General features: G+C 45.1%; 3 protein-coding genes, 3 pseudogenes and 4 gene segments (V, D, J or C); all 10 read left to right on the top strand.

Annotated features, from left to right (window-relative positions):
• Positions 1-9,197: 9,197 nt before the first annotated feature.
• On the top strand, positions 9,198-9,739 carry LOC149290030 (immunoglobulin lambda variable 6-57-like). The segment is given in 2 exon segments: positions 9,198-9,243; positions 9,417-9,739. Coding segments are annotated over 2 exon segments (369 nt in total).
• A 9,354-nt stretch (positions 9,740-19,093) lies between these two features.
• LOC149290029 (uncharacterized) lies at positions 19,094-23,419 on the top strand. Its single transcript, XM_089490052.1, has 4 exons — positions 19,094-19,174; positions 19,328-19,626; positions 22,816-22,906; positions 23,037-23,419. The coding sequence occupies exons 1-4, from the start codon at positions 19,129-19,131 to the stop codon at positions 23,417-23,419; spliced, it is 819 nt and encodes a 272-aa protein (XP_089346178.1). The 5' UTR covers positions 19,094-19,128.
• Positions 23,420-37,575: 14,156 nt separating this feature from the next.
• On the top strand, positions 37,576-39,054 carry LOC149290028 (immunoglobulin lambda variable 5-52 pseudogene; annotated as a pseudogene).
• An 8,704-nt stretch (positions 39,055-47,758) lies between these two features.
• On the top strand, positions 47,759-49,672 carry LOC149290027 (immunoglobulin lambda variable 9-49 pseudogene; annotated as a pseudogene).
• A 92,599-nt stretch (positions 49,673-142,271) lies between these two features.
• On the top strand, positions 142,272-270,587 carry LOC149290021 (immunoglobulin lambda-1 light chain-like). The gene is made up of 4 exons (XM_089489750.1): positions 142,272-142,348; positions 142,503-142,805; positions 266,151-266,186; positions 270,027-270,587. The coding sequence occupies exons 1-4, from the start codon at positions 142,303-142,305 to the stop codon at positions 270,344-270,346; spliced, it is 705 nt and encodes a 234-aa protein (XP_089345876.1). The 5' UTR covers positions 142,272-142,302; the 3' UTR covers positions 270,347-270,587.
• LOC149290022 (immunoglobulin lambda-1 light chain-like) lies at positions 144,187-263,183 on the top strand. 2 transcript variants are annotated; one of them, XM_089489748.1, is made up of 4 exons: positions 144,187-144,258; positions 144,413-144,723; positions 259,033-259,066; positions 262,625-263,183. In XM_089489748.1, exons 1-4 carry the CDS (start codon positions 144,213-144,215, stop codon positions 262,942-262,944), a joined length of 711 nt encoding a protein of 236 aa, XP_089345874.1. In that variant the 5' UTR covers positions 144,187-144,212; the 3' UTR covers positions 262,945-263,183. The 2 variants fall into 2 exon arrangements, with proteins under 2 accessions (XP_089345874.1, XP_089345873.1); XM_089489747.1 differs by lacking the exons at positions 144,187-144,258; positions 144,413-144,723 and adding exons at positions 185,960-186,014; positions 186,578-186,898 and having other exon boundaries at positions 259,031-259,066.
• Positions 198,609-256,381, top strand: LOC149290023 (immunoglobulin lambda variable 5-39-like). The segment is given in 4 exon segments: positions 198,609-198,678; positions 199,209-199,530; positions 251,654-251,688; positions 255,833-256,381. Coding segments are annotated over 4 exon segments (723 nt in total).
• On the top strand, positions 208,252-208,774 carry LOC149290026 (immunoglobulin lambda variable 5-37 pseudogene; annotated as a pseudogene). Its single transcript, XR_016277296.1, has 2 exons — positions 208,252-208,341; positions 208,434-208,774. The product of XR_016277296.1 is annotated as an immunoglobulin lambda variable 5-37 pseudogene (transcript).
• On the top strand, positions 217,632-218,148 carry LOC149290025 (immunoglobulin lambda variable 5-37-like). The segment is given in 2 exon segments: positions 217,632-217,715; positions 217,808-218,148. Coding segments are annotated over 2 exon segments (390 nt in total).
• LOC149290024 (immunoglobulin lambda variable 5-37-like) lies at positions 227,008-247,801 on the top strand. The segment is given in 4 exon segments: positions 227,008-227,091; positions 227,184-227,504; positions 242,642-242,677; positions 247,258-247,801. Coding segments are annotated over 4 exon segments (726 nt in total).
• Positions 270,588-288,358: the final 17,771 nt, after the last annotated feature.

Genomic DNA, 288,358 nt, shown 5'->3' with positions numbered 1-288,358 from the left:
AGTTCCTCTCTACCTCCAAGGCCTGGACCAAGACAGATGGACTGGAGGGAGGGCTTGGCTTCATAATGGATGGTTAATCTTCATCCAGGGAGGCAAGTGACAATTATGCAAGGCCTGGGACCGCTTCTCTGAACAGGACGGTCTTCAACTCCGTTTTGAAGCTGGTTAAAGAAGTGATGGCTCTTCTTCGGGGGGGAAGAAGGTTCCAGGAATGAGGGGCAGCGAGTGAAAAGGGGCGAATCCGAGATGGGGCAGAGGAAATCCTGGGCTGGGACAGTAGACCTTGACTACCAGAACGGAGGGCCCTAGTGGGAAGGTGAGGGGAAAGAAGGTCTGATAAGTAAGGAGGGGCCATCCCATGGAGGGCTTTAAATGTTGACAGCAGGAGCTTATACTGAATGCGGAAAGGGAGGGGGAGCCAGTGAAGGGATGCCAACACAGGAGAGATATGGTCAGAGCGGTGGGTGGAAGTGATAATGCGTGCAGCTGAATGCTGGACAGAAATTAAAGGACGGAGGTGAGAAAGAGGAAGCCCTGCCAGAAGGATGTTAAAGTAATCAAGTCGTGAGACCACTAGGGCATGGACCAGGATCTTGGCAGTAGAGACAGAGAGAAATGGTCGGATTTTGGCAATATTGTACAAAAGGAATCTACAAGCCTTGGTTGTGGTCTGGATCTGAGGGATACACGACAGAGAAGAGTCAAAGATAAAACCAAGACTGCAGGCTTGCTGGACTGGTTGAATAGAAGTGTTGTTCACAGAGACAGAAAAGGAGTGTGGAAGGGTGGACTTAGGAGGAAAGACAAGAAGCTCCGTCTTGGACATGTTGAGCTTCAAACGTCGATGGTGCATCCACTGCAAGATAGCTGTGAGACAAGACGAAACTTGCTGTTCAAGCCTTGGAGAAAGGTCAGGGGTGGAAAGATACAACTGGGTGTCATCGGCATACAGGTGGTAGGAAAAACCAAAAGAGCTAATGAGTTTACCTAAGGACAGTGTGTAGAGAGAAAACAGAAGGGGACCCAGAACAGAGCCCTGGGGAACTCCAACAGATAAGGGAACAGAAGATGAAGTCTGACCACCTGTGACCACTGCAAAAGATCGTCCTGACAAATAAGATCTAAAACAGTCGAGAACAGAGTCTGAGAACCCAAGGTCAGAAAGTATATCAACTAGAAGACAGTGATCAATGGTGTCAAAGGCTGCAGACAGATCAAGAAGGATGAGAACAGAGTAAAGACCATTAGCCTTGGCCCGTAAAAGGTCATTCGAGATCTTAGTGAGAGCTGTCTCTGTGGAATGCATTGGGCAGAAACCCGACTGAAAGGGATCAAGAATGGAGTTGGCTTCAAGAAACTCGAGACAACGAGAATAAACAACCCGTTCCAAAACCTTAGAAAGAAAGGGAAGAAGAGAAATCGGACGATAGGTAGGCAAAGAGGAGGGGTCAAGGGAAGGTTTTTTCAGAATTGGGGAAATGAGAGCATGTTTGAAGTCTGACGGGAAGGAGCCTGTAGAGAAAGTCTACAGTCTGTGAAGTCTTCTAAGTTTCAAATCCTGAAGGATCAGTCATTGCCGAATATTCCTATTCAAGAATTTAAAAAAAAAGTCCTTAATGGGGTTTGGGTTGTGTGTTCATCCTTTTATTTTATTTTGTTTTATTATATTTTATTTTATTTTAATAGGGATGTTGTGTTGATGCACGGTTAACCTTTGGGGGTGATGTGTATGCAGTTTCTTCTGAGGTGAGGCAGATATCACCAGGCACTCCATGAACTAATAATAATAATAGTAATAATAATATTTTTAGCCCGTCTCGCCATACAGATCGAGGCGGGTTACAATAAAAAGATAAAAATACATAATGCATAATTATGATGTGACGTGCCAAACAGGAGAACTTACCCCTACCTCATTTTGGCTAACCGGCCGCAGTTGTTTGCCCTATGGTTCCCTCCTGCGCATGGAGGCAGTAGTTAAAGAGCACCGCATTTGCATGAAAGGCTAATTCATTGAGCTCTGGAGATTTAAAAGACAATGGGGAGGTGCCTCTCTGGGTCCTTTTGCTCTAGGAAGATCAACTCATTCATTCCCGCCCAAATGGCTTGGCTCCTGCTTTTCTTTTTGGTTATGGTCGCCATTGGTGAGCAAACTTCATGAGCCGGGAGGAATTTTGTAAAATTTGTAAAATCCAGATCTTGGCTAATATTTGGTGTTGCTCTTAGTGTTTCAGATCATTTAATCCCTTTCTCCATTGCCCTGCTATCTTCCAGAGCCCAGTGTCCAGCAGCTGGAGACCTTGAAGGACCCAGAATCTGTGCGTCAAGGTGGGACAGTCACCATGTCTTGCAGATACAATAGTGGTAACATCGGTGACAACAATTACCCTTTGTGGATACAGCAAAAACCTTCGCAGAAGCCTGGGATGGTGATGTATCGTACTAGTACCAGACCGTCGGATGTCCCAGCACGGTTCTCTGGGTCCAGGTCAGGGAACATGATGTCCCTGACCATCGCAGGGGCCCTGGTGGAAGATGAAGCCGTCTATTATTGTTTTGCATGGACAGGGAGTGGGTGGCACGTCCGTCGAGTTGGATGGGGAAGTCAGACAAAAACCTCTTCTTTATTTGTGAGCAGCATCTGAACTGCTTCCATTCACCTTTCTTCCTAGTGCAGCACACTCTCCCCCATTTTACCCATGAAAACTGGGACACAGGTGTCTGAGCCACATTGAGCCACATCAAGTCCAAAGAGTGTGCCAAGCAACAAGAGGGCCAATGTTACTAACAAGGAAGAACACACCGAAGTGGTATTTGAAGCAGAGAAACCCTGAAACGTATGTCCTGAGCTTAGGAAGGGCATATGCCTTTTCGTCTCCTCTCCTGCTGGGTTATTGAGAATGCTCTCAAGGCCCAACAGGTAATAAGTAAGGTTTTGTGTAGTGGCAGAATGTGCTTTTTTGTAATAGTTTGGACAGGTCTTTTCAAAACTTAAAGAATTAATAAGAGATGAGCAGCAGGGAAATCTGGAAACAGCAGCCACAAAATCCCTAAGTAATATTTTACATAAGGAGTTTATCACACGGGACGAATCCCGTGCAGAAACTAAACTGAAACTCCAAACAATTGCCTTTGCAGGTTGTTTTTCAGATGACGTTTGGGGTAAACCCGAACAGAAAGCTGAAAAAACCCGCATTTGGGGGATGTTTTTCAGACGGCGTTGGCATGAAAGAGAAATGACGCAAAAAACCCCAAACGTAAAATCGTCAAAGCCAGCTCCTTTTTATTTTTGCTAAATTCTGAAAGTACAAAGGCGCTTTCCGTTTGGATTATTTTTGTGTTATTTCTCTGACAGACAACATCCAGACTTTAAAATCCCATTTCTGTGTGGGATTTGACCAACGCACCCTGAGTGTGATAAAGTCCATAAGTGAGATTTCACTTCACATAAGTTAGATGGTTGGTGCGGTGACTTACATCAATGCCAAATAAGTACGTAGGGTTAAAATGGATGTAATTCCAGGTGCCGGTGCAATCTGCACCTTACATGTGCTGTGATCTGGTTTGAAATGACAAGTTTACCCAACCCTTTGATGGACTGCTGAACATCCTCCACCTTTAAGACAGGGACATGCTCAGAGGCAAGGTCAGCATTTCCCAAGCGCATTTTGGTTTAGATGGCTCAAAGTATTGGTTGATACTTAAAACCATTTATGGGAGTAATAGTAGTCCATAAATGCCTTGAAAACACCTAACTCTCTGAATGCTAGATATTAGGTACTTTTGGCTGTAATTCAGAGAAAGGAACTGGCAAAACCAGCTCGGAGGATTCCTTGCCTAAGAAAACCCTGTGAAATTCATAGAGCCCCCATAAATGAAGTGTGAATTAGATAATTTGTATTAAAACCAATAAAAAGTGTGTGTGTGTGTGTGTGTATATATATATATAAAGTGATAACTGAAGAAAGAGATAACTACATCTGTCATTCCTTCCAGAATTTCAGTACCAAGAGGGTTGCTTACAAGGCCTTGTCCTATATCTGGAACAGTCCTGAAAAAGCAACAGTGTTTATTGAGATGAATTGCCTGAGTATAGATTTCTCCTCTCAGAAGAGTGTCAAGGATGTAACCTTTTTGGTATATTATATAGTAATAAAGATTTTAAAATGGGGGTGGAACCATGAACAATTAAACATATATGATAAACTTGAGTGTGAAGACCTGCTAGGTTTCCATAGTTGGTACAGGTAGAAGCCCATAAAGAATGTCTGAATGGTAAAGATCCAGGCAATAGTGTTCGTGAAATGAGCAATAAGACACCTAACTTTGGCGGGGAAATAATCTAAGCAGTTGAAACAGTGTTTCCTTGACTTACTGGGGTGACAGCTTTGTGGGTTATGATGTGGTGCCATGTTGGAAGTGCCATGTTGGACGTGATCATGCCACTCCCCAATACAGTGGCATCCGTCCACATGGGATCCCACGTCTGTCATCCTGGTTGGACCCAACAGACATGTTTCACCATCGGGAGGAATTTGGGTCATCTACTGATACATAGCCTTCATCACCCGCTAGCAAACTTGTTGTTGTTGTGGTGTGCCTTCAAGTCATTTCCAACCTATGGCAAAGCTATCCATGTTTTCCGGGCCTGAGAGTGTGTAACTCACCCAAGGTTAACTAGTGGGTTTCCACTACTGGGAAGGGAATTGAACCCTGGTCTCTATCGTCGTAGTCCAATGCTCAAACCATTACACTATATTGATGATAAACTGCCCCTACAGTTTTATCTTATCTGAACTGATGACCATTCCTTGGCTTTTCCAACTTCTTCCTGATGCCTATTTCTCCTGTCATGCTTGGCATGGCCCTATGCAAAGGTGTACGCCTTGCTGCCCCAATGAGCATAGGAAACATTTGCATGGAGACCTCATTCTGCAGTCCCAAAGGGTTTAAGAAGACTTCAGGGAGAAGGCCCCCTTGAGTTCTCTCTCTGAAGTGAAGTCCCACTCCTTTTGAGAGCCCATCATGGCCCAGACTTTGGTTTTCCTGGCACTTCTCAGCTATTGCTCAGGTAAAAGTGTGGGGAATGAATTCACTTGGGTCAACATTTCTTTGCCGCACGTGTGCGCTATAACTATGTCCCGGTTTTGTAATATTTGGGAGCACGGCAGTCGTACGGTAATTGTGCCAAGTTAATGGCTTTTGCTTTTTCCTCTCTGTCTTCCAAAGGTGTCACTTCACAGGCCACAGTGACTCAGCCTGCCACCGAGTCTGTCTCCTTGGGAGAAACAGCAAAACTCTCCTGCAGTAGAAGTAGCAGTGGCCACTGGAATAGCTTAGCTTGGCTTCAACAGAAGCCTGGACAGGCCCCTCGCTATATTGACTCTCATGGCCACAGCAAGGGAAAAGGGATCCCAGACCGCTTCACAGCTTCCCAGACTGAGAGCACTGGCTATTTAACCATCACTAACTTCCAGGCTGAAGACGAGGGAGATTATTACTGTTATGCCTGGTACAACAATGATAGGTTGTGGGCACGGTGGTTGATTCTGGTGGGGAACTGAGACAAAAAGCCATCCTCCCTTCTTCTGCAGAGTGGGGAAACAGATATGCATCAGAGTCTAGCTTTTCAACAGTGAAATGGACTGCCTTGGAGGGTGGTGGACTCTCCATCTTTGGAGGTCTTTCAACAGAGGTTGGAGTGACATGTTTTACTATAGTTACATAGCAAGATAGAGGGTAGGACTATATGGCCCTTGATGCTATGATTCTTTGGTTCTAAGGCTTTGTAGATATTGACATCAGTGAATCATAGGACATGGCCTTTTGTTGGGTTTGAGTCAGTCCCGTATTCTTCCTCTGGTTGGCGGTGGCTCTCCAAATGTCTCAGGCAGAAAAAGGTCTTTCCTGATCTTTTGAACTTGAGATGTCAGGAGATAGACCTTCATGAAAAGCACCTGCATCACTCCATAACTCTGGTGCTTCTTCATCAGGGTTTATTTGGGGGTGAGCAATCTTACTATCACCAACTCTCATCCCGAACAAGCATGACAGGCACCTTTATTGGAGGACATAAGTCTAGGAGAGATTTGCATAAAGGGGACGTTCCTCAGCTTTGGGTCCTTTAAACCTGGAGGAGGAAGGCCCTCCAAACCACTTTCTCTGTATCTTTTAGAAAGCCAAACCATTTCTGAGAGCTCACCATGGCCTGGGCTCTGTTGTTCTTCACCCTTCTCCATTCCTGGGCAGGTAAGGAGAGGAAGAACTAACCTTAGGTAGTCCTCAGGGATGGCATCAAAATTGTGCACACTGGGTCATTCTTGTGGGAGCATGATTCTTTTGTGATATTTGAGCACAAAGTGTCCATCTTAATTTGAACATCTTTGATTTTTTTATTGTCAAGGTGTCAATTCACAAGCAACGTTGACCCAACCTGCCTCTGAATCTGTGGCCCCGGGTCAAACAGCCAAACTCTCCTGTACTAAAAGCAGTGGCAGCTGGTACAACGAAATTAGCTGGTATCAACAGAAACCTAGCCAGGCCCCTCGCTTTGTCCACTGCAATGGCTGCAGCAACAGGGGAGAAGGGATACAGAATCGGTTCACAGCTTCTGCCTCTGGGAACACTGGCTATTTAACCATCACCAACGTCCGGCCGGAAGACGAGGGAGAGTATTACTGTGCTTCTTGGTATAGGACTGGCAGTGTGTTTCACAGTGGTGCAATCTAATGGGGAACTGAGACCAAAACCTCCACTCTTCCTCCCATGAACGGAGGAACGAGAATCACCGAAGAGCTTAGAGGAGCCTGAAGATGCTGTGTTTTGTGGTATACACATAGGAACCCAACCCCATTGTGTGCATTGTTAGGACATGCCTCTTGTATAATTCCCCTAATTCGTTCCTTCCTAACATTGTCATTGCATGAATTGTGACGTCGCGCAATGCTCAGATTCAGAGGAGAGCCGAGACGTAGCCATGTCTCTAAGACCATTGTGCAAAGCGAATCGTGGCGCAATGGTACCAGTGCCCATTCTGTCATGATGCATAATGTGTTCCCATGCAGAATGGGAAACCTTGCGCATCAAGACATATCATGCATCGGGACGTCGCACATTGGCAGATACCACTATCACACTAGCTGCAGCCAAGGCAGGGGCTCAGGGATCCCGGAGAGATTCAGCGTCTCCTCCGATGGCTCCAAGAACCTCTGGAATTTAGTCACTGCTGGCGTTCAACCAGAAGACGAGGCAGATTATTATTGTGCTACATGGCACAGCAGCACGGCTCATGGTGCAAAGTCTGATGGGGAAGTGAGACAAAAACCTACCTTTTGCTCCCCACTCACCCACCGATAGAATGAAAAATGACTATAGAACTCAGGTTGTCATGAGACAGTTGGAACCATTCAGTTGGAAATGACAACAGGGTGCTTGAGACAAAAACACAACACACCTCCTTCATTGTGTGTGGAATGCAACTGCTCCAAAGCAGAGGTGGGTTTTCATGGCCTTATAAATGCTCTCATCTTACAACTCCTATCAGCTCTAGCCAACATGACTGATGGTGTGGGATTATGGGTGCTGCAGTCTGAAAACCTCTCAAGGATTACCGTGGCCCACCCCAGCCTTAAAGCTGAATTTGACCTGTGCTTGAGATCATTTGAATCACACAGCTGGAAATGACGTGTGCCTTCAAGTCATGTCTGACTTATGGGAATCCTAAATTGACCCTATCCTGGGGTTTTCTTGGCAGGTTTCTTGAGAGGGGGGTTGCCATTGCCATCCTCTGCGGAGGCTGAGAGAGTATGACTTGCCCAAAGTGGGTTTCCATGGCTGAGCTGGGATTCAAGCCCTGATCTCCAGAGTCATAGTCCTGGTTTTAATCTGCAGGGGGCAATGTTGGCCAAGTGTCCCTATGTCAAGCACAGTGGACAGAGGAAGAAAACCTGCAATTTTCTCTTTGCTTTAGGAACCTCCCCAGTTTCCCCAGAATGGTCTGGCTCCTTCTTGGTGTCACAGTTCTGCTCTCCATGGGTGTAGGGAGTTTAACTAGCATCAAGAAGTGGTCATTTGGGTTGAAACCTTCTGTATTCTGATGCAAGGTCTGAAGATGTTTGGTGTTGCTGCACTGTAGCTCAGAGGTCTTTAGACATGTGTTCTCCAGATGTTTTGGACCTCAGCTCCCAGAATCCTAATCTATTGCCCAAGTTGGCTGCAGTGACAGGTCAACAGCTTAGGAAAAAATTCCTCAACTTCTCCTTGTGTTCTTCTCTTTCAGATCTCGGTGTCTAGAAGCTGCAGAGCTCAAAGGAAGCAGAATCTGTCTCTTAGCTGGGGTTGGAATGCCTTTCTCTCTCCCACATCCTTCACCAAAGTGGAGATCTGACTACGTTTCGTTTGGTTTCATTTTATTCTGAGATTTCATGAAGGGCCCTGGGGCAGAAAAGTGATCCATAGGTTCACAGGGGTTGCCCCTCTCCTTGGTCTAGGACAGTGGTTCCCAAACTTTGGTCCTCCAGGTGTTTTGAACATCAACTCCCAGAAGCCACATCCAGCTTGGTCAACAGTCAGGAATCCTGGGAGCTGAAATCTAAAACATCCACATGGCCAAAGTTTAGGAATCTCTGGGCTAAGGCATTGTGAAGGTTGCAATGCATGTCCGGATTCCTGCTAGTAACATACGCAGCAAAAAGTGTCACTACACATGCGGAATGACTTTTTTAGATACTGTGGAGCAGATATCTCCAGTTGATGGTGGTGAGCAAGGTGTTCCACACCAGGAACCATTGTAGATATACAATAATACACCTAGATTAGAGGGGCAATGCACAGTACCAACTGCCTTTGTGCTGCATTGTGCAATGCACAATGGCAGTAGGTAGTGAATTCCACTATAGTGCAACACATCAGAAGTGGTATGTGTACATAGTGATATGTTGCACTATGGTGGAATTCAGTACAGTCGGATGCCCATACATGCATTTTGTCTGCAAATGTTTCAAACCATGAAGAGGGAGGCTGTTGGCTTTCTCCTAGGAAGAAGTAGGTAAAGGTAGGGACACCCCGGAAAATGGAGAGGAAGCATATTTGCATGCATTTGCATCCTTCTCAACCGGGGCTTAAGAAGACCCAGAGGGCCCAATCCAGAGAGGATTTAGCAGCAGGAAGCCCACACCTTCCCTTCCCACCTTGCCACCATGGTTTGGGTTCCTCTCTTTTTGAGCCTCCTGACCTACTGCACAGGTAACAGGGAACACTTCTTGACCCCTCTGACTTATCCCTCTTTTGGAACCCTGAGAATGGACCATTCCTCAACTCAGGCTACTGCTTGATGGCGTTCCTTCCCTTTCCTATCAGCATTCTGGAATGGGTCTCAAAGTCAACATGGCTTCTCTCTGTTCTTGAATTTCTTTCAGGGACCTTGGCCCAGTTCATAATGACTCAGCCGCCCTCCGTCTCAACATCTCTTGGATCAACTGTTAGGATCCCCTGTACCAGGAGCAGTGGAAGCATCAGCGACTATTATGTATCCTGGTATCAACAGAAGCCTGGCAGTGTCCCTAAACTCATGATATATGATGACAGCAGCAGACCCTCTGATATCCCTGACCGATTCTCTGGTTCTGTGGGCAGCTCTGAGGCCACCTTCACCATCTCCAATGCCCAAGCAGAAGATGAGGCAGTCTATTACTGTTTATCTTCTGATAGCAGCTCGCAGCGCACAGTGATACAACTTTAGGGGGAAGTGAGGCAATAACCTCCTTGCAGCTGGTAGCTTTTGGTTTGCAAGTGGTTTATAGTCTAACTGAAATTGTAGGTTTGTCCTCAGTCTTTGGCTTCCTATAATTTAATAATAATAATAATAATAATAATAATAATAATAATAATAATAATAATAATGTATTACCTGCCTTTCCCCATGGATTGAGGCAGGGGACCACAACAGTTAACAAACCACATTAATAGAAATACTCGGACAATAGACCTGTCAGATGTGTTTGGGGCAGGATTTGCTTGCAGACTGGAGGAAAGAATGCCTTGGTTCACATTCAGAGTACTTTCCTCCTCACCGGACTTCAAATCTCAGGGGAGAGGAGGCAGGTTTTCAGAGTCAGAGGGTTCTTCCAGACAGAGCAAATGGTTCAGGATGTGGCAGTATTTCTTGCTGTCATACTTGGCATCTTGTCCTTCTTGTCATTGCATGAATTGCGATGTAGCACAATGCTCAGATTCAGAGGAGGAGAGCCGAGATGTAGCCATGTCTCTAAGACCATTGCGCAAAGAGAATGGTGGCGCAACGGTCCCAGTGCCCATTCTGTCATGATGCATAATGTGTTCCCATAATGTGTGCACAATAGGACACCTTGCTCATCAGGACATGTCATGCATTGGGACATTGCACATTGGCAGATGTTGTGAAACGGAAGTCCCCATTGTGTGATGGAATTTTTTGCTTTGCCTTGAACCCCATTTTGGGAGAAAGGCAGTATATATGTACAACCCATCTGTCAAACAGTGCATCATTGCATCCTTGGGTGTCATGTCAGCAACATAGCTCTGTCATCATCAGGTTATACATTGCAGCCTCTGCAGCAGGATCTCAGCTCTCATCATTTTATTTTATTTTATTATGGCACACTAGTCATATCCAGCTGGTGGTGATGAAAGCAGAGATATGGCTATGGGACTGTTGCATGAACAATAATGCATTCAAGTATAGAGTAACATGTGAGAAATTGCCTCTACTCATTGCTTTTACCATTTGTGTTGTCACTTTTGTAGGTTTTTAACTGTACTGTGTTTTTAGACCGTAAGCCATTTAAGTCTTGATTTTGGGGAAAATCAGGCTACAAATATAACAACAACAACAACACATTGTTGTAATCCGAGTTGATCTGCAGGGAGAGGCGGGCTATAAATAAAATATATTATTATTATTATTATTATTATTATTATTATTATTATTATTATTGCATAGCCATGTGTGTGGAGCATTGGCCCACATACATGGTGCTATGCTGAGATTTACCACAGGCGGTTCAGAGCATATGATACACTGAAAGGATTGTATAATCTTGGCCATAATGGAGCAAGATTTCAAAATGGTTTTCCATTTCTCCCCAGGTTCCCTGGCCGCGTTTACTCTGACCCAGGCACCTTCCGTGTCCGAGTCGCTGGGAAGAACGGTTAAACTCCCTTGCTCTCTAGCTGGTGGGACACATGGAACGGTGTTCTGGTATCAGCAAAAACACGGGGCCCGTCCAAGATACCTACTGAAATACACCACAGATGTTGGGATCCCCGGTCGGTTGTCTGCCATCAAAGATTCCTCCAACCGAATTTGCTACTTAGTCATTGCTAACGTTCGGTTGGAGGATGAGACGGACTATTATTGTCAAGTGTGGACTGGTACGGTGTACACTGTGATGCCACCAAATGGAGAACTCAGTCAAAAAACCAGCCTCCTCCTTCTCTTACCTCACGCATGACTATGGGCATGAGGAAAGTCTTTGGAAGTCCCTGGTTTTGTTCCTCTCCTTTCCGATTTTAGATTGGAGATTGCCATGACTTTCCCCCTTCTTGAAGTATTCCCAGGGAACTCCTAGCATTTATGAGAACTTTTCATTCCCAGTCTCCAAAGCTGTTTCAATCAACCCAATACTGTATATCCCAAAATGAAATGTATCTCTACTTGGTTGTCTCTTTGTGTTAGGCCCAAAACTAGCTGAGATGGCCACTGTTTGTGAACACAGTGGCTGTTTCCAGGACCCAGACTGAAGAGAGATCAAGTGAGGGGTAGAGAAATGCTAGAAAGAGAAGAAAATGAACACGTATGTAGTTCAGTATTATTAAAGCCCTTCTATGCCTGGACTGTAAACTCTTGGATAATCTTTGAAAAGGACTCAGTGGAAATTGGCACGGGAACGTTGCTTGAGTCATGATGTGAGATTTGGGCTTCATTCCCACTATGTTTTAAACCGGTTTGTAAACCGGTTTGAAGCAGTTTAAACGACTCTGGTTCACGCTTGAACCGAATCGCTGAAGGGGTTCAAAGAGGGGGGGCATGCGCTAGAGCTAGACCCATTTAACTTGCATCTTTTCTGACAAACCAATTCCGCACAAGTGTGAATGATATGCAGATCGGAATCGATTTACATTTGCCCTTTGATCAGCTGAAGCGGATCCATTTTGAATCAATTCATTCATCAATGTGAACGACAAGCGGGCTATTTTACAGGGGAAAAATGCGATCGGGGCAAATGTAGTATGAACCACACTCCGCTGTCGAATCGATCCATCGATTCGGATTGCAAACTGATTTATTTGTAAGTGGGAATGAGGCCATGATCAGTGGGAGAGAGGAGGGAAGGAGGACCCAAGATATTTCAAGGAAGAGCTAGCAGACTCTGTAAGACATAAGCAGAGGTGGGCATAGAAGTGCATGGTGGAGGTGTTACTCTCCACCTGCTTGATACAGAATCTTTGCCTAGCCCTTTCCATAGATCTCAAAGTGCTTTGCCTTTTGATGAAGCCATTTGGGATTTTGCTGGGACAAGAGGTAACCAGTGGAAATCCATGGGAGGATCCCAGGAAATTTATGGCGAGTTTAGGGTCTGGCACATTTGGCAAAAATGTTACATGTCCTCTCCCAAGTCTACCAGGGTATGAATATAGTGTACTGTCCGTGAATAATAATAATAATAATAATAATAATAATAATAATAATAAACCTTTATTTATAATGCGCTGTAAATTTACACAGCGCTGTACATACAGTCTTTTTAATTAGAGGGTTCCCTGCCCTCAGGCTTACAATCTAAAAAGACACCACACAAAAGGAGAAGGGAGTAGTGGTGGGGAAGGGGATGAGGTCAAGCAGTTCCTGTCTACCTCCAAGGCCTGGACCAAGGCAGATGGACTGGAGGGAGGGCTTGGCTTCATAATTGATGGTTAATCTTCATCCAGGGAGGCAAGTGACAATTATGCAAGGCCTGGGAATGCTTTTCTGAACAGGACGGTCTTCAACTCCGTTTTGAAGCTGGTTAAAGAAGTGATGGCTCTTCTTTGGGGGTTCCAGGAATGAGGGGCAGCGAGTGAAAAGGGGCGAATCCGAGATGGGGCAGAGGAAATCCTGGGCTGGGACAGTAGACCTTGACTACCAGAACGGAGGGCCCTAGTGGGAAGGTGAGGGGAAAGAAGGTCTGATAAGTAAGGAGGGGCCAGCCCATGGAGGGCTTTCAACGTGGACAGCAGGAGCTTATACTGAATGCAGAAAGGGAGGGGGAGCCAGTGAAGGGATGCCAGCAAAGGAGAGATATGGTCAGAGCGGTGGGTGGATGTGATAATGCGTGCAGCTGAATGCTGGGCAGAAATTAAAGGACGGAGGTGAGAAAGAGGAAGCCCTGCCAGAAGGATGTTACAGTAATCAAGTCGTGAGAGCACTAGGGCATGGACCAGGATCTTGGCAGTAGAGACGGAGAGAAATGGTCGGATTTTGGCAATATTGTACAAAAGGAATCTACAAGCCTTGGCTGTGGACTGGATCTGAGGGATACACGACAGAGAAGAGTCAAAGATAAAACCAAGACTGCAGGCTTGCTGGACTGGTTGAATAGAAGTGTTGTTCACAGAGACAGAAAAGGAGTGTGGAAGGGTGGACTTAGGAGGAAAGACAAGAAGTTCCGTCTTGGACATGTTGAGATTCAAACGCCGATGGATGCACTGCGAGATAGCTGTGAGACAAGACGAAACTTGCTGTTCAAGCCTTGGAGAAAGGTTGGGGGTGGAAAGATACAACTGGGTGTCGTCGGCGTACAGATGGTAGGAAAAACCAAAAACGCTAATGAGTTTACCTAAGGACAGTGTGTAGAGAGAAAACAGAAGGGGACCCAGAACAGAGCCCTAGGGAACTCCAACAGATAAGGGAGCAGGAGAAGAAGTCTGGCCCCCTGCAACTACTGCAAAAGATCTGCCAGACAAGTAAGATCTAAACCAGTCGAGAACAGAGTCTGAGAACCCAAGGTCAGAAAGTATATCAACTAGAAGACAGTGATCAATGGTGTCAAAGGCTGCAGACAGATCAAGAAGGATGAGAACAGAGTAAAGGCCATTAGCCTTGGCCCGTAAAAGGTCATTCGAGATCTTAGTCAGAGCTGTTTCTGTGGAATGCCTTGGGCCGAAACCAGACTGAAAGGGATCAAGAATGGAGTTGGCTTCAAGAAACTCGAGACAGCGAGAATAAACAACCCGTTCCAAAACCTTAGAAAGAAAGGGAAGAAGAGAAATCGGACGATAGGTAGACAAAGAGGAGGGGTCAAGAGAAGGTTTTTTCAGAATTGGGGAAATGAGAGCATGTTTGAAGTCTGACGGGAAGGAGCCTGTAGAGAAAGTCTACAGTCTGTGAAGTCTTTGAAGTTTCAAATCCTGAAGGATCAGTCATTGCCGAATATTCCTATTCAAGAATTTTAAAAAAAGTCCTTAATGGCGTTTGGGTTGTGTGTTCATCCTTTCATTTTATTTTCTTTTATTATATTTTATTTTATTTTAATAGGGATGTTGTGTTGATGCACGGTTAACCTTTGGGGGTGATGTGTATGCAGTTTCTTCTGAGGTGAGGCAGATATCACCAGGCACTCCATGAACTAATAGTAATAATAGTAATAATGATATTTTTAGCCCGCCTCGCCATACAGATCAAGGCAGGTTACAATAAAAAGATAAAAATACATAATGCATAATTATGATGTGACGTGCCAAACAGGAGAACTTACCCCTACCTCATTTTGGCTAAGCGGCCGCAGTTGTTTGCCCTATGGTTCCCTCCGCCGCATGGAGGCAGTAGTTAAAGAGCACCGCATTTGCATGAAAGGCTAATTCATTGAGCTTTGGAGATTTAAAAGACAATAGGGAAGTGCCTCTCTGGGGTCCTTTTGCTCTAGGAAGATCAACTCTTTCATTCCCGCCCAAATGGCTTGGCTCCTGCTTTTCTTTTTGGTTATGGTCGCCATTGGTGAGCAAACTTCATGAGCCGGGAGGAATTTTGTAAAATTTGTAAAATCCAGATCTTGGCTAATATTTGGTGTTGCTCTTAGTGTTTCAGATCATTTAATCCCTTTCTCCCTTGCCCTGCTATCTTCCAGAGCCCAGTGTCCAGCAGCTGGAGACCTTGAAGGACCCAGAATCTGTGCCTCAAGGTGGGACAGTCACCATGTCTTGCAGATACAATAGTGGGAACATCGGTGACAGCAATTACCCTTTGTGGATACAGCAAAACCCTTCGCAGAAGCCTGGGACGGTGATGTATCATACTAGTACCAGACCGTCGGATGTCCCAGCACGGTTCTCTGGGTCCAGGTCAGGGAACATGATGTCCCTGACCATCTCAGGGGCCCTGGTGGAAGATGAAGCCGTCTATTATTGTTTTGCATGGACAGGGAGTGGGTGGCACGTCCGTTGAGTTGGATGGGGAAGTCAGACAAAAACCTCTTCTTTATTTGTGAGCAGCATCTGAACTGCTTCCATTCACCTTTCTTCCTAGTGCAGCACACTCTCCCCCATTTTACCCATGAAAACTGGGACACAGGTGTCTGAGCCACATTGAGCCACATCAAGTCCAAAGAGTGTGCCAAGCAACAAGAGGGTCAATGTTACTAACAAGGAAGAACACACCGAAGTGGTATTTGAAGCAGAGAAACCCTGAAATGTATGTCCTGATCTTAGGAAGGGCATATGCCTTTTCGTCTCCACTCCTGCTGGGTTATTGAGAATGCTCTCAAGGCCCAACAGGTAATAAGTAAGGTTTTGTGTAGTGGGAGAATGTGCTTTTTTGTAATAGTTTGGACAGGTCTTTTCAAAACTTAAAGAATTAATAAGAGATGAGCAGCAGGGAAATCTGGGAACAGCAGCAACAAAATCCCTAAGTAATATTTTACATAAGGAGTTTATCACACGGGACGAATCCCGTGCAGAAACTAAATTGAAACTCCAAACAACCCGCCTTTGCAGGTTGTTTTTCAGATGACGTTTGGGGTAAACCCGAACAGAAAGCTGAAAAAACCCGCATTTGGGGGATGTTTTTCAGATGGCGTTGGCATGAAAGAGAAATGACGCAAAATAACCCAAACGTAAAATTGTCAAAGCCAGCTCCTTTTTACTTTCGCTAAATTCTGAAAGTATAAAGGCGCTTTCCGTTTGGATTATTTTTGCGTTATTTCTCTGACAGACAACATCCAGATTTTAAAATCCAATTTCTGTGTGGGATTTGGCCAACGCGCCCTGAGTGTGATAAAGTCCATAAGTGAGATTTCACTTCACTTAAGTTAGATGGTTGGTGCGGTGACTTACATCAACGCCAAATAAGTACGTAGGGTTAAAATGGATGTAATTCCAGGTGCCGGTGCATTCTGCACCTTACATGTGCTGTGATCTGGTTTGAAATGACAAGTTTACCCAACCCTTTGATGGACTGCTGAACATCCTCCACCTTTAAGACAGGGACATGCTCAGAGGCAAGGTCAGCATTTCCCAAGCGCATTTTGGTTTAGATGGCTCAAAGTATTGGTTGATACTTAAAACACCATTTATGGGACTAATAGTAGTGCATAAATGCCTTGAAAACACCTAACTCTCTGAATGCTAGATATTAGGGACTGTTGGCTGTAATTCAGAGAAAGGAACTGGCAAAACCAGCTCGGAGGATTCCTTGCCTAAGAAAACCCTGTGAAATTCATAGAGCCCCCATAAATCAAGCGTGAATTAGATAATTTGTATTAAAACCAATAAAAAGTATATATATGTGTGTGTGTGTGTGTGTGTGTGTGTGTGTGTGTGTGTGTATATATATATATATATATATATATATATAAAGCGATAACTGAAGAAAGAGATAACTACATCTGTCATTCCTTCCAGAATTTCAGTACCAAGAGGGTTGCTTACAAGGCCTTGTCCTATATCTGGAACAATCCTGAAAAAGCAACAGTGTTTATTGAGATGAATTGCCTGAGTATAGATTTCTCCTCTCAGAAGTGTGTCAAGGATGTAACCTTTTTGCTATATTATATAGTAATAAAGATTTTAAAATGGGGGTGGAACCATGAACAACTAAACGTATATGATAAACTTCAGTGTGAAGACCTGCTAGGTTTCCATAGTTGGTATGGGTAGAAGCCCATAAAGAATGTCTGAATGGTAAAGATCCAGGCAATAGTGTTCGTGAAATGAGCAACAAGACACCTAACTTTGGGGGGGAAATAATCTAAGCCGTTGAAACAGTGTTTCCTTGACTTACTGGGGTGACAGCTTTGTGGGTTATGATGTGGTGCCATGTTGGAAGTGCCATGTTGGGCGTGATCATGCCACTCCCCAATACAGTGGCATCCGTCCACATGGGATCCCATGTCTGTCATCCTGGTGGGACCCAACAGACATGCTGGGGTTTTGTTTCACCATCGGGAGGCATTTGGGTCATCTACTGATACATAGCCTTCATCACCCGCTAGCAAACTTGTTGTTGTGGTGGTGTGCCTTCAAGTCATTTCCAACTTATGGCAAAGCTATCAGTGTTTTCTGAGCCTGAGAGTGTGTAACTCACCCAAGGTTAACTAGTGGGTTTCCACTACTGGGAAGGGAATTGAACCCTGGTCCCTATAGTCGTAGTCCAATGCTCAAACCATTACACTATATTGATGATAAACTGCCCCTACAGTTTTATCTTATCTGAACTGATGACCATTCCTTGGCTTTTCCAACTTCTTCCTGATGCCTATTTCTCCTGTCATGCTTGGCATGGCCCTATGCAAAGGTGTACGCCTTGCTGCCCCAATGAGCATAGGAAACATTTGCATGGAGACCTCATTCTGCAGTCCCAAAGGGTTTAAGAAGACTTCAGGGAGAAGGCCACCTTGAGTTCTCTCTCTGAAGTGAAGTCCCACTCCTTTTGAGAGCCCATCATGGCCCAGACTTTGGTTTTCCTGGCACTTCTCAGCTATTGCTCAGGTAAAAGTGTGGGGAATGAATTCACTTGGGTCAACATTTCTTTGCCGCACGTGTGCGCTATAACTATGTCCCGGTTTTGTAATATTTGGGAGCACGGCAGTCGTACGGTAATTGTGCCAAGTTAATGGCTTTTGCTTTTTCCACTCTGTCTTCCAAGGTGTCACTTCACAGGCCACAGTGACTCAGCCTGCCACCGAGTCTGTCTCCTTGGGAGAAACAGCAAAACTCTCCTGCAGTAGAAGTAGCAGTGGCCACTGGAATAGCTTAGCTTGGCTTCAACAGAAGCCTGGACAGGCCCCTCGCTATATTGACTCTCATGGCCACAGCAAGGGAGAAGGGATCCCAGACCGCTTCACAGCTTCCCAGACCGAGAGCACTGGCTATTTAACCATCACTAACTTCCAGGCTGAAGACGAGGGAGATTATTACTGTTATGCCTGGTACAACAATGATAGAGTGTTGGCACGGTGGTTGATTCTGGTGGGGAACTGAGACAAAAAGCCATCCTCCCTTCTTCTGCAGAGTGGGGAAACAGATATGCATCAGAGTCTAGCTTTTCAACAGTGAAATGGACTGCCTTGGAGGGTGGTGGACTCTCCATCTTTGGAGGTCTTTCAACAGAGGTTGGAGTGACATGTTTCACTATAGTTACATAGCAAGATAGAGGGTAGGACTATATGGCCCTTGATGCTATCATTCTTTGGTTCTACGGCTTTGTAGGTATTGACATCAGTGAATCATAGGACATGGCCTTTTGTTGGGTTTGAGTCAGTCCCGTATTCTTCCTCTGGTTGGCGGTGGCTCTCCAAATTTCCCAAGCAGAAAAAGGTCTTTCCTGATCTTTTCAACTTGAGATGTCAGGAGATGGACCTTCATGAAAAGCACTTGCATCATTCCATAACTTTGGTCCTTCTTCATCAGGGTTTATTTTGGGGTGAGCAATCCTACCATCACCAACCCTCATCTCGAACAAGCATGGCAGGCACTTTTATTGGAGGACATAAGTCTAGGAGAGATTTGCATAAAGGGGACGTTCCTCAGCTTTGAGTCCTTTAAACCTGGAGGAGGAAGGCCCTCCAAACCACTTTCTCTGTATCTTTTAGAAAGCCAAACCATTTCTGAGAGCTCACCATGGCCTGGGCTCTGTTGTTCTTCACCCTTCTCCATTCCTGGGCAGGTAAGGAGAGGAAGAACTAACCTTAGGTAGTCCTCAGGGATGGCATCAAAACTGTGTGCAGTGTGTGAGTCTCATGGGAGCATGATTCTTTTGTGATATCTGAACACAAAGTGTCCATCTTAATTTGAACTTCTTTGCTTTTTTATTGTCAAGGTGTCAATTCACAAGCAACGTTGACCCAACCTGCCTCTGAGTCTGTGGCCCCGAGTCAAATGGTCAAACTCTCCTGCAGTAAAAGCAGCAGCAGCAGCTGGAGCGGTACTGTCCTTTGGTATCAGCAGAAACCTGGCCAGGCCCCTCGCTTTGTCCACTGTAATGGCTGCAGCAACAGGGGAGAAGGGATCCAGGATCGGTTCACGGCTTCTGCCTCTGGGAGCACTGGCTATTTAACCATCACCAACGTCCAGACAGAAGATGAGGGAGAGTATTACTGTGGTTGTTGGCATAGCAATGTGTTTCACAGTGGCGAAATCTGATGGGGAACTGAGACAAAAACTACCCCTCTTTCATCCATGAATGGAGGAATCAGAGTCACTGAAGAGCCTGTGTGTTTGTGTGTGTTTTCAGGAGAAAGTCTGATTCCGACATCATTGTCTGGTTATTGTTCTCTGATTTTCTGGGTGGGAAAAGATGTTCTCAGATTTGGGAACAGTTTGGGAGGTTGCAGGACTTCAAAGCAGGAGCGGTGGGCTACTCTGATGGTGGTGAATTGGCTCCACATTGGACTCAGAACTTTAAAGGAGTTATCTAGGCCTTTGAAGACCAATCACAAAGTAAATGCTGCATGTTAGATAAGCTCCTTTAATACACGAAGGAAAACCCGGAGTAGAGTCACGACCCCCTTGACATCAGAGACTCCTACATCCCATCCTTCAAATGTGAGACGAATGGAACGTGCAGCCTAACCTGCCCCGTGAATTTGGCTGCACAGGCTTTTGGGGAAGCCATTCCCAAAGCTCCCCCCTCCCTAAGCACTGCAATTCCCATGCACTCTTCCATGGAAGAGCCACAGACAACAGTGGAATGCTGCCTGTCTATATGCACATTAATATTTTAGCTGATATTCCGTAGGTGTGATAGCATATTTGTAAGTGTGTTTTTACTGGCTAATACTAATACATCTTTGAGATGTATTGGTTGAGGACCGTAAATAAAATTGATTGATTGATTGATTGATTGATTGGGCATGGGCAACAGTCCCAGCCAGCTCTCTCTCTGGTCCAAAATAACAACACAAGCAGGCTGAGGGAATTCCAGCTGCAGATCAAAGTGGTGTTTTCCACTGAAAGGTATTAGGATATGAAATATCCCTGAGATGCAAGGTGGCATAGTGGTTTATGCATTGGACAATGACTTTGGAGAAGAGAGTTTGAATCTCTGCTCAGCCATGGAAACCCACTGGGTGACTTTGGGCAAGTCGCAGTCTCTCAGCCCCAGAGGAAGGCAAAAGCCCCTCTGAACAGATCTTGCCAAGAAAACCCAGTGATAGGGTTGCCTTACGGTTGCTCTCTGCTTTTCCATAATCGTGTTTTCAATATGCTTCATCATTTCTTGGTTGGTTCCTTATTCCCTGCAACCTGACCTTCTGAACTTGAGATTTCAGGAGGTGGACCTTTGTGCAAAGCATCTGCGTCACCCCAGCGCTTTAATCATCCCTCTTCCTCCTCAGGGTTTCTCAGCTCCCGAAAATCCCAAGATAGGGTTGCTTTAGGGTCACCATACCTTGGACACTACTTGAAGGCACACAGCAACAACAAATATATGTGTGCGTGTGTAAAAGCATATAACAAATATAATAAGTCACCAAAACAATGATTTAAATTAATCCTACACAATCCCCACTACAAATAGCATGTGGGGAAAATTCTCATAGAATCATAGATTCTATCAGATATGAATCATTTGTTGAAGGAAAAAAGTTGGTACAGGATATTCAAAAGCTCAATTCCACCACCCACTCAGTGATGAAAACATCTGGAGCACTTGCTTACCCATGTTCAGTTGGATCTGTTCAATGGGGGATGCCAGGACTGAGCCTTAGCATGCGAAAAGGGCTGCTGTCCTGGGTTTCACTTCTAGGGGGAGATGTTGGCTAACTTTGCCCAGAGTTGAGAAAATGACTCGCATGACCGATGCCCGAGACTCATTCTGCCACCTGCGCCTTGCGAGGGAAGTGAAGCGTCCAGGTATTGATGGCAGTTGGGGACCCGTATAAGGCCCTCCATCTCACTTCTCTTGTGTAACACTATGTATGATACTTATTGAAAGGGTGGTATTGGCCTCTTTACTAGCCTCCAAAAGGTAACTTCTGGGCCACTGCAAGAGCTGAATAATGGACTAGAGAGGGCTCTTGTTGTTTTCTTACTTTCCTGTGAATTCAGATGGGTTTTGGTGGAGACCATTTTAATGTCCATACTCCTTTGGGATTCCTAACTCTGGTAAGGAAGATTAAATGGAGATTGGCTTGTTTGACCTATTTCTTGTTCCAGAATGGGAGATCTTCAGTAACTGAGATGTGGCCTGTATTGTTAAAATGGCCCTCCAATTCACCTTAAACTCACCAGTGTGACCCTTTTAAGAGTAACAGAAAGGTTGGTTATGATGCCTTTCTGAAGCCCCCTGTTGTTTCTAGATTCATCTGAAGTTACCTTGATCACATTTGTCTCTCTAGTGAAGTTCTTACAGGGCTGAGCATTGGTAGATCTCTAGAGTCTCAAGCTGAGAATGCTCTTTCCCTGCCTCCGAGATCTGATCCTTTTAACTGGAGATGCCAAGGATCACTCCTGGCCCAAATTGTGGATTGGTTTGTTCTTCAAAATCCATGTCAGTTTGGAAAACTGGGCATGATCTCCAGTCTTGACACCCTGTTCTGCTGTCATCAGTGCTTCTATCCATTTCCAGGTTTGAGCAAACAGTATTTGTGCCACTGCTATCATATATCGAAGGAGTAGTCCATATTTACCATCCAGTTTCTTGTCTTGATCAGGAAACAGGCCTTCTTGATCGTATTTGTGCCTCTAGTGAAGTTCTGCAGGGCTGAGTGTCAATAGACATCCATAGTGTGAAGTTGAAGGCTTTCATGGCTGGCATCCATAGATTTCTGTGGGTTTTTCGGACTATGTGTCCATGTTCTAGAAGAATTTATTCCTGACGTTTAGCCAGCATCTATGAAGATGCCAGCCAAAGATGCTGGTGAAACGTCAGGAATAAACTCTTCTAGAACATGGCCACATAGTCCGAAAAACCCACAATAAATCTATAGATCTCCATAATCTCGAGCAGAGAACGTTCTTCACTCACCTCAGAGACCTTGATCCTTTTAACCCGAGATGCCAAGCATTATTCCTGGCCCTTTTGTCGGGCAAAATCCTATGTTCTCCCCATGAGCTATGGGCCATCTTTCTCAGCAGCCTTCTTCGTGGTGACTTAGCCTACCATTTCCCATTGTCATTCTGTGCAAAGGGCATCTCCGTTTTTAAAAAAATCAAAACAATTAACTTATATGTAAATAGGTTCTGTTGCATTTTTTTTACCACGACATCACAACAAGCATAGCCAATGATTGTGAGGCAAATACGCAAGAGGGGTGTATGCGCTCCCCCTGTGCAATTTAAAAAGGAAGGAAGGAATACTCCAGATAGGGATCTGCCTGTTTTGGAAAGCCCACTTCCTTTCGAGAGCTCACCATGGCCTGGACCCTGCTGTTCTTGATGCTCTTTCACTATTGCACTGGTAAGGCGGAGGAGGAGTCCTTTTCCATAGTCATAAGGCGCAACTGCAAAGTGAACAGCAAGTTGTAAACTTGAGCTCAAGAGTCAGAGTTGTAATTGTATATATATATATTTTCTTTTTCTCTCTCTAGGTGTCAGTTCGCAGCCAGCAGTGACTCAAGCTGCCTCTGTGTCGGTCTCCCCAGGACAAACCATTCAACTCTCTTGTTCTAGGAGTAGTGGCAGCTGGGACAGCTATTTTCGCTGGATTCAACAGAAACCTGGAGAGACCCCTCGCTTTGTGCACTGCAATGGCTGCAGCAGAGGAGAGGGGATCCCGGATCGGTTTACGGCTTCTGCTTCTGGGAACGCGGGTCAATTGACCATCACCAACGTCCAGGTTGAAGATGAGGCCGATTATTTCTGTCTGTGCTGGTACAGCTCTGGCAACTGGTATCACAGTGACCCAGGCGCATGGAGAAGTGAGACAAAAACCTTCTCGCTTCTTCGCCTTCCTGAGAATTCTTCACTGTGAATCCTTGAAGACATTAATTGCATCTTGTCTGTGCAAGAGTTAGATGCAGAAACAGAAAGCCCCTTCGCTTCCATCTCCTCCAAGAAATTTCTAGCACATAGCCACCCCAACTGCACTGATCAGCCTCCTCAATCCATCAGGATTGGGTTCACCATTGAGGGGAAGGCAGGTCCCCAGAGAAAGTCCTTTTCAGAGCAAAAAGAAACCAGGACTTTACTGCATGAGTCCCGTTCTCACAATAATCATGCTAATACAGTGGGTCCTTGGTATCCACTGGGGTTTGGCTCCACGGCCCTCTGTGGCTACCAATATCCGTGGAAGCTCAAGCTCCACTGAAGACAACGGCATAACAAAATGGTGTCCCCTATACCAAATGGCACAGTCAAAGTTTGCTTTTTGGACTTTATATTTTTTCAAGCCATGGATGGTTGCATCTGTTGATACAGAGGGCAAAATGTTAAAATAAAATGGAACATACCATGTTCGAGGCACCACTCTCAATTGCACAACCGGGGCTCCTGCCCCCATTGCACTCTCTTCATGGCTCTCTTTTGCTTCCCTTCCTTATGCCCTACTCAGCATGCCTTTAAGGGTTTGGGTCTTTTTTGTGCAGTTCAGGAGCAATCCCACAATGATGGAACTCTTATAAAGTTTTTTTAAGAATAAAAATAACTAAATAATAAATTAAGGTCACCAGGGTGTTTGGGAATAGCAAGGAGGAGAAGGGGATGCCGACACCATGTGACTGACAATCGCAACACTACCCCAGGAGTGAAGTTTGGCATCTGGGGACCTGTGCAATGCCAGGTCATTGATGGGTTCCCCCGTCAATGGAAAGGGATGAGTTGCGGACATGTCAGCTACAGGTTTGAGGCAGCATGCGTGATGAGTATTGCCAAAGCTGCTTCTTTCCCAGTGTAACCACATGAGCCTTCGATTGGCCAGAAATGAGGAGAGCACAGAGTCCATTGTTTCCCAAACTTTGGTCCTCCAGATATTTTGGACTACAGCACCCAGAATTCTTCAAGTTTGGCCACCTGGCTGGGGCTTTCTGGGAGCTGAGGTTGAGAACACTTGGAGTGCCAAAGTCTGGAAAGCACTGGAAGAGGCTCTGAAGTGTATCAACTTGGGTTGAGTGCAAAAGTTCAGATGAGCCAAGGAGCAGGAGGCCACATTACTGCTCGCCCAGGCTGGGGATTCCTAAATCTCAGGAAGATGTAGAACGGCTTCACTCCTGTTCCCCATCGGAGGCTTAAAGAGGGATAATTTAAATTAAATATAGAGGTTTTTTTCCCCTGGAGTGAGTCCTGCTGTCACTCTCCATTCTCCTCTTCAGCATGGGCACCATCCCAGGGTTCTTAAAAAAAATCACCCTCACTCTTATATGCAAGCCAGTACAATTGCGTGATATCAAAGCAAATCATCTCAGGAGGCATGCGGCATTCTAGGAGACACAATGCCACTCAGAGAGATTTGCATGATGGGCCCTTCTTCGGTTGGGTGCAATGTTTATAAAAGTGGGGAGGAACGTTGCAACCTGTTCTGTTCCCTTCAGAAACCCACACTCCTTTTGATCGCTCACCATGGCCTGGGCTCTGCTCTTCTTGACCTTTCTCACCTCCTGTGCAGGTAAGGAGGTGATGCGCTAACATTGCATACCCTGGATGTGTACATTGCAAAGAGGAATGGAATGGTTTTATGAAAGTTGAGGACACAGTATTGATTATAATGCTATTCCCCACCCAATTTGTCTTCTAAAGGTGCCAGCTCACAGCCAACTGTGACTCAGCCTGCCTCCGAGTCTGTGCCCCCAGGACAAACATCCAAACTCTCCTGTTCTCAAGGCAGCGGCAGCTGGGAAAGCTATATCTACTGGGTTCAACAGAAAGCTGGCCAGGCTCCTCGCTTTATCCACTGTAATGGCTGCAGCAGCCGGGGAGACGGGATCCCAGATCGGTTTACAGCTACTGCCTCTGGGAACACTGGCTATTTAACCATCACCAACGTCCGGCCTGAAGACGAGGCAGCTTATTATTGTCATACATGGTCTTATGATGCCAGCATGTTTCACTGTGATACATTCTGGTGGGGAACTGAAACAAAAACCTCCACTCTTTCCTCCTCTCCCTTCAGCTTCCTTCAGTGGCTGCAAATGGAATTTGCACTCAGTTAATTCAGATTGAGGGAGAGGAGAGGAATTCGTCCCATCCCAGTTGGCTTAGGCAAAAGCAAACTGTTGCAGCCTCCCCCATTTTGCTTATTCTTTTTCCTTCTGAACATTTGTGTTTTTGCCCACACTCTGATGTTGCTTGGCCATATGTATCCCAGTTTTCATCTGTGAAATGTTGGAGAGTAGGCGTTCTACTCCAGGCGCTGCTACTTCTCCAGGAGGAGAGTTTGCCTATCCTAGAGACAGGAACTCAGAGCCACACGGACTAATTCTCCAGTGAGAATTATACATTATAAGATGGTTGTATGGCAGGGCTCATGGTCTTCTCAACTGAAGCCTTGGAAGACCATTTTGTCAACTGCACATCTGAAGACCACTCATAACGCAGTAATAATTCCAGCTCTGATTTATACGTTTTTCTCTCTCTGTGTATATCAACGAATGTCATATACGAAACTTCTGTGTAACCTGTTTCCTCACTTTCTGCCTGGAGGTGTAGATGTTGATCTATATTTCGAACACTGGGTAGATGGCTGAATGAACCCAGAGGGCCTATGAAGGTCAAGCACCCGTATCTTGGAGGGAAGCTGTTCAGCAGTGATTCTCTAGGGAAGGAAAAAACAGTTGCAGCTAATGGGCCCAAATGACGGTGCCTGTGTTTGGCAAATAGAAAAACTGGTCCATCCCATCAGATAGGTGAAGAAGCACTGGTGTAGCTTATGAAGCAGACACTTGTCACTCAGCTGTCTAAAACGGGATTTTGCATTTCTTGGTTTGCTTGCCTGAATGTTTAAGACGTACAGAGGTTTATGATGAACCCTTCATTGAAAATTGAAAAATGTCTCATCTGTTGTCCAACTCAGGACCCAAATAGACAGGCCAAAATAAAGCTGCTTCATATCACTTTGGAGATATACTGTTTAAACGATACACGCATCTTAAGAGGCCAGAAGCTAAGCCAAAGCTGTGCATGCATGTATCGTTTAAACAGCACATTACTCTCCAATGGAAGGGTCCCAAATGATGTATTGGTGGCTAGAAAGGTGTTTTGTAGAACTCACCTTTCTTTCTAGGATCATAAGGAGCTGCCTTTTCTGAGGCCATTCTGTGTCCACCAAGGGCAGCAGTTTTGTCCTGACTGGCAAAGTCTCCTTAGGTGGAGAAAAGGCTTTTCCATCACTTTCCACCAGAACCTTTTCACACATGATGCAAAGGCCTGATCCTTCTGCATTCAAAGGCTGGGATTTACATCTGAACTATGGGCTTGAGAAGCAGCGTGGCACCGCCGATTCTAGGGCTCTGGAGCGTGCAGCAATCGCACACTCCGGAACCCTAGAACATCATCATGCCAGCCTCTTGTCCACTGGGGGCCATCATCATGACATAAGCTACATGTAGCGTATAGACATTGCTGCATGTCGCTTACATCACCGGTGTGCTGGTGCCTTAAAAAGAACCCAGTTTTTCTGGGTTCTTTTTACTGCGGAGGGACGCCACACGGTTTGGCTGCTGTGGTGTCCCTCTGGAAGAAAAACGGATGCCTCCAGCCCACCTTTTTGGGTTGGTATGTACTGCGCCATGGTTAATTTTCCTCACGAGCTTTTCTTTTGGGGATGAGTTCTCCTCCCGCAGCCCACTGTCTTCCTGGAAAACCGTGACAGCCCATTAAAAACAACAGCAGCTAAACCGCCTCTCTACGAAACTGGCATTGCTTATATTTGATTTTGCCATGACGTCATACGTATGAGAGCCAATGGGCATGCACAACATTTTCGTGAAGGGGTTATTCTTGGGGTTGGTGCCTTTTTAAAAAGGAAGGAGGAAAGCCCAAGTATGGTCTGTTTAGCTTCAGAAAGCCAAGCACCTTCTGAGAGCTCACCATGGCTTGGATTCTGGTCCTTTTGGGGCTTCTCAATGTCTGGGCAGGTAAGGAGGTGAAGAACTAACATGGCATAGGCAAAATATTTGTCAGGTGCATTTATCAGAGGATTATGCACTTTGGGGATCTTTGAACATGGAGTATTACATAATGATGCTATTTACCTCCCCCCCCCCTTTTTTTTTGTCAAAGGGGTCAATTCCCAGCCAGCGTTGACTCAGCCTGCCTCTGTGTCTGCGTCCCCGGGGCAAACAGCTAAACTCTCTTGCTTGAAAGACAGTGGGAGCTGGGACAGTGAAGTTCTCTGGCTTCAACAGAAAAGGCGAGATCAGGCCCCTCGCTTTGTGCACTGCAATGGCTGCAACAGAGGGGCAGGGATCCCGGATCGGTTCACGGCCTCTGCTTCTGGGAACACAGGCTCCTTAAGCATTACACATCTCCAGGCTGAAGATGAGGCAGATTATTATTGTTTTGTCTGGTCTCGGACTGCTAGCATGTTCCACAGTGATATGTTCTAGTGGGGAAGTGAGAAAAAAACCTTCATTCTTTCTTCCAAGAGTGCAAAGATCAGAATGACTGAGAAACCGAATCAGGCCTCGGTTTGGGATGGCCGAGCCTTGTTTTTCTTCATGTTCCCCAATGGTGTTCCTGTAGGACAGAACCGTCCCTGTTCCTCCTAACGTTGAGGTGGAATCTCAATTTTTCCTGTAGTTTGAATCCATTGCTCCATGGACTATTCTCTGGAGCTGCAGAACACAAGCTTGCTCCATCCTCAACATGGCGTCCCTTCTAAACAGGGCTATCATGTCACCTCTTAACCTTCTCTTCTCTAGGCTAAACATACGCAACTTCCTCCATTGCGCCGCATAGGTCATGCTTTCCAGACCCTTCACCATTTTAGTCGCCCTTCATTGGACATGCTGCAGCTTGTCAACATCCTTTTTGAATTATGGCAGGTGGAGTTTCACAACGGCAACAGTGTTCAACTGAATCCCTAACCATAGGAGAACTACTCTCATTTTCATCAGGGCAGATAGTTTTGGGTTGGCTGGGCAATTAGATCTGCAATGGCCCTGCAGACACAACTCCCCTTCCATGGCACTGACCTGACTCTGGATGTTGCATATTGGACAAAAGGGCATAATGGTTTCTATAGGGGAACTTACACATGTGCAAGACAGCGATGGTATTCTGGCCATTCAGCCCCCACAGCCCCCTGCCAAATAGCCAAACTTGCAACGACTAATGGGATGTGTAGTACAAAACACCTGAAAGGCCTTGGCCATGAAAGGCTGGGTATTCTGGAAAATGTCCAGCAGACCTGAATTCCTTGGAGAATGGTGGAAGGGGAATCCATTTCAGGTAGAAAAAGGGCAACCCACCTCTCTGTGCCAAACACACACACACAGGATTACACTGTATCAGTATCAGCTCTGTTCTTGTTATTTTAGAATGGTGTCCATCCATCCATCCATCCATCCATGTGGTCCTAGCATAACACAGCATTATCCTGCACAAAGCATCTCCCATCTCAAAACCCCCTTCTATGCATGTTTATTTAGGTCCCTAAATGCTCTGAAGGCATCAGATCCTGCCTGATCTTGGAAACTAAGCAGGGTCAGGCCTGGCAAATACATGGAAGAGAGACCACTGGGGAATACGCAATGACACAATTCCCAAAAGAGAGACATCTTGGAACAGCCATGCTCTCCGATGATATCTCAGCGGGTAGAAACTGGATCACTGATGGCCCAAAACCCAAGTCAGCAACAGTTGGTAGGCTGTGAAACTTGGACAAAAGGAGGAAGAGGAGGAGAAAGGCTTACAACTGGGTTCCCTGAGCAAGTGATAAAATGTTCTTGCTTTTCTCTACCAGTGGATGTAGCTGTTGCTTTCTCACTTCTCCCTAACAAATATGGGCAGCTTCTTTCTCTACAGCAGATGTGGAAGGAGAGGGAACTGTGGAAGGACCTGCAATGTGCCTTTGGTAGGGAAGGTGATGCATGCGGTAGTCGAGTTGGGCCTTGCCAGGTTGGAGACTCCTGGGACTATTTTATTAGCAGGGACATCAACATCCCCGGAGCATCTCTGTACACTCTGTGCTTAGCTGGGGCTGGATGAGAAGATCTCTCCATCAAGAAGGTATTGTTATGTCCGTCCTTCTTGTGCCTCAAAGTATGGGGTGGCTTGGCCTTCAGCAAGCAAAAAAGACCCATTCGCTTTACCAAAGACCTGCTCCTGGTGGAGAGTAAAATAGTGAGAATGGCTGCCAGAGTCACCTGGGAATCTGAAGGTGGGAACCTTTTATGTTGCAATGGCGATATCGCACCCCCTTTTCTCTAAGGCAGTCCAGGCTAAAATTGAGAAGGGTCTCCTTCCACATCCCCGGTGAATGTTAGGATGAGCAGTGTTGCTCAGTGGTGAGGGAAATGCACTCTGTCTATGTTTAGAAGCACCGCTCTCAATGTTGTATTTTATGCTCTTTTGGGCTGCTGCTTGGTTTGGGAAGCGCTGGCGTTGAAGACCTCAACCTCTGATGGCTGTTTTTCAGAGATGGCTTCCTGCTCCCTCTTCCCAAGATGACCAAGAAGAAGATGATGATGATCTCTTCAGATGCATGATGCGAGCAACAGGGGGTCCCCTCCTTTCTGGTGGTTGTCGTTTGGCGATTATAGTTAAAGGGGAGCAGATTTGCATGAAAGGTCTGTCCTCTTAACTCTAGGGATTCAAAAGAGGTTGGGAGGAAGCCAAGAGGAGATCCTTTTGACTTTGGAAGATCAACCCACCAGCTTTCCCCAGAATGACCCAGGCATTGCTTCTCTTCACAATCCTCGCTTCTGTCGGTGAGGAACATTCATTCCGTGGAAGCGATGAAACAAACCTAAAACCAAGACACATATCTTATGTACCCTAGAATCATGGCACCTCGGTGCAGCGACACTGAAAATCTTCTTAATAATTGATTTGCCTTCTTCTCTTCCAGGTCGAAGTGTCCAGCAACTCCAGACCTTGAAGGACCCGGAATCGGTGGCTTTAGGTGGGACGGTCACTATGTCTTGCCGATTCAATAGCGGAACCATCGGTGATGGCAACTACCCTTGGTGGGCCCAGCAGAAATCTGGGATGAAACCCCATACAGTGATGCATAGCACCAGCACCAGGCCATCGGACGTCCCGGACCGCTTTTCTGGGTCCAGGGCTGGGAATGTGATGTCCCTGACCATCACTCGGGCCCAGATGGAAGATGAAGCCGTTTATTACTGTTGTGTGTGGTCAGGGGGCGAGTGCACAGTTGCTCATTTAGATAGGGAAGTGAGACAAAAACCCACCTCTTTGGCTTTTTCCTGAGCGTCAAGAGAAGTGGTGCTTTTTTCGACCTTCTGTAATGTAATGGATGAGGTCTCAGACAAAAGCAGAGAGAGAGACAGGAGCAAGATTAGAGCGGAGGCCTTAGAGTCATTCTCTCGATGGACTATGATGCTCTTGCAAGGAGCCACCTTGATTTTAGCAATGCAAACAAAACATGACATGGCCAGTCAATCTGAGATGAATCCAGGAGCAGGCAGCCTGCAGGAGGGATGCTCTAAGGCTGGAGTCCATCCTAAGGTTGCAAACAAAGACAAAGGCGGTTCCTTGTTTCTCCAAGCCTCCAAAGTACCATTAGACATTTATTCTTTCAGTGGTTCATGCCCCTTTGGGTATTCAGTGTCTAGTGCTAGCATGCACCTAAAACACCACCTAAGATTAAGGCAGGTGTACTCCACTTTCCTGAAGGTACCTTAATTTACCTCCTTAGTCCTCCTTCGGGTATCTTGGGAACCAACCATGTCCACGGCTATAACAACAACAACAACAACAACAACAACAACAGTATGGTTTATTTATATTTCCCGCCTCTCCCTGCGGATTGAGGTGGATTTACAACAGACATAAAATTACAAAATACAAAATTACAAATTACAAGTATCAATCACTGAAGATACAGAAAACAGCTTTATTAATTAGCAATGGTAAGTGGATAGTGGAACGGAAGTAGAAGCAAAGAGAGGTCTCTGTAGTTGAAAGCAGGGGCAGCTTCTGCTTTGGGTCCCACGTTTGGGGGGGAAAGTGGGATATAAATTAATAGAATAATAATAATGTATGTGTATATCGACCCCGGAGATACACACAGCTCCTCCCACTTGCAGGCCCACTAGATGTCCCAGATGAGAAGGTGGCTGTCTCTGGGGCAGAGACGTATCTCACCAGGGCTGTTCTCAAGAGAACAAAGCACTCTTATTAGTAGGGAGGCTGGCATCGCCAAGTACCAGCTGCAGAGCTAGGGCTGTTGCCACACCGCAGAATTAACACAGTTTGACACTGCTTGAACGGCCACAGCCCAATGCTATGGAATCCTGGGCTTTGTAGTTTGATGTGGACCCAGAGCATGGTGACAGAGACGGCTGAGTAGCTCACCCAACTACAGATCCCAGAATTCCATGAGCCGTGGCAGCTAAAGCGGTATCAAACTGCATCAAAAGGGGCAGCCTAGGTTAGGCTGTCTCTACCTTGTACTGCTTTCCTCTGGAGAAGGAATCAAGGGACTACAAGAGACTCAAGCAAAGAGAAAGAGGCCTGCTAGACTTTTCATGCAGGCCTCTATGCAGGTTAAACCCCCATAGACACATTTGCATATACCCACAGAGCAAACTAGCTAGCTAACTATGCGCCACAGCCATGGTAAAGAATAGAAGCCCATCATGTAATAATAATAATAATAATAATAATAATAATAATAATAAATCGCTACCAGGTGTTTTTCAGCCCTTATCCCAACTACTTCTGGAGCTGTTTGCATCTATGTGCTCAGCTTTTCTTACCTGTTAGCCATTTGTTTGAACTGGCAGACAATGATTGACCAGACAAATGTGTTCAGCCCTTGCAGATTTACACATTTGTACACAGAGCCACTTAAAGATTTTTGGCTTCTGGTGAACATATTCATTGAATCACCTCCTGTCTGCTAGTCCAACCCTATTGATCCATGCTTGGGAGGTTGCGTAAATCAGCCCTTGTAGTGATCCCCAAACCATGGACTCACATCCTTTCCCGTTCTAAAATGAGATGCGTCTACTGCTATTCAAGCCTGGTCTCCTGAACGTCAAAACCTAGCCAATTGCTCCTGACAAATTGGGTAGTTTCTCCAAGATCGGAGGAAAGCACTTTGAAAGGGCTCAGAGGCGCTTGATCATCCAACCTTCAAAGCACTTTAGGTGAGGACCACCAGTAGCTGAAGGTTGAATTTAAAGTGGGGTTGTCTTTGCTGCCTTATGCGTAAAGCTTCATCCAAGGTTGCATCTATGTTGCAGTTTGGCACCGCTTTAATGGCCATGGCTCGCTGCAATGGAACTCTGGGGTTGGTAGTTTTGTGAGCTATTTAGCCACCGTGTTGCCTCAACAAACTACACCTCTCAGGGATGGAGCCAAGACAGTTAAAGCGGTGTCAAACGCTATTAATTCTGTGGTGTGGCAGCAGTCCAAGCTGAGCCAGTAACACTGTCTATTCCCTTCTTGCAGGTTCGGAGTCCCAACTAGCGGTGACCCAACCACCCTCCTTATCCAAATCTCTGGGTTCAGAGGTAAAGATCCCTTGCACTATGAACAGCGGGTACAGCATCAGCAAAGAAAGAGCAAGGTGGTACCAGCAGAAATCTGGTGGTGTTCCTCTGTTTCTTTACCACTATTACACTAGCAGCAGCCAAGGCAGGGGCTCAGGGGTCCCAGAGAGATTCAGTGTCTCCCCTGATGCCTCCAACAACCTCTGGAATTTAGTCATTGCTGGGGTTCAAGCGGAAGACGAGGCGGATTATTACTGTGCCACATGGGACTATCTTCTTGGCGGGTGTCACAGTGATCTGCCCCTATGGGGAACTGAGACAAAAATGTCTCACTTCTCCTGTATCAGAAGATGAAGTAGAGCAGAACTATAGTCCCCAGGTCAAAGGAAGCCCTGGTCTCCCTCTGTTCTGCTTCGGTTAGACCTCACTTGAAATCCTGTACCCAGTTCTGGGCACCGCAGTTGGACGTTGCCAGGATGGAAACTGTCCAGAAGATGGCAACCGAGATGAGAAAAAGTGTACAAACTAAACTCTGCAAGAAAAGCTTTAGGAGCTGAGCATGGCTGGCTTAGCGAAAAGCAGATGGAGAGAGGATCTTTAAAGATCTGAAGAAGTGTCATGTTACAAAATGGAGCATGCTGCCACACGGCAGAATTAATCTAAATTGACACTACTTTAACTGTCATGGCTCCATCCTATGGAATTTGCAGTTTGTTTTAGGGCGAGAGCTCTCTGAGAGAGAAGGTGAAATACAAACTACAAATCCCAGAATCCCATAGCACTGAGCCATGGCATTTAAAACAGCGTCCAAGGACGTTAATTCTGCAGTGCGGAGGCAATCTAGGAGCTGAACCAAGGGATACAAATAACAAGAAAGAGGATCCATGTAAGCATGAGGAAGAACTTTCTGAATGTGAGAGCTGTTCAATGGTGGATAAAATGTCTTAGAAGGTGGTGGACCTTCTTTCTCTGGAGGACTTTCATGGCTATGTCTCATAAGTATTTTAGCTGCGGTTGGATCAGATTGCCCTAGGGGTCCTGGTGGTGTGATTATGTCCTATTCTATGGACCTGTATGGAAAGTAACAACGCATATGAGGACTTAATTGTTACCATTATTGTTGCTATCACAGGTCCTTCTCCTCTTCTTCAACACAGCTGTGTTCTTGCCCATGAGTATGGATGAAGTTACGTCAAGTACTCTGTTGGGGGCCCAACATTGTCAAGGAGTGTGGTCATGCTTTTGCTGTCATCTGGCTCTTAGGGGTTCTGGAGGGACCTGTCCTCCACACCAACATTTGTCTACCCCTTCATTAGACTTTTGTCCGTAAGATTTGAATGCATCTCCCACGAGTCGGGTTCCCAGATCCCTAGAGATGGTCCCTGTTCTCTGGTCCTCAAGGTGAGGAGGGAGGGATCTCAAGGTGAAGAGTGTGTGGTATATGTATTTTCCACATTTGTTTGATTTGGGCCTGAATCCTGTTGGTGAGTCCCAACTAGACTAGATCCATTAAGTCAATTGCTGAATACTAGATCAACAAGTAAGTAAATGCAATTGATTCTCTGAGTCTAATCTATACAAAGGGATCTTGTAGCAGCTTTCAGACTAACTGAAAGAAAGAAGCTGGTAGCATGAACTTTCGTAGACGATTTAATGATATGACCCAAGAGGAAAAGGGGCTGACCAAGGTAGAGGAAAAGACCAAGACAAAAAACAACCTGATGAGGTTCCTCAACCTGGTGGCATTGAGTGCTGGGTGACCATTGCGAAGAGGCCAAGCCTGAGGGACCTGGTTTCTCTGGAGGGCTGATGGGAGCCTCATCAGAAGAATCCTGTTAGTCTCTTCCATACGTTCCCCATCGCAAATGGTTTGGAGACGTTTCTCCAATGCGTAACGTCTGCACTTAGTTCAGGGCTGTGGAAGCACTGCTCATTCTTACTCCTTTGCAAAATCTGCCTCTTAGAAATCTCTGTGGTGGTCATTAGCTTGCCCAGAATGTCCCATCATGCTCTGCAAAAAATTCAAATAAGAGCAATGGCTAACCAACTTATTTGCATGAAGGGAGGACCTTCACACCAAGTGTGATTTAAGAAAGGAAGCTATCCAATTCTGCCATCGAACCTAACCATTATTTTCATAGTCCACCATGGCCTGGGTTTTGTATTTCCTTGTGTTGCTCACATACAGTTTAGGTAAGGTTTCAGGCAACACTCATTACATAGACCAAGAAGCAAACTACTTGCCTTTGTCATGTCGTGTCTTCTAGCTGTCGTATATTCTGGATATCTGAGAACACAGAATGTGACTCCAGGTTGTAACATTTGCATTTGCTTTTTCCTAAAGGGGTCAGTTCTCAGTCAGCGCCCATCCAGCCTGTTTCCCAGTCTGTGTCCCTGGGACAAACAGCCAAACTCTCCTGCACTTTCAGCGATAGCTCATCTTTCAAGATCGAGTGGTTCCAGCAGAGATCTGGACTGGCCCCTCGGTTTGTGCACTATGCTGGAAGCAACAGAGGGGAAGGGATCCCAGATCGATTCACGGCTTCCCAATCCGGAGACGTTGGCTATTTAACTATCACCAGCACCCAGGTTGAAGATGAAGCTGATTATCATTGTGGAAGGTGGGACAGCAGTGGTAGAATATTGCACAGTGGTAAACACTGATGGGGAACTAAGAAAAAACCCATCACTCGGTCTCCCTGGAGAGGTAAAAAGGGTGTGTCACTCAAAGAAGAGACTGAATGACCCCAAAAAACAGACTGAGTGACTAGACTAGCCGCTCTGAGAGCCATTAGGGCTGAAGGGCGGGGTATAAATACCTAAATAAATAAAGAGATCCCCACCAGCTGCCCATGATTCATCAAATGTTAGGGAAAATTAGCTTTCAAGAGGCTTGGGTAACCGTTGGACCATAGGCACCAGTATATACCAGCACTAACTGGGAGGACTCCATGTTTTATTTAGAAAATGTGCAGAGTGCAATCACACACAGACAAGAAGCAATCCGATCAAACACAGCATACAACGCTAACCAAAATGGAAATATGGAAAGGGGATAGCGGAGTTTTTATAGGTATTTTAGCAGTGGATTCTTGCACTGGCACAGGATTGGACTAAACGGCTGTGGGATCCCTTCCTACTCAATGAATAATAATAATAATAATAATAAGTCCTCTCTCCAGACATATTAACAGAATTGGAGGCTGAGAGCCTTTTTCTTTTTGTATTCTCAACCCTACCCCTGGCACAAGGGGGTGCCAGAGCCTGTGCCATTAAACTCAGAAAAGAGGCCCTCTCTAGACTCTGTTGAAATTGCCTGCCCTGTTTGAAGGGTATTTGTGGGTTGAAGAAAATTTTTCTTAAGAAAAAAAGAAACTGACTTTTTCTTGAGAGGAAGGGCCATCAAATCAAGACAGTTTCCACACCATGGATGGGATCCTATGGATGCCTTAGGCCCAGTACAGACAGGCCAAAAAGGACGCCCCTCATCATGTGCGAGGGGCGGCGCTTCTAGACGCCCCTTGCCCCTCACACGTGACAAGGGTGTCAAAATGGCGGCGCCCTGTACAGACGGGTGCTGCCATTGTTATGCAAGTGCCGTGTGGCATCGGCACGGTGCCGCATGGCACTTGCATAACAAGTGTGCCAGTGGCACACTGTGGCACACTCATTACATCACCACTGCAGGGTAGAGAGAACCTGCTTTTTACAGGGTCCGCAGGAAGCCTCGCCATTTGGTGGCTGAGGCTTCCCTCCGGTGGAAAAGCAGGCGATGACAGGCTGCCCTTTTTGGGCCGTCTGTACCCCGCATTATACATGTCTAGGTCCTCCTGTTAATGTGCCACAGATGCTATCATCCTACTCTCATTGCACTTTACTAGCCTTGTGTGACAATCGCCTGACGTTCTTCTGATGCAAGACATCTAAATTCTGTTCAAGGTTGCGGAAGTGGAACTGCCCATGAGCTCAGGCCTCCATGCGTTCACCTTGGAAGGAAGGCCCATTGAGTTGTATGAGTTCAAAGACCTAGCTGTTTTGGTCTGGAAAATGAGTATGCAAAGGGATCTTGCAGCACCTTTGAGATTAAATGGAAAAAACAAAGGAGTTGGTGGCATGAGGTTTTGTAGACTTGACCGTACTTCCTCATGCATCAGAGGAAGTAGGCTCAAGTCTACACAATCTCATGCTACCAATGTCTTTGTCAGTGCATGTAGGAATCCAACCCTATTTCTTTTCTCTTGAAGAAGGTACTGATGTAGTATAAGCTAGGACCAAGGGCTTCCTTCCTATAGAATGGTATTGATGGTTACCGCCTCTTCCCCAACTCCTTTCTTTCCCTTTTGCCTTGGAAGAAACAAAGCTCTGGACTCTCTGTGTCCCTTTATACTGGTCTCTCACAAGGGGGTGGGATGGAGGAACCTGGTGAGATGCCATTGGTGGAGGAGGCACTTTCTTCCCTTTTAAAGAGCCAATCCGAGAGTCCCAGGCAGACGGAGCGCTTGGTCTCAGCATGGAGCGTGTGCCTGGATCCCTCCCCATGGCCTTGGTCCTCCTCTTGGTCCTCACCTGCTTTTCAGGTAATGGAGGCAGCTAAAGCCCTTGGAGAGATGCTGGGCTGATGACTCCCTGTGGGTAAAAAGGGTCACCTATGCTTATATGGAGGTACAACTCAATGTCTTTCGTTCTTCTGGTTTGTAGGTTCTTCCTCACAACCTGTCCTGACTCAGAGTCCCTCAGCATCCTTCGCCTCAGGTGCGACCATCCATCTCACCTGTGCCATGTCCTCTGGATACGTCATCAGCAACTGTAGGGTTGGCTGGTACCAGCAGAAAGCAGGCGGAGGCCCTCAGTTCGTATATCACTATTACACTAGCAGCAGCCAAGGCAGGGGCTCGGGGATCCCGGAGAGATTCAGTGTCTCCCCCGACGGCTCCAAGAACCTCTGGAATTTAGTCATTGCTGGGGTTCAACCAGAAGACGAGGCAGATTATTACTGTGCTACATGGCACAGCAGCACGGCTCACGGTGGGAAGTCTGATGGGGAAGTGAGACAAAAACCTACGTTCTGCTCCCCACTGACTATAGAACTCAGGTTGTCTTGAGACAGTTGGAACCATTCAGTTGGAAATGACAACAGGGTCCCTGAGACAAAAACCCAGCACACCTCCTTCATTGTCTGTGGAATATAACTGCTCTAAAGCAGAGGTGAGTTTTCATGGCCCTATAGATGCTCTCATCTTACAACTCCTATCAGCTCTAGCCAACATGGCTGATGGTGTGGGATAGGCTGAAAAGCTGAATTTGACCTGTGCTTGAGATGATTTGAATCACACAGCTGGAAATGACGTGTGCCTTCAAGTCATGTCTGATGGGGACCCTAAGTTGAACCTATCCTGGGGTCTTCTTGGCAGGTTTCTTGAGAGGGGGTTTGCCATTGCCATCCTCTGCAGAGGCTGAGAGAGTATGGCTTGCCCAAAGTGGGTTTCCATGGCTGAACTGGGATTCAAGCCCTGATCTCCAGAATCATAGTCCTGTTTTTAATCTGTAGGGGGCAATGTTGGCCAGGTGTCCCTATGTCAAGCACAACGGACAGAGGAAGACAACCTGCAATCTTCTCTTTGCTTTAGGAACTTCCCCAGTTTCCCCAGAATGGCCTGGCTCCTTCTTGGTGTCACAGTTCTGCTCTCCATGGGTGCAGGGAGTTTAACTGGCATCAAGAAGTGGTCATTTGGCCCGAAATCTTCTGTATTCTGATGCAAGGTCTGCAGATGTTTGGTGTTGCTGCATTGTAGCCCAGAGGTCTTCAACCATTGTTCCTCCAGATGTTTTGGACCTCAGCTCCCAGAATCCTTGACTATTGCCTAAGTTGGCTGCAGTGACAGGTCAACGGTGTAGCAAAAAAGTCCTCAACTTCTCCTTGTGTTCTTCTCTTTCAGATCTCAGTGTCCAGAAACTGCAGAGCTTGAAGGAGGCTGAATCTGTCTCTTAGCTGGGGTTGGAATGCCTTTCTCTCTCCCACATCCTTGACCAAGGTGGAGATGTGACTACGTTTAGTTTGGTTTCATTTTATTCTGAGATTTCATGAAGGGCCCTGGGGCAGAAAAGTGATCCATAGGATCCCAGGGGTTGCCCCTCTCCTTGGTCTAGGACAGTGGTTCCCAAACTTTGGTCCTCCAGGTGTTTTGAACATCAACTCCCAGAAGCCACATCCAGCTTGGTCAACAGTCAGGAATCCTGGGAGCTGAAATCTGAAACATCGACATGGCCAAAGTTTAGGAATCTCTGGTCTAAGGCATTGTGAAGGTTGCAATGCATGTCCGGAATCCTGCTAGTAACATACACAGGAAAAAATATCACTGCACATGCAGAATGACTTTTTTAGATAATGTGGTGCAGATATCTCCAGCTGATGGTGGGGAGCAAGGTGTTCCACACCAGGAACCATTGTAGATATACAATAATACACCTAGATTAGAGGGGCAATGCACAGTACCAACTGCCTTTGTGCTGCATTGTGCAATGCACAATGGCAGTAGGTAGTGAATTCCACCATAGTGCAACACATCAGAAGTGGTGTATGTACATAGTGATATGTTGCACTATGGTGGAATTCAGGACAGTAGGACACCCATGCATGCATTTTGTCTGCAAATGTTTCAAACCATGAAGAGGAAGGCTCCTGACTTTCTCCTAGGAAGAAGTAGGTAAAGGTAGGGACACCCCAGCCAATGGAGAGGAGGCATATTTGCATGCATTTGCATCCTTCTCAACCAGGGGCTTAAGAAGACCCAGAGGGCCCAATCCAGAGAGGATTTAGTAGCAGGAAGCCCACACCTTCCCTTCCCGCCTTGCCATCATGGTTTGGGTTCCTCTCTTTTTGAGCCTCCTGACTTACTGCACAGGTAACAGGGAACATTTCTTGACCCCTCTGACCTATCCCTCTTTTTGAACCCTGAGAACGGACCATTCCTCAACCCAGGCTACTGCTTGATGGCGTTCCTTCCTTTTCCTATCAGCATTCTGGAATGGGTCCCCAAGTCAACATGGCTTCTCTCTGTTCTTGGATTTCTTTCAGGGACCCTGGCCCAGTTCGTAATGACTCAGCCGCCCTCCGTCTCAACATCTCTTGGATCAACTGTTAGGATCCCCTGTACCAGGAGCAGTGGAAGCATCAGCGACTATTATGTATCCTGGTATCAACAGAAGCCTGGCAGTGCCCCTAAGCTCATGATATATAGGGACAGCAGGAGACCATCTGAGATCCCTGACCGATTCTCTGGTTCTGTGGGCAGCTCTGAGGCCACTTTCACCATCTCCAACGTCCAAGCAGAAGACGAGGCAGTTTATTACTGTTTATCTTATGATAGCAGCTCGCAGCGCACAGTGATACAACTGTAGGGGGACGCGAGACAATAACCTCCTTGCAGCTGGTAGCTTTTGGTTTGCAAGTGGTTTATAGTCTAACTGAAATTGTAGGTTCGTCTTCAGTCTTTGGCTTCCTGTGTTTGAAGACAGTAATCAACTACCATGAAATGGAGCTAGCGTTTAATAATAATAATAATAATAATAATAATAATAATAATAATATATTACCTGCCTTTCCCCATGGATCGAGGCAGGGGACCACAACAGTCAACAAACCACATTAATAGAAATACCTGGGCATTTGACCTTTCAGATGTGTTTGGGGCAGGGTTTGCGTGCAGATTGGAGGAAAGAATGCCTTGGTTCACATTCAGAGTACTTTCCTCTTCACTGGACTTCAAATCTCAGGGGAGAGGAGGCAGGTTTTCAGAGTTAGAGGCTTCTTCCAGACAGAGCAAATGATTCAGGACGTGGCAGTATTTGTTGCTGTCATACTTGGCATCTTGTCCTTCTTGTCATTGCATGAATTGCGATGTAGCACAATGCTCAGATTCAGAGGAGGCGAGCCGAGATGAAGCCATGTCTCTAAGACCATTGCGCAAAGAGAATGGTGGCGCAACGGTCCCAGTGCCCATTCTGTCATGATGCATAATGTGTTCCCATGCCCAATGGGACACCTTGCTCATCAGGACATGTCATGCATTGGAACATTGCACATAAGCAGATGTTGTGAAACGGAAGTCCCCATTGTGTGAATTTTTTGCTTTGCCTTGAACCCCATTTTGGGAGAAAGGCAGTATATATGTACAACCCATCTGTCAAACAGTGCATCATTGCATCCTTGGGTGTCATGTCAGCAACATAGCTCTGTCATCATCAGGTTATACATTGCAGCCTCTGCAGCAGGATCTCAGCTCTCATCATTTTATTTTATTTTATTATGGCACACTAGTCATATCCAGCTGGTGGTGATGAAAGCAGAGATATGGCTATGGGACTGTTGCATGAACAATAATGCATTCAAGTATAGAGTAACATGTGAAGAATTGCCTCTACTCATTGCTTTTACCATTTGAGTTGTCACTTTTGTAGGTTTTTAACTGTACTGTGTTTTTAGACCGTAAGCCATTTAAGTCTCGATTTTGGGGAAAATCAGGGTACAAATATAACAACAACAACACATTGTTGTAATCCGCCTTGATCTGCAGGGAGAGGTGGGCTATAAATAAAATATATTATTATTATCATTATCATTATTATTATTATTGTTATTGTTATTGTTATTATGCATAGCCATGTGTGTGGAGCATTGGCCCACATACATGGTGCTATGCTGAGATTTACCACAGGCGGTTCAGAGCATATGATACACTGAAAGGATTGTATAATCTTGGCCATAACGGAGCAAGATTTCAAAATGGATTCATCCATCGATTCGAATTGCAAACTGATTTATTTGTAAGTGGGAATGAGGCCATGATCAGTGGGAGAGAGGAGGAAGGACTCAAGGGAGCATGGAGGGAAGGAAGACCCAAGATATTTCAAGGAAGAGCTAGCAGACTCTGTAAGACATAAGCAGAGGTGAGCATAGAAGTGCATGGTGGATCTGTTTCTCTCCACCTGCTTGATACAGAATCTTAGCCTGGGCCTTTCCATAGATCTCAAAGTGCTTTGCCTTTTGATGAAGCCATTTGGGATTTTGCTGGGACAAGAGGTAACCGGTGGAAATCCATGGGAGGCTCCCAGGAAATTTATGGCTAGTTTAGGGTCTGGCACATTTGGCAGAAATAATCAATGCAGAATTACCTCCGCCGTCTGCATCTGTTACTGCATGGCAGGAAAACATTTGGTATGCATGGATGCTCTTGGCTTCCGTTTCACTACCGCATAGAGGTCAAGTGCGGCTATGTAACTTTCTCTAGCTAAGACAAAGAGTCTGGTCTGGTCTGGACAGGTTGCGTGCATTGCAAACTTTGTAGGGCTTATTCATGAATGCAAAGGAAATTTTAATCAGACTGACAGGCAGTTTGTTATTCATTTTGCCTACTTGCAGGAGGAGGGCAAAGAACAGAATCCTTGAGTTGGAAGAGACCCAAAGGGTAACCCAGTCCAACCCCATTCTGACACAACCAAAGCCCTCCTGACAGATGGCCATAAACAAAAATATGGATCAAAATAACATGCAGTTCATTTATTTTATTTATTCCCTCCTGTGCATGATATTATTGATGTTTTTTCTTCTTCCTACAACAAAGGAAGGTCTCTTCACTCTTCATGCTCGCACATTCTCTCCATGCAAATTTTGTCTCTGGGCGTTGGTTCGATTAAAATATTCATTGCTTCCTCCTCCTCCTCCTCCTCTGAGGAAATGTAACTTTGCAGCAAAAACAGGGGGAAAGAGCCCTCTGCATGAGTGTCCTCCTTCAGTTTGTGGAGATTTCAGAAAGGAGGAAAAAGGACTCATTCACTTTGCTGCCTTTCTTTCTGTGGAGAGATCTCGCCATGGCCTGGACTCTGCTTCTCCTTGTGTTCTTCAGTTCCTCCTCAGGTAAGGATTTGGAGAATGGGATTGGAAGCATTGGCCCGCTACAAAGCAATGTAGCTGCCCTGAGTCCCAGGGTCCTCCAAGTCCTCCGCCTCAAGGAAGGCAAGGGCAACCCCCCCCTGAAAACACTTCCAAGAAAACTTTGTGACAGGCTCGCCTTAAGATTGCCGTAAGTTGGAAACGACTTGAAGGCCCGCGACAACACTGGATCCCATTTCTGGTAGAAGGCGGGATATAAGTGCAACAAATAAATAGGGGCTGATTAAAAAATATCCCTGTTTCGTACTTAAAAATCAAAGGAATTATAGCATTTTTGTATAATGCAAGAGAGGCTAACAAGGGTTTGTTTTTTGGGGTCTGTACAGGTGTCCAGTTCCAGCCCACATTGACCCAGCCTGCTTCTGTGTCCGTGTCCCTCGGACGAACAGCAAAGCTCTCCTGTTCCAAAAATGGTGGCGATAAGTGGGATGCCGCCATCTCCTGGTACCAACAGAAACCTGGACAGGCTCCTCGCTTTGTACTCTCCAGCACCAACATCCGGGGAGAAGGGATCCCGGATCGCTTTGCGGGGTCGACCTCTGGCAACACGGGCTACTTAACCATTTTGAACGTCCAGGCGGAAGATGAAGCAGATTATTATTGTGGCGCTGCTGGGTACAATGGCGATGGATGTCATGGTGGCTCAGTGTGATGGGGAACTAATCCCTTCTCCCGCAAAAGAGTAATTCTTAGTTACTACAGAACCTCCTAGATTTTATTTGCAAAATGGTGGTCTACTTGGTCTACAGCTTTCACTAAAAATCCTGCCCATATTTAGCCTTGGTGATGTCTGCTTTCTAAGAGTTCACCTTTAGGGGGAAGAGTTGGTCTATTGTCTCTATTATGTTTGAAAGAAGCAGATGGCAACAGACACCACCTGCCCTTGTTTTGCCGCTGAGATAGCTGGAAAGCCTGCAATATGCATGAGCACCCCTTCTTCTCCGCTCACTAGTGCATTGAGTTCATGTTACCCTTACACAACCTGCTCTGGGAAGGGACATAGCAGCATAGTATTACAGTGCACCCTTGGTATCTGCTGGGGTTTGGTTTGAGGACCTCTCTGTGGATACCAAAATCCATGGATGCTCAAGTCCCCGTTAAATACAATGTCATAGTAAAACGCTGTCCCTTACATAAAATGGCAAAATCAAGGTTAGTTTATTGGAATTTATATATTTTTAAAAATATTGTCAAGCTATGGATGGTTGAATCCATGGATGAGAAATCCATGGATGCGGAGGGCCGACTACAATGTTTGTGAGGCAGGTGGTGCTGGGAAGGACATTTGGATTTAGGAGAGCTTTGTTCTTTTCCTACCATCCCAGTCTCTTGCTGAATTCAGTTGCTGAGTTCAGAGTCAGGGCCCAAACAGACAGGCCAAAATACAGCTGCTTCGGGCCACTTTGGAGGTATGCTGTTTAAATGACACACACATCTTAAGAGGTCAGAAGTTGCATCAAAGCTACACTGCAGTCCTTAGGACTGGAGCATGGCTTTGGCATGGCTTTCGACCTCTTAGGAAGCATGCAGCATTTAAACAGCATACCTCCAAAGTGACCCGAAGCAGCTGTGTTTTGGCTGTCTGTTGGGGCCCTTAGTATGGTTTACCAGTTTGAATGTTGGCTTAGGACTTTGAGAGACCGGGGTTCAAATGTTCACTCAGCCATGGAAATCTCCTGGGTGATCTTGGACAAGACACACTCTCTCAGCCGGAGAGGAAGGCAATGAATGGCAACCCCCCTTTGCAGATATCTTACCAAGAAAACCTCGCACTGGGTTGCCTTAGGGTCACCATAGGTTGGAAACGTCTTGAAGGCAACAAACAACAAACAATTGGCCTACTGCACTTTCTGAGAAATTAGCTCTTGTCAATCTGAGATGGCAAAGGACTGGGATCAGAAGGCAAATTCATGCCAACATCATAGAACTTTATCATAGATCCCCTCCAGGAACTTCTTGTAGTCCTCCGTCTTCTCTCCTGAAGCTTTTTTTTGGGGGGAAATTCTTTTGATGGTCAGATTGAAGAATATAACTTGAGGTTATAACTCATTGTAATACAGAAGCATAAAGTTACATGGAGATTACACTCCCCTAATCTTTGTAGTTTCCGAAATGGAGAGGATGAAGAATGAAACATTTGTTTTCTTTAAATGGTCCACACGTTGGATTTTTTTTAAAATGTAGACTCCTTTTTGTTCTTTGAATAAACATCGTACATTCAGGCTTTCTTTATTCATTTATTCAAGTTGTTCTGTACTGCCTGTCATGTACAACAAATCTAGGCAGTGTAAAACAATACAGAAGAGTTGTTGGATTTGACAAGGAATGTTTGGAAACGCTGAGACCTTTTGCAGCCTCAGCTGCAAACTTAGTCCTTCCAAAAGAAGATGGGCGATTGAGAAGTGGTGGACTGGGACTAACAAAAGTGGGCTGGGGAGATCTATGGGCCGGAAAGCGGTTTCAAACCTGGCCGGTTCTTTTGACAGGACAAGAGATTGAGGAGAGGAGAAGGAAGGAAGGAAGGAAGGGGAGAGGTCAAGCTAGCTAAGCATCAGCAACAAAGTTGTGAATAGTCAAAATCAAGAATGTCAAAACTGCAAATGCGGAAGGCTGACTGCATAACTTTGTAATCTTCACACTTGTATTGTTGGATCTTTGGATAAACTAACTAAATGGTTTATGCTAAGCATGAATAAATTCTAGTTCTAAACATTTCTACTGAGCTGTCTAGATTGAATTTGTCCCTCTAGCGAAGTTCTGCAGAGGGCTGTGTCAATGGATCTCCAGAGCTTCAGACAGAGAATGTTCTTTATCCTTCTCTGAGACCTGATCCTGTTAACTGGAGATGCCAAGGGTGGTTCCTGGTCCGGTTTTCAACTGGTTTGTCCTTTATCTGGAGATACCAAGGACTGGACCTCCTTCTTCCAAAGCAGTCCCTTTTTGTTCCTCTTCCTGGCTAGACTTTATTCTGTTGCGTTGAACCACTGAACAAGGATGGCATCCCGACCGATATTTTCCCAAACCCCGTATGCAAATTGGTTCGATTACATTTGTTTCCCGCACAACCTCACACCTTCCAGGAAGAGGCATGATGCTTCTTTGCAGGAGAGCCAACGACAGATTTGCATGAGGAGGCCTCTCTTCAGCTCAGCCCAGTTTTAAAAAAGGAGCCAGGAGGACAGTCCCAGGCACTTTCTCTGTTTCCTTCAGAAAGCCATCCTTGCTCCGAGGGCTCATCATGGCGTGGGCTCTTTTGCTCTTCTCTCTTCTCTATTACTGTGACGGTAAGAGTGTGCAGAATAATCCGTAACATGGTATGCTCACACGAGGAGAATGCTTCGGTGATACCCAAGCTCAGAGTATCAATTATAACATTACTTTCTCATTTTCCCCCCTTTGGAAAAGGTGTCTATTCCCTGGCAACATTGACTCAGCCTGCCTCTGAGTCTGTGCCACCGAGAAAAGAAAGAAAACTCTCCTGCACTAAAGGCAGTGGGAACTGGAACACTGGAGTCTACTGGTATCAACAGAGACCCGGAGAAGCCCCTCGCTTTGTGCACTGCAACGGCTGCAGCAGAGGGGAAGGGATCCCTAACCGGTTCTCTGCCTCTGCTGCTGGCAACACTGGCTATTTAACCATTGCTGACGTCCAGGTGGAAGACGAGGCCATTTATTCCTGTGCTTGTTGGTCTAGCACTGACAGCATGTTCCACAGTGGTGAACTCTGCTGGGGAAGTGAGACCAAATCTTTCACTCTTCCTCCCAAAGAACAGGGAAAGCAGAAGCGCTGAAGCACTTAGCTGAGCCTGAACTGGTTGTGTATGTTTTGGAGCAAAATGCACGATATTATTGTTGTTGTTGTTGTTGTTGGTGGTGGTGGGTTTTTCGGGCTCTGTGGCCATGTTTCAGAAGAGTTTCTTCCTGACGTTTCGCCAGCATCTGTGGCTGGCATCTTCAGAGAATGCTGGCATGGAAGAAAGATGGACACACACACACACACATACACACATGCACTGTGTGACCCTGGGTAGGGAGGAGTGATTTCAGTGTTAATCTGTGCATTGTTCTGTTGTTGATGGTAGATTAACACAGATTAACATAGAAATTACTCCTCCCTACCCAGGGTCACACAGTATACACACACACACACCACTCTCTTCCATGCTGGCATTCTCTGCAGATGCCAGCCACAGATGCTGGGGAAACGTCAGGAAGAAACTCTTCTAGAACATGGCTACAGAGCCCGAAAAACCCACAAAAAACTATGAATGCTGGCCATGAAAGCCTTCGACTTCACATTATTATTATTATTATTATTATTATTATTATTATTATGCATTGAGGGCAGTGGTGTCACCTGGTGTGAGTACCTGGAAGGGGGTTGTGGGGTGGGTGGGTTACTAGTTACGAGTAAGGCTTATTTTCCAGGGCCTGTTCAGGAGGAAAGGTCTACTCAGAGGTAGAAAAAGAAACAGCTGCTAGCAATGGGCCATGATTCAGAGGATCAGGAGGAGGAGCCGCAAAGGTGTATATAAAGCCTGCAGTCCTTTCTGACCTTCTTTGGATTAAGAACTTCTGAGGGTAGGGAGTTGGGCTCAGCACAAAGGGAGACCATGCCTATGAGAAATGTATAAATTTAGCCGGCTGGATGTCACATTATGGGCTAGACTAGTGTTTAGCTGCCCTTGAATGTGGAGGAGGGATGCCTGCAGCCGCATTTAGGAGCAAAGCTGGCACGATAGATATGGCGGAATGCAAGAAGGAGCAAGGCGAAAGGTCTAGTAGGCCTTCAGGTAGGCTGTGGGCTTAGGAAAGTACCTTCTAATGCAGATTCATGTCTTTATTCCTTTGCAAATCAGGGTTTGATGGTTTAAACCAGGCTGGTTTAAGTCATAGTTTGAATCAAATGACTGAAAACAACAACACTCCTTTTTTTTTTAAAAAAAATTGACTATTCATACACACACACACGCACACACACACTTGTCCCTCCATATTCGCTAGGGTTAGGGGCACAAGACCCCCGTGAATATGGGAAAACTGCAAATAACGAAAACACCATGTTTTTGCCTGAGAGGAGACCTTCTAGAAATCTCTAGGTCCTCCAGTGCAATTCTGTGGTCAACGTCCGACAGACACTGACCATAGAACTGCGCTGGAGGAGCTACAAAGGCCTAGTAGAGTGTCCTCTCTAGGAATCTCTGGCTTTTTCAGTGCAACTTTTAGTTAAAGTTGACCATAGAGTTGCCCTGGAGGACCTAGGTATTCCTAGAGAGAACATATCAATCAAATCTGCAAATATCAAAGCAGCAAATATGGAAGGGGGTGTGTGTGTAGGAGGAAGAATTGAGAGAAAGGCTATTTGCCTACCAATTAATTATATATATATATATATATATATATATATATATATATATATATAATTTATGTCCCGCCTTTTCCCGAGGGAATCGAGGCGGATTGTGACACAAATCTAACAATAAAATATCCTAAGAATAAAAATTCACAATGATAAACAGTCCCATATCCCCAACCCTACAGCTCTGAGGCACTTCTGAACGTCTAACAAAACTATTGAGAAGATGCTGTTGAGAGAAAGCCGCGAGGTGGCCTTTGAGGCATCTCCTCTTTTGGGTTGCAAAGAGGATGCTCTTCTGCAGCCAATGTGCAAGCCGTTGTTTTGCATACTCACAACTTCTGGAGCGACTTAAAGACTGGGGCAGAGGACACCATCCAGAGTTACATTTTTTTAGGAAGCCAAGAACATTTGATTCCCCCCCCAACCATGTTTTGGGCCTCTCTTCTCCTTCTGCTTCTTGCTTACTGCTCAGGTGAGTGGAGAAGGGTTCAAAAACTAACTTTCGGCATCATTCCCACTACCTTTTAAATCGGATCGTGGTTTGAACTGGCTCCGATGACCCTGGCTCTTAATCCAAATTGCTGAAGTGATTCCAAGAACGGGGCCGTGCGCTAGACGCATTTAACCCGCGTCTTTTTCGATAAATCAATTCTAGGCAAGTGTGAGCCACAGGCGGGTCGGAATTGTTTCAAATTTCCCCTTCGTCTGGCTGGAACTGAATCTTTTTGAATCGATTCATCCGTGAATGGGAGCCACAAGTGGGTTATTTTGATGCCAGAAAATGATAGAAAATGCAACCGGGGCAAATGTAGTGGGAACAACGCTCCACTGTTGTATCAGTCCATCGGTTCAGATTGCACACCGATTTATCTGGAAGTGGGAATGGGGCCTTCATAGGAAGCAGAGGATGTCACTCTTGATCATGCCACAAAACCTAGCTAAGACACAAACTGTAAGCAAGCTATTCATTCCCGTTGTTTTCTTCCAGGCGTTGCCTCGCAGCCTACACTGACGCAGACTCCATCCCAATCTGTAACTCTTGGAAAAACAGTGAAACTGACAACCACTTTGAGCAGTGGTTATGAGAGCTACGTTGTCTCCTGGTATCAGCAAAAAGAAGGCCAGGCTCCTCGGCTTGTCCTGTATACAAACAACGACCGAGGCAGTGGGATCCCAGACCGGTTCTCCGGTTCTAAATCAGGCAGGGAGCGATATTTGACCATTACCAATGTCCAGGCGGAGGATGAGGCAACGTATTACTGTGGAGCAGATCATGGCAGTGGTAGTAGCTATGTGTAAGCCACAGTGATACAGTTGCAAGGGGAACTGAGACAAAAACATCTTCCAGGAAGAGAGAGAGAGGTGCTCCCTCTGTTCTTCCTGGGGCTCAAAAGCATTGATTTTTTAAAAAGCTGGTGAATGAATGGAGTACCTTGAGTCTTGAATAGCATCTGTCCACATTGAGTCACAGAGCTGGAAAAGAGACCACAAAGACCATCCAGTCCAACCCCATTCTGCCACGCAGAAAGACACCATCACAGTCCTCCTGACCAATGGCCATCCAGCCTCAGTCTGTTTGAAAACCTCCAAAGAGGGCAGGGAACCGTCACATTAACCATTTGTAAACTCCTCCAAGAGCCTTTTGGCTGAAGAGCGGGGTATAAATACTCCAAAATAAATACATAAATGAATAAAGGTGACTCCCCACTCTCTGAGGGCATTTGTTCCGCTGTCAAACAACTCTTACCATCAGCAAGTTCTTCCTCATGTTTATGTGGGATCTCTTCGCCTGTACTTGGAATCCATTCCTCTATGCCCTAGTAGTCTTTGGAGCAGCACAAAACAAGGTTGCTCCATCATAGGGCTACATTTGAGCATTGTGAATGAAGACATGTTGCTTTGAGTTCAGTTATTTGAGTATATCAATTGCTAATAACCTCTCGAAATGCTCACAGGGAAAAGCATATAAAATCCCTTATGTACAAACTGAGAAACGTTTTCCGTAGTGAGAATTCAAAGCTATAGCCGTGTTAGTCTGTAGAATCCGTATGTAGAGAGATCTTGTAAAAAAAGTTGGCAGCATGAGCTTTCCTAGACTAAAGTCTACTTCATCAGATGCATTTAGGCCTGCATCCTTAAGGAAAGCACATGCTGCCAACTTCTTTCTTCAGTTAGTCTCAAACCAAAAGATACATCCTGAGAAATGTTTGGCACCCAGGTCTATTTTTCGTCTGTCCCTTTCCGAGCTGATTTCTTTTTTAGAGGAAAGACATTTTGGAGAAGCCTTGTACTTAATTCTACTATTGTTACTTTTATGGCTTGTGGTGCTCAATAATAAAGTTCAACAGTGTTTTGAGCATACAAAACATTTCCCTTAGATCAGCTCATTAATCTTTAGAGCCGTCCATCCGAACTGTGAATCACAAATCACTTGGCCAGTCTTTTCTCCCATGCTAAATTATATTGTATTTCTACTTTATCATGATTATGGTTACATCTGCAGGCCTGAATTTAATATGCATATAAGTAAATGCAAAGTTGGCCCTCTAGTCCCTGTCCAAAGACTGAAATGTTGCTTCGGTAATGCAAATTGTTGCATTGTGTGTTGCTGACCACAGCAAAGGATCCATGATTTTTAACATCGCTGCCAAGAGAGATGTAACCCATTAAATGTTCAATTTTAACATTTTTGGTGCCTTTTAAAAACGAAGGCTGAAATCTGCTTACATCTTTGTAAGTGGACTTACAACTGTGGGAACTAGAATTTGGCAGTTCTGCAATAGTTGTATCCAGGAAAGGGCTGTTGTTACAACACACCGTAAGGGAGCCGGCAAAATGACCGATGCTCATTTGCCCCATGTGCATGGGAACATGGACTAAGGTTTGCTGATGTGCAATGGGACACTCTTGCCAGTACATTGGTACACACCAGTAGGGTTTTTTGTAGCCTCTGATATGTAGCTAAGTGTATGTAAAGTTACACACTGTGCACCACGATAGAGGATTCTGGCCTTTTATTTTTGTGGGTGGCTGGGTTTGTCTTCTGATTTAAAGTGTGCATGAGCGCTTCCCAAAAGTCAAAACCATCGCACCAAAAAATTAATAATATTCTCTCCTTTCTTTATAGCTCCCCTCTTTTAAAAATTGTGTATATTTTCTCTCAGACTGGTCAAGTTGCTCTGGATCTCTTCTGGGCTCATACTAGACATATGCGCCTACTAACCTAAAGCACATGTGCAGTTACACAGGGCAGTGTTATACTAGCATTCACCTGGAGGGGGAGATATTGCTCTGGTTTGCTATTTCCTAACATGAGTTACAAGTCCTCTCCCAAGTCTACCAGGCTATGAATATAGTGTACTGTCCATGAAGTCTTTTAAATTTCAAATCCTGAAGGATCAGTCATTGCCGAATATTCCTATTCAAGAATTTTAAAAAAAGTCCTTAATGGGGTTTGGGTTGTGTGTTCATCCTTTTATTTTATTATGTTTTATTATATTTTATTTTATTTTAATAGGGATGTTGTGTTGATGCACGGTTAACCTTTGGGGGTGATGTGTATGCAGTTTCTTCTGAGGTGAGGCAGATATCACCAGGCACTCCATGAACTAATAATAATAATACTAATAATAATATTTTTAGCCCGTCTCTCCGTACAGATCGAGGCGGGTTACAATAAAAAGATAAAAATACATAATGCATAATTATGATGTGACGTGCCAAACAGGAGAACTTACCCCTACCTCATTTTGGCTAAGCGGCCGCTGTTGTTTGCCCTATGGTTCCCTCCGCCGCATGGAGGCAGTAGTTAAAGAGCACCACATTTGCATGAAAGGCTAATTCATTGAGCTCTGGAGATTTAAAAGACAATAGGGAAGTGCCTCTCTGGGGTCCTTTTGCTCTAGGAAGATCAACTCATTCATTCCCCCCAAAATGGCTTGGCTCCTGCTTTTCTTTTTGGTTATGGTCGCCATTGGTGAGCAAACTTCATGAGCCGGGAGGAATTTTGTAAAATTTGTAAAATCCAGATCTTGGCTAATATTTGGTGTTGCTCTTAGTGTTTCAGATCATTTAATCCCTTTCTCCCTTGCCCTGCTATCTTCCAGAGCCCAGTGTCCAGCAGCTGGAGACCTTGAAGGACCCAGAATCTGTGCCTCAAGGTGGGACAGTCACCATGTCTTGCAGATACAATAGTGGTAACATCGGTGACAACAATTACCCTTTGTGGATACAGCAAAAACCTTCGCAGAAGCCTGGGATGGTGATGTATCGTACTAGTACCAGACCGTCGGATGTCCCAGCTCGTTTCTCTGGGTCCAGGTCAGGGAACATGATGTCTCTGACCATCGCAGGGGCCCTGGTGGAAGATGAAGCCGTCTATTATTGTTTTGCATGGACAGGGAGTGGGTGGCACGTCCGTCGAGTTGGATGGGGAAGTCAGACAAAAACCTCTTCTTTATTTGTGAGCAGCATCTGAACTGCTTCCATTCACCTTTCTTCCTAGTGCAGCACCCTCTCCCCCATTTTACCCATGAAAACTGGGACACAGGTGTCTGAGCCACATTGAGCCACATCAAGTCCAAAGAGTGTGCCAAGCGACAAGAGGGCCAATGTTACTTACAATGAAGAACACACCGAAGTGGTATTTGAAGCAGAGAAACCCTGAAATGTATGTCCTGAGCTTAGGAAGGGCATATGCCTTTTCGTCTCCTCTCCTGCTGGGTTATTGAGAATGCTCTCAAGGCCCAACAGGTAATAAGTAAGGTTTTGTGTAGTGGGAGAATGTGCTTTTTTGTAAAAGTTTGGACAGGTCTTTTCAAAACTTAAAGAATGAATAAGAGATGAGCAGCAGGGAAATCTGGAAACAGCAGCAACAAAATCCCTAAGTAATATTTTACAAAAGGAGTTTATCACACGGGACGAATCCCGTGCAGAAACTAAATTGAAACTCCAAACAACTTGCCTTTGCAGATTGTTTTTCAGATGGCGTTTGGGGTAAACCTGAACAGACAGCTGAAAAAACCCGCATTTGGGGGATGTTTTTCAGACGGCGTTGGCATGAAAGAGAAATGAGGCAAAAATAACCCAAACGTAAAATCGTCAAAGCCAGCTCCTTTTTACTTTCTCTAAATTCTGAAAGTACAAAGGCGCTTTCCGTTTGGATTATTTTTGTGTTATTTCTCTGACAGACAACATCCAGATTTTAAAATCCCATTTCTGTGTGGGATTTGACCAACGCGCCCTGAGTGTGATAAAGTCCATAAGTGAGATTTCACTTCACTTAAGTTAGATGGTTGGTGCGGTGACTTACATCAACGCCAAATAAGTACGTAGGGTTAAAATGGATGTAATTCCAGGTGCCGGTGCATTCTGCACCTTACATGTGCTGTGATCTGGTTTGAAATGACAAGTTTACCCAACCCTTTGATGGACTGCTGAACATCCTCCACCTTTAAGACAGGGACATGCTCAGAGGCAAGGTCAGCATTTCCCAAGCGCATTTTGGTTTAGATGGCTCAAAGTATTGGTTGATACTTAAAACACCATTTATGGGACTAATAGTAGTGCATAAATGCCTTGAAAACACCTAACTCTCTGAATGCTAGATATTAGGGACTGTTGGCTGTAATTCAGAGAAAGGAACTGGCAAAACCAGCTCGGAGGATTCCTTGCCTAAGAAAACCCTGTGAAATTCATAGAGCCCCCATAAATGAAGTGTGAATTAGATAATTTGTATTAAAACCAATAAAAAGTGTGTGTGTGTGTGTGTGTGTATATAAAGCGATAACTGAAGAAAGAGATAACTACATCTGTCATTCCTTCCAGAATTTCAGTACCAAGAGGGTTGCTTACAAGGCCTTGTCCTATATCTGGAACAATCCTGAAAAAGCAACAGTGTTTATTGAGATGAATTGCCTGAGTATAGATTTCTCCTCTCAGAAGTGTGTCAAGGATGTAACCTTTTTGGTATATTATATAGTAATAAAGATTTTAAAATGGGGGTGGAACCATGAACAACTAAACGTATATGATAAACTTCAGTGTGAAGACCTGCTAGGTTTCCATAGTTGGTATGGGTAGAAGCCCATAAAGAATGTCTGAACGGTAAAGATCCAGGCAATAGTGTTCGTGAAATGAGCAACAAGACACCTAACTTTGGGGGGGGGGGGGAATAATCTAAGCAGTTGAAAGAGTGTTTCCTTGACTTACTGGGGTGACAGCTTTGTTGGGTTATGATGTGGTGCCATGTTGGAAGTGCCATGTTGGGCGTGATCATGCCACTCCCCAATACAGTGGCATCCGTCCACATGGGATCCCATGTCTGTCATCCTGGTGGGACCCAACAGACATGCTGGGGGTTTGTTTCACCATCGGGAGGCATTTGGGTCATCTACTGATACATAGCCTTCATCACCCGCTAGCAAACTTGTTGTTGTTGTGGTGTGCCTTCAAGTCATTTCCAACCTATGGCAAAGCTATCCATGTTTTCTGGGCCTGAGAGTGTGTGACTCGCCCAAGGTTAACTAGTGGGTTTCCACTACTGGGAAGGGAATTGAACCCTGGTCTCTATAGTCGTAGTCCAATGCTCAAACCATTACACTATATTGATGACAAACTGCCCCTACAGTTTTATCTTATCTGAACTGATGACCATTCCTTGGCTTTTCCAACTTCTTCCTGATGCCTATTTCTCCTGTCATGCTTGGCATGGCCCTATGCAAAGGTGTACGCCTTGCTGCCCCAATGAGCATAGGAAACATTTGCATGGAGACCTCATTCTGCAGTCCCAAAGGGTTTAAGAAGACTTCAGGGAGAAGGCCACCTTGAGTTCTCTCTCTGAAGTGAAGTCCCACTCCTTTTGAGAGCCCATCATGGCCCAGACTTTGGTTTTCCTGGCACTTCTCAGCTATTGCTCAGGTAAAAGTGTGGGGAATGAATTCACTTGGGTCAACATTTCTTTGCCGCACGTGTGCGCTATAACTATGTCCCGGTTTTGTAATATTTGGGAGCACGGCAGTCGTACGGTAATTGTGCCAAGTTAATGGCTTTTGCTTTTTCCTCTCCGTCTTCCAAAGGTGTCACTTCACAGGCCACAGTGACTCAGAATGCCACCGAGTCTGTCTCCTTGGGAGAAACTGCGAAACTTTCCTGCAGTAGAGCTAGCAGTGGCACCTGGGGACACTTTGTCTGGTATCAACAGAAGCCTGGCCAGGCCCTTCGCTATGTCCACTGTTCTACCTGCAGCAGCAGGGGAGAAGGGATCCCAGACCGCTTCACGGCGTCCCAGTCTGGGAGCACTGGCTATTTAACCATCACTAACCTCCAGGCTGAAGATGAGGCAGTTTATTACTGTTATGCCTGGTACGCCACTGGTAGCGCGTTGGCACAGTGGTTGATTCTGGTGGGGAACTGAGACAAAAAGCCATCCTCCCTTCTTCTGCAGAGTGGGGAAACAGATATGCATCAGAGTATAGCTTTTCAACAGTGAAATGGACTGCCTTGGAGGGTGGTGGACTCTCCATCTTTGGAGGTCTTTCAACAGAGGTTGGAGTGACATGTTTTACTATAGTTACGTAGCAAGATAGAGGGTAGGACTATATGGCCCTTGATGCTATGATTCTTTGGTTCTAAGGCTTTGTAGGTATTGACATCAGTGAATCATAGGACATGGCCTTTTGTTGAGTTGGAGTCAGTCCCGTATTCTTCCTCTGGTTGGCAGTGGGTCTCCAAATGTCTCAGGCAGAAAAAGGTCTTTCCTGATCTTTTGAACTTGAGATGTCAGGAGATGGACCTTCATGAAAAGCACTTGCATGATTCCATAACTTTGGTCCTTCTTCATCAGGGTTTATTTTGGGGTGAGCAATCCTACCATCACCAACCCTCATCTCGAACAAGCATGGCAGGCACTTTTATTGGAGGACATAAGTCTAGGAGAGATTTGCATAAAGGGGACGTTCCTCAGCTTTGAGTCCTTTAAACCTGGAGGAGGAAGGCCCTCCAAACCACTTTCTCTGTATCTTTTAGAAAGCCAAACCATTTCTGAGAGCTCACCATGGCCTGGGCTCTGTTGTTCTTCACCCTTCTCCATTCCTGGGCAGGTAAGGAGAGGAAGAACTAACCTTAGGTAGTCCTCAGGGATGGCATCAAAACTGTGTGCAGTGTGTGAGTCTCATGGGAGCATGATTCTTTTGTGATATCTGAACACAAAGTGTCCATCTTAATTTGAACTTCTTTGCTTTTTTATTGTCAAGGTGTCAATTCACAAGCAACGTTGACCCAACCTGCCTCTGAGTCTGTGGCTCCGAGTCAAACGGCCAAACTCTCCTGTACTAAAAGCAGAAGCAGCAGCTGGAGCAGCTATGTTAGCTGGTATCAGCAGAAACCTGGCCAGGCCCCTCGCTTTATCCACTGTAATGGCTGCAGCAACAGGGGAGAAGGGATCCAGGATCGGTTCACGGCTTCTGCCTCTGGGAGCACTGGCTATTTAACCATCACCAACGTCCAGACAGAAGATGAGGGAGAGTATTACTGTGTTTGTTGGCATAGCAATGTGTTTCACAGTGGTGAAATCTGATGGGGAACTGAGACAAAAACTACCCCTCTTTCATCCATGAATGGAGGAATCAGAGTCACTGAAGAGCCTGTGTGTTTGTGTGTGTTTTCAGGAGAAAGTCTGATTCCGACATCATTGTCTGGTTATTGTTCTCTGATTTTCTGGGTGGGAAAAGATGTTCTCAGATTTGGGAACAGTTTGGGAGGTTGCAGGACTTCAAAGCAGGAGCGGTGGGCTACTCTGATGGTGGTGAATTGGCTCCACATTGGACTCAGAACTTTAAAGGAGTTATCTAGGCCTTTGAAGACCAATCGCAAAGTAAATGCTGCATGTTAGATAAGCTCCTTTAATACACGAAGGAAAACCCGGAGTAGAGTCACGACCCCCTTGACATCAGAGACTCCTACATCCCATCCTTCAAATGTGAGACGAATGGAACGTGCAGCCTAACCTGCCCCATGAATTTGGCTGCACAGGCTTTTGGGGAAGCCATTCCCAAAGCTCCCCCCTCCCTAAGCACTGCAATTCCCATGCACTCTTCCATGGAAGAGCCACAGACAACAGTGGAATGCTGCCTGTCTATATGCACATTAATATTTTAGCCGATATTCCGTAGGTGTGATAGCATATTTGTAAGTGTGTTTTTACTGGCTAATACTAATACATCTTTGAGATGTATTGGTTGAGGACCGTAAATAAAATTGATTGATTGATTGATTGATTGATTGGGCATGGGCAACAGTCCCAGCCAGCTCTCTCTCTGGTCCAAAATAACAACACAAGCAGGCTGAGGGAATTCCAGCTGCAGCTCAAAGTGGTGTTTTCCACTGAAAGGTATTAGGATATGAACTATCCCTGAGATGCAAGGTGGCATAGTGGTTTATGCATTGGACAATGACTTTGGAGAAGAGAGTTTGAATCTCTGCTCAGCCATGGAAACCCACTGGGTGACTTTGGGCAAGTCGCAGTCTCTCAGCCCCAGAGGAAGGCAAAAGCCCCTCTGAACAGATCTTGCCAAGAAAACCCAGTGATAGGGTTGCCTTACGGTTGCTCTCTGCTTTTCCATAATCGTGTTTTCAATATGCTTCATCATTTCTTGGTTGGTTCCTTATTCCCTGCAACCTGACCTTCTGAACTTGAGATTTCAGGAGGTGGACCTTTGTGCAAAGCATCTGCGCCACCCCAGCGCTTTAATCCCTCTTCCTCCTCAGGGTTTCTCAGCTCCCGAAAATCCCAAGATAGGGTTGCTTTAGGGTCACCATACCTTGGACACTACTTGAAGGCACACAGCAACAACAAATATATGTGTGTGTGTGTAAAAGCATATAACAAATATAATAAATCACTAAAACAATGATTTAAATTAATGCTACACAATCCCCACTACAAATAGCATGTGGGGAAAATTCTCATAGAATCATAGATTCTATCAGATATGAATCATTTGTTGAAGGAAAAAAGTTGGTACAGGATATTCAAAAGCTCAATTCCACCACCCACTCAGTGATGAAAACATCTGGAGCACTTGCTTACCCATGTTCAGTTGGATCTGTTCAATGGGGGATGCCAGGACTGAGCCTTAGCATGCGAAAAGGGCTGCTGTCCTGGGTTTCACTTCTAGGGGGAGATGTTGGCTAACTTTGCCCAGAGTTGAGAAAATGACTCGCATGACCGATGCCCGAGACTCATTCTGCCATCTGCGCCTTGCGAGGGAAGTGAAGCGTCCAAGTGTTCATGGCAGTTGGGGACCCGTATAAGGCTGTCCATCTCACTTCTCTTGTGTAACACCATGTATGATACTTATTGAAAGGGTGGTATTGTCCTCTTTACTATCCTCCAAAAGGTAACTTCTGGGCCACTGCAGGATCCGAATGCTGGACTAGAGAGGGCTCTTGTTATTCTCTTACCTTCCTGTGAATTCAGATGGGTTTTGGTGGAGACCATTTTAATGTCCATACTCCTTTGGGATTCCTATCTCTGGTAAGGAAAATTTAATGGAGATTGGCTTGTTTGCCCTACTTCTTGTTCCAGAATGGGAGATCTTCAGTAACTGAGATGTGGCCTGTATTGTTAAAACGGTCCTCCAATTCACCTTAAACTCACCAGTGAAACCCTTTTAAGAGTAATAGAAAGGTTGGTTATGATGCCTTTCTGAAGCCCCCTGTTGTTTCTAGAATCATCTGAAGTTACCTTGATCACATTTGTCTCTCTAGTGAAGTTCTACAGGGCTGAGCGTTGGTAGATCTCTAGAGTCTCAAGCCGAGAATGCTCTTTCCCTGCCTCTGAGACCTGATCCTTTTAACTGGAGATGCCAAGGATCACTCCTGGCCCAAATTGTGGATTGGTTTGTTCTTCAAAGTCCATGTCAGTTTGTGACACCCTGTTCACCTGTCATCAGTGCTTCTATCCATTTCCAGGTTTGAGCAAACAGTATTTGTGCCACTGCTATCATATATCGAAGGAGTAGTCCATATTTACCATCCAGTTTCTTGTCTTGATCAGGAAAAAGGCCTTCTTGATCGTATTTGTGCCTCTAGTGAAGTTCTGTAGGGCTGAGTGTCAATAGACATCCATAGTGTGAAGCTGAAGGCTTTCATGGCTGGCATCCATAGATTTCTGTGGGTTTTTTGGACTATGTGTCCATGTTCTAGAAGAATTTATTCCTGACGTTTCGCCAGCATCTATGAAGATGCCAGCCACAGATGCTGGCGAAACGTCAGGAATCAACTCTTCTAGAACATGGCCACATAGTCCGAAAAACCCACAATAAATCTATAGATCTCCATAGTCTCGAGCAGAGAACGTTCTTCACTCACCTCAGAGACCTTGATCCTTTTAACCGGAGATGCCAAGCATTATTCCTGGCCCTTTTGTCGGGCAAAATCCTATGTTCTCCCCATGAGCTATGGGCCATCTTTCTCAGCAGCCTTCTTCGTGGTGACTTAGCCTACCATTTCCCATTGTCATTCTGTGCAAAGGGCATCTCCGTTTTTAAAAAAAATCAAAACAATTAACTTATATGTAAATAGGTTCTGTTGCATTTTTTTTACCACGACATCACAACAAGCATAGCCAATGATTGTGAGGCAAATACGCAAGAGGGGTGTATGCGCTCCCCCTGTGCAATTTAAAAAGGAAGGGAGGAATACTCCAGATAGGGATCTGCCTGTTTTGGAAAGCCCACTTCCTTTCGAGAGCTCACCATGGCCTGGACCCTGCTGTTCTTGATGCTCTTTCACTATTGCGCTGGTAAGGCGGAGGAGGAGTCCTTTTCCATAGTCATAAGGCGCAACTGCAAAGTGAACAGCAAGTTGTAAACTTGAGCTCAAGAATCAGAGTTGTAATTGTATATATATATATATTTTCTTTTTCTCTCTCTAGGTGTCAGTTGGCAGCCAGCAGTGACTCAAGCTGCCTCTGTGTCGGTCTCCCCAGGACAAACCATTCAACTCTCTTGTTCTAGGAGTAGTGGCAGCTGAGACAGCTATTTTCGCTGGATTCAACAGAAACCTGGAGAGACCCCTCGCTTTGTGCACTGCAATGGCTGCAGCAGAGGAGAGGGGATCCCGGATCGGTTTACGGCTTCTGCTTCTGGGAACGCGGGTCAATTGACCATCACCAACGTCCAGGTTGAAGATGAGGCCGATTATTTCTGTCTGTGCTGGTACAGCTCTGGCAACTGGTATCACAGTGACCCAGGCGCATGGAGAAGTGAGACAAAAACCTTCTCGCTTCTTCTCCTTCCTGGGAATTCTTCACTGTGAATCCTTGAAGACATTCATTGCATCTTGTCTGTGCAAGAGTTAGATGCAGAAACAGAAAGCCCCTTTGCTTCCATCTCCTCCAAGAAAGTTTGAGCACATAGCCACCCCAACTGTACTGATCAGCCTCCTCAATCCATCAGGATTGGGTTCACCATTGAGGGGAAGGCAGGTCCCCAGAGAAAGTCCTTTTCAGAGCAAAAAGAAACCATGACTTTACTGCATGAGTCCCGTTCTTGCAATAATCATGCTAATACAGTGGGTCCTTGGTATCCACTGGGGTTTGGCTCCACGGCCCTCTGTGGCTACCAATATCCGTGGAAGCTCAAGCTCCACTGAAGACAACGGCATAACAAAATGGTGTCCCCTATACCAAATGGCACAGTCAAAGTTTGCTTTTTGGACTTTATATTTTTTCAAGCCGTGGATGGTTGCATCCATTGATACAGAGGGCAAAATGTTAAAATAAAATGGAACATACCATGTTCGAGGCACCACTCTCAATTGCACAACCAGGGCTCCTGCCCCCATTGCACTCTCTTCATGGCTCTCTTTTGCTTCCCTTCCTTATGCCCTACTCAGCATGCCTTTAAGGGTTTGGGTCTTTTTTGTGCAGTTCAGGAGCAATCCCACAATGATGGAAGTCTTATAAAGTTTTTTTTAAGAATAAAAATAACTAAATAATAAATTAAGGTCACCAGGGTGTTTGGGAATAGCAAGGAGGAGAAGGGGATGCCGACACCATGTGACTGACAATCGCAACACTACCCCAGGAGTGAAGTTTGGCATCTGGGGATCTGTGTAATGCCAGGTCATTGATGGGTTCCCCCATCAATGGAAAGGGATGAGTTGCGGACATGTCAGCTACAGGTTTGAGGCAGCATGCGTGATGAGTATTGCCAAAGCTGCTTCTTTCCCCTTATAACCACACGAGCCTTTGATTGGCCAGAAATGGGGAGAGAACAGAGTCCATTGTTTCCCAAACTTTGGTCCTCCAGATATTTTGGACTACAGCACTCAGAATTCCTCAAGTTTGGCCACCTGGCTGGGCTTTCTGGGAGCTGAGGTTGAGAACACTTGGAGTGCCAAAGTCTGGAAAGCACTGGAAGAGGCTCTGAAGTGTATCAACTTGGGTTGAGTGCGAAAGTTCAGATGAGCCAAGGAGCAGGAGGCCACATTACTGCTCGCCCAGGCTGGGGATTCCTAAATCTCAGGAAGATGTAGAACGGCTTCACTCCTGTTCCCCATCGGAGGCTTAAAGAGGGATAATTTAAATTAAATATAGAGGTTTTTTTCCTCTGGAGTGAGTCCTGCTGCCACTCTCCATTCTCCTATTCAGCATGGGCACCATCCCAGGATTCTTAAAAAATCACCCTCACTCTTATATGCAAACCAGTACAATTGCATGATATCAAAGCAAATCATCTCAGGAGGCATGTGGCGTTCTAGGAGATGCAATGCCCCTCAGAGAGATTTGCATGATGGGCCCTTCTTCAGTTGGGTGCAATGTTTATAAAAGGTGGGAGTAACATTGCAACCTGTTCTGTTCCCTTCAGAAACCCACACTCCTTTTGATCGCTCACCATGGCCTGGGCTCTGCTCTTCTTGACCTTTCTCACCTCCTGTGCAGGTAAGGAGGGGATGCGCTAACATTGCATACCCTGGACGTGTACATTGCAAAGAGGAATGGAATGGTTTTATGAAAGTTGAGGACACAGTATTGATTATAATGTTATTCCCCACCCAATTTGTCTTCTAAAGGTGCCAGTTCACAGCCAACATTGACACAGCCTGCCTCCGAGTCTGTGCCCCCGGGACAAACATCCAAACTCTCCTGTTCTCAAGGCAGTGGCAGCTGGAGCAGCCTTATCTACTGGGTTCAACAGAAAGCTGGCCAGGCTCCTCGCTTTATCCACTGTAATGGCTGCAGTAGCCGGGGAGACGGGATCCCGGATCGGTTTACGGCTACTGCCTCTGGGAACACTGGCTATTTAACCATCACCAACGTCCAGCCAGAAGACGAGGGAGAGTATTACTGTGCTTCTTGGTATAGCACTGGCAGTGTGTTTCACAGTGGTGAAATCTAATGGGGAACTGAGACCAAAACCTCCACTCTTCCTCCCATGAACGGAGGAACCAGAATCACTGAATTGCTTAAGGGAGCCTGAAGATGCTGTGTCTTTGTGTGTGTTTTCAAGAGAAGGTCTAATTCTGACATCATTTTCTGGTTATTGTTCTCTGATTTTCTGGGTGGGAAAAGATGTTCTCAGATTTGGAACAATATGGACTTCAACACATGAGTGGTGGGTTACTCTGATGATGGTGAATTGGCTCCATGTTGTACTCACACTCTCTCAGCTCTCAAAAATCCCATGATAGGGTTGCTTTAGGGTCACCATACCTTGGACACTATTTGAAGGCACACAGCAACAACAAATATATGTGTGTGTGTGTAAAAGCATATAACAAATATAATAAATCACTAAAAAAATCAATGATTTAAATTAATGCTACACAATCCCCACTACAAATAGCATGTGGGGAAAATTCTCATAGAATCATAGATTCTATCAGATATGAATCATTTGTTGAAGGAAAAAAGTTGGTACAGGATATTCAAAACCTCAATTCCACCACCCACTCAGTGATGAAAACATCTGGAGCACTTGCTTACCCATGTTCAGTTGGATCTGTTCAATGGGGGATGCCAGGACTGAGCCTTAGCATGCGAAAAGGGCTGCTGTCCTGGGTTTCACTTCTAGGGGGAGATGTTGGCTAACTTTGCCCGGAGTTGAGAAAATGACTCGCATGACCGATGCCCAAGACTCATTCTGCCATCTGCGCCTTGTGAGGGAAGTGAAGCGTCCAAGTGTTCATGGCAGTTGGGGACCCATATAAGGCCCTCTGTCTCACTTCTCTTGTGTAACAATATGTATTATGCTTATTGAGAGGATGGTATTGTCCTCTTTACTATCCTCCAAAAGGTAACTTCTGGGCCACTGCAGGATCCGAATGCTGGACTAGAGAGGGCTCTTGTTATTCTCTTACCTTCCTGTGAATTCAGATGGGTTTTGGTGGAGACCATTTTAATGTCCATACTCCTTTGGGATTTCTAACTCTGGTAAGGAAGATTAAATGGAGATTGGCTTGTTTGCCCTACTTCTTGTTCCAGAATGGGAGATCTTCAGTAACTGAGATGTGGCCTGTATTGTTAAAACGGTCCTCCAATTCACCTTAAACTCACCAGTGAAACCCTTTTAAGAGTAATAGAAAGGTTGGTTATGATGCCTTTCTGAAGCCCCCTGTTGTTTCTAGAATCATCTGAAGTTACCTTGATCACATTTGTCTCTCTAGTGAAGTTCTACAGGGCTGAGCGTCAGTAGATCTCTAGAATCTCAAGCCGAGAATGCTCTTTCCCTGCCTCTGAAACCTGATCCTTTTAACTGGAGATGCAAAGGATCACTCCTGGCCCAAATTGTGGATTGGTTTGTTCTTCAAAGTCCATGTCAGTTTGAGACACCCTGTTCCCCTGTCATCAGTGCTTCTATCCATTTCCAGGTTTGAGCAAACAGTATTTGTGCCACTGCTATCAAATATCGAAGGAGTAGTCCATATTTACCATCCAGTTTCTTGTCTTTATCAGGAAACAGGCCTTCTTGATCGTATTTGTGCCTCTAGTGACGTTCTGCAGGGCTGAGTGTCAATAGACATCCATAGTGTGAAGTTGAAGGCTTTCATGGCTGGCATCCATAGATTTCTGTGGGTTTTTCAGACTATGTGTCCATGTTCTAGAAGAATTTATTCCTGGCGTTTCGCCAGCATCTATGAAGATGCCAGCTACAGATGCTGGCGAAACGTCAGGAATCAACTCTTCTAGAACATGGCCACAGAGCCCGAAAAACCCACAAAAATCCATAGATCTCCATAGTCTCGAGCAGAGAATAGTCTTCCCTGGAGATGCCAAGCATGAATCCTGGCCCATTTTGTCAGGCAAAATCCTATGTTCTCCCCATGAACTATGGGCCATCTTCCTCAGCAGCCTTTTTGTGGTGACTTAACCTACCATTTCCCATTGTCATTCTGTGCAAAGGGCATCTCCGTTTTTCTTGAAATCAAAAAATTAACATATGTAAATAGGTTCTGTTGCAATTTTTTTTGCCGTGACATCATGCTTTCCGCAGGATGATGGGAAGTCCAAACATAGCCAATGACTGTGAGACAAATATGCAAGAGGAGAGCATGCTCTACCTTTGTGCAATTTAAAAAGGAAGGGAGGAATGCTCCAAACAAGGATCTGCCTGCTTTGGAAAGCCCACCTCTTTTTGAGATCTCATCATGGCCTGGACCCTGTTGTTCTTGATGCTCTTTAACTATTGCGCAGGTAAGGAGGAGAAGTCCCTTTCTATGGTCATAAAGAGCAACCACAAAGTGAACAGCAAGATGTAAACTTGAGCTGAAGAGTCAGATATATATTCTTTTTCTCTCTCTAGGTGTCACTTCGCAGCCAGCAGTGACTCAGCCTGTTTCTGTGTCAGTCTCCCCGGGACAAACCATTCAACTCTCCTGTTCTAGGAGTAGTGGCAGCTGGGACAGCTATTTTCGCTGGATTCAACAGAAACCCGGAGAGACCCCTCGCTTTGTGCACTGCAATGGCTGCAGCAGAGGAGAGGGGATCCCAGATCGGTTTACGGCTTCTGCTTCTGGGAACACGGGTCAATTGACCATCACCAACGTCCAGGTTGAAGATGAGGCCGATTATTTCTGTCTGTGCCGATACAGCTCTGGCAGCTCATATCACAGTGACCCAGGCGCATGGAGAAGTGAGACAAAAACCTTCTTGCTTCTTCTCCTCCCTGAGAATTCTTCGCTGCAAATCCTTGAAGACATTCATTGCATCTTGTCTGTGCAAGAGTTTGATCCAGAAACAGAAAATCCCTTTGCTTCCATCTCCTCCAAGAAAGTTTGAGCACATAGCCAGTCTCCTCAATCCATCAGGATTGGGTTCACCATTGAGAGGAAGGCAGGTCCCCAGAGAAAGTCCTTTTCAGAGCAAAAAGAAACCATGACTTTACTGCACGAGTCCCGTTCTCGCAATAGTCATGCTAATACAGTGGGTCCTTGGTATCCACTGGGGTTTGGCTCCAGGGTCCTCCGTGGCTACCAAAATCCATGGAAGCTGAAGCTCCATAGAAGACAACAGCATAACAGAATGGTGTCCCCTATACCAAATGGCACAGTCAAAGTTTGCTTTTTGGACTTTATATTTTTTCAAGCCATGGATGGTTGCACGTTGATACAAAGGGCAAAATGTAAAAATAAAATGGAACATACCGTGTTTAAGGCACCACTCTCTGCACCACTTTCAATTGCACAACTGGGGCTCCTGCCCCCATTGCACTCTCCATTGCACTCTCCCCATTGCACTCTCAGAGTCCCACAGGGCTCTGTCCTGGGCCCAGTGCTATTCAACATCTTTATCAATGACCTGGATGACAGAATTGGGAGCATACTTATCAAATTTGCAGATGACACCAAATTAGGAGGAATAGCTAATACCCCAGAGGACAGGATCAAGATTCAAAATGACCTGAATAGACTAGAAAGCTGGACCAAAGCTAACAAAATGAAATTCAACACGGAGAAATGTAAGGTATTGCACTTAGGGCGGAAAAATAAAATGCACAGATATAGGATGGGTGACACCTGGCTGAATGAAACTACGTGTGAAAGGGATCTAGGAGTCCAAGTAGACCACAAGTTGAACATGAGTGAACAGTGTGATGCGGCAGCTAAAAAGGCCAATGCTATTTTAGGCTGCATCAATAGAAGTATAGTGTCTAGATCAAGAGAAGTAATAGTGCCACTGTATTCTGCTTTGGTCAGGCCCCACCTAGAATATTGTGTCCAGTTCTGGGCGCCACAATTCAGAAGGGACATTGAGAAACTGGAGCGTGTCCAAAGGAGGGCGACAAAAATGGTGAAGGGTCTTGAAACCATGCCCTATGAGGAACGACTTAGGGAGCTGGGGATATTTAGCCTGGAGAAAAGAAGGTTAAGAGGTGATATGATAGCCCTGTTTAAATATTTTAAAGGATGTCATGTTGAAGAGGGAGCAAGCTTGTTTTCTGCTGCTCCAGAGAACAGGACCCAGAACAATGGATGCAAGCTACAAGAAAAGAGATTCCACCTGAACATTAGGAGGAACTTCCTGACAGTAAGGGCTGTTCGACAGTGGAATGCACTCCCTCGGAGGGTGATAGAGTCTCCTTCCTTGGAGGTCTTTAAACAGAGGCTGGATGGCCATCTGTCAGGGATGCTTTGATTTGGATTTCCTGCATGGCAGGGGGTTGGACTGGATGGCCCTTGCAGTCTCTTCCAACTCTACGATTCTATGATTCCATGATTCTTTATGGCTCTCTTTTGCTTCCCTTCCTTATGCCCTTCTCAGCATGCATTTAAGGGTTTGGGTCTTTTTTGTGCAGCTCAGGAGCAATCCCACAATGATGGAACTCTTAAAAAGTTTTTTTAAAGAACAAAAATAATAAATAATAAATAAAGGTCATCAGGGTGTTTGGGAATAGCAAGGAGGAAAAGGGGATGCTGACACCATGTGACTGACAATTGCAACACTACCCCAGGAGTGAAGTTTGGCATCTGGGGACCTGTGCAATGCCAGGTCATCGATGGGTTCCCCCGTCAATGAAAAGGGATGAGTTGGGGGACATGTCAGCTACAGGTTTGAGGCAGCATCGTGTGATGATTATTGCCAAAGCTGCTTCTTTCCCGGTGTAACCACATGAGCCTTCAATTGGCCAGAAATGGGGAGAGAACAGAGTCCATTGTTTCCCAAACTTTGGTCCTCCAGATATTTTGGACCCCAGCACTCAGAATTCCTGAATTTTGGCCAGCTGGCTGGGCCTTCCAGGAGCTGAAGTTGAGAACACTTGGAGTGCCAAAGTCTGGAAAGCACTGGAAGAGGCTCTGAAGTGTATCAACTTGGGTTGAGTGTGAAAGTTCAGATGGGCCAAGGAGCAGCAGGCCGCGCTACTTCTCGCCCAGGCTGGGGATTCCTAAATCTTGGGAAGATGTAGAACGGCTTCACTCCTGCTTTCCATCTGATGCTTAAAGCGGGATAATTTAAATTAAATATAGGGTTTTTCCCCCCTGGGGTGAGTGCCACTCTCCATTCTCCTTGCCACTCTCCATTCTCCTCTTCAGCATGGGCACCATCCCAGGGTTCTTAAAATAAAACACCCTCACTCTTATATGCAAACCAGTACAATTGCATGATATCAAAGCAAATCATCTCAGGAGGCATGCGGCGTTCTAGGAGACGCAATGCCCCTCGGAGAGATTTGCATGATGAGGCCCTTCTTCAGTTGGGCACAATTTTTATAAAAGGTGGGAGGAACATTGGAACCTGTTCTGTTCCCTTCAGAAACCCACACTCCTTTTGATTGCTCACCATGGCCTAGGCTCTGCTCTTCTTCACCTTTCTCGCCTCCTGTGCAGGTAAGGAGGGGATGCGCTAACATTGCATACCCTGGACGTGTACATTGCAAAGAGGAATGGAATGGTTTTATGAAAGTTGAGGACACAGTATTGATTATGATGCTATCCTCCCCACCCAATTTGTCTTCTAAAGGTGCCAATTCACAGCCAACAGTGACTCAGCCTACCTCCCAATCTGTGTCCCCGGGACAAACATCCAAACTCTCCTGTTCTCAAGGCAGTGGCAGCTGGAGCAGCTATATCTACTGGGTTCAACAGAAAGCTGGCCAGGCTCCTCGCTTTATCCACTGTAATGGCTGCAGCAGCCGGGGAGACGGGATCCCAGATCGGTTTACAGCTACTGCCTCTGGGAACACTGGCTATTTAACCATCACCAACGTCCGGCCTGAAGACGAGGCAGCTTATTATTGTTATACATGGTCTTATGATGCCAGCATGTTTCACTGTGATCCATTCTGATGGGGAACTGAGACAAAAACCTCCACTCTTTCCTCCTCTCCCTTCAGCTTTCTTCAGTGGCTGCAAACCGAGTTCACGGTGAAAATGGAATTTGCACTCAATTAATTCAGATGAAGGGAGAGGAGAGGAATTCGTCCCATCCCGGTTGGCTTAGGCAAAAGCAAACTGTTGCATCCTCCCCTTTTTGCCTGTTCTTTTTCCTTCTGAATATTTGTCTTTTTGCCCACACTCTGATGTTGCTTGGCCATATATATCCCAGTTTTCATCTGTGAAATGTTGGAGAGTAGGCTTTCCACTTCAGGCACCGCTACTTCTCCAGGAGGAGAGTTTGTCTGTCTAGAGATAGGAACTCAGAGCCACACGGACTAGGGAGAATACCGCACTGTGTTCTGAGAACGTTCTGGGAACCCGATGGGAACGGAACGCATTTAAGTATACCGCATGTATGTGTTCCCATCGGGTTCCCAGAACGTCCCCAATGTGTTCCACAAGTGTTCCAGGGAGGGGACAGATTAGATATGTTCCCAGCGAGCTGTAACGTTCTCAGAACGTTCCACAAGAGGTCTGTGCAGTATTCTTCTGTTCTCAAATCTGTTCTCTCATTCCTCCGTCTCCTGATTGGCTGAAAGAATGACAGGCAGGGAGGCAGGCAGGCGAGCAATTGTGGTGAGGGAAGGTGTGTGTGTGGGGGGGGGAAGAAGGAGAGGGGGAAGGAAGGAAAAAGGGAGGGAAGGTGGGACAAGGGATAGAAGAGGAAAGGAGGGAAAGAGAGAGAAAGAGAGAGGCAAGGAGAAAATGGAAAGAGGGAGAGAGAAGGAAGGATAAGCAGTGAGAAAGAGAGTGAAGGAGGAGGGCAAAACAGAGGGGAAAGAGAGAAGGAAGGGAAGGAGGGGACCAGGGCAGAGAGCAAGAGGGAGAGGGTCTGGCTGCTTCTGCGGGGGCCTCTGGTGTCGTGCCCAGCAGGACTCCTGTGTTGTCAGCCTGCAGGAGGCAGGGATGCCCAGGACCCTCTCCTCCTTCCCTCCAGGAGGAAACCCACAAAAGCTCCTCTGTTTGAAGCACCACACAGAAGCAAGCAAACAACTCCCAGAATTCCATAGCAAAGAGCCAGACAAAGAAGTTTATCGCATAGGGGTTAAAACGTTCCCCGATGCGTCCTAACGAGCACGAGCGTGGGCATGCACGGAGCTTGATGGGAACCCAATGGGGCCCAGAACGCGACTTTACCGCACAGGGAACGCCGGCGCCGAACATTCGCTTCGGGTTCCCATCTGGTTCCCATCTGGTTCCAGAGGGCGCCATTTCTGGGAACGCTTTTGAAACTGTTCCCAGAAATGGCGCCCTCTGAAACCAGATGGGAACCCGATGGGAACGCTCGGCGGCAGCAGCGTTCCCTGTGCGGTAAAGTCGCGTTCTGGGCCCCATCGGGTTCCTATCATGCTCCGCGTGCGCTCGCGCTCATGAGGACGCATTGGGGAACGTTTTAACCCCTATGCAATAAACTTCAAAGAGTTAAAGCGGGGAAGGAAGCTCACAATCTGAAGGCACACAATACATGCACACACACAGGAGGCAAAGGGTGACAAGCTGCAAAAAAGGGTAACTGGAGTGACAGCAGAGGACTCTTCCTTTCAAACCGGTTTAAAGAGCTGCAATGGCTGCTGGGGCTAAATACCCAGATTGAGGTATTTGTAGTGGGCACTTGCTTCCAGAGGCATTCGGAGGGGCAGAAACCGAATCTCCCCAGTTCCTTACAGTCCTCCAAACGAAATACGCATGCGCTACAGCAAAACGTTCTGGGAACATTCTCAAGAAAAAGGGATGCACTGTGCGGTAAAATGCATTCTCATCACGTTCCCATCACATTCCACTTTCCTCAGTGCGGTAATATACGTTCCCAGAATGTTCCGTCTCGGAATGTTCTGAGAACGATATGTGATAATCTTCTAATTCTCCAGTGAGAATTATACATTATAAGATGGTTGTATGGCAGGGCTCATGGCCTTCTCATGACCAAAACATTGGCCAACTGAAGCCTTGGAAGACCATTTTGTCAACTGCACATCTGAAGACCACTCATAACGCAGTAATAATTCCAGCTCTGATTTATACGTTTTTCTCTCTCTGTGAGCATAGGCATATCAATGAATGTCATATACGAAACTTCTGTGTAACCTGTTTTCTCACTTTCTGCCTGGAGGTGTAGATGTTGATCTATATTTCGAATTTTGGGTAGATGGTTGAATGAACCCCGAGGGCCTGTGAAGGTCAAGCACCGGTAGCTTGGAGGGAAACTGTTCAGCAGCAATTTTTTTGGGAAGGAAAAAACAGTTGTAGCTAATGGGCCCAAGTGACAGTGCCTGTGTTTGGCAAACAGAAAAATGGGTCCACCCCATCATTTAGCTGAAGAAGCACTGGTGTAGTTTATGAAGCAGACACTTGTCACTCTGCTGTCTAAAATGGGATTTTGCATTTCTTGGTTTGCTGGCCTGAATGTTTAAGATGTAAAGAGGTTTATGATGAACCCTTCATTGAAAATTGTAAAATGTCTCATCTGTTGTCCAACTCAGGACCCAAATAGAAAGGGCAAAATAAAGCTGCTTCATATCACTTTGGATATATGCTGTTTAAATGATACACGCATCTTAAGAGGCCAGAAGCTAAGCTAAAGCTGTGCTCAAATCCTAAGGATTGGAGCATAGCTTTGGCTCAGTTTCTGGGTTATTAAGATGCATGTATCATTTAAACAGCACATTACTCTCCAATGGAAGGGTCCCAAATGATGTTTTCGTGAAGGGGTTATTCTTGGGGTTGGTGCCTTTTTAAAAAGGAAGGAGGAAAGCCCAAGCATGGTCTGTTTAGCTTCAGAAAGCCAAGCACCTTCTGAGAGCTCACCATGGCTTGGATTCTGGTTCTTTTGGGGCTTCTCAATGTTTGGGCAGGTAAGGAGGTGAAGAACTAACATGTCTTTTTTCCCACACTCTGATGTTGCTTGGCCATATATATCCCAGTTTTCATCTGTGAAATGTTGGAGAGTAGGCATTCCACTCCAGGCACCGCTACTTCTCCAGGAGGAGAGTTTGTCTGTCTAGAGACAGGAACTCAGAGCCACACGGACTAATTCTCCATTGGGAACAGATGACTTGACCTGCAAAAAGAGGCACTTGTCAGCCTACGCATGAACAAAAACTCAGTAAGACACCTTAATTCATACAACCCATGGTGATATTCTTATATCTATATCCCAGACAATATTCTTATTATTACAGACAGTATCTTCTCGGTATTTATATGGAAGTGAGCTGGAAGCCCGTGCAAGACGTTGTTGTTATTGTGGTGGTGGTGGTGGTGTGCCTTTAAGTCACACTCCCAGCCTCATATCCAGGAGTAGCAGTGTTGGTCATATAGCAATGCACAATAACATCGAAGATCCACCAAACAGTGATAAATTTATCACATATGTTTGGTGCACACAGTGGTGCTATAAGCTGTAAACGCTCTTGGTTCAGTTGTGTGCCTTTGTGGATGGACTGCAGTGCCAGATGATTGAGTATGGAAAGAACAGCCCATCCAGAGGAAACATTGGCATTGGACCTGATATACAACACAGTGAGCTCTCAGAAACAAGAGATGGCCACGGAGGCTGTTAGATACAGTGTCAGCATGTGAGATAGGGGCCTGCTTTCCAATGGGGTGACCTCAAATATATTCTGTATTGACCCATGTGAGAGAGAACTAATCTAGTGTACCCTCAGGGATGGGGTAAATGAAATGCTATTTCATGGTGTCCAGGCCAGGTCCCCAAAAGGGACCGAAGGTGGCTCACAAAATAAAAACTTTTTTTAAAAAAAAATTAGAGTAAAAATTTAAAACCAGTTAAACTCATCTAATCAAGACAATATAAAATTAACATTAGATACATAGAAATCATGTCCCAGTAACATGTACTGTCCTAGTCAGTCTCGAGCATATTCCCCTTGCTGTCATGTATCTTGAGGTTGCATGCACAGTGCAGAATGAATGCCGTTTGACACTGGCTTAAGTACCATGGGTCAGTGCTATGAAATTCTGGGATTGGTAGTTTAGTGAGATAATTGGCCTTCTCTGTCAAGAGAGCTCTCGTGCCATAACAAACTACAAATCCCAGGATTCCATAGGATAGAGCCAGGACAGTTAAAGAGGCATTCATTCTGCAGTGTGACAGCAGCCTGAGAGCCACCTGCCTCCACCTGCACTTTTAAAAGAGATTGTGAAAATCTGCTTTTATGGGCTCCCCCAAATTTCCCCTCCACATAAGTGGCATCGTTCCCCTTGGGTCTCTGTGAAGGCTTTGCATTGATTGTTGGACAGCTTCAGCATCCAATAAATGAAGACTTGGATTTGCATAAAAGACTGGACCAGATGTTCTGGAGCCATTTAAGAACAAAAGAGAGGATGCCATCCAGAGCTCTGTTGTCTCAGAGGACTGGGTGCTTGTGACCCTTCCCATCATGGTCTGGGTCATCGCTCTCCTTCTCTTTTACTGCTCAGGTGGGTGAAACAGTATTGATTTTCAGTTTCAGATGGGATGAGTGGGTGCTCTTGCCACTGTTTCTTTTCCTGACCAAATTCCTATTCTCCAATTTCTATCTGTGTCTCCAGGTGTCAGCTCATACGCTGTCTTGACTCAGGCTCCCTCCCAGTCTGTGGCTCTTGGAAATACTGTGAAACTGACTTGCACTCTCAGCAGCGAACATGCGGGTTATGTTGTTGCATGGTACCAACAGAGAGAGGGGCAGGCACCGCGACTAGTGCTCTATTCGGATACCTCCAGAGCCAGTGGGATTCCTGATCGATTCTCTGGTTCCAAATCTGGCAGAGAGCGCTATTTAACCATCAGTGGTGTCCAGGCGGAGGATGAGGCTACCTACTACTGTGGGGAAAGTGAAGGCAGTGGCAGTAGCTCCATGTAGCCCACAGTGATTTGACCGTATGTGGAACTGAGACAGAAACGTCTGTCAAGAGAAGGAAAGCATTCTACTGGTGTTCCAACTCATTCCCAAATGCCTGTACAGAGGACCTCTGAGGGAAGATTGAAATCAGGGCTGAGCAAACATAAGTCTTGTGGGACCTACTTTTTAGTTTTAGCATTTCTTCATCTCCAAATGTTGACCAACTGGAGCCATAACAAAGACGGCTGTGTGTTGCAGTTTACTTTTTGAAATTAAGGTGGAGAGACAAGAGTATCAGTCAGAAGCCAGGGAACCAAAACCAACGCGAAGGAGCATGTGGAAGAGTAATCTGGAACAGGGCGGTCTCTGAGCTGGCCTGGACGTCTCTCACCGAGTGGACGGTTGCCGTTGTTTCCAGTGGCCATAGAGTATTTGCTGCCTGCCTTATCTAGGGAGGCTGACTTTAGTGCAGAGAACTGAAGAACTGAGCTGCAAGTGTGCTGGCCCTCTCTACAAACACTCCAACCATGTCAGTATCTCCAAGAAAGACCCAACACTGTGTGCCAGGCTCATGGTCCTACTATGACTAAACATTGAACAATTGGAGTCATAAGCAATATGGTTGTATGGCAGGTCTCACGGCCCTCTCGTGAGCAAACATGTCCTGTTTTGCCCTTGGGAGCCTAGTCAAACCCTCAGTCTGGGGTCTCAGTGCTTTCAAGCACAGAGAGAGAGAGAGAGAGGCAGAAAGAGACCTTGTCTCATCAAATTGTTGGTAGCAAAAGCAATTGTTCATCACAAGGCTTCAATCAGTCCAGTACAACAGGTTGAGTGGGAACATCCAAAAGAGTAATTTAGGTCCAAGCACAGTTCCAGACAACAGGCAATCAGTCAAAGTACAAGGCAAGAGCAAGGTGTCTCCCAAGCACCATGGATGGTTGTCGACCATTCTGGATTGAAGGAGGTGCTGGGATATTTATAGCTTGTCGGTCTCTCAGGTGTTCCTTGTTAGCAGCCTCCTTCCTACTTAACCACACAGAACATTGTTCTCTCTCTTTTTCCTGACATCTCTCTGTGGGAGTAGGCAATGGTAAATCTGGCTTGGGTGGAGGGAAACTTTGCTCCTGGGAACCTGGTCCCAATATTGGCTGAAGGCTTACCTCCAGAGGCTGCTGGAGTGCAGGGACGTAGCCAAGGGGGGAGTCCTTGGGGTCCGGACCCCCTCTTCCATTAGAAAAATGAATGGTGTGTGCTGCTGCGCCGCTGCCCCCAAGCCCCAGTATAATGGAGGCACTTAGTCTGGACCCCCCTTCCTAAAATCCTGGCTACATCCCTGTGGAGTGGCTGCAATCCTGGAATGTCCCCATGGATCTCAGCCTCTTCCTGAGACCGAGAGGACATGCCTTGCTCCTGGAGGCAGGACATGACAAATCATTGATCAACTGGAACTGTAGAAAGTTAGTTGCATGGCAGGGCGCATGGTCCTTTTATGACCAAATATTGTCCAGTCGGAGTCATAAGCAAGATGGTTGTGTGGAAGGGCTGATGGCTTTCTCATGACCAAACATTGGCCAACTGCAGCTTTGGAAGACTGTTTTGTCAATTGCACATCTGAAGACCACTTGTAACACAATAATAATTCCAGCTCTGATTTATACATCACTCTCTCTCTCTCTCTCTCTCTCTCTGTAAGCATAGGTCTATCAAAGTATGTCATATTTTGTATATGAAACTTCAGTGGAACCTGTTTTCTCACTTTGTGCCTGGAGGGGTAGATGTTGATCTATATTTCGAACACTGGGTAGATGGTTGAATGAACCCCGAGGGCCTGTGAAGGTCAAGCACCCGTATCTTGGAGGGAAGCTGTTCAGCAGTGATTCTCTAGGGAAGGAAAAAACAGTTGTAGCTAATGGGCCCAAGTGACAGTGCCTGTGTTTGGCAAACAGAAAAACTGGTCTGCCCCATCAGATAGGTGAAGAAGCACTGGTGTAGTTTATGAAGCAGACACTTGTCACTCTGCTGTCTAAAACGGGATTTTGCATTTCTTGGTTTGCTGGCCTGAATGTTTAAGACATAGAGAGGATTATGATGAACACTACATTGAAAATTGAAAAATGTCTCATCTGTTGTCTAACTCAGGGCCTGAATAGACAGGCCAAAATAAAGCTGCTTTGTGTCACTTTGGAGGTATGCTGTTTAAATGATACACACATCTTAAGAGGCCAGAAACTGTGCCAAAGCACAGCTTTGGCGCAGCTTCTGGCCTCTGAAGATGCATGTATCATTTAAACAGTATATTACTCTCCAATGGAAGGGTCCCAAATGATGTGTTGGTGGCTAGAAAGGTGTTTTGTAGAACTCACCTTTCTTTCTAGGATCATAAGAAGCTGCCTGTTCTGAGGCCATTCTGTGTCCACCAAGGGCAGCAGTTTTGTCCTGACTGGCAAAGTCTCCTTAGGTGGAGAAAAGGCTTTCCCACCACTTTCCACCAGAACCTTTTCACACATGATGCAAAGGCCTGATCCTTCTGTATTCAAAGGCTGGGGTTTACATCTGAACAATGGGCCCGAGAAGCAGCGTGGCACCGCCAATTCTAGGGCTCCGGAGTGTGCAGCAATCGCACGCTCCAGAACCCTAGAACATACTGCCGCCATCATCATGCCAGCCTCCTGTCCTCACGGGGGCCATCATCATGACATAAGCGACGTGTAGCGTATAGACATTGCTGTGTGTCACTTTCACCACTGGTGTGGCAATGGTGCATTCATGACGTGCACTGCGTGCCTTAAAAAGAACCCAGTTTTTCTGGGTTCTTTTTACTGTGGAGGGATGCCGCATGGTTTGGCTGCTGTGGTGTCCCTCCGGAAGTAAAACGGACGTCTCCAGGCCACCTTTTTGGTGTGGTATGTACTGTGCCATGGTTAATTTTCCTCACGAGCCTTTCTTTTGGGGATGAGTTCTTCTCCTGCAGCCCACTGTCTTCCTGGAAAACTGTGACAACCCAACTGCCTCTCTATGAAACTGGCATTGCTTATATTTGATTTTGCCATGACGTCATACGTATGAGAGCCAATGGGCATGCACAACATTTTCGTGAAGGGGTTATTCTTGGGGTTGGTGCCGTTTTAAAAAGGAAGGAGGAAAGCCCAAGCATGGTCTGTTTAGCTTCAGAAAGCCAAGCACCTTCTGAGAGCTCACCATGGCTTGGATTCTGGTCCTTTTGGGGCTTCTCAATGTCTGGGCAGGTAAGGAGGTGAAGAACTAACATGGCATAGGCAAAATATTTGTCAGATGCATTTATTAGAGGATTATGCACTTTGGAGATCTTTGAACATGGAGTATTACATAATGATGCTATTTACCTCCCCTTTTTTTTGTCAAAGGGGTCAATTCCCAGCCAGCGTTGACTCAGCCTGCCTCTGTGTCTGCATCCCCGGGGCAAACAGCTAAACTCTCTTGCTTGAAAGACAGTGGGAGCTGGAACAGTGAAGTTTTCTGGCTTCAACAGAAAAGGCGAGATCAGGCCCCTCGCTTTGTGCACTGCAATGGCTGCAACAGAGGGGCAGGGATCCCGGATCGGTTCACGGCCTCTGCTTCTGGGAACACAGGCTCCTTAAGCATTACACATCTCCAGGCTGAAGATGAGGCAGATTATTATTGTTTTGTCTGGTCTCAGACTGCTAGCATGTTCCACAGTGATATGTTCTAGTGGGGAAGTGAGAAAAAAACCTTCATTCTTTCTTCCAAGAGTGCAAAGATCAGAATGACTGAGAAACCGAATCAGGGCTCGAATCATGTTCCCCAATGGTGTTCCTGTAGGACAGAACCGTCCCTACTATGAATTGAGAGCTAGTTGTGTTGACAGTACCTGTGTGTGCTGTAGACTGTTTTGGAATGGCTTCTGGAGACATTCTAAGGCAGTGGTTCTCAACTGTCCTAATGCCGTGACCCTTTAATACAGTTCTTTATGTTGCGGTGACCCACAACCATAAAATTATTTTCATCTCAGTTCCTAAGACAATCGGAAATATGTGTTTTACGATGGTGTTAGGCAACCCCTGTGAAAGGGGTTGTGATCCACAGGTTGGGAACCGCTGTTCTAAGGCATCCACCTGATCCACTCCTTCCCACCTTCCTGCCCTTTCCAAGTTCACTAGAGACCATCCCTAGGCCTCTAGGCTTGGATGCTGAACTGTCAAGTTTTGGGATGCCTGGCAACTGCCCTCTCCTTCATCAGGGTTTATTTTGTGGTGAGCGATCCCACCATCGCCAGCTCTCAACAAACATGGTAGGCACCTTCATTTGAGGAAATGAGCCTAGGAGAGATTTGCATTAAGGGGATGTTCCTCAGCTTTGGGTCCTTTAAACCTGGAGGAGGAAGGCCCTCCAAACCACTTTCTCTGTATCTTTTAGAAAGCCAAACCATTTCTGAGAGCTCACCATGGCCTGGGCTCTATTGTTCTTCACCCTTCTCCATTCCTGGGCAGGTAAGGAGAGGAACAAGTGACCTTTGGTAGTCCCCAGGGATGGCATCAAAACTGTGTGCACTGGGTGATTCTCATGGGAGCATGTTTCTTTTGAGATATTTGAGCACAAAGTGTCCATCTTAATGTTCACTTCTTTGCTTTTTTTATTGTCAAGGTGTCAATTCACAAGCAACGTTGACTCAACCTGCCTCTGAATCTGTGGCCCCGGGTCAAACAGCCAAACTCTCCTGTACTAAAAGCAGTGGCAGCTGGAACAGCGTAATTAGCTGGTATCAACAGAAACCTGGCCAGGCCCCTCGCTTTGTCCACTGCAATGGCTGCAGCAACAGGGGAGAAGGGATCCCGGATCGGTTTACGGCTTCTGCTTCTGGGAACGCGGGTCAATTGACCATCACCAACATCCAGGTTGAAGATGAGGCCGATTATTTCTGTCTGTGCTGGTACAGCTCTGGCACCTGGTATCACAGTGACCCAGGCGCATGGAGAAGTGAGACAAAACCTTCTCGCTTCTTCTCCTTCCTGAGAATTCTTCACTCTGAATCCTTGAAGACATTCATTGCATCTTGTCTGTGCAAGAGTTAGATGCAGAAACAGAAAGCCCCTTTGCTTCCATCTCCTCCAAGAAAGTTTGAGCACATAGCCACCCCAACTGCACTGATCAGCCTCCTCAATCCATCAGGATTGGGTTCACCATTGAGGGGAAGGCAGGTCCCCAGAGAAAGTCCTTTTCAGAGCAAAAAGAAACCAGGACTTTACTGCATGAGTCCCGTTCTCACAATAATCATGCTAATACAGTGGGTCCTTGGTATCCACTGGGGTTTGGCTCCACGGCCCTCTGTGGCTACCAATATCCGTGGAAGCTCAAGCTCCACTGAAGACAACGGCATAACAAAATGGTGTCCCCTATACCAAATGGCACAGTCAAAGTTTGCTTTTTGGACTTTATATTTTTTCAAGCTGTGGATGGTTGCATCTGTTGATACAGAGGGCAAAATGTTAAAATAAAATGGAACATACCATGTTCGAGGCACCACTCTCAATTGCACAACCAGGGCTCCTGCCCCCATTGCACTCTCTTCATGGCTCTCTTTTGCTTCCCTTCCTTATGCCCTACTCAGCATGCCTTTAAGGGTTTGGGTCTTTTTTGTGCAGTTCAGGAGCAATCCCACAATGATGGAACTCTTATAAAGTTTTTTTTAAGAATAAAAATAACTAAATAATAAATTAAGGTCACCAGGGTGTTTGGGAATAGCAAGGAGGAGAAGGGGATGCCGACACCATTTGACTGACAATCGCAACACTACCCCAGGAGTGAAGTTTGGCATCTGGGGACCTGTGCAATGCCAGGTCATTGATGGGTTCCCCCATCAATGGAAAGGGATGAGTTGCGGACATGTCAGCTACAGGTTTGAGGCAGCATGCGTGATGAGTATTGCCAAAGCTGCTTCTTTCCCAGTGTAACCACATGAGCCTTCGATTGGCCAGAAATGAGGAGAGCACAGAGTCCATTGTTTCCCAAACTTTGGTCCTCCAGATATTTTGGACTACAGCACCCAGAATTCCTCATGTTTGGCCACCTGGCTGGGGCTTTCTGGGAGCTGAGGTTGAGAACACTTGGAGTGCCAAAGTCTGGAAAGCACTGGAAGAGGCTCTGAAGTGTATCAACTTGGGTTGAGTGCGAAAGTTCAGATGAGCCAAGGAGCAGGAGGCCACATTACTGCTCGCCCAGGCTGGGGATTCCTAAATCTCAGGAAGATGTAGAACGGCTTCACTCCTGTTCCCCATATGAGGCTTAAAGAGGGATAATTTAAATTAAATATAGAGGTTTTTTCCCCTGGAGTGAGTCCTGCTGCCACTCTCCATTCTCCTATTCAGCATGGGCACCATCCCAGGGTTCTTAAAAAATCACCCTCACTCTTATATGCAAACCAGTACAATTGCATGATATCAAAGCAAATCATCTCAGGAGGCATGTGGCGTTCTAGGAGACGCAATGCCCCTCAGAGAGATTTGCATGATGGGCCCTTCTTCAGTTGGGTGCAATGTTTATAAAAGGTGGGAGTAACATTGCAACCTGTTCTGTTCCCTTCAGAAACCCACACTCCTTTTGATCGCTCACCATGGCCTGGGCTCTGCTCTTCTTGACCTTTCTCACCTCCTGTGCAGGTAAGGAGGTGATGCACTAACATTGCATACCCTGGATGTGTACATTGCAAAGAGGAATGGAATGGTTTTATGAAAGTTGAGGACACAGTATTGATTATAATGCTATTCCCCACCCAATTTGTCTTTTAAAGGTGCCAGCTCACAGCCAACAGTGACTCAGCCTGCCTCTGAGTCTGTGCCCCCGGGACAAACATCCAAACTCTCCTGTTCTCAAGGCAGCAGCAGCTGGGAAAGATATATCTACTGGGTTCAACAGAAAGCTGGCCAGGCTCCTCGCTTTATCCACTGTAATGGCTGCAGCAGCCGGGGAGACGGGATCCCAGATCGGTTTACAGCTACTGCCTCTGGGAACACTGGCTATTTAACCATCACCAACGTCCGGCCTGAAGACGAGGCAGCTTATTATTGTCATACATGGTCTGATGATGCCAGCATGTTTCACTGTGATACATTCTGGTGGGGAACTGAAACAAAAACCTCCACTCTTTCCTCCTCTCCCTTCAGCTTCCTTCAGTGGCTGCAAATGGAATTTGCACTCAGTTAATTCAGATGGAGGGAGAGGAGAGGAATTCGTCCCATCCCAGTTGGCTTAGGCAAAAGCAAACTGTTGCAGCCTCCCCCATTTTGCTTATTCTTTTTCCTTCTGAACATTTGTGTTTTTGCCCACACTCTGATGTTGCTTGGCCATATGTATCCCAGTTTTCATCTGTGAAATGTTGGAGAGTAGGCGTTCTACTCCAGGCGCTGCTACTTCTCCAGGAGGAGAGTTTGCCTATCCTAGAGACAGGAACTCAGAGCCACACGGACTAATTCTCCAGGGAGAATTATACATTATAAGATGGTTGTATGGCAGGGCTCATGGTCTTCTCAACTGAAGCCTTGGAAGACCATTTTGTCAACTGCACATCTGAAGACCACTCATAACGCAGTAATAATTCCAGCTCTGATTTATACGTTTTTCTCTCGCTGTGTATATCAACGAATGTCATATACGAAACTTCTGTGTAACCTGTTTCCTCACTTTCTGCCTGGAGGTGTAGATGTTGATCTATATTTCGAACACTGGGTAGATGGCTGAATGAACCCAGAGGGCCTATGAAGGTCAAGCACCCGTATCTTGGAGGGAAGCTGTTCAGCAGTGATTCTCTAGGGAAGGAAAAAACAGTTGCAGCTAATGGGCCCAAATGACGGTGCCTGTGTTTGGCAAATAGAAAAACTGGTCCACCCCATCAGATAGGTGAAGAAGCACTGGTGTAGTTTATGAAGCAGACACTTGTCACTCAGCTGTCTAAAACGGGATTTTGCATTTCTTGGTTTGCTTGCCTGAATGTTTAAGACGTACAGAGGTTTATGATGAACCCTTCATTGAAAATTGAAAAATGTCTCATCTGTTGTCCAACTCAGGACCCAAATAGACAGGCCAAAATAAAGCTGCTTCATATCACTTTGGAGATATACTGTTTAAACGATACATGCATCTTAAGAGGCCAGAAGCTAAGCCAAAGCTGTGCATGCATGTATCGTTTAAACAGCACATTACTCTCCAATGGAAGGGTCCCAAATGATGTATTGGTGGCTAGAAAGGTGTTTTGTAGAACTCACCTTTCTTTCTAGGATCATAAGGAGCTGCCTTTTCTGAGGCCATTCTGTGTCCACCAAGGGCAGCAGTTTTGTCCTGACTGGCAAAGTCTCCTTAGGTGGAAAAAAGGCTTTTCCATCACTTTCCACCAGAACCTTTTCACACATGATGCAAAGGCCTGATCCTTCTGCATTCAAAGGCTGGGATTTACATCTGAACTATGGGCTTGAGAAGCAGCGTGGCACCGCCGATTCTAGGGCTCTGGAGCGTGCAGCAATCGCACACTCCGGAACCCTAGAACATCATCATGCCAGCCTCTTGTCCACTGGGGGCCATCATCATGACATAAGCGACATGTAGCGTATAGACATTGCTGCATGTCGCTTACATCACCGGTGTGCTGGTGCCTTAAAAAGAACCCAGTTTTTCTGGGTTCTTTTTACTGCGGAGGGACGCCACACGGTTTGGCTGCTGTGGTGTCCCTCTGGAAGAAAAACGGATGCCTCCAGCCCCCTTTTTGGGTTGGTATGTACTGCGCCATGGTTAATTTTCCTCACGAGCTTTTCTTTTGGGGATGAGTTCTCCTCCCGCAGCCCACTGTCTTCCTGGAAAACCGTGACTGCCCATTAAAAACAACAGCAGCTAAACCGCCTCTCTATGAAACTGGCATTGCTTATATTTGATTTTGCCATGACGTCATACGTATGAGAGCCAATGGGCATGCACAACATTTTCGTGAAGGGGCTATTCTTGGGGTTGGTGCCTTTTCAAAAGGAAGGAGGAAATCCCAAGCATGGTCTGTTTAGCTTCAGAAAGCCAAGCACCTTCTGAGAGCTCACTATGGCTTGGATTCTGGTCCTTTTGGGGCTTCTCAATATCTGGGCAGGTAAGGAGGTGAAGAACTAACATGGCATAGGCAAAATATTTGTCAGGTGCATTTATCAGAGGATTATGCACTTTGGGGATCTTTGAACATGGAGTATTACATAATGTTTCTATTTACCTCCCCCCCCCTTTTTTTTTGTCAAAGGGGTCAATTCCCAGCCAGCGTTGACTCAGCCTGCCTCTGTGTCTGCGTCCCCGGGGCAAACAGCTAAACTCTCTTGCTTGAAAGACAGTGGGAGCTGGGACAGTGAAGTTCTCTGGCTTCAACAGAAAAGGCGAGATCAGGCCCCTCGCTTTGTGCACTGCAATGGCTGCAACAGAGGGGCAGGGATCCCGGATCGGTTCACGGCCTCTGCTTCTGGGAACACAGGCTCCTTAAGCATTACACATCTCCAGGCTGAAGATGAGGCAGATTATTACTGTTTTGTCTGGTCTCGGACTGCTAGCATGTCCCACAGTGATACGTTCTAGTGGGGAAGTGAGAAAAAAAACCTTCATTCTTTCTCCCAAGAGTGCAAAGATCAGAATGACTGAGAAACCGAATCAGGCCTCGGTTTGGGATGGCCGAGCCTTGTTTTTCTTCATGTTCCCCAATGGTGTTCCTGTAGGACAGAACCGTCCCTGTTCCTCCTAACGTTGAGGTGGAATCTCAATTTTTCCTGTAGTTTGAATCCATTGCTCCCTGGACTATTCTCTGGAGCTGCAGAACACAAGCTTGCTCCATCCTCAACATGGTGTCCCTTCTAAACAGGGCTATCATGTCACCTCTTAACCTTCTCTTCTCTAGGCTAAACATACGCAACTTCCTCCATTGCGCCGCATAGGTCATGCTTTCCAGACCCTTCACCATTTTAGTCGCCCTTCATTGGACATGCTGCAGCTTGTCAACATCCTTTTTGAATTATGGCAGGTGGAGTTTCACAACGGCAACAGTGTTCAACTGAATCCCTAACCATAGGAGAACTACTCTCATTTTCATCAGGGCAGATAGTTTTGGGTTGGCTGGGCAATTAGATCTGCAATGGCCCTGCAGACACAACTCCCCTTCCATGGCATTGACCTGACTCTGGATGTTGCACATTGGACAAAAGGGCACAATGGTTTCTATAGGGGAACTTATGTCAGGGATGATGGGAGTTGTAGCTCTTCACCTCTGGCTCGAACTCACCATCTTGTTACGCACCGGCGCTGACCAGTTTTGGCCAGTGGTTAAAGCTTTGCTCTAAAGCAGCAGAGTTACAGAGAATAGGCTGAAGACCCTGACAAACTCTCCAAGCCTTCTCACTCTTGCTTCCACAGAAGTCTTCCCACTTCTTCAGGATCCAGCTGGCTCTTGTATCTTCACTCAAGACACCAGACAACTCAGTAGTCTTATATAAAAGATCTACTTTATTCTACTATATACAGCTCCAAAACTATCCAACACAACTCCAATAATACTACCCACAACTACTACCCACACAATACATTGGGATTCATAGCCATTATTATAGTCATTGCAAAACACCACCCACTGTTGTCTGTTTCCACCCAGTGGGCGTGTACATCCACTCTCATTGGTTCTCTTGGTTCAACCCACAATTAATGATTTCATCATCTCAGCCTTGTCCACTTAACAATTCTCAGGTGTGTTCGATTATCCACTTTACATTTCTGTCCTTGGCATTTAGGACTTGCTAATTCCATTACCTTTTACACCTGTGTGGCTTCTAATTGCTTTTGCTGAGTCATCCTGACTCTCACATACCTGTTTTATTTCTTTCACTGTATATCCCATGTTGCTTTTTCCTTAACAACTTACACATGTGCAAGACAGCGATGGTATTCTGGCCATTCAGCCCCCACAGCCCCCTGCCAAATAGCCAAACTGGCAACGACTAATGGGATGTGTAGTACAAAACACCTGAAAGGCCTTGGCCATGAAAGGCTGGGTATTCTGGAAAATGTCCAGCAGACCTGAATTCCTTGGAGAATGGTGGAAGGAGAATCCATTTCAGGTAGAAAAAGGGCAACCCACCTCTCTGTGCCACACACACACACACAAGATTACACTGTATCAGTATCAGCTATGTTCTTGTTATTTTAGAATGGTGTCATCCATCCATCCATCCATGTGGTCCTAGCATAACACAGCATTAGCCTGCGCAAAACATCTCCCATCTCAAAACCCTCTTCTATGCATGTTTATTTAGGTCCCTAAATGCCCTGAAGGCATCAGATCCTGCCTGATCTTGGAAGCTAAGCAGGGTCAGGCCTGGTGAATACCTGGAAGAGAGACGACTGGGGAATACGCAATGACACAATTCCCAAAAGAGACACATCTTGGTACAGCCATGCTATCCGACGACATCTCAGTGGATAGAATCTGGATCGCTTATGGCCCATAACCCAAGTCGGCAACACTTGGTAGGCTGTGAAACTGGGACAGAAGGAGGAAGAGGAGGAGAAAGGCTTGCAAGTGGGTTCCCTGAGCAGGTGATGAGATGTTCTTGCTTTCCTCTACCAGTGGATGTAGCTGTTGCTTTCTCACTTCTCCCTAACAAATATGGGCAGCTTCTTTCTCTACAGCAGATGTGGAAGCAGAGGGAACTGTGGAAGGACCTGCAATGTGGCTTCAGTAGGGAAGGTGATGCATGCGGTAGTGGAGCTGGGCAGATGGAAGACTCTTGGGGCTATTTTATTAGTGGCTTGGTTTTCAGCGAGCAAAAAAGACCCATTCCCTTTACCAAAGACCTGCTCCTGGTGGAGAGTAAAATGGTGGGAATGGCTGAAAAGAGTCACCTGGGAATCTGAAGGTGGGAACTTTTTATGTTGAAATGGCAGATATCCCAACCCCTCAACCTCTGATGGCTTCCTGCTCCCTCTTCCCAAGATGACCAAGAAGAAGAAGATGATGTTCTCTTCAGATGCATGATGCGAGCAATAGGGGGTCCCCTCCTTTCTGGTGGTTGTCGTTTGGCGATTATAGTTAAAGGGGAGCAGATTTGCATGAAAGGTCTGTCCTCTTAACTCTAGGGATTCAAAAGAGGTTGGGAGGAAGCCAAGAGGAGATCCTTTTGACTTTGGAAGATCAACCCACCAGCTTTCCCCAGAATGGCCCAGGCATTGCTTCTCTTCACAATCCTCGCTTCTGTCGGTGAGGAACATTCATTCCGTGGAAGCGATGAAACAAACCTAAAACCAAGACACACATCTTACGTACCCTAGAATCATTCTTAATAGTTGATTTGCAGCCTTCTTCTCTTCCAGGTCCAAGTGTCCAGCAACTCCAGACCTTGAAGGACCCGGAATCGGTGACTTTAGGTGGGACGGTCACTTTGTCTTGCCAATTCAATAGCGGAACCATCGGTGATGGCAACTACCCTTGGTGGGCCCAGCAGAAATCTGGGATGAAACCCCGTGCAGTGATGCATAGCACAAGCACCAGGCCATTGGACGTCCCGGACCGCTTTTCTGGGTCCAGGGCTGGGAATGTGATGTCCCTGACCATCACTCGGGCCCAGATGGAAGATGAAGCCGTTTATTACTGTTGTGTGTGGACAGGGAGCGAGTGCACAGTTGCTCGTTTAGATAGGGAAGTGAGACAAAAACCCACCTCTTTGGCTTTTTCCTGAGCATCAAGAGAAGTGGTGCTTTTTCGACCTTTTGTAATGTAATGGATGAGGTCTCAGACAAAAGCAGAGAGAGAGACAGGAGCAGGATTAGAGCGGAGGCCTTAGATTCATTCTCTCGATCGACTGTGATGCTCTTGCAAGGAGCCACCTTGATTTTAGCAATGCAAACAAAACATGACATGGACAGTCAATCCGAGATGAATCCTGGAGCAGGCAGCCTGCAGGAGGGATGCTCTAAGGCTGGAGTCCATCCTAAGGTTGCAAACAAAGACAAAGGTGGTTGCTTGTTTCTCCAAGCCTTCAAAGTACCATTAGACATTTATTCTTTCTGTGGTTCATGCCCCTTTGGGTAGTCAATGTCTAGTGCTAGCATGCACCTAAAACACCACCTAAGATTAAGGCAGGTGTACTCCACTTTCCAGAAGGTACCTTAATTTACCTCCTTAGTCCTCCTTAGCCCTCCCTCTTGGGCACCAACCACGTCCACGGGTATAAAAACAACAACAACAACAACAACAACAACAATTCTGTTTTCCCCTTCTGTTTTCTCTCTACACACTGTCCTTAGGAAAACTCATTAGCTCTTTTGGTTTTTCCTACCACCTGTATGCTGATAACACCCAGTTGTATCTTTCCACCCCTGACCTTTCTCCAAGGCTTGAACAGCAAGTCTCGTCTTGCCTTACAGCTGTCTCGCAGTGGATGCGCCATCGCCGTTTGAAGCTCAACATGTCCAAGACGGAGCTTCTTGTCTTTCCTCCTAAGTCCACCTTTCAACACTCCTTTTCTGTCTCTGTGGACAACACTTCTATTCAACCAGTCCAGCAAGCCCGCAGTCTTGGTTTTATCTTTGATTCTTCTCTGTCGTGTATTCCTCAGATCCAGACCACAGCCAAGGCTTGTAGATTCTTTTTATACAATATTGCTAAAATCCGTCCTTATCTCTCCGCCTCTACTGCCAAGATCCTGGTCCATGCCCTAGTGATCTCACGACTTGATTACTGTAACGTCCTCCTGGCTGGGCTTCCTCTTTCTCACCTTCGTCCTTTAATCTCTGTCTAGCACTCAGCTGCACGCATTATCACATCCGCCCACCGTTCTGACCATATCTCTCCTGTGTTGGCATCCCTTCACTGGCTCCCCCTCCCTTTCCGCATTCAGTATAAGCTCCTGCTGTCGACATTTAAAGCCCTCCATGGACTGGCCCCTCCTTACTTATCAGACCTTATTTCTCCTCACCTTCCCACCAGGGCCCTCCGTTCTGGTAGTCAAGGTCTGATGACCCTTTTCACTTGCTGCCCCTCACTCCTGGAACCTTCTTCCCCCACAAGCAAGAGCCATCACTTCTTTAACCAGCTTCAAAACGGAGTTGAAAACCATCCTGTTCAGAGAAGCCTTCCCAGGCATTGCATAATTGTCGCTTACTATTTGATGTTCTTTTGGTGCCTGTTTATCGAACCATTTCCTGTATTGCTATGTACTGTATATGTATTATCCTACTTGAGAGTATGTATTTTCCCTGGAAGAAGATTAACCATCCATTATGAAACCAAGCCCTCCCTCCAGTCCATCTGCCTTGGTCCAGGCCTCGGAGGTAGAGAGGAACTGCTGGACCTCATCCCCTTTCCCTCCACCACTCCCTTCTCCTTTTGTGTCATGTCTTTTTAGATTGTAAGCCCGAGGGCAGAGAACTGTCTGATTAAAAAGATTGTATGTACAGTGCTGTGTAAATTTACAGCGCCTCATAAATAAAGGTTAATAATAATAATAATAATAGCAATAGTATGGTTTATTTATATTTCCCGCCTCTCCCTGCAGATCGAGGCGGGATTACAACAGACATAAAATTACAAAATACAAAATTACAAATTACAAGTATCAATCACTGAAGATACAGAAAACAGCTTTATTAATTAGCAATGGTAAGTGGATAGTGGAACAGAAGTAGAAGCAAAGAGAGGTCTCTGTAGTTGAAAGCAGGGGCAGCTTCTGCTTTGGGTCCCACATTTGGGGGGAAAGTGGGATATAAATTAATAGATTAATAATAATGTATGTGTATATGGACCCCGGAGACACGTGCAGCTCCTCCCACTTGCAGGCCCACTAGATGTCCCAGATGAGAAGGTGGCTGTCTCTGGGGCAGAGATGTATCTCACTAGGGCTGTTCTCAAGAGAACAAAACACTCTTATTAGTTAGGGAGTGTTAGAATCCTGTAGTATTCTACCAGATGTATTCTACTGTGGATGCTGGGGGGATGGGTTGCGCTTAGCATAGCTTGTAGAGATGGTGATAGGGAGTACTAGGCTGGACCAGGTGTGAGTTATCTAGTGTCCTTGAGAGACTGGCCTGCAGAAATTTGGAATGCAGTTTCGTTTCTCAGGGGATAGGGATGGAGGATGGGAACTAGTGCTTGGAAGGAGGGGTCCTGTTGCACTGGCTTTTGCTAGGGGTGGAGTGCTTTGGCTTTGGGGGAAGCTTATGCATTGCCTTGGCTGGGAGGGGTCAGTCTCAGCTCAGAAGTTGGGTGATGTGATATCGCTGATCTTGGAGCATTCAATAAAGTCCTGTTGTTTCAATAAACAAGCTGACTGATTGATTGTCCAGGATTCTGGTCCTCACTCTGACAGGGAGGCTGGCATCGCCAAGTACCAGCTGCAGAACTAGGGCTGCTGCCACACCGCAGAATTAACACAGTTTGACACTGCTTGAACGGCCACAGCCCAATGCTGTGCTTTGTAGTTTGATGTGGCCCCAGAGCATGCTGACAGAGAGGGCAGAGTAGCTCACCCAACTACAGATCCCAGAATTCCATGAGCTGTGGCAGCTAAAGCGGTATCAAACTGCATCAATAGGTGCAGCCTAGGTTAGGCTGTCTCTACCTTGTACTGCTTTCCTCTGGAGAAGGAATCAAGGGACCACAAGAGATTCAAGCAAAGAGAAAGAGGCCTGCTAGACTTTTCATGCAGGCCTCTATGCAGGTTAAACCCCATAGACACATTTGTATATACCCACAGAGTGAACTAGCTAGCTAGCTATGCGCCACAGCCATGGTAAAGAATAGAAGCCCATCATGTGGTGGTGATGATGATGATGATGATGATGATGATGACAATATCCCTACTGTGTGTTTTTCAGCCCTTATCCCAACTACTTCTGAAGCTTTTTGCATCTGTGTGCTCAGCTTTTCTTACCTGTTACCCATTTGTTTGAACTGGCAGACAATGATTGACCAGACGAATGTGTTCAGCCCATGCAGATTTACACATTTCTACACAGAGACACTTAAAGATTTTCAGCTTCTGGTGAACATATTCATTGAATCACCTCCTGTCTGCTAGTCCAACCCTATTGATCCATGCTTGGGAGGTTGTGTGAATCAGCCCTTGTAGTGATCCCCAAAACCGTGGACTCAAATCCTTTCCCGTTCTAAAATGAGATGCGTCTACTGCTTTTCAAGCCTGGTCTCCTGAACGTCAGAACCTAGCCAATTGCTCCTGACAAATTGGGTAGTTTCTCCAAGATCGGAGGAAAGCACTTTGAAAGGGCTCAGAGGCGCTTGATCATCCAAGCCTCAAAGCACTTTAGGTGAGGACCACCAGTAGCTGAAGGTTTAATTTAAAGTGGAGTTGTCTTTGCTGTCTTACACATAAAGCTTCACCCAAGGTTGCATCTATGATGCAATCATTGAAAGCATGCGCAGGGTGAGCCCCTCTTGCCAAAGAGAAGCTCCAGAATTTAAACCTGTGCAAAAGGTTTAACAACCTTTGGAGGGTGCTGGACATTTTAAGTTTTGTTCTTTCCAAAGTCTGTTGCTGTCCATGATGTTGCCCATTGATACCATGCTGGACCATCATAAGGAAGAGCCAATGGCAGCTGGCAATATTTGCATAAAGGTGATAGAATTTGGTTCCACCAGGAGAGATAAAGGGATGTGAGTGGAAGAAAAGCACACCAGAGAAACGGACGGTGTGCATCCCTGTGACAATGTTGTTGGTTCCGGTGATTTCGTTGCTGGGCCTGTTTGTTTTAGGTGAGGACCACGGGGTTGTCTTTGCTGCCTTATGCGTAAAGCTTCATCCAAGGTTGCATCTATGTTGCAGTTTGGCACCGCTTTAATGGCCATGGCTCGCTGCAATGGAACTCTGGGGTTGGTAGTTTTGTGAGCTATTTAGCCACTGTGTTGCCTCAACAAACTACACCTCTCAGGGATGGAGCCATGACAGTTAAAGCGGTGTCAAACTCCATTAATTCTGTGGTGTGGCAGCAGTCCAAGCTGAGCCAGTAACACTCTGTGTTCCCTTCTTGCAGGTTCGGAGTCCCAACTAGCGGTGACCCAACCACCCTCCTTATCCAAATCTCTGGGTTCAGAGGTAAAGATCCCTTGCACTATGAACAGCGGGTACAGCATCAGCAAGGAGAGAGCAAGGTGGTACCAGCAGAAATCTGGTGGTGTTCCTCTGTTTCTTTACCACTATTACACTAGCAGCAGCCAAGGCAGGGGCTCAGGGGTCCCAGAGAGATTCAGTGTCTCCCCTGATGCCTCCAACAACCTCTGGAATTTAGTCATTGCTGGGGTTCAAGCGGAAGACGAGGCGGATTATTACTGTGCCACATGGGACTATCTTCTCGGTGGGTGTCACAGTGATCTGCCCCTATGGGGAACTGAGACAAAAATGTCTCACTTCTCCTGTATCAGAAGATGAAGTAGAGCAGAACTATAGTCCCCAGGTCAAAGGAAGCCCTGGTCTCCCTCTGTTCTGCTTCGGTCAGACCTCACTTGAAATCCTGCCCCCAGTTCTGGGCACCGCAGTTGGACGTTGCCAGGATGGAAACTGTCCAGAAGATGGCAACCGAGATGAGAAAAAGTCTACAAACTAAACTCTGCAAGAAAAGCTTTAGGAGCTGAGCATGGCTGGCTTGGAGAAAAGGAGATGGAGAGAGGATACGAAACATCTGTCTTTAAAGATCTGAAGGAGTGTCATGTTATAAAATGGAGCATGCTGCCACACGGCAGAATTAATCTAAGTTGACATTACTTTAACTGTCATGGCTCCATCCTATGGAATTTGCAGTTTGTTTTAGGGCCAGAGTTCTCTGAGAGAGAAGGCGAAATACAAACTACAAATCCCAGAATCCCATAGCACTGAGCCATGGCATTTAAAACAGCGTCCAAGGACGTTAATTCTGCAGTGCGGAGGCAATCTAGGAGCTGAACCAAGGGATACAAATAACAAGAAGGAGGTTCCACATAAGCATGAGGAAGAACCTCTGAATGTGAGAGCTGTTCAACGGTGGATAAAATGTCTTAGAAGGTGGTGGACCTTCTTTCTCTGGAGGACTTTCATGGCTATGTCTCATAAGCATTTTAGCTGCGGTTGGATCAGATTGCCCTAGGGGTCCTGATGGTGTGATTATGTCCTATTCTATGGACCTGTATGGAAAGTAACAACGCATATGAGGACTTAATTGTTACCATTATTGTTGCTATCACAGGTCCTTCTCCTCTTCTTCAACACAGCTGTGTTCTTGCCCATGAGTATGGATGAAGTTACGTCAAGTACTCTGTTGGGGGCCCAACATTGTCAAGGAGTGTGGTCATGCCTTTGCTGTCATCTGGCTCTCAGGGGTTCTGGGGGGGACCTTTCCTCCACACCAACATTTGTCTACCCCTTCATTAGACTTTTGTCCGTAAGATTTGAATGCATCTCCCACGAGTCGGGTCCCCAGATCTTTGGGGCTGGTCCCTCTTCTCTGGTCCTCAAGGTGAGGAGGGAGGGATCTCAAGGTGAAGAGTGTGTGGTATATGTATTTTCCACATTTGCTTGACTTGGGCCTGAATCCTGTTGGTGAGTCCCAACTAGACTAGATCCATTAAGTCAATTGCTGAATACTAGATCAACAAGTAAGTAAATGCACTTGATTCTCTGGGTCTAATCTATACAAAGGGATCTTGTAGCAGCTTTAAGAGTAACTGAAAGAAAGAAGCTGGTAGCATGAGCTTTCATAGACGATTTAATGATATGACCCAAGAGGAAAAGGGGCTGACCAAGGTAGAGGAAAAGACCAAGACAAAAGCAACCTGATGAGGTTCCTCAACCTGGTGGCATTGAGTGCTGGGTGACCACTGCGGAAGAGGCCAAGCCTGAGGGACCTGGTTTCTCTGGAGGGCTGATGGGAGCCTCATTAGAAGAATCCTGTTAGTCTCTTCCATACGTTCCCCATCGCAAATGGTTTGGAGACGTTTCTCCAATGCGCAACGTCTGCACTTAGTTCAGGGCTGTGGAAGCACTGCTCATTCTTACTCCTTTGCAAAATCTGCCTCTTAGAAATCTCTGTGGTGGTCATTAGCTTGCCCAGAATGTCCCATCATGCTCTGCAGGAAATTCAAATAAGAGCAATGGCTAACCAACTTATTTGCATGAAGGGAGGACCTTCACACCAAGTGTGATTTAAGAAAGGAAGCTATCCAATTCTGCCATCGAACCTAACCATTATTTTCATAGTCCACCATGGCCTGGGTTTTGTATTTCCTTGTGTTGCTCACATACAGTTTAGGTAAGGTTTCAGGCAACACTCATTACATAGACCAAGAAGCAAACTACTTGCCTTTGTCATGTCGTGTCTTCTAGCTGTCGTATATTCTGGATATCTGAGAACACAGAATGTGACTCCAGGTTGTAACATTTGCGTTTGCTTTTTCCTAAAGGGGTCAGTTCTCAATCAGCGCCCATCCAGCCTGTTTCCCAGTCTGTGTCCCTGGGACAAACAGCCAAACTCTCCTGCACTTTCAGCGATAGCTCATCTTTCAAGATTGAGTGGTTCCAGCAGAGATCTGGACTGGCCCCTCGGTTTGTGCAGTATGCTGGAAGCAACAGAGGGGAAGGGATCCCAGATCGATTCACGGCTTCCCAATCCGGAGACGTTGGCTATTTAACTATCACCAGCACCCAGGTTGAAGATGAGGCTGATTATCATTGTGGAAGGTGGGACAGCAGTGGTAGAATATTGCACAGTGGTAAACACTGATGGGGAACTAAGAAAAAACCCATCACTCGGTCTCCCTGGAGAGGTAAAAAGGGTGTGTCACTCAAAGAAGAGACTGAATGACCCCAAAAAACAGACTGAGTGACTAGACTAGCCGCTCTGAGAGCCATTAGGGCTGAAGGGCGGGGTATAAATACCTAAATAAATAAATAAATAGGAGATCCCCACCAGCTGCCCGTGATTCATCAAATGTTAGGGAAAATTAGTGTAGTAAGGTACTCACCCAGGTGGAGAGAGCTGAAGGGGCTAAGGGCAGCCAGGTGGTGGAGGTTGAGGGGAAGGAGGAAGTTAACCCAGAGGTGGAGCCAGTGGAGGAAGGAGAAGGAGCTGGAAGGACTATAAAAGCAGAAGGGCTCAGGCGTGCGGGAAGGGAGGATGGATGCGGAAGAGCTGTTCGGGCAGCAGCGGCCGGGGAAGGGAAAGAACAGGTTTTAAGGAGGCCAGAGAGGGACAGAGTCCCTGTGCCTCTTCCAAGAAGGGCCCTACGGCCAAAGCAGAGACCCCAAGAGGAGGAGAGGCTACAGAACCCTCAAGAGGAGGGAGCCTGGGCTTTTGCGGGCTCTGGGGAATGGACAACCAGAGACCTTGAGGATTTGGAGGATGAGTGGTGGAGTCCACATGAGAAGCTTTGAGAAACAAGCCATGTCATAATGGGAAGTGGGAATGTCTGACTTGAAGACTGGACTTTATGTTTTGAGTTATCATCTACTTGATCCGAAGCTATTTTCTTATTAAAGGTACAGTTGTACCACACTTGCCTGAGTAAGTTTGTTGTGCATGTGGGAGAGAACATAAGGGGAGGAGTCTGTTTCCTTGCAAGATGGAGTCTGCTATGCCAGCCCCGCCCACAATTAGCTTTCAAGAGGCTTGGGTAACCGTTGGACCATAGGCACCAGTATATACCAGCACTAACTGGGAGGACTCCAGTTTTTATTTAGAAAATGTGCAGAGTGCAATCACACACAGACAAGAAGCAATCCGATCAAACACAGCATACAACGCTAACCAAAATGGAAATATGGAAAGGGGATAGCGGAGTTTTTATAGATATTTTAGCAGTGGATTCTTGCACTGGCACAGGATTGGACTAAACGGCTGTGGGATCCCTTCTTACTCAATGAATCTATGCAGTCCTCTCTCCAGAGATAGTAACAGAGTTGGAGGCTGAGAGCCTTTTTCTTTTTGTATTCTCAACCCTACCCCTGGCACAAGGGGGTGCCAGAGCCTGTGCCATTAAACTCAGAAAAGAGGCCCTCTCTAGACTCTGTTGAAATTGCCTGCGCTGTTTGAAGGGTATTTGTGGGTTGAAGAAAATTTTTCTTAAGAGAAAAGGAACTGACTTTTTCTTGAGAGGAAGGGCCGTCAAATCAAGACAGTTTCCACACCATGGATGGGATCCTATGGATGCCTTAGGCCCAGTACAGACAGGCTGAAAAGGATGCCCTCATCATGTGCGAGGGGCGGCGCTTCTAGACGCCCCTTGCCCCTCGCACGTGACAAGGGTGTCAAAATGGCGGCGCCCTGTACAGACGGGTGCTGTCATTGTTATGCAAGTGCCGTGTGGCATCGGCACGGTGCCGCATGGCACTTGCATAACAAGTGTGCCAGTGGCACACTGTGGCACACTCATTACATCACCACTGCAGGGTAGAGAGAACCTGCTTTTTACAGGGTCCGCAGGAAGCCTCGCCATTTGGTGGCTGAGGCTTCCCTCCGGTGGAAAAGCAGGCGATGACAGGCTGCCCTTTTTGGGCAGACTGTACCCCGCATTATACATGTCTAGGTCCTCCTGTTAATGTGCCACAGATGCTATCATCCTACTCTCATTGCACTTTACTAGCCTTGTGCGACAATCGCCTGACGTTCTTCTGATGCAAGACATCTAAATTCTGTTCAAGGAAGCGGAAGTGGAACTGCCCATGAGCTCAGGCCTCCATGCGTTCACCTTGGAAGGAAGGCCCATTGAGTTGTATGAGTTCAAAGACCTAGCTGTTTTGGTCTGGAAAATGAGTATGCAAAGGGATCTTGCAGCACCTTTGAGATTAAATGGAAAAAACAAAGGAGTTGGTGGCATGAGGTTTTGTAGACTTGACCGTACTTCCTCATGCATCAGAGGAAGTAGGCTCAAGTCTACACAATCTCATGCTACCAATGTCTTTGTCAGTGCATGTAGGAATCCAACTCTATTTCTTTTCTCTTGAAGAAGGTACTGATGTAGTATAAGCTAGGACCAAGGGCATCCTTCCTATAGAATGGCATTGATGGTTACCGCCTCTTCCCCAACTCCTTTCTTTCCCTTTTGCCTTGAAAGAAACAAAGCTCTGGACTCTGTCCCTTTATACTGGTCTCTCACAAGGGGGTGGGATGGAGGAACCTGGTGAGATGCCATTGGTGGAGGAGGCACTTTCTTCCCTTTTAAAGAGCCAATCCGAGAGTCCCAGGCAGACGGAGCGCTTGGTCTCAGCATGGAGCGTGTGCCTGGATCCCTCCCCATGGCCTTGGTCCTCCTCTTGGTCCTCACCTGCTTTTCAGGTAATGGAGGCAGCTAAAGCCCTTGGAGAGATGCTGGGCTGATGACTCCCTGTGGGTAAAAAGGGTCACCTATGCTTATATGGAGGTACAACTCAATGTCTTTCGTTCTTCTGGTTTGTAGGTTCTTCCTCACAACCTGTCCTGACTCAGAGTCCCTCAGCATCCTTCGCCTCAGGTGCGACCATCCATCTCACCTGTGCCATGTCCTCTGGATACGTCATCAGCAATTATAGGGTTGGCTGGTACCAGCAGAAAGCAGGCGGAGGCCCTCAGTTTGTATACCACTATCGCACTAGCAGCAGCCAAGGCAGGGGCTCGGGGATCCCGGAGAGATTCAGCGTCTCCCCCGACGGCTCCAAGAACCTCTGGAATTTAGTCATTGCTGGGGTTCAACCAGAAGACGAGGCAGATTATTACTGTGCTACATGGCACAGCAACACGGCTCACGGTGGGAAGTCTGATAGGGAAGTGAGACAAAAACCTACCTCCTGCTCCCCACTCACGCCCCGATAGAATGAAAAATGACTATAGAACTCAGGTTGTCTTGAGACAGTTGGAACCATTCAGTTGGAAATGACAACAGGGTGCCTGAGACAAAAACCCAGCACACCTCCTTCATTGTGTGTGGAATATAACTGCTCTAAAGCAGAGGTGAGTTTTCATGTCCCTATAGATGCTCTCATCTTACAACTCCTATCAGCTCTAGCCAACATGACTGATGGTGTGGGATTATGGGTGCTGCAGTCTGAAAACCTCTCAAGGATAACCGTGGCCCACCCCAGCCTTAAAGCTGAATTTGCCCTGTGCTTGAGATCATTTGAATCACACAGCTGGAAATGACGTGTGCCTTCAAGTCATGTCTGATGGGGACCCTAAGTTGAACCTATCCTGGGGTCTTCTTGGCACGTTTCTTGAGAGGGGGTTTGCCATTGCCATCCTCTGCAGAGTCTGAGAGAGTATGACTTGCCCAAAGTGGGTTTCCATGGCTGACCTGGGATGCAAGCCCTGGTCTCCAGAGTCATAGTCCTGGTTTTAATCTGTAGGGGGCAATGTTGGCCAGGTGTCCCTATGTCAAGCACAACGGACAGAGGAAGAAAACCTGCAATCATCTGTTTGCTTTAGGTACCTCCCCAGTTACCCCAGAATGGCCTGGCTCCTTCTTTGTGTCACAGTTCTGCCCTCCATGGGTGCAGGGAGTTTAACTGGCATCAAGAAGTGGTCTTTTGGGCTGAAATCTTCTGTATTCTGATGCAAGGTCTGCAGATGTTTGGTGTTGCTGCATTGTAGCTCAGAGATCTTTAGCCATTGTCCTCCAGATGTTTTGGACCTCAGCTCCCAGAATCCTAGACAATTGCCCAAGTTGGCTGCAGTGACAGGTCAACAGCGTAGGAAAAAAGTCCTCAACTTCTCCTTGTGTTCTTCTCTTTCAGATCTCAGTGTCCAGAAACTGCAGAGCTTGAGGAGGCAGAATCTGTCTCTTAGCTGGGGTTGGAATGCCTTTCTCTCTTTCACATCCTTGACCAAAGTGGAGATCTGACTACATTTAGTTTGGTTTCATTTTATTCTGAGATTTCATGAAGGGCCCTGGGGCAGAAAAGAGATTCATAGGCCCACAGGAGTAGCCCCTCTCCTTGGTCTAAGACAGTGGTTCCCAAACTTTGGCCCTCCAGGTGTTTTGAACGTCAACTTCCAGAAGACACATCCAGCTTGGTCAACAGTCAGGAATCCTGGGAGCTGAAATCTAAAACATCCACATGGCCAAAGTTTAGGAATCTCTGGTCTAAGGCATTGTGAAGGTTGCAATGCATGTCGGGAATCCTGCTAGTAACATACGCAGGAAAAAGTATCACTGCACATGCGGAGTGACTTTTTTAGACAATGTGGAGCAGATGCCGCTGGCTGATGGTGGTGAGCAAGGTGTTCCACACCAGGAACCATTGCAGATATACAATAATACACCTAGATTAGAGGGGCAATGCACATGGCACAGTAATACACCTAGATTAGAGTGGCAATGTACACTACCTACTGCCTTTGTGCACTGGGCATTGCACAGTGCAGTGACAGCTACATAGCTGTCGCTGCATTGTGCAAGGCACAATGGCAGTTGGTAGTGAATTCCACCATAGTGCAACACATCAGAAGCGGTGTATGTACATTGTGATATGGTGCACTATGGTGGAACAGTAGGATGCCCATGCATGCATTTTGTCTGCAAATGTTTCAAACAATGAAGAGGGAGGCTCTTGGCTTTCTCCTAGGAAGAAGTAGGTAAAGCTAGGGACACCCCAGCCAATGGAGAGGAAGCATATTTGCATGCTTTTGCATCCTTCTCAACCAGGGGCTTAAGAAGACCCAGAGGACCCAATCCAGAGAGGATTTAGTAGCAGGAAGCCCACACCTTCCCTTCCTGCCTTGCCATCATGGTTTGGGTCCCTCTCTTTTTGAGCCTCCTGACTTACTGCACAGGTAACAGAGAACACTTCTTGACCCCTCTGACATATCCCTCTTTTTGAATCCTGAGAACGAACCATTCCTCAACTCAGGCTACTGCTTGATGGCGTTCCTTCCCTTTCCTTTCAGCATTCTGGAATGGGTCTCCAAGTCAACATGGCTTCTCTCTGTTCTTGGATTTCTTTCAGGGACCTTGGCCCAGTTCGTAATGACTCAGCCGCCCTCCGTCTCGACATTTCCTGGATCAACGGTCAGGCTCCCCTGTACCAGGAGCAGCGGAAGCATGAACAGCTATTATGTATCCTGGTATCAACAGAAGCCTGGCAGTGCCCCTAAACTCATGATATATCAGCATAATGCCAGGCCCACTGGAATCCCTGACCGATTTTCTGGCTCCACGAGCAGCTCTGAGGCCACCTTCACCATCTCCAGCGTCCAAGCAGAGGACGAGGCAGTCTATTACTGTTTATCTTATGATGGCAGCTGGCAGCGCACAGTGATACAACTTTAGGGGGAAGCGAGGCAATAACCTCCTTGCAGATGGTAGGCTTTGGTTGGCAAGTGGTTTACAGACAAACTGAAACTGTAGGTTCGTCCTCAGTCTTTGGCTTCCTGTGTTTGAAGACAGTAATCAACCACAATGACATGGAGCTAGCGTATAATAATAATAATAATAATAATAATAATAATAATATAATAATAATAATAATAATAATAATAATAATAATAATAATTTACTACCTGCCTCTCCCCATGGATCGAGGCAGGGGACCCCAACAGTTAACAAACCACATTAATAGAAATACTTGGACATTAGACCTGTCAGATGTGTTTGGGGCAGGGCTTGCCTGCAGATTGGATGAAATAATGCCTTGGTTCACATTCAGAGTACTTTCCTCCTCATCTGACTTCAAATCTCAGTGGAGAGGAGCCAGGTTTTCAGAGTTAGAGGGTTCTTTCAGACCGAGCAAATGATTCAGGATGTGGTAGTATTTCTTGCTGTCATACTTGGCATCTTGTCCTTCTTGTCATTGCATGAATTGCGATGTAGCACAATGCTCAGATTCAGAGGAGGAGAGCCGAGACGTAGCCATGTCTCTAAGACCATTGCACAAGAGAATCGTAGCGCAACAGTGCCCTTTCTGTCATGATGCAGAATGTGTTCCCATGCCCAATGGGACACCTTGCGCATCAGGATATGTCATGCATCGGGACGTCGCACATTGGCAGATACCACTATCACACTAGCAGCAGCCAAGGCAGGGGCTCTGGGATCCCAGAGAGATTCAGCGTCTCCCCTGAGGGCTCCAAGAACCTCTGGAATTTAGTCATAGCTGGGGTTCAACCTGAAGATGAGGCAGGTTATTACTGTGCTACATGGCACAGCAACACGGCTCATGGTGGGAAGTCTGATGGGGAAGTGAGACAAAAACCTACGTTCTGCTCCCCACTCACCCCCCCGATAGAATGAAAAATGACTATAGAACTCAGGTTGTCTTGAGACAGTTGGAACCATTCAGTTGGAAATGACAACAGGGTCCCTGAGACAAAAACCCAGCCCACCTCCTTCATCATGTGTGGAATGCAACTGCTCTAAAGCAGAGGTGAGTTTTCATGGCCCTATAGATGCTCTCATCTTACAACTTCTATCAGCTCTAGCCAACAAGACTGATGGTGTGGGATTATGGGTGCTGCAGTCCAAAAACTGCTTGACGATAACAGTAGCCCAACGCTAGATTTAAAGCTGAATTTGACCGGTGCTTGAGATCATTTGAATCACACAGCTGGAAATGATGTATGCCTTCAAGTCATGTCTGATGGGGACCCTAAGTTGAACCTACCCTGGGGTCTTCTTGGCACATTTCTTGAGAGGAGGATTGCCATTGCCATTGTTTGAGGAGGCTGAGAGAGTATGACTTGCCCAAAGTGGGTTTCCATGGCTGAGCTGGGATGCAAGCCCTGGTCTCCAAAGTCATAGTCCTGGTTTTAATCTGTAGGGGGCAATGTTGGCCAAGTGTCCCTATGTCAAGCACAACTGACAGAGGAAGAAAACCTGCAATCTTCTGTTTGCTTTAGGAACCTCCCCAGTTTCCCCAGAATGGCCTGGCTCCTTCTTTGTGTCACAGTTCTGCCCTCCATGGGTGCAGGGAGTTTAACTGGCATCAAGAAGTGGTCTTTTGGGCTGAAATCTTCTGTATTCTGATGCAAGGTCTGCAGATGTTTGGTGTTGCTGCATTGTAGCTCAGAGATCTTTAGCCATTGTCCTCCAGATGTTTTGGACCTCAGCTCCCAGAATCCTAGACTATTGCCCAAGTTGGCTGCAGTGACAGGTCAACAGCGTAGGAAAAAAGTCCTCAACTTCTCCTTGTGTTCTTCTCTTTCAGATCTCAGTGTCCAGAAACTGCAGAGCTTGAGGAGGCAGAATCTGTCTGTTAGCTGGGGTTGGAATGCCTTTCTCTCTTTCACATCCTTGACCAAGGTGGAGATCTGACTACATTTAGTTTGGTTTCATTTTATTCTGAGATTTCATGAAGGGCCCTGGGGCAGAAAAGAGATTCATAGGCCCACAGGAGTGGCCCCTCTCCTTGGTCTAAGACAGTGGTTCCCAAACTTTGGCCCTCCAGTTGTTTTGAACGTCAACTCCCAGAAGCCACATCCAGCTTGGTCAACAGTCAGGAATCCTGGGAGCTGAAATCTAAAACATCCACATGGCCAAAGTTTAGGAATCTCTGGTCTAAGGCATTGTGAAGGTTGCAATGCATGTCCGGAATTCTGCTAGGAACATACGCAGGAAAAAGTGTCACTGCACATGCGGAGTGACTTTTTTAGACAATGTGGAGCAGATGCCGCTGGCTGATGGTGGTGAGCAAGGTGTTCCACACCAGGAACCATTGCAGATATACAATAATACACCTAGATTAGAGGGTCAATGCACAGTACCAACTGCCTTTGTGCTGCATTGTGCAATGCACAATGGCAGTAGGTAGTGAATTCCACTATAGTGCAACACATCAGAAGTGGTATGTGTACATAGTGATATGTTGCACTATGGTGGAATTCAGTACAGTCGGACGCCCATACATGCATTTTATCTGCAAATGTTTCAAACAATGAAGAGGGAGGCTCTTGGCTTTCTCCTAGGAAGAAGTAGGTAAAGCTAGGGACACCCCGGCCAATGGAGAGGAAGCATATTTGCATGCATTTGCATCCTTCTCAACCAGGGGCTTAAGAAGCCCCAGAGGGCCCAATCCAGAGAGGATTTAGCAGCAGGAAGCCCACACCTTTCCTTCCCGCCTTGCCATCATGGTTTGGGTTCCTCTCTTTTTGAGCCTCCTGACTTACTGCACAGGTAACAAGGAGCCGAGACGTAGCCATGTCTCTAAGAGCATTGTGCAAAGTGGATCATAGCGCAACGGTCTCAGTGCCCATTCTGTCATGATGCATAATGTGTTCCCATGAACAATGGGACACCTTGCGGATCAGGACATGTCATGCATTGGGACATTGCACATTCGCAGATGTTGTGAAATGGAAGTCCCTACTGTGCGATAGAATAGCTTGCTTTGCCTTGAATCCCATTTTGGGAGAATGTGTGCATTCGATCAATCAAACTGTGCATCATTGCATGCTTGAGCATCATGTCAGCAACATCATCAGGTTATACATTGCAGCCTCTGCAGCAGGATCTCAACTCTCGTTTTATTTTATTCCTGAAATATTTAAATAACATTTCTGTTGCCCAGCTGCACCATTTTATTCCTGCTCTTGGCTGGGTTTCTTTTGAATACTGAGACACAGCAGAACAAAAATGATTCCTCCTCCTCTTCTTTTGCTCCTTTAATTTTTTTCTTAAATCCAGAGTGCTACTGTGCATCGGTGCAATGGTACTTTTGCACCATAACGCTATAGCTTTTTTCGAAAATTCAGAGAGGAGCACATTTCTCCTCCAAGTCAGGAAGGACCCCTTCGAGGTCAGTATGTCTCCTGATCTACATTATAAACTGAATTGCTTTTGAGAGGATTTAATATTCATGGTTCCCAAACAATGCATCCTGGGATGTGTAGTTCTGTGAGATGCCCCAGGGTCTCCAAAGAAAACCTCCCAGCATTATCATGGTACCATAATCCCCAAGGCTCTTCCCAAGGAATGTCACAGGGACAGTGTACAGCAGTGCTTCCCAACCTTTGGTCCTCCAGATGCTTTGGACTTCAGCTCCTAGAATTCCAGGACCCTTGGCCAAGCTAGCTGGGGCTTCTGGGAGTTGAAGTCCAAAACAAATGGAGGAGCAATGTTTGGGAATCATTCGTGTACAGCAGAGTCCTATGTCAGTTAACATAGAGGAATTATCTTACATGGTTCTCATCTATGTTACGTGGAGGTATTATGGTATTATGTGTTTTATCTCTTACTGTAACCCGCCTCGATCCGTAGGGAGAGGCAGGCTAATAATAATAATAATAATAATAATAATAATAATAATAATAAGGTGTTGACTGCATGGTTTGGACTGCAGTGTGAATTGGTTTCAAACAAGGTCTCAGTTGACATCATCAATATGCTCCAAGAAGCAGACCAGTGAGGAGATGGCAGATTTGCATCAGCTGAATTTTGGATGGTTTAAAAAGTATGGTGATCCCATTTGCCACAAGGCACTAGACTTATAATCTGGAGCCGGCAAAATGGCATGGACTTTGCTTCTCTTGATGCTTGTCACTTCTGGCACAGGTAACGTCGGGGAGATTACTTCTTGGTTGGTGCTGGTTCTCTTTGACTGACTCAGATGCTCGACTTGGTCGCAAAGCTTCCGTGGGTTGTAAGTGGGACACATATTCTGGCAACTTGTTAGTCACACAACGCAAGCGTACCCATGTGGAGTGATGTGGCATGATCTTTTTTTAGACATGGCACACTGGTCATATCCAGCTGGTGGTGAAGAAAGCAGAGATATGGCTATGGGACTGTTGCATGCACAGTAATGCATTCAGGTATAGGGCATCATGTCGGAATGGCCTCTCCTCATTGCTTTTACCATTTGAAAGGCCACTTTTGTAGGTTTTTAACTGCATTGTGCTTTTAGCCATTTTAAGTCCCAATTTTGGGAAAAACCAGGGTACAAACATAACAACGCATTGTATGCTGCAATTGCACAATGGCTTGCTAGCCATGTGTGTGGAGCATTGGCCCACATACATGGTGCTATGCTGAGATTTACCACAGGCGGTTCAGAGCATATGATACACTGAAAGGATTGTATAATCCTGGCCATAATGGAGTAAGATTTCAAAATGGTTTTCCATTTCTCCCCAGGTTCCCTGGCTGCGTTTACTCTGACCCAGCCACCTTCCGTGTCCGAGTCTCTGGGAAGAACGGTTAAACTCCCTTGCTCTCTAGCTGGTGGGACACATGGAACGGTGTTCTGGTATCAGCAAAAACACGGGGCCCGTCCAAGATACCTACTGAAATACACCACGGAAGCTGGGATCCCCGGTCGGTTGTCTGCCATCAAAGATTCCTCCAACCGAATTTGCTACTTAGTCATTGCTAACGTTTGGTTGGAAGATGAGGCGGACTATTATTGTCAAGTGTGGACTGGTATGGCGTACACTGTGATGCCACCAAATGGGGAATTCAGTAAATAAACCAGCCTCCTCCTTCTCTTACTTCATGCATGACTATGGGCATGAGGAAAGTCTCTGGAAGTCCCTGGTTTTGTTCCTCTCCTTTCCGATTTTAGATTGGAGATTGCCATGACTTTCCCCCCTTCTTGAAGTATTCCCAGGGAACTCCTAGCATTTATGAGAACTTTTCATTCCCAGTCTCCAGGGCTGTTTCAATCAACCCAATACTGTATATCCCAAAATGAAATGTATCTCTACTTGGTTGTCTCTTTGTGTTAGGCCCAAAACTAGCTGAGATGGCCACTGCTTGTGAACACAGTGGCTGTTTCCAGGACCCAGACTGAAGAGAGATCAAGTGAAGGGTAGAGAAATGCTAGAAAAAGAAAAAAATGAACACGTATGTAGTTCAGTATTATTAAAGCCCTTCTATGCCTGGACTGTAAACTCTTGGATAATCTTTGCAAAGGACTCAGTGGAAATTGGCACGGGAACGTTGCTTGAGTCATGATGTGAGATTTGGGCCTCATCCCCACTATGTTTTAAACCGGTTTGTAAACCGGTTTGAAGCAGTTTAAATGATGCTGGTTCGCACTTGAACCGAATCGCTGAAGGGGTTCAAAGAGGGGGGGGGGCATGCACTAGAGCTAGACCCATTTAACTCGCGTCTTTTCTGACAAACCAATTCCGCGCAAGTGTGAATGAGATGCAGATCAGAATCAATTTACATTTGCCCTTTGACCGGCTGAAGCGGGTCCATTTTGAATCAATTCATTCATCAATGTGAACAACAAGTGGGCTATTTTACAGGGGAAAAATGCGATCGGGGCAAATGTAGTATGAACCACACTCCGCTGTCTAATCGATCCATCGATTTGGATTGCAAACTGATTTATTTGTAAGTGGGAATGAAGCCATGATCAGTGAGAGAGAGGAGGAAGGACTCAAGGGAGCATGGAGGGAAGGAGATCCCAAGATATTTCAAGGAAGAGCTAGCAGACTCTGTAAGACATAAGCAGAGGTGGGCATAGAAGTGCATGGTGGATCTGTTACTTTCCACCTGCTTGATACAGAATCTTAGCCTGGCCCTTTCCATAGATCTCAAAGTGCTTTGCCTTTTGATGAAGCCATTTGGGATTTTGCTGGGACAAGAGGTAACTGGTGGAAATCCATGGGAGGATCCCAGGAAATTTATGGCTAGTTTAGGGTCTGGCACATTTGGCAGAAATAATCAATGCAGAATTACCTCCGCCACCTGCACCTGTTACTGCATGGACAAGATTCAAAAATCTCTATTGCCACAGCTCGGTTCCTTCATAAAGCATCGCTGTTGAGATCTAGATATGTGGGAATGATTGGTGTTAATTGTAAGGGGGATGAACAGATTTGACGTATGTCGACGGATATTTTATGTTACTTCTGCCTCCCATTTCAATTTCAATTCCAATTTTAATTCTGTTTTATTCCCTATGGTAACTATTTTACATTTTACTGTTTAATTGTTAACTATTCTATTTTATCTGTTTACTAGTATATTTTTTAGCACATACTGTATATCTTTTGGATATATATAAGCTGTATACAAGTAGTGCATGTTCTGGTCTTGGTGCACGCTTAGGTTATGCATATGTACTTATATTGTATGGAGGTTTATTGCACCTAGTGCACCATATTTACATTTTATATATAGCTTTGTGATACTGTTTTTTATTATGTTACTAGTATTTTGAAACGGCCCTTGGGCTACTCAATAAATTGTTTGTTTGTTTGTTTGATACTGCATGGCAGGAAAACATTTGGTATGCATGGATGCTCTTGGCTTCCGTTTCACTCCCGCACAGAGGTCAAGTGCGGCTACGTAACTTTCTCTAGCTAAGACAAAGAGTCTGGTCTGGTCTGGACAGGTTGCGTGCATTGCAAACTTTGCAGGGCTTATTCATGAATGCAAAGGAAATTTTAATCAGACTGACAGGCAGTTGGTTATTCATTTTGCCTACTTGCAGGAGGAGGACAAAGAACAGAATCCTTGAGTTGGAAGAGACCCCAAGGGTAACCCAGTCCAACCCCATTCTGACACAACCAAAGCCCTCCTGACAGATGGCCATAAACAAAAATATGGATCAAAATAACATGCAGTTCATTTATTTTATTTATTCCCTCCTGTGCATGATATTATTGATGTATTTTCTTCTTCCTACAACAAAAGAAGGTGTCTTCACTCTTCATGCTCGCACATTCTCTCCATGCAAATTTTGTCTCTGGGCGTTGGTTCGATTAAAATATTGTATTGCTGCCTCCTCCTCCTCCTCCTCTGAGGAAATGTAACTTTGCAGCAAAGACAGGGGGAAAGAGCCCTCTGCATGAGTGTCCTCCTTCAGTTTGTGGAGATTTCAGAAAGGAGGAAAAAGGACTCATTCACTTTGCTGCCTTTCTTTCCGTGGAGAGATCTCGCCATGGCCTGGACTCTGCTTCTCCTTGTGTTCTTCAGTTCCTCCTCAGGTAAGGATTTGGAGAATGGGATTGGAAGCATTGGCCCGCTACAAAGCAATGTAGCTGCCCTGAGTCCCAGGGTCCTCCAAGTCCTCCGCCTCAAGGAAGGCAAGGGCAAACCCCCCTCTGAACACACTTCCAAGAAAACTTTGTGATAGGCTCGCCTTAAGATTGCCGTAAGTTGGAAATGACTTGAAGGCCCGCGACAACACTGAATCCCATTTCTGGTAGAAGGCGGGATATAGGTGCAACAAATAAATAGGGTCTGTTTAAAAAAATATCTCTGTTTCGTACTTAAAAATCAAAGGAATTATAGCATTTTTGTATAATGCAAGAGAGGCTAACAAGGGTTTGTTTTTTGGGGTCTGAACAGGTGTCCAGTTCCAGCCCACATTGACCCAGCCTGCTTCCGTGTCCATGGCCCTCGGACGAACAGCAAAGCTCTCCTGTTCCAAAAATGGTGGCGATAAGTGGGATGCCGCCATCTCCTGGTACCAACAGAAACCGGGACAGGCTCCTCGCTTTGTACTCTCCAGCACCAACATCCGGGGAGAAGGGATCCCGGATCGCTTTGCGGGGTCGACCTCTGGCAACACGGGCTACTTAACCATTTCGAACGTCCAGGCGGAAGATGAAGCAGATTATTATTGTGGCGCTGCTGGGTACAATGGCGATGGATGTCATGGTGGCTCAGTGTGATGGGGAACTAATCCCTTCTCCCGCAAAAGAGTAATTCTTAGTTACTACAGAACCTCCTAGATTTTATTTGCAAAATGGTGGTCTACTTGGTCTACAGCTTTCACTAAAAATCCTGCCCATATTTAGCCTTGGTGATGTCTGCTTTCTAAGAGTTCACCTTTAGGGGGAAGAGTTGGTCTATTGTCTCTATTATGTTTGAAAGAAGCAGATGGCAACAGACACCACCTGCGCTTGTTTTGCCGCTGAGATATCTGGAAAGCCTGCAATATGCATGAGTACCCCTTCTTCTCTGCTCACTAGTGCATTGAGTTCAAGTTACCCTTACACAACCTGCTCTGGGAAGGGACATAGCAGCATAGTATTACAGTGCACCCTTGGTATCTGCTGGGGTTTGGTTTGAGGACCTCTCTGTGGATACCAAAATCTGTGGATGCTCAAGTCCCCGTTAAATACAATGTCATAGTAAAACGCTGTCCCTTACATAAAATGGCAAAATCAAGGTTAGTTTATTGGAATTTATATATTTTTAAAAATATTGTCAAGCTATGGATGGTTGAATCCATGGATAAGAAATCCATGGATGCGGAGGGCTGACTACAATGTTTGTGAGGCAGCTGGTGCTGGGAAGGACATTTGGATTTAGGAGAGCTTTGTGCTTTTTCTACCATCCCAGTCTCTTGCTGAATTCAGTTGCTGAGTTCAGAGTCAGGGCCCAAACAGACAGGCCAAAATACAGCTGCTTCGGGCCACTTTGGAGGTATGCTGTTTCAATGACACACACATCTTAAGAGGTCAGAAGTTGCATCAAAGCTACGCTGCAGTCCTTAGGACTGGAGCATGGCTTGGGCATGGCTTCCGACCTCTTAGGAAGCATGCAGCATTTAAACAGCATACCTCCAAAGTGACCCGAAGCAGCTGTGTTTTGGCTGTCTGTTGGGGCCCTTAGTATGGTTTACCAGTTTGAATGTTGGCTTAGGACTTTGAGAGACCGGGGTTCAAATGTTCGCTCAGCCACGGAAATCTCCTGGGTGATCTTGGAGAAGACACACTCTCTCAGCCGGAGAGGAAGGCAATGAATGGCAACCCCCCTTTGCAGATATCTTACCAAGAAAACCCTGCACTGGGTTGCCTTAGGGTCACCATAGGTTGGAAACGTCTTGAAGGTACCCAACAACAAACAATTGGTCTACTGCACTTTCTGAGAAATTAGCTCTTGTCAATCTGAGATGGCAAAGGACTGGGATCAGAAGGCAAATTCATGCCAACATCATAGAACTTTATCATAGATCCCCTCCGAGAAACTTCTTGTAGTCCTCCGTCTTCTCTCCTGAAGCTTTTTTTGGGGGGGAATTCTTTTGATGGTCAGACTGAAGACTATAACTTGAGGTTATAACTCATTGTAATACAGAAGCATAAAGTTACATGGAGATTACACTCCCCTAATCTTTGTAGTTTCCGAAATGGAGAGGATGAAGAATGAAACATTTGTTTTCTTTAAATGGTCCATACGTTGGATTATTTTTTTTACGTAGACTCCTTTTTGTTCTTTGAATAAACATCGTACAAATGCTTCTGCTTTGAAATTGGCTTCCTGGCTTTATTTATTCATTTATTCAAGTTGTTCTGTACCAACTGTCATGTACAACAAATCTAGGCAGTGTAAAACAATTTAGGAGTTGTTGGATTTGACATGGAACGTTTGGAAATGCTGAGACCTTTTGCAGCCTCAGCTGCAAACTTAGTCCTTCCAAAAGAAGATGGGAGATTGAGAAGTGGTGGACTGGGACTAACAAAAGTGGGCTGGGGAGATCTATGGGCCGGAAAGCGGTTTCAAACCTGGCCGGTTCTTTTGACAGGACAAGAGATTGAGGAGAGGAGAAAGAAAGAAGGAAGGGGAGAGGTCAAGCTAGCTAAGCATCAGCAACAAACTTGTGAATAGTCAAAATCAAGAATGTGAAAACTGCAAATGCGGAAGGCTGACTGCATAACTTTGTAATCTTCACACTTGTATTGTTGGATCTTTGGATAAACTAACTAACTAAATGTTTTATGCTAAGCATGAATAAATTCTAGTTCTAAACATTTCTACTGAGCTGTCTAGATTGAATTTGTCCCTCTAGCGAAGTTCTGCAGAGGGCTGTGTCAATGGATCTCCAGAGCTTCAGACAGAGAATGTTCTTTCTCCTTCTCTGAGACCTGATCCTGTTAACTGGAGATGCCAAGGGTGGTTCCTGGTCCGGTTTTCAACTGGTTTGTCCTTTATCTGGAGATACCAAGGACTGGACCTCCTTCTTCCAAAGCAGTCCCTTTTTGTTCCTCTTCCTGGCTAGACTTTATTCTGTTGCGTTGAACCACTGAACAAGGATGGCATCCCAACCGATATTTTCCCAAACCCCGTATGCAAATTGGTTCGATTACATTTGTTTCCCGCACAACCTCACACCTTCCAGGAAGAGGCATGATGCTTCTTTGCAGGAGAGCCAACGACAGATTTGCATGAGGAGGCCTCTCTTCAGCTCAGCCCAGTTTTAAAAAAGGAGCCAGGAGGACAGTCCCAGGCACTTTCTCTGTTTCCTTCAGAAAGCCATCCTTGCTCCGAGGGCTCATCATGGCGTGGGCTCTTTTGCTCTTCTCTCTTCTCTATTACTGTGACGGTAAGAGTGTGCAGAATAATCCGTAACATGGTATCCTCACACGAGGAGAATGCTTCGGTGATATCCAAGCTCAGAGTATCAATTATAACATTACTTTCTCATTTTCCCCCCTTTGGAAAAGGTGTCTATTCCCTGGCAACATTGACTCAGCCTGCCTCTGAGTCTGTGCCCCCGAGAAAAGAAACAAAACTCTCCTGCACTAAAGGCAGTGGGAACTGGAACACTGGAGTCTACTGGTATCAACAGAGACCCGGAGAAGCCCCTCGCTTTGTGCACTGCAACGGCTGCAGCAGAGGGGAAGGGATCCCTAACCGGTTCTCTGCCTCTGCTGCTGGCAACACTGGCTATTTAACCATTGCTGACGTCCAGGTGGAAGACGAGGCCATTTATTACTGTGCTTGTTGGTCTAGCACTGACAGCATGTTCCACAGTGGTGAACTCTGCTGGGGAAGTGAGACCAAATCTTTCACTCTTCCTCCCAAAGAACAGGGAAAGCAGAAGCGCTGAAGCACTTAGCTGAGCCTGAACTGGTTGTGTATGTTTTGGAGCAAAATGCACGATATTATTGTTGTTGTTGTTGGTGGTGGTGGTGGGTTTTTCGGGCTCTGTGGCCATGTTTCAGAAGAGTTTCTTCCTGACGTTTCGCCAGCATCTGTGGCTGGCATCTTCAGAGAATGCTCGCATGGAAGAAAGATGGACACACACACACACACATACACACATGCACTGTGTGACCCTGGGTAGGGAGGAGTGATTTCAGTGTTAATCTGTGCATTGTTCTGTTGTTGATGGTAGATTAACACAGATTAACATAGAAATTACTCCTCCCTACCCAGGGTCACACAGTATACACACACACACACCACTCTCTTCCATGCTGGCATTCTCTGCAGATGCCAGCCACAGATGCTGGGGAAACGTCAGGAAGAAACTCTTCTAGAACATGGCCACAGAGCCCGAAAAACCCACAAAAAACTATGAATGCTGGCCATGAAAGCCTTCGACTTCACATTATTATTATTATTATTATTATTATTATTATTATTATGCATTGAGGGCAGTGGTGTCACCCGGTGTGAGTACCTGGAAGGGGGTTGTGGGGTGGGTGGGTTACTAGTTACGAGTAAGGCTTATTTTCCAGGGCCTGTTCAGGAGGAAAGGTCTACTCAGAGGTAGAAAAAGAAACAGCTGCTAGCAATGGGCCATGAGTCAGAGGATCAGGAGGAGGAGCCGCAAAGGTGTATATAAAGCCTGCAGTCCTTTCTGACCTTCTTTGGATTAAGAACTTCTGAGGGTAGGGAGTTGGGCTCAGCACAAAGGGAGACCATGCCTATGAGAAATGTATAAATTTAGCTGACTGGATGTCACATTATGGGCTAGACTAGTGTTTAGCTGCCCTTGAATGTGGAGGAGGGATGCCTGCAGCCACATTTAGGAGCAAAGCTGGCACGATAGATATGGAGGAATGCAAGAAGGAGCAAGGCGAAAGGTCTAGTAGGCCTTCAAGTAGGCTGTGGGCTTAGGAAAGCACCTTCTAATGCAGATTCATGTCTTTATTCCTTTGCAAATCAGGGTTTGATGGTTTAAACCAGGCTGGTTTAAGTCATAGTTTGAATCAAATGACTGAAAACAACAACGCTCCTTTTTTTTTAAAAAAAATTGACTATTCATACACACACACACACACTTTTGTCCCTCCATATTCACTAGGGTTAGGGGCACAAGACCCCCGTGAATATGGGAAAACTGCAAATAACAAAAACACCATGTTTTTGCCTGAGAGGAGACCTTCTAGGAATCTCTAGGTCCTCCAGTGCAACTCTGTGGTCAACGTCCGACAGACACTGACCATAGAACTGCGCTGGAGGAGCTACAAAGGCCTAGTAGAGTGTCCTCTCTAGGAATCTCTGGGTTTTTCAGTGCAACTTTTAGTTAAAGTTGACCATAGAGTTGCCCTGGAGGACCTAGGTATTCCTAGAGAGAACATATCAATCAAATCTGCAAATATCAAAGCAGCAAATATGGAAGGGGGTGTGTGTGTAGGAGGAAGAATTGAGAGAAAGGCTATTTGCCTGAGGGAATCGAGGCGGATTGTGACACAAATCTAACAATAAAATATCCTAAGAATAAAAATTCACAATGATAAACAGTCCCATATCCCCAACCCTACAGCTTTGAGGCACTTCTGAACGTCTAACAAAACTATTGAGAAGATGCTGTTGAGAGAAAGCCGCAAGGTGGCCTTTGAGGCATCTCCTCTTTTGGGTTGCAAAGAGGATGCTCTTCTGCAGCCAATGTGCAAGCAGTTGTTTTGCATACTCACAACTTCTGGAGCGACTTAAGACTGGGGCAGAGGACACCATCCAGAGTTACGTTTTTTTAGGAAGCCAAGAACATTTGATTCCCCCCCCCAACCATGTTTTGGGCCTCTCTTCTCCTTCTGCTTCTTGCTTACTGCTCAGGTGAGTGGAGAAGGGTTCAAAAACTAACTTTCGGCATCATTCCCACTACCTTTTAAATCGGATCGTGGTTTGAACTGGCTCCGATGACCCTGGCACTTAATCCAAATTGCTGAAGCGATTCCAAGAACGGGGCCATGCTCTAGACGCATTTAACCCGCGTCTTTTTCGATAAATCAGTTCTAGGCAAGTGTGAGCCACAGGCGGGTCGGAATCGTTTCAAATTTCCCCTTCGGCCGGCTGGAACCGAATCTTTTTGAATCGATTCATCCGTGAATGGGAGCCACAAGTGGGTTATTTTGATGCCAGAAAATGATAGAAAATGCAACCGGGGCAAATGTAGTGGGAACAACGCTCCACTGTTGTATCAGTCCATCGGTTCAGATTGCACACCGATTTATCTGGAAGTGGGAATGGGGCCTTCATAGGAAGCAGAGGATGTCACTCTTGATCATGCCACAAAACCTAGCTAAGACACAAACTGTAAGCAAGCTATTCATTCCCGTTGTTGTCTTTCAGACGTTGCCTCCCAGCCTACACTGACGCAGACTCCATCCCAATCTGTAACTCTTGGAAAAACGGTGAAACTGACAACCACTTTGAGCAGTGGTTATGAGAGCTACGTTGTCTCCTGGTATCAGCAAAAAGAAGGCCAGGCTCCTCGGCTTGCCCTGTATACAAACAATGACCGAGGCAGTGGGATCCCAGACCGGTTCTCCGGTTCTAAATCAGGCAGGGAGCGATATTTGACCATTACCAATGTCCAGGCGGAGGATGAGGCAACGTATTACTGTGGAGCAGATCATGGCAGTGGTAGTAGCTATGTGTAAGCCACAGTGATACAGTTGCAAGGGGAACTGAGACAAAAACATCTTCCAGGAAGAGAGAGAAAGGGGTGCTCCCTCTGTTCTTCCTGGGGCTCAAAAGCATTGATTTTTTAAAAAGCTGGTGAATGAATGGAGTACCTTGAGTCTTGAATATCATCTGTCCACATTGAGTCACAGAGCCGGAAAAGAGACCACAAAGACCATCCAGTCCAACCCCATTCTGCCATGCAGAAAGACACCATCACAATCCTCCTGACCAATGGCCATCCAGCCTCAGTCTGTTTGAAAACCTCCAAAGAAGGCAGGGAACCGTCACATTAACCATTTGTAAACTGCTCCAAGAGCCTTTTGGCTGAAGAGCGGGGTATAAATACTCCAAAATAAATACATAAATGAATAAAGGTGACTCCCCACTCTCTGAGGGCATTTGTTCCGCTGTCAAACAACTCTTACCATCAGCAAGTTCTTCCTCATGTTTATGTGGGATCTCTTCGCCTGTACTTGGAATCCATTCCTCTATGCCCTAGTAGTCTTTGGAGCGGCACAAAACAAGGTTGCTCCATCATAGGGCTACATTTGAGCATTGTGAATGAAGACATGTTGCTTTGAGTTCAGTTATTTGAGTATATCAATTGCTAATAACCTCTCGAAATGCTCACAGGGAAAAGCTTATAAAATTCCCTATTTACAAACTGAGAAACGTTTTCTGTAGTGAGAATTCAAAGCTATAGCCGTGTTAGTCTGTAGAATCCGTATGTAGAGAGATCTTGTAAAAAAAGTTGGCAGCATGAGCTTTCCTAGACTAAAGTCTACTTCCTCAGATGCATTTAGGCCTGCATCCTTAAGGAAAGCACATGCTGCCAACTTCTTTCTTCAGTTAGTCTCAAACCAAAAGATACATCCTGAGAAATGTTTGGCACCCAGGTCTATTTTTCGTCTGTCCCTTTCCGAGCTGATTTCTTTTTTAGAGGAAAGACATTTTGGAGAAGCCTTGTACTTAATTCTGCTATTGTTACGTTTATGGCTTGTGGTGCTCAATAATAAAGTTTAACAGTGTTTTGAGCATACAAAACATTTCCCTTAGATCAGCTCATTAATCTTTAGAGCCGTCCATCCGAACTGTGAATCACAAATCACTTGGCCACAGTCTTTTCTCCCATGCTAAATTATATTGTATTTCTACTTTATCATGATTATGGTTACATCTGCAGGCATGAATTTAATATGCATATAAGTAAATGCAAAGTTGGCCCTCTAGTCCCTGTCCAAAGACTGAAATGTTGCTTCGGTAATGCAAATTGTTGCATTGTGTGTTGCTGACCACAGCAAAGGATCCATGATTTTTAACATCACTGCCAAGAGAGATGTAATCCATTAAATGTTCAATTTTAACATTTTTGGTGCCTTTTAAAAATGAAGGCTGAAATCTGCTTACATCTTTGTAAGTGGACTTACAACTGTGGGAACTAGAATTTGGCAGTTCTGCAATAGTTGTATCCAGGAAAGGGCTGCTGTTACAACACACCGTAAGGGAGCCGGCAAAATGACCAATGCGCATTTGTCCCATGTGCATGGGAACATGGACTAAGGTTTGCTGATGTGCAATGGGACACTCTTGCCAGTACATTGGTACACACCAGTAGGGTTTTTTGTAGCCTCTGCTATGTAGCTAAGTGTATGTAAAGTTACACACTGTGCACCACGATAGAGGATTCTGGCCTTTTATTTTTGTGGGTGGCTGGGTTTGTCTTCTGATTTAAAGTGTGCATGAGCGTTTCCCAAAAGTCAAAACCATCGCACCAAAAAATTAATAATATTCTCTCCTTTCTTTATAGCTCCCCTCTTTTAAAAATTGTATATATTTTCTCTCAGACTGGTCAAGTTGCTCTGGATCTCTTCTGGGCTCATAAGAGACATATGCGCCTACTAACCTAAAGCACATGTGCAGTTACACAGGGCAGTGTTATACTAGCATTCACCTGGAGGGGGAGATATTGCTCTGGTTTGCTATTTCCTAACATGAGTTACAAGTCCTCTCCCAAGTCTACCAGGCTATGAATATAGTGTACTGTCCATGAAATCTTTTAAATTTCAAATCCTGAAGGATCAGTCATTGCCGAATATTCCTATTCAAGAATTAAAAAAAAAAGTCCTTAATGGGGTTTGGGTTGTGTGTTCATCCTTTTATTTTATTATGTTTTATTATATTTTATTTTATTTTAATAGGGATGTTGTGTTGATGCACGGTTAACCTTTGGGGGTGATGTGTATGCAGTTTCTTCTGAGGTGAGGCAGATATCACCAGGCACTCCATGAACTAATAATAATAATAGTAATAATAATATTTTTAGCCCGTCTCGCCGTACAGATCGAGGCGGGTTACAATAAAAAGATAAAAATACATAATGCATAATTATGATGTGACGTGCCAAACAGGAGAACTTACCCCTACCTCATTTTGGCTAACCGGCCGCAGTTGTTTGCCCTATGGTTCCCTCCTGCGCATGGAGGCAGTAGTTAAAGAGCACCGCATTTGCATGAAAGGCTAATTCATTGAGCTCTGGAGATTTAAAAGACAATAGGGAAGTGCCTCTCTGGGGTCCTTTTGCTCTAGGAAGATCAACTCATTCATTCCCCCCAAAATGGCTTGGCTCCTGCTTTTCTTTTTGGTTATGGTCGCCATTGGTGAGCGAACTTCATGAGCCGGGAGGAATTTTGTAAATTTTGTAAAATCCAGATCTTGGCTAATATTTGGTGTTGCTCTTAGTGTTTCAGATCATTTAATCCCTTTCTCCCTTGCCCTGCTATCTTCCAGAGCCCAGTGTCCAGCAGCTGGAGACCTTGAAGGACCCAGAATCTGTGCCTCAAGGTGGGACAGTCACCATGTCTTGCAGATACAATAGTGGTAACATCGGTGACAACAATTACCCTTTGTGGATACAGCAAAAACCTTCGCAGAAGCCTGGGACGGTGATGTATCATACTAGTACCAGACCGTCGGATGTCCCAGCTCGGTTCTCTGGGTCCAGGTCAGGGAACATGATGTCCCTGACCATCTCAGGGGCCCTGGTGGAAGATGAAGCCGTCTATTATTGTTTTGCATGGACAGGGAGTGGGTGGCACATCCGTTGAGTTGGATGGGGAAGTCAGACAAAAACCTCTTCTTTATTTGTGAGCAGCATCTGAACTGCTTCCATTCACCTTTCTTCCTAGTGCAGCACCCTCTCCCCCATTTTACCCATGAAAACTGGGACACAGGTGTCTGAGCCACATTGAGCCACATCAAGTCCAAAGAGTGTGCCAAGCGACAAGAGGGCCAACGTTACTAACAAGGAAGAACACACCGAAGTGGTATTTGAAGCAGAGAAACCCTGAAATGTATGTCCTGAGCTTAGGAAGGGCATATGCCTTTTCGTCTCCTCTCCTGCTGGGTTATTGAGAATGCTCTCAAGGCCCAACAGGTAATAAGTAAGGTTTTGTGTAGTGGGAGAATGTGCTTTTTTGTAATAGTTTGGACAGGTCTTTTCAAAACTTAAAGAATTAATAAGAGATGAACAGCAGGGAAATCTGGGAACAGCAGCAACAAAATCCCTAAGTAATATTTTACATAAGGCGTTTATCACACGGGACGAATCCCGTGCAGAAACTAAATTGAAACTCCAAACAACCCAGCTTTGCAGGTTGTTTTTCAGATGACGTTTGGGGTAAACCCGAACAGAAAGCTGAAAAAACCCGCATTTGGGGGATGTTTTTCAGATGGCGTTGGCATGAAAGAGAAATGACGCAAAATAACCCAAACGTAAAATTGTCAAAGCCAGTTCCTTTTTACTTTGGCTAAATTCTGAAAGTACAAAGGCGCTTTCCGTTTGGATTATTTTCGCGTTATTTCTCTGACAGAAAACATCCAGATTTTAAAATCCCATTTCTGTGTGGGATTTGACCAATGCGCCCTGAGTGTGGTAAAGTCCATAAGTGAGATTTCACTTCACTTAAGTTAGATGGTTGGTGCGGTGACTTACATCAACGCCAAATAAGTACGTAGGGTTAAAATGGATGTAATTCCAGGTGCCGGTGCATTCTGCACCTTACATGTGCTGTGATCTGGTTTGAAATGACAAGTTTACCCAACCCTTTGATGGACTGCTGAACATCCTCCACCTTTAAGACAGGGACATGCTCAGAGGCAAGGTCAGCATTTCCCAAGCGCATTTTGGTTTAGATGGCTCAAAGTATTGGTTGATACTTAAAACACCATTTATGGGACTAATAGTAGTGCATAAATGCCTTGAAAACACCTAACTCTCTGAATGCTAGATATTAGGTACTGTTGGCTGTAATTCAGAGAAAGGAACTGGCAAAACCAGCTCGGAGGATTCCTTGCCTAAGAAAACCCTGTGAAATTCATAGAGCCCCCATAAATCAAGCGTGAATTAGATAATTTGTATTAAAACCAATAAAAAGTATATATATATATATATATGTGTGTGTGTGTGTGTGTGTGTGTATATATATATATATATATATATATATATATATATATATATATATATAAAGTGATAACTGAAGAAAGAGATAACTACATCTATCATTCCTTCCAGAATTTCAGTACCAAGAGGGTTGCTTACAAGGCCTTGTCCTATATCTGGAACAATCCTGAAAAAGCAACAGTGTTTATTGAGATGAATTGCCTGAGTATAGATTTCTCCTCTCAGAAGAGTGTCAAGGATGTAACCTTTTTGGTATATTATATAGTAATAAAGATTTTAAAATGGGGGTGGAACCATGAACAATTAAACGTATATGATAAACTTCAGTGTGAAGACCTGCTAGGTTTCCATAGTTGGTACAGGTAAAAGCCCATAAAGAATGTCTGAACGGTAAAGATCCAGGCAATAGTGTTCGTGAAATGAGCAACAAGACACCTAACTTTGGGGGGGGGGGGGGAATAATCTAAGCAGTTGAAGAGTGTTTCCTTGACTTACTGGGGTGACAGCTTTGTGGGTTATGATGTGGTGGCATGTTGGAAGTGCCATGTTGGGCGTGATCATGCCACTCCCCAATACAGTGGCATCCGTCCACATGGGATCCCATGTCTGTCATCCTGGTGGGACCCAACAGACATGCTGGGGTTTTGTTTCACCATCGGGAGGCATTTGGGTCATCTACTGATACATAGCCTTCATCACCCGCTAGCAAACTTGTTGTTGTTGTGGTGTGCCTTCAAGTCATTTCCAACTTATGGCAAAGCTATCCATGTTTTCTGAGCCTGAGAGTGTGTAACTCACCCAGGGTTAACTAGTGGGTTTCCACTACTGGGAAGGGAATTGAACCCTGGTCTCTATCGTCGTAGTCCAATGCTCAAACCATTACACTATATTGATGACAAACTGCCCCTACAGTTTTATCTTATCTGAACTGATGACCATTCCTTGGCTTTTCCAACTTCTTCCTGATGCCTATTTCTCCTGTCATGCTTGGCATGGCCCTATGCAAAGGTGTACGCCTTGCTGCCCCAATGAGCATAGGAAACATTTGCATGGAGACCTCATTCTGCAGTCCCAAAGGGTTTAAGAAGACTTCAGGGAGAAGGCCACCTTGAGTTCTCTCTCTGAAGTGAAGTCCCACTCCTTTTGAGAGCCCATCATGGCCCAGACTTTGGTTTTCCTGGCACTTCTCAGCTATTGCTCAGGTAAAAGTGTGGGGAATGAATTCACTTGGGTCAACATTTCTTTGCCGCACGTGTGCGCTATAATTATGTCCCGGTTTTGTAATATTTGAGAGCACGGCAGTCGTACGGTAATTGTGCCAAGTTAATGGCTTTTGCTTTTTCCTCTCCGTCTTCCAAAGGTGTCACTTCACAGGCCACAGTGACTCAGCCTGCCACCGAGTCTGTCTCCTTGGGAGAAACTGCGAAACTTTCCTGCAGTAGAGCTAGCAGTGGCACCTGGGGACACTTTGTCTGGTATCAACAGAAGCCTGGCCAGGCCCCTCGCTATGTCCACTGTTCTACCTGCAGCAGCAGGGGAGAAGGGATCCCAGACCGCTTCACGGCGTCCCAGTCTGGGAGCACTGGCTATTTAACCATCACTAACCTCCAGGCTGAAGATGAGGCAGTTTATCACTGTTATGCCTGGTACGCCACTGGTAGCGCGTTGGCACAGTGGTTGATTCTGGTGGGGAACTGAGACAAAAAGCCATCCTCCCTTCTTCTGCAGAGTGGGGAAACAGATATGCATCAGAGTCTAGCTTTTCAACAGTGAAATGGACTGCCTTGGAGGGTGGTGGACTCTCCATCTTTGGAGGTCTTTCAACAGAGGTTGGAGTGACATGTTTTACTATAGTTACGTAGCAAGATAGCGGGTAGGACTATATGGCCCTTGATGCTATGATTCTTTGGTTCTAAGGCTTTGTAGGTATTGACATCAGTGAATCATAGGACATGGCCTTTTGTTGAGTTGGAGTCAGTCCCATATTCTTCCTCTGGTTGGCAGTGGGTCTCCAAATGTCTCAGGCAGAAAAAGGTCTTTCCTGATCTTTTGAACTTGAGATGTCAGGAGATGGACCTTCATGAAAAGCACTTGCATGATTCCATAACTTTGGTCCTTCTTCATCAGGGTTTATTTTGGGGTGAGCAATCCTACCATCACCAACCCTCATCTCGAACAAGCATGGCAGGCACTTTTATTGGAGGACATAAGTCTAGGAGAGATTTGCATAAAGGGGACGTTCCTCAGCTTTGAGTCCTTTAAACCTGGAGGAGGAAGGCCCTCCAAACCACTTTCTCTGTATCTTTTAGAAAGCCAAACCATTTCTGAGAGCTCACCATGGCCTGGGCTCTGTTGTTCTTCACCCTTCTCCATTCCTGGGCAGGTAAGGAGAGGAAGAACTAACCTTAGGTAGTCCTCAGGGATGGCATCAAAACTGTGTGCAGTGTGTGAGTCTCATGGGAGCATGATTCTTTTGTGATATCTGAACACAAAGTGTCCATCTTAATTTGAACTTCTTTGCTTTTTTATTGTCAAGGTGTCAATTCACAAGCAACGTTGACCCAACCTGCCTCTGAGTCTGTGGCTCCGAGTCAAACGGCCAAACTCTCCTGTACTAAAAGCAGCAGCAGCAGCTGGAACAGCTATGTTAGCTGGTATCAGCAGAAACCTGGCCAGGCCCCTCGCTTTGTCCACTGTAATGGCTGCAGCAACAGGGGAGAAGGGATCCAGGATCGGTTCACGGCTTCTGCCTCTGGGAGCACTGGCTATTTAACCATCACCAACGTCCAGACAGAAGATGAGGGAGAGTATTACTGTGGTTGTTGGCATAGCAATGTGTTTCACATTGGCGAAATCTGATGGGGAACTGAGACAAAAACTACCCCTCTTTCATCCATGAATGGAGGAATCAGAGTCACTGAAGAGCCTGTGTGTTTGTGTGTGTTTTCAGGAGAAAGTCTGATTCCGACATCATTGTCTGGTTATTGTTCTCTGATTTTCTGGGTGGGAAAAGATGTTCTCAGATTTGGGAACAGTTTGGGAGGTTGCAGGACTTCAAAGCAGGAGCGGTGGGCTACTCTGATGGTGGTGAATTGGCTCCACATTGGACTCAGAACTTTAAAGGAGTTATCTAGGCCTTTGAAGACCAATCGCAAAGTAAATGCTGCATGTTAGATAAGCTCCTTTAAAACACGAAGGAAAACCCGGAGTAGAGTCACGACCCCCTTGACATCAGAGACTCCTACATCCCATCCTTCAAATGTGAGACAAATGGAACGTGCAGCCTAACCTGCCCCATGAATTTGGCTGCACAGGCTTTTGGGGAAGCCATTCCCAAAGCTCCCCCCTCCCTAAGCACTGCAATTCCCATGCACTCTTCCATGGAAGAGCCACAGACAACAGTGGAATGCTGCCTGTCTATATGCACATTAATATTTTAGCCGATATTCCGTAGGTGTGATAGCATATTTGTAAGTGTGTTTTTACTGGCTAATACTAATACATCTTTGAGATGTATTGGTTGAGGACCGTAAATAAAATTGATTGATTGATTGATTGATTGATTGATTGGGCATGGGCAACAGTCCCAGCCAGCTCTCTCTCTGGTCCAAAATAACAACACAAGCAGGCTGAGGGAATTCCAGCTGCAGATCAAAGTGGTGTTTTCCACTGAAAAGTATTAGGATATGAAATATCCCTGAGATGCAAGGTGGCATAGTGGTTTATGCATTGGACAATGACTTTGGAGAAGAGAGTTTGAATCTCTGCTCAGCCATGGAAACCCACTGGGTGACTTTGGGCAAGTCGCAGTCTCTCAGCCCCAGAGGAAGGCAAAAGCCCCTCTGAACAGATCTTGCCAAGAAAACCCAGTGATAGGGTTGCCTTACGGTTGCTCTCTGCTTTTCCATAATCGTGTTTTCAATATGCTTCATCATTTCTTGGTTGGTTCCTTATTCCCTGCAACCTGACCTTCTGAACTTGAGATTTCAGGAGGTGGACCTTTGTGCAAAGCATCTGTGTCACCCCAGCGCTTTAATCCCTCTTCCTCCTCAGGGTTTCTCAGCTCCCGAAAATCCCATGATAGGGTTGCTTTAGGGTCACCATACCTTGGACACAACTTGAAGGCACACAGCAACAACAAATATATGTGTGCGTGTGTAAAAGCATATAACAAATATAATAAATCACTAAAACAATGATTTAAATTAATGCTACACAATCCCCACTACAAATAGCATGTGGGGAAAATTCTCATAGAATCATAGATTCTATCAGATATGAATCATTTGTTGAAGGAAAAAAGTTGGTACAGGATATTCAAAACCTCAATTCCACCACCCACTCAGTGATGAAAACATCTGGAGCACTTGCTTACCCATGTTCAGTTGGATCTGTTCAATGGGGGATGCCAGGACTGAGCCTTAGCATGCGAAAAGGGCTGCTGTCCTGGGTTTCACTTCTAGGGGGAGATGTTGGCTAACTTTGCCCAGAGTTGAGAAAATGACTCGCATGACCGATGCCCGAGACTCATTCTGCCATCTGCACCTTGCGAGGGAAGTGAAGCGTCCAAGTGTTCATGGCAGTTGGGGACCCGTATAAGGCTGTCCATCTCACTTCTCTTGTGTAACACCATGTATGATACTTATTGAAAGGGTGGTATTGGCCTCTTTACTAGCCTCCAAAAGGTAACTTCTGGGCCACTGCAGGATCCGAATGCTGGACTAGAGAGGGCTCTTGTTATTCTCTTACCTTCCTGTGAATTCAGATGGGTTTTGGTGGAGACCATTTTAATGTCCATACTCCTTTGGGATTTCTAACTCTGGTAAGGAAAATTTAAAGGAGATTGGCTTGTTTGCCCTACTTCTTGTTTCAGAATGGGAGATCTTCAGTAACTGAGATGTGGCCTGTATTGTTAAAACGGTCCTCCAATTCACCTTAAACTCACCAGTGAAACCCTTTTAAGAGTAATAGAAAGGTTGGTTATGATGCCTTTCTGAAGCCCCCTGTTGTTTCTAGAATCATCTGAAGTTACCTTGATCACATTTGTCTCTCTAGTGAAGTTCTACAGGCCTGAGCGTCAGTAGATCTCTAGAATCTCAAGCCGAGAATGCTCTTTCCCTGCCTCTGAGACCTGATCCTTTTAACTGGAGATGCCAAGGATCACTCCTGGCCCAAATTGTGGATTGGTTTGTTCTTCAAAATCCATGTCAGTTTGAGACACCCTGTTCACCTGTCATCAGTGCTTCTATCCATTTCCAGGTTTGAGCAAACAGTATTTGTGCCACTGCTATCATATATCGAAGGAGTAGTCCATATTTACCATCCAGTTTCTTGTCTTGATCAGGAAACAGGCCTTCTTGATCGTATTTGTGCCTCTAGTGAAGTTCTGTAGGGCTGAGTGTCAATAGACATCCATAGTGTGAAGCTGAAGGCTTTCATGGCTGGCATCCATAGATTTCTGTGGGTTTTTTGGACTATGTGTCCATGTTCTAGAAGAATTTATTCCTGACGTTTCGCCAGCATCTATGAAGATGCCAGCCACAGATGCTGGCGAAACGTCAGGAATCAACTCTTCTAGAACATGGCCACATAGTCCGAAAAACCCACAATAAATCTATAGATCTCCATAGTCTCGAGCAGAGAACGTTCTTCACTCACCTCAGAGACCTTGATCCTTTTAACCGGAGATGCCAAGCATTATTCCTGGCCCTTTTGTCGGGCAAAATCCTATGTTCTCCCCATGAGCTATGGGCCATCTTTCTCAGCAGCCTTCTTCGTGGTGACTTAGCCTACCATTTCCCATTGTCATTCTGTGCAAAGGGCATCTCCGTTTTTAAAAAAAATCAAAACAATTAACTTATATGTAAATAGGTTCTGTTGCATTTTTTTTACCACGACATCACAACAAGCATAGCCAATGATTGTGAGACAAATACGCAAGAGGGGTGTATGCACTCCCCCTGTGCAATTTAAAAAGGAAGGGAGGAATACTCCAGATAGGGATCTGCCTGTTTAGGAAAGCCCACTTCCTTTCAAGAGCTCACCATGGCCTGGACCCTGCTGTTCTTGATGCTCTTTCACTATTGCGCTGATAAGGCGGAGGAGGAGTCCTTTTCCATAGTCATAAGGCGCAACTGCAAAGTGAACAGCAAGTTGTAAACTTGAGCTCAAGAATCAGAGTTGTAATTGTATATATATATATTTTCTTTTTCTCTCTCTAGGTGTCAGTTCGCAGCCAGCAGTGACTCAAGCTGCCTCTGTGTCGGTCTCCCCAGGACAAACCATTCAACTCTCTTGTTCTAGGAGTAGTGGCAGCTGGGACAGCTATTTTCGCTGGATTCAACAGAAACCTGGAGAGACCCCTCGCTTTGTGCACTGCAATGGCTGCAGCAGAGGAGAGGGGATCCCGGATCGGTTTACGGCTTCTGCTTCTGGGAACGCGGGTCAATTGACCATCACCAACGTCCAGGTTGAAGATGAGGCCGATTATTTCTGTCTGTGCTGGTACAGCTCTGGCACCTGGTATCACAGTGACCCAGGCGCATGGAGAAGTGAGACAAAAACCTTCTCGCTTCTTCTCCTTCCTGAGAATTCTTCACTCTGAATCCTTGAAGACATTCATTGCATCTTGTCTGTGCAAGAGTTAGATGCAGAAACAGAAAGCCCCTTTGCTTCCATCTCCTCCAAGAAAGTTTGAGCACATAGCCACCCCAACTGCACTGATCAGCCTCCTCAATCCATCAGGATTGGGTTCACCATTGAGGGGAAGGCAGGTCCCCAGAGAAAGTCCTTTTCAGAGCAAAAAGAAACCAGGACTTTACTGCATGAGTCCCGTTCTCACAATAATCATGCTAATACAGTGGGTCCTTGGTATCCACTGGGGTTTGGCTCCACGGCCCTCTGTGGCTACCAATATCCGTGGAAGCTCAAGCTCCACTGAAGACAACGGCATAACAAAATGGTGTCCCCTATACCAAATGGCACAGTCAAAGTTTGCTTTTTGGACTTTATATTTTTTCAAGCCGTGGATGGTTGCATCCGTTGATACAGAGGGCAAAATTTTAAAATAAAATGGAACATACCATGTTCGAGGCACCACTCTCAATTGCACAACCAGGGCTCCTGCCCCCATTGCAATCTCTTCATGGCTCTCTTTTGCTTCCCTTCCTTATGCCCTACTCAGCATGCCTTTAAGGGTTTGGGTCTTTTTTGTGCAGTTCAGGAGCAATCCCACAATGATGGAAGTCTTATAAAGTTTTTTTTAAGAATAAAAATAACTAAATAATAAATTAAGGTCACCAGGGTGTTTGGGAATAGCAAGGAGGAGAAGGGGATGCCGACACCATGTGACTGACAATCGCAACACTACCCCAGGAGTGATGTTTGGCATCTGGGGACCTGTGTAATGCCAGGTCATTGATGGGTTCCCCCATCAATGGAAAGGGATGAGTTGCGGACATGTCAGCTACAGGTTTGAGGCAGCATGCGTGATGAGTATTCCCACAGCTGCTTCTTTCCCCTTATAACCACATGAGCCTTTGATTGGCCAGAAATGGGGAGAGAACAGAGTCCATTGTTTCCCAAACTTTGGTCCTCCAGATATTTTGGACTCCAGCACTCAGAATTCCTCAAGTTTGGCCACCTGGCTGGGGCTTTCTGGGAGCTGAGGTTGAGAACACTTGGAGTGCCAAAGTCTGGAAAGCACTGGAAGAGGCTCTGAAGTGTATCAACTTGGGTTGAGTGCGAAAGTTCAGATGAGCCAAGGAGCAGGAGGCCACATTACTGCTCGCCCAGGCTGGGGATTCCTAAATCTCAGGAAGATGTAGAACGGCTTCACTCCTGTTCCCCATATGAGGCTTAAAGAGGGATAAGTTAAATTAAATATAGAGGTTTTTCCCCCTGGGGTGAGTCCTGCTGCCACTCTCCATTCTCCTATTCAGCATGGGCACCATCCCAGGGTTCTTAAAAAATCACCCGCACTCTTATATGCAAACCAGTACAATTGCATGATATCAAAGCAAATCATCTCAGGAGGCATGTGGCATTCTAGGAGATGCAATGCCCCTCAGAGAGATTTGCATGATGGGCCCTTCTTCAGTTGGGTGCAATGTTTATAAAAGGTGGGAGGAACATTGCAACCTGTTCTGTTCCCTTCAGAAACCCACACTCCTTTTGATCGCTCACCATGGCCTGGGCTCTGCTCTTCTTGACCTTTCTCACCTCCTGTGCAGGTAAAGAGGTGATGCGCTAACATTGCATACCCTGGACGTGTACATTGCAAAGAGGAATGGAATGGTTTTATGAAAGTTGAGGACACAGTATTGATTATAATGTTATTCCCCACCCAATTTGTCTTCTAAAGGTGCCAGTTCACAGCCAACAGTGACACAGCCTGCCTCTGAGTCTGTGCCCCTGGGACAAACATCCAAACTCTCCTGTTCTCAAGGCAGTGGCAGCTGGAGCAGCTATATCTACTGGGTTCAACAGAAAGCTGGCCAGGCTCCTCGCTTTATCCACTGTAATGGCTGCAGTAGCCGGGGAGACGGGATCCCGGATCGGTTTACGGCTACTGCCTCTGGGAACACTGGCTATTTAACCATCACCAACGTCCAGCCAGAAGACGAGGGAGAGTATTACTGTGCTTCTTGGTATAGCACTGGCAGTGTGTTTCACAGTGGTGAAATCTAATGGGGAACTGAGACCAAAACCTCCACTCTTCCTCCCATGAACGGAGGAACCAGAATCACTGAATTGCTTAGGGGTGCCTGAAGATGCTGTGTCTTTGTGTGTGTTTTCAAGAGAAGGTCTAATTCTGACATCATTTTCTGGTTATTGTTCTCTGATTTTCTGGGTGGGAAAAGATGTTCTCAGATTTGGAACAATATGGACTTCAACACATGAGTGGTGGGTTACTCTGATGATGGTGAATTGACTCCATGTTGTACTCACACTCTCTCAGCTCTCAAAAATCCCATGATAGGGTTGCTTTAGGGTCACCATACCTTGGACACTACTTGAAGGCACACAGCAACAACAAATATATGTGTGTGTGTGTAAAAGCATATAACAAATATAATAAATCACTAAAAAAAATCAATGATTTAAATTAATGCTACACAATCCCCACTACAAATAGCATGTGGGGAAAATTCTCATAGAATCATAGATTCTATCAGATATGAATCATTTGTTGAAGGAAAAAAGTTGGTACAGGATATTCAAAAGCTCAATTCCACCACCCACTCAGTGATGAAAACATCTGGAGCACTTGCTTACCCATGTTCAGTTGGATCTGTTCAATGGGGGATGCCAGGACTGAGCCTTAGCATGCGAAAAGGGCTGCTGTCCTGGGTTTCACTTCTAGGGGGAGATGTTGGCTAACTTTGCCCAGAGTTGAGAAAATGACTCGCATGACCGATGCCCGAGACTCATTCTGCCATCTGCGCCTTGTGAGGGAAGTGAAGCGTCCAAGTGTTCATGGCAGTTGGGGACCCGTATAAGGCTGTCCATCTCACTTCTCTTGTGTAACACCATGTATGATACTTATTGAAAGGGTGGTATTGGCCTCTTTACTATCCTCCAAAAGGTAACTTCTGGGCCGCTGCAGGATCCGAATGCTGGACTTGAGAGGGCTCTTGTTATTCTCTTACCTTCCTGTGAATTCAGATGGGTTTTGGTGGAGACCATTTTAATGTCCATACTCCTTTGGGATTCCTATCTCTGGTAAGGAAAATTTAATGGAGATTGGCTTGTTTGCCCTACTTCTTGTTCCAGAATGGGAGATCTTCAGTAACTGAGATGTGGCCTGTATTGTTAAAACGGTCCTCCAATTCACCTTAAACTCACCAGTGAAACCCTTTTAAGAGTAATAGAAAGGTTGGTTATGATGCCTTTCTGAAGCCCCCTGTTGTTTCTAGAATCATCTGAAGTTACCTTGATCACATTTGTCTCTCTAGTGAAGTTCTACAGGGCTGAGCGTCAGTAGATCTCTAGAATCTCAAGCCGAGAATGCTCTTTCCCTGCCTCTGAGACCTGATCCTTTTAACTGGAGATGCCAAGGATCACTCCTGGCCCAAATTGTGGATTGGTTTGTTCTTCAAAATCCATGTCAGTTTGTGACACCCTGTTCACCTGTCATCAGTGCTTCTATCCATTTCCAGGTTTGAGCAAACAGTATTTGTGCCACTGCTATCATATATCGAAGGAGTAGTCCATATTTACCATCCAGTTTCTTGTCTTGATCAGGAAACAGGCCTTCTTGATCGTATTTGTGCCTCTAGTGAAGTTCTGCAGGGCTGAGTGTCAATAGACATCCATAGTGTGAAGTTGAAGGCTTTCATGGCTGGCATCCATAGATTTCTGTGGGTTTTTCAGACTATGTGTCCATGTTCTAGAAGAATTTATTCCTGGCGTTTCGCCAGCATCTATGAAGATGCCAGCTACAGATGCTGGCGAAACGTCAGGAATAAACTCTTCTAGAACATGGCCACAGAGCCCGAAAAACCCACAAAAATCCATAGATCTCCATAGTCTCGAGCAGAGAATAGTCTTCCCTGGAGATGCCAAGCATGAATCCTGGCCCATTTTGTCAGGCAAAATCCTATGTTCTCCCCATGAACTATGGGCCATCTTCCTCAGCAGCCTTCTTTGTGGTGACTTAACCTACCATTTCCCATTGTCATTCTGTGCAAAGGGCATCTCCGTTTTTCTTGAAATCAAAAAATTAACATATGTAAATAGGTTCTGTTGCAATTTTTTTTGCCTTGACATCATGCTTTCCGCAGGATGATGGGAAGTCCAAACATAGCCAATGACTGTGAGACAAATATGCAAGAGGAGAGCATGCTCTACCTTTGTGCAATTTAAAAAGGAAGGGAGGAATGCTCCAAACAAGGATCTGCCTGCTTTGGAAAGCCCACCTCTTTTTGAGATCTCATCATGGCCTGGACCCTGTTGTTCTTGATGCTCTTTAACTATTGCGCAGGTAAGGAGGAGAAGTCCCTTTCTATGGTCATAAAGAGCAACCACAAAGTGAACAGCAAGATGTAAACTTGAGCTGAAGAGTCAGATATATATTCTTTTTCTCTCTCTAGGTGTCACTTCGCAGCCAGCAGTGACTCAGCCTGCTTCTGTGTCAGTCTCCCCGGGACAAACCATTCAACTCTCCTGTTCTAGGAGTAGTGGCAGCTGGGACAGCTATTTTCGCTGGATTCAACAGAAACCCGGAGAGACCCCTCGCTTTGTGCACTGCAATGGCTGCAGCAGAGGAGAGGGGATCCCGGATCGGTTTACGGCTTCTGCTTCTGGGAATGCGGGTCAATTGACCATCACCAACGTCCAGGTTGAAGATGAGGCCGATTATTTCTGTCTGTGCCGATACAGCTCTGGCAGCTCATATCACAGTGACCCAGGCGCATGGAGAAGTGAGACAAAAACCTTCTTGCTTCTTCTCCTCCCTGAGAATTCTTCGCTGCAAATCCTTGAAGACATTAATTGCATCTTGTCTGTGCAAGAGTTTGATCCAGAAACAGAAAATCCCTTTGCTTCCATCTCCTCCAAGAAAGTTTGAGCACATAGCCAGTCTCCTCAATCCATCAGGATTGGGTTCACCATTGAGGGGAAGGCAGGTCCCCAGAGAAAGTCCTTTTCAGAGCAAAAAGAAACCAGGACTTTACTGCACGAGTCCCGTTCTCGCAATAGTCATGCTAATATAGTGGGTCCTTGGTATCCACTGGGGTTTGGCTCCAGGGTCCTCTGTGGCTACCAAAATCCATGGAAGCTGAAGCTCCATAGAAGACAACAGCATAACAGAATGGTGTCCCCTATACCAAATGGCACAGTCAAAGTTTGCTTTTTGGACTTTATATTTTTTCAAGCCATGGATGGTTGCACGTTGATACAAAGGGCAAAATGTAAAAATAAAATGGAACATACCGTGTTTAAGGCACCACTCTCTGCACCACTTTCAATTGCACAACTGGGGCTCCTGACCCCATTGCACTCTCCATTGCACTCTCCCCATTGCACTCTCAGAGTCCCACAGGGCTCTGTCCTGGGCCCAGTGCTATTCAACATCTTTATCAATGACCTGGATGACAGAATTGGGAGCATACTTATCAAATTTGCAGATGACACCAAATTAGGAGGAATAGCTAATACCCCAGAGGACAGGATCAAGATTCAAAATGACCTGAATAGACTAGAAAGCTGGACCAAAGCTAACAAAATGAAATTCAACACGGAGAAATGTAAGGTATTGCACTTAGGGCGGAAAAATAAAATGCACAGATATAGGATGGGTGACACCTGGCTGAATGAAACTACGTGTGAAAGGGATCTAGGAGTCCAAGTAGACCACAAGTTGAACATGAGTGAACAGTGTGATGCGGCAGCTAAAAAGGCCAATGCTATTTTAGGCTGCATCAATAGAAGTATAGTGTCTAGATCAAGAGAAGTAATAGTGCCACTGTATTCTGCTTTGGTCAGGCCCCACCTAGAATATTGTGTCCAGTTCTGGGCGCCACAATTCAGAAGGGACTTTGAGAAACTGGAGCGTGTCCAAAGGAGGGCGACAAAAATGGTGAAGGGTCTGGAAACCATGCCCTATGAGGAACGACTTAGGGAGCTGGGGATATTTAGCCTGGAGAAAAGAAGGTTAAGAGGTGATATGATAGCCCTGTTTAAATATTTTAAAGGATGTCATGTTGAAGAGGGAGCAAGCTTGTTTTCTGCTGCTCCAGAGAACAGGACCCAGAACAATGGATGCAAGCTACAAGAAAAGAGATTCCACCTGAACATTAGGAGGAACTTCCTGACAGTAAGGGCTGTTCGACAGTGGAATGCACTCCCTCGGAGGGTGATAGAGTCTCCTTCCTTGGAGGTCTTTAAACAGAGGCTGGATGGCCATCTGTCAGGGATGCTTTGATTTGGATTTCCTGCATGGCAGGGGGTTGGACTGGATGGCCCTTGCAGTCTCTTCCAACTCTACGATTCTATGATTCTATGATTCTTTATGGCTCTCTTTTGCTTCCCTTCCTTATGCCCTTCTCAGCATGCCTTTAAGGGTTTGGGTCTTTTTTGTGCAGCTCAGGAGCAATCCCACAATGATGGAACTCTTAAAAAGTTTTTTTAAAGAACAAAAATAATAAATAATAAATAAAGGTCATCAGGGTGTTTGGGAATAGCAAGGAGGAAAAGGGGATGCTGACACCATGTGACTGACAATTGCAACACTACCCCAGGAGTGAAGTTTGGCATCTGGGGACCTGTGCAATGCCAGGTCATCGATGGGTTCCCCCGTCAATGAAAAGGGATGAGTTAGGGGACATGTCAGCTACAGGTTTGAGGCAGCATCGTGTGATGATTATTGCCAAAGCTGCTTCTTTCCCGGTGTAACCACATGAGCCTTCGATTGGCCAGAAATGGGGAGAGAACAGAGTCCATTGTTTCCCAAACTTTGGTCCTCCAGATATTTTGGACTCCAGCACTCAGAATTCCTGAATTTTGGCCAGCTGGCTGGGCCTTCCAGGAGCTGAAGTTGAGAACACTTGGAGTGCCAAAGTCTGGAAAGCACTGGAAGAGGCTCTGAAGTGTATCAACTTGGGTTGAGTGTGAAAGTTCAGATGGGCCAAGGAGCAGCAGGCCGCGCTACTTCTCGCCCAGGCTGGGGATTCCTAAATCTTGGGAAGATGTAGAACGGCTTCACTCCTGCTTTCCATCTGATGCTTAAAGAGTTATAATTTAAATTAAATATAGGGTTTTTCCCCCCTGGGGTGAGTGCCACTCTCCATTCTCCTTGCCACTCTCCATTCTCCTCTTCAGCATGGGCACCATCCCAGGGTTCTTAAAATAAAACACCCTCACTCTTATATGCAAACCAGTACAATTGCATGATATCAAAGCAAATCATCTCAGGAGGCATGCGGCGTTCTAGGAGACGCAATGCCCCTCGGAGAGATTTGCATGATGAGGCCCTTCTTCAGTTGGGCACAATTTTTATAAAAGGTGGGAGGAACATTGCAACCTGTTCTGTTCCCTTCAGAAACCCACACTCCTTTTGATCGCTCACCATGGCCTGGGCTCTGCTCTTCTTCACCTTTCTCGCCTCCTGTGCAGGTAAGGAGGGGATGCGCTAACATTGCATACCCTGGACGTGTACATTGCAAAGAGGAATGGAATGGTTTTATGAAAGTTGAGGACACAGTATTGATTATGATGCTATCCTCCCCACTCAATTTGTCTTCTAAAGGTGCCAATTCACAGCCAACAGTGACTCAGCCTACCTCCCAATCTGTGTCCCCGGGACAAACATCCAAACTCTCCTGTTCTCAAGGCAGTGGCAGCTGGAGCAGCTATATCTACTGGGTTCAACAGAAAGCTGGCCAGGCTCCTCGCTTTATCCACTGTAATGGCTGCAGCAGCCGGGGAGACGGGATCCCGGATCGGTTTACAGCTACTGCCTCTGGGAACACTGGCTATTTAACCATCACCAATGTCCGGCCTGAAGACGAGGCAGCTTATTATTGTTATACATGGTCTTATGATGCCAGCATGTTTCACTGTGATACATTCTGATGGGGAACTGAGACAGAAACCTCCACTCTTTCCTCCTCTCCCTTCAGCTTTCTTCAGTGGCTGCAAACCGAGTTCACGGTGAAAATGGAATTTGCACTCAATTAATTCAGATGAAGGGAGAGGAGAGGAATTCGTCCCATCCCGGTTGGCTTAGGCAAAAGCAAACTGTTGCATCCTCCCCATTTTGCCTGTTCTTTTTCCTTCTGAACATTTGTCTTTTTGCCCACACTCTGATGTTGCTTGGCCATATATATCCCAGTTTTCATCTGTGAAATGTTGGAGAGTAGGCTTTCCACTTCAGGCACCGCTACTTCTCCAGGAGGAGAGTTTGTCTGTCTAGAGATAGGAACTCAGAGCCACACGGACTAGGGAGAATACCGCACTGTGTTCTGAGAACGTTCTGGGAACCCGATGGGAACGGAACGCATTTAAGTATACCGCATGTATGTGTTCCCATCGGGTTCCCAGAACGTCCCCAATGTGTTCCACAAGTGTTCCAGGGAGGTGACAGATTAGATATGTTCCCAGCGAGCTGTAACGTTCTCAGAACGTTCCACAAGAGGTCTGTGCAGTATTCTTCTGTTCTCAAATCCGTTCTCTCATTCCTCCGTCTCCTGATTGGCTGAAAGAATGACAGGCAGGGAGGCAGGCAGGCGAGCAACTGTGGTGAGGGAAGGTGTGTGTGTGGGGGGGGGAAGAAGGAGAGGGGGAAGGAAGGAAAAAGGGAGGGAAGGTGGGACAAGGGAGAGAAGAGGAAAGGAGGGAAAGAGAGAGAAAGAGAGAGGCAAGGAGAAAATGGAAAGAGGGAGAGAGAAGGAAGGATAAGCAGTGAGAAAGAGAGTGAAGGAGGAGGGCAAAACAGAGGGGAAAGAGAGAAGGAAGGGAAGGAGGGGACCAGGGCAGAGAGCAAGAGGGAGAGGGTCTGGCTGCTTCTGCGGGGACCTCTGGTGTCGTGCCCAGCAGGACTCCTGTGTTGTCAGCCTGCAGGAGGCAGGGATGCCCAGGACCCTCTCCTCCTTCCCTCCAGGAGGAAACCCACAAAAGCTCCTCTGTTTGAAGCACCACACAGAAGCAAGCAAACAACTCCCAGAATTCCATAGCAAAGAGCCAGACAAAGAAGTTTATCGCATAGGGGTTAAAACGTTCCCCGATGCGTCCTAACGAGCACGAGCGCGGGCATGCACGGAGCTTGATGGGAACCCAATGGGGCCCAGAACGCGACTTTACCGCACAGGGAACGCCGCCGCCGAGCATTCCCATCGGGTTCCCATCTGGTTCCCATCTGGTTCCAGAGGGCGCCATTTCTGGGAACGCTTTTGAAACTGTTCCCAGAAATGGCGCCCTCTGAAACCAGATGGGAACCCGATGGGAACGCTCGGCGGCAGCAGCGTTCCCTGTGTGGTAAAGTCGCGTTCTGGGCCCCATCGGGTTCCTATCATGCTCCGCGTGCGCTCGTGCTCATGAGGACGCATTGGGGAACGTTTTAACCCCTATGCAATAAACTTCAAAGAGTTAAAGCGGGGAAGGAAGCTCACAATCTGAAGGCACACAATACATGCACACACACAGGAGGCAAAGGGTGACAAGCTGCAAAAAAGGGTAACTGGAGTGACAGCAGAGGACTCTTCCTTTCAAACTGGTTTAAAGAGCTGCAATGGCTGCTGGGGCTAAATACCCAGATTGAGGTATTTGTAGTGGGCACTTGCTTCCAGAGGCATTCGGAGGGGCAGAAACCGAATCTCCCCAGTTCCTTACAGTCCTTCAAACGAAATACGCATGCGCTACAGCAAAACGTTCTGGGAACATTCTCAAGAAAAAGGGATGCACTGTGCGGTAAAATGCATTCTCATCACGTTCCCATCACATTCCACTTTCCTCAGTGCGGTAATATACGTTCCCAGAATGTTCCGTCTCTGAATGTTCTGAGAACGATATGTGATAATCTTCTAATTCTCCAGTGAGAATTATACATTATAAGATGGTTGTATGGCAGGGCTCATGGCCTTCTCATGACCAAAACATTGGCCAACTGAAGCCTTGGAAGACCATTTTGTCAACTGCACATCTGAAGACCACTCATAACGCAGTAATAATTCCAGCTCTGATTTATACGTTTTTCTCTCTCTGTGAGCATAGGCATATCAATGAATGTCATATACGAAACTTCTGTGTAACCTGTTTTCTCACTTTCTGCCTGGAGGTGTAGATGTTGATCTATATTTCGAATTTTGGGTAGATGGTTGAATGAACCCCGAGGGCCTGTGAAGGTCAAGCACCGGTAGCTTGGAGGGAAACTGTTCAGCAGCAATTTTTTTGGGAAGGAAAAAACAGTTGTAGCTAATGGGCCCAAGTGACAGTGCCTGTGTTTGGCAAACAGAAAAATGGGTCCACCCCATCATTTAGCTGAAGAAGCACTGGTGTAGTTTATGAAGCAGACACTTGTCACTCTGCTGTCTAAAATGGGATTTTGCATTTCTTGGTTTGCTGGCCTGAATGTTTAAGATGTAAAGAGGTTTATGATGAACCCTTCATTGAAAATTGTAAAATGTCTCATCTGTTGTCCAACTCAGGACCCAAATAGAAAGGGCAAAATAAAGCTGCTTCATATCACTTTGGATATATGCTGTTTAAATGATACACACATCTTAAGAGGCCAGAAGCTAAGCTAAAGCTGTGCTCCAATCCTAAGGATTGGAGCATAGCTTTGGCTCAGCTTCTGGGTTATTAAGATGCATGTATCATTTAAACAGCACATTACTCTCCAATGGAAGGGTCCCAAATGATGTATTGGTGGCTAGAAAGGTGTTTTGTAGAACTCACCTTTCTTTCTAGGATCATAAGGAGCTGCCTGTTCTGAGGCCATTCTGTGTCCACCAAGGGTAGCAGTTTTGTCCTGACTGGCAAAGTCTCCTTAGGTGGAAAAAAGGCTTTTCCATCACTTTCCACCAGAACCTTTTCACACATGATGCAAAGGCCTGATCCTTCTGTATTCAAAGGCTGGGATTTACATTTGAACTATGGGCCCGAGCATATTGCACGCTCCGGAACCCTAGAACATGCCGCCGCCGCCGCCGCCATCATCATGCCGGCCTCCTGTCCACACAGGGGCCATCATCATGACATAAGCGACGTACAGCGTATAGACATTGCTGCGCGTCACTTACATCACCGATATGCCAATGGCGCATTTGTGAGTTGTGCCAGGTACCTTAAAAAGAACCCAGTTTTTCTGGGTTCTTTCTACTGCGGAGGGACGCCACATGGTTTGGCTGCTGCGGTGTCCCTCTGGAGGAAAAATGGACACCTCCAGTCCACCTTTTCGGGGTGCATGTACCGCGCCATGGTTAATTTTCCTCACAAGCCTTTCTTTTGGGGATGAGTTCTCCTCCCACAGACCACTGTCTTCCTGGAAAACCGTGACAGTCCATTAAAAACAACAGCAGCTAAACCGCCTCTCTATGAAACTGGCATTGCTTATATTTGATTTTGCCATGACGCCATACGTATCAGAGCCAATGGGCATGCAAAACATTTTTGTGAAGGGGTTATTCTTGGGGTTGGTGCCTTTTTAAAAAGGAAGGAGGAAAGCCCAAGCATGGTCTGTTTAGCTTCAGAAAGCCAAGCACCTTCTGAGAGCTCACCATGGCTTGGATTCTGGTACTTTTGGGGCTTCTCAATGTTTGGGCAGGTAAGGAGGTGAAGAACTAACATGTCTTTTTCCCCACACTCTGATGTTGCTTGGCCATATATATCCCAGTTTTCATCTGTGAAATGTTGGAGAGTAGGCATTCCACTCCAGGCACCGCTACTTCTCCAGGAGGAGAGTTTGTCTGTCTAGAGACAGGAACTCAGAGCCACACGGACTAATTCTCCATTGGGAACAGATGACTTGACCTGCAAAAAGAGGCACTTGTCAGCCTACGCATGAACAAAAACTCAGTAAGACACCTTAATTCATACAACCCATGGTGATATTCTTATATCTATATCCCAGACAATATTCTTATTATTACAGACAGTATCTTCTCGGTATTTATATGGAAGTGAGCTGGAAGCCCGTGCAAGACGTTGTTGTTATTGTGGTGGTGGTGGTGGTGTGCCTTTAAGTCACACTCCCAGCCTCATATCCAGGAGTAGCAGTGTTGGTCATATAGCAATGCACAATAACATCGAAGATCCACCAAACAGTGATAAATTTATCACATATGTTTGGTGCACACAGTGGTGCTATAAGCTGTAAACGCTCTTGGTTCAGTTGTGTGCCTTTGTGGATGGACTGCAGTGCCAGATGATTGAGTATGGAAAGAACAGCCCATCCAGAGGAAACATTGGCATTGGACCTGATATACAACACAGTGAGCTCTCAGAAACAAGAGATGGCCACGGAGGCTGTTAGATACAGTGTCAGCATGTGAGATAGGGGCCTGCTTTCCAATGGGGTGACCTCAAATATATTCTGTATTGACCCATGTGAGAGAGAACTAATCTAGTGTACCCTCAGGGATGGGGTAAATGAAATGCTATTTCATGGTGTCCAGGCCAGGTCCCCAAAAGGGACCGAAGGTGGCTCACAAAATAAAAACTTTTTTTAAAAAAAAATTAGAGTAAAAATTTAAAACCAGTTAAACTCATCTAATCAAGACAATATAAAATTAACATTAGATACATAGAAATCATGTCCCAGTAACATGTACTGTCCTAGTCAGTCTCGAGCATATTCCCCTTGCTGTCATGTATCTTGAGGTTGCATGCACAGTGCAGAATGAATGCCGTTTGACACTGGCTTAAGTACCATGGGTCAGTGCTATGAAATTCTGGGATTGGTAGTTTAGTGAGATAATTGGCCTTCTCTGTCAAGAGAGCTCTCGTGCCATAACAAACTACAAATCCCAGGATTCCATAGGATAGAGCCAGGACAGTTAAAGAGGCATTCATTCTGCAGTGTGACAGCAGCCTGAGAGCCACCTGCCTCCACCTGCACTTTTAAAAGAGATTGTGAAAATCTGCTTTTATGGGCTCCCCCAAATTTCCCCTCCACATAAGTGGCATCGTTCCCCTTGCGTCTCTGTGAAGGCTTTGCATTGATTGTTGGACAGCTTCAGCATCCAATAAATGAAGACTTGGATTTGCATAAAAGACTGGACCAGATGTTCTGGAGCCATTTAAGAACAAAAGAGAGGATGCCATCCAGAGCTCTGTTGTCTCAGAGGACTGGGTGCTTGTGACCCTTCCCATCATGGTCTGGGTCATCACTCTCCTTCTCTTTTACTGCTCAGGTGGGTGAAACAGTATTGATTTTCAGTTTCAGATGGGATGAGTGGGTGCTCTTGCCACTGTTTCTTTTCCTGACCAAATTCCTATTCTCCAATTCCTATCTGTGTCTCCAGGTGTCAGCACATACGCTGTCTTGACTCAGGCTCCCTCCCAGTCTGTGGCTCTTGGAAATACTGTGAAACTGACTTGCACTCTGAGCAGCGAACATGCGGGTTATGTTGTTGCATGGTACCAACAGAGAGAGGGGCAGGCACTGCGACTAGTGCTCTATTCGGATACCTCCAGAGCCAGTGGGATTCCTGATCGATTCTCTGGTTCCAAATCTGGCAGAGAGCGCTATTTAACCATCAGTGGTTTCCAGGCGGAGGATGAGGCTACCTACTACTGTGGGGAAAGTGAAGGCAGTGGCAGTAGCTACATGTAGCCCACAGTGATTTGACCGTATGTGGAACTGAGACAGAAACGTCTGTCAAGAGAAGGAAAGCATTCTACTGGTGTTCCAACTCATTCCCAAATGCCTGTACAGAGGACCTCTGAGGGAAGATTGAAATCAGGGCTGAGCAAACATAAGTCTTGTGGGACCTACTTTTTAGTTTTAGCATTTCTTCATCTCCAAATGTTGACCAACTGGAGCCATAACAAAGACGGCTGTGTGTTGCAGTTTACTTTTTGAAATTAAGGTGGAGAGACAAGAGTATCAGTCAGAAGCCAGGGAACCAAAACCAACGCGAAGGAGCACGTGGAAGAGTAATCTGGAACAGGGCGGTCTCTGAGCTGGCCTGGACGTCTCTCACCGAGTGGACGGTTGCCATTGTTTCCAGTGGCCATAGAGTATTTGCTGCCTGCCTTATCTAGGGAGGCTGACTTTAGTGCAGAGAACTGAAGAACTGAGCTGCAAGTGTGCTGGCCCTCTCTCCAAACACTCCAACCATGTCAGTATCTCCAAGAAAGACCCAACACTGTGTGCCAGGCTCATGGTCCTACTATGACTAAACATTGACCAATTGGAGTCATAAGCAATATGGTTGTGTGGCAGGTCTCACGGCCCTCTCGTGAGCAAACATGTCCTGTTTTGCCCTTGGGAGCCTAGTCAAACCCTCAGTCTGGGGTCTCAGTGCTTTCAAGCACTGAGAGAGAGAGAGAGAGGCAGAAAGGGACCTTGTCTCATCAAATTGTTGGTAGCAAAAGCAATTGTTCATCAGAAGGGTTCAGTCAGTCCAGTACAACAGGTTGAGTGGGAACATCCAAAAGAGTAATTTAGGTCCAAGCACAGTTCCAGACAACAGGCAATCAGTCAAAGTACAAGGCAAGAGCAAGGTGTCTCCCAAGCACCATGGATGGTTGTCGACCATTCTGGATTGAAGGAGGTGCTGGGATATTTATAGCTTGTCGGTCTCTCAGGTGTTCCTTGTTAGCAGCCTCCTTCCTACTTAACCACACAGAACATTGTTCGCTCTCTTTTTCCTGACATCTCTCTGTGGGAGTAGGCAATGGTAAATCTGGCTTGGGTGGAGGGAAACTTTGCTCCTGGGAACCTGGTCCCAATATTGGCTGAAGGCTTACCTCCAGAGGCTGCTGGAGTGCAGGGACGTAGCCAAGGGGGGAGTCCTTGGGGTCCGGACCCCCTCTTCCATTAGAAAAATGAATGGTGTGTGCTGCTGCGCCGCCGCCCCCAAGCCCCAGTATAATGGAGGCACTTAGTCTGGACCCCCCTTCCTAAAATCCTGGCTACATCCCTGTGGAGTGGCTGCAATCCTGGAATGTCCCCATGGATCTCAGCCTCTTCCTGAGACCGAGAGGACATGCCTTGCTCCTGGAGTCAGGACATGACAAATCATTGATCAACTGGAACTGTAGAAAGTTAGTTGCATGGCAGGGCGCATGGTCCTTTTATGACCAAATATTGTCCAGTCGGAGTCATGAGCAAGATGGTTGTGTGGAAGGGCTCATGGCTTTCTCATGACCAAACATTGGCCAACTGCAGCTTTGGAAGACTGTTTTGTCAATTGCACATCTGAAGACCACTTGTAACACAATAATAATTCCAGCTCTGATTTATACATCACTCTCTCTCTCTCTCTCTCTCTCTCTCTCTCTCTCTCTCTGTCTTCTCTCTCTGTGAGCATAGGTCTATCAAAGTATGTCATATTTTGTATATGAAACTTCAGTGGAACCTGTTTTCTCACTTTGTGCCTGGAGAGGTAGACGTTGATCTATATTTCGAACACTGGGTAGATGGTTGAATGAACCCCGAGGGCCTGTGAAGCTCAAGCACCCGTAGCTGGAAGGGAAACTGTTCAGCAGTGATTCTCTAGGGAAGGAAAAAACAGTTGCAGCTAATGGGCCCAGATGATGGCGCCTGTGTTTGGCAAACAGAAAAACTGGTCTGCCCCATCAGATAGGTGAAGAAGCACTGGTGTAGTTTATGAAGCAGACACTTGTCACTCTGCTGTCTAAAACGGGATTTTGCATTTCTTGGTTTGCTGGCCTGAATGTTTAAGACATAGAGAGGATTATGATGAACACTACATTGAAAATTGAAAAATGTCTCATCTGTTGTCTAACTCAGGGCCTGAATAGACAGGCCAAAATAAAGCTGCTTTGTGTCACTTTGGAGGTATGCTGTTTAAATGATACACACATCTTAAGAGGCCAGAAACTGTGCCAAAGCACAGCTTTGGCGCAGCTTCTGGCCTCTGAAGATGCATGTATCATTTAAACAGTATATTACTCTCCAATGGAAGGGTCCCAAATGATGTGTTGGTGGCTAGAAAGGTGTTTTGTAGAACTCACCTTTCTTTCTAGGATCATAAGAAGCTGCCTGTTCTGAGGCCATTCTGTGTCCACCAAGGGCAGCAGTTTTGTCCTGACTGGCAAAGTCTCCTTAGGTGGAGAAAAGGCTTTCCCACCACTTTCCACCAGAACCTTTTCACACATGATGCAAAGGCCTGATCCTTCTGTATTCAAAGGCTGGGGTTTACATCTGAACAATGGGCCCGAGAAGCAGCGTGGCACCGCCAATTCTAGGGCTCCGGAGTGTGCAGCAATCGCACGCTCCAGAACCCTAGAACATACTGCCGCCATCATCATGCCAGCCTCCTGTCCTCACGGGGGCCATCATCATGACATAAGCGACGTGTAGCGTATAGACATTGCTGCGTGTCACTTTCACCACTTGTGTGGCAATGGTGCATTCATGACGTGCACTGGGTGCCTTAAAAAGAACCCAGTTTTCTGGGTTCTTTTTACTGTGGAGGGATGCCGCATGGTTTGGCTGCTGTGGTGTCCCTCCGGAAGAAAAACGGACGTCTCCAGGCCACCTTTTTGGTGTGGTATGTACCGAGCCATGGTTAATTTTCCTCACGAGCCTTTCTTTTGGGGATGAGTTCTTCTCCTGCAGCCCACTGTCTTCCTGGAAAACTGTGACAACCCAACTGCCTCTCTATGAAACTGGCATTGCTTATATTTGATTTTGCCATGACATCATACGTATGAGAGCCAATGGGCATGCACAACATTTTCGTGAAGGGGTTATTCTTGGGGTTGGTGCCTTTTTAAAAAGGAAGGAGGAAAGCCCAAGCATGGTCTGTTTAGCTTCAAAAAGCCAAGCACCTTCTGAGAGCTCACCATGGCTTGGATTCTGGTCCTTTTGGGGCTTCTCAATGTCTGGGCAGGTAAGGAGGTGAAGAACTAACATGGCATAGGCAAAATATTTGTCAGATGCATTTATTAGAGGATTATGCACTTTGGAGATCTTTGAACATGGAGTATTACATAATGATGCTTTTTACCTCCCCTTTTTTTTGTCAAAGGGGTCAATTCCCAGCCAGCGTTGACTCAGCCTGCCTCTGTGTCTGCATCCCCGGGGCAAACAGCTAAACTCTCTTGCTTGAAAGACAGTGGGAGCTGGAACAGTGAAGTTTTCTGGCTTCAACAGAAAAGGCGAGATCAGGCCCCTCGCTTTGTGCACTGCAATGGCTGCAACAGAGGGGCAGGGATCCCGGATCGGTTCACGGCCTCTGCTTCTGGGAACACAGGCTCCTTAAGCATTACACATCTCCAGGCTGAAGATGAGGCAGATTATTATTGTTTTGTCTGGTCTCGGACTGCTAGCATGTTCCACAGTGATACGTTCTAGTGGGAAAGTGAGAAAAAAACCTTCATTCTTTCTCCCAAGAGTGCAAAGATCAGAATGACTGAGAAACCGAATCAGGGCTCGAATCATGTTCCCCAATGGTGTTCCTGTAGGACAGAACCGTCCCTACTATGAATTGAGAGCTAGTTGTGTTGACAGTACCTGTGTGTGCTGTAGACTGTTTTGGAATGGCTTCTGGAGACATTCTAAGGCAGTGGTTCTCAACTGTCCTAATGCTGTGACCCTTTAATACAGTTCTTTATGTTGCGGTGACCCCCAACCATAAAATTATTTTCATCTCAGTTCCTAAGACAATCGGAAATATGTGTTTTACGATGGTGTTAGGCAACCCCTGTGAAAGGGGTTGTGATCCACAGGTTGGGAACCGCTGTTCTAAGGCATCCACCTGATCCACTCCTTGCCACCTTCCTGCCCTTTCCAAGTTCACTAGAGACCATCCCTAGGCCTCTAGGCTTGGATGCTGAACTGTCAAGTTTTGGGATGCCTGGCAACTGCTCTCTCCTTCATCAGGGTTTATTTTGTGGTGAGCGATCCCACCATCGCCAGCTCTCAACAAACATGGTAGGCACCTTCATTTGAGGAAATGAGCCTAGGAGAGATTTGCATTAAGGGGATGTTCCTCAGCTTTGGGTCCTTTAAACCTGGAGGAGGAAGGCCCTCCAAACCACTTTCTCTGTATCTTTTAGAAAGCCAAACCATTTCTGAGAGCTCACCATGGCCTGGGCTCTATTGTTCTTCACCCTTCTCCATTCTTGGGCAGGTAAGGAGAGGAACAAGTGACCTTTGGTAGTCCTCAGGGATGGCATCAAAACTGTGTGCACTGGGTGATTCTCATGGGAGCATGTTTCTTTTGAGATATTTGAGCACAAAGTGTCCATCTTAATGTTAACTTCTTTGCTTTTTTTATTGTCAAGGTGTCAATTCACAAGCAACGTTGACCCAACCTGCCTCTGAGTCTGTGGCCCCGAGTCAAATGGTCATACTCTCCTGCAGTAAAAGCAGCAGCAGCAGCTGGAGCGGTACTGTCTATTGGTATCAGCAGAAACCTGGCCAGGCCCCTCGCTTTGTCCACTGTAATGGCTGCAGCAACAAGGGAGAAGGGATCCAGGATCGGTTCACGGCTTCTGCCTCTGGGAGCACTGGCTATTTAACCATCACCAACGTCCAGACAGAAGATGAGGGAGAGTATTACTGTGGTTGTTGGCATAGCAATGTGTTTCACAGTGGTGAAATCTGATGGGGAACTGAGACAAAAACTACCCCTCTTTCATCCATGAATGGAGGAATCAGAGTCACTGAAGAGCCTGTGTGTTTGTGTGTGTTTTCAGGAGAAAGTCTGATTCCGACATCATTGTCTGGTTATTGTTCTCTGATTTTCTGGGTGGGAAAAGATGTTCTCAGATTTGGGAACAGTTTGGGAGGTTGCAGGACTTCAAAGCAGGAGCGGTGGGCTACTCTGATGGTGGTGAATTGGCTCCACATTGGACTCAGAACTTTAAAGGAGTTATCTAGGCCTTTGAAGACCAATCGCAAAGTAAATGCTGCATGTTAGATAAGCTCCTTTAATACACGAAGGAAAACCCGGAGTAGAGTCACGACCCCCTTGACATCAGAGACTCCTACATCCCATCCTTCAAATGTGAGACAAATGGAACGTGCAGCCTAACCTGCCCCATGAATTTGGCTGCACAGGCTTTTGGGGAAGCCATTCCCAAAGCTCCCCCCTCCCTAAGCACTGCAATTCCCATGCACTCTTCCATGGAAGAGCCACAGACAACAGTGGAATGCTGCCTGTCTATATGCACATTAATATTTTAGCCGATATTCCGTAGGTGTGATAGCATATTTGTAAGTGTGTTTTTACTGGCTAATACTAATACATCTTTGAGATGTATTGGTTGAGGACCGTAAATAAAATTGATTGATTGATTGATTGATTGATTGGGCATGGGCAACAGTCCCAGCCAGCTCTCTCTCTGGTCCAAAATAACAACACAAGCAGGCTGAGGGAATTCCAGCTGCAGATCAAAGTGGTGTTTTCCACTGAAAGGTATTAGGATATGAAATATCCCTGAGATGCAAGGTGGCATAGTGGTTTATGCATTGGACAATGACTTTGGAGAAGAGAGTTTGAATCTCTGCTCAGCCATGGAAACCCACTGGGTGACTTTGGGCAAGTTGCAGTCTCTCAGCCCCAGAGGAAGGCAAAAGCCCCTCTGAACAGATCTTGCCAAGAAAACCCAGTGATAGGGTTGCCTTACGGTTGCTCTCTGCTTTTCCATAATCGTGTTTTCAATATGCTTCATAATTTCTTGGTTGGTTCCTTATTCCCTGCAACCTGACCTTCTGAACTTGAGATTTCAGGAGGTGGACCTTTGTGCAAAGCATCTGCGTCACCCCAGCGCTTTAATCCCTCTTCCTCCTCAGGGTTTATTTTGTGGTGAGCGATCCTACCATCGCCAACTCTCATGGTAGGCATCTTTATTTGAATAAATGAGCCTAGAAGAGATTTGCATAAAGGGGATGGTCCTCAGCACTGGGTCCTTTAAACCTGGAGGAGGAAGGCCCTCCAAACCACTTTCTCTGTATCTTTTAGAAAGCCAAACCATTTCTGAGAGCTCACCATGGCCTGGGCTCTGTTGTTCTTCACCCTTCTCCATTCCTGGGCAGGTAAGGAGGGGAAGAACTGGCCTTTGGTAGTCCTCAGGGATGGTGTCAAAACTATGGGCACTGGGTGATTCTCATGGGAGCATGATTCTTTTGTGATATCTGAGCACAAAGTGTCCATCTTAATTTGAACGTCTTTGCTTTTTTTATTGTCAAGGTGTCAATTCACAAGCAACGTTGACTCAACCTGCCTCTGAATCTGTGGCCCCGGGACAAACCACTAAACTCTCTTGCTCTAAAAGTGTCAGTGGCAGCTGGAGCAGCTATGTCTACTGGTATCAGCAGAAACCTGGCCAGGCCCCTCGCTTTGTCCACTGTAATGGCTGCAGCAACAGGGGGGATGGGATTCCAGATCGGTTCACGGCTTCTGCCTCTGGGAACACTGGCTATTTAACCATCACCAACGTCCAGCCGGAAGACGAGGGAGAGTATTACTGTGGTTGTTGGTATAGCACTGGCAATGTGTTTCACAGTGGTGAAATCTAATGGGGAACTGAGACCGAAACCTCCACTCTTCCCCTCATGAACGGAGGAACCAGAATCACCGAAGAGCTTAGGGGAGCCTGAAGAAGCTGTGTCTTTGTATGTGTTTTCAGGAGAAAGTCTGATTCTGACATCATTGTCTGGTCATTTCTCCCTGGTTTTGTGGCTGGGAGATTATGTCCTTGGGTTTGGGAACAGTCTTCTGCACCTTTCTGGGTTCAAGGAGAACTTCAAGTCAGCAGTGGTGGGTGGCTGTGACTTCAGTGGGGTGAATCTCCTCCAGGGTTGAGCCTGAAGTTTTAGGGAGCTCCCTAAGGCCCTGAACCCTGCCTCCCAAAACTGGTCCATTAAAACTTTGAAGTAAATCTTGGGAGTGCCTTCAAGATGTCTGTTGACCTACAGCAATCCCATGAATTTCATAGAGTTTTTGAAGGCAAGGAGCACCTAGAAGTGGTTTTACCAGTTCTTTCCTCTGAAACATAGCCTTCCTCTGAAATATACCCCCTGGAATTCCTTGGCTGCCTGTATCTGCCTCTTCTGGCACTTGCTGCCTCTAGGCCCAAGGCAAATGGATCCTATGGCCACTGTCCAATTCCCAACCTGAACCTTTAAAATGGGGTGAAGAAAGTGATGGGGAAAGGGAGCTTGGGTACTCATGATGCTTGGGTACTCTTAAAGCACTTCCCAGATTCTTTCTGTATGAGAAAAGATGCATGTGAATAAGGGCTGAGAAGTCATTTGGAGATACACTGCTTAAATGACACACGCGTCCTAAGAGTCCGGAAGCTGTGCCAAAGCCACGCTCCAGTCCTTAGGACTGGAGCGTGACTTTGGCGCAGCTTCCGGACTCTTAGGACAGATGCATCATTTAAACAGCATGCCTCAAAGTGACCCAAAGCAGCTTTACTTTGGCCTCTCTATATGGGGCCCTAGTTATCTTTATGCACTCTCACTTCTATTCCGTCATAACTCTTCATTACGCCTCCAAAATACAGTGGTACCCCGGGATATGAATGCGCCGCCTTACGAAATTTCCGGGTTACGAAAAAAATCAATTGAAAAAAACTGTTCCGGGTTACGAAGGTTATTTCGGGTTACGAAAAAAATTTTGGTGCTTTTCGGCGCGATTTCACACGAAATCGCGGCTTTTCCCCATTAGCGCCTATGGCATTTCGGCTTGCGAAGGCTTTTCGGGTTACGAACGGCGCCGCGGAACGAATTAAATTCGTAACCCGGGGTACCACTGTATGACTAACTGAAGTAGGCAATGAAGACATTGAAATGGCTTGAGGTTTACCATATCTTGGTTGAGTCATTAGCCAGAACGGAGATGGCGGTCAAGAAATTGGAAGAAGACTAGGATTTGGAAAGGCAGCTATGAAGGAATAAGACAAGATCTTGAACTGTAAAAATATATCACTTAACACTAAGGTTAGGACGGTCCATGCTGTCATATTTCCAATTTCTGCGCGCGGCTGAGAAAGCTGGAGAGTGAAGAAGGCAGAGAGGAAGAAAACTCATTTAAAATGTTAAGCTAATTTAAAATGCAGTCATAGTGGAAAGTTTTGCAAATGCCAAGGACTGTCAAACAGACCAATAAATGGGTTCAAGAGCAAATCAAACCTGAACTCTCCCTAGAAGCCAAGAGGACAAAATGGAGGCTGACGTACTTTGGACATATCATAAGAAGACATGACTCATTAGAAATACAAACAATAATGCTTACTAAGATTGACGACTGTTGGAAAAGAGGAATTATTATTATTATTATTATTATTATTATTATTATTATTATTACGACATGTATTTATAGAGTGCTATAAAATTTGTACAGTGCTTTACATAATAGAGATAATAATAATAATAATAATAATAATAATAATAATAATCCAATACAGTCTCAAGGAGGACTCCTAAAGTGCAACCTGGAACTTGCCAACTTCCTTAACAGGTTGAATCCTCATCCCTGAACCTGGATTTAATCTTTGTTTAACCATCCTCATTCTGCCTATAACCAAGGCCAGGTTATGTTCAAGGTCCTCAGTGGCTACCATGGTGTTAGATAACAAACACAGTGCATGGCCACATAGCCCAAAAAACCCACAAAAAACTAAACACAGTGCAGTTGGGAGTCATCAGGCCTGTTGCAGGGCACCTCACGCTCCACTGCAAAAATAATGCAGTTTGACGCCACTTTAACTGCCATAGCTCCATCCTGCGAAAACTGGGATCTAGAATTTGTTCTGGCACCAGAGCTCTCTAACAGAGAAAGCTAAACATCTCACAAAGCTACAAATCCTAGAATTTCAATGCATGGAGCCCTGGCTATTAAAAGCAGTGTCAAGTCAGTGACTGGAAATTTGCAGTATTCACATCTCTTACATCTGTGAAGATCAAACAAGCCATTAAATGCAGCTCGACTCAATGCGCGTGGACACCCAGCTGATGAGGAAGTAAATGAGAACCGAAACGTGACCAAATTTGAGAACAACTTGATTTTTAATAACTCCTGCAAACTTATGTATGGTCTGCTATCCTGGCTTTCACCTTCTGGGGGAAGTGTCGGTCAAGTTTCCCCACTTTTGGTACTGAGTTGTTATCACCAGCTATGGAGACTCTTACAGAAACTACACTTCAGTGTGAAATGAGCATGTTCATGATGCTTGGTTGCTCTTGTAAGGATTTCCAACTCCCTTCTCCATGAAGACATGGGCTGATCAACAATTTTCTTTCCTAAGAACAAAGCCAGGTACTAAGATAGGGTGCAGGAAGACATGGCAGCATGGCCAGTGCCTTAGTAAAATTTACAGGGAAAATGGATAGCAGGGTGCTCTTGGATGCTTGTGTCTCTTGTCTGCTTGAAACCTCAACTTCCCGGGATTTTCTGGACAGGTTTTGTTCAAAAGGGGTTACCATTGCCTTCCTCTGAGGCTGAGAGAGTGGGACTTGCCCAAGGTGCATTTCCATGACAGACGTATGATCCGCAAGCTAAGCTAAGAGAGGATTTGAACCCTGATCTCCTAGAGTATTAGTCTGATGCTCAAACCATTGCACTACACTGCCTCTGGTAGGGTTTTCTTGGCAAGATTTCTCCCAAAGAGACAGCCCGCCTCCCAGTCTGTAGCCCCAGAACAAATGGCGAACCTGTCTTGCACCATCAGCAGTGACCCCAAGAACCTTTTCTGGCTTCAACAAAGACCTCAGCAACCGCTCCGCAAAGTGCATTGTCAGGGTTGTGGCAGGGGAGCCAGGATCCCGGATCATTTCACAGCTTCCCAATCTGAGAATGTGGGCTATTTAACTATCGCCAACGTTCAGGCTGAAGATGAAGCCAATTATTATTGTCTGATGTGGTACAGCAATACGTTGCACAGTGGCAAAGTCGGATGGAGAAGTGAGACTAAATCTTCACTCTTCTTCTCCTGGCATAGGGATGAGAGACTCTAGGGCAGCGGTTCTCAACCTGTGGGTCCCAACCCCTTTGGCGGTCGAACCACCCTTTCACAGGGGTCGCCTAAGACCATCAGAAAGCACGTATTTCATATTATTATATGAATAATGTTATGGTTGGGGGCCACCGCAACATGAGGAACTGTATTAAAAGGTGGTGGCATTAGGAAAGTTGAGAACCACTGCTCTAGGGAGTGTATATCTTCAATTATTTGCCCCTTGATTTTGCATTTTATATAACGGACACCATTTTATTATACCATTGTGTTTAATGGGACTTGAGCATCCACCGATTTTGGTATCCATCAAAATCAAACCTCAGTAGATACCAAGGGCCCGCTGTATTTTTCTGGGCACATTCAAGCTTCTCAGGGCTCTTCATAAAGATCCCATGCTATTGAAAGAAACAAAAGAAATCCATTTGCAAAGTCTATGTGCGCTAACACAAATTTGAAACCAGCAAAGCCATTCAATAGGTGAAGAATTTCAGGCTGCTGGGTTGTAAATTGGAGAGGGCTCCTGTGCTTTCAACCCTTGTGTAGTAAAGGGTTTTTTTAGCTGTTGATGCTTGTTACTTGGTTGTGTGACAAACAACATCTACTGGAACCATCTCTCATTTCTGCCCATTGTCCTTAACTTACCTTCATTGGTACAAACTGAATTCAGAGTTCAAAAGTAGTCTAACTCAGCTGAGGGGAATGCTTGCTATCTCAAAAATGCTCTGATGCTCCTTAGCCACATATATCCTACTTTTCTTTTGTGAAATGTTGAAGGGCCTGGTTTCAGGCAGTGGAGAGGCAACTGGTTTCAGCTCCGTCGGAGGGGAAGACATGAGGGTACACTTTTGAAAGGAGTGCATCCACCTTTTCCTTCCTTTGGGATCCCAGAACAGATGGCTCTTCATGGTTAGAATTGTCTATCTTCTCTCCACCATATAAGTGATAACAGCAGGGACCCCTCCTATTCCACCAGGTAGTAAAAGCCCAAGAGTAAGAGAACACACACCACACTCTACGCAAAAAGGGACTCGCATGCACATAAGCCGCACCTGCAGACGCATAAGTGGTGACAAGTCTCATTGATCCAATGAGTTTCTTCTCGTTGGGACTAATGTTTGGACTGAAATGTGAGGCATGCAGGAAACATGCTTCAGTTATAAGAACTAAAAATGCTTACGTTTGGCTAGACTTGACGGAGCTTCCGGTATATGGTTTCGAAACATTACATATACAATGTGTGACATGCTTGTTCTCTTATCTTTGGCCTTTAGGGGGAAATGTTGATCCACCTTTCCTTCATTTGGCAAAGTTCAGTGATATGATCTGCCAACAACACCTGCAACTGATGCTGTGAAGTGAAGAAGAACATTCACGATGCTTGGTTGCTCTTCCAGGGTCTTCTCGCTCAATTCTGCATGCCCTGATAACAAACACTATTCAAGAGTCTCCTATCAATGGAAACAACTTCCCTGAGAGCAAACGGTAATTCTTTCACACCCCAAAGAGACTTAGCATCTTGTGGATGTGTGGATGTGTTTTCAAGCCTTCTGTTGACTGGTGACCCCATTAATTTCATAGGGTTTTCCTAGGCGAGAAATACTTAGAAGTGGTTTTGCAAGTCACTTCCTTCAAAATAGGGCCTACAGAACCTGCTATTGGTTGGTGGTCTCCCACCCAATTACTAACCAGGGCTGACCCTGTTTAGTTTCCAAGATACATGGGATCTGGTGTCTTTCAGGTATTTAGGATGTCACCTAGCATCTTACCAGCTCACAAACTTGTGTATTTCCAAGCATTTTCACTCTTGCTAGCAAAGTTTTCCCACCACGTCATGCAGATAACAGTCTGCTTTCCCAGGGACTACCTCAACCTTTCCTCTGGATGTGATGTTCCTCTCCATGAACATCACATCCTCTAACCCAGTGGTTCCCAATCTGTGGGTCGGGACCCCTTTGGGGGTCGAATGACCCTTTCATGGGGGTCGCCTAAGATCATTGGAAAACACCTATTTAATTACAGTTATGAAGTGGCAATGAAAATAATTTCATGGGTTTGGGTCACCACAACATGAGGAACTGTATTAAAGGGTCACGGCATTAGGAAGGTTTGGAACCACTGCTCTAACCTTTAAGATACATGCCCTATTCTTCAACCAGCTTTTTAATGGAGATCTTTCATACCTTGAGTATTGTCATCATCCTAACATCCCAAAACATTTGAGGGGCGGAGGGTAGGTCTCATAGGCAAATCAATGCTGTTGTATTGGCGTTTCTCGTGATGCCATGGGTTCGCCATAGAAGCATGATAATCCAGCACAACCAATGTACACATAGCTGATTTGCATGAAGAGCTTGATCTTCATCTCCATGCAATTTAGGAAAGGCAGTGGAAGGTCCCAGACAATCTTCGGTTTCTTTCGGAGAGCTGAAGTCCTTTGAGGAATCCACCATGGCCTGCATTCTGCTGTTCTTTGTACTTCTAAGTTATTGGGCAGGTAAAGATGCAAGCCACCTCTGAGTATTCCTTGCCTAAGAAAACCCTATGAAATCCATGGCATCACCATACAAGAGCCATGAAGTTACATACACAAAAGGATGTGAAGATCTGATATCTCAGAAGGGTACCCAACAAAATGATCTGCAGTGGGCATTTCTGATGGAAAAGGAATGCATTGGTGGTATCTAAGCAGACAATGAAGGAGCATTTTATTACATTCTCTCTCTCTCTTTCTCTCTGTAAAGGTGTCCGTTCACAGGGAACAGTGACTCAACCTGCCTTTGCGTCGGTGTCCTCAGGACAAACAACCAAACTCTCCTGTTCCAGAAGTAGTGATAACTGGTATGACCATGTTAGCTGGGTTCAACAGAAAAGTACCCAGGCTCCTCGCTTTGTACACTGCAATGGCTGTAGCAACCGGGGAGACGGGATCTCGGATCGATTAACTGCGTCTGTTTCTGGGAATGATGCCTTTTTAACCATCACAAACGTTCAGGCTGAAGATGAGGCAGTTTATTACTGTGCTACTTGGTCTCACTCTGCTAGCGTGTGTCACAGCGGTTGAATCTGGCGGAGAAGTGTGACAAAAACCTTTGCTCTTCCTCCCCTGAGCAGGGAAGTCACCACTCTTAAAGAGCTTCATTGACCCTCAATCCATGATTCTCAGATTAATGCTCCTTATCTCGGGTATGGCGGTGGTGGTCTTTCTTCCCTTATTTTATATTTTGGAGGATCTGGGTTTCCTTTGTAAAACTGGGATGAATATTCTGGGTGGCAACATGCTGTTAAATAGGGGGCTGCCTTACTTCAGGTGGTTCTGGGATTTTAATAATAATAATAATAATAATAATAAATTTTATTTGTATACCGCTTTTCCAGAAGATCAAAGTGGTGTACACAAAATTTAAAACCAGTTACAAACACATCATAAAATAGATAAAACCAATAACACAATATCCAATATACAAATCTAAAACAATCATTCGAAAGGGTGAGGCAGAAAGTTACTTCTTTTTTAACTTCTTTCTTTAGAAATAGAAACTCCACATGATTTTTTGTCAGGTTTTTTGGGCTCTGTGGCCATGTTCTAGAAGAGTTTATTCCTGACATTTCACCAGCACCTGTGGCTGGCATCTTTAGAGAAGTGAGCCTAAAGCGAACCCATCATGGGGTTTTCTTGGTAAGATTCAGAGGAGGTTTGCCATGGCCTTCCCCTGAGGCTGAGAGCATGTGACTTGCCCAAGGTCCCCCAGTGACTTTCGTAGCCAAGTTGGGAACTGAACCCTGCTCTCCAGAGCTGCAGTCCAACCATCCAACCACTATACTGCTCTGGCTCCTAGTGGTTACATTGGCTTGATGCTGTCTGCACACAGGCCTGGATCCTACAAGGGTGCTGAGTTGGCCTAATCTCCCATTGACTCAATAGTTGGCCATTTTTGTTGCTATGAGATGTCCCTCCATAAGTGGCACCGTTGGCAACGTCTAACAGCCATGGATAGGAGAGAAAGAGGCAGTCACCCAGCCCAGAGTCTGGCTTGATCCAGACATAGCTATTGCTTCAATGTTGGATTTCTGAGGAGATTCTTAGGGATATGACATTATGAAGGGGTGACTTGGGAAATCACCTTTCAGCAAAGCACAATTTCCTAAGCCACCTCTTCCTAGAATATGCTTTCTACTGTTATTATAGCACACGTATTACCATTATAGTGCATGCACTGCCATTGTCCACGTTGTTCTCCCCAAAAGCAACGTTTTATTGCCTCAAAAGCAATGTGTCCGAACTAGCTGAACTCTTCCCCCACACTCAGTAAATCAGGCTTCTGTGGATGGGTAGCAAGCTTTATTTCAGAAGTCAGGGGCATGTAGCTAGTGAGATGCTTTTTGACAGAACGAAAGATTAAGCACCCACGCATCAAACATAAGCATACCAAAAGCATTAGCTCCACCTTTCAAACCTGGCAGGCTCAAACTCTTTTCAGTTCTCAAAGCAGTTGGTTCATCTTAGATTAGAACAGTGATTCCCAAACTCTGGTCCTCCAGGTGTTTTGGACTTCAGCTCCAAGGAACCTCAACTTTCTTGGCTGGGATCTGAAGTCTAAAACATCCAGAAAGCCAGTGTTCAAACTTTGGACTTCCAGGTGTTTTGGACTTCAGCTCCCAGGAGCCTCAGCCTTCTTGTCGAATGGTCTGGGATTCTGCCAAAGTCCAAAACACCTGGAAGGCCAGAGTTTAGGTATCGCTGTTTTAGCATCTCAGATGCAGAAAAGAAGAGTAAAAGCTTGATTTGCTTTTCCAACTGGTTGTTCCCCATCTCTTTCCAGTTCACAAGTTTCAGAACAGAAGACTTTCCATATCTGAGATGGACCTCCAGTTCTTAGATTCAGCTCTCCGTATGTTGAAAACCAGACTGTAGCCCATGTAAGACTTAGGAGAAATCTTGGTATGAGGCCTTGCTGAAGCACCCCAATGAAGCTCTTTCGTACTGGGCCAGAGTAGGGGAATGCCACGGGTTCTTAAATGAGGTCTAGTATGTCAATAGGGTTGCCGTATTTGACTTTGCTATGCTGTCATACATTCCCCAGGGAGACAAGGATGTTCCCGGAGAGCCAATGATTGTAGGATGGATTTGCATGATGGCATCATCCTTCAGCTCTGGTTGATTTAAAAAAGGAAGGAGGGGGGAAGGTCCCAGATAGTGTGCTTCAGAAAGTCCATTGAAGAGCTCACCATGGCCTGGGCCCTGCTTTCCTTTATTCTTCTCCATTACTGTGCAGGTAAGGAAGAGAAGATGCTTAGGGAAGCCAAAAGGCCCGCAACGAAAGGATCTTTTGTTTTTTGTGGATTTTTCGGGGCTCTGTGGCCATGTTCTACAAGAGTTTCTTCCTAATGTTTTGCCTGCATCTGTGGGTGGCATCTTCAGACAATGCCAGCCACAGATGCAGCAAAATGTCAGGAATAAACTCTTCTAGAACATGGCCACATAGTCCCAAAAAACCCACAAAAAACTATGAATGTTGGCCAGGAAAGCCTGCCACTTCACAAATGATCTCTACTTTATCCTAACAGTGTCGTCATTTTCTGATGCAGAGATCATCCATGGCCATGTCATGTCATTTCCAATTTGTTTTTGTCCAAGGTGTCAGTTCGCAGCCAACAGTGACCCAGCCTGCCTCGGAGTCTGTCTCCCCGGGACAAACCATTCTAATCTCCTGTTCCAAGAGTAGCGGCAGCTGGGACAGCCGTTTTTGGTGGATTCAACAGAAACCTGGAGCGGCTCCTTGCTTTGTGCACTGCAATAGCTGCAGCAGAGGAGAGGGGATCCCAGATCGGTTCACGGCTTCTGCTTCCGGGAACACGGGTCAATTGACCATCACTAATGCCCAGCCTGAAGACGAGGCCGATTATTACTGTGTTTCTTTTTATAACACTGCCAACACGTTTCACGGTGGTACATTCTCATGGGGAAGTGAGTCAAAAACGTTCAATCTTCCTTTCTAATCCAGCAAACTGAGATGCCTTGCACTGATGCATTGGGTCTGGCCTGTGGAGGAATCTGAATTAGAAGGGAAAACTCCTAAATCTCCATCTCCTTCGTGAAATTATTATTATTATTATTATTATTATTATTATTATATTTATTTATATCCCGCCCTTCTCCCAAAGCTGGGACTCAGGGCGGCTTGCAACATTAAAAGACACCATACAGTTAAAACATACAAGAATATGATATTAAAATAGAATTAAATAGGTACAAGAATTAAAACAAAGTATGACCATCAGCCCAGTCACCTGTGAAAGCCAATTTCAATGATTTATCTGGCACACATTTACTGTAAAGTTCAAAGTTACCCCAGAAAGCCACCATAAGGCCTCATTCTCACTACATTTTAAATGGTTTGCAAATCGGTTTGAAGTGGTTTAAATGACCCTGGTTCGCACTTGAACCGAATTGCTGAACTGATTTGGAGAGGGGAGGCATGCACTAAACCCATTTAAGCTGTGTCTTTTTAACGCTGATTTTCCCCACGTCTTTTTGGATAAATCGATTCCGCGCAAGTGTGAACCAGATGTGGATCGGAATCGATTGAAATTTGCCCTTTGGCCAGCTGGAGCGGGTCCATTTTGAAATGGTTCTTTCACCAATGTGAACCACAAGTGGGCTATTTTATTTTATTTTGCAGCAAGAAAATGCGATGGGGCAAATGTAGTGTGAACCACGCTCCGCTGCTGAACCGATCCATCAATTCAGATCACAAAGCGATTTATTTGTAAGTGGGAATGTGGCATAAGACAGTAAGAAGCTCAAGATCTCCTAAGCAAAGGAGAGCTCAAACGATCAGTCTCCTGTTCTGAAAAGGTGCTGCAAAAAAGTGCCATGTCCCACTCTCTCAGCCTCCAAGGATGGCAATGGCAAACCCGGTCTGAAGAACTATGCCAAGAAAGCATATAAATATAAATACCCTGGTCATACTGACACTTTCTATTTACATTATCTCTTGGATAACCGAAAACCACATATTCTTCATAAGGTGGCAAAATTTTGCTATATTGTATGTAAATTACGCCCCCAACTGGTTGCTGACAAAAGCTGAAATGTTTACAGCTGATCTGAAATCGTATCTAAAATTGTATACACAATTTTTAATAACTGTGTTGTGTAATTGTTGTATTGTCAAGTTTTGTATTGGTCAATGACCGAACAAAATTTTTTACTTACTATTTACTTTACATACTGTACAAACAGTCCATTAACTTGATTTTCTGTGAAATTCACTGCAGAAAGTCAAATCAGAATTTTAATTGTGGTTCAGAGATTAATTCCTGTTGTTTATGCCAGCATTTATGCATCTGATGGGCCACATTCAACCATCCTAAAGCAATTTTAGTAGCACACTAACCTTTCTTGTGCGTTTACTTTACAAATGGTGGGAAATTGTGTTATATGGCACTCTGATACCTTTTATTTATGTTATTTGCTAGATTATTAGAATCCATATGATGTAATTAAGGTAGCTACATTCTGTTATGTCATATGTAAGTTATGTTTGCAATTGGTCGACGATAATAGATTGAGTTTGACGCTGCTGTACGCTCCTCGATTTGAATTTTAATAATAGTTTGTAATTGTGCTGTACAATTATTATTTTATTGGTTTTTATTATTTTATATTGGTCAACAACTGAATAAACAGATTTATTGATAGGCCAAGAAAGCCCCATGATTGGTTCGTCTTAGGGTTACTCATGAATCATAGAATCATAGAATCGTAGAGTTGGAAGAGATCACAAGGGCCATCCAGTCCAACCCCATGCCATGCAGGAAATCCAAATCAAAGCATCCCCGACAGATGGCCATCCAGCCTCTGCTTGAAGACCTCCAAGGAAGGAGACTCCACTACACTCTGGGGGAGTTTGTTCCACTGTCGAACAGCCCTAACTGTCAGGAAGTTCCTCCTAATGTTGAGGTGGAATCGGAAACGACTTGAATGGATGCAACAACAACACATGTGCAACCTGCTATCCAGGTAGTCTCCTTTAGAGGGGAATGTTATACTGTATGTGATTCCCTGCATTTGACAGCACTGCAATTCATCACATTCCTCCCAACTGTCCCAAATTGTCAGGGACAGCACTGATAGATCCTCAGTCATGCCACATTTTCAGCTGCCTTTAAAATGTCCCAGTTTCTCCCTCCTCCTCCCACTTTCCCCCTTTTCCTTAGCCTATCTCAGTTGCTGCAAACTGCATTCAATGTTCAAGAGGAGTTTGCACTTAACTCAGAAGAGGGGCTTTGCATCAGAACCTTGCCCTTCCCAGTAGGCTCAAGCAAAAGCAAACTGCTGCAATGCCTTCCAATTTGTGTGTCCTTCCTCCTTGATACTTTTTGCCATCTGGACCACATTCTGATGTTGCTTGGCCATGGGTGGCCTGGTTTGCACCTTTGAAATGTTGGAGGGTATGTCATTGCCACCTGGTGAGACTTGGACAAAACCTGTACCCTTGGCGTGACGTGAAGGAGAATCTTTGGGATGCTTGGGTGCTCTTGCAGCCCCACTTCTGCAAGGAGACAGAGCATAGCTGTGTACTGCATCCTGCGCTGTGTTTACGTTTGTCAAATAATATCAGTTGCTAAGAAAAAAAGCAAGAGGATGCTGTCATCCTATAAGCCTTTTGTTGGCCACTATGGGAAAAGAATAGTGAGCCACCATGATGTAGTGGTCTGAGTTTTGGGCTCAGATTCTGGGAGACCAGGGTTCAAATCGTCACTCAGCAATGGAAACCCCCTGGCTGTCTGGGGGCAAGTCACCCTCTCTCGGGTCTAATCTACGCTGCAGAAATAATACAGTCTGACACCACTTTAACTGCCATGGCTCCATATGATGGGATCCTGGGATTTGTAGTTTGGTGGGGAATACAGTTAAGTCTGTCAGAGCTTGCTGGTGCCCCAGGAAACTACAAACCCCGGGATTCCATAGGATGGGGCCATTATAGTGAAAGCAGTGTCAAACTGCATTATTTTTGGGGTGCAGATTAGACTTCCATCTTAAAGGAAGGCAATGGCAACCTCTCGCTGAACAGATCTTGCCAAGAAAATGCCATGATAGGTTTGCCTTGGAGTGATCTTAAGTTAGAAATGACTTGACGGCACAGGAGAACAACAACTGGGAAGAGAATGCTGACACTATATAGGTCTGAACTTGAGTGTAAGACCTAGGTGTAGCCAATATGATTTAAAAGTGGACCTCTCTTCCCTTTGAATGGATCCGAGAGTCAGACCGTAAGTTGGCAAGAGACTAAGGCTGCATCCGCACTGCCAAAATAATTGGGTTTGACACCACTTTAACTGCCATGGCCCAGTGCTATGGAATTCTTGAAACTGTAGTGTGTTGTGGCACCAGAGCAGAGCTTTGACCCCTATGCTGTGCTCCTTGTTTCTCATCTGGCATTTTTTGTGGCAAGCGATTGTGCCACCAGGCATTGTATGGTATCCCTTGATAACACACTCTTTTTGGAAAACAAGTCTCTTGCATGCAAACCAGCACTGGTTTATTTGCTTGCTGTCATGCCACCAATAACTCTATGGCTGATTTGCATGGAGGGGACATTCTTTATCTTCACACAACTGAAGGATGGAAGGGGAAAGGTCCCAGACAATCTTCTGCTTCCTTCCGAGTGTGAAACGCCTTTCAGAAGCTCACCATGCCCTGCCTTCTGTTGCTTTTTACACTTCTTAGTTACTGGGCAGGTATGGATGGGAAGATCTGAAATTACGGCCGCCTAAGGGTGACCAAACCAAATCATTATTATATTATTAGTATTTTATTTATTTGTATCCTGCTCTTTCCCCAGAACTGGGACTCTGAGCAGCTGATCTGAAGTGGGCATTCCTTACAGGAATGGAATGTGTTTGTGAAATCTGAGCAAACAATCATAGCCGCTTTGATCTGTCTGGAGAAGCGGGATAAAAAATAATTTATTATTATTATTATTATTATTATTAACTTCCCCCACTCTCTTGCTTACTTTCTCCTGGTAAAGGGGTCTGTCCACAGCCAACTGTGACTCAACCTGCCTTTGCATCGGTGTCCCCGGGACAAACAACTAAACTCTCCTGCACCAAAAGTCCTGGCAACTGGTATCAGTATATTAGCTGGGTTCAAGAGAAAAGTGGCCAGGCTCCTCACTTTGTGCACTGCAATGGCTGCAGCAACAGGGGAGATGGGATCCCGGATCGATTCACCGCATCCGCTTCGGGGGACGATGCCTATTTAACCATCACAAACATTCGGGTTGAAGATGAGGCAGTTTATTACTGTGTTGCTTGGTCAAACACTGCTAGCGTGTGTCCCAGCGGTTGAATCTGATGGGGAAGTGTGACAAAAACCTTTGCTCTCCCTCTTCCAAGCAGGGAAATCACCATGGCCTGACTGTATGTGTATATATAATTTTAACACAACTATAAAACAAACATTAACATTAAAAAAAACCCAAATCTGTAAACATAAAAAATGGTAAAATTCCAACCTCTATTCTCTGTCTATAAATACTTATCCACGGATATTTTATCCACGGATTTGAGCATCCACGGCTTGAAAATATTCCCAAAAAATGATACATTCCAAATAGCAAATCTTGCTTTTCCATTTTATATAAGCGACACCATTTTGTTGGGCCAATATATTTAATGGGACTTGAACATCCACGGATTTTGTTACCCACAAGGGGTCCTGGAACCAAAGCCCAGAAGATGCAAAGGTAGTAATATTGTCAAATGAAGATCTGAATCTGTTTAAAAATTAATGAAGATTTAAATCTATTTCCTCCATTTCATCCAAGGGATATTCTTAATGAATATCACAATGTTTTGCAGATTATTGATAATCACTCCTTATCGGGATCCCCATTTCAAACTGCTAGATTTCTTTATATGTTCTTATTCCAAAGCGTATGTTGCTCTAGCTCCCCAATTTCAGTTCAGGTAATCGATCATTTCTGTCCAATCTTTCCTGAAATCTTCTATTCTCCCTTTTCTGATCAATTGAGTCAACTTATCAATTTTGATAAAATCATACACATCTTCACAATTCATCTCAGCTTTACCATAAACGGAAGGCAGTAGCATATAAAGGGAAGGTGAATTCTAGGCCCCAAGCAGTGCATGCAAAAGTCCCAGGACTTATACGGAATGGTTTTATTTCATAAATTCAACTGGTTCAAACCAAATTGTGATCCGGTTTAAAAGGTAGTGAGAATGAGGCCTAAGTAGTCTCAAACCTGGGTTATTTCTGCAGTGTGGATGCAGTCCTGGTTGCACTCTTCTCACCCCTTGGCTTAGGACAGAGCTAGGAACCTTCTCTCATCTTAAAAATACTTATTATTCCCCTGTTTATGCAAATCTCTGATCATCGGTCTGGCTAGAATGTCACATCTCCTTAGTGGAGGAGTCCCAGTTTTAAAGACATCTGTGGGCAGGAATACATTTACATATTGGACTCCCCTCTTTAGCCCCTGGGAAATTTAAGAAAGAAGCTGCAAGAAGGTGTCTGTTAACCATCTGTTTGCTTTAGAAAGTCCAGGTTGTCTAAAGAGTTCACCATGGACTGGGCTCATTTTTTCCTTGTGCTCTTTGCTTACATTTCAGGTAAGCATACTGGAATGGCTCGATTTCCGTAAACCAATGCGTCAGCCATAACTCTGTCACTGCGCTTTCAAAACAAAGCCTTTCTGGGTCCAAGGGGTGAAGCAACAGATCATGCTTGGACTTCCATGGCTCAGTGCTCTAGCTCCCTGGGATTGTGGTTTGGTAAGAACGTATTCTGAATCTGCCAGAAAACTCCTGCGCTGTAGCTCAGAAGGCGGCATCTCACCAAATGACAAATCCCACCATTGTATAAGAAAGAGCAATGGCAGCGAAAATGGTATCCAAAGGCTATAATTTTGCAATGTGAACACACCCAATGCCATTTTTTTGTTTTGTTTTCTAGAAGGTGTCATGTCACAGCAACCAATGACTCAATCTGCCTCTGAGTCCATTGCCTCGGGAGGAAGGGCGGTACTCTCCTGTACCGCCAGTGGTACCGTCAGCTATATTGCATGGCTCCAACAGAAACCTGGAGAGCCGCCTCGCTTTGTGCATTGCAATACTTGCAGCAGAGGAGCAGGGATCCCGGATCGTTTCACGGCTTCTCTCTCGGGGAGGACTGGCTATTTAACTGTCACCGCCATTCAGGCCGAAGACGAGGCGGTTTACTACTGTCACACCTGGTTTAGCAGCATTAGCTCATGGCACAGTGGTAAACTCTGGCGAGGAACCCTGTCAAAAAGTTTCACCCTTGCTTTTCTCAGAAGAGAAAGCAGAGAATCCCTAGAGCATAGGGTGGGCAACTGTCAGGGTTTAGAGGGCTACCTTGGTACCCCAGAGAATCTTGGAGGGCTTCACACACACACACACACACATTATATATTATATATTTCAAATTTTTCACTCTCAAATATTCCTCATGCTCCCTGGGAGACATGTGGGCCATTTTGCAATGGTTTTGGCCCTCTGTGAGAACATTTGAAGTCCAAGAGTGATCCAGAAACAGGAATTGATCTAGACATCAACCGGCAGGCCTAGGTGAGGGTTTTTTCGTGCAGGATTGTATTTATTTAAGAAAATGTTTTGGAGACCTGGGGTGCCCAGGGGTGGGAATGATGGTTTGGGAATGTATATTTTAAATGTTGTAAGCCACCCCGATTGTGTTATTATTATTCAGGTAAGTGTATTGGAATGGCTCGATTTCCATAAACCGATGTGCCAGCCACAACTCTATTGCTGCTCTTTCGAAACAAAGCCTGTCTGGGTCCAAGGAATGAAGCAACAGATCACGTTTGAACTTCCGTGGCTAAATGCTATAGCTATTATTATTATTATTATTATTATTATTAAAACAATGCACAGGCCACACTGTTCCCCTCCCCTACCCCTGAGAGTTGAAATGGATCCATGCCTGAGGCCATCTCTTATCTCTCAGGCACAGATTAATATTCTTATACTGTTTTCAATTGTATTGTTTTATACATGTTGCTCGCTGCCTCGAGTCCAGTGTTGGGAAAAAGGTGGGATATAATAATAATAATAATAATAATAATAATAATAATACACAAGTCAGGGTGGGTGTTCATGAACGAAGTGGGTTAACCTTCCTGACGCTGACACTGAGCAGATGTTTTCTATTCACTGCAACAAGAGATCTAGCCAGTTTTGGGGCCACGCCACGCCATCACCATCTTGGCTTTGTAGTTCCCCTTTGTAGTTTCAGAGTTCGGTGGTGGCTGATGGGATATTTACCCATTTTCGCCTGGTAAGTCCCCAGACCCACTAAAAAATACAAAGAGATGAACTGGCATGCATTGCTCAGTTGCTCCTTACATTGTATTACTTTACGCATGTTTGTTGGCCTGCCCATGGCACATTACCTTATATCGCCTTGGAAGACAAGCGTCACTTCACTGCATGCAAATAAATTTACAGGAGGGGCTCCTCTTTCTGGATTTAACAGACGAGGAGGAGCAGTGTCCAAAAACTTTGGCTTCAGGTGCTCCGGCTCTTTTCGAGATCTCACCATGGCCTGGTGGCTGGGTCTTCTTGCATTTCTAGTCTCCCTCTCAGGTGAGGACAAGGAGGAGTCACTTTACATAAAACCATGGACCCAAACGACATTTAAAAAAGGCTATGTGCATGTTAAAGTTTGTTAGCACCCAAATGCATGGTGTTCATGTTCTGATGTTGTTTTTTTAAAGGTATCGTCTCACAGCCAACGTTGACTCAGCCTGGCTCCATGTCCGTTTCTCCAGGACAAACCACTAAACTCACCTGCAGTGCCAGCAGTAACATAAACTATATTGGTTGGTATCAACAGAAGCCTGGCCATGAAGGCCCTCGCTATGTGCAGGCTGATGGTTACAGCAGGGGACCAGGGATCCCAGATCGATTCACTGCTACCCGCAGTGGGAACATGGGTTATTTGACCATTACCAACGTCCAGGATGAAGATGAGGCTGATTACTACTGTGGGATGCGGTACAGCAACATGTATCACTGTGGTGCAGCTGAATGGAGACGTGAGACCAAAACCAACCTTACTCTGTCTAATAAGAGTGAGGAACTGGAAATCTCTACACGACTTCATCTGATCAGCGTAGGAAGCCCTCTGATCCAAAACCTGATAGCACTCCAAATACTTCTGATTCCAGACTTTAGCCTAGGTCAGTGTCAACTCCCTTTCAACCACACACAGGCCTGTTACAGACAGCCAAAATAAAGCTGCTTCGAGTCACAGTGGAGGCATGGTGTTTCAATGATGCATGAGTCCTAAGAGTCCAGAAGCCACACCAAAGCCATGCTCCAGTCCTTAGGGCTGGAGCGTGGCTTTGGTGCGACTTCTGGACTCTTAGGACGCATGCATCATTGAAACACCTTACCTCCACTGTGACTCGAAGCAGCTTTATTTTGGCTGTCTGTAACAGGCCACAGATATATACGCTCCTCAGGTTCCTAAAGACAGGTTGCTTATTCATGTACGGATGGTGCACATGGAGAAAACGGATCAAAGATCACAAGTGTCCACCATGCTCTGGGACAGATCTTGCTGAAACACTTAGTCAAGGTGTCATAAAAACGTTTCCATGAAGCTTTGGATTGGTTTGGAAATAGGGGTGGAAAGAAACGTCTTGTCCCTTTCTTCCTATTCCTCCCCTTTTTAGAAATACGTAGGCTGCATCCACACTGCAGAATTAGTACAATTTGACACCGCTTTAACAGTCACGGCTCCATCCTGTGGAATCCTGGGATTTGTAGTTTAGTGCAGACCCGAGCTTTCTGACGTGGAAGGCGAAATATCCCGCGAAACTACAGTTCCCAAATTTCCACCTCACAAATGTGAGTTGCACATTTGGTCGCACATTAAGCATAGCTACTCCACACGAGGGCTGTGCATGCACTGAAGAATTAATGATGTTTGTCACCGCTTTAAGTGCCATGGCTCAATGCTATGGAGTTCTGGGATTTGTAGTTTTAGGAGCTATTTTGCCTTCTCCGTCAGATGCCACAACAAACTAAAAACTCCCAGATTTCATAGAATGGGACCATGGCAGTAAAAGCGGTGTCAAACTGCATTGATTCTGCAGCCGAGGTCTGCTTAACACAACCAACATGTGATGCTGCATACAGGGATTGACACTACACAAATGTGAAGTAAGATCCTGGCCCATGTTCTATGGTCAGAAAATAAAGAGAAAAATACAGACAATGAGCATCATGCATGTCATGCGCACATGCCAGACATGACAGAAAAGTCCTGGCCCAGTGAACCTTTTGGATAATGGCAGCAGGTGACACAGCTAAGTCAACCGCTGAAATGCGGTTCAGATTTGCAATTATTGTTGTTGTTGTTGTTATCTATATCTCGCCTCTCCAAGCAGATCAAAGCAAGATCTGAGTAGGGCAGTTGAGGACCAGAGTTCTTGGAGCATGAATTCCTCATACTCTCATTCACAGAGTATCCATAAATTGACATCTCTTTGGCAGAGTAAAACAACAATAACATAGGCAATGCATGTGCAATGTTTATGTTCTTTAGCCTCAAGGAGAACAATGTTGGCGCAATAATTCACGTCAATGTTTATGTTGTGCAGAGTGTATAGGAGGCCTGTTAGTCCTGCTATGATCTCTAGGAGGAGATGTTGGACCATAAGCCTCTATTTGGTAGAATGAGATGAACATCCAAGATGCCGCGATGCCCCTGCACCTGGGGCATGAGGTATACATGGGTGCTCTTCTGGTACTTCCTTTTCCTCCATGTTTAGACACATGTTTTGATGCTTCGATTCAAGCGTAGGCCAAAACAAGCCAGGGTTGGTGGTGGGGAAGGAAGCAAACCTATGCTTCTTGGGGCCTGGTTTCCCAAATTGTTTGGAGTGAGGTGAGGGAAAGATGGAGGGCCCTGTTTTGGGAGCACCCAAAGTATATCCAGTTATTGTTACTGCTTTCTGACCTTTTGTGAAGGTGTCAGTTCAATGTAAGGATGGGAATTCTCAATTTTCCCACTTCCCGACAGATGTCAAGGAAAAGGCATTGATATTTCTTCCTGTAGTGTCAAAACATTTGGGGATGTGTTGCTCCAAAATCTCATGTATTGGCTTACTACCCTAAGACCCCATGACTTCCACCAAAGATATCACTTTCCAATACAGTCGGTCCTCCTTATCCATAGATTTTTTTATTCATGGATTCAAACATCCATGGCTTGAAAATATTTCAAATAGTATAAATTCCAAATAGCAGACCTTGATTTTTCCATTTTATATAAGGAACACCCTTTTGCTATGCCATTCCATTTAATGGGACTTGAGCATCCACGAATTTTGTTATCCACGGTGGACCCCAGTGCATAGCAAGGACCCACTGTAGACACTAATACTACCGTATATACTCAACTATAAGTTGATCTCATGTATAAGTCAAGGGCAGGTTTGGGGGCCAAAATTATGGATTTTGATATGATCAGTGGATAAGTCGAGGGTAAAACTTAGGGGCTTGTAACAAAGGATGTAAAGGAGGATGCAAAGGAAAATGATGCTAAAGAACGTAGAAAATTCTGGCAGGCATAACTGTTTGTGTTCATCCTAAAAGCTGGATGGATGAGAGAGTAGAGGGGATCCATGCTTCTTTTTGGTGATCCCAGGATGGACTAAGTTCTCACCTTTTATCACTCTATTCAGAGAAAGGAGATGGCATATATATATATATATATATATATATATATATATATATATATATGAGTTAGAATATAGTATGTACATTGATCCATGGATAAGTCAACCCAGGTTTTTTGAGTCAATTTTTTGACTAAAATGTCTAGACTTATACATGAGTATATACAGTAGGTAAGGTGGAAGGTACCCATTGGCACCCTCTTGTTGTGGGGGAGAGGCTTGCGTACCCTAATGATGTTGTGAGCTATGCTGGCGGTGGTATAATAGCCATCGGTAGGGCCTCCCATGCCAGACAGGTCACAACCGAAGGGTCTGACCAAGAGCGCCAAAGGGCAGGATGGGCTCTCTAGCCTTATGGCCACCATCCTAGGAGAAGGAAAACTCTAATCCCAAACCCGGGCATATGGTGCTCATCTAACCCTGTAAGGTCAACCATCTAAGAGAAGGAAACTCTAATCAAACCTACGACCCAAGGATCTCACTGCCACCGTCCATGCTTGTCAAGGCCTCAGCAGTCGAACCTCTGGTTTAAAGGATGAGGCCAGTTCTGTGCACACTGCGCTCCACCAGAAAAATCTATTGCACAGGCTTGAAGGATACATCCAATCCCCGAAAAAGCCCTGTAACGATAGGCAAGGGATGAAACGGCAGGTGTAAAGATGCACTGGAAGCTGCAGACCCAACCCTTCATGCAGGTGGTTCAGGACTTTGGTCGCTTGAGACTGACCCAGGGATGACAGTCTTGTTCGGCAGTATCCTGAATGACCAAGCAGCCTTTTTTAAGGAGAGCACTGCTTGCACCATATGGAGAGGGGCCTAGAAAAGGTGGCCTAAAGAAAGCTCACCCCCAACTACCCGGTTGGCTAGCCATGGCCAACGGGCATCTTCTGATGCGGTCAAACAAAGACAAAGAAACAAAGGCACACACCAGCCTCCGAAGGTGCAAATAGACTAACTCTTGCATGCTGGAACATCAGAACCATGCAAGATTCTGCAGATAGTGGACGTCCTGAGCGCCATTCTGCTCTAATAGCCCATGAACTGTCACGACTTAACATCGGCATCGCTGCTCTTAGTGAAGTTCATCTCCATGAGGAAGGCAACCTTAAAGAACACGGTGCCGGCTACACATTCTACTGGTCTGGCAACCCAAAACTGAAAAACATCTTTCAGGTGTAGGCTTTATGATCAAAAACTCCATTGCCTCCAAACTCGAAACCTTGCCAACAGGACACTCTGATCACATTACCTCCTTACGCCTCTCACATGTTGTTCTCTTCAGTATATATGCCCCAACTATGCAAGCCGACCCTGCAGAGAAAGACAAATTCTACTCAGACCTACGCCACCTCATACAAAAAGTCCCTGCAAAAGACAAAATCATTATCCTTGGTGACTTCAGTGCCAGAGTAGGAAAGAACTTCAAAGCCTGGAAAGGTGTTTTAGGCAAGTGGACGCCTCCTGCTAGAGTTTTGTGCATAACAGTAGCTGACTATTACAAACACCATCTTTCAGCAGAAAGATAGCTTGAAGACAACCTGGATGCATCCCTGATCCAAACACTGGCATCTCATTGACTACGTTCTAGTGCGCCAGAAAAATATTTGCGATGTCCGTCATACCCGAGTGATACCCAGTGCAGAATGTCAAACAGATCATTGCCTTGTAAGATGTAAACTAAATCTTCATTTTAAGTTTAAACCTAAGAGGGGTGGCATCCTAAAGAGGAGACTCCAAGTCAACAATCTTCAACAAGCTGCCATGAGAGACAACTTCCAGGCAAATTTGCAAAAAAAACCCCTGAAGACCATCCTGTAGATTCTTCTCCTACAGTGCTTTGGCAACATATCAAAAACAGCATCCTGCAGTCTGCGGAAGAATCCTTAGGATTCTCCCTTAAGAAAAACCAATACTGGTTTGATGAAAACAACCAAGAGATCCAGGAGCTGTTGGCAAAGAAGAGAACTGCTCACCAGGTACACCTCGCCCAGCCATCCTGCCATGTAAAAAAAAGCAGCCTTTTGCCTTGCATGTAGTCAACTCCAACAAAAACTCCGAGACATTCAGAACAAGTGGTGGATCAACTTAGCAGAAAAGACACAACGTTGTGCACATCTGGGTGATTCCAGAGGATTTCACAAAGCTCTTAAAGCAGTGTTTGGACCTACATATCAGATCCAAAGCTCCCTATACAGTACAGATGGTCAAACACTAATCACAGATAAAGCTTCCATTCTGAACCGATGGGCTGAACATTTCCAAAGCCTCTTTAGTGCCAACCGAGTAGTCCAAGACTCAGCTATTAAACATATGTCACAACAACCGATGAAGAAGGAATTGGACATAGCTCCCACTTTGGAAGAAACCATTAAGGCCATACAGCAGATGAAAAATGGCAAGGCTGCCGGGATTGATGGAATTCCACCTGAAGCTTGGAAACATGGAGGTCATGTACTCCATGCTAAACTCCATGAGCTCCTTGTGAGTTGCTGGGAAAAAGGTAAACTGCCACCAGATCTCCGAGATGCAGTCATCATCACCCTGTACAAGAAAAAAGGTGCAAAATCAGTTTGCTCAAACTATTGAGGTATAACACTGCTCTCCATCGCTGGAAAAATCTTTGCAAGGTTACTCCTCAACAGATTAGTTCCTGCTATTGCAGAAGAACTTCTCCCTGAAAGCCAATGTGGCTTTAGAGCTAATAGGAGCACTACAGACATGGTATTTGCCCTTAGACAACTGCAAGAGAAATGTAGAGAGCAGAACAAAGGACTCTATGTAACATTTGTCGACCTCACCAAAGCCTTCGACACTGTGAGTAGAAAAGGTCTGTGCAGATCCTGGAACGACTAGGATGCCCCCCCCCAAATTCCTCAAAATGATCATCCTGCTACATGAAGGCCTGCAAGGTCAAGTCAGATATGGCGACGCTCTCTCGGAGTCTTTTCTAATAACCAAAGGTGTGAAACGAGGTTGTGTTCTCGCTCCAACTCTATTTACAATCTTCTTCAGCATGATGCTCCAAAAGGTTACGGCAGATCTCAAAGAAGAAGACAGCATTTATATACACTACCGTACCGATGGTAGCCTTCTTAACTTAAGCCGCCTGAGAGCCCGCACTAAGACTCTAAACTATCTAGTCTGTGAGCTGCTTTTTGCTGACGATGCTGCCCTCGTTGCCCATACGGAAGCAGCTCTGCAGCGCCTAACATCCTTGAACGCTTTCATCAGCGCTGTTTACACACAGTTCTAAATATACACTGGACTGACTATGTGACAAATGTTGCTGTCCTTGAGCAAGCAGGGATCACCAGCATTGAAGCCATGCTATAGAAGACGCAGCTGCTCTGGGCAGGACACATTTCTAGGATGAAGGACCATCGCCTCCCAAAAATAGTATTCCTCTGTGAAGTTGCCACGGTTCAGTGTAAGAGGGGTGCCCCAAAGAAGAGATACAAGGACTCCTTGAAACAACATCTCAGGCTTGGCCAAATTGATCACCAACAATAGTCTGCCCTGGCCTCGCATCGGGAAGCATGGAGACGCACTATCCACGATGCTGCAGCCTTTTTCGAAAGCTCACGCCGAACGAATCTCGAAGAGAAACGACAACGCAGAAAGAACCGCAACCCAGAAACATCACCCAAGGAGACTTTCTGCTGTGCTTTCTGCAACCGGACCTGTTTATCCCGGATTGGTCTTTTTAGTCATCAACGCGCTTGTACAAAGCACATGATGAGTCCTTCCTGAAGGTTCAGTTCAACTCTCTTGCACTATCGACACACTCACGTTTGGTTATTTTGCCTGGTATCAGCAAAAAGAAGGACAGAATCCAAGCTTCCTCCTGCGCTATGCTGTAGGCTCCAGCCAAACAGATTTTGGTCCGGAGGCTTCCGGACGTTTCACTGCTTCCATGGATGCGGCTCAAAAAACCGCTTACTTAAACATCCCCAATATGCAGGCGAAAGATGAAGCCATGTATTACTGTAGTGCATCTTCTAACAGGTTAACCATAGTGACACATTTGCAAGGAGAAATGAGGCAAAAAACCTGCCATCTGCTAAAGAAAGGTGGGAAAGCCTTAGCTCTATGTGTGCTCCTTCTGGTTCCAAGGAGCATTTTGAAATAAGTGGGAGCTGTGCCATCTAGAATTTGAGCCAGTGGGGCTGATTTCTGTGATTTCCAATTGAGATCCTTCTCATAGAAAACAGTCACTAATGCACTTTGTCTCTTTTTGGGGTGTATTTACACTGGCTGATTAATCCAGGACCAGTCCAGAGCAATATGGCCTGGATTGGCCCCGGATGGTGGCCACACACACCAATGCCAGTGCAATACCATGTCTTTGTGACACATCCAAAACATCAGACTCTGTGCCCTCCCTCCTTTCTCTGTTAAAAAGGGCAGCTGGGACTTCTGTATGCTGGCAGTGCCATCCAAGGGTGCATTCCTCTGTCAGAGGCAAAGACTTGTACAGTCCAGTGGTCATTAATGCAGATTAATGACTAAAAGGAGAGGATTCACTGCATGTGGTCATGTGGACAAATCGCACCAGATCTGGGGTGACTACGCATTTTATCCTTAATGTAGACAAGCCCTTGATCTCACATATACACAGAGTTTGAGAAAGAAATGCGATTTTTGACGTTCCACTTCTAAGAGGTGCATAAATGTTCGATACTGGAAAACATGTACTTTTCTGGAATATTCCACTTTGCCATGGTCCAATTGGCATAGCTCTGACAATAGTCTTCTTCTGGGAATACAACCGTTATGCAAAGCCATGACTCTAAACTGCACAACCGTAAGTTGGTTGATAACATCAGACAGTCCGACAGGATGCCAGCCATAAGGCCTTGTGAGACACAGAAACAAACTGAGAACCATGGTGCTGGGGGCACTGTGCCACTCTGAGCCAGTGAGCCTCATGCCTGGCACCCCTTGCATGGCCAGTCCAATACTGGATCCTGTCTCTTTTCTCACTGGACTTTGCCCAAAGCCTTCCTTCCTTATGACTAAATAATAACGCCATGCAAATATCTTGTCTGCCCATTGCCTTAACTACAGCATCACATCTGGGGGGAAGGAGGGGACCCATTTCTAAAAAGAAGAATTGGCATGAATAAATTTGCATGATGAGTGATTCCTTAGTTCCTGGAGGATTTAAGCAAAGAGGACAAAAGTCCAGTCAGTTAGATAACCTCTTCTTTCAGTCTTCTTCCTGAAAGGCCAAATCTTTTAGGGATCTCACCATGGCCCAGGTTCTCTATTTCCTTCTGCTTCTTGCTTATTCCTCAGGTAAGGATATGGACAACCTCAACAAAGAAACGGAGCGCTCTTGTGATCTTTGGTGTGAGAAAATGGAAAGGTCATCTTTGTTCCTTCTTTTCTTTTCCCCAAGTTGTCACTTCCCAGCCGACGTTAACCCAGCCTGCCTCCGAGTCTGCGGCTCTGGGGCAAACGGTTAAACTCTCCTGCGCCATCAGCAGCAATCCAAACTACATTTACTGGCTCCAACAGAAATCTGGAGAGTCCCCCCGTTTTGTCCACTGTGATGCTTGCAGCAGGGGACCAGAGATCCCCGATCGGTTTACCGGAACCCGCTCCGGAAATATGGGCTATTTGACCATCACCAGCCTCCAGGCTGAAGATGAGGCCGTTTATCACTGTTACATGTGGTACAGCAGTGGTCGCGTGTTCCACAGTGGTGAAACCTTATGGGGAACTGAGACATAAACCATCACTCTTCCTCCCTTGAGTGCCCCAGAGTCATAGCAGTAGAGTTTATTCTGAGCAAACAAAATACCTCTCTTCAGTACTGTTGCAAATGGGTCATTTCACACTATCAAGATCAGAGGAGCATCATACACAGCAGCTGCAGTCAGCTCGCTCCTTCGCGAAGAAGTTTCCAGTTCATCAAGGTCCTTTTGAATTCTGTCTCTATCTTCCAACACATCAGATGCTCCTGCTAGTTTTGTGTCATCTGCAAGCTTGAAAAGGATTCCCTCCACCCCATCAGCTAAGTCATTGATAAAAATGTTGGAGAGTAACGGCCCTGGGACAAAATTCTGGGGCACTTGACTCGAGATCACCTTCTAGTTTGTGGCACGGTCTTTGAGCATGGCTTTCCAATCCATTATGGATCCATCCAATGGTGTTTCTCTCTCTTCCATATTTAACCAGTTTGCTAATCAAAAATATCACAATTATCAAATGCTTTGCTGAAATGGAAACAAATCTACTCAACTAGTGACCTGGTTTTTCTTTTCAAAAAAAGATATGAGATTACAGATGCTGGTGAAACATCAGGAATAAACTCTTATAGAACATGGCCACATAGCCCAAAAAACCCACAAAAACTATGATATGAGATCAATTTGGCAGGATTTGTGTTTGTCAAACCCATGCTGGCTCTCAACCATCACTGCATTGCTACCAAGATGTGGTTTCTCCATATAGCAAGCATAGTCAAGGGTATTGAGTACTGAGTGTTGAGAAACCCAAATGAGAAGAATCCTGGACTGACAAGAATCTTTGCAGTTCAGGACTTATTCTGTAAAAAAAAAAATCATTTTGTACAGAAACCAGCATTTTCTCCACAGGAGACAACACTTTTTCTATGCAGATAATAATATTTCTGTGCGGAGATATTTTTCTTCATAGAAAAAGCTGTTTCCTGTCCACAAAATGCTGCAATTGGCGACAGTCCTTGCAAAATTTGCACGTGGTTGATTTGCACTGAAAACAGCTTTTTCTCTGCAGGAAAATATATATATATATATTTTCTACACAGAAATATTAATTTCTGTGTGGAAAATGCTCTTCTCTGTGCCAAACAACAACGTATGAATTTTGCACAAGATAAGTCCCGAACTGCAAATAGGATTCAAAATTGGTATGGTTTTTGACATCTTTCTCACAGGAGGAAGAACGTTGCGGAAATTGCTGGTTGCTTCCTTTGAGAAGAAAATTGGTGGCAAATTATGTCCCTAGCAGGAACATATCTGCATGCACACCCGCATGTCCAATGTCATCACATGTGCTCTTCCACTTTTGCAACGTTGAAATGAATTTTCTACATTGGACGGAAATGTCCAACCATTTCTATGGGGGAAGCTATGCAGGTGAATGACACCAAGAGGATCTCAGCTTGTCCATTTTTATGTGAAAGCAAGGATGCAGCCTTCCTGTGGAGAAGAGGTAGCTTCTGGCCTGCCTTTTCTCAAAGTGGCACGTAGATACCAAGGGGGAGAAGGCATCAGCATTGGAATGGATATTCCCCACCCCCACGTTATATCATAACAAACATTTGAAGCGGACTCAGTGTGCCTTTGAATACTATATTCCAAGTTGAATGTTTCCATGGTACAAAAGTCAAGCTTGAGATGTAAAATGACAACGTCACACTAGGAAAAAAGGGTCCAGGTGCCATGCCGTGAATTTGAACTGCCAACGGACAGGTTCTTTACCTCGGTGAAGACCCAGGTCTTCAGCTCAGAGTTGGCAAAATCATGTTGCGTGTAGATTCTTTCTAGCCTAGCTTTATCCTTTAGAAAGCAGGGGTTCCCAACCTGTGGGTCAGGACCCCTTTGGGGATTGAATGACCCTTTCATGAGGGTCGCCTAAGACCATCAGAAAACACATATTTTCATGTAGCAATGGAAATAATTTTATGGTTGGTGGTCACCACAACATGAAGAACTGTCTTAAAGGGTTGTGGCATTAGGAAGGTTGAGAACCATTGCTTTAGAGCAGTGATGGCGAACCTATGGCACGCGTGCCAGAGGTGGCACTCAGAGCCGTCACCCCAGCACAGAGTTTGCCATAGTTTGTTACTAGAAAGCCAGAGGGACACGGCACTTTGCAATAAATAAGTGGGTTTTGGGTTGCAGTTTGGGCACTCGGCCTCTAAAAGGTTCACTATCACTGCTTTAGAGCAAGGTAGGCAACCTTAGAAGGCTAGAGCTTTGCATCATCCCTCCAAGAAACCTTGGACGACTGCATCGCTCCACAACAACAGCTCCCCCTCAAAAAATGCCTCCAAACACTCTCATTTTCACCATGTTTTCGAGGATTTCTGGGCCACTTTAGGCCAAGGAGATGGCTTTTTAACCACAGGTAGTGAGTAGATATCACATCATGTTCTAAAAAAGATATCTCTCCTGGGTCGAACGTGGCTCGAAGGAACACAATGGGTCGGCTGAGACAATCAGTACGATTCAAGTATGTATTGATTCACAGTTCTACAATTGATCCGATGGGTCAACAGTAGTGGGAACTGACTGATAGGATTCAGGCCTACATTTGTTTGATTAAATTGTACAGCGAGAACCTCATCTAACCAATGGAAAAGAAACATATTTGCATGAGATGATGGATGCTTTTAAGACAGAATAAGAGCTACCATGGTCCCTTGACTTTGGAGGACAGTTCAGCTCAGAGGATCACCATGGGTTGGACTCTCTTTCCTCTCCTGCTCCTCATGAACTGCTTTGGTGAAGAGAAATGTTTCTATGCTCCCTCATCTTCTATGCCCCTCTCTTTTTCTAAGATGCAAACTTTCTAACTCACTTCATTCCATTTTCCTTTTCCGTTGCAATGCAATTCTTTATTTGATTACAAACAACATTTATCCTTTCCCCGCTTCAGGAGCAAACTCTCCGCTCACCCTGACTCAGCCGGCTGCATCGTCTGCATCCTTGGGAGATGCCATCCAGCTCTCTTGCAAGATCAGTGAAGTGACATTTCAAGGTATCCAGTGGTATCGACAAAGGCATGGCGAGAGCCCAGTATTCCTGCTACGATACGTCATGGATTCTGGAGAGACACAATTTGGGTCTGAGGCTTCCGGCCATTTCTCTGCTTCCAAGGATGCTCTTAAGAAAATGGCTTACTTGATGGTCCACAATGTAGAGAAAAGGGACGAAGCCGTCTACTACTGTTTTGCTGGAGCACAAAATGTGAGCCACAGTGGTTAAACCAGAAGGAGAACCTGCCTTTAAAAAGCTTCCCTTTATTGCCACTCACTCTGTAGATTCTACCGAGAACTATAGTCGCTGTGTTCCTTCAAGCCATATAGGACTCCTCTCCGACAACTCTATCACAGGGTTTTCTTGGCAAACTTTATCCCATGGACGTTTGCCATCACTCTTCTCTGAGGCTGAGAGAGTGTGACTTGTGCAAGGTCACCCAGTGGGTTTCCCTGGCTGAGCTGGGATTCAGACCCTATCTCCCAGAGCCGTTGTCCAACACTCAAACCACTACACCACCCTGCCTTTCTTGGAGTTTTCTCAGCAAGATTTATTCAGAAACAGCGTGCCATTTTCTTTCGCCCCAGTGGAGAATTTAGGACTTGTCTCTGGTCACCCAGCGGGTTTCGGTGGCTAAGCGGGGATTCAAATCCTGGTCTCCTGGAGTCCGAGTTCAACATTCAAGACATTACACTGCACTGGCTACAGATAATCTGCAAAGATTACATTCAGGGAGAGAAATTACTCTGTGCAAGAGATAACAATAACATTGTTTGATATCAAAATTTGTAAATTTGTAAATGTACTATATTTTAAAGTAGCCCTTGGCCTAATGATACTTTGCCTTAGATAGATAGATAGATAGATAGATAGATAGATAGATAGATAGATAGATAGAGAGAGAGAGTAATGTAGTGTACTTAATGTAGAATGAGATGAAAGCTCCATGACTTGGCCACCGATATATTCTGTGTTAACTCTATATGTGAGCAGTGTTGTTTCTGCAGTTTGCCATGCAATTTGCATGGTTTTCCTGAGATCAAATTGTGCAGTTTCCCACCAACCTTGTTTTAAAAAAGAGAGAGGGATTATTCTTCCTGTAGGGAACACAGAATTTGACTGGGATGCTTTACGGTGCCATCATGGTGGACTGATCTGCAGTGCCACTGACATCTGAACTGCCTACCTAATGGATCCTCTAGCAGCATCTTAGCAGGACTTCCTTCCAAAACAGCATTTTTTGGACAGCAACTCCCATCAGCCCTTTCCAGCACCCCTAATGGGGAAGGATGATGGGAGTCACCATCCAACAACTCCTTCTGGGCTACCAGTTGTGGGTCTTCCGGTTCTCAGACATCCTGATGGTGAGCTCCAGGTGTTTCAGTGGTTACACCAGAAGCTGTCATAGCAAAGAATGTACGTATTTTGCCAACTGAAGATCTGCCGGGTCCTGATAGAAGTACAAGGATTTTTCTTTCTGACATACAAATAACACAACACATTGCCCATCAACCTGTCGGTGAGTTCTAACTAAAGTAGGCTCCTGGACTCCATGGTGGAATGGGGAGTCGACACCTAGGTAATAAGGTTGCCACTCTGAAAACTGGAAAGGCTCCTGTACCTTTCATTGTTGGCTTAATGGGGGAATTTCAGCAAGCGTAGCTGGTCCCACAGCCAGGTAACATGCAACCCCTACTGCAATTCCCATTTCTATACAACCATTAAAGGTAGAAGAGCCCTCTCCAATTTTCATGCTGGCAACTCATAGGTAAATCCAGTTTGATCGAGGAATAAAATAGGATTTAGGTTGTAATGTACAATATTCTCTTTTATGGTGTCCCATATGTACGAAAATATTGAAATATGGCAGCATACCTCCTACCTAAATATGAAGAACTCACAATGTATTGGGAATGGTTGTGTAAAGCAATTATGACTTTGGGCACCACAGGGAAGCATGCTTCTGTGTTGAGCTTCAGCATATAGTGGAGCAAAAGCAATGTTTGTGCCTTAATAATTATTTACATGTTATTTTCAATGGTACATGTGTGACTAACTGTATCTTTTAACAGGTGCATCCTTTCAAATCTGCCAGGCAAAAATGTTCATTGAGGGTTTCTGAGCTTTACAAGATCCCATCGCATTTGACATTGGAGCAGCAAAATAGCTTCCTGTTAATAGACCAAAACATGGCATATTCACAAAGATGTTATTCATATATCCATGTATTTATTTTATGACTAAAATAACCACCTCTTGAGCTTCTTCACACTCATCTCCAGTTTCTTCTCCGGCTTCCATTGGAAGTTTTGCAGTTTCTGCTTCTTTTAGGAACATACGATAAGGAATCATTGGCTGACGTCCTACTTTGGGGTTGTAGAACACAAATCTCTGCATGCAGAGCTATATATTGATTCTCTTATGTGAACTTTGTGTTGAATGTACAACCAAACACACAACAGGTGGAGGTATGAACATCCAGTTTGAAGAGGTGTAGACAAATGAACATGAGCATATGCATAGAAATAATAATAATAATAATAATAATAATAATAATAATAATAATATCCCGCCTCTCCCTACGGATCGAGGGACAATGGCGGCGCATCCCCAGATCCACATCCATAACCTTGAAATGGACAAAGACAGAGCATTTCCCTTTATAGTAGTTGGATTGTTTCACGAGTATTTGACCTTGCGGCTTTCTGCGAGATACAGTCCTATTAGCTCCAGCTAACCAATAGGGAAGAAAGATATTTGCATGGAAGCGCTGTGGGTTTTTAAGACTGACCGAGGGAGTAAACCTGAGCATCCAAGCACCGCTTCTCCATAGACAAAGCACATTGGCTTGCACTCTCAGTCATGGGCCAGACTCTGTTTCTCCTTAGTCTCTTCACTTACTGTTCAGGTAAAGGGAAATGCACCATTTCTTCCTTGCTTCCCTCCCCATAAGATCTTACCATTCAACACACACTTTTGGCAGCATGCTTTTCCTTTGACACTAACAGATGGACAACTAAGTTCCTTTTTCCCTTTCAGGAATTCTTTCGCAGTTCACGTTGACGCAGCCGGCTTCCATGTCGGCATCCCTGGAAGACTCAGTTCAACTCTCCTGTGAGGTTAGCAGTGGCTACTACTTTGGATATTTTACTTGGCTTCAACAGAAAGGAGGAGAAGTCCCAAGATACCTGCTGTCGTATAACACAACCTCTGGGAAGACACATTTTGGTCCTGAGGCTTCCGGTCATTTCTCTGCATCCACTGACACCCCTAAAAAAGTGGCTTCCTTAATGATAACCAAGGTGAAGGCAACGGATGAAGCTGAGTATTATTGCACCACAGGGAGACACTGTGATAAAATCAAAAGGGGAACCAATCCCAAAAGCAGTCTCTTGACTCTGTTCTGATGTTCAGATGTTCAGTCTGGCGCTCTCCGTGAGCTGTTGTGTCATGGTTTTCGACTCTTTCAGGCTCTTGCTACACCTGTGCTTGGACGTATGATTTTTGGTAAGTTTACTTCAGGAATTAGAGAGAGGAGCAAAATAATGGCATTGCTCCTTCAAAAAAAAAGAATCCTGCCCCTTCCCAGTGAAACCTCCTTCAGTCCCCAAATGCCAGTTCCCAAATGAATCACATCCCAGAATATCTATGGGACTTGTTGATATACTCGCAGAACCACTTGCCATCATTTTTGAGAAATCTTGGAAAACAGGTGAGGTGCTAGAGAACTGGAAATGAGCAAACTAGGCCTTGTCTGCACTAGCCAGGATACTCTGGGGGCAACCTGGAGTATCCTGGCCCTGGAGCTGCCCTGGCCTCCCCTTTTACTTGGCCCTCTGTTCTCATGTTGGGGCAGCTGTCTGCATGGGTGCCTCATTGAGCTGCCTGGCATGCCCACCACCAGCATAGGTCGCTTGCTTCTAAGGTCAGAATGAGGCACCCAGCAATGATCACATGGTTGGGCACTTTATTCTGACCTCAGCACGAGTGACTGGTGACAGCAGCGGACATGTAGGGTGGCTCACCAGGATGCCCAAGCAGACAGCTGCCCTGGCATGGGATCGGAAATCCCCAGATCATCCTCAAAGATTTAGAGTAAGAGGTAAGTTTTAAAAAATCTGGAATAAGTGTGTTATACCCCAGTTTTGGTGTTGGATGTGCTGGATGTCATCTGGACTGTTCACACCGGAACTGCGGTTTGGGCTGTGCATCATCTGAACAGGATGCTGCCAGAAGGGAGAGAAAAAGGCATTTTGACTTGTGCAGACAAGGCCACTGACCTTATTTTCAAAAAAGGCAAAAAAGAAGATCCAGGAAACTACACCCCAGTCGCTCTGCCTGACCTCAGGACCAGGAAAAAAGATCAAAATGTTTGTAAGTATCATGGTGACAATGTAGTTATCAGTAGGAGCCAGCAGGGGTCCATCAAGAACAAATCTGCCAAATCAATCTTATATCTTTTTTAAAAATCAGGCCACTAGTTTAGTAGATAGTGGAAATGCTGTGGATTGTCCTTTATCCGGGTTTTAGCAAAGCATTTGATAAGGTCCCCCCATGGGATTTTGATTACCAAGTTGATTAAATATGGAATAGGCACAACCATCAGATGGATTCATAATAAATTGGGAAACCATGCTCCAAGAGTCAGCATCAATTTCTGTGCTTCAAACTGGAAAGAGGTCTTGAATGCAGACAACAGACTACAGCTGGGCACAGGGCACCCATGACTTTCTGCTGATCTCCATTCTGGATTACCAGTGCCCTGCAAGTTTGTTGGGGAAGGTTGACCCCACCTTTTTTGCAGTGTCATTACGCAAGGGCAACCTGTCCCACAAAGTGGTATACATTTGTGCATTATGACTGTGGTGCGATAGCCATGCCATTCATTTCACTTTGCAATAGTCCCATTGGTGTAGCTATGACAAGACTCTCCTTTTGGGAACACAACCATTGTGCCATGCCACAACTCTAAACTGCACAACCATAATTTGGTTGACAACATCATGCAATCCCAACAGAATGCCAGCCATTAAGTCTTGGGAGACACAGAAACAAGTTGAGAACCATGGTGCTGGGGGCACTGTGCCCTTCTGAGCCAGTGAGCCTCATGCCTGGCACCCCATGCATGGCCAGTCCAATACTGGATCCTGTCTCTTTGCACCCTGGACTTTGCCCAAAGCCTTCCTTTCTGGCTAAATGACTAAATAATAACGCCATGCAAATATATTCTCTGTTCATTGCCTTAATTGCAGCATCACATCTGGAGGAAGGAGGGGACCCATTTCTAAGAAGGAGAATGGACATGAATAAATTTGCATGATGCACCCTTCTCCACTTCCTGGAAGATTTAAGAAAAGAGGACAGAGGCCCAGTCAGTTAGATACCCTCTTCTTTCAGTCTCCTTTCTGAAAGGCCAAATCTTTTAGGGATCTCACCATGCCCCGGGCTCTCTATTTCCTTCTGCTTCTTGGTTACTCCTCAGGTAAGGATATGGACAACCTCAACAAAGAAACGTAGTGCTCTTGTGATCTTTGGTGTGAGAAAATGGAAAAGTCATCTTTGTTCCTTCTTTTCTTTTCCCCAAGTTGTCACTTCTCAACCAACGTTGACTCAGCCTGCCTCCGAGTCTGCAGCCCTAGGGCAAACGGTTAAACTCTCCTGTGCCATCAGCAGCAATCCAAACAACATTTACTGGCTCCAACAGAAATCTGGAGAGTCCCCCCGTTTTGTCCACTGTGACGGCTGCAGCAGGGGACCAGGGATCCCCGATCGATTCACCGGAACCCGCTCTGGAAATATGGGCTATTTGACCATCACCAGCCTTCAAGCTGAAGATGAGGCCGTTTATCACTGTTACATGTGGTACAGCAGTGGTAGCGTGTTCCACAGTGGTGAAATCTTATGGGGAACTGAGACAAAAACCTTCACTCTTCCCAGAGTGCCCAAGAGCTTAGTCTGAGCAAAGAAAATGCCTCTCTTCAGTTCTGTTGCAAAGGTGTCAGTTCACAGTCTGTGTTAAATTTAGACCAACTAGATGCTCAGATGCTACAGTTAGTTAGCGCCATAGGTAATAAGATCTTTCCTTGGCTAGTCTGTGGAGAAGGAGAACCCCAGAGAAGGAGTGTCACTTCTCCTAGATCCGAGATACAAACAAAAACAAAAGACATCCAGATGGATGGATGGATGGATTTAGGAACATCCCCATGCAATGATGACTTTGGGTACCAGAGAGAAGCATCCCAGCAGTCTTTGATGATACGAATTATCTAGACCCATTTCAAACTGCCTTCAGAGCAGGATACGGAGGTGAGGCAGCTATGGTCACCTTAGTGGATAATCTTCACCTAAGCGTTGACAGGGGGAGTAAGTCCCTGCCGGTGCTTCTGGACCTCTCAGCAGAGTTCGATACCATCAACCATGGCATCCTTCAGTGCCTGGGAAATATGGGAATTGGAGTCATCTGGTCCTATGTCTTGGGCAGGTTCTAGACGGTGGTTTTTGGGGAGAGCTGCTCCACAAAAAAGGCGTTGTTATATGGCATACCACAAGGTGCCACAAGGGTGGAATGAGGAAAAACAAACTGAAACTGAATCCAGACAAGATAGAGTTGCTTACTGTCAGGGGTTCTAATCTGGGTTTGGAAGTGTGTCAAACAGTCCTGGATGGGGTTATCCCCCCCTCGAAAGACTAGGAGTGCTTTCCATTGCTTCAAAGGACTGCGCAGATAGATGTGACAGCCAAGAGTGCTTACTATCACCTTTGGCTCTTATGTCAGCTGCAACCCTATCTACGCTGGAGGACCTCAAGATGATAGTGCATGCGCTGGTAACCTCAAGGCTGTACTTTTTTAATGGGCTACATCTGTACCAAGTTTGGAAACTTCAGTTGGTTCAAAACATGGCAGCCAGATTGATTACTGGGACGTCCAGGAGTCACTGCGCCAAAGCAACCAGCCACAGTGCGGGACCCAGAATACATGAACACAACACTTACACACACAGAGAGAGATTTGAAGGTAATGTTCTTGTCCTGACATTCTTCCCCTTATATCCTGAGGGCTGAAGAAGAGAGGCCAGGACCTGACACACAGGAATCTTAGCCAAAGCCATATGATGTTTGCCTACATGCGAGTTGTTCAGATATAAACCTCGCTGGGAAGGTTTTTCATAAGGAATATGCAAAGGGCAAGGTGAGCATGTTACACACGCTGAAACAGAGAGGTTTTGAAAAGAAATGTCCCAGAGCCTTCCCCTTCATCAAGGAAATAACAAAATCGCAAATCTCATTGCATGCAACAAAGATCACCATCTCATGCAGTAGAAAGAGATCCTAGTCTTGTTGTAACTTTGGCTAAGATTCCAGCAGTCCCTAACCTAAGATTCCTCTCTTAGACCTTGTCTGCATGGGCCAAAAGGCCCGCTTCCCCCAAGACGATGCACGTCCCAACCCCTCAGTTCTGGTGCAAGCAGTCCCACAGTGACACCTGGCACATAATGCACCAGAACTGGGGGTGTTGTTGTTCTTAACTCCCTTCGAGTTGAACCCGACTCATGGCAAACTTGTGGATGAGGCATCTCCAAGACCTCCTGACCTCCACTGCTCTGCCCAGGTCTTGTAGATTCATATCTGTGACCTCCCTAACTGAGTCTAGCCATTTGGTGTGTAGTCTTCCTTTCTTTCTACTCTTTTTCACCTTGTGCTATCAATTCGTGGAAGGGCAGGAGAAAAAAATATATACCCAGCAGTAGCGTTGGTGGCACCTGCATTTTCCAGATGATATGGATGAGCAAAACCATGGTTGTTCTCTCTAAAGGGCCATTGCTACGAATGCACATGAGGACCAATAAGGAGCAGAGAAGATGAGCAGAAGTGGAGATACATGCAAATTGCTTGCTTACGGATATTAGTATAAAAGGAAGCCAAGTGATACAAGGTGTTTTCATTGTGGAAACTCAAGACCTTCTCATCATGTTTGGGATTGCCCTTGCTTTCCTCCTGGCATCATGGTGCACAGGTGGGTGCTGTCAGAAATGCTCCTTTTGAGCATGAGAGGGGTCTGCTGGAGGCCCAACAAACTAATGGTGTTATTTCTCTCCCCAGTTTCCAGTTCTCAGCCTGTGCTATCTCAGACATCTTCCATGTCCGCATCTCTTGGCCAGACAGCGAAACTCGCTTGCTCTATGGGCAGTGGCTATGAGGTGAAGTCCTATGCCCAGTCCTGGTATCAACAAACGCCTGGGAGCAATCCAAAATTTGTAGTTTATTACTGGAGCTCCCCAAATACAGGTTCTGGGGATTTCAGCCGGTTCTCCTCTTCCAAAGCGAGCTCCCAAAATACTTGGTATTTAACCATCAGCAACGTCCAGGCAAAAGATGAGGCTGTCTACTACTGCGCTGTTTGGTCTAACAGCATGTTCCACAGTGAGGCACTTCAAAGGGGAACTGAGACAAAAACACCCAGTGTTGATCAAATATGCTTGCTTTCAACCATGTTTAAAGTCGCAAAAGTTGCAGATCTGAAAGCATGAAGGAGCACAGTCAGAGGTGCATCTGCACTGTAGAAATAATGCAATTTGAAACCACTTTGTGTCCTATGGAATCCTAGGATTGGTAGTTTTGCAAGGTCTTGAGCTTCTTCTGCCAAAGAGGGCTGGTCCTTGGGAACCCTGGGATTTGCAGTTTAAGGAGGGGCACTGAGAATTCCCAGCCTGAGAACTCTGGTGCCCCACAAACTACTAACCCAAGGATGGGGATGTTGTTAGGGCAATTGAAGTGGAATCATATAGCTATTATCGTGTAGTGTGAAAGGGCCCATGAGAACACATTCTGAATTACTGCACTTCAAGCCTCACAGGGGAGCTCTTGATTTACAACATGATGTACTGTATATACTCATGTATAAGTCCAGAAATGCTAGTCTACAAATTGACCTCCCAAAATGCAGGTCGACTTATCCATGGGTCAATCTAAGTACTGTACCTTAACTCTTATCAAAATGGGAACCATCCTCTTCTTTGAGTAGAGTGGTGAAAGGTATTGTAAGAGTGTAGTCCATCCCGGGAGAACCTAAAAGAAGCATCGGTCCTCCCCTTACTCTTCTCCGCAGCCCCAATTCTGGCCTGATGGAATGCCTGGGTGGACAAATAGCAGAGTTCTTTAGCATCATTTAGCATCCTTTGTAACACGTCCCTAAGTTTTATCTTCGACTTATGCACAGGTTATATCAAAATCCATGATTTCAGCCCCCAGACCTGCCCTCGACTTATACATGATGTCAGCTCTGGGACAAACCATGTGACACCTTAATTTGGAGGATCCCCAGAATTTTGCCTTTTGGCAGAAACAGGCTGTGGCAATGTTCCTTTGACCACATGCAAATACATTCAGGCTATGCGTATGATATTGTACTTCAAAGGTATCGTTTTAATTTTGCTAGGTGTTTATCTCACAACTATTGCCATGACCTTCAGTGATGTACAGGAGTTGTGATTTAAGAGTCACATTACTACAAAAATAAATAAATAAAAAGACTAAGGATTTGGTACAGAAGGAGGTCAATGGGGGTGGGTGACACCATGAGTTCCCAAACCGGGTGACACCAACCCTACTGACTGTGCCCTCCATTTTCCAACAGTGCCTTAAACTTGGAGGGAAGGTAGAAAGGGATTTCTTATACTCAATGGTTAGAGCCAACATGGCGTAGTGGTTTGAGTGTTGGACTACGACTCTGAAGACCAGGGTTCGAATCCCCACTTGGCCATGGAAACCCACTGGGTGACCTTGGCCAAGGCACACTCTCTCAGCCTCGGGGGAGGCAAAGGTAAACCTCCTCTGAACAAATCTTGCCAAGAAAACCCCAAGATAGGGTCGCCACAGGGTCCTTGTGAGTCGGAAACAATTTGACAACAACAGTAATGGTTACATATTTGTGGTTCTGGGGAGGTGGAGTGTGGAGTTCATAATCTACTATGCTATCCATTATATGGTGGTCCCAGGACTCGTTTCTTGGGAGATCTTTTGAAAGAAGGAGCTGGATGATTGTTACACAATATTATTGTGACCTGCTGGCAGTTTACACTGAATCTAGCAAAATCAAAGTACTTTTGGAGTAATGGCCCCAAAATCCACTACTAAGTTCTAAAGATGTTGGAAGTGGATTGCAAAGAGGATCAGTTGTCTGAGAGGCACCTAACATAGCAAACTAGGCCCCAAGCTCCCTGCAGGGCATTGTAGTGCAAACAAAATTTGGTGTTGGGTTCTCAGGGTGGAGGTTGGTCCCCCAAGATCCTCTATGGAGCCAATACAACTCTTTATCCTCCAACAGTTCCCTGCTCATTCTGTACGGAGATGTGGACCTCTAGCCAAGAGAGCTGGAGAAGGGCTGGTACATGCAAATGGTTTTGTTAAGGAAGTGGGTATAAAGGGGAGACAATGCAAGGTGCATTTAGGACAAGGTTGTCATCCAGAAATCTGCGGGACTCTCATCATGTTTGGGGCATCACTTCTTCTCCTGCTGGTGACTTGGTGCGCAGGTGAGTGGAACAGGAACGCTTTATTCTGAGTCTTGAAGGGGAAACTTGTCCCATTTCCTACTTGGGTTCAAGTACGGCGGCATCAATGAAATGAAGACAGAAGTTTATTTATGTGCTGGTCCAGATATCTTTCTCAACTATGGGTGCATCTACGCTGTCGAAATTGTGCAGTTTGGCACCACTTTGACTCCCCTGGCTCTGTCCTACGGAATGCTGGAATTTGTAATTTTGTTTGGTAGAAGAAATCAAAAGAACATGTAAAACCACAAATTCCAGGATTCCATAGGCTGGAGCTACAGCATTTAAAGTAGCATCAAATTGCATTATTTTGACAGCGTAGATGAACCATACCTGGCCCCGAACCATACATACAATGACTTGCCGTTTATAGTAGTTTTGGAACATCTATCCCACAACAGCGAACAATGCATATAGTAAATCCTCATCAGTCTCTTGGAGGGAGTACCTATGTACACAAACAAATGATCTTCTTTCCCCAGTTTCCAGTTCCCAGCCTGTGCTGACTCAAGAGCCTTCCATCTCAACCTCCCTTGGAAAGACAGTTAGATTCTCCTGTTCTATGAGCAGCGGAGAAGTGACATCCTATTATCAATCCTGGTACCAACAAGCACCGGGAAGCCCTCCCAGATTCCTATACTATTTCTACAGCAGTGCGGTGGCAGGCTCTGGGGACCTCAGTCGCTTCTCTGCTTCCAAGGCCAGTTCCCAAAACATTTGGTATCTGACCATCAGCAACGTCCAGCCAGAAGATGAGGCCAATTACTATTGTGCTGTGTGGCATGGCTCAAGCAGCATGTTCCACAGTGATGCAGGCCTAAGAGGAACTGAGACAAAAACATACCATGCAGATCAGATCAGGTCAGATTTTGCAATGGCGCTGGCTGCAGAATGGCTGGAGTGTGTCGCTTCCTGACTTTCCACCGCACGATTAAAGCATTAAAGAAAAAATGAGGTATGCGCAGTCAAGTGATTTACAGACATGTTGGAGAGGCTGCAGCGGTTTGCTTCTGCCAGAGCTGAAGGGGAAGGGCCAGGCACTGCTGTCTCCTCTTCTTGCTGATGTGTGCATTGAGTGAACACTACTTTTATACGTCGAACTCGGGTTTTCAGCAGTCGACGTAAGCTGAGGGCAAAGGGGGAAGGCAGAAGGAGGAGGAGAGAGAAACCAGGACACTTTAAAAGCAGCTAGAAAAGTGGGATGACAGAGGGTTAATCAGGACTGTCTCAAAGCAGAAAATGCTGTTTTCTGCACAAAAATACCACATGTCAATTTTGGCAGAATAAATCCGGAGCTGCACTGATCCTTGTCTGCCCAAGATTCTCCCTATTAGGGTTTATTAACACTTAAGAAAGATATTTTAATCATTTTCCAGCACCGCCTTGTAGTTCTGAGAAAGAAATACATCCCCTCATTATTCCCAAAGCTATCACTACATGTGATTTTTAGACCAAGTGTGGTATGTCTTGCTAACTTGAAACACATTGCCATTGTAACGGAAATGAGAATTAGATGCACGTCCAATGTAAAAACAACATGCAGGAAAAGTGAGCAGAGAGACATGATGCCACACCTTTCCCCAAAAGGAGGTAGCCAAATATAGCAAAGGCCACCAATGAGAAGCAAGCTCATTTGCCCAAACTGGCACACCCCATAGTCCTGGGGGTATAAGAGATCCCAGGGCCTGTTTATACGGGTACCATAGAAAGCTGAACTCTCCATCATGGCTTGGGCACTGCTCTTCCTTACCTTCCTCACCTGCTACCCAGGTAACTCAAATGGATGCTATGGATGACACTTTGTGACATTTGGCTGCCTGGCTCCACCAAGCCATTAAAAAAAATCGTCTTAAATCTTGTTGGTGGTTCCAACTTGGTTGGGAAAACCCAACGAATTCATCTTCCATCTTTAATCGATTCAACGGGCCTACTTTAGTTGAGACTAACCAACAGTATTCAGGATCTTGATTTCTGCCCTTTTTGGATGTGACCCTATGCATTCGGCCCTCGAAATATATGGAAAATGGCAATATTTCATTTGTAATGTTTTAATAATTTTTTAATCCTACCTTTCCACCAAATCATGCTTGAAATTCTTCCAAATATATGGATTTTGTGTCTGGCGTAAGTATAAATCATACGGCGTTCAGTGGGACCAATGTGGTCTGAATCCAAAGGCGGATTGGAATGATCAGACCTTTAGAACCCCGATTTTGTTTGTGATTATATATATATATGTGATTTTATATATATATATATATATATATATATATATATATATATATGGGAGTGCTCAAATGGTGAGTTTACTCTATTTCTGTCTTTCCTTCCAGGTTCTGATTCGCAGTACACTTTGACTCAGTCAGCGACACAATCGGCCTCCCTTGAACAAACGGCAAAACTTGCTTGCACCATGAGTAGAGACAGCAGTGTGAATAGTTACACCATATACTGGTACCAACAGAGAGATGACCAGGCACCGCGGTTTGTGCTGTATGATACCAGCAACAGGGGTGACGGGATCCCAGACCGGTTCACTGGTTCGAAGGACTCCTCTGCAAACGCAGCCTATTTAACCATCACAGGCATCAAGGCAGAAGACGAAGCGGTGTATTATTGTGCTGGAGCTTATGGCAGTGGTAGCACCTGGAGGTAAACACAGTGATGCAGCCAGATGTGGAAGTCAGACAAAATCCTTTCGACAAGAGTGTCTGTGAGCAACATCAATTTCACCCTAAAAACCTTTCTGGGGCAAATTGCAGAGTGAATATTTTCTCACATCAATAATAGTAGTAGTAGTAGTAATATTAATATTATTAATAATAATAGTAATAATAATAATTTCTTACCCGCCTCTCACCATGGATTGAGACAGGAAACAACAATTAACAGACAAACCAGACCAGTTAAAACACATCTGTGAACACACACAACCATTGAAAAGGACAAATCAGATGGATACATATTAAAACAATTAACATCCAAAATCCATCATTCAAAACACACAATTTAAAAATCATCTGGATAAGCCTGCCGGAAGAGAATTGGGATTGTACTGTTTTGGGTGAGCTTTGTAACCTTTTCTTCATCTACTCCAGAAAGATGAAAACTTAAACCAGAATGACAAGGAAACATTGCTGAACACTCACACATTGATTTCAGCGATGCCAACGTGGAAGAGGATAACACAAAAGTACATAGTAGAAAAGAAATTTTTGCCAGCGATTTGCAAAGATTTGACCACAAGGGGGAACTCTTTGGCTATGCGATCTATCTGTTCTTTGAAAAAGGCAACAACATAATAATGTCTGTGGCACTCTGGCCATGACTTCACAACTCCGTCCAGAGCTTTTTAATTCCCATTTCTGAAACATTCCTAAAGCTGTGAACCAGAGGTTGCATTGCTTAAAGTGTGAGGCATTCACAAGTTAAGAAACTGGAGTACTTGGGGCTCTGAGGCAGTGCCATGTTCTTTTCTCTCCACCACATCACAATGCAGCGTGCCATAGTGCTTTGAGTGTTGGACTACAACTCTGGAGACCAGGGATTGAATCCCTGGGCCATCCCAACCTTTGGTCCTCCATTTGTTTCGAACTCTAGCTCCCAGAAGCCACAGCCATCTTGGCCAACAGTCAGGAATTATGGGACCTGAAGTTGAAACATCTGGAGCGCCAGTTTTTTGGGGACCGCTGCTATAGATCATTTGTATATTGTCATGTTGCCGTTCTGTCTCTAGAGTGGTGAAGATGGGGCCATATGTTAGTTAGCTTTGCTTTATTCATCTGTACCCCATGCCTTTCTTAAAACAGGGACTCAAAGCAGCTCACCCCTTTAAAATACAACTAAATGCATCCGAGGAAGTAGACTGAAGTCTAGGGAAGCTCATGCTGCCAACGTCTTTCTTTCAGTTAGTCTCAAGATCTCTCTACCTACTGATTCTATAGACTAACAGGGCTATATTGTTGAACTTGAAAAGAAGTATTTTTTGGTCAGAGTGAGTAAAACTGAGATGCAACGGACCTTTTGTGAACTCATTCTTAGGACTGCATGAACAAAATGCATGAAAAAATCTTGATCTAGACCAGGGGTGGACTCAAGGTCCAGGGGATGAATATATGTATTCATCTCACCAAATTCACCTACCGCACCTCTGTATTTTCATTTAAAATTGCTTTCAAAATACCATAGGATGCAGAGAGCAGACACAGATGAGACCTGACAGAAATCAAGCCAACTTCACATTGACCTCCTGGTTTTCCAAAAGTCCCTCTTAAGCCCAAAAGACCCGGGTGAGGGGTGTGGACCAAAGACAGAGGAATTTCTTCCCACCTGCTTCATTTTTAGTAAAAACAACGACAACAACGAACCACTAGCTGTTTTCTTTTAAAAATGGGAAGGGGCTGGGCAGGGCAGCCCAAAATGGCCACATTTTCTAGCCCTGGGATCTATCTCCCAAGAGAATTGGTTGAATGCTCTCAATGGCTTGTCAATGGGCATTGATGTCTTGGCATTCTGAGTTGTCAGAGTACAATAGGACTTACTCTCACGTAAAAGCGGAGATCAGATTGCAATCCAAATATCTGGCTAGAATTAAGTAGCGCATCATTCAGCCGAAAACAAAAGCAACCTGGGTAGCTTCCTCGTATGTGTCGTGTTCAACTAAAGGCAACATTCATGGCTCTGAAAATAAATTGAAATCAGCCTTCAGACCTCCCAATGACCTACGCCTCCCTGCCATTTTTACATATACAACATGCCTGGATGTGGTTCCAATCCTTTTTGAAAGGAAACGATTTGCATAAGAGTGACGTGTACCAAGGCAAAAGAAAGATAAAACCAGGAAATGGAGAAGGCTCATCCAGAACCCCTTTTGCCTTAGTGAGTGGACCTCAGCCGGTTTTCCCATCATGCGCTGGGTCTCGCTGCTCCTCATACTTTGCACCCATTGTGCAGGTACCCCAACAGAGAACTTCGATCTCTGAGGTGTTTCCAGAACACAGAGACAACAGATTATAATCTGTCTTATTTTCTTCTTTGCAGGTTCCTTGGCTCAGTACGTACTCAGGCAACAAGCATCAGGATTTGTCTCTCTAGAGAAAAACGGCCAAATCACTTGCTCAGGGGACAACATTGGGGGCAAGAGTGTGCACTGGTACCAGCAGAAACCTGGCAAGGCCCCCGTCCTCATTATTTATAATGATGACAGCAGGCCTTCCGGGATCTCGGACCGATTCTCCGGCACCAACTCGGGCAACACGGCCACCTTGAGCATCGCCAGGGCCCAAGCAGAGGATGAGGCCGACTATTACTGCCAAGTGTGGGATAGCAACAGCAGGCAGCACACAGTTCTTGAAGCAGAGGGGGAAGTGAGACAAAAAGCTCCAGCTGTGAAGCATGTATTGAAGATGTTGCCAGTCCCTGGACTTGATCGTCATTTCTTGTTTCGGTTCTGAAGTTCCTGGTGTTTCCAGATCAGGCAAAGCCCAGCATCAGGGAGAAGGTCCCATGCATGGACACCTTTGTATAGCACTGGGGAGATCAGTCAAGTTTCTGTAGGTTTACACCTTTTAAAACCTGCAAATCAGTTCTATGCCCATTCCATGTGGACTAGTATGCTATTATTCCATGTGCTATTATGCTATTATTACACATAGGTTGGAACTTTATGCCATGCAACTTCATTGATGAATTGTAATGTCGCACAAGCAATTGTGAAATGCATGATGTACAATACATATGTGCCTTGAAATCACACCTAGGCTGGAACCCAGTTCCCCACCATCTCATTAATGAGTTATAGAGCTGTATAAGCAATTGTGCAATGCATAACGTGCAACACACATGTGCATTGCTAAGTGATGCTCCGTACAGATTGATGGATGTCATACTATGTCAGAACCAGTTAAAATCAAGTATAATATTAGACATATCCAGTTATTTAATATTCACTTCATGTATTCAGCTCATATATGATCACTGTTGTATGTTTAATATATATATATATATTGATCTAGATAGTTCTGTGTGTTGAAACATTGTATAGTGTTGGGGGTTGGGAAAATAAGGTTGAATAGTAAGGGTGAGATTTGGCTTGTGGATGGGGCCCTGCCAAGGGGTTTGGAATGTGGGATCGAAGGTAACGGTTCTTCAACTGTAAGGTGGCTGGTTGCCGTGGGGATTGAGTCCTGGGTGGGTTTTTAAAGTGGGAACTTTTCCTTGTGCCTTCAGATTCTGCAAAGACTGGCTTCTGGTTACTTCTGCTGTGCATCTTACAATAAACTTTCTTGTTTTACATTAAGTTGGTTGTGGATCATTAGCCTGAGGTTCTCAATTCTCACATACTATTATGTCTGCTTCCACAATCTTAAAGTGAAGATGAAGGTTCCACGTCAGACAAAAATGTCCAACCATTACTTTAGGAGAACTTGCACATCTACAGAATGTCATAAAGTTATGCTTCATCTCAACGTAAGAGCTCTGCCACAATACTGTGCGTCGTTTTCCAATGGCCGCATTAATGTAGGTATGCTAGTATGCATTTCAGGAAAGCAGAGTGCACTTTTTGCACATTTGTACCCTGAAATCCATTGGCTAAGATCATACAACACATACAACACACTGCATGAAAACATCTTTTCATGCAGAGTTTCACCTGGTTTGCACTGCATAGCCTTTGCAGTATTTGTAATTGTTTTATTCATTTTTCAGATCAGAATAAGGCATTATAGTCAATAACTGGTCCAGTTGGACAGTTAGAAATACCAAAAGCAACTTATATATCATTCCATAACAAACATATGTTTCAATCAGAGATGGAAAGAATATTTAAACCATTTTAAAAATGGTTTTAAAATATCAAGTGTCAGGAAACCTGGATGAGGGAAATCCTTACTGACAAGCAACTTTGCAATTCTGTGCAAAATGTGCACATTTTTCTGTGCAGAAAATAGCAAAAGTAATACTATTTCTGTGCAGAAATATTTTCTGAACAGAAAATGTTTTCTGCAGAATGACAAATGTCAGTTTTGTCTTGAATAACCACAGCAATCTCTACACCGAAAACATCGTTTTTTGCAATGCTGAGTCCTGTGCAGAAAATGTCATTGTGTGAACAGAAAAGCCACATGTGAATTTTGTACAGAACAAGTCCAAAATTGCAAAAAGCCTCCCAAAATGGCTCTGTTTTCAAAGACTGTCACACGAGGGCAACAAAATTGCTACAGTCACTTGTTGCTTCCTTTGATAATGAGAGTTGCTAAGAATTACATCCCTATTTTGAATAGAGGTCCATGAGCGTACTTTTTGCTGCAAATGTAATAACTTGCGATCACGTGGTTTCAAAATTTCCCTCTATAATTTTTCCTCTTGCCTTCCACATTTTGAATGTTAGCATCTCTTTGCTGTCTTTGTCCAGGAAAGCAGCATCCATGGGGCTCCAACCACAATACAGTTGCCTCTCCTAACTCATGGATCTGAGATTCGCAACATAGAATATCCACAGAAGGGCGACTTCCGCTATTTTCCATGGCATGCGCACATGGGCCATGTGCACAGGGGCATACTCCATTCAAGGCTATGGGGCTTGAATATACGTGAGCTTCCATTTTCATGGGGTGGTCCAGAACGGATCCCCTGCAAAAATGGTGGGCCAACTGTACTGGTTGCTAGTTTACCCCCTACACATAAGAGCCAGCTTTTAGGGGCTTGTCTAACCAAGTGTAGGTCAACTGCTTTTCTGTCCCCTTCCATATACTAAGATGGAATTCTCGAGACAATAAATGTTATATTTCCCATCCAGGGCAATGACTCCTGTGTCTGCCACAAGCTCATATGGCCCTAGTCCGGGTGCACTTTGCTTCATATAAATATCCAACATTGCTATACGTTCCCTAAGACTACTTTTCCATTGTGTCATTTTCTATGGGGGAGGCGGAGAATAGTGGGGTTTCCACTGTGCTTTGAAAGGAAATGATTTGAATGGGAGGGCCCTTGGCGAGGACAAAGAAAATAAGTAGGGAATGGAGGGGGGAGTCTGAGACAGAAATCCCTTTTGTCTCACGGTGTGACGCTCCTCTGTGTTCCCCATCATGTTCTGGGTCTCCCTCACCCTCCTCATTTATTGCTCAGGTATGACCGTGGGGCATTTCTATTGTTTGCATAGTATCTCCAGGTAATTCTTGCATTTGGTCACGCCGTGCTATCTTCCTTTGCAGGCTCCTTGGCCTCCTATGTGCTGACCCAGCCACCATCCGTCTCTGTCTCCCCCGAAGAAAATGCCCAGATAACTTGCTTGGGGGGCAGCATTGAGGACAAGTATGTGCACTGGTACCAGCAGAAACCTGGCGAGGCCCCGGTCCTCATTATATACAAAGACAGCAACAGGCCTTCTGGGATCTCGGAATGATTCTCTGGCACCAACTCTGACAATACAGCCACCGTGAGCATCGCCAGGGCCCAAGCAGAGGATGAGGCCGACTATTACTGCCAGGTGTGGGATGGCAACAGTGAGCAGCACACAGTTCTTGAAGCAGAGGGGGAAGTGAGACAAAAAGCTCCGGGTATAAAAAGAGAGTTATTTGTGTGTGTGTGAGAGAGAGAGGCTGCATTCACACTGCAGAAATAATCTGGGTTGACACCGTTTTAACTGACCTGGCTCAATGCTATGGAATTCTGGGAATGACAGTTTCCAGAGTGGAACACAATGAGTAATGCAGTGACATCTTCTTTTGCCTTTAGCAGCAATGGCATTATCATCAGTGGCTGTCCCATGTCCTGGTTCCATCAGAAGCCTGGGATCTTCCATCAGTGCAACTGTGGGATGAGGGCAAGATTCACCCTTTGTGTCCCCTGCTGGGCCACACTGCCATGCCCAACGTGACCAGATGTGATGTCATCTCATTTCTGGTTTTAGTTTCAGCTGCGTTTTTGGAGGAGAAGGCTATTTGCTTGCTTTGGAGAGTGTTTGAGAGGCATGGGGCATTGGAGAGGGGGGACAAAACAGCCGCATTTGCCATGGTTTTTAGCCATTTGCGGTTCTTTGGAAGAGGGTTAAAGTAGACAATGAAGGGGCTGAGCAGATAGGTCAGGATTGTACGGACCAAACCTGTGCTATTCTGGCTTTGATTCCCAACCCACTACTGCTGTGTGCCCCTTAACTCCTGCCGCCAATGCTGCTAGTCACAGTCACCCCATCACCACATCTGACATGGAAATGAGGTACCTGGCGGCATCCACATGGCCAGGCACCCTGTTTCCATGTCAGATGTGGCAATATGGGCCCTTGGGTCCATGAGCACAGCCCCATTGACACTGAAATGGTTAAAGCTTTTCTATACAAAAACTGTAGTCAAGACATTAGTAGACATTAGTAGAAGACTAGGACTTGGAAGGACAACTATGCAAGAACTAGACATGCGTATGTTCAACCATTATGCTGGATATTAGCGTTGTGCAACCCAATGCACAACCCAATGTGTCACATGCATAACTCTGCTTCTGTATCTTTGAATGCATGCAGATGTTGTGCAATGGACAAAAATGTCCCACTGCTTCTAAGGAGACCTTACACATGATCAAGACATCACCTGTCTCCCAGCCGTTATTTCTTTTACCCAAGTCTTCAGTCTGAGTTATACAGGAGTGGGGTGGCCACACTACCGATACAAGGTGTCATTCGGGTTATAACTGGCATGCAATTGAAGCTGCACATTAGAAAGCCAGAGGGTTGTGCCATACCCCAATGGTGGCTGTGTCCTCCTTTTAAACATCCCTATAGTTATGGGGACCAATCGGATTGGAGGGGATTAGCATCAGGGTGGAGCACCAATATTCTGCTTCTTCCATTCGGAGGTTCTTCAGTAGTTTTGCCCTATAAAAGAACAAATGTTGTAGGGACCTCAGTCATTGTGACGTCGCATCCTTTTCTTGCTGGGGTTCCACATCTCTTCATCATGTTCCCTTTCCTCATTCTCAGCTGCTTAGCCCTCTGGTGCACAGGTAGGAGAAGATGGAGCATGTATCAACATGACTGCTAAGGAAGGATATACAGGGTGCCATGAATGTGACCATTTCTTCCATTTTCCCCCAGGCTCTAACTGTCAGCCAGTGCTGTCTCAGTCACCATCAGTCTCGGTGTCACCAGGGAGCACCGTAAAACTTGCTTGTCTCTGGAGCAGCGGATTTGTTGTCACTGGGTACCATATGAGCTGGTACCAGCAGAGGCCTCGGAATGCTCCACGATTCCTCTTACGGTATCATTCGGATTCCAACAAGCAGCAAGGGGATGGGATTCCTTCTCGTTTCTCCGGTTCCAAAGATATATCAAGCAACACTGGCTATCTAACCATTACAGGAGCCATGGCAGACGATGAGGCTGATTATTACTGTGTCACATATCATGTCAATAGCAAAACTTTCCACGGTGATATGCTGTGAGAGGGAAGCGATACAACAACCTGCACTCTGTTGCTCAAGGGTTTTGAACTAGGTAGGTATACGATACAGAAAGAGAACCTGGCAGAGGCTCAGAGCTACTCAACCAGGGATGGGCAACCGCACCGAAGACATAAGGATGTTCACTGCAAATCTAGCCATTTGAGGGAGCTCTTGATCTGTGCTCAATAGTCTCACAGCCTAACCAAGTCAAACAAACAGCAGTGGCATATGAAACATTCTTTCGTTGCTGTATTCAGTGCTACTGTAGGCAGTATTTTAGAGGAAGAGACTGGCAAAACCAGCTCTGAGGATCCCTTGCCTAAGGAAGCCCTATGAAATCCATGGGGTTACCATAAGTCACTGTGACGGCACACACCCATGTGCACCTTCCCACCTGAAGGCCATTTCGTAAGACCAAACCAGCTGGGCCATTCTATGCATTGAAGACAATCAACGTGTCCATGTTTGTTATGTACAGTCCACCCTTGGTATCCGCAGGTGATCCATTCCAGACCCCCATGTGGACAAGGAAAAATGTGAGACCTCAAGTCCCATTGCCCTCAATGACAGCGTGACATGCACACAGCAACGTACATGCACTCTCATTGGAAAAACTCTGTGGATGCTTAAATCTGTGGATGGCAAGCCTGTGGGTACCAAGAGCCCACTATATATGATAGCATTAGGGACAGGGTGAGGCATGAGTGCCATTGCTTGGGACCATAGCAAGTGGGGTGAAGAATTTAACTCTTTCTTTCCCTGTCATAAACTTCAGGGAGGGGAGCACTTCTCTCAAAACGGGGTTTGAGTTTCAAGGAGAAACCCCATTGCCACATATGGTGCCTACAAGAATGACACTGATGAAGATTTACACTCCAGTCTAGGAAAGAAAGAGTTTATGCCTTCTCCGTATCCCCCAAAGCTGCAATGCTGTGCCTGCTTACGCGCAGTTCCTATGTACATAACAGGAAACATGTTGGTTTGACACATGGGTCTGGTCTGGTCCTTTGAGTCATTTCACCTCGGATCGCTGTTCATCAGGACAGCATTGGGTTTTTAAAATCCTACCGTTACATATTCTCTTATGATCAGCAGGACCAATCGGATTAGAGCAGACAAGCATGGAGGTGGAGCTAAGATGCCTCACCCCTAGGGAAGGACCCATATAAAGGACAGGGCCTGCAGGAGTCCCATAATTGTGATGATCTTTGCTTCTTTTGGTAGGACCCCCACCCCATCATGTCCATGCCCTGGTCTCCCATTATCAGCCTACTAATAATATGGGCTGCAGGTGAGAGAATGTTACATACTCATGGAAACACTGCCAAGGAGAGTTGCCCTGGGCAAATTGAAGGTGATGCTTTCCCTGCTCTTTTCTCCCTTAGGATCCAATGCCCAGCCTGCCCTGTCTCAGCCGCCATCAGCCTCTGTGTCATTGGGGAACACAGCAAAAATCTCTTGTGCCTTGAGCAGCGGGCCCATCATCAGTGACTACATTGTCTCCTGGTACCAGCGGAAGCCTGGGCATGCCCCACAGTACCTCCTCCATTATAAATCCGATTCCGAGAAGGGCCATGGCTTTGGGGTCCCCGCTCGCTTCTCCGCTTCCAAAGACATATCCAGGAACACTGGCTATCTAAGCATTGTGGGAGTCTCGGTGGAAGACGAGGCCGACTATTACTGTGTCGTTTGGCGTTCATATGGCACAGCAATGCAGACAAATGAGGAAGCCAAGCAATAACTCATTTCCCATCTTTAGAGAAAGTATAAAACCTTGTATTTATGTTTTGCATATGTAGCTGTTATCCTCCGAGACAGTCACTGTACATTCTACTTTTCTTCCTTCACTCTTTCTCCATGCCTCTCCTTCTCTTCTTCTGCTGGGTCCCATCTCTCTCTCTTTCATTTGATAATCATTTCATCCACATCCACCTTGTCCCCTTCCTTCCTTCCTTCCTTCCTTCCTTCCTTCCTTCCTTCCTTCCTTCCTTCCTCTCACCTCTTTTTATTTTTCTTTCCACCCTTTCTCTCACATACATGGCAGCTTCATTCTTGCACATCCACGACGCTTCATGACGCAGCAAGCCACAGTTTTCCTCTTTCTGCTCCTTCCCTCTTCATCCTTTGCTGCCTGCCCCATTTGCACCACTTGCCTCCATACCTGCTGTCTGTTGTTATGGTTGTTCGCTGTGTGTCTTTTAGTCTTTTCTGACTTATGATGACTCTAAGGTTAACCTATCATGGGGTTTTCTGGGCATGTTTTGTTCAGAGGAAGTTTGCCATTGCCATCCTCTGAGGCTGAGAGAGTGTGAATTGCCCACAGTCACCCAGTAGGTTTCATGGCTGACTCTGATCTCTAGTTTCATCGTCCAACACACAAACCACTCCGCCATGCCATCCCACTACCTTGGAGTAAAAACTCTGTACTTTACCAATTTACTGTTGTACACAGTTAAAACTCATACCATCATAGAATCATAGAGATGGAAGAGACCTCAAGGGCCATACTGTCCAACCCCATTCTGCCATGCAGGAATACACAATCAAACCACCCCCGACAGATGGCCGTCCAGTCGCTGTTTAAAAATCTCCAACGTGGCACCCCTTCAACTCTACCACCCTCCGAGGGAGTATCTTCCACTGTTCAACAGCTCTTACTGTCAGGAAGTTCTTCCTGGTGTTGAGCTGGAATCTCTTTTCCTCTAGGTTGAATCCATTGCTCCAGGTCCTATTCTCTGGAGCATCAGAAAAGAAGCTTGCTCCATCCCCAATGTGACACCCCTTCAGATACTTAAACAGGGCTGTCATATCACCTCTTAACCTTCTCTTCTCCAGACTAAACATATCCAAGTCCCTAAGTTGATCCTCATAGGACTTGGTGGTTTCCAGACCCTTCACCATTTTGGTCACCCTCCTTTGGACATGCTCCAGTTTGTCAACATCCTTTTTGAATTGTGGTGCCCAAATTGGATGCAGTATTCCAGGTGAGGCCTGACCAAAGCAGAATAGAGTGGCTAAACATTATGGGTTCAGTGGAGATACGTGTGGTTATTTTCTTGTACCTAGACATGCTGCAAGGATGTCATCGGCAGGGTCTTTCCAAGGACCCCAGAGGTCCCAACTGGAGGAAAATATCCATTGATCCCCTTACTCTCCAATGACATGGAAAAGGTTGTGTTCAGGAGAGACATTGCTTAAAACGTGGATTGGGTGGGTAACCCCAGGAGACGTCTCTACAGAAGCACAGCTGTATGCCATACATACATTTCTTGATGCAGGAAATCAGCCGAAGCCTAAAACCAACCAACCAACCAACCCACCAACCAACCAACCAACCAACCAACCAACCAACCAACCAACCAACCAACCCTTTGAGCATAGATGCATGCGGTTCATGATGAGAAAGAGCACCATTTGTGGGAGCATGTGGCCATCATTACCTGAGGACACCTTAACCACATTTAGCGTATCCATTGTAGCATCAACCTCATGACATTCTGGGCCTCCTTTTTGCCAAATCTACCCGGCCAACAAAAAGAGTGAGCTATACTTTTGGTAAGGGTGAGTATACAATTCAGAGCACCTGCCCCCCAAATCTAGTGTGTTGTTTTATGTTCCCAGTGCATAGCATCACTGCTACACGTAACCTGAAATCAAGTCCATTTCAAACAAAGCACACTCCGACTCCAAACACGCCAAAATATTTGTCGTGGCCGAAACATAACTGAAGTAGCACCAATATAATGCCAAAGCAAAACATCCTTAAAATGTATGTACGAGGGGGAAGAGACTCAATGGCCTTTAAGTATCCCTACGATGAGAATAACCAATCAGATTAGAGAGGATGGAGTGCAGATGCTCCACCTCCATAAATAAGGACAGTATAAAAAACAAGGATTGGAGGGGCTTTCAATGTTGCCTCTCTTCACCCTCGGGTTGCTGAAACCCTTCATCATGGTTTGGGCTCTCCTTCTTTGCTTTTTGGTAACAAGCTGCACAGGTAAGCACTGCTTTAATACCTGGAGAAACGATTGCTAAGGGGATTTGTATGGGAGATGCTACAATTTAATGCCATTGAGGAGCCCTGGTGATGCAGTGGTTCAATGCCAGTACCGCAGCCACAATGCTGTAAGTTCGATCCTAGAGGAGGGCTCCAAGGTCCACTCAGCCTTCCATCCTTTCATAGGTCAGTAAAATGAGTCCCTATTTCTTGTTGGGGGGCAGTTAGCTTACATGTCATAAACCGCTATACAAAGTGATATAGAAATGTACTTGCTATTAGTTTTTTGTGGGTTTTTCAGGCTATGTGGTGATGTTCTTGAACAGTTTGTTCCTGATGTCTTGCCAGCATCTGTGGCTGGCAACTTCAGAGGCAGCCATGGATGCTGGCGAAACGTCAGGAACAAACTCTTCTCGAACATGGCCACATAGCCCGAAAAACCCACATGGATGCCGGCCGTGAAAGCCTTTGACTTCACACCGTACTTGCTATTGCTATTGCTAATGCTACAATTTTTCTCTTATTTTCAGGTTCCGATGCTCAGCCGGTGGTATCTCAGCCAGCGTCAGCCTCAGTGTCACCAGGGAACACAGCAAAAATCTCCTGTGCCATGCGCAGTGGGCTGAACATCGGTAGCTACTGGGTGGAATGGTACCAACAGAAGTCTGGGAATGCCCCACGATTTCTTTTAGAGTATTATTCAGATTCTAGCAAGAACCAAGGCTCTGGGGTCCCAGCTCGTTTCTCTAGTTCCAAAGACACTAGTAGTAACACTTGCTATTTAAACATTGCTGGAGCCCTGGCAGAAGACGAGGCTGACTATTCCTGTGCAGTGTGGCATAACAGTGAGTGTCACGGTGGCACAACCTGATGCAGAATTGAGACAAGAACCTTCTTTTCTCTTCTTTAAGGGGACCTTCATGTATGACCAGGGTAGGCAGCTGTTCTCCTCCAACTGTTTTAAGACTACAACTTCTATACAATGTGGCTGTGATAGAGCTGATGGGAGTCATAGTCCAAAACACCCAGAGGCCACCAGATGTACTGACTTTGGTGCGCACATTCCTGAGAGTGCATAAGAGCTATAAAAATGATGCTTGACTTCAGTTAAACAAATTAAGATGGAAAATGCTCAAAATTAGATTCTTCTGTAATGAGAAATACGTAAAAAGATTCCAACTAAGATGCAGGTTACATTGCTAATTTTGATAGAAAGAGGTTGCAGAAATAATTTTAGCGGGAATTTATAGTGAGGTCAAGTGATCAGTAAAGGGAAGGATGAAAGGTGGGGAAACTATATTTTTCTTCCCACCTCAAGTATTCCCAACTTTTTATTTTTCTGGGAAAGGAAATATATCGTACTGTAAATACGGTAATGATGGATGGGTGGTTTACGTCGGCTATAAAATAGTAATTAAAAATTAAAATGATGAAACATTATTGGCATATTAGATTTAGCAGAAGCTGTGTCTCCCTGAACGATATCATGGAACCTCAAAATAACCACCAAATAAAACTCAAAAACTATTTAGAATAAATAAACCAAACAGACAAATAACCAACAATAGAAACGTTGCATCCTCACTGCAGAAATCATCCAACTTAACACCACTTTAACTGCCATGGCTCAATGCTATGGAATTATGGGGATTATATTTTGTGGTGGCCCCAGAGCGCTCTCACACAACTACAGTTTCTAGACATCCATAGAATTATTTCTGCAGTGCGGATACAACCAAAAACCAGAGTTCAGACACTCAGGCCACATTGTTCCAGTCACCATCAGCCTCCATCTCACTAGGGAACATAATGTGACACTCCTGTGCCACACGTGGTAGCGACATTGTGTCTTGGTACAGAAGTGTAGGACTTGAAAAGTCCTGGCCAGTCATGCGGTGATAAAGTACCAAATGCGTGACCTATCCCATCAGGCAAATACAGTCACCCCTCCAAATCCATGGACTTGAAAATCCGTGGCGGGACGACCACCATTAATCTTAATGAGTGTGTGCCCGCAGTGCATGCACAAGCCCCATTCAAGCCTATGGGGCTTGAATATGTGCAAGATTTGGAACTTGCAGGGAGGGGGTCTCGAACGGATCCCCCATGAGTTCCAAGGGGTGACTGTACATTGCAGATGTGCAAAGAAAATCATACCCAAACCCAACTGGAGGGAAGTCTCACTCCCCCAAGAATGGAACCCTCTCTCTTTAAGTACCCTTGTGACCATGAGGACCAATCTGATTGGAGGGGATGAGCCTGAGGGTGGAGTCTAGAGTCTCCCATCCAACCAATAGGGTTGCCTATAAAAGGCTATGGTCTTGGAGAAGGCCACTGCTGTGAGGTCTTTTTTCTCTCTTCCAGCATTAGGACCAACATCTGCTCACCATGTTCTGGGCTCCCTTTGCTAGTTTGCTACTGTTGATGTGGTGCAGAGGTGAGAAGAGGTCCTCCTCCTGCTAAAGCGATCGCTAAAGCAGACGACCAAGCTGAGTCTCACCGTTTCTCCATTTTTCTCTTTCCAGGTTCAGACTCTCAGCTCACCGTCTCTCAGCCTCCCTCGGCCTCTGTGTCACTGGAAAACACAGTGAAACTCTCCTGCACCATAAGCAGGAATGACAGAACTGTGTACTGGTACCAGCAGAAGCCAGGGAATGCTCCACGGTACCTCTTATATTATAGCTCAGATTCCAGCAAGGGCCAAGGCTCCGGGGTCCCCTCTCGTTTCTCGGGGTCCAAAGATTCTTCCGGTAGCATTGGCTACTTAACCATTGCTGGAGCTCAGGCAGAAGATGAGGCTTACTATTACTGTGCCGCATGGTACAATGAGTGTCACAGTGTGATATTTTGATGGGGAAGTTAGACAAGAACCGCTGTTCTTATCCCCTAAGGGGGGGATGAACTGATGAACTGCATGATGCCAACCAAACACTGAAGATACCCAGATGGAGAATTTGGTCTTGCATGGCCTATCTTGCAAGCCTCCATCGTCACACGCAGGGATGAGATAAAGCTGAAAGACAGCAATGATTGGTCAGAATTTTTCCATCCTTGGTTTTAAGAGCAGACTCTTCCAGAGATGAGGTGAAGGTGAAACAGCCGACTAGACCAGGCAGGCAAGAGGCACGCTCTCGGGAAAACGCAAAGGACCAGAAGGGACCGCCTCCCAAATGTTTGCTGCTGGATGCATTCTTTGGCACCAAAACCCACCAAGAGACTTGTGCAATACTGCAAAGACAAACTATAAGAATACAGTCAGCCCTCCATATCCATGGATTTTTTTTATCCACAGGTTCAAGCATCCATGGCTTGGAAATATTTTTAAAATATATACATTCCAAAAAGCAAATCTTGATTTTGCCATTTTGTGTAAGGGATGCATCATCTTACTATGTGGCTGTGTTTCATTGGACCTGAGTCTCCATGGATTTTGGTATGTATGGATTTTGGTCGAACCAACCCCAGCAGATACCAAGGGTCCACCATACAATGCAAAGAAAAAATGGAAGAGGAAGAGAGAGGGGGAATATTTGGATTTCCCCCCTTTCACTCTTGTGTTAAATAGAATAATGTTTATTGTATTAGTCCTTGGACCAGATAATACAATGGGCATAGAGTTGCAATAATCACTATTCAGAGTAAAGAAGGCTGGAGACCATTGGTGCACCCCTCTCAGCCTTAGTAGTGCCACTCACATAAACTATAAGGATCCAGGGGAGATAATGAAAAGCTGCTAGTCCTCATGGTTTGCCCAAGAAATGCAACAACGCATGTGCTAAAACAGCAATAATACCTCTAATCTTTTTGAAACTGGAGATGGTCCCTGAAACTACCTTCTACTATGGCCAAATGAGCTTTTTTTTTAAAGGAACATTTTCATATGATATGCTTTGTTTTTTAAAAAGAAAGATCTAGTGAGAATCCTTACTCAGCCATGGAAACCCCCTGGGTGATCTTGGACAAGTCACATACTCTCAGCTTCTGAGGAATGGCAATGACAAACCACCTCTGAGCAAATCTTGCCAAGAAAACCCCATGAGAGGTTCACCTTAGGATCTCCATAAGTCAGAAATGACTTGAAGGCAACAACAACAACAACAGCTCTTGTAAAGTTAAAAAGAGGAAGACGACCCCATTAAGAAAGATCAGGGCCATAATATTGAGTGGCACAATTTCTTATTTCTATGCTTTGGTGAACAACAGATGGTGTTGTATATTCTTCATTTGCTCCTGCCTTTCTTTCTAAACGTATATCTCACCTTTCCTTCAAAAGCAGCATATACCTCTTCTCCAGTCTGTCTTCACAACAACTATGTGAGGTTAAGCCTGGCCAAGGGACAGTGGTTGGCCCATGTTCACCCAGTGAGTTTCAGGGCTCAGTGGGGACTTGAACCCAGGCCTCCCAAAGTCCAGCCCAGAACTCTAACCACTACACCCACACTGCTCCTTATTGATGCGTAAGTGAAGGTGCAAATGTTAGTGATTGTCCCCACTGTAACAGAAATACAACTTATATTATTTACCCTACTAAGCATATCTTGAGAGTTAGCATCGTGTAGTGCAGTGGTTCTCAACCTTTGGTTCTCTGGATGTTTTGGACTTCAGTTCCTAGATCCCCTCATCATTGGCCATTCTGGCAGAGGCTTCTGGGAGTTGAAGTCCAAAACAGCTGGCGGACCAAAGGTTGAGAATCCCTGGTATTGTGGTTTGAGCACTGGACTATGACTCTGGAGACCAGGGTTCAATTCCCCGCTTGGGCATGTCACTTTCTCCGCCTCAGAGAAATGGCAATGGCAAACCTCCTCTGAGCAAATCTTGCCAAGAAAACCCCATGAGAGGTTTGCCTTAGGGTCTCCATAAGTCAGAAATGACTTGAAGGCAACACAACACACAGCAACCAAGCATGTGCACAGGGGCAGGATCAATTCAATAGGGTCCTTGGGAAGCCAGAGAGAATCAGCCCTCAGCAATGAATGTTGTGTTCAAGCACCCTCGGGAACAGAAGGACCAATGAGATGGGAGCTCCTTGACATTACAGCAGAGAACACATGCTCCACCTCCTCCCATAGGGGGGCCATAAAGGAGGCACCATCACTGACATCTCCACTGGGGTGAGGTTTGTTCCATTTCTTCGTTCCTGCTCATTCACAGACTAGATTGCCACCATGTTCTGGGCTCCCATGGTTAACCTGCTAGTAATTTTAGCAGTATGGTGCTGGGGTAAGTGCAAGTCATGCTCACATGAAAATTCAAGCTAAGGGAGTTCACCTGGAGAGCAGGGACAGCCTCACCATTTCTCCGTTGTTCTTCTTCCAGGTTCGGACTCTCAGATCACATCAATCCAGCCGCCGTCAACTTCGGTGTCACCGGGGAACACAGTGAAACTCTCCTGTGCCACTGGTGGTAGCTACGGAGTGCACTGGTACCAGAAGAAGCCTGGGAGTTCCCCACGATACCTGTTATATTTCTATAGCGATTCCAGCAAGCACCAAGGTTCGGGGGTCCCCTCTCGTTTCTCGGGGTCCAGAGATGCCTCCACCAACACAGGCTATTTGACCATCTCTGGAGCTGCTGCAGAAGATGAGGCTACTTATTACTGTGCTTTTTGGACTGGGAGTGCTTTTCACGGTGATAGACTTCAAGGGGGAAATGAGACAAAAACCTTGGCTGGCCCCTCAAGGGGCCTACTCTTCTCAAAGACAGGATACAGAATCTGCATGGGGCCTTCAAAAATCATTACACCTTGAACAGAATCATATTCCAGACCTTTGCCTCCTTCTGTAGTCCATCTGTATTGCTTTCATAGCCTTTCATTTCTGTCTGGGCCTAGGCACAATGAAGACATGCCTGCCTCTTCTCATTTTCCTAGCAGGTGAAATGGAGGGAGGCCCTTTCATCTGCTTTTCAGTATTAGGAAGTTTTTGGAAAATGTGCAGTTTTTTCAGACTATTCGCAGTTGGAGACATATTCTGTACAAAACAACCACAGATGTTTTCTTGCCCAGAAAAACTGCATTTTTTCTGAGCAGAAACAGGCAGCATCTTCTGTGCAGAACAGAATGCACAGAAGAAAATGGTTTCATGTGCAAAACTGCCATGCATGAATTTTGTGTACAGCTGGCATGGCGTAGTAGTTTGAGTGTTAGACTGTGACTCTGGAGACCAGGGTTTGATTCCCTGTTTGGCCATGAAACCCACTGGGTGACTTTGGGCAATTCACACTCTCTCAGCCTCAGGGGAAGGCAAGGGCAAACCTCCTCAGAACAAATCTTGCCAAGAAAACCCCAGGATTGGGTCACCTTAGGGTCCTCTGGAGCCAGAAATGACTTGAAGGCACACGACAAGAAATGAATTTTGTGTGAAATATTTCTCAGACGGTGAAGATTCTTGTTAGTCCAGGTTTCTTCTTGCCAACATTTCTCAATACTTAAGGAACACATTTTGAACCATTTAAAAATATTTTCAATATTCTTTCTATCTCTACTCTTACCATGGAAAAAAATTATCAACAAGACGCAGACCAATATTAGAGATATATTACATTACATTATATTATATTATAATTATTATAATTATATTATTATATTATATTAGAAACCTGCCCATCTGACAGTTAAACCCAGACTGAGACTCATCCAGACTGGCCAAAAGTGTTTGGAACTGGTGGGTTTCAATGTTGTCCTTACCGCTTTTGTTTCCAAGATCCAAATAACATTTCTCTTGTCCTGATATATTTCCTAGAAATCCCGCTCAGTTATAGCAACCATTTACTGTTTAGCTGAATGCAACATTTCCCCCCTGTCCTGGTACATTTTGGTATTGGTGCTTTTGGCGGATCTTTTTGGTGAAGTTTTAAAAACAGTCCGGAGAATGTTTGGATGTGACAAGAGGAATCATGAAGGCACATTACATCCTGCAGTATAGAGGGGCACAAATGACCAGCCTCGATTAGCACCTGGTGAAGTAAAGAGCACACTATTCATATAGTATATACTATAGTTCTGTGACTATAGTCATGGCAATTGCAAGGTATACCACTAGAGGGTATTTGTGAACCAAAAAGAGCTGTGCTTGATAAGACCAGCTTTGTGAAATCAAGTGGAGGGTGGCACTTCCATGTAATTTGGCGCATCGCTAACAAACATCTACCCCTCCCCCTTTGACAGGATCCATCTTTGGGTTCCTTAGGGCCACTTAGTGAAGTGACACAACTTTTCTGCCTTGGCTTTGTTTCTTTTAGAGAGCAGTCCCTCAATAAGGGAGGCCATGGGCATGCATCTACAAGACTTAAGCAGAGCACTGGAGGATAGGATGGCTTGAAGATGTCTCATCCACAGAGTCGCCATGCGTCAGGGCTGACTCCAGGGCAGCTAGGAATGAGCACTGCTGGCAGATCAACTGAAGCTGAGAGTTGAGTTTGGGCACGTGGCTGGTATTGTCTAGCACAAATGCTGCCTCTTAGTCTCCCCACCTACTTGTTTGCAGGTTTGTCAATGGGGGCAATGCTGAACATGAGCACTGGGGGCATGCTACTGGCCCATTTGCCTCCCTGCATGGCTGCTTGAAGGGGGCTTACTGAACATCAGGGACCCACCAACACCAGCTTTCCCTCCACTTTAATGTAATAACAGAGAAGCTACATTCCATCCTTTGCCATGTTCTGTCTCTGGGCCTATTTCATGTAGACACCGCATTGTGGACCAAACGTATAAGTGGGGATGCAAGTATGGTAAAAGAGGTTGACCGCAATGTTCGTGGACATCGTAGACATCTCTGCAGCCAACCAACATAAAGCAGATTTGCATTAAAGCAACAGGTTGTAGAACTGGTAGGGCTTAAGAACCTGGGAGGAAGTCACCCAGAAACAGCTACTTTCGTAAGGAAGAGTGTTGTTCACCTGCAATGCCCACCATGGCTTGGTCTCCACTTCTCCAACTTCTGGTCCTCACTTACTGTTCAGGTGACAAAAGAGTTTACTATTCTTCCTCCTTGACTTTAGGGGCACTATTTGACTTTACACCATCCCATTGCACCTATCCCAAGCTTGGGATGAAAGTCAGAGTCTTGTGGATGGATCTATGAAGCGGCTGACGGACCAGTGATCCAGTGTTGAACTGGAGAGTCGGGTGACTGGAGGCCATTTAAGGATTTGCCATTTTTAGGGCACAATCATATTAAAAGTCCTTATAAATATTTTTTTCCCCTCTCTTCTCAGGTTCTCTTGGCCAGTATGTGCTGACCCAACCGCCATCCATCTCTGTGTCTCCAGGACAAAATGCAGAACTCACTTGCTCAGGGGACAAGTTTAATAAGTACTATGTCCATTGGTACCAGCAGAGAGCTAACAATGCTCCTCAGCTGGTTATCTATAAGGACTCAGCAAGACCTGAAGGGATTTCGGACCGGTTTTCTGGAATCAGCTCTGGTACAAGCACTGGTGGCCTGGCCACCTTAACCATCACAAATGTCCAACAAGAGGACGAGGCTAATTATTACTGCCAGGTCTGGGATAAGGATAGCAGCCAGCTAGCACTGTGGCACAAACACAATGGGAAGTGAGCAAAAAACCTCCTGCTCTCAGAGATCATGTGCTCCCCTCTCATTCTGAGCAGTCATTTCATTAGAAGGTTCACCAGACTTCAGCTCCTTCCACAATAAAGCAGGGCCAGCCCAAGAAAAGTACATGCCATGGCAAACAAGATGGCCCCTTGACCAGTTCCAGATGAAGAAATTAGTTGATTTGGCAATTGAGTCTTATCTGAGTGTTGGTGACTGGGTCCCATCTGCCAAAAGCATCCGAGGGCAGTAGGCTCCGTTGCTTACTCCACTGTTTCCTCTGCACCTTGCCATTGATTCAGTGGGCCCTCTCATACCTTGAATCAAATGAGTTAAAACACCAACAGTAAAACAAAAACTACCGATAGCTTACACAGTGCGTCCTGGTTATCCGCTGGGGTTTGGTTCCAGGACCCCCTGTGGGTAACAAAATCCGTGGATGCTCAAGGCCCGTTAAATACAATGGCATAGCAAAATGGCGTCCCTTATATAAAATGGAAAAACAAGGTTAGCTCTTTGGGATTTTTAATATATATATATATATATATATATATTCAAGCCGTGGATGCTTGAATCCGTGGATAAAAAAATCAGTGGATAAGGAAGGCCAACTGTACTAATATGAAGCTCTAATCAAAACCATCCAGAAATAAAAATAGCACCGGTTTGAGGGAGGGGGAAGCAAAACTAGTAACAAGAGAAAAGTGTGCTGTGTTCTAAAATCACTAAGAAAAGTTCACAAAGTGTCTTGGAGAATAAAGCAGTCCCCTCTTGACACCAAAATGACCGTGAAGAAAGCACCAGGTGACCCAATCTGGCCAAGGCATTCTGCAGATAAGATGCCACCACACAAAGGGTCCTCTCTCTAGCAACAGCAACGACTTATGTGATGCTTGTGACCACGAGGACCAATCGGATCAGTGCTGCTGAATGTTCAGGGAGTGTGCAGATGCTCCACCTTCACAACCAGGGTGGCTATAAAGGACCAATGCTGGCGGAAAACGTTCCAGTGTTGTGAGATTTCTCTTCTTTCGCATTTGAGAGACGAATCATCTCACCATGTTTTGGACTCCTACTCTTAGCTTGGTCTTCATAATGTGGTGCACAGGTGAGAGCAGGCCATGCGCTGGCAAAGCCTCCCACTAAGGCTGCAGCTGACGATCAAGTGGAGCATCATCTTTTCTCTTGTTTTATTTCTAGGATCAAAGTCTCAGCCTACCCTGACCCAGCCGCCTTCAGCTTCCATCGCTCCAGGAAATACAGTGAAACTCCCCTGTGCCATGAGCAGTGGATTCAGCATCAGTGGCTATGATGTGTACTGGTACCAGCAGAAGCCTGGGAATGCTCCACGGTACCTCTTATGGTATTATTCAGATTCCAGCAAGCACCAAGGCTCTGGGGTCCCTGGTCGCTTCTCAGGGTCCAAAGATGCCTCCAGTAACACCTGCTATTTAAACATTGCGGGAACCCTGGCGGAAGACGAGGCCGATTATTACTGTACAGTGTGGGACAGCAGCCAGTGTCACTGTGGCACTTTCTGAAGGAGAAGTGAGACAAGAACCCACCTTCTTAAGCCCTAAGGCTTAAGATCATGAATAATAATAATAATAATCAATTTTATTTCTACCCCACCTTTCCATGGAAATGATCAGGGCGGCTTACAAAATTTATAAAAAACATTACAATACAAGATTAAAAAATCAATATAACAATTAAAACCATTACTACAAAAAACAGGAACAGGAAACAGTAAAATAGGAAAATACATATATCAGGGGCAGAAGAAAAATGCAAAAAGTTCCATCGATCCAGGGTCAGAAGGGAAAAAAAGGGGGCAGGAAAAATAGACAAACAAATTAAGGTGGGAAGGCCAGCCGGAATAGATATGTTTTCAGCTGTTTTTTAAAAACAGCTAATGAGGCGGCGGAGCGAAGCTCTGCAGGGAGCTTATTCCAAAGTAAAGGGGCAGCAGTAGTAAAAGATTCCAACTAAGATGCAGGTTACATTGCTAATTTTGATAGAAAGAGGTTGCAGAAATAATTTTAGCGGGAATTTATAGTGAGGTCAAGTGATCAGTAAAGGGAAGGATGAAAGGTGGGGAAACTATATTTTTCTTCCCACCTCAAGTATTCCCAACTTTTTATTTTTCTGGGAAAGGAAATATATTGTACTCTAAATACGGTAATGATGGATGGGTGGTTTACGTCGGCTATAAAATAGTAATTAAAAATTAAAATGATGAAACATTATTGGCATATTAGATTTAGCAGAAGCTGTGTCTCCCTGAACGATATCATGGAACCTCAAAATAACCACCAAATAAAACTCAAAAACTATTTAGAATAAATAAACCAAACAGACAAATAACCAACAATAGAAACGTTGCATCCGCACTGCAGAAATCATCCAACTTAACACCACTTTAACTGCCATGGCTCAATGCTATGGAATTATGGGGATTATATTTTGTGGTGGCCCCAGAGCGCTCTCACACAACTACAGTTTCTAGACATCCATAGAATTATTTCTGCAGTGCGGATACAACCAAAAACCAGAGTTCAGACACTCAGGCCACATTGTTCCAGTCACCATCAGCCTCCATCTCACTAGGGAACATAATGTGACACTCCTGTGCCACACGTGGTAGCGACATTGTGTCTTGGTACAGAAGTGTAGGACTTGAAAAGTCCTGGCCAGTCATGCAGTGATAAAGTACCAAATGCGTGACCTATCCCATCAGGCAAATACAGTCACCCCTCCAAATCCATGGACTTGAAAATCCGTGGCGGGACGACCACCATTAATCTTAATGAGTGTGTGCCCGCAGTGCATGCACAAGCCCCATTCAAGCCTATGGGGCTTGAATATGTGCAAGATTTGGAACTTGCAGGGAGGGGGTCTCGAACGGATCCCCCATGAGTTCCAAGGGGCGACTGTACATTGCAGATGTGCAAAGAAAATCATACCCAAACCCAACTGGAGGGAAGTCTCACTCCCCCAAGAATGGAACCCTCTCTCTTTAAGTACCCTTGTGACCATGAAGACCAATCTGATTGGAGGGGATGAGCCTGAGGGTGGAGTCTAGAGTCTCCCATCCAACCAATAGGGTTGCCTATAAAAGGCTATGGTCTTGGAGAAGGCCACTGCTGTGAGGTCTTTTTCCTCTCTTCCAGCATTAGGACCAACATCTGCTCACCATGTTCTGGGCTCCCTTTGCTAGTTTGCTACTGTTGATGTGGTGCAGAGGTGAGAAGAGGTTCTCCTCCTGCTAAAGCGATCGCTAAAGCAGACGACCAAGCTGAGTCTCACCGTTTCTCCATTTTTCTCTTTCCAGGTTCAGACTCTCAGCTCACCGTCTCTCAGCCTCCCTCGGCCTCTGTGTCACTGGGAAACACAGTGAAACTCTCCTGCACCATAAGCAGGAATGACAGAACTGTGGACTGGTACCAGCAGAAGCCAGGGAATGCTCCACGGTACCTCTTATATTATAGCTCAGATTCCAGCAAGGGCCAAGGCTCCGGGGTCCCCTCTCGTTTCTCGGGGTCCAAAGATTCTTCCGGTAGCATTGGCTACTTAACCATTGCTGGAGCTCAGGCAGAAGATGAGGCTTACTATTACTGTGCCGCATGGTACAATGAGTGTCACAGTGTGATATTTTGATGGGGAAGTTAGACAAGAACCGCTGTTCTTATCCCCTAAGGGGGGGATGAACTGATGAACTGCATGATGCTAACCAAACACTGAAGATACCCAGATGGAGAACTTGGTCTTGCATGGCCTATCTTGCAAGCTTCCATCGTCGCATGCAGGGATGAGATAAAGCCAAAAGACAGCAATGATTGGTCAGAATTTTTCCATCCTTGGTTTTAAGATCAGACTCTTCCAGAGATGAGGTGAAGGTGAAACAGCCGACTAGACCAGGCAGGCAAGAGGCACGCTCTCGGGAAAACGCAAAGGACCAGAAGGGACCGCCTCCCAAATGTTTGCTGCTGGATGCATTCTTTGGCACCAAAACCCACCAAGAGACTTGTGCAATACTGCAAAGACAAACTATAAGAATACAGTCAGCCCTCCATATCCATGGATTTTTTTAATCCACAGGTTCAAGCATCCATGGCTTGGAAATATTTTTAAAATATATACATTCCAAAAAGCAAATCTTGATTTTGCCATTTTGTGTAAGGGATGCATCATCTTACTATGTGGCTGTGTTTCATTGGACCTGAGTCTCCATGGATTTTGGTATGCATGGATTTTGGTCGAACCAACCCCAGCAGATACCAAGGGTCCACCATACAATGCAAAGAAAAAATGGAAGAGGAAGAGAGAGGGGGAATATTTGGATTTCCCCCCTTTCACTCTTGTGTTAAATAGAATAATGTTTATTGTATTAGTCCTTGGACCAGATAATACAATGGGCATAGAGTTGCAATAATCACTATTCAGAGTAAAGAAGGCTGGAGACCATTGGTGCACCCCTCTCAGCCTTAGTAGTGCCACTCACATAAACTATAAGGATCCAGGGGAGATAATGAAAAGCTGCTAGTCCTCATGGTTTGCCCAAGAAATGCAACAATGCATGTGCTAAAACAGCAATAATACCTCTAATCTTTTTGAAACTGGAGATGGTCCCTGAAACTACCTTCTACTATGGCCAAATGAGCTTTTTTTTTAAAGGAACATTTTCATATGATATGCTTTGTTTTTTAAAAAGAAAGATCTAGTGAGAATCCTTACTCAGCCATGGAAACCCCCTGGGTGATCTTGGACAAGTCACATACTCTCAGCTTCTGAGGAATGGCAATGACAAACCACCTCTGAGCAAATCTTGCCAAGAAAACCCCATGAGAGGTTCACCTTAGGATCTCCATAAGTCAGAAATGACTTGAAGGCAACAACAACAACAACAGCTCTTGTAAAGTTAAAAAGAGGAAGACGACCCCATTAAGAAAGATCAGGGCCATAACATTGAGTGGCACAATTTCTTATTTCTATGCTTTGGTGAACAACAGATGGTGTTGTATATTCTTCATTTGCTCCTGCCTTTCTTTCTAAACGTATATCTCACCTTTCCTTCAAAAGCAGCATATACCTCTTCTCCAGTCTGTCTTCACAACAACTATGTGAGGTTAAGCCTGGCCAAGGGACAGTGGTTGGCCCATGTTCACCCAGTGAGTTTCAGGGCTCAGTGGGGACTTGAACCCAGGCCTCCCAAAGTCCAGCCCAGAACTCTAACCACTACACCCACACTGCTCCTTATTGATGCGTAAGTGAAGGTGCAAATGTTAGTGATTGTCCCCACTGTAACAGAAATACAACTTATATTATTTACCCTACTAAGCATATCTTGAGAGTTAGCATCGTGTAGTGCAGTGGTTCTCAACCTTTGGTTCTCTGGATGTTTTGGACTTCAGTTCCTAGATCCCCTCATCATTGGCCATTCTGGCAGAGGCTTCTGGGAGTTGAAGTCCAAAACAGCTGGCGGACCAAAGGTTGAGAATCCCTGGTATTGTGGTTTGAGCACTGGACTATGACTCTGGAGACCAGGGTTCAATTCCCCGCTTGGGCATGTCACTTTCTCCGCCTCAGAGAAATGGCAATGGCAAACCTCCTCTGAGCAAATCTTGCCAAGAAAACCCCATGAGAGGTTTGCCTTAGGGTCTCCATAAGTCAGAAATGACTTGAAGGCAACACAACACACAGCAACCAAGCATGTGCACAGGGGCAGGATCAATTCAATAGGGTCCTTGGGAAGCCAGAGAGAATCAGCCCTCAGCAATGAATGTTGTGTTCAAGCACCCTCGGGAACAGAAGGACCAATGAGATGGGAGCTCCTTGACATTACAGCAGAGAACACATGCTCCACCTCCTCCCATAGGGGGGCCATAAAGGAGGCACCATCACTGACATCTCCACTGGGGTGAGGTTTGTTCCATTTCTTCGTTCCTGCTCATTCACAGACTAGATTGCCACCATGTTCTGGGCTCCCATGGTTAACCTGCTAGTAATTTTAGCAGTATGGTGCTGGGGTAAGTGCAAGTCATGCTCACATGAAAATTCAAGCTAAGGGAGTTCACCTGGAGAGCAGGGACAGCCTCACCATTTCTCCGTTGTTCTTCTTCCAGGTTCGGACTCTCAGATCACATCAATCCAGCCGCCGTCAACTTCGGTGTCACCGGGGAACACAGTGAAACTCTCCTGTGCCACTGGTGGCAGCTACGGAGTGCACTGGTACCAGAAGAAGCCTGGGAGTTCCCCACGATACCTGTTATATTTCTATAGCGATTCCAGCAAGCACCAAGGTTCGGGGGTCCCCTCTCGTTTCTCGGGGTCCAGAGATGCCTCCACCAACACGGGCTATTTGACCATCTCTGGAGCTGCTGCAGAAGATGAGGCTACTTATTACTGTGCTTTTTGGAGGGCTGGGAGTGCTTTTCACGGTGATAGACTTCAAGGGGGAAATGAGACAAAAACCTTGGCTGGCCCCTCAAGGGGCCTACTCTTCTCAAAGACAGGATACAGAATCTGCATGGGGCCTTCAAAAATCATTACACCTTGAACAGAATCATATTCCAGACCTTTGCCTCCTTCTGTAGTCCATCTGTATTGCTTTCATAGCCTTTCATTTCTGTCTGGGCCTAGGCACAATGAAGACATGCCTGCCTCTTCTCATTTTCCTAGCAGTTGAAATGGAGGGAGGCCCTTTCATCTGCTTTTCAGTATTAGGAAGTTTTTGGAAAATGTGCAGTTTTTTCAGACTATTCGCAGTTGGAGACGTATTCTGTACAAAACAACCACAGATGTTTTCTTGCCCAGAAAAACTGCATTTTTTCTGAGCAGAAACAGGCAGCATCTTCTGTGCAGAACAGAATGCACAGAAGAAAATGGTTTCATGTGCAAAACTGCCATGCATGAATTTTGTGTACAGCTGGCATGGCGTAGTAGTTTGAGTGTTAGACTGTGACTCTGGAGACCAGGGTTTGATTCCCTGTTTGGCCATGAAACCCACTGGGTGACTTTGGGCAATTCACACTCTCTCAGCCTCAGGGGAAGGCAAGGGCAAACCTCCTCAGAACAAATCTTGCCAAGAAAACCCCAGGATTGGGTCACCTTAAGGTCCTCTGGAGCCAGAAATGACTTGAAGGCACACGACAAGAAATGAATTTTGTGTGAAATATTTCTCAGACGGTGAAGATTCTTGTTAGTCCAGGTTTCTTCTTGCCAACATTTCTCAATACTTAAGGAACACATTTTGAACCATTTAAAAATATTTTCAATATTCTTTCTATCTCTACTCTTACCATGGAAAAAAATTATCAACAAGACGCAGACCAATATTAGAGATATATTACATTACATTATATTATATTATAATTATTATAATTATATTATTATATTATATTAGAAACCTGCCCATCTGACAGTTAAACCCAGACTGAGACTCATCCAGACTGGCCAAAAGTGTTTGGAACTGGTGGGTTTCAATGTTGTCCTTACCGCTTTTGTTTCCAAGATCCAAATAACATTTCTCTTGTCCTGATATATTTCCTAGAAATCCCGCTCAGTTATAGCAACCATTTACTGTTTAGCTGAATGCAACATTTCCTCCCTGTCCTGGTACATTTTGGTATTGGTGCTTTTGGCGGATCTTTTTGGTGAAGTTTTAAAAACAGTCCGGAGAATGTTTGGATGTGACAAGAGGAATCATGAAGGCACATTACATCCTGCAGTATAGAGGGGCACAAATGACCAGCCTCGATTAGCACCTGGTGAAGTAAAGAGCACACTATTCATATAGTATATACTATAGTTCTGTGACTATAGTCATGGCAATTGCAAGGTATACCACTAGAGGGTATTTGTGAACCAAAAAGAGCTGTGCTTGATAAGACCAGCTTTGTGAAATCAAGTGGAGGGTGGCACTTCCATGTAATTTGGCGCATCGCTAACAAACATCTACCCCTCCCCCTTTGACAGGATCCATCTTTGGGTTCCTTAGGGCCACTTAGTGAAGTGACACAACTTTTCTGCCTTGGCTTTGTTTCTTTTAGCGAGCAGTCCCTCAATAAGGGAGGCCATGGGCATGCATCTACAAGACTTAAGCAGAGCACTGGAGGATAGGATGGCTTGAAGATGTCTCATCCACAGAGTCGCCATGCGTCAGGGCTGACTCCAGGGCAGCTAGGAATGAGCACTGCTGGCAGATCAACTGAAGCTGAGAGTTGAGTTTGGGCACGTGGCTGGTATTGTCTAGCACAAATGCTGCCTCTTAGTCTCCCCACCTACTTGTTTGCAGGTTTGTCAATGGGGGCAATGCTGAACATGAGCACTGGGGGCATGCTACTGGCCCATTTGCCTCCCGGCATGGCTGCTTGAAGGGGGCTTACTGAACATCAGGGACCCACCAACACCAGCTTTCCCTCCACTTTAATGTAATAACAGAGAAGCTACATTCCATCCTTTGCCATGTTCTGTCTCTGGGCCTATTTCATGTAGACACCGCATTGTGGACCAAACGTATAAGTGGGGATGCAAGTATGGTAAAAGAGGTTGACCGCAATGTTCGTGGACATCGTAGACATCTCTGCAGCCAACCAACATAAAGCAGATTTGCATTAAAGCAACAGGTTGTAGAACTGGTAGGGCTTAAGAACCTGGGAGGAAGTCACCCAGAAACAGCTACTTTCGTAAGGAAGAGTGTTGTTCACCTGCAATGCCCACCATGGCTTGGTCTCCACTTCTCCAACTTCTGGTCCTCACTTACTGTTCAGGTGACAAAAGAGTTTACTATTCTTCCTCCTTGACTTTAGGGGCACTATTTGACTTTACACCATCCCATTGCACCTATCCCAAGCTTGGGATGAAAGTCAGAGTCTTGTGGATGGATCTATGAAGCGGCTGACGGACCAGTGATCCAGTGTTGAACTGGAGAGTCGGGTGACTGGAGGCCATTTAAGGATTTGCCATTTTTAGGGCACAATCATATTAAAAGTCCTTATAAATATTTTTTTCCCTCTCTTCTCAGGTTCTCTTGGCCAGTATGTGCTGACCCAACCGCCATCCATCTCTGTGTCTCCAGGACAAAATGCAGAACTCACTTGCTCAGGGGACAAGTTTGATAAGTACTATGTCCGTTGGTACCAGCAGAGAGCTAACAATGCTCCTCAGCTGGTTATCTATAAGGACTCAGCAAGACCTGAAGGGATTTCGGACCGGTTTTCTGGAATCAGCTCTGGTACAAGCACTGGTGGCCTGGCCACCTTAACCATCACAAATGTCCAACAAGAGGACGAGGCTAATTATTACTGCCAGGTCTGGGATAAGGATAACAGCCAGCTAGCACCGTGGCACAAACACAATGGGAAGTGAGCAAAAAACCTCCTGCTCTCAGAGATCATGTGCTCCCCTCTCATTCTGAGCAGTCATTTCATTAGAAGGTTCACCAGACTTCAGCTCCTTCCACAATAAAGCAGGGCCAGCCCAAGAAAAGTACATGCCATGGCAAACAAGATGGCCCCTTGACCAGTTCCAGATGAAGAAATTAGTTGATTTGGCAATTGAGTCTTATCTGAGTGTTGGTGACTGGGTCCCATCTGCCAAAAGCATCCGAGGGCAGTAGGCTCCATTGCTTACTCCACTGTTTCCTCTGCACCTTGCCATTGATTCAGTGGGCCCTCTCATACCTTGAATCAAATGAGTTAAAACACCAACAGTAAAACAAAAACTACCGATAGCTTACACAGTGGGTCCTGGTTATCCGCTGGGGTTTGGTTCCAGGACCCCCTGTGTGTAACAAAATCCGTGGATGCTCAAGGCCCATTAAATACAATGGCATAGCAAAATGGCGTCCCTTATATAAAATGGAAAAACAAGGTTAGCTCTTTGGGATTTTTAATATATATATATATATATATATATATATATATATTCAAGCCGTGGATGCTTGAATCCGTGGATAAAAAAATCAGTGGATAAGGAAGGCCAACTGTACTAATATGAAGCTCTAATCAAAACCATCCAGAAATAAAAATAGCACCGGTTTGAGGGAGGGGGAAGCAAAACTAGTAACAAGAGAAAAGTGTGCTGTGTTCTAAAATCACTAAGAAAAGTTCACAAAGTGTCTTGGAGAATAAAGCAGTCCCCTCTTGACACCAAAATGACCGTGAAGAAAGCACCAGGTGACCCAATCTGGCCAAGACATTCTGCAGATAAGATGCCACCACACAAAGGGTCCTGTCTCTAGCAACAGCAACGACTTATGTGATGCTTCTGACCATGAGGACCAATCAGATCAGTGCTTCTGAATGTTCAGGGAGTGTGCAAATGCTCCACCTTCACAAACAGGGTGGCTATAAAGGACCAACGCTGGCGGAAAATGTTACAGTGTTGTGAGATTCCTCTTCTTTCGCATTTGAGAGACGAATCATCTCACCATGTTTTGGACTCCTACTCTTAGCTTGGTCTTCATAATGTGGTGCACAGGTGAGAGCAGGCCATGCGCTGGCAAAGCCTCCCACTAAGGCTGCAGCTGACGATCAAGTGGAGCATCATCTTTTCTCTTGTTTTATTTCTAGGATCAAAGTCTCAGCCTACCCTGACCCAACCGCCTTCAGCTTCCATCGCTCCAGGAAATACAGTGAAACTCCCCTGTGCCATGAGCAGTGGATTCAGCATCAGTGGCTATAATGTGTACTGGTACCAGCAGAAGCCTGGGAATGCTCCACGGTACCTCTTATGGTATTATTCAGATTCCAGCAAGCACCAAGGCTCTGGGGTCCCTGGTCGCTTCTCAGGGTCCAAAGATGCCTCCAGTAACACCTGCTATTTAAACATTGCGGGAACCCTGGCGGAAGACGAGGCCGATTATTACTGTACAGTGTGGGACAGCAGCCAGTGTCACTGTGGCACTTTCTGAAGGAGAAGTGAGACAAGAACCCACCTTCTTAAGCCCTAAGGCTTAAGATCATGAATAATAATAATAATAATCAATTTTATTTCTACCCCACCTTTCCATGGAAATGATCAGGGCGGCTTACAAAATTTATAAAAAACATTACAATACAAGATTAAAAAATCAATATAACAATTAAAACCATTACTACAAAAAACAGGAACAGGAAACAGTAAAATAGGAAAATACATATATCAGGGGCAGAAGAAAAATGCAAAAAGTTCCATCGATCCAGGGTCAGAAGGGAAAAAAAGGGGGCAGGAAAAATAGACAAACAAATTAAGGTGGGAAGGCCAGCCGGAATAGATATGTTTTCAGCTGTTTTTTAAAAACAGCTAATGAGGCGGCGGAGCGAAGCTCTGCAGGGAGCTTATTCCAAAGTAAAGGGGCAGCAGTAGTAAAAGATTCCAACTAAGATGCAGGTTACATTGCTAATTTTGATAGAAAGAGGTTGCAGAAATAATTTTAGCGGGAATTTATAGTGAGGTCAAGTGATCAGTAAAGGGAAGGATGAAAGGTGGGGAAACTATATTTTTCTTCCCACCTCAAGTATTCCCAACTTTTTATTTTTCTGGGAAAGGAAATATATTGTACTGTAAATACGGTAATGATGGATGGGTGGTTTACGTCGGCTATAACATAGTAATTAAAAATTAAAATGATGAAACATTATTGGCATATTAGATTTAGCAGAAGCTGTGTCTCCCTGAACGATATCATGGAACCTCAAAATAACCACCAAATAAAACTCAAAAACTATTTAGAATAAATAAACCAAACAGACAAATAACCAACAATAGAAACGTTGCATCCGCACTGCAGAAATCATCCAACTTAACACCACTTTAACTGCCATGGCTCAATGCTATGGAATTATGGGGATTATATTTTGTGGTGGCCCCAGAGCGCTCTCACACAACTACAGTTTCTAGACATCCATAGAATTATTTCTGCAGTGCGGATACAACCAAAAACCAGAGTTCAGACACTCAGGCCACATTGTTCCAGTCACCATCAGCCTCCATCTCACTAGGGAACATAATGTGACACTCCTGTGCCACACGTGGTAGCGACATTGTGTCTTGGTACAGAAGTGTAGGACTTGAAAAGTCCTGGCCAGTCATGCGGTGATAAAGTACCAAATGCGTGACCTATCCCATCAGGCAAATACAGTCACCCCTCCAAATCCATGGACTTGAAAATCCGTGGCGGGACGACCACCATTAATCTTAATGAGTGTGTGCCCGCAGTGCATGCACAAGCCCCATTCAAGCCTACGGGGCTTGAATATGTGCAAGATTTGGAACTTGCAGGGAGGGGGTCTCGAACGGATTCCCCATGAGTTCCAAGGGGCGACTGTACATTGCAGATGTGCAAAGAAAATCATACCCAAACCCAACTGGAGGGAAGTCTCACTCCCCCAAGAATGGAACCCTCTCTCTTTAAGTACCCTTGTGACCATGAGGACCAATCTGATTGGAGGGGATGAGCCTGAGGGTGGAGTCTAGAGTCTCCCATCCAACCAATAGGGTTGCCTATAAAAGGCTATGGTCTTGGAGAAGGCCACTGCTGTGAGGTCTTTTTTCTCTCTTCCAGCATTAGGACCAACATCTGCTCACCATGTTCTGGGCTCCCTTTGCTAGTTTGCTACTGTTGATGTGGTGCAGAGGTGAGAAGAGGTCCTCCTCCTGCTAAAGCGATCGCTAAAGCAGACGACCAAGCTGAGTCTCACCGTTTCTCCATTTTTCTCTTTCCAGGTTCAGACTCTCAGCTCACCGTCTCTCAGCCTCCCTCGGCCTCTGTGTCACTGGGAAACACAGTGAAACTCTCCTGCACCATAAGCAGGAATGACAGAACTGTGGACTGGTACCAGCAGAAGCCAGGGAATGCTCCACGGTACCTCTTATATTATGGCTCAGATTCCAGCAAGGGCCAAGGCTCCGGGGTCCCCTCTCGTTTCTCGGGGTCCAAAGATTCTTCTGGTAGCATTGGCTACTTAACCATTGCTGGAGCTCAGGCAGAAGACGAGGCTTACTATTACTGTGCCGCATGGTACAATGCGTGTCACGGTGTGATATTTTGATGGGGAAGTTAGACAAGAACCGCTGTTCTTATCCCCTAAGGGGGGGATGAACTGATGAACTGCATGATGCCAACCAAACACTGAAGATACCCAGATGGAGAACTTGGTCTTGCATGGCCTATCTTGCAAGCCTCCATCGTCACACGCAGGGATGAGATAAAGCTGAAAGACAGCAATGATTGGTCAGAATTTTTCCATCCTTGGTTTTAAGAGCAGACTCTTCCAGAGATGAGGTGAAGGTGAAACAGCCGACTAGACCAGGCAGGCAAGAGGCACGCTCTCGGGAAAACGCAAAGGACCAGAAGGGACCGCCTCCCAAATGTTTGCTGCTGGATGCATTCTTTGGCACCAAAACCCACCAAGAGACTTGTGCAATACTGCAAAGACAAACTATAAGAATACAGTCAGCCCTCCATATCCATGGATTTTTTTTATCCACAGGTTCAAGCATCCATGGCTTGGAAATATTTTTAAAATATATACATTCCAAAAAGCAAATCTTGATTTTGCCATTTTGTGTAAGGGATGCATCATCTTACTATGTGGCTGTGTTTCATTGGACCTGAGTCTCCATGGATTTTGGTATGCATGGATTTTGGTCGAACCAACCCCAGCAGATACCAAGGGTCCACCATACAATGCAAAGAAAAAATGGAAGAGGAAGAGAGAGGGGGAATATTTGGATTTCCCCCCTTTCACTCTTGTGTTAAATAGAATAATGTTTATTGTATTAGTCCTTGGACCAGATAATACAATGGGCATAGAGTTGCAATAATCACTATTCAGAGTAAAGAAGGCTGGAGACCATTGGTGCACCCCTCTCAGCCTGAGTAGTGCCACTCACATAAACTATAAGGATCCAGGGGAGATAATGAAAAGCTGCTAGTCCTCATGGTTTGCCCAAGAAATGCAACAATGCATGTGCTAAAACAGCAATAATACCTCTAATCTTTTTGAAACTGGAGATGGTCCCTGAAACTACCTTCTACTATGGCCAAATGAGCTTTTTTTTTTAAGGAACATTTTCATATGATATGCTTTGTTTTTTAAAAAGAAAGATCTAGTGAGAATCCTTACTCAGCCATGGAAACCCCCTGGGTGATCTTGGACAAGTCACATACTCTCAGCTTCTGAGGAATGGCAATGACAAACCACCTCTGAGCAAATCTTGCCAAGAAAACCCCATGAGAGGTTCACCTTAGGATCTCCATAAGTCAGAAATGACTTGAAGGCAACAACAACAACAACAGCTCTTGTAAAGTTAAAAAGAGGAAGACGACCCCATTAAGAAAGATCAGGGCCATAACATTGAGTGGCACAATTTCTTATTTCTATGCTTTGGTGAACAACAGATGGTGTTGTATATTCTTCATTTGCTCCTGCCTTTCATTCTAAACGTATATCTCACCTTTCCTTCAAAAGCAGCATATACCTCTTCTCCAGTCTGTCTTCACAACAACTATGTGAGGTTAAGCCTGGCCAAGGGACAGTGGTTGGCCCATGTTCACCCAGTGAGTTTCAGGGCTCAGTGGGGACTTGAACCCAGGCCTCCCAAAGTCCAGCCCAGAACTCTAACCACTACACCCACACTGCTCCTTATTGATGCGTAAGTGAAGGTGCAAATGTTAGTGATTGTCCCCACTGTAACAGAAATACAACTTATATTATTTACCCTACTAAGCATATCTTGAGAGTTAGCATCGTGTAGTGCAGTGGTTCTCAACCTTTGGTTCTCTGGATGTTTTGGACTTCAGTTCCTAGATCCCCTCATCATTGGCCATTCTGGCAGAGGCTTCTGGGAGTTGAAGTCCAAAACAGCTGGCGGACCAAAGGTTGAGAATCCCTGGTATTGTGGTTTGAGCACTGGACTATGACTCTGGAGACCAGGGTTCAATTCCCCGCTTGGGCATGTCACTTTCTCCGCCTCAGAGAAATGGCAATGGCAAACCTCCTCTGAGCAAATCTTGCCAAGAAAACCCCATGAGAGGTTTGCCTTAGGGTCTCCATAAGTCAGAAATGACTTGAAGGCAACACAACACACAGCAACCAAGCATGTGCACAGGGGCAGGATCAATTCAATAGGGTCCTTGGGAAGCCAGAGAGAATCAGCCCTCAGCAATGAATGTTGTGTTCAAGCACCCTCGGGAACAGAAGGACCAATGAGATGGGAGCTCCTTGACATTACAGCAGAGAACACATGCTCCACCTCCTCCCATAGGGGGGCCATAAAGGAGGCACCATCACTGACATCTCCACTGGGGTGAGGTTTGTTCCATTTCTTCGTTCCTGCTCATTCACAGACTAGATTGCCACCATGTTCTGGGCTCCCATGGTTAACCTGCTAGTAATTTTAGCAATATGGTGCTGGGGTAAGTGCAAGTCATGCTCACATGAAAATTCAAGCTAAGGGAGTTCACCTGGAGAGCAGGGACAGCCTCACCATTTCTCCGTTGTTCTTCTTCCAGGTTCGGACTCTCAGATCACATCAATCCAGCCGCCGTCAACTTCGGTGTCACCGGGGAACACAGTGAAACTCTCCTGTGCCACTGGTGGTAGCTACGGAGTGCACTGGTACCAGAAGAAGCCTGGGAGTTCCCCACAATACCTGTTATATTTCTATAGCGATTCCAGCAAGCACCAAGGTTCGGGGGTCCCCTCTCGTTTCTCGGGGTCCAGAGATGCCTCCACCAACACGGGTTATTTGACCATCTCTGGAGCTGCTGCAGAAGATGAGGCTACTTATTACTGTGCTTTTTGGAGGGCTGGGAGTGCTTTTCACGGTGATAGACTTCAAGGGGGAAATGAGACAAAAACCTTGGCTGGCCCCTCAAGGGGCCTACTCTTCTCAAAGACAGGATACAGAATCTGCATGGGGCCTTCAAAAATCATTACACCTTGAACAGAATCATATTCCAGACCTTTGCCTCCTTCTGTAGTCCATCTGTATTGCTTTCATAGCCTTTCATTTCTGTCTGGGCCTAGGCACAATGAAGACATGCCTGCCTCTTCTCATTTTCCTAGCAGTTGAAATGGAGGGAGGCCCTTTCATCTGCTTTTCAGTATTAGGAAGTTTTTGGAAAATGTGCAGTTTTTTCAGACTATTCGCAGTTGGAGACATATTCTGTACAAAACAACCACAGATGTTTTCTTGCCCAGAAAAACTGCATTTTTTCTGAGCAGAAACAGGCAGCATCTTCTGTGCAGAACAGAATGCACAGAAGAAAATGGTTTCATGTGCAAAACTGCCATGCATGAATTTTGTGTACAGCTGGCATGGTGTAGTAGTTTGAGTGTTAGCCTGTGACTCTGGAGACCAGGGTTTGATTCCCTGTTTGGCCATGAAACCCACTGGGTGACTTTGGGCAATTCACACTCTCTCAGCCTCAGGGGAAGGCAAGGGCAAACCTCCTCAGAACAAATCTTGCCAGGAAAACCCCAGGATTGGGTCACCTTAGGGTCCTCTGGAGCCAGAAATGACTTGAAGGCACACGACAAGAAATGAATTTTGTGTGAAATATTTCTCAGACGGTGAAGATTCTTGTTAGTCCAGGTTTCTTCTTGCCAACATTTCTCAATACTTAAGGAACACATTTTGAACCATTTAAAAATATTTTCAATATTCTTTCTATCTCTACTCTTACCATGGAAAAAAATTATCAACAAGACGCAGACCAATATTAGAGATATATTACATTACATTATATTATATTATAATTATTATAATTATATTATTATATTATATTAGAAACCTGCCCATCTGACAGTTAAACCCAGACTGAGACTCATCCAGACTGGCCAAAAGTGTTTGGAACTGGTGGGTTTCAATGTTGTCCTTACCGCTTTTGTTTCCAAGATCCAAATAACATTTCTCTTGTCCTGATATATTTCCTAGAAATCCCGCTCAGTTATAGCAACCATTTACTGTTTAGCTGAATGCAACATTTCCCCCCTGTCCTGGTACATTTTGGTATTGGTGCTTTTGGCGGATCTTTTTGGTGAAGTTTTAAAAACAGTCCGGAGAATGTTTGGATGTGACAAGAGGAATCATGAAGGCACATTACATCCTGCAGTATAGAGGGGCACAAATGACCAGCCTCGATTAGCACCTGGTGAAGTAAAGAGCACACTATTCATATAGTATATACTATAGTTCTGTGACTATAGTCATGGCAATTGCAAGGTATACCACTAGAGGGTATTTGTGAACCAAAAAGAGCTGTGCTTGATAAGACCAGCTTTGTGAAATCAAGTGGAGGGTGGCACTTCCATGTAATTTGGCGCATCGCTAACAAACATCTACCCCTCCCCCTTTGACAGGATCCATCTTTGGGTTCCTTAGGGCCACTTAGTGAAGTGACACAACTTTTCTGCCTTGGCTTTGTTTCTTTTAGAGAGCAGTCCCTCAATAAGGGAGGCCATGGGCATGCATCTACAAGACTTAAGCAGAGCACTGGAGGATAGGATGGCTTGAAGATGTCTCATCCACAGAGTCGCCATGCGTCAGGGCTGACTCCAGGGCAGCTAGGAATGAGCACTGCTGGCAGATCAACTGAAGCTGAGAGTTGAGTTTGGGCACGTGGCTGGTATTGTCTAGCACAAATGCTGCCTCTTAGTCTCCCCACCTACTTGTTTGCAGGTTTGTCAATGGGGGCAATGCTGAACATGAGCACTGGGGGCATGCTACTGGCCCATTTGCCTCCCTGCATGGCTGCTTGAAGGGGGCTTACTGAACATCAGGGACCCACCAACACCAGCTTTCCCTCCACTTTAATGTAATAACAGAGAAGCTACATTCCATCCTTTGCCATGTTCTGTCTCTGGGCCTATTTCATGTAGACACCGCATTGTGGACCAAACGTATAAGTGGGGATGCAAGTATGGTAAAAGAGGTTGACCGCAATGTTCGTGGACATCGTAGACATCTCTGCAGCCAACCAACATAAAGCAGATTTGCATTAAAGCAACAGGTTGTAGAACTGGTAGGGCTTAAGAACCTGGGAGGAAGTCACCCAGAAACAGCTACTTTCGTAAGGAAGAGTGTTGTTCACCTGCAATGCCCACCATGGCTTGGTCTCCACTTCTCCAACTTCTGGTCCTCACTTACTGTTCAGGTGACAAAAGAGTTTACTATTCTTCCTCCTTGACTTTAGGGGCACTATTTGACTTTACACCATCCCATTGCACCTATCCCAAGCTTGGGATGAAAGTCAGAGTCTTGTGGATGGATCTATGAAGCGGCTGACGGACCAGTGATCCAGTGTTGAACTGGAGAGTCGGGTGACTGGAGGCCATTTAAGGATTTGCCATTTTTAGGGCACAATCATATTAAAAGTCCTTATAAATATTTTTTTCCCTCTCTTCTCAGGTTCTCTTGGCCAGTATGTGCTGACCCAACCGCCATCCATCTCTGTGTCTCCAGGACAAAATGCAGAACTCACTTGCTCAGGGGACAAGTTTGATAAGTACTATGTCCGTTGGTACCAGCAGAGAGCTAACAATGCTCCTCAGCTGGTTATCTATAAGGACTCAGCAAGACCTGAAGGGATTTCGGACCGGTTTTCTGGAATCAGCTCTGGTACAAGCACTGGTGGCCTGGCCACCTTAACCATCACAAATGTCCAACAAGAGGACGAGGCTAATTATTACTGCCAGGTCTGGGATAAGGATAACAGCCAGCTAGCACCGTGGCACAAACACAATGGGAAGTGAGCAAAAAACCTCCTGCTCTCAGAGATCATGTGCTCCCCTCTCATTCTGAGCAGTCATTTCATTAGAAGGTTCACCAGACTTCAGCTCCTTCCACAATAAAGCAGGGCCAGCCCAAGAAAAGTACATGCCATGGCAAACAAGATGGCCCCTTGACCAGTTCCAGATGAAGAAATTAGTTGATTTGGCAATTGAGTCTTATCTGAGTGTTGGTGACTGGGTCCCATCTGCCAAAAGCATCCGAGGGCAGTAGGCTCCATTGCTTACTCCACTGTTTCCTCTGCACCTTGCCATTGATTCAGTGGGCCCTCTCATACCTTGAATCAAATGAGTTAAAACACCAACAGTAAAACAAAAACTACCGATAGCTTACACAGTGGGTCCTGGTTATCCGCTGGGGTTTGGTTCCAGGACCCCCTGTGTGTAACAAAATCCGTGGATGCTCAAGGCCCATTAAATACAATGGCATAGCAAAATGGCGTCCCTTATATAAAATGGAAAAACAAGGTTAGCTCTTTGGGATTTTTAATATATATATATATATATATATATATATATATATATTCAAGCCGTGGATGCTTGAATCCGTGGATAAAAAAATCAGTGGATAAGGAAGGCCAACTGTACTAATATGAAGCTCTAATCAAAACCATCTAGAAATAAAAATAGCACCGGTTTGAGGGAGGGGGAAGCAAAACTAGTAACAAGAGAAAAGTGTGCTGTGTTCTAAAATCACTAAGAAAAGTTCACAAAGTGTCTTGGAGAATAAAGCAGTCCCCTCTTGACACCAAAATGACCGTGAAGAAAGCACCAGGTGACCCAATCTGGCCAAGACATTCTGCAGATAAGATGCCACCACACAAAGGGTCCTGTCTCTAGCAACAGCAACGACTTATGTGATGCTTCTGACCATGAGGACCAATCAGATCAGTGCTTCTGAATGTTCAGGGAGTGTGCAAATGCTCCACCTTCACAAACAGGGTGGCTATAAAGGACCAACGCTGGCGGAAAATGTTACAGTGTTGTGAGATTCCTCTTCTTTCGCATTTGAGAGACGAATCATCTCACCATGTTTTGGACTCCTACTCTTAGCTTGGTCTTCATAATGTGGTGCACAGGTGAGAGCAGGCCATGCGCTGGCAAAGCCTCCCACTAAGGCTGCAGCTGACGATCAAGTGGAGCATCATCTTTTCTCTTGTTTTATTTCTAGGATCAAAGTCTCAGCCTACCCTGACCCAACCGCCTTCAGCTTCCATCGCTCCAGGAAATACAGTGAAACTCCCCTGTGCCATGAGCAGTGGATTCAGCATCAGTGGCTATGATGTGTACTGGTACCAGCAGAAGCCTGGGAATGCTCCACGGTACCTCTTATGGTATTATTCAGATTCCAGCAAGCACCAAGGCTCTGGGGTCCCTGGTCGCTTCTCAGGGTCCAAAGATGCCTCCAGTAACACCTGCTATTTAAACATTGCGGGAACCCTGGCGGAAGACGAGGCCGATTATTACTGTACAGTGTGGGACAGCAGCCAGTGTCACTGTGGCACTTTCTGAAGGAGAAGTGAGACAAGAACCCACCTTCTTAAGCCCTAAGGCTTAAGATCATGAAAGATTCGTGTCTGCCAACTTTTGCAAAACAGACCCTCAAAACCGAGGGGGAAACGAGAGAAGGAGCGCTTCCTCTTTTTACGGCGCTTGTCAACACGAAAGGGACCCCATCAGAGTTCCTTGGACCCATTTTCACTTCACTTGAGGTCAAATGATAGGACTGAGTATGGCAAGTCTTAGACCTTCACATCTAAATCTTGGAACATATTAGGATAGCACTAAAGCAAGTCAACTCAATCGGTCTCAATGGTCTTGGCATTTGCAATAAAGACCACTAGAGGGTGTTGCTGAACAGCAAAGAATGAGAATGGAATGGATAAAATGAGCTCTGTACAAACAGTGTGTGTCTGTGTGTCCAAGGGGGTGTTCTCACTTAAGATTTGAAACGATTTAAAATACAACGTTTTTAATAAAACCGATTCAAAATAACCCTGGTCTTATCCCGCGTTCCGAATCGCTTTTATTCTTCGTTCCCATCTGGTTTTTTAAATCGAAGTTTTTACCTGCAAGCGTTCCTACTTGGCATGAAATCGGTGTTTAAATAAATCGATTCTTCTCCTCCATACCTTATTTGGGGCTGTCAATCAATAGTACGTCAGAATGACGTAACGTCAATCCGGAATATTTGGAAGCGATTTAACTTTTAGCATCGTTTCCATTTCATTGACAGTTTGTGAATCGATGTATTTTTGGCGGTTTTTTTTTTTTCAAATGGACCAATGAAGGCACTTCATCGCTCAAACGTCCTCTTCTGCGTCTCCCCATATTAACTGCCATAACTCAGTGCTAGGGAATCCTGGGAATGGTAGTTTATTATGGCACCAGCACTCTCTGGCAGAGGAGGATAAATGTCTCACAAACACAACAGTTCCCATAATTCCTTAGGACTGAGCCAGGGCAGGTTAAGGGGTCTCAAACTGTATTATTTCTACAGTGGGTTTGGAACTACAGATGAGGGTTTTTTCATAAATTCAAAAACTTGTTACTTTATAATTACCATATATATATATATATATATATATATATATATATATATACACACACACACACACACTCATATGCATATATATATACATGTGTGCAAACACACACACAAATATATATGTGTATATATACCTATGTTTGTGTGTGTATGCATTTATATATATATGCATGTGTGTGTGTGAGTATTCATATATAATCGTGTGTCTGTGTGTCTGTCTGTCTCTGTGTGTGTGTGTGTGTGTTTGCCAAATCGGATTAAGGAGGAGAAGGCAGTGTGTTTCAGTGGGTAGAGACTCAAAGCCCAGGGTTGGAAAATGGGATCAAGGAGGAGAAGGCAGTCAGTTTAAGTGGGATAGAGACACAAGACAGAAAAGGGGAAAAGAGAACGATCCCAGCGTCAAGAGGCTGCAGACCTAAGAGAGAGGAGAGAGTGAAAGCCAAATAAAGCAAGAGCAAGAGACGTCCCAAGACAGCCAGGGAGAATCCCTTCAGAGAGCCCAGAGATCAATGGGAGAGGCTTCTGGCAAAGCAAATTTGGGGAGCCCAATCTGTTTCCAGAGGAACTATGGGATGGGTTTTGCAGGACAGCATCCCCTCTTCATGTCTCCCAAGACAGCCAGGGAGAATCCCTCCAGAGAGCACAGAGATCAATGGCAGAGGCTTCTGGCAAAGCGAATTTGGGGAACCCAAGCTGTTTCCAGAGGAACTATGGGATGGGTTTTGCAGGACAGCATCCCCTCTTCATGTCTCCCAAGACAGCCAGGGAGAATCCCTTCAGAGAGCACAGAGATCAATGGCAGAGGCTTCTGGCAAAGCAAATTTGGGGAGCCCAATCTGTTTCCAGAGGAACTATGGGATGGGTTTTGCAGGACAGCATCCCCTCTTCATGTCTCCCAAGACAGCCAGGGAGAATCCCTTCAGAGAGCCCAGAGATCAATGGGAGAGGTTTCTGGCAAAGCAAATTTGGGGAGCCCAATCTGTTTCCAGAGGAACTATGGGATGGGTTTTGCAGGACAGCATCCCCTCTTCATGTCTCCCAAGACAGCCAGGGAGAATCCCTCCAGAGAGCACAGAGATCAATGGCAGAGGCTTCTGGCAAAGCGAATTTGGGGAACCCAAGCTGTTTCCAGAGGAACTATGGGATGGGTTTTGCAGGACAGCATCCCCTCTTCATGTCTCCCAAGACAGCCAGGGAGAATCCCTTCAGAGAGCACAGAGATCAATGGCAGAGGCTTCTGGCAAAGCAAATTTGGGGAACCCAAGCTGTTTCCAGAGGAACTATGGGATGGGTTTTGCAGGACAGCATCCCCTCTTCATGTCTCCCAAGACAGCCAGGGAGAATCCCTCCAGAGAGCACAGAGATCAATGGCAGAGGCTTCTGGCAAAGCGAATTTGGGGAACCCAAGCTGTTTCCAGAGGAACTATGGGATGGGTTTTGCAGGACAGCATCCCCTCTTCATGTCTCCCAAGACAGCCAGGGAGAATCCCTTCAGAGAGCACAGAGATCAATGGCAGAGGCTTCTGGCAAAGCAAATTTGGGGAACCCAAGCTGTTTCCAGAGGAACTATGGGATGGGTTTTGCAGGACAGCATCCCCTCTTCATGTCTCCCAAGACAGCCAGGGAGAATCCCTTCAGAGAGCCCAGAGATCAATGAAGGAGGCTGCTGGAAAAGCAGGGAGGGAGCACTCTTCCCAAAGATTCTCTTTCCAGGGTTGGAGGAGAAGGCAGATTCCGTTTGAGAAAGAGAGGGAGAAAGGCTCTATTCCCCCCCCCCATTGATCAGAGCCCTTCCCTGCCTGGGTGAGATCAGAGCCCAAGCGGGCAGGGAATGCCTCTTCGAGAGGAGGCTTGCCTTCCTGCCTCTCCTCCGTTAGAAATGGGCTCTCCCCACACAGAGGGGAGGTTGCAATCCACCGGGGGAAGCCTTGTAGTCCTTTGGCAGATGCAGGCGCTTGAGCAGCCGGGACTTCAGGCGCTTAAAGCGCTGAAGAGATTAAGCGCCTGTAAACCATTAAAATAAAAAATAAAAATAACCCTTATCTCTTATTGAAAGACCACAGCGGACAAAGGGGTGAGGGAAGCAAAAATGGTGACAGCCACGACGGATGGGGACAGAAAGGGCAACTCCCCCAAGGCCAGCCCCATCGCACTCCGCTCCTCCCATCCAGCTAACCCGATTTCAAAGGCTGTCGTTCCTATTTAAATGCTCCGGTTCCTAACTCGAATCAAGGGAAAAACGTAGGTCAGACCCTAGTATTTTTTTAACGCGCGTTAAATGACGAAAACTCGATTCAAAATTTTATACCGCTCTACGATTCGATTTGTAGTGGAGACGATTGCGGGTTGCTCTAGAACCGTTCTAGGTTTAAATCGGATCCTAATAGGAACGCCACTCCTTGGATTCGATTCAGAATGCGGGGTTTCACCTAGTGGGAACATCCCCCAAGAGGAACATGATCTGTATGGTTTAGTGGTTATCTGTTTTAACTTTTGTAAGTTGCCTTGAGTCCCAGACTAGAAAAAAGGACTGATACACACACACACGCACACACACACACACACACACACACACTGGAATCCTCTGTCATGGTGTACATTACATAACTTTATGTATACTTTTGGCAGAGATGCCAAAAAATGCTGTTAGAGAATTACAAAGACGCATAAGGGGACATCAGCAAGAGTGTCCCGATGTGCGTCGCCCCTCCCTAGTTGGTGTCCTGAAGCACAACAGGACAGATGCAAATGGGACAGATGCATAGCACTCCTGTTGTGCATCAGTCCCAATGTGCATCGGTGACTTTGCCAGCTCCCCTATGGAGTAACATACCAGCAGGTCTTTACTGGATACGGATGTTATAGCACTGCTCTGTTTTTTTGGAAAATACAGTGTTCCCTGGTAAGTAGATTGGTGGCATATAAAGCCCAATTTTTAAAGGGGGAAAAAAGAGCATGTCCACAATACTGAGTAGCAAAATTGTCCTCTATCAAGATGTCAATGATCACCATCTTCCAACCCTTAATACTGGATAAAATACGTAACCTCTTTCCCCAAGTCATTGGCTGTAGCTGAATATCCAAAGAAATACCCGTGTGAAATCAGACTGAAGCATCCCATCCCAAGGGTCCTCTCTCTAGCAACAGCAACGACTTATGTGATGCTTGTGACCACAAGGACCAATCGGATCGGTGCTGCTGAATGTTCAGTAAGTGTCCAGATGCTCCACCTTCACATAGGGTGGCTATAAAGGACCAACGCTGGGGGCACAGGCTCCAATGTTGTGAGATTTCTCTTCTTTTGCGTTTGGGACACAAATCATCATCTCACAGACTTCCACTCTGAGCTTGGTCTTCATGATGTGGTGCACAGATGAAAGCAGGCCATGCGCCGGCAAAACCTCCCATGAAGGTGAATCCAGATGTTGGCGCATCACCACTTCTCTGTTGTTCTCTTTCCAGGATCAAGGTCTCAGCTCACCCTGAGCCAGCCGCCTACAGCTTCCATATCTTTAGGGAACACAGTGAAACTCTCCTGTGCCATGGGCAGTGGATACAGCATCAGTAATAAAATTTATTAGGTCTTTGACCAGTATAAAAACAAAACCACACAAACAGCGTATCAGTATAACAGTAATAGGTTAAAATATAAACTGATAGTAGACTATACATATACAATATCCAACAGATCTTTCTACACGGTAATAAAATGACCATTTGTCAGTTGAGGGCGCAGTTTACAAACGATGTAACAAAATTTAGCCACCTAGAATCATTGTTATCCAATAGGAGACGTAAATAGAAGGAGTCAGTTTTACCTGGGAATTTACTCAGTAGTGGGCTAATCAGTTGGTGACGAATGTCTCTATAGAATTGACAATAAAGGAGAACATGCTCATTGGTTTCAACAGCACCCGAGCCACATGGGCAAAAGTTCAAAAGGTGTCTTGGTCTCCAGTCCGCCACTCGGCCCCTGCATCGAGGTGCAGGCGCCGGCGGTGGAGAGGGGGCCGAAGAGGCCCCAGACGCTCGGCCTCCTCCTCCTCCTCCTCTTCGCGGCGCCGCCACAGCTGCCAGGAGAAAGGCCGGGCGCTGTTCCTGGAGGCCTCCAGGAGCAGCGCCTGGCCTTTCCCCCGTCAGCCGTGGCGATGGAGAGGAGGCCTCTGGCACTGGTCCTCCAGCACCAGAGGCCTTCCCTCCGCGGCTACAGCCAGGGAAAAGGCCGGGCGCTGCTCCTGGAGGCCTCCAGGAGCAGCGTCCGGCCTTTCTCCTGGCAGAGGTGGCGGCGCCGCGGAGAGGAGGAGGAGGAGGAGGCCGAGCGCCTGGGGCCTCTTCGGCCCCCTCTCCACCGCTGCCGCCACCGCCTGCACCTCGATGCAGGGGCCGAGTGGCGGACTGGAGACCAAGAGGCCTCCAACCCACCACCCGGCCCTTGCTGGTGCTCCGCTGCCGCCGCCGCCACCACCACAGAAGGGCCGGGTGGCAGGCTGGAGGCTTCTTGGCCTCCAAAACCCCCACCCGGCCTTCCCCCCGGCTCTGGCTGAGGCGGCGGCGGCGGCAGCAGCGACGCTACACCGGGGAGAAAAGGTAAGTAGGGAGGGAGGGAGGGAAGGAAAGAGTTGGGGGGAGGAGAGGAGAGGGAGAGAAGTTGTCCCCGGATTTGCCATGCGCGTATGCTTAAATCCGCGCATGGCAAATCCGCGTATAAGGAGGACCGACTGTAATTCTTTTGTTAACGATTTGATGTTTGAGGCTCCAAAAGCTAATCTTATTGTTGCAGGGGATTTCAGTGCTAGAATTGGTGCTGACGATGTGTCTTTGTATGCAAAATACAATTGCCAGCATCGGTAACTATCATGTCCACTGGCACCAGCAGAAACCTGGCAATGCCCCATGGCACCTCTTATGGTATTATTCAGAGTCCAGTAAGCACCAAGTCCCTGGGGTCCCCTCTCGCTTCTCAGCGTCCAAAGACGCCTCCAGGAGCATCTGCTATTCAAACATTGCGGGAACCCTGGCAGAAGATGAGGCCGCTTATTACTGTTTGTCGTGCCACAACTACAGGTGTCACAGTGGCATGCTCTGAAGGAGAAGTGAGACAAGAATCTGCTTTTTTAACCCCTAAGGGATCATTCATGAATGATTTGTGGATGCCAACTTTTGCAAAACAGACCCATTTACAAAGGCGTAAATCCCTAACAAGAGTCCAGGCATCATCATCATCATCATCGTCGTCGTCATCGTCATCGTCGTCGTCATCGTCATCGTCATCATCTCATTTATATCCAGCTTCACCCTCCCATCTGACATTTAATACAGCTTGCCCTTCGCTTCAAAAATATCAATAAAAACACATTCAAAACCCTTGGTAAAAACATACAAAACCCTTTTGTCAAAAATCTATAGAGCTCAATCCATTTAAATCAAATCCTGGGAGCAGCCACCAAGAAGGACCTCCCTCGTGTCTCAGTTGCTGCACCTTTGAGACTAACTGAGAGAAAGAAAGAAGTTGGTAGTGTTAGGAACAATCTAATTAGGGGAATTTTAATTAGCTCAAATATTGCCGAGAGGTGGCCCTAACAACACCACGTGCCGGAATTGGGTCCCAACAGTGTATACCAGAGGTCGCCAGCAAGCCCCAAGAGAAAGAGACGCTGATGCCAACTAGGTCCAATTAAAAGGGTAACATTTATTAAAGCACAGGGAAAACCACACAGCAAAAGGGGAGCATACATACACACACACATTCAATGCTACAGCAGGGGAGGGGTGAGTTCGGGAGATAGGTTTGAGAAAGAGAGGCACCACTAGGGAATACTACCTTAGAAGTCTTCTCTGGGAAGCCTGATGAAGCTTGGATGGACAGTGGATCACGGCCACAGGAGCACAGGGAAGAGGGTCGTGGGAGCTAAGAGCAGAGTTCAAGCAGGTGTGGACCAGTTTGCAACCTGGTGATAGCACAAGGAGGGTCCGAAAACTTGGGGTTCTTATAGGGCGAAACGTATCTGGAGGCTAGGAATATTTGCTAGACAAAGGTGTTGATTACTTGGGCTTTGTTAAGCCAAGAGCAGGTAATGTGTTGTACAATGCATTTAGGTCTGGACACAATTCGGAGGGGCATCCGACTTGATTAGTAAGTCATTAAACTGACCACTGGCTCATCAGGTGGGAGGCCAAGTCTATTGTCTTACTTGGGCAAGCAGTGGTGATTCTGGTTTGGCGACTCCCAAACTTCCTATGGAAAATTTCAAATTCTAGCTTTTTCTAGGAACTCTGCCTTTGCAAGGTGAGTTGCCTACATGGTCTCCTCGCCTTTGGGTTAATGGCGGGTCCTCTATGGGGTCAGTCAGGGGTCATAACACACACCGCATGTACCCAAAATTTTATTAAAATCAAACTTGGTAACAGTAGCATACGTTTTTGTAGATGTCTGCATGTTGCACCTGAGGAAGTAGACTGAAGCCTATGAAAGTGTATCCCACCAACTTCTTTTTTTCTCTCAGTTGATCTCAAAGGTGCTACAATACCCCTGTGCTACAATGCCCCTTTGCACACTGATCTAGACCAACACGGTTATGTATCTGCATTCTACCAGTTGTGTCTGTGAAGGTAGCAAGACAGAGAAAGGCTTGAGAAAGTTACTTATTTACTGCCACTGCTGGAAGTGCAGTTCTGGCCACTTGTAGGGCCTTAGGATTAGGCGCAAACATGCTTGGCTGGCACATACATGCCTTTCTGTTGGCTGATCTTAGATGCTGACAGAGCAATCCATGGCGGAATTGCTCTTTTAGCTAACATCTCTCTGCTGATGAGGTGGCAGAGGGCATGAGGGAGGACTTGAGTTATGCCAGATCCAAAACTCCTTCAGAGAGACACTTTCTGTGGGCAGGCTTTACATTTATGGTGGGGAAGGACCGTTCCTTTTCAAAGGGAGGTTATTTGAATACAGGGGCTGGGTTAAAAACCATACATATGTTAAGAGTAAAGCAGGGAGGAATCAAAGTGGACACTTCATCACCTGCAGAAAGACAGGACATCTGGGTTTTCACCATGTTCTGGGTCTCTCTCCTTATGCTCCTTGCTTATTGCTCAGGTATGTTCTACAAAACAGAATGGTTTTTCCCCCCTGATTTTGATGATGAAGAACTTACACCCTTCAACTGTCTTGACCTGGCAGGAAAAATCCCAATTAATCCCTTGCCATCCCACTTTTCCTGCTACTTTTCAAATGACCTGGTTTCTCTCTCCTCCTCCCACTTTTGTCCTCAGCTTCCTTCAGTCACTGCAAACTGAGTTCAAATTGCAAAAAGTAGTTTGTACTCAATGAACTTGGGATGGGAAGGAGAAGAGGGGGTTGAACCTTGCCCTTCCCAGCCTACTCAGGAGAAAACAAACTTGTGCAATCTTTCCTAGCTTCCCTGTTCTTCTTCATTACCAGTTTTCCCAACTTTGCCCACATTCTGTTGTCGTTTGGCAGCGCGTGCCCTGTTTTTCGTCTGTGAAATGTTGGCGTGTATGAGGACATGGAGTTACTCTGAAATATTTCTTTCCTCATACAGGTTCCTTGGGCCAATATGTGATCAGACAGCCACCATCAGTGTCGGTGTCTCCAATGGAAAATGCCCAGATAACTTGCTCAGGGAACAACATTGGGGGCAAGAGTGTGCACTGGTACCAGCAGAAACCTGGCCAGGCCCCGGTCCTCATTATTTATTATGATGACAGCAGGCCTTCTGGGATCTCGGACCGATTCTCCGGCACCAACTCGGGCAACACGGCCACCTTGAGCATCGCCAGGGCCCAAGGAGAGGATGAGGCCGACTATTACTGCCAGGTGTGGGATAGCAACGTTGCTCACTGTGATTCAGGCAGAAGGGGAAGTGAGACAAAAAGCTCCCTGCAGTGAAGACCATGTCTAGTTTGCGGACCCTGCTTGATGCCTTTGGTTCTGCTGCCATCTTCAGGGGAGGAAAAAGCATCCAAGCTCATGTCTTTCCAAATTTAAGCACAGAATTGGAAATGCTGGCATGGTGATTCTGCTCAGAGACACTAGATGGGGATGTGACCCAAGTGATAAAATGGCTTAAAATGGCTGATCGGTTTCATACTTAGTTTGCAAGAATCAAACCTTCCTAAGGTAAAATTTGGAGATTGCCAGCAGAAGCAAATACTGATACCAAAAGTCATCATATTTGGCCTACAGCATAGTCAGCGACAAGGTTCCCCTTCTTGCAGCGCTTGAACTTAATTATGGTAGAGACGCAAAAACAACTGGCCATCATCAATTCTCTCTGCAGCCTTGGGTGGTGGTCTTTGCCTTCAAGTTGTTCCGGACTTATGGAAAACCCTAAAGCAACCCTTTCACAGGGCTTTCTTGGCAGGTTTCCTCAAAGGGGATTTGCCATTGCCATCCTTTGAGAGTATGACTTGCCCACGGTCATCCAGTGGGTTTCCATGACCAAGCTGGGATTCGAACCCAGGTCTCCCTAGTCCAACACTCAAACCATTTCACCGTCACGCTGCACAACATAACGTCATGCTAGCTCTATCAGCTAGGAGTCCATGAAGGCACATGGCACAGCTATAGTACCATTATTATTGTTGTTGTTGATTTCTATAGCGCTGTAAATGTACACAAAGCCAAGCTGTTTCAGCGAGGATCAATTTGGGCTTTCTCAGGTGGGATACAGACCACCCAAAAAGGGCGGTCTCCCGCCACCCTGGTTTGCTCTGTGAGGGAGACGCAGCGGACAAACCGAGCGGTTCCGTCGCGGAACAAAAAACCCGCAAAAGCCGGTTCTTCTTGTTGCGCCTTTGTGACACTGCAATGCGCCAATGGCGCACTTGCGGCATCACAAATGCACTGGGATGTGCGGACACTAGGCATCCATCGCATCAAAATGGCAGCGCCTGTGTGTACAGGGCGCTGCCATTTTGACACCCCTGTCATGTGCTAGGGGTGAGGCCAATATGGACGGTGCGTCCTCGGCCAACCCCTAGCATGCGACGGAGGCGCCGCAAAGGCTCATCTAAATCGGGCCCTAGTTTCTCATTTTGCCAGGCTTGCAGTCCTTTCATCCTAAGTCTCCCCTCCATTTGTGTTTTTGGTTTTTGCAAAACAAACAAACAAACAAAAAAACCAAATGAACAAAAAGGCTACAATCCGCTCCAGTGCAATGTTTCAGATAACCTCTCCCAGCATGTTGGGCTTTTGCACAATATGTTTCCAAACATTGTACAGACCTCCATACATGCTTTGAGGATCGCAAGTCTGCAATCTGGACCAGGAAGGCTGAGCACCAGATTTTACAGTGTAGAACACCGCAGACAATCTGATTTGTCTGTGTTTGGAAATGAGGTGCCATCTCACAGGACCATAGGAGTTTATCACACGGGACGGATCCCATGCGAAAACTGAATTTAAGCTAGAAAAAAACCCACAAAAGTGGGTAGATTTTCAAATGACGTCAGGGGTTAACCCGAACAAAAAGTTGACAAAACCTGCAAAAGTGGGTAGATTTTCAGACGATTGTGTGAAGGACATTAACGCGACATTAACCCAAATGGAAAGTCGCCAAAACCTGCTCCTTTTTACATTTGGGAACGTCTGAAAGTAAAAAGGAGTGGGTTTTGGCAACTTTTCATTCGGGTTAATGTTGCATTATTTCTCCTTTACACAAAAATGTCTGAAAAACAACCTGCTTTTGTGGGGTTTTTCAGACTTTTAAATCCCGTTCCTGCACGGGATTTAAGCAGTTTGCTTCCATGTGATAAACTCCATAGAATCATAGGTTCTTAGAGTTGGAAGGGACACCAAGAGCCAACTAGTCCAACCCCTGCAGTGCAGGAATACCTCCAAAGATGGAAAGTCCACTCTATAAAGCAATCTCTTCCAATGCTGAACAGCTCTTACAGTAAAAAAAAAAAGGTTCTTCCTCTTGGTTAGGTGGAATCTCTTTCCTCATAATTTGAATCCAATGATTCATGTTCTACACTCTGGTGCAACAGAAAGCAAGCTGGATCCATCTTATACATGACATCCCTTCTGACAGCAGTTGGAATCCTCTATCAAGGTGTATGTTATATGTAACATATGTAATGCCTCTGCTATGTAGTTAAGAGTGTGTAAAGTTATGACTTTACACACCCTTCGCTACATAGCAGAGGCGCTAAGAAACCAAAGGTGACTCAGATGTCCTAGGTCAGTGATGGTGAACCTTTTACAGATTGAGTGCCCAAACTGCAACCCAGACCCTATTTATTTATTGCAAAGTGCATGTCCCTCTGGCTTTCTAGTAAGAAACTTTGGCACACTGTGTGCTAGGGTGACAAGATATGTGCCCACAGAGAGGGCTCTGAGTGCTACCTTTGGCACGCGTGCCATAGGTTCGCCATCACTGTCCTAGGTGCAAAATGAAGGCCATCCCAAAGCAAAAGCTAAAAACAACAATGTAAATATAAATCCAGGCTTCTTAGTCATGCTCAAAATGGAGGACATTTTGAAATGCCTCCTGGATAGAAGGTTGGAATCTAGGACACAACCAAGAAAAGGAGGACATCTGGTGACCCTCTAGGAAGCTCTGTTAGTGAATTGTAAAGATGAATAACAGGTCACCAGCAAGAGCATCCCAATCCACATCAACATTCCCTAGTCAGTGTCCTGATGCACAGTGGGATTGATGCGCCTTGGTTTCAATGTGCATTGATACTGTTGTGCATTGGTCCCATTGAGCATCCATCCCGATGGGCAGCCGTCACTCTACTGGCTCTCCTACGTAGTGCCATAACAGCAGGCCTTTAATGGATTCGGAGACACCTGGGACGTAATCTGGGCAGCAAATTTGGTGGCAAAAACCTTCTGATAAGATCAGGATGCAGCCCGAATTGAAATTTAAACCAGTAGAGGTAGGGTGAATAAATAAGCCAAGTGATAAGCTCCTTCCTAGTTGACAATGCTAGATAAAGCAGCTGGGAGTTGTAGTCCAACCACTCCTGGAGGGCCTCACAGTTCTCACCCATGCCACATTTTCAGTGCCCTTTGCAGCTGTTAAACAGGAAGGACTTCAATGATGCCACAGTCACTTTGACATCACCACTGGAGAAAGCACTGGTGCCTGTTCAGCTTCTTCAAAACTCCCGGTGGGTGCCTCCAAGTGATGCCCAGGAGGCCTGCTAATCGGCAAGAACCATTTATTCCAAATTTTAATGACTTTAATCTTATCGAATGAAGATTAAAAAAATAATTTCAACTAATTTCCTATCTCTTTTACATCTATGTCGCTAATTTTGAGGAGCCAGCGTGGTTTGAGTGTTGGACTACAACTCTGGAGATCAGGGCTTGATTCCTGGCTCAGCCACGAAACCGACTGAGTGACCTGGGGCAAGTCACACTCTCTCAGCCTCAGGGGAATGCCATGACAAATCACTGAATAAATCTTGCCAAGAACCCATGATAGGTTCACCTTAGGGCCTCCACAAGTTGGAAGCAACCTGAAGGCTCACAACACCCACCTGCAACTTTCCAAGCCCTGGAAACTTTCCCGTTTCTAACTTCTCCTATGGCCCTTTCTAACCACTAACGGTATGCCTTGACAGATGTTTTATTAACCATATGCATAGACTGAGGAAACACTCTTTGAGGTTTTCAGTCCTGTTGAACAGAGAATGCAAAGTCAGATGCTGAAAGCCAGTCCTCTGGTTTCGGAAAATGCCAGGTGCGTGTGAGGGGTGGTTCTTCGGCGATGCATTAGCAGTTCTCTTTGGCACAAAGGCACAAAAGGAAGCACTCATTAAACGTAGTGCTATGGGCTGTAGGTGTGCTATCTAGAATGTGGCACATTGTGGACAGCATGGATGTTCCTGCCTTGGGGACCTTCTGGTGGATGGCGTCGGAGCTTCTGGGCACTTCGGAAATGAGCTCCAAAGATTGGAAGCCATCTAATGGATATACATGGAATGGAGTTTCACAACAAGACAACTGTGGATAATTTTATTTATGTATGTATTTTTACATCCATGATCGGAAGCTATGGGTAAGTCAAATCATGCATTTCAGGGAAATTGTGGGCAATGTTCTGGAAATGCATAACACGGAGAGTGGAACCTACAATAAAACATTATGGAGTGAAGTCCTTCTCTTCCGGAAACTTCATCCCCTCACCATCCAGTTTTCTATTTATGGGGTTGCTCAATAGTCAACTTTTTGTCACCATTAAAAGTCAGCGCGCTGCTTTCATCGGCTTGTTTCGGGGGAACTGTCCATTCTTTGGGATGTTTTGGAGCACTGGCGCTTATTAATTTTTTGTACTTTTGGAAACCTTGTTGCCTCCCAAGCTTGTGATTCACACCTTCTTTCCTTTGGATTGCACTGTTCTGCCACTTGGAGAATCTGGATAGCTTTTGTTATAGATATTACCTGGGCCGCACAGTTCCCAGTCAGAAGCAACGGTCCGCTTTGGAATACTGACGTCTTTCTGCATCAAAGGATATTTGTGTTTTATTTCTGACCCAGTTTCTCAGAATCATTCTGAAAAGCTTACTTCCGTCCCAGCGGCCACAAGGTATTAATACACCGAATCGATTTCCTGGAAAAATGGACCAGATCTGCAGATCTTCTTCCTCGGCTTGTCTTCCGTCAATGAACTGAATGAAGGACGTTGCAATTCACACATCGTTTCTTCTTTGGAACCAACTATTTGGAAATAGCTAACGGAGCCAGATTTTGCAGTACTCTTGTCCTGAAACATCAGAGAAGTTAAATGGTAGAAAAATGACTCAGGTAAGCAGGAGAGCAGCTTCCATGTGGTCTTTCTATTTTTAAAAAGACATACTGTGCCCTGGGCTCAGGGAAAAGCAACTTTGCCATAGAAATTGTAGTCAGGTAAGTACTTGGGAATGTCAGATCAGTGGTTAGGGCAAAACCTTTGGTCCCAACCTTTGGTCCTCCAGATGTTTTGGACTTCACCTCCAGAATCTCCATCCAGCTTAGCCAACAGTCAGAAATTCTGGGAACTGATATCAAAAACACCTGGAGGAATGAACATTGGGAATTCTGCCTTGGAGAAAAGATCCAAGACCCTTTTAGGAGAATGAGATCTTATATAGAGCAGGGTGTTTTGCACATTTTGAAATAACTTTTTGTGGGTTTTTCAGGCTATGTGGCCATGTTCTAGAAGAGTTTGTTCCTGACGTTTCGCCAGCATCTGTGGCTGGCAACCCAGGAACAGCTACAAAAAGCATCCGAGGGAATGCATGGTTTAGCAAAAATAGAGGGAGAATGAAGCCTACCATTCGTGACTACCAAAAGAGATCACGGCTACATCTCAATTGCAGAAATAATGCAGTTTGACACCACTTTAACTGCCATGCTGGGATTTGTATTTCGTGAGAGATTTCGTCTTCTCGGTTAGAGTGCTCTGGTGCCACAACAAACTCCAAATCCCAGGATCCCATAGCACTGAGCCACGGAATTTCAAGCGGTGTCAAACTCTATTATTTTTGCAGTGTAGATACAGCCCTAGTTTATCGAAAGGATAAAGTGGACCCATGAATAACATCTGAGCCCAAACTGTAGGAGATCCGGATGTGTTAGATTTACGACACACGAAGTCAGTTTCTAAATGTTCCAAGTTAAAGGATGCGGTTTTGGGTTAGAGAGAGAAGTTGGCCACAGAGAAGCCCTCTTGATTCACCTTAAAAAATATGGACAGGCATATCTGGCGAAGTCAGAAAAGTGAACTACAAGCCTTGAAATAATCTGAGCCAGAAGCAGAAGGACTTCAATGGTTGCATGCAATCAGAAAAAGTGGACAAAACTGAATTAAAATTCTATAGATGGAGCATCCTGCTTAAACCAAGATTTTATTCCATTTCTGGTCGCAAGTATTCCCAACCCAGTGGATTATGCTCCATCAAACTTTGCCAAGGATCTCTACAATGAAAACACACCGAGTTCATGTTTTCCAACACTTGGATTACAAAGCCCTCAGCATCAAATGCATCATCATGACGGCAACTGGTCCAGAAAGCGGAACCGAACTTCCGTAAAGGGCATTTTTGTATGGCCATCACTCACTGTGCGTATATCTTCGGCGGCGGGACCCAGCTGTCAGTCCTAGGTAAGTCACTTTCAAATGCATCGACGACTGTGTCCCATCGGTTTTTCCATTTTAATTTTTCTTATTTTCCCAGCCAAAACTCTGCCGCTGTTTCAGGCGAGGAATCCTTTGCAGGTTACGTTGAATGGTCGTAGAAGGTGCTCGGGTTTTGCTTACGGGCCAGGCTTGAATAGATCAAATACGTTTGCAAAATATTTCTGTTTGTTCTCATTGAGACTTAAATCCAAAGCATCTTTTTACAGGAGTCAGCGTGTGCAATCTGGGTGCCTCTTCATGTTGGTAAATCTCCCATTTTCATGAAATTTCACCCTAAAAAACAGTTTTTAAAGGCATTCGAATTCAGACCTATAGCACTGGGTGGGTCCTTACTGGTTTGACAGCCATTGAGGAATAGATTCACCTTTTCCTATGGAAAGAAAACTATCATGGTAAAAATTGTATGAGAACTATAAAGCAAAGAACCATGCACACATTGTAATTATTATTATTATTATTATTATTATTATTATTATTACTGGAGGAGGTGGATATTGTTGATATTGGCTGCATCTAAAAAGATGTTGTTCTTGTTGTTTAGTGCCTTTAAGTCATTTCTGACTTACGACGACCATAAAGCAAACCTATTATGGGGTTTTCTTGGCAAGTTTGCATTTGCCTCCCTCTGCGGCTGAGAGAGTGTGACTTGCCTAAGGTCACCCAGTGGGTTTCTATGGTCGGACGGGGATTCAAACCCAGAGTTGTAGTCCAATGCTCAAACTACTATATCCTGCTGGAATTATAGTTGTAACTAATTACTTTTTAGAAATAACTTTTCTCTTAAGTTCTGGCTGGGCACTGATGGAGTTCAGCAGGACTGTCCAATACTTTAGATCTTTCTTTAAAGCATGTAGAGATTTGCCTTATGATTGTATTGGTCTGTACCAAAGATACAAAGCCAGAGATCTGGTTCAGAGCTGAAAGATCATCTCAGATGAATAAGTCAGTGTTCGTAATACATTTTGTTTACAGCAGCATCTCTTTCTCTGGCTGGAAAAAAAAATGTATTGGCTAACAAAAATTGAATGCTGCAATGTAAAAACACACTCACCTGGGAGGAACTTTCATTGAATGCAGTATGGCTTATTTCTGAGTCGTGAGGTATAAGATTGAATTGTAAATGCAATTTTTTCCATAGGCGAAGATGGGGGGAAACGTATTGTACTGCATTTGGGTCTTTGCACAATGACCGGTGCAAGAAATCTGCAGATTAAATGGGTCGCTGTAAAGACGAAGTTGTAAAACACATTTCTGGAGGCCGCATCTACACTGCAGAAATAATGCCGTTCAACGCCGCTTTAATTTGCCGTGGCTTAACGTGGTGGCATTTTGCGATATCTCTGACCTTCCCTATCAGAGAGCTTTGGTGCCACAACTCACTATAAATCCCATTGTATTGAGCCATGACAGTTAAAGCGATGTCAAACAGCATCGGCTCTGCAGTGCAGATTAGACCTAAGTAGTCCTAATAAATTTATTATTATTATTATTGGTATTATTATTATTATCTTAGATCCTGCCTTTCTGCCAATAGAGGGACTCAAGGTGGCAAAATATAAAGAATTACAACCTGGCTTGCCAGAACATTCACCTCTGGCAAAGCCCTCAACCTTAACCTAGCATCCACTGGAATAAATAGAAGTCATAAAAGGAAGAGCAAGAGCATAGATTATGATGACTTTTCCCCACATGTGTAATATATTTTTTCTTGAAGATATAGCTTAGGGAAGGCGACAGACTAACAAAGATGGAGTTAGTGTGCTGACCATATAGATCCATAATAAATCACTCTTAAAGGTAAAGTCATGTCAGCCGATGAGGAGGAAATATCCTACAGTGTCAGCCGAGGGTTATCTTTCGACTGATGCTTGGGATGAACTAAGCAGTCCCAAATGTCCAAACAGTCCAGTGGCACTCCATTTTCTCTGACTATTGAGCATGGTCAGTCCTCATTGTGTTTTAATGATTGTAGTCATTTCATTCTATTTCCAGATACTATTTTTGTATGTTTTTAACTGTATTGTTTTTTAATCTTGTGAGCCACCCCCGAGTCCCAGTCTTGGGAGAAGGGTGGGATGTAAATAATAATAATAATAATAATAATAATAATAATAATAATAATGCAAACTGGTCTGGATGATTAAGCTGTTACAAGCCTCCCCCATCAGATCTGTGCTGGCGCATTTGCAAGATATATGTTCCAAAATGTTTAGAATCATAGAATTGTAGAGTTGGAAGAGACCACAAGCCTCTGTTTGAAGACCTCTAAGGAAGGAGACTCCACCACACTCCAAGGGAGTGTGCTCCTCTGTCAAACAGCCCTTACTGTCAGGAAGTTCATGTTGAGGTGGAATCTCTTTTCCTGCAGCTTGCATCCATTGTTCCGGGTCCTGTTCTCTGGAGCAGCAGAAAACAAGCTTGCTCCCTCCTCAACATGACATCCCTTCAAATATTTAAACAGGGCTATCATATCACCTCTTAACCTTCTTTTCTCCAGGCAAAACATTCCCAGTTCCCTAAGCCATTTCTCATAGGGCATGGTTTCCAGACCCTTCACCGTTTTAGTCGCCCTCCTTTGGACACGCTCCAGTTTCTCAATGTCCTTTCTGAATTGTGGCGCCCAGAACTGGACACAATATTCCAGGTGGGGCCTGACCAGAGCAGAATATAGTGGCACTATTACTTCCCTTGATCTAGACACTATACTTCTATTGATGCATTCTAAAATCTCATTGGCCTTGTTAGCTGCCGCATCACACTGTTGACTCATGTTCAACTTGTGGTCTACTTGGACTCCTAGATCACTTTCACATGTAGTTTCATTCAGCCAGGTGTCCCCCATCCTATATCTGTGTTTAGTTTTGGCAAAGTATCGTTCAGAACATTGACCTTAATTTATAGGCCAGAAACCTGTTGTTAGCCCCAACTAGTGTAGACCCATTGAATCACTAGGTTTAACAGAAGTATCGACTCGCCACTTCAGTGGGTCTACTCTATTTGGAACTACTTAAGGCTTGATTCAGACAGGTTCAGGCAAGCAGGTGGTACAGTCTTCAGGATGACTGTACCATCTTAGGGAGCAGAGTTGCCTTTCTTTTGGAAGGTGATTTCTGAAAATGATTTCCGAACCCAGTGCTTTGACTAGGATTTTAAGAAATCAATTCCCATTCGTGGCTCACCCTGGATTTAAATGATGAGAACCCTAAGGCTATGGACAGTTGGAGAAAGAAAGGAAAGTACTGTAAAAGGTAAAAATGATGGAACAACTCAAATATTTTCATAGAGAAGGAAACAAGCACGATCAATTGTGCTAATAGTAAAATGGTCGAACTGTTACAGGGAAGGGATACTCATGCATTTTCATCAGAAAAGAAGCTTAGGTCTGTTTCACAAGGATGAGTAATAATAATAATAATAATAATTTATTTATATCCCGCCTTTTCCCAAAGGAATCAGGAGTATTAGGTTGAGGGAAGGAGCACCAAATGTGCATGCAAAAGATCTCAGATTAAATCCTTGGCAATTCCAAGCAGGGCTGGGAGACAATGTTAGAGAGCCATATCACCTCTCTGTAGACAATACTGAACAAGCCGAACCAATGTACTGACATCTTATAAGGCAGCTTCTTGTAATCCTGTGTTCGGAGTTATCTGGTCTCAGTGGCCTAGTCTGTACATTGTATGGAGAAAGTTTCGGATTCAATCTCTGACATCTCAGGGGAAAGAGTCCTATCTGGAGAGTGTAGACAGACAATACCGAGCGAGATCTGAGCTTGGAAACACAATGCCATGGCCTTGGGAGAATTCTGGGCGATGTTAATCCAAGAAAGTATATGTGCCAAGTTTGGAACATGATAAAGGCCAAATCCAATATCATAGACCCATTGGGATGAATGGGACTTTATCATTAAAGTAGTTCCCATTGGCTTCAATGGGGGTATTCTATTTGGAACTAAATTGGATTGCGCCTCCTCCATTTCTGCATGATGGATTCTTGATGGAGTACATCAGGATGAAACTTGGAAAGGAAATGCTCCAAACTTCCAGACAGTGCCTCAGTTTTGAGTATGCTTGAAGATACATGCCTATCTACAGAAAAGGCCTATTATTCCAGAGGTGCTTTTGCAACATGCTTTCTTCTAATGTTTTCCATCCAAACTTAAGTGATTATGGGCCGAAACAGACAAGTCAAAATAAAGCTGCTTCAGGTCACTTTGGAGCTATGCTGTTTAAATGATGCATGCATCCAAAGAGTCTGGAAGCCACGCCAAAGCCATGCTCCAGACCTAAGGACTAGAGCGCAGCTTTGGTGCAGCTTCTGGCCTCTTAAGACGCGTGTGTCATTTAAACAGCGTACCTCCAAAGTAACCCAAAGCAGCTTTATTTTGGCCTGTTTGTTTGGGCCCTATATTAAGCAATTCTGCCCTGTGGTTGCATCCAACAATCAGATTGCAGTTTTTGTGGCATAGAACATGTCATCACTATTGAATCATTTTTAATAATCTGCCGGACAATCACTGAACAACATTTCCCATTGTCTTCCAGGTCAACCAACGGCACCTCCTTCCGTGTTTCTCTTCCCGCCATCCCAGGAAGAGATCAAGACCAAGAGCAAAGCCACCTTGGCCTGTCTGATGGACGACTTTTACCCGGGTGCCGTCCAGGTTGAGTGGAAGGCCGATGGCACCACCATCTCTTCTGGTGTGGAGACCGCCAAACCTCTCAAACAGGGGAACAAGTACATGGCCAGCAGTTACCTGACCATGAGTGAGTCCGACTGGAAAAGCCACAACAAGTACACCTGCAAGGTAACCCATGAAAGTGGGACCGTTGAGAAAGAGGTCAACAGATCAGATTGTTCTTAAATGGTGTCTCTGTGATGGCCCTCTTGCCTCCTCAGAAGAAAGAGTGTGTCCTCCAAGGGGCCAAGTGTCTTCTCTGATTTCCCCAATTGCTAGTTTGGTTGATAAATGCTCATTTTAATTCTGTGTAGTACCACTTCATCTATTCCCCCCCCCCCCCCGACCCTCTGCCTCATGGAAACTTGACCTTCTTCTGTTAGCACTTCAATAAAATGTAATATCCTTCACTTGTGGCTTTTATTGACCAAATGACTGAGGAATGTGAGATCTTGAATAGAACCCTGCTGGACCATAGCAGAGTGGCTCTCTAGTTTAGCACCCAATTTCCTACCACAGTCAAACAAAAGCAAGGCAAGAGGAGTAGAGCTTCACAAAGTCCTAGAAGAACCCTGCTTTGTACTAACAAAAGATCCTGCACTTCCAGATTTTGCAAAGAATGGAAATATGAATGCTCAAGTTGGTCCACTGCATCTATGCATCTATGCAGACACACAGAGACAATCTTTGCCAATTCTATGTTGTGTTCCCTGCATGTGTCCAGAGTAAAAGGGTGGTGGACATAGGGTCACACTGACTCAGCTTTGGGACCTTTCAATTGCTCCCAATAGTTTTTGTAGTAATTTATTGATTTGATTTCTAATAATAATAATAATAATAATAATAATAATTTTTATTCTGCCTCTCCCATAAGATTGAGGTGGGTTACAACAATAAAAATACATACATAAAATTCATAACTACATACTTAAGTAAAATCAAATAAACTCCTTATCCCCCTTCCTTAAAACTAAACTACATATCCCACCTTTCTCCCAAAATGGAGCTGAATCAAAATTAATCAGACTCCACTGACGCACCATTTCTTTTCCTTTCTTTGGACAGTCTTGTCATATTTACACTCCCAGGTCTTGCGCGTCTTTGCGCAGATTTCTCTTTTGGAAGAAAAGGCAACAAGGCAAAATGGAAATCTGCATAAACAGAAGGTCCAACATGGGGTTGGATGTCACTAACCGTTTCATGGATCCCATTAGTAGGACCAACTAGAATAGACCCATCAAATTAGTTGTTGAATGGTGAGTCACCATATGTGCAAATCCCATTGATTCAATGGGTCAACTCCAATTGGAGACTCCAAGAGAACTCAGGCTGATGGGTCTACCTTTTCCGCAGTTGCTCCCTATTAGTTGCTCCCAACTGGAGTAGACCCAACAGATCCATTGTTCAATGGCCAACCAACACATAGGTAAAGCCAACTAATTCATCAAGTATACTGTAGTCAGGATTAACCAAAATATTTTGATATGGGTGTTTCTCCACATTGTGCCTTAAGTCTCATCCTGGTTGTTTGAGGGTTTTCCAAAAGCATATATGATTGTATGTGGGCATAGGTCAGAAGAAGACTGCCCACGCTGTTGTGTACAAATGCAGTGAAGGGATCCATGAATGAAGTCCACCATGGGTTTTCCTACTAGTTGCAGTGCCATACCTCCTGTTAGAAGAACACGCCATGGAAGCATTATCTGGAGAACCTGAGTGGTTGGCAACACATAGTCCTATATTGATATCTGAGCCACAAAACAAATGACTAGGCTTATGATAAGTAAATAGCATTCCCATACCTCTGGTCCGTCTTATCTGTCTTCAGAGTTCAGTCTCCAACCTCTGGTGCTCACAGAGGGCTCCATTGCTTCCCAAGGCCTATGTATCATGGAAAATAAGAAACCGGAGCTGCAGAAATAAAGCAGTTTGACACCACTTTAACATCCATGCTCCAATGCTATGGAACTCTGGGGTGTGCTTCTTCTCTCTGTTTTATCCTGCCTCCTTTCCAGACAAAACAATGGAAGATGGACTGTGACCATGGTGCACATTTAATTTCACAATATCATATCTCTAAAGAGTTACAAAGGAGGTTTTAATTAATCAAATTGACATTAGTTCCAAAAAATGAGAGACAAAGTCTACACTAAAAACACCATTTGCAATTCCCTGACAACAAAGGCTGTAGGACAAATACCACGGTTTGACCAGCTTCACTACTTCTGTGTAGAATAAATACGCAAGGGTGAAATGTTAATTTTTTAATCATAATTCCGGATGTTCCACGGAGAGTGTGGCTGTGGGATTCTGAAAGGTGTATTCAAAAAAAGTAACTTTATGTATCTTGGGAGAAATCCAACAGAGTCTATAGAAATATTCCAACATGGCCTTGGGATAAACTTGAGGAACCCATAGCATGGTCTAAAGGCACCCTGCATCTAACCCAGGCAGAGACTTACAGTGATGTCTGATCTCAAGAAAACTATGCCATGCGTTGGCATATGCCCACAGTGGTTGTGATTTTTAGTGTTGGTCCTCAAATCATTCTAGAACCTAGCCCAAAGCCTTACATTTCCAGGAAGCTCTCAGCTAGCACCCTCCACACCAAGCACTAGAACAACATATTGACTATTTTCCTAGGTCTTATACCTTAGGTGGCCATTAAGGTACTATGTGAAGGCCTTTCACTGTCATAATCCTACTGGGCATTCCTTTTCACTGAAAAGAAACAGGACGTGGTCCATGGAAGACCACCAGTGAACCTTAGGGGACACAGTGCTCCATAACTCCAAAGTCTACATGGCAAGTATATCTTTTGGGGGGTCAACTCAAAAAAGTGGAACACATAATGTTTGATTTTTGAGCCCTGGCTTCTACGTTGGGTGAAGTTTTTTTGTGGAGGGGCATGCAGGAGGACAAAAAGGAATTGCTAGAGTCAGAGGTCTCCATTTTCTGTAAGAGGTTTGCTTAAGGAGGCATTGAAGGAGCATCACCGTGTGGTTAGGCCACACTCCTAAGACCATTTGGTTAATAATAATAATAATAATAATAGGAGCAAAGGAAGTAAAAGGAACACAGTGAAAATGTTCTTCACCATTGTCAGCAACAGATCATAACTTTTTGGGAAATAGGTCTGTCTGATTAACTAAAAGCTAACTATCTGGAAGAGATAGACTTACATAAGATGGATGAAGAGGAATAGGAAGGGATCCTACTCACCCAAGGTCACACAGTGTGTGTGTGTGTGTGTGTGTGTGTGTGTGTGTCTGTACACACACCCTACTCTCTTCCATGCCAGCATTCTCTGAAGATGCCATCCACAGATGCTGGCGAAACGTCAGGAATAAACTCTTCTAGAACATGGCCGCATAGCCCAAAAATCCCACAAAAAACTATGGATGCTGGCCATGAAAGCCTTCAACTTCACAATAGGAAGGGAGTTGTTCATCTGATGGTCAGCTCCTTATAAATCTAATCAAAAGAACTTGTTATGTCTGCAGTGAAGGCTGTATAATGCTATTGGGATAAGAATACTCCCCCTGCTTCCAAAATATCTGGAACTTGCATCCAACTAGACAGGCAAAGATAAAAGGCCTAGAAGCCATTTGGGCTCATTATCTTTTCTCCAGTTTGCGGGAAAGATATATTTCATCCTAAATTCCGTCATAAGTGAAATTCAGGGGTAACTGTCTAAAACCAACAGTCAAGTTTATAGCTATATCACCTATAGTTATAATTGGTTTAGCTAACAGTTGAGACATAGTGTCAGCGAACAGGGAAGTCACACAAGAGGAATGGTCCAGTGCATTAAATTTAAATGAAAGAATCTGGGCACAAAGAAAGCTTCCCTGCCTGCAAAGTCACCTGAGTGAACACTTCTGAGAAACATCATCTCCATCCCCTTGACTTGATAAGCCATTGGAACTGCTTCTAGAATTCCCCTCCAAGGCTCAAGCTATAATAAATAAAGGGTGGTCTCTGCCATGTCCTTTTTATCCAGAAATGGATGATCTGCTTGAAAGACCCCAAGAGCTCAGAGGATCTTCTTCATCTATGCTCAGAGATGAACCAGATCGGTATATTCTTTTTTCCTTCTAATTTCACCATGCAGCGCCGCTTGTTTGGAAACTGGAACCATCTAATCTTAAGGAAAGCAACACTTGGTCCAATCGTCCTCTCTCATCCCACATGGAATTAATGCGGATGGCCATATTGGGTTGTTCAGGTAGGTTTTTGTACAGCCGTGTGTCACTGTGGTGGGTGTTCGGAGGAGGAACCCAGCTGACTGTCACTGGTAAGTCACTGAATTGATCATATTCCTTGCCTTTGCTGCGAAAATTATGCACCTTTTCCATCATTTTGACCTTTTTTCCCTCTCTGACTTCAAGTTGACCTTAGGTTGAGGATGACTTTTAAATCCTAGCCAAAGTGGGGGTGTTCAAATGCCGCTTTTCCTTCTCGCTCTGTCCGCCTATCCGAGAGCATGGGTAAATATACTGTTGAAAGAAACCTTGTCTGTCTCTTGGTTTAGAATCTAAACGCTAGACTTTTGGGTTACGACGACGTGTTTCGCAAACCTGTTTTCTGGCTAAAACCCCAAAGTTGGCACATTAATGGGGTTAGATTAAAATAGAGCAGAGCATTAGATATTAGATAGAGCATTTGAGATGTTGTAGTCCCTCAGGCGGTTAGTGGGGTTGCTTAGATCATTTTTGATGGGGATTTCTAATTTTCTCGTAACTGAGCTTTCAAGGTTTGCTTTACGTTACACTGCCACTTTTTCTTGGGGATTTGGAGGTCCAAAGCAAAAGGGTCGCAATCTGTTTTCTGAGAAGTGGAGGAGATTTTAGATCTTTGACTGATTCGAAGACTGGAAGCGTCCTCAGAAGAGAGCCAGCATGGTGCAGTGGTTGAGCATTGGAGTACGACTCTGGAGATCAGGGTTTGATTCCCAGCTAGGCTTTGGAAACCCATAGTCACACACTCTCAGCTCCGGAAAACCCTATTGTAGGTTAGCCCCAGGGTCACCATAAGCCAGAAACTACTTGAAGGCACACAACCACAATGACAAGTGTTTGGAGAACTGCACCATAAAGGTACAATCTCCAGCCCATGATATGGTCAGTATAGTTCAGACTTCATAGGGAGACTTGTAATTGTCTATCATGCTTTAATTCTTCGCTTTCAGATTCTAACTTTGGTAAAAACTGGTGAAATAAGTCTTTCTTAACCATATCCCTCTTCTGACAAAAGGTACCATGGCAAAAAGTATACTATAGATATGTAGTAAGCCGCCTTGGGTTCCCATCTTGAGAGAAAGGCGGCACAGAAGCGAAGTAAATAGATACGTAAATAAAAATGGTATTGATATTCTTCACTAATTTTGGTCTTGAAGGAAGTAACAACTAATTTTAGCAATGTTCCTCCCGCTGCAAGAAAGTCTTCCAAAACTGTGACGTTTTCAAAGATCATTTGTAGTTTGGGACTTGTTGTTGCTGTTGTGTGCCTTCGGGTTGTTTCCAACTTATGACAACCCTAGCAAATGTTTTTCTTGGAAACGTTGTTGGGGGGGTACCATTGCCATTTTGAGGTTGAGAGAGTGTGACTTGCCTGCGGTCGCCTAATGGGTTTCTATGTCCAAGTGTGGATGCCGGTCTCCAGAGCTGTAGTCCAATACTCAGACTGGTACACTATGTTGGCTCTTACTCCGCACAAAATTCACGCATGTGCAGAAAACAGCATTTTCTGTGTAGAAAACCACATTTTCTCGGAAAAAAATGCTGCAGTTGGGGACTCAATCATGCAAAATGCACACTTTTCTGGACAGAAAACAGCATTTTCTGTGCAGGTCGCAGCAATGATCTGCACACATAGGATTTTTCTGCACCCAAAATGCTGTTTTCTGCACAAAAAATAAAAAAATACAATAAGCAATTTTCCCCCCAGAGAATAAGTCCCAAACTGCAAAGACTCTCGCCAGTCCAGGATTCTTCTCGCTGGAGTTTCCTGACACTCAGTCAACATGTTATTCAACCATTAAAAATATATATATTTTCAAATATTCTTTCCATCCCAATACAGTACTTATTCCATGGCTGTATTTTTCACAATGCATTTAGCTGAACTACATGGGGAGATGTGAAAGGACTGTTATAACCATTGGGGAGAAATAGTAACTCATCTCTTCTCTCATCGCTGCTGTTTGGATGAAAATGGGACTTCCATGTGTCTGATGTATTGATCTATTGATGTAATGATCTCTCACTGAATATTGGAATATTCAACCAAAAGCCTTCTGCCATCGTGTCCAGTTTCACTGTATATTCTCTTACAGAAATATGTGAAACAACACAATCAAGAGTGAGATAGTTGATTCCATATATTCTTGTTTTGTGAAAACTTAGATTTGAGAAAGTATCTAAATCATTTGCTGTATTAGGCGGGGCAACATAATCAATAATGAGATTGTCGTTTCCATGTATCTCAGTTATGTGAAAATAAATTATTCACGGTGGGTGCATCTACGCGATAGAAATAATGTAGTTGGATGCCACATTAACTGCCATGCCTCCGCCTTACAGAATCCTGGGATTTGTAGTTTTTGTGAGGCGCCCACCATCTTTGGCTGAGAAAGTTAAAGACCTTGCAAAACTACAAGTCCCAGGACTCCATAGGATGGAGCTACAGCTCTTAAAGGGGTGTCAAACTGCATGATTTCTACAGAGTTAGATGTGCCTTGAGTGGGATGTGTTTCAGGGCTTTCTTGGTCCATTCCCAACCAAATAGAGGAGGTCCACCATTTGGACCAAAGGAGGAAGAGGTGCTTCACCCCACAATGGAACTTATTCATCTCACCTTGGACCTGTACAATTACCTGAATTTTGTATGGTTGTTGAAGTTATATATATATTTAAAAACTGATATGCATGTTGCCTAGCATAAAGTCTGGGCTGATAGGCGACAATGAATCCGGAGGATGGGCTTCAGGATGGTAGAGTATGCACTTTGAATCTGAAGAGTCCATGATGTAGTGGTTTGAGCACTGGACTGTGACTCTGGAGACCAGATTCAAATCCTGTCTCGGCCTGGAAAGCCACTGGGTGACCTTGGGCAAGTCACACTCTCTCAGCCTCAGAAGATGGCAATGGCTAGCCCCTTCTGAAGAAACCTGCCAAGAAAACCCTGTGATAGATTCACGGTAGGGTCGCCATAAGTTGGAAATGACTTGAAGGCATACAACACCAATGGTCTAGAGCAATGGTTTCCAACCTTTGGGTGTTTTGGACTTCAGCCACCAGAAGCCACAGCTAGCTTGACCAACAGTCATGAATACTGGGAACTGAAGTTGAAAACATCCAGTGGAGCAAAGATTAGGAACCACTGCTCTAGAGGCTAAGTATGTTTTTAAGGAATCACTTGAGAATACATATACAAAGTCTGCATCAATCAATCAATATTAATATGTTGCAGCAGATGGAACTCTAAATGGGGAGTGTTGCATTTCTAATTTGGGCTTTCAACATTGCTTTTAACTTGCACTCTCCTCTTCTCAGCCAACAAGTAACCATTTTATGCAAGAGCTTCAGGAATGAGATTGACTGGATGAACATTGTGTGGGTTTGGATCTGAATGTAGGTTGAACCACATCTCAAAATGTGGGAGGGTAGATGGGACACCATCCTCTTACTTTCAGGTGGACCTGGAACCAATCCAGTTTCAGGTAGATGAATCTGAACCTGCCCTAACCATCCCATGAATGGTTTCGCTTCCAACTTTGGGCAATCTATTCATACTTGAATACTTTATCAACTTACATGCATAAAATTTACAGTGAAAATGTTGAAAATACTTACCAGTAACCTACTGTTGTAGAGATTGGAAACGTCCTTCAAATCTGAGCATTCTCAGATCATTAGATGGACTTGATAGAAAAAGCAGGGAGACCCTGCTTTAAAATTCTGAAAGAGGTCATAGTCATGAATGGAGGAAATATTCTTCCGATGGGATCCCAAGATTGGATTCTAAATATTTTATGAGCTGTTGCATCTTAGCAGCCATTACTCTTCCACTGAGATCCTTTAATCATTCAGTTACACAGATAGCAACATTCTGATGTTATGAAATGGGTCCAGAGTTAGTCACACTTAGCCTAGACGCCATGAAATCTACAAGACATGAAGTGTGATAAATTGAGTCCAATGGGTAGATTTTTGTGGGTTTTTCGGGCTCTGTGGCCATATTCTAAAAGAGTTTATTCCTGATGTTTCACAAGCATCTGGCATCTTCAGAGAAGTCCAATTGGCTTGGACCAAACTTTGAACATCCTGCAAAGTCACATAACCAATTCCTCCTCTTGTGTTCCAGGTCAAGCACCCATCCGTCCCTCCGTGTTTCCTTGACCATCCTGCAAATAACTAGTTGTTTTTCTTCTCTTCCAGGCCAGGACCCCGTCCATCCCTCTGTGTTTCTCTTCCCTCCATCCCAGGAGGAGATCAAGACCAAGAGCAAAGCCACCTTGGTCTGCCTGATGGATGAGTTCCACCCTGGCATCATCCAGGTCGAATGGAAGGCCGATGGCACCACCATCTCTTCTGGTGTGGAGACCACCAAACCTGTCAAACAGGGGGACAAGTACATGGCCAGCAGTTACCTGACTCTGAGTGAGTCCGACTGGAAAAGCCACAACAAGTACGCCTGCAAGGTGACCCACGAACGCGAGACCATTGAGAAGGAGGTCAACAGATCGGAGTGTTCTTGAAGGGTGGATGTCACCATGGTGGCCCTCATGAGTCCATCTCCTTGGAAGAAAGAGTGTTTCCTACCCAGGTCCAAATGTATTCTCTGATTCCACCCTTATTCTAGCTTTATCGATAAAGGCTGATCTCTATCAAACCTAGTTCCATCCCATACATCCCCTGCACTCCCGGAACCTCCGTTGTATGTTTAATTTCCAGTGTTAGCACATTAATAAAAATTGATAAATGCTATTGGTGCCTGTTTTTAACCAATTTATTAGGAAAATAAGACCATCAGGTGAATGCTCATGGATCAAACCAAGGCCTTGTTAGTTTCTGACAATGACTAGCCAAGTCTAATGCAACAACACTCAAGGTGCACACATGGCAGATTCCCTTTTGTACAGAATAAACAGCTTAGCTTGCTCCAGGTTTCCCAGAGGAGTCAAAGTTGGGTCCTGAAGCAGTCTTACGGCATACTCTCTCACACCCAAATATACACAATTCTTCTCCATTTTCTATCTAGGGAGAGTGAACTGTCCTAGGGAAGGTGGACTTAGCATCATGCTGAAAGGATGACACAGTTCCCTGGCTTTTCACACTGACTGACCCAAGGCATGCACAGAATATAGTGCTCCTCCCCACCCAAATCATAGTGTATAACAACCTCAAAGGCAAACCATTTCGGCACTTGAGGAAGCCTCTTTTCCTTGTTCCTGTCCAAAAAATCCTACACAGTTGTAACCAAACAACTGTTTCAGCTCAGCTCTCTGTCTGACAGGTGGTTGTGCACTGCTGCAAACAGTCCCCAGCATATTTTTCCAGACCCCATCCAAGACACGCATGCATGGTTAACACACCATTTGCTCTCCCTGTCCCCCCACTATTTCTAGGAAGGAACACATCATTTTTACAGATTCCTGCCTCGGAGCTCTTCATGTAGCTTTCTGGAACGGCAGTCTCCTAATGGCCTCCTCACGCCGCCATGCCCCCGCAGATATCCTCCTGCAACATAGGACTGTGACCATGCAACTTTTGTAAGAGGCCCTCCGAGGACAACTACATCTAGCAAACAAATTCACCAGTATTTCTCAAACTTTGCTCATCCATGTGTTTTTGGACTTCCAGAATTCCTGACTTTGGGCCAAGCTGGCTGGGGCTTCTGGGAGTTGAAGTCCAAAACACACAAAGTTTGGGAAGTACTGGTTCATTTGCACTTTAGCGCATCTAGAGAGGTCAAGGGTTGCAACAATAGCCTTTGGGGCAACACATGGTCCTAGGGTTCAATGTTGTCCATTCTTCTGCTACACCTGAAGTGTCTGTGCAGGAGGAGATGGGTCGCCATATGGACAAGCTAGTTTTGAAGCCAAATCTGCATAATAGTCACTCCATGGACATCAGCTTGTACTGAACTTTGAACACGGTCCATCCCACTAGCTGACTGGGAGACCACCAGTGAAGCTCATGGAGAATGATGACCATGATGATGATGATGATGGTTTTATTCATTCATATCCCACCTTTTTCCCCAATGGTGAGACTCAAGGCAGCTTACAAATGATTGAAACCAGTGCATATGAAAAACAGACAAAAACATCAGTGACGTCATTCTTTTCAAACAAACACACAATCTATAGAATTAAAATCATTTTCAAATTCATTAAAAAACAAGATATTTTATAATAAAAAAAACCCAGTGTATTATTAAAAACCCATCGCAGTCATTTCCTTAAAAAATAAGGGCATAGGAAAGAGTTCACTTGCTGATGGGAGAAGGCCAAGGAAGATGGGAAGGGAGTTGCAAAGGCCAGGAGCAGCCACCAAGAAGACCCTATCTCCCTTTTTCCCACCAAATAAGCCTGAGAGGGTGATGGGACAAAGAGAAGATCTTAGTACTTTAATGGGCTCATAAAGGGGGAAGTGGTCCTTCAAATAACCTGGGCCCAAACCATTACTTTAACTAACCTCGGCCTATCCATCCAAGACCAAATGGACACTTGAATGAGCTGCATAGATTAAAAACATAAGGGAATCCGCTCCCTGTGGTCAGTTCCTGATGAGTCTACTGAAGATATTTTCATATTGTTGGACCACAAAAACCATGAGGCTACCTCAAACTCCACTTCAGAAACATCCAGATCTCATATAACATGAAAAACCACATTTTCTACTGCCCATGGGAGCACACGCATGTGATGGAACAAAGCAGAGCTTTACTAAGCTCTCCACTTTGGGGGTACAAAAGTATACATTGGTGGAAGGGCATCTTTCCCTCTGAATGTGAAGGAAATCCATGGCTAGCTTTTCAAACCAACCCAACAAATTCATTTTTAATCCATTAACTTACTAAGTATTCAGGTAGGCCATCCTTTCATTAGAGAAGTTCATATTTACACTTAAAGTAATGGTCCAGAGCACTGAGATTAATTTTTATGAATCAGAGCATTGGCAAAGTGTCATTGCCCTACAAAGGGCCATGTAAGACCTCTTTCAAGGAGCATATTCTACATCTGCAGGACTAAGAAAGTCATTGGCAACACTTCTACAATTCTCCTCAATGGCTCCAAAAATAATGGTTTAAGGCATCCCTTTGGACAGATCTCCATCCAGGTTGTGGCCAGGCTCCATGGAACCACTTGAAGCATCTGAGATGCTCATGGATGGCCAACAGGACTTCATCTGTTCCTTCTTCAGAACTTAAACAGAGCATGGCATGAGTTCTAGTCCAAACTGCATGATGTACTCCAGTTTCTTTGAAAAGGGAAACACTTCATCTTAAGAACTGGTGCGCTATTGTCTACTCTGTTCCCTTATGGGATGCCCTTCTTCTGGCTGGTCTCCATGATCTACCAATGCTGTGAATGGTGGGGAGGTTTTTGTTCTGCTGTGTCTCACTGTGGTTCATCTTTGGAGGTGGAACCCACCTGACTGTCACTGGTAAGTCACTGAATTCAGCATATTCTTTTCCGTCTGTATGAAAATATTGTAACATTTCCATCTTTTTTTGCCCTCTTCTCTCCTTCCGAGTTCAGGTCAACCTCAGGGATCCCATTCCCTGAAAGGCTAATTCGTTTTATTTGGCATAAAAGTGCCATGGGTCACGACTCCCTTCATCAGATGCACCTTGAAATTGCCATAAAACTCTTTGCTCTGTTTCTGGGTCCACTTCAGGTTAATGTCATGTTGTTTGAAAATCTCTAAAATGTTTTTACTGGTAGATGCCAAATCTAGCAAGAAAGGGAGTGTGTGTTGCAGTATCTCCAGGTAGCCGACTTGACTTAAATTGACTTAAATTGAGATTTTTGTGATACAGTTGTCAGATCTCTTAGCTAGAACAACAAGACTGTGCCTGTTCATGTAATGCATTGCTTAGGGATTTGGCAATCTAAAACAAGGAATTTTTGGTCTACAATGGACCCTTGGTATCTTCTGGAATTTGGTTCCAGGACCCTGTGGATACCAGAACCGGTGGATGCTCAAATCCCGTTCAACATATAAAAATGGCACCACTTATATAAAATGGCAAAATCAAGGTTTGCTTTTCGGAATTTATAGATATTTTAAAATATTTTCAAATTGTGGGTGGTTGAATCCGTGGATAAGGAACCCATGGATACGGAGGGCTGACTGTACTTGGAAGCAAAAATAGCAGGTTGTCTGGGGGGAAAACCTATTTGGGCAGACACTGAACAAAGGGTGCTAAAATGCACACAAAGCCAACTTTCTGAATGACATTTCAGTGTAACAAAAAGTTAAATGGGTCCAAGCTGGAAAAAACGTTGTACCATAAAACTCAAAACCCCTATGCTTAAGAGGATCAAAATAGACCTGTGACCTAGGGTGCATCCACACTGCCGAAATGAAGCAGTTTGACACCACCTTAACTGCCATGATGTTATGCTACAGACTCCTGGGATGTGTAGTTTGGCGAGGTGCCAGAGTGCTCCGACACACTAGGTGGACTACCCTACCAGACTACAAATCCCAGGATTCCATGACCTTTAAAGTGGTGTGAAGCAGCCTTATTTCTGCAGCGTGGCAGGTCTCATAATTAGGCCATTTCACAGTAGACATTGATGGTACCATGCTTCCATTTTACTTCTCATTTTACTTCTTATGGAGCAGGTGAGTTTTTAGTCTCTTTTAAACCTAATTATATTTTATGCGATTTTATATTACGTTTTATACTGTGTATATTTTATATGATTTTATATATGGACATTTTAACTGTTTGAATTTTCTAATAATTTTAAAGGTTTGATCTTTGAGCCACCTTGGGTCCCTCCGGGGAGAAAGGCGGGATATAAATCAAATAAATAAATAAAAGAAACTAATGGTTCCATTCTGAGATTTGCAGTTGAAGGAGGCGTACTTAGAATTCCCAGCCAGAGAGCTGTAGTGCCTCCTTCAATGACAGACATTGGGATCTCGCAGGAGGTTGCCTTGGTGGTAAAAGCGGGATATATAGTGCTGTTATTGTGCTGTGTGAAAAGTCCTGTATTTCTTGAAACCAATGCTTCCCTTTAACTGCAACTAAGACCCAACAGGCTTTTACTTTTTATCTTACTAGATTGTCCAGTCATAAATATAGTGTACTTTGCCTATTTTAGTTTGACAATCCTACTGAAGTGTATGGGGACAGAGTACCATAAATCATTTCGAGACTGTAGCCTGACTTCCTTGACTGATAAAACGATGTGAAAGGAAATTCTGATCTTTGTAGGGCTTCCTTCCAAATAATGCTTGAAATCCTGTATCAGCTACTTTTGTTAAATATACTTAATGGAGTAACCTCTCCTGGCCAGACCTGCCTCCCAATCCTAGTGGAAATGTCATTCCCTTAACTAGGAGTGTGTCTACATTGTAGAAAGAATGCAGTTTGACACCACTTTAAGTGCTGTGGCTCTTATGGAATCCTGGGATCTGCAGTTTTATAAGGTCTCGAGCCTTCTCTGCCAAAGAGTGCTGGTGGCTCTCAAAATTACAAATCCCCAAATTCCATAGCATGGAGCCATGGCAACTAAAGTGGTGTCAAACTGCATTATTTCTACAATGTAGGTGCCCCTCCAGTACTGAATACAAGATTCTGGCCGACACATTTTGCTATGTTTGAACTTGGAAAAGTTACACTTTGGGGCTATAAGTCTCTGAATCCCCCGACTTCTTCCAAGCTTGGTGTCTGAAGTACTGGATTCTATACTGGTCTTATTTCATATTTATGACACCAGTTTGTCATGTTTCATTATTCCAGTGTCCTTCTTTTATAGTTCTCTCCCCAACTCCCAATGCAATTCATTTTCTCAAGAAGAAAGATTTAGACTGTTTTGCAAATGTGAATGTAAGGGAAGGTAGTGTACCTGGTTTCTATATTAGAGGCCCCATATTTTGCCAGTTCCTTCCTCTGAAATGTCACCTCCAGCACCTGATATTGTTGGTGGTCTCCCATCAAAGTACTAACCAGGGCTGACCCTGTTTAGCATCCAAGATCAACTGAATTTGGTACCTTGAGGATGTTTAGGCCATTCCTATTTGTATATATGTGTGTACCTTCAAATCACCTATCAACCTTTCCGCTGCTGTCATAAACCTGGCCTGAGCTGCATCACTTTGGATTGCAAGCTATAGCTCCTGGGATGGAACATGTATCCACTCCAAAAACCCGTAAGAGAACAAAGAGAAGCCCAGGAGAAGGCTTCTAGTCCAGTTTTTCCCCCTGATGCTTGCACAGCTTGGAAAAGATACTTTTTGGATAACCATGCCCAGAACCCCCAGCCAACATGAGGAGTTATGCTCCAAAAAGTATCTATGGTTCTTCCATGAAGAGATGATAAAGGGGCACCGTTCCATCTTGGGTGCATCCAACTGCAACCAGGCACAGTCCTGACCAGACACAGCTACAGTTCAGAAACTCAGAATCTCTATAGGCATTGGTGAGGGACTCTGGCGATAGACCATCCTTCCTTCATATGACGTTTGGGCCTAAGGCCATCACCAGAAGAGCAGCCATTCCTGTACCATTAAGCCAAAGCCCTAATCTAAAGGTGTACGAATGCATGGTGCCAATTACTTCTCCAATCTAGTAGATGCAAAAGATGTTCCTTGGAAGAGACTACAGAGGAAACTTTATAGGTAGTGAAGATCTGGCATTGCCTTAATTGTGTGTTTCTGCATGGCAAGGGGTTGGATTGGCTGACCTTTGTGGTCTCTTCCAATGCTATGATTCTGTGATTCCACATTATTAGTAAACTCAGTATGGGTACATACCTTAACAATACTGTCAATGCCTTCCAATCATCAGAAATGCAATGCTGAGCATTTGTTTCCATCTATGCGAACCGAAGGTGAAAAGCAACTCCACTGAGATGAAGGTTGTGATGTGGTGAATCTTACAACAGACTCCGTGAAATAGAAGAAACCTCAGTTAGGCACGATAAATTTACCTGGATCAAACCTTGACCATCCTGCAAATAACTAATTGTTTATCTTCTCTTCCAGGCCAGGATCCCGTCCATCCCTCCGTGTTTCTCTTCCCTCCATCCCAGGAGGAGATCAAGACCAAGAGGAAAGCCACCTTGGTCTGCCTGATGGATGAGTTCCACCCGGGCGTCATCCAGGTCGAATGGAAGGCCGATGGCACCACCATCTCTTCTGGCGTGGAGACCACCAAACCCGTCCAACAGGGGAACAAGTACATGGCCAGCAGTTACCTGACTCTGAGTGAGTCCGACTGGAAAAGCCACAACAAGTACTCCTGCAAGGTGACCCATGAACGTGAGACCATTGAGAAGGAGGTCAACAGATCGGAGTGTTCTTGAAGGGTGGATGTCTCCATGGTGCCCCTCGTGAGTCCATCTCCTAGAAAGGAAAAACATGCTTCCTTCAAGAATCCAGATGTATTCTCTGATTCCCATCTAATACTAGTTTGGTGGATAAAGTCCGATTTCTGTCCCTTGCTGTCCTATTCCCTTAACCTTCCTCATATCTGTTCTCATTGAAAGCTCCTTCGTATGTCAGCTTCTAATGTTAGCACATGAATAAAAGTTGATCCATGTCATTGATTCTGTTCTTTTCTAAGTTGTTCAGAACCAAGGGACATTAATCACATAAGCAGAAGCCTGCTAGGTTAGATTTGAGGCCTTTTGAACCTAATAGACTACAAGCCCAGTGCAACAACAACAAAGGTGCGCACATGGTAGGTACCATTTTGTACACAAAAGAGAGCCCAGTATGTTGCACATTTTCCTGAGGAGTCAAATATGGGTGCTGATGTGCTCCCTCTTACCACACACCTACACACACATACCCAGAATCCTGGTCCATCCCCTACAGAGAGTGAACTGTACTGGGTCTGCATGCAGGGAAGATGCATTTCAGATCCTGATGCAAAGAGAACTTCAGGCCTGAACAGACAGGTCAAAATAAAGCTGCTCCAGGTCAGTTTGGAGGTATGCTGTTTAAATGACACACGCATCTTAAGAGGCCAGAAGCTATGTCAGGACTGAAGCATGGCTTAGGCACGGCTTCCAGCATACATAATTTAAACAGCATACGTCCAAAGTGACCTGAAACAACTTTATTTTGGCCTGTCTGTTCAGGCCCTTAGTCCATTGGAAAATTGTGTTCCCTTGCCAAAATCATAAGGCAACATGTGGATCATTTGGGCAAATGAAGACAAAAATCCAATAAGCTTCTTTTCCCCACCATGGGCAGAGAAAATACAGTTGTAACAACATCATTACTTACTTGCTAATTAGCTTACTTGCTGTTCACCGCTATGATCTTTGGAATAGCGGTATATAAATAAAACAAATTATTATTATTATTATTATTATTATTATTATTATTATTCAGAAATGTCTCTCAGAGGAAAGTCTAATAAGTGTTCCTTTAGCTTTTGACCCACGTGGTTAAGATGCTTAGCTAGTTACAGGGCTGATCTGGAGAAAGAGAGAGAACTATCAAGGCACACTGGCCAGCGGTGTGGTTGCCATGTTAGTGAGGAGATGACTTCGCTTTGGGTTTAAGCCTGCATTTAAAAAGAACTATCCATGGTTGTTGTTTTGTTGAGTGCCTTGAAGTCATTTCTCACTTATGGTTACCCTAAGGCCACCAGGTTATCTTGGCCAGATTTCTTCAGGGGAGGTTTGCCATTGCCATCCTCTGAAGCTGAGAGCATGCGACTTACCCAAGGTCATCCAGTGGGTTTCCATGGCAGAGCACAGGTTTGAATCCTGGTCTCCCAAAATCTTAGTCCAACACCCAAATCGCTACAACACAAAACACTACAATGCAAGATGATGAACTTATGTTGGGACCTTAGACTCTGCCCATCTAGTAGATCCTTGGATATTTGGACTAGAACCCAGCACAATTCAACACAGTATATGGCCAGAATCGGGTTGGTTAGTTCCCTTTAGAATAAACCCATTGAATCCGGTGCTGAGTTCAAGATGAAGGCAGATGCAACCAATTTAATGGGTCTATACTAGTTGAGACTAATAGAAGGATGTAGGCCACGCAACTTATTCTGTAACAGGCCGTGGGGAGACACATATTACAAACCTGGCTTCACAAAATTACCCCAAGAATTTAGTGCGAGGTTTCAAAGAATGGTGTGAATACTTCGACAGAGTATAGCCTTCGAATCATCAAAGCAACACCACTCCATCTAATCGGTGCATCTTCACTGTAGCAATAATTCAGCTTGGTGCCACTTTAACCACCATGGCTCCATCCTACACAATCCTGAGCTTTGTAGTTTTGTGAGGCACCACACTCTTTGGCAGAGAAGGCTAAAGACCCTGTAAAACTACAAATCCCAGGATCCCATAGGACACAGTGGTCAAGGTGGAATCAAACTGCACTATTTCTACTGTGTAGATGCACCCTATGTCTGTAGTGAGTGTCAAAAGGGGCAGAGACCATGAAAGCATGCTTGAGATCAGCATGGATAATGTCCATGATATTGTGGCCATTTTTAGAAACTACTAGCCAACCCTAATGGAAAAGCTGTCCTCACTGGGCTCCGGAAAATCACTGCTACATGGGACAACCAAGGTGCGTGTCGGAGGAGGTAGGACTCCATATGGAGAAGCCGGTACACAAGCCACATCTTCATACCCATCATCCCATGTGCACCATAAAGTTCCTATTTACACTTAAAGCAATGGTCCAGGGCACCGAGATTAATGTCTATGAATCAGAGCATCGACCAAAGTCCATTGCCTACAGACACATGCAAGACTTCTTACAAGAAGACTGTTCTCTATTTGCTAGTCATTAGCACCAGTTATAGATATCTCCTTAATGGCCTCTTGAAATATAGAAGAAAAGGAATCTCATTCAAGAGCTTCCCTCTATCTTCTAGAAAGTAACCATGAGCCCAGGAACCACTTGTGAAGGACCTGGGGAGGCTTGTGGAACTATCTTCTAGAAAGTGACCATGAGCCCAGGAACCACTTGTGAAGGACCTGGGGAGGCTTGTGGAACTATCTTCTAGAAAGTGACCATGAACTCAGGAACCACTTGTGAAGGACCTGAGGAGGCTTGTGGAACTATCTTCTAGAAAGTGACCATAAACCAAGGAACCACTTGTGAAGGACCTGGGGAGGCTTGTGGAACTATCTTCTAGAAAGTGACCATGAACCCAGGAACCACTTGTGAAGGACCTGAGGAGGCTTGTGGAACTATCTTTTAGAAAGTGACCATAAACCAAGGAACCACTGGTGAAGGACCTGGGGAGGCTTATGGATTGCCAACAAGACCACGTCTCTTGAGTGTCCAGAGATTAACCAGGGAACAAACACCACCACTACTGTTCCATAACATACCATTGACTCCAACTCCTTTGGAAATGGAAAGTAATTCATCTCAAGGAAACCGAGAGCTGATGACCAACTTGTCCACTCTTTTTCCCATATAGGATAAAAACATATAGAGGACTTTTCTATCATCAGTGTCCATACCAGTTCAGGTCTGTGAAAGGCAGGGAGGTTTTTGTCCTGCTCTTTGTCACTGTGGTACGTCTTTGGAGGTGGAACCCACCTGACTGTCACTGGTAAGTCACCAAATTCATCGTATTCTTTTTCTTCTGCATGAAAGTATTGCAACATTTCCATGCTTTTTGTGCTCTGATCTCCCTCTGACTTCAACCCAACTTCAGGAATGCCATTGTTTTGACCTATTATGATCCAATAATGTTGTGTGCCTTCAAGTCGTTTCAGACTTATGGCAACCTTTTGGAAAGCTATCGCTGGGTTTTCTTGGCAAGATTTGTTCGGGGGGAGGGTTGACATTGCCTTCCACTGAGGCTGAGAGAGTGTGACTTGCCTAAGTGGGTTTCCACAGCCGAGTAGGGAATCGAACTCTGGTCTCCGGAGTCATAGTCCATCACTCAAACCCTTACCCAATGATCCAATAATAACTACTGAATATTTAATCCTAGCCAATGCATAGTGTTCAACCTCCATTTTACAGATCTCTTGCCTTCTCTCTGGGAGAGACTAGAAAAAGTAATGTTGAAATCACCCCTCTCCTTTCCTTCTAACAATGTCCGGCAGGAAAGCCAAGCTCATCTGGTGCAGCTAAAGGAATTAAAATTTATGATTTACTTTATTATGATTTACTGTATTATGTATTTTACTATTTTTTACTGTAACCTGCCTTAATTCGCAGGGAGAGGTGGGCTAAAAATAAACATTATTATTATTATTATTATTATTATTATTATTATTATTATTATTATTATCATCATCATCTGTATCATGTTTTATCCTTATACTGTTGGCATCCACTTTGATTCCTTGTGAAAAAGTGGAATATAAATAAATTGGATGATGATGATGATGATGATGATGATGATGATGATGATGATGAAAGACTTTTGATATTTGAGGTTGCATCTGCACTGGAGAATAAATGCAGTCACTGCTATGGCTCAATGCTATGCGATTCTAGGATTTGTAGTTGAGAGCTGTCGGGCCACAACAGACTAGGAATCCCAGGATTCCATAGGAGGGAGCCATGGCAGTTAAAGCGGTGTCAGACTGCATTAATTCTGTAGTGCAGATGCAGCTTCAAAGACATTGTATTTGGCATAAATGTGCATGAACTGCATTCCATGTCAACGGATGCATCTTAGGAATTAGGTTCAGTGCGCAAAAGCTTGCACCAAATAAACGGTTTTGCCTTTTAAGTGTCACGATGCCCTTTGGGGGGGGGGGGCTTCTTGGTCTCATCTAAGGATGGAAAGAGTATCAGATAATATCCTAAAAATGGTTTTTAAAATAGTATTTCTCAAGTGTCAAGAATTCCGATGGAAATTTTCATAGTTGAGGATTTGTGCTGTACAAAATTCACACGCTCTTGTGTGTGTGTTTGTGTGTGTGTGTGTGTGTGCATAAGTGGAGGAATATAACTATTGCTATGTGGAGAATAATATTCCTTCACACAAATATTATTTTTCTGTGTCAAAAAATGCAGTTTTCTGCAAACTTTGCAATCTTTCTACACTAAAACAAAAACCCGGACACACATGCATTTTGTTAAGAATAAATCTGTGTCATTACAAAATTGCAATTTTTGAAGCTCTTTCTCACAGTGGGAAGAAAATTGCTAAAAATTACATTCGGCTTCCACTGAGAGCAAAACTAACAAAGAATTATATCTCTAGTCTAGGTGCATATCAGGGAATCTCTGCTAATGGATTTTCCAACTTGATGTAGTAAAACACTACAGGAAGGAAGAGAATTTTGTGATTCGGTTGTCAGGCATCTTAGGCTACATCTGCACTGCAGAGATAATCCAGTTTGATGCCACTTTAACTGCCATGGCTCATTGCTGTGGGATTCTGGAAATTGTAGTTTGTTTCAACACCAGAGCTCTCTGACAGAGAAGGCTAAATGTCTCACTAAACTCCAATTCCCGGAATTCCATAGCCTTGAGCCATTGCAGTTAAAATGGTGTCAACATGGATTGTTCCTGCAGTGCGGATGCAGCCCTGGCTAGAATAAGATCACAGTCTTTGTTAAAGGGATCTATAGCCTGAGAGCTTGGAAGTCCAAAGCAAGGAGCTCTGGATCTATTTGAACAAAAGTAGCAGGAGGTCAAGAATCTGTGTAGTAAATGGAGAGAAGGTTGGCATGGCGTAGTGGTTTGAACGCTGGACCAGGAATCTAGAAAGATTTCCTTACTTACTGTATACACTCATGTATACGTCTAGAAATATTAGTCCAAAAATTGACCCCAAAAAAATGAGTTGACTTGCCCATGGATCAGTATAGATACTGTATGTGAACTCTTATTTTTTAAAAAGGAAACATTCCCTGGTCAAAGGCAAGAATGCGATCTGTCATGGTTATTATTATTATTATTATTATTATTATTATTATTATTTATACCTGCCTCTCCAATAAGATCGTAGCGTTGAACCCCCTCTTCTTTCTCATCCATCCAGGCTTTAGGGTGAGCTTAAACAGTTATGCCTGCTGGGATTTTGCAAATCCTTTGGCACTGTTTTCCTTTGCTTCATCCTCTAGATCCTTTCCTATATGCCCCTAAGTTTTACCCTCGACTTATCCATGGCTCTTAGCAAAATCCATAATTTTGGCCCCCAAAACTTATATGTGAGATCAACCTATAGTCAAGTATATGCGGTACTCGCTATGTACATACGTCACTTTTAAACCACCTGCTAATCCAAATTCATCGAGCCACTTACAGTTTTTGTTATCGTCGTTGTTCACTGCTGTCAAGTCAACCTTGACTTATGGTGGCCCCATGAAAGACCTCCAAGTCACCCTCCAAGGCAAGTCTTGCAGACTCTGGGCAGACGTGGCTTCCTTCGTTGGGTCTGTCCTCCTGGAATGCTGCTTTCCTCTTTTCCGACTACCCTTGACCTTTAGAAAATATAAAATGCAGCAATACATTAAAAGCATCTGAAAGGTGTTCACTAGATCACTTCATAGGGCATGTCCAGACAATCCCAGTGGAAGCGTTCTAGTCTGGTTTTCACCCTGGTGTATGTACAGAGCTTGCAATGGATACTTTCTGAACTACAAATCCCAGAATCTTCCAACTCCAAAAGGTTATTTTTCCCCCAGTCTCAGGGCATGTGATGCCCCTCCGTAAAAAGACTGGAAAACCACACCGTTGCAAGCTGTATAGACACCAACTTCATTCTGACAATCCTACATGGATCCTGTTAGAATCTACTTTTCTATCAATGTGGGACATTCTTGGTAGGCCCTCTGCCTGAACAGTCAATACACGGGACCTATACAAGACATTTGGGTCTAACGTCTTTGCTTAGAGAGATGGTTTTTCTGCATTGCTTAGCAAAAGCCCCCCTACAGAAGGATGCAGACTAGAGTGACCAGCCTGGTAGAAATAGTATGTTTGCTGGGAGAGACCTTCTAGGTCACATTTTAGACCATGGAGTTTTGCTTATGTTCAGATTCACATAGATTATGAATTTAATGAACGGATGAGAACTTAATGAATGGATGAGCTGCTAAGGAGCAATTAATGAGGCCATGAATATCTTGGGTTGAAGAAATCTGATCCTAAACATGCTTTTCCAACTATGAAAACTTGTGATGAAAGGCCATTCCACTGGAATCAAGGTTCTGATATTCCATGATAGGGGAAATCACCCCTGTCTGACCTCTGTGGAAACTCCACTGAAAGGACCAGAACTGCATAGACCATAGAACTAAAAGTTCTTATTATTTCCATAGGGTTAAGTCTAGATGGAGTCATGCTTACAGCAGAATCTAGGAAACCAGAGTGACTTAAGTTAGGCATTTCCAACAGACCTTGATTGAATCTCATATAGATATAGATATGTATATGTGTGTATAGTAGGTACACTTTATACATTTTCCATCTTCTCTTCCAGGCCAGGACCCCGTCCATCCCTCCGTGTTTCTCTTCCCTCCATCCCAGGAAGAGATCAAGACCAAGAGCAAAGCCACCTTGGTCTGCCTGATGGATGAGTTCCACCCGGGCGTCATCCAGGTCGAATGGAAGGCCGATGGCACCACCATCTCTTCTGGCGTGGAGACCACCAAACCCGTCAAACAGGGGAACAAGTACATGGCCAGCAGTTACCTGACTCTGAGTGAGTCCGACTGGAAAAGCCACAACAAGTACGCCTGCAAGGTGACCCACGAACGCGAGACCATTGAGAAGGAGGTCAACAGATCGGAGTGTTCTTGAAGGGTGGATGTCTCCATGGTGGCCCTCATGAGTCCATCTCCTAGAAAGGAAAAAAACATACTTCCTTCAAGAATCCAGATGTATTCTCTGATTCCCATCTAATACTAGTTTGATGGATAAAGTCCGATTTCTGTCCCATGCTCTCCTATTCCCTTAACCTTCCTCATATCTGTTCTCATTGAAACCTCCTTGGTATGTCAGCTTCTAATGTTAGCATATGAATAAAAGTTGATCCATGTCATTGATTCTGTTCTTTTCTAAGTTGTTCAGAACCAAGGGACATTAATCACATAAGCAGAAGCCTGCTAGGTTAGATTTGAGGCCTTTTGAACCTAATAGACTACAAGCCCAGTGCAACAACAACAAAGGTGCACACATGGTAGGTACCATTTTGTACACAAAAGAGAGCCCAATATGTTGCACATTTTCCTGAGGAGTCAAATATGGGTGCTGATGTGCTCCCTCTTACCACACACCTACACACACATACCCAGAATCCTGGTCCATCCCCTACAGAGAGTGAACTGTACTGGGTCTGCATGCAGGGAAGATGCATTTCAGATCCTGATGCAAAGAGAACTTCAGGCCTGAACAGACAGGTCAAAATAAAGCTGCTCCAGGTCAGTTTGTAGGTATGCTGTTTAAATGACACACACATCTTAATAGGCCAGAAGCTATGTCAGGATTGAAGCATGGCTTTGGCACGGCTTCCAGCATGCATCATTTAAACGCATACCTCTAAAGTGACTTGAAACAATTTTATTTTGGCCTGTCTGTTCGGGCCCTTAGTCCATTGGAAAATTGTGCTCCCTTGCCAAAATCATAAGGCAACATGTGGATCATTTGGGCAAATGAAGACAAAAATCCAATAAGCTTCTTTTCCCCACCATGGGCAGAGAAAATACAGTTGTAACAACATCATTCACAAACGTCTCTCGGAGGAAAGTCTAATAAGTGTTCCTTTAGCTTTTGACCCACGTGGTTAAGATGCTTAGCTAGTTACGGGGCTGATCTGGAGAAAGAGAGAGAACTATCAAGGCACACTGGCCAGCGGTGTGGTTGCCATGTTAGTGAGGAGATGACTTCGCTTTGGGTTTAAGCCTGCATTTAAAAAGAACTATCCATGGTTGTTGTTTTGTTGAGTGCCTTGAAGTCATTTCTCACTTATGGTTACCCTAAGGCCACCAGGTTATCTTGGCCAGATTTCTTCAGGGGAGGTTTGCCATTGCCATCCTCTGAAGCTGAGAGCATGCGACTTACCCAAGGTCATCCAGTGGGTTTCCATGGCAGACCACAGGTTTGAATCCTGGTCTCCCAAAATCTTAGTCCAACACCCAAATCGCTACAACACAAAACACTACAATCCAAGGTGATGAACTTATGTTGGGACCTTAGGCTCTGCCCATCTAGTAGATCCTTGGATATTTGGACTAGAACCCAGCACAATTCAACACAGTATATGGCCAGAATCGTGTTGGTTATTTCCCTTTAGAATAAACCCATTGAATCCAGTGCTGAGTTCAAGATGAAGGCAGATCCAACCAATTTAATGTGTCTATACTAGTTGAGACTAATAGAAGGATTTAGGCCATGCATCTTATTCTGTAACAGGCCGTGGGGAGACACATATTACAAACCTGGCTTCACAAAATTACCCCAAGAATTTAGTGCGAGGTTTCAAAGAATGGTGTGAATACTTCGACAGAGTATAGCCTTCGAATCATCAAAGCAACACCACTCCATCTAATCGGTGCATCTTCACTGTAGCAATAATTCAGCTTGGTGCCACTTTAACCACCATGGCTCCATCCTACACAATCCTGAGCTTTGTAGTTTTGTGAGGCACCACACTCTTTGGCAGAGAAGGCTAAAGACCCTGTAAAACTACAAATCCCAGGATCCCATAGGACACAGTGGTCAAGGTGGAATCAAACTGCACTATTTCTACTGTGTAGATGCACCCTATGTCTTTAGTGGGTGTCAAAAGGGGCAGAGACCATGAAAGCATGCTTGAGATCAGCATGGATAATGTCCATGATATCGTGGCCATTTTCGGAAACTACTAGCCAACCCTAATGGAAAAGCTGTCCTCACTGGGCTCCGGAAAATCACTGCTACATGGGACAACCAAGGTGCGTGTCGGAGGAGGTAGGACTCCATATGGAGAAGCCGGTACACAAGCCACATCTTCATACCCATCATCCCATGTGCACCATAAAGTTCCTATTTACACTTAAAGCAATGGTCCAGGGCACCGAGATTAATGTCTATGAATCAGAGTATCGACAAAAGTCCATTGCCTACAGACACATGAAAGACTTCTTACAAGAAGACTGTTCTCTATTTGCTAGTCATTAGCACCAGTTATAGAGATCTCCTTAATGGCCTCTTGAAATATAGAAGAAAAGGGATCTCATTCAAGAGCTTCCCTCTATCTTCTAGAAAGTGACCATGAGCCCAGGAATCACTTGTGAAGGACGTGGGGAGGCTTGTGGAACTATCTTCTAGAAAGTGACCATGAGCCCAGGAACCACTTGTGAAGGACCTGAGGAGGCTTGTGGAACTATCTTCTAGAAAGTGACCATGAGCCCAGGAACCACTTGTGAAGGACGTGGGGAGGCTTGTGGAACTATCTTCTAGAAAGTGACCATGAGCCCAGGAACCACTTGTGAAGGACCTGGGGAGGCTTGTGGAACTATCTTCTAGAAAGTGACCATGAGCCCAGGAACCACTTGTGAAGGACCTGGGGAGGCTTGTGGAACTATCTTCTAGAAAGTGACAATGAACCCAGGAACCACTTGTGAAGGACCTGAGGAGGCTTGTGGAACTATCTTCTAGAAAGTGACCATGAACCCAGGAACCACTTGTGAAGGACCTGAGGAGGCTTGTGGAACTATCTTCTAGAAAGTGACCATGAACCCAGGAACCACTTGTGAAGGACGTGGGGAGGCTTGTGGAACTATCTTCTAGAAAGTGACGATGAACCCAGGAACCACTTGTGAAGGACCTGAGGAGGCTTGTGGAACTATCTTCTAGAAAGTGACCATGAACTCAGGAACCACTTGTGAAGGACCTGAGGAGGCTTGTGGAACTATCTTCTAGAAAGTGACCATAAACCAAGGAACCACTTGTGAAGGACCTGGGGAGGCTTATGGATTGCCAACAAGACCACGTCTCTTGAGTGTCCAGAGATTAACCAGGGAACAAACACCACCACTACTGTTCCATAACATACCATTGACTCCAACTCCTTTGGAAATGGAAAGTAATTCATCTCAAGGAAACCGAGAGCTGATGACCAACTTGTCCACTCTTTTTCCCATATAGGATAAAAACATATAGAGGACTTTTCTATCATCAGTGTCCATACCAGTTCAGGTCTGTGAAAGGCAGGGAGGTTTTTGTCCTGCTCTTTGTCACTGTGGTACGTCTTTGGAGGTGGAACCCACCTGACTGTCACTGGTAAGTCACCAAATTCATCGTATTCTTTTTCTTCTGCATGAAAGTATTGCAACATTTCCATGCTTTTTGTGCTCTGATCTCCCTCTGACTCCAACCCAACTTCAGGAATGCCATTGTTTTGATCTATTATGATCCAATAATGTTGTGTGCCTTCAAGTCGTTTCAGACTTATGGCAACCTTTTGGAAAGCTATCGCTGGGTTTTCTTGGCAAGATTTGTTCGGGGGGAGGGTTGACATTGCCTTCCACTGAGGCTGAGAGAGTGTGACTTGCCTAAGTGGGTTTCCACAGCCGAGTAGGGAATCGAACTCTGGTCTCCGGAGTCATAGTCCATCACTCAAACCATTACCCCATGATCCAATAATAACTACTGAATATTTAATCCTAGCCAATGCATAGTGTTCAACCTCCATTTTACAGATCTCTTGCCTTCTCTCTGGGAGAGACTAGAAAAAGTAATGTTGAAATCACCCCTCTCCTTTCCTTCTAACAATGTCCGGCAGGAAAGCCAAGCTCATCTGGTGCAGCTAAAGGAATTAAAATTTATGATTTACTTTATTATGATTTACTGTATTATGTATTTTACTATTTTTTACTGTAACCTGCCTTAATTCGCAGGGAGAGGTGGGCTAAAAATAAACATTATTATTATTATTATTATTATTATTATTATTATTATTATTATCTGTATCATGTTTTATCCTTATACTGTTGGCATCCACTTTGATTCCTTGTGAAAAAGTGGAATATAAATAAATTGGATGATGATGATGATGATGATGATGATGATGAAAGACTTTTGATATTTGAGGTTGCATCTGCACTGGAGAATAAATGCAGTCACTGCTATGGCTCAATGCTATGCGATTCTAGGATTTGTAGTTGAGAGCTGTCAGGCCACAACAGACTAGGAATCCCAGGATTCCATAGGAGGGAGCCATGGCAGTTAAAGCGGTGTCAGACTGCATTAATTCTGTAGCGCAGATGCAGCTTCAAAGACATTGTATTTGGCATAAATGTGCATGAACTGCATTCCATGTCAACGGATGCATCTTAGGAATTAGGTTCAGTGCGCAAAAGCTTGCACCAAATAAACGGTTTTGCCTTTTAAGTGTCACGATGCCCTTGGGGGGGGGGGGGCTTCTTGGTCTCATCTAAGGATGGAAAGAGTATCAGATAATATCCCAAAAATGGTTTTTAAAATAGTATTTCTCAAGTGTCAAGAATTCCGATGGAAATTTTCATAGTTGAGGATTTGTGCTGTACAAAATTCACACACTCTTGTGTGTGTGTGTGTGTGTGTGTGTGCATAAGTGGAGGAATATAACTATTGCTATGTGGAGAATAATATTCCTTCACACAAATATTATTTTTCTGTGTCAAAAAATGCAGTTTTCTGCAAACATTGCAATCTTTCTACACTAAAACAAAAACCCGGACACACATGAATTTTGTTAAGAATAAATCTGTGTCATTACAAAATTGCAATTTTTGAAGCTCTTTCTCACAGTGGGAAGAAAATTGCTAAAAATTACATTCGGCTTCCACTGAGAGCAAAACTAACAAAGAATTATATCTCTAGTCTAGGTGCATATCAGGGAATCTCTGCTAATGGATTTTCCAACTTGATGTAGTAAAACACTACAGGAAGGAAGAGAATTTTGTGATTCGGTTGTCAGGCATCTTAGGCTACATCTGCACTGCAGAGATAATCCAGTTTGATGCCACTTTAACTGCCATGGCTCATTGCTGTGGGATTCTGGAAATTGTAGTTTGTTTCGGCACCAGAGTTCTCTGACAGAGAAGGCTAAATGTCTCACTAAACTCCAATTCCCGGAATTCCATAGCCTTGAGCCATTGCAGTTAAAATGGTGTCAACATGGATTGTTCCTGCAGTGCGGATGCAGCCCTGGCTAGAATAAGATCACAGTCTTTGTTAAAGGGATCTATTGCCTGAGAGCTTGGAAGTCCAAAGCAAGGAGCTCTGGATCTATTTGAACAAAAGTAGCAGGAGGTCAAGAATCTGTGTAGTAAATGGAGAGAAGGTTGGCATGGCGTAGTGGTTTGAACGCTGGACCAGGAATCTAGAAAGATTTCCTTACTTATTGTATACACTCATGTATACGTCTAGAAATATTAGTCCAAAAATTGACCCCCAAAAAATGAGTTGACTTGCCCATGGATCAGTATAGATACTGTATGTGAACTCTTATTTTTTAAAAAGGAAACATTCCCTGGTCAAAGGCAAGAATGCGATCTGTCATGGTTATTATTATTATTATTATTATTATTATTATTATTATTTATACCTGCCTCTCCAATAAGATCGTAGCGTTGAACCCCCTCTTCTTTCTCATCCATCCAGGCTTTAGGGTGAGCTTAAACAGTTATGCCTGCTGGGATTTTGCAAATCCTTTGGCACTGTTTTCCTTTGCTTCATCCTCTAGATCCTTTCCTATATGCCCCTAAGTTTTACCCTCGACTTATCCATGGCTCTTAGCAAAATCCATAATTTTGGCCCCCAAACCTGCCCTCAACTTATATGTGAGATCAACCTATAGTCAAGTATATGCGGTACTCGCTATGTACATACGTCACTTTTAAACCACCTGCTAATCCAAATTCATCGAGCCACTTACAGTTTTTGTTATCGTCGTTGTTCACTGCTGTCAAGTCAACCTTGACTTATGGTGGCCCCATGAAAGACCTCCAAGTCACCCTCCAAGGCAAGTCTTGCAGACTCAGGGCAGACGTGGCTTCCTTCGTTGGGTCTGTCCTCCTGGAATGCTGCTTTCCTCTTTTCCGACTACCCTTGACCTTTAGAAAATATAAAATGCAGCAATACATTAAAAGCATCTGAAAGGTGTTCACTAGATCACTTCATAGGGCATGTCCAGACAATCCCAGTGGAAGCGTTCTAGTCTAGTTTTCACCCTGGTGTATGTACAGAGCTTGCAATGGATACTTTCTGAACTACAAATCCCAGAATCTTCCAACTCCAAAAGGTTATTTTTCCCCCAGTCTCAGGGCATGTGATGCCCCTCCGTAAAAAGACTGGAAAACCACACCGTTGCAAGCTGTATAGACACCAACTTCATTCTGACAATCCTACATGGATCCTGTTAGAATCTACTTTTCTATCAATGTGGGACATTCTTGGTAGGCCCTCTGCCTGAACAGTCAATACACGGGACCTATACAAGACATTTGGGTCTAACGTCTTTGCCAAGAGAGATGGTTTTTCTGCATTGCTTAGCAAAAGCCCCCCTACAGAAGGATGCAGACTAGAGTGACCAGCCTGGTAGAAATAGTATGTTTGCTGGGAGAGACCTTCTAGGTCACATTTTAGACCATGGAGTTTTGCTTATGTTCAGATTCACATAGATTATGAATTTAATGAACGGATGAGAACTTAATGAATGGATGAGCTGCTAAGGAGCAATTAATGAGGCCATGAATATCTTGGGTTGAAGAAATCTGATCCTAAACATGCTTTTCCAACTATGAAAACTTGTGATGAAAGGCCATTCCACTGGAATCAAGGTTCTGATATTCCATGATAGGGGAAATCACCCCTGTGTGACCTCTGTGTAAACTCCACTGAAAGGACCAGAACTGCATAGACCATAGAACTAAAAGTTCTTATTATTTCCATAGGGTTAAGTCTAGATGGAGTCATGCTTACAGCAGAATCTAGGAAACCAGAGTGACTTAAGTTAGGCATTTCCAACAGACCTTGATTGAATCTCATATAGATATAGAGATATGTATATGTGTGTATAGTAGGTACACTTTATACATTTTCCATCTTCTCTTCCAGGCCAGGACCCCGTCCATCCCTCCGTGTTTCTCTTCCCTCCATCCCAGGAAGAGATCAAGACCAAGAGCAAAGCCACCTTGGTCTGCCTGATGGATGAGTTCCACCCGGGCATCATCCAGGTCGAATGGAAGGCCGATGGCACCACCATCTCTTCTGGCGTGGAGACCACCAAACCCGTCAAACAGGGGAACAAATTCATGGCCAGCAGTTACTTGACTCTGAGTGAGTCCGACTGGAAAAGCCACAACAAGTACTCCTGCAAGGTGACCCACGAACGCGAGACCATTGAGAAGGAGGTCAACAGATCGGAGTGTTCTTGAAGGGTGGATGTCACCATGGTGGCCCTCATGAGTCCATCTCCTTGGAAGAAAAAAACATGCTTCCTTCAAGGACCCAGATGTATTCTCTGATTCCCATCTAATACTAGTTTGGTGGATAAAGTCCGATTTCTGTCCCTTGCTGTCCTATTCCCTTAACCTTCCTCATATCTGTTCTCATTGAAAGCTCCTTCGTATGTCAGCTTCTAATGTTAGCACATGAATAAAAGTTGATCCATGTCATTGATTCTGTTCTTTTCTAAGTTGTTCAGAACCAAGGGACATTAATCACATAAGCAGAAGCCTGCTAGGTTAGATTTGAGGCCTTTTGAACCTAATAGACTACAAGCCCAGTGCAACAACAACAAAGGTGCGCACATGGTAGGTACCATTTTGTACACAAAAGAGAGCCCAGTATGTTGCACATTTTCCTGAGGAGTCAAATATGGGTGCTGATGTGCTCCCTCTTACCACACACCTACACACACATACCCAGAATCCTGGTCCATCCCCTACAGAGAGTGAACTGTACTGGGTCTGCATGCAGGGAAGATGCATTTCAGATCCTGATGCAAAGAGAACTTCAGGCCTGAACAGACAGGTCAAAATAAAGCTGCTCCAGGTCAGTTTGGAGGTATGCTGTTTAAATGACACACGCATCTTAAGAGGCCAGAAGCTATGTCAGGCCTGAAGCATGGCTTAGGCACGGCTTCCAGCATACATAATTTAAACAGCATACGTCCAAAGTGACCTGAAACAACTTTATTTTGGCCTGTCTGTTTGGGCCCTTAGTCCATTGGAAAATTGTGTTCCCTTGCCAAAATCATAAGGCAACATGTGGATCATTTGGGCAAATGAAGACAAAAATCCAATAAGCTTCTTTTCCCCACCATGGGCAGAGAAAATACAGTTGTAACAACATCATTCACAAACGTCTCTCAGAGGAAAGTCTAATAAGTGTTCCTTTAGCTTTTGACCCATGTGGTTAAGATGCTTAGCTAGTTACGGGGCTGATCTGGAGAAAGAGAGAGAACTATCAAGGCACACTGGCCAGCGGTGTGGTTGCCATGTTAGTGAGGAGATGACTTCGCTTTGGGTTTAAGCCTGCATTTAAAAAGAACTATCCATGGTTGTTGTTTTGTTGAGTGCCTTGAAGTCATTTCTCACTTATGGTTACCCTAAGGCCACCAGGTTATCTTGGCCAGATTTCTTCAGGGGAGGTTTGCCATTGCCATCCTCTGAAGCTGAGAGCATGCGACTTACCCAAGGTCATCCAGTGGGTTTCCATGGCAGAGCACAGGTTTGAATGCTGGTCTCCCAAAATCTTAGTCCAACACCCAAATCGCTACAACACAAAACACTACAATCCAAGGTGATGAACTTATGTTGGGACCTTAGGCTCTGCCCATCTAGTAGATCCTTGGATATTTGGACTAGAACCCAGCACAATTCAACACAGTATATGGCCAGAATCGCGTTGGTTAGTTCCCTTTAGAATAAACCCATTGAATCCAGTGCTGAGTTCAAGATGAAGGCAGATCCAACCAATTTAATGTGTCTATACTAGTTGAGACTAATAGAAGGATTTAGGCCATGCATCTTATTCTGTAACAGGCCGTGGGGAGACACATATTACAAACCTGGCTTCACAAAATTTCCCCAAGAATTTAGTGCGAGGTTTCAAAGAATGGTGTGAATACTTCGACAGAGTATAGCCTTCGAATCATCAAAGCAACACCACTCCATCTAATCGGTGCATCTTCACTGTAGCAATAATTCAGCTTGGTGCCACTTTAACCACCATGGCTCCATCCTACACAATCCTGAGCTTTGTAGTTTTGTGAGGCACCACACTCTTTGGCAGAGAAGGCTAAAGACCCTGTAAAACTACAAATCCCAGGATCCCATAGGACACAGTGGTCAAGGTGGAATCAAACTGCACTATTTCTACTGTGTAGATGCACCCTATGTCTTTAGTGGGTGTCAAAAGGGGCAGAGACCATGAAAGCATGCTTGAGATCAGCATGGATAATGTCCATGATATCGTGGCCATTTTCGGAAACTACTAGCCAACCCTAATGGAAAAGCTGTCCTCACTGGGCTCCGGAAAATCACTGCTACATGGGACAACCAAGGTGCGTGTCGGAGGAGGTAGGACTCCATATGGAGAAGCCGGTACACAAGCCACATCTTCATACCCATCATCCCATGTGCACCATAAAGTTCCTATTTACACTTAAAGCAATGGTCCAGGGCACCGAGATTAATGTCTATGAATCAGAGCATCGACAAAAGTCCATTGCCTACAGACACATGAAAGACTTCTTACAAGAAGACTGTTCTCTATTTGCTAGTCATTAGCACCAGTTATAGAGATCTCCTTAATGGCCTCTTGAAATATAGAAGAAAAGGGATCTCATTCAAGAGCTTCCCTCTATCTTCTAGAAAGTGACCATGAACCAAGGAACCACTTGTGAAGGACCTGGGGAGGCTTGTGGAACTATCTTCTAGAAAGTGACCATGAACCCAGGAACCACTTGTGAAGGACATGAGGAGGCTTGTGGAACTATCTTCTAGAAAGTGACCATGAACCCAGGAACCACTTGTGAAGGACCTGAGGAGGCTTGTGGAACTATCTTCTAGAAAGTGACCATGAACCCAGGAACCACTTGTGAAGGACCTGAGGAGGCTTGTGGAACTATCTTCTAGAAAGTGACCATGAACCCAGGAACAACTTGTGAAGGACCTGAGGAGGCTTGTGGAACTATCTTCTAGAAAGTGACCATAAACCAAGGAACCACTTGTGAAGGACCTGGGGAGGCTTATGAATCTATCTTCTAGAAAGTGACCATGAGCCCAAGGACCACTTGTGAAGGACCTGGGGAGGCTTGTGGAACTATCTTCTAGAAAGTGACCATGAGCCCAGGAACCACTTGTGAAGGATCTGAGGAGGCTTGTGGAACTATCTTCTAGAAAGTGACCATGAACCCAGGAACCACTTGTGAAGGACCTGGGGAGGCTTGTGGAACTATCTTCTAGAAAGTGACCATGAGCCCAGGAACCACTTGTGAAGGACCTGGGGAGGCTTGTGGAACTATCTTCTAGAAAGTGACCATGAACCCAGGAACCACTTGTGAAGGACCTGAGGAGGCTTGTGGAACTATCTTCTAGAAAGCGACCATGAACTCAGGAACCACTTGTGAAGGACCTGAGGAGGCTTGTGGAACTATCTTCTAGAAAGTGACCATAAACCAAGGAACCACTTGTGAAGGACCTGGGGAGGCTTATGGATTGCCAACAAGACCACGTCTCTTGAGTGTCCAGAGATTAACCAGGGAACAAACACCACCACTACTGTTCCATAACATACAATTGACTCCAACTCCTTTGGAAATGGAAAGTAATTCATCTCAAGGAAACCGAGAGCTGATGACCAACTTGTCCACTCTTTTTCCCATATAGGATAAAAACATATAGAGGACTTTTCTATCATCAGTGTCCATACCAGTTCAGGTCTGTGAAAGGCAGGGAGGTTTTTGTCCTGCTCTTTGTCACTGTGGTACGTCTTTGGAGGTGGAACCCACCTGACTGTCACTGGTAAGTCACCAAATTCATCGTATTCTTTTTCTTCTGCATGAAAGTATTGCAACATTTCCATGCTTTTTGTGCTCTGATCTCCCTCTGACTTCAACCCAACTTCAGGAATGCCATTGTTTTGACCTATTATGATCCAATAATGTTGTGTGCCTTCAAGTCGTTTCAGACTTATGGCAACCTTTTGGAAAGCTATCGCTGGGTTTTCTTGGCAAGATTTGTTCGGGGGGAGGGTTGACATTGCCTTCCACTGAGGCTGAGAGAGTGTGACTTGCCTAAGTGGGTTTCCACAGCCGAGTAGGGAATCGAACTCTGGTCTCCGGAGTCATAGTCCATCACTCAAACCATTACCCCATGATCCAATAATAACTACTGAATATTTAATCCTAGCCAATGCATAGTGTTCAACCTCCATTTTACAGATCTCTTGCCTTCTCTCTGGGAGAGACTAGAAAAAGTAATGTTGAAATCACCCCTCTCCTTTCCTTCTAACAATGTCCGGCAGGAAAGCCAAGCTCATCTGGTGCAGCTAAAGGAATTAAAATTTATGATTTACTTTATTATGATTTACTGTATTATGTATTTTACTATTTTTTACTGTAACCTGCCTTAATTCGCAGGGAGAGGTGGGCTAAAAATAAACATTATTATTATTATTATTATTATTATTATTATTATTATTATTATCTGTATCATGTTTTATCCTTATACTGTTGGCATCCACTTTGATTCCTTGTGAAAAAGTGGAATATAAATAAATTGGATGATGATGATGATGATGATGATGATGATGATGATGATGATGATGAAAGACTTTTGATATTTGAGGTTGCATCTGCACTGGAGAATAAATGCAGTCACTGCTATGGCTCAATGCTATGCGATTCTAGGATTTGTAGTTGAGAGCTGTCGGGCCACAACAGACTAGGAATCCCAGGATTCCATAGGAGGGAGCCATGGCAGTTAAAGCGGTGTCAGACTGCATTAATTCTGTAGCGCAGATGCAGCTTCAAAGACATTGTATTTGGCATAAATGTGCATGAACTGCATTCCATGTCAACGGATGCATCTTAGGAATTAGGTTCAGTGCGCAAAAGCTTGCACCAAATAAACGGTTTTGCCTTTTAAGTGTCACGATGCCCTTTTTTTTTGGGGGGGGGGGCTTCTTGGTCTCATCTAAGGATGGAAAGAGTATCAGATAATATCCCAAAAATGGTTTTTAAAATAGTATTTCTCAAGTGTCAAGAATTCCGATGGAAATTTTCATAGTTGAGGATTTGTGCTGTACAAAATTCACACGCTCTTGTGTGTGTGTTTGTGTGTGTGTGTGTGTGTGTGTGCATAAGTGGAGGAATATAACTATTGCTATGTGGAGAATAATATTCCTTCACACAAATATTATTTTTCTGTGTCAAAAAATGCAGTTTTCTGCAAACATTGCAATCTTTCTACACTAAAACAAAAACCCGGACACACATGAATTTTGTTAAGAATATATCTGTGTCATTACAAAATTGCAATTTTTGAAGCTCTTTCTCACAGTGGGAAGAAAATTGCTAAAAATTACATTCGGCTTCCACTGAGAGCAAAACTAACAAAGAATTATATCTCTAGTCTAGGTGCATATCAGGGAATCTCTGCTAATGGATTTTCCAACTTGATGTAGTAAAACACTACAGGAAGGAAGAGAATTTTGTGATTCGGTTGTCAGGCATCTTAGGCTACATCTGCACTGCAGAGATAATCCAGTTTGATGCCACTTTAACTGCCATGGCTCATTGCTGTGGGATTCTGGAAATTGTAGTTTGTTTCAACACCAGAGCTCTCTGACAGAGAAGGCTAAATGTCTCACTAAACTCCAGTTACCGGAATTCCATAGCCTTGAGCCATTGCAGTTAAAATGGTGTCAACATGGATTGTTCCTGCAGTGCGGATGCAGCCCTGGCTAGAATAAGATCACAGTCTTTGTTAAAGGGATCTATTGCCTGAGAGCTTGGAAGTCCAAAGCAAGGAGCTCTGGATCTATTTGAACAAAAGTAGCAGGAGGTCAAGAATCTGTGTAGTAAATGGAGAGAAGGTTGGCATGGCGTAGTGGTTTGAACGCTGGACCAGGAATCTAGAAAGATTTCCTTACTTACTGTATACGCTCATGTATACGTCTAGAAATATTAGTCCAAAAATTGACCCCCAAAAAATGAGTTGACTTGCCCATGGATCAGTATAGATACTGTATGTGAACTCTTATTTTTTAAAAAGGAAACATTCCCTGGTCAAAGGCAAGAATGCGATCTGTCATGGTTATTATTATTATTATTATTATTATTATTATTATTATTTATACCTGCCTCTCCAATAAGATCGTAGCGTTGAACCCCCTCTTCTTTCTCATCCATCCAGGCTTTAGGGTGAGCTTAAACAGTTATGCCTGCTGGGATTTTGCAAATCCTTTGGCACTGTTTTCCTTTGCTTCATCCTCTAGATCCTTTCCTATATGCCCCTAAGTTTTACCCTCGACTTATCCATGGCTCTTAGCAAAATCCATAATTTTGGCCCCCAAAACTTATATGTGAGATCAACCTATAGTCAAGTATATGCGGTACTCGCTATGTACATACGTCACTTTTAAACCACCTGCTAATCCAAATTCATCGAGCCACTTACAGTTTTTGTTATCGTCGTTGTTCACTGCTGTCAAGTCAACCTTGACTTATGGTGGCCCCATGAAAGACCTCCAAGTCACCCTCCAAGGCAAGTCTTGCAGACTCTGGGCAGACGTGGCTTCCTTCGTTGGGTCTGTCCTCCTGGAATGCTGCTTTCCTCTTTTCCGACTACCCTTGACCTTTAGAAAATATAAAATGCAGCAATACATTAAAAGCATCTGAAAGGTGTTCACTAGATCACTTCATAGGGCATGTCCAGACAATCCCAGTGGAAGCGTTCTAGTCTGGTTTTCACCCTGGTGTATGTACAGAGCTTGCAATGGATACTTTCTGAACTACAAATCCCAGAATCTTCCAACTCCAAAAGGTTATTTTTCCCCCAGTCTCAGGGCATGTGATGCCCCTCCGTAAAAAGACTGGAAAACCACACCGTTGCAAGCTGTATAGACACCAACTTCATTCTGACAATCCTACATGGATCCTGTTAGAATCTACTTTTCTATCAATGTGGGACATTCTTGGTAGGCCCTCTGCCTGAACAGTCAATACACGGGACCTATACAAGACATTTGGGTCTAACGTCTTTGCTTAGAGAGATGGTTTTTCTGCATTGCTTAGCAAAAGCCCCCCTACAGAAGGATGCAGACTAGAGTGACCAGCCTGGTAGAAATAGTATGTTTGCTGGGAGAGACCTTCTAGGTCACATTTTAGACCATGGAGTTTTGCTTATGTTCAGATTCACATAGATTATGAATTTAATGAACGGATGAGAACTTAATGAATGGATGAGCTGCTAAGGAGCAATTAATGAGGCCATGAATATCTTGGGTTGAAGAAATCTGATCCTAAACATGCTTTTCCAACTATGAAAACTTGTGATGAAAGGCCATTCCACTGGAATCAAGGTTCTGATATTCCATGATAGGGGAAATCACCCCTGTCTGACCTCTGTGGAAACTCCACTGAAAGGACCAGAACTGCATAGACCATAGAACTAAAAGTTCTTATTATTTCCATAGGGTTAAGTCTAGATGGAGTCATGCTTACAGCAGAATCTAGGAAACCAGAGTGACTTAAGTTAGGCATTTCCAACAGACCTTGATTGAATCTCATATAGATATAGATATGTATATGTGTGTATAGTAGGTACACTTTATACATTTTCCATCTTCTCTTCCAGGCCAGGACCCCGTCCATCCCTCCGTGTTTCTCTTCCCTCCATCCCAGGAAGAGATCAAGACCAAGAGCAAAGCCACCTTGGTCTGCCTGATGGATGAGTTCCACCCGGGCGTCATCCAGGTCGAATGGAAGGCCGATGGCACCACCATCTCTTCTGGCGTGGAGACCACCAAACCCGTCAAACAGGGGAACAAGTACATGGCCAGCAGTTACCTGACTCTGAGTGAGTCCGACTGGAAAAGCCACAACAAGTACGCCTGCAAGGTGACCCACGAACGCGAGACCATTGAGAAGGAGGTCAACAGATCGGAGTGTTCTTGAAGGGTGGATGTCACCATGGTGGCCCTCATGAGTCCATCTCCTAGAAAGGAAAAAAACATACTTCCTTCAAGAATCCAGATGTATTCTCTGATTCCCATCTAATACTAGTTTGATGGATAAAGTCCGATTTCTGTCCCATGCTCTCCTATTCCCTTAACCTTCCTCATATCTGTTCTCATTGAAACCTCCTTGGTATGTCAGCTTCTAATGTTAGCATATGAATAAAAGTTGATCCATGTCATTGATTCTGTTCTTTTCTAAGTTGTTCAGAACCAAGGGACATTAATCACATAAGCAGAAGCCTGCTAGGTTAGATTTGAGGCCTTTTGAACCTAATAGACTACAAGCCCAGTGCAACAACAACAAAGGTGCACACATGGTAGGTACCATTTTGTACACAAAAGAGAGCCCAATATGTTGCACATTTTCCTGAGGAGTCAAATATGGGTGCTGATGTGCTCCCTCTTACCACACACCTACACACACATACCCAGAATCCTGGTCCATCCCCTACAGAGAGTGAACTGTACTGGGTCTGCATGCAGGGAAGATGCATTTCAGATCCTGATGCAAAGAGAACTTCAGGCCTGAACAGACAGGTCAAAATAAAGCTGCTCCAGGTCAGTTTGTAGGTATGCTGTTTAAATGACACACACATCTTAATAGGCCAGAAGCTATGTCAGGATTGAAGCATGGCTTTGGCACGGCTTCCAGCATGCATCATTTAAACGCATACCTCTAAAGTGACTTGAAACAATTTTATTTTGGCCTGTCTGTTCGGGCCCTTAGTCCATTGGAAAATTGTGCTCCCTTGCCAAAATCATAAGGCAACATGTGGATCATTTGGGCAAATGAAGACAAAAATCCAATAAGCTTCTTTTCCCCACCATGGGCAGAGAAAATACAGTTGTAACAACATCATTCACAAACGTCTCTCGGAGGAAAGTCTAATAAGTGTTCCTTTAGCTTTTGACCCACGTGGTTAAGATGCTTAGCTAGTTACGGGGCTGATCTGGAGAAAGAGAGAGAACTATCAAGGCACACTGGCCAGCGGTGTGGTTGCCATGTTAGTGAGGAGATGACTTCGCTTTGGGTTTAAGCCTGCATTTAAAAAGAACTATCCATGGTTGTTGTTTTGTTGAGTGCCTTGAAGTCATTTCTCACTTATGGTTACCCTAAGGCCACCAGGTTATCTTGGCCAGATTTCTTCAGGGGAGGTTTGCCATTGCCATCCTCTGAAGCTGAGAGCATGCGACTTACCCAAGGTCATCCAGTGGGTTTCCATGGCAGACCACAGGTTTGAATCCTGGTCTCCCAAAATCTTAGTCCAACACCCAAATCGCTACAACACAAAACACTACAATCCAAGGTGATGAACTTATGTTGGGACCTTAGGCTCTGCCCATCTAGTAGATCCTTGGATATTTGGACTAGAACCCAGCACAATTCAACACAGTATATGGCCAGAATCGTGTTGGTTATTTCCCTTTAGAATAAACCCATTGAATCCAGTGCTGAGTTCAAGATGAAGGCAGATCCAACCAATTTAATGTGTCTATACTAGTTGAGACTAATAGAAGGATTTAGGCCATGCATCTTATTCTGTAACAGGCCGTGGGGAGACACATATTACAAACCTGGCTTCACAAAATTACCCCAAGAATTTAGTGCGAGGTTTCAAAGAATGGTGTGAATACTTCGACAGAGTATAGCCTTCGAATCATCAAAGCAACACCACTCCATCTAATCGGTGCATCTTCACTGTAGCAATAATTCAGCTTGGTGCCACTTTAACCACCATGGCTCCATCCTACACAATCCTGAGCTTTGTAGTTTTGTGAGGCACCACACTCTTTGGCAGAGAAGGCTAAAGACCCTGTAAAACTACAAATCCCAGGATCCCATAGGACACAGTGGTCAAGGTGGAATCAAACTGCACTATTTCTACTGTGTAGATGCACCCTATGTCTTTAGTGGGTGTCAAAAGGGGCAGAGACCATGAAAGCATGCTTGAGATCAGCATGGATAATGTCCATGATATCGTGGCCATTTTCGGAAACTACTAGCCAACCCTAATGGAAAAGCTGTCCTCACTGGGCTCCGGAAAATCACTGCTACATGGGACAACCAAGGTGCGTGTCGGAGGAGGTAGGACTCCATATGGAGAAGCCGGTACACAAGCCACATCTTCATACCCATCATCCCATGTGCACCATAAAGTTCCTATTTACACTTAAAGCAATGGTCCAGGGCACCGAGATTAATGTCTATGAATCAGAGTATCGACAAAAGTCCATTGCCTACAGACACATGAAAGACTTCTTACAAGAAGACTGTTCTCTATTTGCTAGTCATTAGCACCAGTTATAGAGATCTCCTTAATGGCCTCTTGAAATATAGAAGAAAAGGGATCTCATTCAAGAGCTTCCCTCTATCTTCTAGAAAGTGACCATGAGCCCAGGAATCACTTGTGAAGGACGTGGGGAGGCTTGTGGAACTATCTTCTAGAAAGTGACCATGAGCCCAGGAACCACTTGTGAAGGACCTGAGGAGGCTTGTGGAACTATCTTCTAGAAAGTGACCATGAGCCCAGGAACCACTTGTGAAGGACGTGGGGAGGCTTGTGGAACTATCTTCTAGAAAGTGACCATGAGCCCAGG

This window comes from Sceloporus occidentalis, unplaced genomic scaffold, assembly GCF_023333645.1.
Source record: "Sceloporus occidentalis isolate IW3139 unplaced genomic scaffold, rSceOcc1.0.p SCAF_41, whole genome shotgun sequence".
Lineage (NCBI taxonomy): Eukaryota > Metazoa > Chordata > Lepidosauria > Squamata > Phrynosomatidae > Sceloporus > Sceloporus occidentalis.
This window is presented reverse-complemented; position numbering and strand designations above follow the sequence as displayed.

Excerpts from the sequence above, each read along its gene's own strand:
- LOC149290029 (XM_089490052.1), top strand. The coding sequence starts at position 19,129 with ATGGCCTGGGCTCTGTTGTTCTTCACCCTTCTCCATTCCTGGGCAG. Across the intron at positions 19,627-22,815 it reads GTGGTTGTTGGCATAGCAAT|GGATCTGCCTGTTTTGGAAA; the intron begins GTGTTTCACAGT and ends TACTCCAGATAG. Across the intron at positions 22,907-23,036 it reads GCTCTTTCACTATTGCACTG|GTGTCAGTTCGCAGCCAGCA; the intron begins GTAAGGCGGAGG and ends TTCTCTCTCTAG.
- LOC149290021 (XM_089489750.1), top strand. The coding sequence starts at position 142,303 with ATGGCCTGGGCTCTATTGTTCTTCACCCTTCTCCATTCTTGGGCAG. Across the intron at positions 142,349-142,502 it reads CCTTCTCCATTCTTGGGCAG|GTGTCAATTCACAAGCAACG; the intron begins GTAAGGAGAGGA and ends TTTATTGTCAAG. Across the intron at positions 266,187-270,026 it reads AACCCACCTGACTGTCACTG|GCCAGGACCCCGTCCATCCC; the intron begins GTAAGTCACCAA and ends CTTCTCTTCCAG.
- LOC149290022 (XM_089489747.1), top strand. The coding sequence starts at position 185,969 with ATGGCTTGGGCACTGCTCTTCCTTACCTTCCTCACCTGCTACCCAG. Across the intron at positions 186,899-259,030 it reads CAGTGGTAGCACCTGGAGGT|TCATCTTTGGAGGTGGAACC; the intron begins AAACACAGTGAT and ends TCTCACTGTGGT. Across the intron at positions 259,067-262,624 it reads AACCCACCTGACTGTCACTG|GCCAGGATCCCGTCCATCCC; the intron begins GTAAGTCACTGA and ends CTTCTCTTCCAG.